Genomic DNA, 245117 nt, shown 5'->3' with positions numbered 1-245117 from the left:
TAATGTCTTGAGAGAGAGTTAAGAGGAGCTTGGTAGTAATGGGAAAACAGAGGAAATATTGACGTTTATAAAATGAATTACCTATCTGGCCTAGACCTGTAATATCAGAACTTGGGAGGCAGAGGCAGGTGGATCTGTGAGTTTCTAGACCAGCCTGAGTTCCAGAATAGCCAGAGCTACACAGTGAGACCCTGTCTCAAAAAAATAAAATAATAAAAAGAAATCTTTTAAAAAAAAATAGAAACAATTGGTAAAGAAGGCACACAAGTTTGTCTTTTCTTTCTGCTGAAACTGCATTAGGATGATAGTACAGTGAATGAACCTTGTGCCAGAAAGAGAACGAGAGTGAAATGAATACAGAAAGCTGAAGAGGAAGCCGACACTCCCAGTGTAGCCCGCACATTTGCGGGGAGAGAAGAGGTGAAGTGGACATCTTTCCTTAAACAACTTCCCGGTGACTGCTGTCCCTTGTCTTCTCAACAGAGTTCAAACAGATGGGATTCAGAAAGAAAATAAAGGTTTCTAGGTGGATGTCCTGGTTTCATTTCTGTTGCTGTGATGCAATATTCAGTCAAACAGCAACTTATGTAAGGAAGGGTTTCTCTCTGTCTTACAATCCCAGATAATAGTTCATCGTTGTAGGAAGTCAAGGCAGAAACTCGACATAGCTAGTCTCATCATCTCCAAGAGCAAAGAGAGAATAAATACACATATGTCTTCTTGTTCTCAGCTAGATTTCTCCACGTGTGTGCAACCCAGGACATGTTGTCTAGGGCGCTGCTCACACTGGGCTGGGTCCTTCCACATCAGTTAACTTCTTCTGCCCCTCAACAGGCTAGCCCACCACCAACGATTCATAGTACCCATCACGATGGATACCTGTATTTCAGAATAAAGCTTCTCCTTTTGGAGGCATTCCCTGTGTAAGCAGAGTATAGTCTTTTCTGTCAAAGGATTAAACTAGACACAGTTCCATTTTAAACAGTTGTAGCAGGCCAGAGAGGTAGCTCAGAAGTTAATAACCCTTGTTGGGCTTGCCAAGGACCTGATTCAGTTCCCAGCACCCACATGGCAATTCACAGCTATCTGCAACTCCAATTTTAGAGGATCAGATGCCCTCTTCTGGCCTCCATAGGCACCAGGCACACATGTGGTGCACCTACATACATATAAAATTAAAATAAATAAATCTTCAAAAATTTGTGAAGAAGTTACTTTGCAGAAATTCATATCTCACCAGGGTCAGCTCTTGTTGGAATCAAAACATGCTTGCTTGATTTCTTCCTAGAAATGGCACTGTGTTGTTGTATTAAGTCAATCACATAAGAATACAAGGCAGAGTTCTTACTACGCAGGCAGGCACAGGACATTTCTCCTTAGGAATAAAACCCCGAGGGCCCCCTACTGTGTGTGCTCACTCAGTTGAGTATGGCTACAACCTTTCTGCAGAAATAAAACATTTTTCCTTGTCAAAATACTTTGGACTGCCGGGCAGTGGTGGCGCATGCCTTTAATACCAGCACTCCGGAGGTAAAGGCAGGCGGATCTCTGTGAGTTCGAGACCAGCCTGGTCTACAGAGCTAGTTCCAGGACAGGCTCCAAAACCACAGAGAAACCCTGTCTCGAAAAACCAAAAAAATAAATAAATAAATAAATAAAAAATTAAAAAAAACAAAATACTTTGGACTGTGTAGTTATCTTCTTGAGACCCTGGATCTACTTCTTACACCACTACCATTTAACCCCCAGTGCTACTCTTTCAAAAATGACAAACCTTGTTCAGACAATCTCAGGGTGGCATGTTCTTTTTGGTGACATAAGATAGAAAAATAGACAGACTCATAGAACATATAAGAAATGTATACCGTCATCCCAGGCGCGCGTGCGCGTGCGCATACACACACACACACACACACATATATGGTATATATATATATGTATGTATGTATATATATATATATATATGGCTTCTCTTTTAATATTTATTTATTTTGTATACAATATTCTGTCTGTGTGTTTGCCTGAAGGCCAGAAGAGGGCACCAGACCTCATTACAGATGGTTGTGAGCCACCATGTGGTTGCTGGGAATTGAACTCAGGACCTTTGGAAGAGCAGGCAATGCTCTAAACGGCTGAGCCATCTCTCCAGCCCTTGTTTCTCTTTTATAAATATAAAACAGTAATGTGATTGACAGATGTGTGGCTGGGGCCAGGATTTATCCCTACTGCTTGTACTGGCTTTTTGGAGCCCATTCTTTTTGGAGGGATACCTTGCTCAGCCTAAATATGGGGAGAAGGGAGGACCTTGTCCTGCCTCAAAGTGATGTGTCTACTTTGTTGACTCCCATGGGAAGCCTTACCCTCTCTGAGGAGTAAATGGGGGTAGGGTGGGGGGTGTAGATGAGAGGAGCAAGAGGAGGGAAGAGAGAGGGAACTGGGATAGGTATATAAAATGAGAAAAGATCATTTTAATTAATTAATTAATTAAAACAATATAAAACAGCAAATGAAAACCATTATACAGACAGTAAAAAAAAAGCATTGCACTGAAATATTTTAAAAACTTCTAGTCCAAGAGAAATAAAGAATATGGAAAATGGAAAATCTTAACTAGAAAGATTTTAAAGTGATAGCTTATAACATGAGGGTCGGCTTGTTGGAGTTTATGTCCTGCCCAGTTCCCACAGCCAGTAAGCCCCAAAGAAAATCACACAGAGAGTCTATATTAATGATAAACTGATTGGCCCATTAGCTCAGGCTTTGTATTAGCTCTTATAACTTATATTAACCCATTATTCTTATCTATGTTAGCCACATGGCTCAGTACCTTTTTCAGAGGGTAGGTCACATCCTGCTTCTTCTGTGATCTGGGCAGGACTGGGAGGAATGGGCTTCCTCCTTCCTAGAATTCTCCTGTTCTCATCGCCCAGCCTCTACTTCGTGTCTGGTTGACCTGCCTATACTTTCTGCCTGGCCATTCAGTGCTTATTTAAAAACATGATTGACAGAATACAGACAATTCTCCCACACCAATAGCTCACCCACAGGATGGCAGAAATTGCTATGATAAAAGAACAATTATTGAGTAAGAAATTGCTTAGAATTTTAGGCATAACTGCTAAAGTTAGAAATGTCATAAAAGAATTGGCAGATAAAGGAAATCTTTTAGAATAAATCAAAAAGTAAAAGTGGTGGTAATTGTGAGATAAAAGATAAAATAGAGAATGGATTCAGAAAATCAAACATTTCAGAAAGAGAACAAAGAACATGGAATGTTAGGATCCATCTTGATTGTTAGACAATTTTCAGATTAAAAGATCCCAGAAGTATTGAGCAGAAGAAATGGAAAAACATTAAAGGCTAATCAGTCTAATTTCACACTTTTATTTACTTTGCATGCCTGTGTGTGGGCACACATGCGCCCTAATGTGTGTGTGTAGGACAACTTGCAGGAGTTGGTCCTCTCCTCTCACCATGTGGATTCTGGGGATCAAACTTAGGTTATCAGGTGTGGCAAGAGCTTTTATCCGCTCTCCAGGTAAGATAGTGTTCTAGAAGGTGCCTCCCTGTGGGCCAGTGAAGGAGACTTAGGGTAGGAAACAGAAGCATCCAGTGTCTGACTTTTTATGTAGATGCTGAGGATTTGAACCCAGATTCTCATATTTGTGCAGCAAACACTCTTTGTTATTGTTTGTATAATTCATTTTTAAAACTTTTGTTTTTAGTACAACCTGATCACAGTTTTCCCTCCTTCTACTCCTCTAAGACTCCCCTTCTACCTCCCCTCTCCCCAGATCCACTCCTTCTCTGTTTCCCTTCAGAAAAGAGCAGGCCTCCCAGGGATGTTAACTGAACATGGGATAACAAACTACAGAAAGGCTAGGCACAAATCCTCATATCAAGACTGTGAGAGGCAACCCAATAGGAGGAAAAGGGTCTCAAGAGCAGGCAAAAGAGTCCAAGATACCCCCCACTCCCACTATCAGGAGTCCCCAAAAATATGAAACTAACAACTACAACACACACATATATATTTTGGATATTAGCCCTATATCTGTTGTAGAGTAGATGAGAATCTTTTCTTTTTCTGTATGCTTCTGTTTTGTGCTATTGATGGTATCCCTGGTCTTACAGAAGATTTTCAGTTTCATGAGGTCCAATTTATTGATTGTTGATCTTTTTTTTAAAGATTTATTTATTTGTTACATATACAGTGTTCTGTCTGTCTGTATGCTTGCTGGCCAGAAGAGGACACTAGCTCTCACTACAGATCACTGTGAGCCACCGTGTGGTTGCCAGGAATTGAACTTGGTACCTCTGGAAGAGCAGTCAGTGCTCCCAACCTCTGAGCCATCTTTCCAGCCCCTTGATTGTTGATCTTAGTGCCTATGCTCCTGGTGTTCTGTTCCCTAACCTGTCTCCTGTGCCAGTGCAGTCAAGGTTATTTCCCACTCTCTCTTCTATCAAGTTCAGTGTGTCTGGTTTTATGTTGAAGTCTTTGATCCACTCGAGTTTTGTGCAGGGTGATAGATATGGATCTATTTAGATTCTTCTATATGCCAATATCCAGATAGACCAGCACCATTTGTTGAAGATGCATTCTTTTTTTTTTCTTTCTTTCTTTTTCTTTTTTTTTTTTCCATTGTATATTTCTGGCTCCTTTATTGGGCATTAGTAGATCTGTGGATTTATGTCTGGGTCTTCGATTTGATTCCATTGATTAATATGTCTGTTTTTACAATACCAGGCAGTTTTTACTGTTACATCTCTGAAGTATAGCTTGAAAAGAGGGATGGTGATATCTCTAGAAGTCCTTTTATTGTTTAGGGTTGGTTTTTTTAGCTATCCTGGGTTTTTTGTTTTTCCATATGAAGGTGAGTATTGTCCTTTTCAAGGCCTGAAAAGAATTGTGTTGAAATTTTGATGGGAATTGCATTAAACCTCTAGACTGTTTTTGGTAGAATTGCTTTTTTTCTTTTTACTATGTTGATCCTAGTAATACATGAGCATGGGGGAATCTTTACATCCTCTGATGACTTCTTTGACTCCTTTCTTGAAAGACTTGAAGTTTTTTTTCATACAAGTCTTTCACTTGCGTGATTAGAGTTACTCCAATGCATTTTATAGTTTATGGTTTATTGTGAAGGGTGCTATTTCCCTGATTTCTTTCTCAGTTCATTTGTCATTTGTGTATAAGAGGGCACTGAGTTTTTGAGTTTACCTTATATCCAGTCACTTCACAGTAAGTACTCTTACCCACTGAGCTATCGCTCCACCCCAGGTTTGAAATCATTTAATAGTTCTCCAGTTGCTCTAAGGTGCATCAAGCCTTGAAATGCAGAGCATTTGCACAATAGCCCATTTCGGATCATTATGTATCTACTTGAACTGGGACCCACCCCAGACAATGCAATTGCAATCTCCTGAGCCTAAGATCTGAAAGTTGGTGTGCCTATTTCTTTAATGCTGGCATTTTATTCACGCTCCCCAGTTGATTCTAATGTGTAGCCACAAAAGATCATTTCATTATTGTAATTCTCACAGCTTCCTTTTATTCAATTCTCACCCTGTGGGCTTGAGTGAGGTTTCTGGTAAACCATTGTGGGAAGGAAATGAATAAGTTTGAGACCTGCTATCTTCAGTGGGTATGTAAGTGTCTGGTTTTTATTCTCTGTCATGGCCTAAGTTTCCATGTGGTAACTTGGTAATGTAGTAACTTCCTAATGGGAAGATTAGGGTTGTCTCTTACTGCTGGTGCCTCTGACTGTACATATACATGCCACATTCAGCAGCAAACTGTTCCCAAGCTGGTGTGGCAAGCAGACGACTGGATGTTATCCAATGTAACCTTTAAACGGGGATTTTTTTTTTCGAGGTTGGATTTATCAGCAGCTATGGAGCCAGTCCTGGAACTCACTCTGTAGACCAGGCTGGCCTTGAACTCACAGAGATCGGCCTGCCTCTGCTACCCGAGTGCTGGGATTAAAGGTGTGCGCCACCACCGCCTGACTAAAAGGGGATATTTTAATTTCTATAGATATACTCTTATGTCTTTCATTCAATTATGTCCAAATCTCAGCAAGGATTAACCCCTAAGATCCAACCCCAACCACAGAGAGCCTGCCCTAGCTGTTATACTTCTCTGCCTCATCCCTACATTCGTCATCAGGTACCCAGAGTTCTTCTTAAAGAAATGATAACCATCCCATGCCACTGCCAAGTGAGTAAACATTATCCTAACTTCAACAGATCTTGAATGGAGAAGTTGCCAAGAAGGTTACTTTACTCAGACAACATTCATGCTACACGGAGAGGGCCATTCATTACAAGAGACTGTCTTCCTCTACATCAGTGGTTCTCAACCTGTTGGTCATGACCCCTTTGGAGGGTCGCCTACGACCATCAGAAAACACAGATATTTACATTATAATTCATAAGAGTTGCAAAAATTACAGTTATGAAGTAGCAAGGAAAATAATCTGGTGGTTGGGGTCACCACAACATGAGGAACTGTATTAAAAGGGGCACAGCATTAGGAAGGTTGAGAACCAGTGCTCTAGGTGGTGTTTCAGTCATCCTCAGTATATTCCCTTCGGGTTCAAAAGGACTTTGATTCAAATTCTGCCATGGTTGCCTGTCAGGTGGGAGCTGAGAAGTTGTTCTCCTTTCTTCCTTTCTTTTTCTTTTCTTTCTTCCTTTTTTTTTTCTTTTCTTTTCTTTTTTTTTTTCATGACAGGTTTCCTGTGTAACTTTGATGCCTTGTCCTGGAATTTGCTCTATAGACCAGGCTGGCCTTGAACACACAGAGATCTGCCTGCCTCTACCTTCTGAGTGCTGGGATTAAAGGCATGCACCACTACTGCCCAGCTTTTTTTTTATTTATGTTTACCCTTTTTAAAAATATTTATTTATCATATACAGTGTTCTGCTGCCATGTCTCCATGTGCCTGCATGCCAGAAGAGGGCATCAGATCTCACTATAGATGGTTGTGAAACACCATGCGGTTGCTGGGAATTGAACTCAGGATCTCTGGAAGAGCAGTCAGTGCTCTTAATTTCTGAACTGTCTCTTCAGTCCTGTTATTCTCCTTTCTATGTGCTGGTTGTCTTATGAAAATGGTCATAGTGATAATCACATGAGATAATATGGAAATGCTTTGTTTGTTTGTTTTTTGTTTGTTTTTGGCTTTTTCAGACATGGTCTCTGTGTAATAGCCCTGACTGTCCTGGAAGTCTCTTTGTAGACCAGGCTTGCCTTGAACTCATGGAGATCCATCTGCCTCTGCTTCCTGATTTGCTAGGATTAAAGGCGTGTACCACTATATCCTGCTTGGAAATGCTTTCTCAACTGTAGGAAGGTTCGACATATAAGAGGCTGTTAGAATAAGCTTGACATTCTAGATGGGAAGTGGGGATGTGTAGAGCTGACCTGTGCTATTCATGGCTCGGTACTAGTTTTCAATGGTACAGAGAAGAGGGAGGAACATGGAGGGCTGGTAACCCAGTTATTAACAGTTTACGAAGGCAGAACCATCCCTCCCTCCCTCCATCTGTGCTTCATTCCCTTTCCCTGTAGAGACAGCAGTCCCTATACTATGACCTTAGGGGAGGAAGACACATGATCCTTCATGTTTTAACCGAAGGGATAAATATCTCTTCTCTCAATTCCTGGAGACTAAATCTGCAAGAGACAGTGAAACAAAATGCTATTGCTAGAAGAGAATGTAGTGGAGAAGCCTACCATCAGGCTGTCTGAGAGAGCGCATTGAAGGTTGATGGTTGTGTTTTGCTGGGAAGAGGTTCAGGTAGTGGGAAGAGTGAGGTAGTTGGTACTTGGAACCATGGATACTAAACTTCCTGAACTGTCTTCTATATGTTCTAGGCTGAGGCCTTCCATTACCTGAGAGAGGAAGACAAGTCAATGAACTCCAGACTGCAACTTACTATGAAGAGGAGAAAATGCATGCTAGGCTACAAGTCTACTCAGAAGATAACAAGACAAGGCAGGGCATGCTGGCCACTCTCAGCTATTCGCTGTCCAGCAACAATAACATTGAGATGATCTCAGTATCAGAAAAATACAGAATGTGTACACTGGTGACCACAGACACTAGTAATTCTGACATAAGAAGTATGCCAGGACCAATGGTGGGAAGTAAACTATCAGAGCTTATTTTTCTTATACTATTATTTTTGTGGTGCCGGGAGGGGGGTTGAACCTAGGACCTTATGCATTCCAGCATAAAGTCATTTCCCTAGCCTCTCAGGGCACAAGTATGTGTACATTGCTCTCCCCAGGAAAAGTATCTTAGACAATACTACCTTATGCCAGGTACTTTATTAGGCACTGGGTCAAGAGTACATCCTTATGGAAGTTTAGAGAAGAAGTCATATGCAAGTGAAATTGTTCCATGAATAAATAGCAGATCCCGGCTGCAAAGAGATAGAAGGGACAATGAGTATGTACATCGGGGAGGCTTAACTGAGCTAGAGCATCTAGTCAAGGCTTCTCTGGCTATGAGATTATTTCACTTTCATTTTAAAATTGGGTCTATCTATCTATCTATCTATCTATCTATCTATCTATCTATAAATAGATAGAAATACAGGTATAGAGAGTCCCAAATGTCTCCAATGTAGTTTTGTTAGGGCAGGCATATTATGTATATGTGAGTTCTAGTTTCTACACAACTCTAAAACACTTGGTATTGCCAGGTTTTAAAATGGCTAAATGAATGCACATGATACATTACCTCCTTTAGGTGCTCATTTTCATAGTAGAAGGAATGATACCTAAAGGACAAGAAGATAGAATATTGTGGCTTTCACTCATGCCTCCCCAAATACAACGAGACTTCAAGGTGGGAAGAAGCAAAGCAATGACAAAGAACAGACTGGGAGTGGGGTGTGGGGTGGTTAACACTGAAACACTTGCCTTCAGGAGACTGTGTGCATCTGGCAGTGCACACATCAGCCATAACCAAAGTTAACAACAAAAAAATAAATGTCTGGGCTACAGAGGTGACTCCATTGTTAATAGCAATGATGCTCTTCCACGGGACCCCAGCTTGATTCTGAGCACCCACAAGGCAGTTCACAGCCATCTGTAACTTCAGTCCTAGGAAATCTGATGCCCTCTTCTGGTCATTGTGGATACTGCATGCACATGCTGCACAGACATAAATGTATGCAAAATATCTATTTACATAGAATGAAAAAATGAAAAGGTAAATGTCCTACAGACTGCATAAAAATCAAGGAATAACCAGGACTGCTGGTGCATGAATTTAATTCCAGTACTTAGGAGGCTGAGACAGGAGAATTGCAAGTTTGAGGTCAACCTACAGAGCAAGACTGATTTCTCTTCCTTTCTTTCTTTTCTTTTTTTTTCTTTTTTTTTTTTTTTTTTTTTGAGACATGGCTTTTCTCAGTGTAATGGCTTTGGTCGTCCTGGACTTTATTTGTAGATCAGGTTGGTCTTGAATTTATAGAGAGCTGCCTCCTGAGTGCTGGAATTAAAGGCATGTGCCACCACTGCCTGGTGTAAGACTGAATCTTAAACTACCACCCAAAACAAAATAAACCAAGCCAAACAAACACATGAACAAAAACCAATTGACAACTGCAAACCAATGAAACAATCAATCAAAGAGCTTGGACCTGTGGATTAGCATATTCTCCTGCACGAAGAATTTGATCTTGGGAAACCTCGACACCTTTTGCTCTTCCTTGCTGTTCCATATGTTTGGATTCTTCTCTGAAATAAATTCCAAACATCAAGGAAGGTCCATTATCTAAAACTGCAGATACTAACTGATGGAAATCATGGGGGGTAGCTCTAGCATTAGAAGCCCAAGTCCTTATCATTTTCTTTACATATGCAGAGTGCAAGCCAAAATTAACAATAGCTTGCTTAATTTCTTTTAGATCATTCATTGCTATTGGCGTCCATCTAGCTTCTCTGACTCCCTTTGAGCCTTTAGAAGTTGACGCTTTATCAGAATTAAGTATAGGGTATGCCGCTAAAACCCTGGATAAGCCAGTTCTAATAGCTGGTGTTGGCATTGTATCCTGTCCTTGTGCCTTCTTACTCTGTTCACCAGCTCCAATAATTTCTTCAATCATTTCAAGTCTTTTTATTATTGTCTCTTTTGAATCCTGAATCTCTTGACCTGCATGAGCTTCTAGTAAAGATTGTATGGTTCTTAGGAGTGCCATGAGATGGGATGGTGACACATGCCTATCAACTTTGCTAGTTGGAAGACTTAGGAGGGAGGATAAGTTTGAGGCCAACCTTGGCTACACTGCAAGATCCTGTCTCAGAAAAAAACAACACAACACAAAACAAAACTAAGCAAACATGCTATGTATAGCGGGAGATCAATTTCTTCCACTTCTTAGAGCCGTTACCCAAAAATCTTCATGTTTTGCCATTCTGAACCTATATTTTATTTGCTGTCAATATTTACCATATTGCAATGTGTATTTGTACAATGTTTATATTTGGAGGTCATTATCCTCATTTGTTACACAGTTGTTTATTGTCTTAGTCTTTAAGTTAGATAGATATTGAGAATTATATAGATTAATAGTCATCTAAGTTTGTCATTTATAATTAGACTAATCAGGTTCTTTAGATATATAGAGATTATACTCAGTATAGATAGATAATTGATGTGGGAGTGTCATATATCAATCTGTTTATTTCATTGGTTAAGCAATAAAGAAACTGCTTGGCCCTGATAGGTTAAAACATAGGTGGGAGGAGTAAACAGAACAGAATGCTGGGAGGAAGAGGAAGTGAGCTCAGACTCGACAGCTCTGCTCTCTGGAGAGACGCCATGCTCCCCTCTCCCGGGTAGACGCACACAATGAAGCTCCGACCCAGGATGGACGTAGGCTAGAATCTTCCAGGTAAGTGCACCTTGGGGTGCTACACACATGATTGGAAATGGTCTAGTCCAGGTGCAAGAGTTAGCTGAGAAGAGGCTAGATATAATGGGCCAACCAGTGTTTAAAAGAATACAGTGTCCGTGTAATTATTTTGGTGTATAAGCTAGCCAGGCGGCCGGGGTGCTGGGGACGCAGCCCCACCACTCCTATTTACAACAGATAATCTTCAACCTCTTCAAAGAGCTGTAGAAAATGGCCTTTAATCTAACTCAGAGTTTTGTGATAGTGAGACACAATTGCTCCTGGCAGCACCAATCTATTCCTGAGAGAATGTTGAGCACCAAAGACACTCCACCTGGAGCCTTTCTTTTTGGCAGAACTGGCCTTGGGGCAAAGAAATGCCCATACCTCAACCACTGACAGAGATACAGAGCGTGCATCAATGGATAAAACAGGACTGTCATATCCTGCCAAGACAGGGTAAGATAGTTTTGAAAAGTTGCTTGCCTTTGAAAATGGTATGTCAGTTATGTTAGGCCTTAGCCAAAGTTGGTTGCTTCAACGCTGCAAACATGACTTTGGGTGATTGCCCAGGTAGCTAGTTGTCTCTGTGATTTGTTGCATGTTTTGGAAGTTGTTTTACTGAACTTCCTAATTACCCAGGTAACATTATTTCCCTTCTCAGATCTTTGATGGGGTTGAAGACTATATAAATGTAGTTACTTTTCTCTCATGACTTGGTCAAGTTATTTATTATACAAGACCTAAGCTAGTTAGAAATAGGATATTTGTACTTATTGTATATAATTTCGTAGTAGATTTAGAACTCTCTTACTTAAACAAAAGGGGGAGGTGTTACGGGAGGTCCTTCCGCTCCTCCAGCCTATAGCTGCTGAGATACCAGCCCACTGGGGCGTGGTCTCTCTTCCTTTAAAAAAGCGGCTACTTCCCTTCTCGCTCTCTTAGCTTCCTGCTCCATTTCTGGGGACTAGACTCCTTCCTGATTGCGCAGAGGGCTGTTGTCTGGGACGGTTATCTGTAAGTTTTTTCCCCTTTAAATAAATACCACCCTATTAATCATAATTCCAAACTGGTGTGGCATTGTTTGTGACTTACGCCTTCATATACAGTATTCTCTCTGCAGGCCAGAAGAGGGCACCAGGCCTCATTACAGGTGGTTGTGAGCCACCATGTGGTTGCTGGGAATTGAACTCAGGACCTTTGGAAGAGCAGGCAATGCTCTTAACAGCTGAGCCACCTCTCCAGCTCTAAAATTGTTTTCTTTAATAAAAGAAAATAAAATCACACTCAGGTGCAGGCATGAAAGCCCCTTTCAGACATTAGTTCTCAGTCAAGTTGTGGTTGTCTCAGGAAGTTACTGGAGATTGAGAGGGGGATGTGAGTGGTTATAGTGATGAACCCAGGACTCACTTCATCCAAACTTGACCAAGAGGGAAAAGTAGAATGGGAGGAAGAGAACTTGGTGGGATCTGTGGATCAGCAGTCTCGGTGAAGTGAAAGTGTAGGTGTCATTTTACAGAGAGTAGAGCACTATGCTTTCACGGTCTCCTTTGAAGGGGATGATTAAAGTGTTTCAAGTGAAACCTTGGTTGGTTCCAGTGAGAAGGTTGCTGGAAATAAAAAGGTAAAAGAACAGAGACACCAAAGTACTGAAGAGGTTGTCCACACGATCGTTGAATTCATATATGGAGTTCAGAGGCAGTGCAAGGAGCGGGAAAGGGCAAGGAAAAGATGACATTGATTGGAAGGTCAGATGACAGCAATCAAGATGAGTGGGACAGTATATATGAACAGAAAAAGATCTGTGAGAGAAACCATTAGGAAGTTCAAGGTCACCTCTAGGAACTCTACTTCCAGTTCCTTTTGACCAACCTTCCAATGGCCGACTGAATCAGTCAAACCAAACCAAGGGAAGCCCAGTTGGGAATTACAGGCTTCCCCACAAGGGGGCGCTACCAACACTGGCAAGAAGACTTCCGAGGGAGTCCCTGGAGGCGGTACTTGTTACAGTTTGAGCTCTGAAGGTCTCTAGGGCTCTTCTGATACATTACAAAGAACTTAAAAATCCTGCAGTTGGAGTTTTCTTAGTGTGTATAAATAATTATTGGTTTAATTTTTAGACAGGGTTTCACTCTCTGAAGTCTAGCCTGTCCTTGAACTTGCAGTGATTCTCCTGCCTCAGCCTCCCAAGTGCTGGTGTGAGATACTATGTCTGATTTCAGCTAATTTGTAAACCATACACAACAACAAAACCCCTACATTTCTAAATTCCTTTAACAAAGCTACCGAATCAATAGGAGATTTTAGTTATGTATTTTAACCAAGAAAGGAAACCGATACTACTGCTGTTGTCAGGTGGGCCTTGCTGACATTTTCTTCTAGGAAAAAGAGTTCTTTATAACGGAGTGTTTTTGAGAGCTGATTGGTAGCACTCATAGTTAGGAGGTTTCTGATTCACTTTTTGTAGTCATGACATCGTGGCAGTGGGGAGGGGAACTGTAGGCTGGAGTCTGAGCTGTAGTGGTGTCATGATCAACATTGGAATCTTGCCACACACCAGAAATGGCTCAAAACATTGCACATAAACTTACCCAGTTTTTCTTGTCACAGTCTTTTGAGGTTGCAATGATCATTGTCTCCTTTTGACAGATAATGTCAAGAAAAATTATTAGGCCGCTTGGGCAAAGATGCCTAACTCATAGAACCTAGTGATACAGTAAGAACAACCCTGAGAGCTGGAGAGGCAGCTCATTGGTTAAGAACACTTCCTGCTCTTGCAAAGGACCCAGGTTCAGTCCTAGGCTCTCATGTGGATGCTTACAACCATTTGTAACTCTGGTTCCAGGGGTTCCAACGCTCCCTTGTGGCCCCCACAGGTACTGCATGGTCACACACATACATGCAAAGCAAAGCATTCATATACATATACATAAAATAAAAAAAATTGAAGTGAAAAAGAACAAACATTCTTGAATCTCAATAGTTAACTCAAGAGATGCTATCTGTTCTGTGCGGGTGGACATGAGGGTTCAGCTTATTGTGTTAACTCAAGGATCTAAGTGGATAACATTTCCTGTTGACATGCATTTTCACTATCATAATCATTACTCCATTATTACCAAGGCAAAGGAGTTTGAAACCCTGGAAATGAATGCTTCAATTGGAAAATGATGCATGCCACGTCTCAAATTTTATTGGCTGAGTCAGTCACATGCCACTCCCGACTTAAAGAGGGCGAGGAAATGTGCTTCTAAAATAAGCCTGCCAGTGAAAATAGACTGCCTGGTATCAACGGCTATGCTTGGAGATCTTGAGCAAACCATGCCATCTCTTAGCCTCAGTTTCCCCTTCTACAAATGATAATTCTGTAAGGATTTCTCATTGTAAGGATAAAATAGGTATGTTTGTTATGGTTTCTAGGAGGCAGAACGGTTGCATTCAACCAAAGCTTCCATCAGCTGAGAATCTTGGCTTCACTAGAGGCAGCCAGGATAATTGTCCTTACAGGATGTCAGCAGAATGGCCTTTGTTCAGACAAAAATACCTGCCAGCCTTTTATTGCGCGCGAACACACACACACACACACACACACACACACACACACACGAGGTTTTGAACAGCTTTTCCTCTGTGAGCATACTGCATTTGTAGCATTAGCCCTTTAGCCCTTGCTGGAAGGCTCAGTCTGTAACCACCAGTTTCCTGGGGAAGCTGGAGAGATTGTGAGGGTCTCCTTCCTCCAGATTCTCTATTCAAAGGGTTTAAAGTCAGGTCAGCAGACCAGCTCACCGGTTCTCATGTTTAAGTCACAGACACGCCCGAGGACGCCTGTTGTGAGTCACTCCTTTGCTAACCACAAGTGCTGAGGGTGGTACAGAAAACAAATTAGCAAGCCAGCTCCTCAAACCTGTGCTTGTGTGTGCGTGTGTGTGAGCAAGCCTGCCCGTACTTGGAGGTCAGGCCTCTTCTGGGTATCTGCCTTAATTATCCTCCACTTCAGTTTTCGAGGCAGGGTCTCTCTCACTGAAGCTGGAGTTCATCCAGGTACTCCGGCTCTCCACCTCTCCTGCCTGGGATTACAGCGGTGGCCCCGTGGACACCTTTTTCCTTTTATGCTGGGGAATTCAGGTCTTCATCCTCGTGCAGCAAGCATTTTACCGGCTACGGCATCTCCCCAATATCTTCTTTCTCCAAAGGCGACATTTCTCTAATTTCCATGCAACATGGCTAAACTCCTTTTTTTTTTTCCTGACCCCTTTCCTATGAGTCATTAGACTTTTTCTAATCGCTGGTAGACTAGGCTAAACTGTGAACCGAGTGGAAACTATTATGGGTTTCTCTACCAAAGATTCTGCTATTAACTTGATACATGACGACTTCCTTGTAGAATTGTATTTATGGCCCTACAATTAGACTAGTTAACTTTGGGCCCTCAGAGCCTGTGAAGCTAAAATAAGGCCAAAGGGGGGTGGGGAGGGCATAGGTAGGGAGGAAAAGGAGGACACTCGAAGGCAGAGGGAACAGATGTCCGCGCAGGAAGGCACAGCAAGCGTGTAACACTGTCTGGGAGGGAAAAAAACAGGAGGCAGAGAGGTTGTGGCCAGACACCTCTAGCGGTCTCTGGTCAGAGTCCAAAAGGAAGAACAGCAGGTTTTTCATAAGGGACAATGACGGGAAGCTTAAAAGCGGGGTCTGGTGTATCCATTCTGAAGCTTAGAGCGGTAACGCATGAAAGGCAGGATGGGTGGAGGGCAGATTTTGTTTTCACAATGCTTCCTGTCATTTACGGGCACTAGGATCCCACCAGGTGAAAACTGTACTCTCCCGTGTTCTCCTCTGTCCTCCCCCGTGGGAGAGCGGGCGGGTGGAGTCCCCGCCTCGCCCCATCACGTGGCCAGAAGAGCCCTTTGCACGTGACCTCCCTTGCGCTAGGCCAATCAGCCTCCGCAGGGGCGGGGACTTCGGGCGAGGGCCTCTTCTCGCGAGCCTTGCCGCCGGAGCTCCTGGACCGCCCACGGCCGCCAGCGGAGGTCTCGCGAGGCTTAGGCGCTGCGGCGGTAGGAGGAGGACGGGGAAGGACGGAGTTCGGCCGCGGCAGCCTCCCTCGCTCACTCCCTCGCGCGCTCGCCCGCCCCCTCCCTCCCTCCCCTCCCTTCCCCGGCCCCGGCCCCGGCCCATTCGCTGCGCGCTCTCCGGCTAGGGAGGATGTCGGGCTCTTCGCTCCCCAGTGCCCTGGCCCTCTCGCTCTTGCTGGTCTCTGGCTCGCTCCTCCCAGGGCCAGGCGCTGCTCAGAACGGTAAGCCGAGGGTCCGGGGGAGGCCGGGCGGGGGCGCCTGGCTCCGGCAATCAGAGGGGCCGGGCCCAGGCCTGAGGGGGCTGCCGGAGCCGGGAGCGGGCGGCCGGGCTGAGGCGAGGAGGCGCTTCGTCGAGAGTGGAGGCGTCGCTTGTGGTGCGAGCCCGGGGCGCTGGAGACAGGTCCGCGGCGTGGGGCTCTGCGCTCACCAGGAGCTGGAGTAGCGGGGGCGGCTCTGGAGAAGGCGGCGGGAGACAGGCGTTCGAGTTCGAGCCGGCGGAGGGGTGTTGGCGGCGAGAGAACCGGGCTCCGCGGGCGCTGACACCCGGGATTCTACTGGGGCTCCGGAACCCTAGTGACATCCTGAAAAATGGGAGGCGGGGGAAGCTGGGGTGAGAAGGATCCTGAAGAAAACCTAGCGGGAGCCGACTGCTTGAGTCTCTAAGGAGAGGGGTTATAAGAGATTAGGGGAATCTTGGATTTGGGGGTAGAGGGAAGGTGGGCGGAAAAAGATGATGGAGTGGGTTGACTGCAGTGGGGGACCTGGAAAAGAGAAGCAGCAGTGTCTCCAAACGAGCGGGGGGAAGAGGGCTGGGTTTTGCCAAAGAGGGTGGAGTGCTGGGCATTCTAGGGTAGCGGTTGGGAAAGCAAAAGGGAGTTTCTAAATAAGGAGAGGAAAATGAGCAGAGGATGGGGGAAAGCATGAAAACTGAGGTAGAGGAAACATCAGAGAAGTAAAGGGTGCCCGGGTATAGAGGTGGGTGTGGGGGAAGACGAAAAATAAGGGAAGGGAGTAAAATGCAGGAAGTCGGGGGTGTAATGTTGCTTTGCAGCGTGGTGCATACATTGGAAGGGGATGAGTTGTGGCAAATGCTGTGTGGTGTTGGTTCGGCCATTAATTAGGGAGGGCCTGGGGCACAGTCTCATCCGCAGTGGTGGGATTGAGGGCTGCTGAGCGTTGGCAGCGAAATGGAGTTAAGTGGGCTTTTGAGATCTGAAAGTTTCAAGACTATGAATAAATGTTATTTCTGAGGGGCATGGATGTGGCCTTTGGGATGTGTTCATAGTACAGTGGAAGTGAGAATGGAGTTTTGAATTGAAGCTTTTTAGAGAAGAGGGTGAAAGATAATAGACACCGTGGAGCAAAATACGACAGATTCTGATTGACAGCGTTGTCACAGAAACAAACTTAAAAGGATAATGAACCTATTTCAGCTATTGTGGAAACAGCTGTTAAGAGATTTAAGGTTTTTTTTATATGAAAAAATTTTAAGACGTGGATTAGGGATAGGGACCCATGAATTTGTTTTAATCTCGGTATTCTTCGTTGTTACGCTAAAACAATTAAAATTGCTCTTGTTTGACCTTAAAATGGCTTTCATTAAAATAAAATCACTCAGAGTCAGTGGAGTTGAATGTTCTGAGTTGAATGCTAGAGGTTACCGTGAAACTATATCACAGTATTGAAAAAAATCACTTTAAGTATCAAATTCCACTAAGGGGATTTTATGCGCTATGGCTTTGTTTCTGCATGGGTCAGAAAGGAAATGTTTTTCCGTCTCACACTGAACATCCTAAGAATGTGGGTGGGCATCCCCACCCCTGCCCCCACTCCTTCCCCCTTAAGTGGAAAGGTCTGAAGGGAAATGGTAGCATCAGCCCGATTGCTTGCTCTTTCAGTCATCTGTGTAATAACAGTATGAGTTAAACTCAGATTTCAGTTATGTGTGGAATAGCATCTATAGGTGAGAGATTCTTGATCGGAGATGTTTAATCTCAGCTGGCATAAATTGTTTCTGATGATTTATAATACGGTAAATTGTAGTTTCTTAGTAACTAAGGCAAGGTTTTTGGATAGGCCTAAAAGACTCATCTGGCTGCTCTCAGTGGTAACATGTTCTAAATACAGCATAGTACAGCTTTTCCCTTGAAATGAGCTTGGATTTAGTCATGTGACAAGACTAGTAAAGTGAGGACGAGCCCGAAGTTGATCCTAATGAATGTAAATTGAATTCAGGAAAGAAATGGTTACTTTTGAGTTAATATGGTTAAGGATGCCATTTTAAAGCTTTCTGCACTGTGTCTCAGTGATAATATTTAAGCTTCTACTGATAATAGTCCTGTAATAGTCTGATTTCATGTCCTATGAAGGTTTACTCTTTATGCAGTGTTTCAGAAAGAGATACCGTGTTCCATATAATATTGATATGTTAGACATACAGATTATTTATTTAAAATAATGCTTTGGAAAATCAGTGGTAGAGTCACTGCTTCTGAGTCAAAAATGTGGCAGTTTAGGTTAGGCATGTAGAACTTTTTGAAAAGGCTTCAGTTTTCATTATTCCCAAATGAAGAATTTGGTTTAATTTAGATGACCCACAACATCTTTTTTAACTCCACAAGGAATCTTACCCATTCTTGCCACAGGGATTTAAGTAGATTTCATTTTCTATATATATATCTAGACTTGTAAGACCACAGTTTCAGGTACCCCCTTTTTTGTATGTTTCACCTACCAACAATACAGTTGTAAGGCATAGATTTTAAATATTCAAAAATGTTAGGTTAAAATTGAATGTTAAACTAAGCAGTATAATGTGATCTAAAGCACAAGCTTTGAACACACAGCTGTTATTTTGTTTGTTTGTTTGCTTGTGTTTGTTTTGGTGTGGGTGCGCACAAGGGCTTGTTTGGTCCTAGGGCGCAAACCTTTGTATGTACTAGGCAAGCATGCTGCCATTGAGCTATATCTTTCCAAGAACTGGGTTTAAACTCTGATTCTTAGAGCCGAGTGATGTGAGTAAGGCAAACCTTAGTTTGAGCTGTGAAATGGGGATTACAGTGTTACGCCCTTAGGGATGATGTAAGGATTAAATGAGGCAAGTTGGATTTCAATTTGGCAATATTTCAAGTCTCAGTGACAGTTAGCCATTATCCTTAAAAAGTAGTATGATTGTACTGGGCAGTGGTAGCCTTTAATCCCAGCACTTGGGAAGCAGAGGCAGGCAGATTAAGTTCGAGGCTAGCCTGGTATACAGAGTGAGTTCCAGGACAGGTACAAAAGCTACAGAGAAGCGATGTCTTGAAAAACCAAAAATTAAAAATAAAACAAAACAAATTAAAAAGTTGCATGATTGTTTTTATTCTTGTGACTATTAAACACTTGTTAAGGCTCATCATGAATATAAATAAATAGGTCATTTGAAGGTCCCTTACAGAGATTTATGCCAACCATGTGGCTGCAATTGAAGTTCTGGTGAGGAAGTCCATATTTCCGTTTGATTGGGAGATTTTTTTCCCGCTCCAGGAAATAAACACGTTTTCATAATGGCCAGGTGTTGCCTTTTCATAGAATATCATTGTTGTAAGAAGTAAAATGTACCTCGAAGACACTCAAGAGGTTTACAGATGTTAGCTGAGTGAATGAATGTGGATGGCGTGTAAAAATGTAATATGTTCATCTTGAAATTTATCAGATTAGATAAATAATACTGTTAAGTGGGAGCAAATAGAGAATCTAATTAATTTTATTGTTAGCAGCTGCATTTGAAGAACCCATTTTGTTTAGGTGATTCTTGCTAGTTGTGAACATCATGCTCATAACAATGCCAGTATCTGCACTAGGTGATTCATGAATCTCTGTCAAGTGCTGTTTGCTTCACTTGTGTGACAGTTTGCTATTGACTGTCTTCCCTCTTAGCGAGAACTAAAATGAAGAGCGGAGAGATAAACCTTATCAGTTGTAGCCATGGCATAAATAATATGACAAATGTCAAGTAACAGATTTAAATGTAATTCAACTGTTATTTGACCAGAATATGGAACCTGCCTTTGAATAAAGTCTTTCCTAAGGAGATTATATATCTTTAATCTTTTCATTGACTGAATGAAATACCAGACACAAATTTGTCCAGGGCCTGGGAGGAAAGACCGTGTGGCTATATTAGAACATATTTCTTGTCTTGTTTTATATAGTTATTGAGTCTGTATTAGAGAGACAGATTTTTGTGTGTATGTGTTGACAAACAGAGCTTAACCTGTGAGTATGCCAAAGTTTGACAGAAAATGAAAGAAAAATCCTTAAATATAAATGTGCTGCACAGTTAATTTACTTGCTAAAAATTAAGATTATTTTGCATGAGTTTTATTTTCCTGAGAATTAGCCTGTTACAAGAAATTTCTTGCTTTTTTTTCAATATAGTTTTGCTGTGAAACATTTCCTTGTCGGCTCTAAGGCAGTGGCTTTTGGGCCGCGACCCCTTTGGGAATCAAATGACCCTTTCACAGGAGTTGTTGCACATTAGATGTCCTGCATATCAGATATTTACATTATGATTCACAATAACAGCAAAATTATAGTTATGAAGTAGCAAGGAAAATAATGTTATGATTGGGGTCACCATAATGTGAGGAGCTGTATTAAAGGATCATAGCTTTAGGATGGTTGAGAACCACTGCTCTAAAGTAATGTTTCTGTACATTCATTTTAATTTTGTTAAAAAATTTTTTTAGTGGCGGTGAGATTAAATTTAGGGTTTCACACATGCTAGGCAAACCCCTGGTCTTATTTGTTATTTAAAACTTTCTTGGGACGGTTCATGGCCTCTCTTCCAAATGTTCAGTTCTCAGAACCTACATAGCAATTCACAGGAATCTGTAACTCCAGTTCCAGGGGATCTGGCATCTTCACACAGATATATGTGCAGGCAAAACCCCAATGTACATAATAAATAAACATTTTTTTTTTAAAAAAACTTTCTACACTTACTTACCTGTGTGTGTGTTTTTATGTATATGTGTGTGGGCATTCATTCTTTGGTACGCCTGTGCAAGTCATCTTCCATGTAGATGATCTTGGAGAGTGAATTCAGGCTGTTAGTCCTGGTGGTTTGGTGGCAATGCTTTTAGCCATCTCCAGGTTTATTTTTAAAATAAGAATTAAACTGGACTTCAAAGGTGTGACTTACAAAAATGCTCTGTGAGTTTGGATGTTTTTAATTAAAGTGTTCTTTGGAATTGGGAGCTAGGTAAACTGTTTCGCCTTTGTCTCATGTTGCTTTGTATTTTGAGACAGGTTCTTACTGGGCAGCCCAGTCTGACCTTGAACTCAGACCCTCATGCCTTTGCCTGAGTGCTAGACTGTAAAGATTTTTATGCTTTGGGAAGGAGATTGGGTGCTGTTATCTGTGAAAATGAAACATAGAAAAATGAGTGGACAGTTTGGATACTAGATAAAAGGTGTCCAGTGAAATTTTGATAAATAGTTTGATAATAAAATTACACAGAGAAACTTTGGAAAATGAAAAAAAAAGCTTTGTGAAATAATTTCTGATTTTTTTTTTAAAGATTTTTATTTTTATGTATACAGGGTTCTTCCTGCATGTATTCTACCTACAGTACAGAAGAGGGCACCAAATCTCATTAACAGATGGTTGTGAGCCACCATGTGGTTGCTGGGAAATGAACTCAGGACCTCTGGAAAAGTAGCCAGTGTTCTTTACCTCTGAGCCATCTCTCCAGCCGCCAATAATTTCTGATTTTTAAACTCACTGTTTAACTCATTGTTTATAACAAGGGCACAATCTGGACAGGATCAAATATAATGAATGAGGTTTTGAGACAAAGGAAAAGCCAGAAGGTTACAGTAGGACAAGAAAAATGTTGAATGTATGGATCTTCATTTGAGGAACATTTGGAGCAATAGAAGCTGCTGGAAAGAATTGTAGAAGAGGGACTAGAAAAATGACTCAGCAGTTAAGAATATCTACTGCTTCTGGCAGTGGTGGTACATGCCTTTAATCCCAGCAGATCAAAGGAGGCAGAGGCAGGTGGATCTTTGTTTGAGGCCGACCAGGTCTACAGAGCAAGTTCCAGAACAGCTAGGACTGCATGGAGAAACCCTGTCTGGGGGCGGGGTGGGGAGGGAATGAAAAATTAAAGGATGCATAGTGCTCTTCAGAGGATGCCGGTATCTCACAACTGCTTCTGACTCGTAGTCTAGAGAATACAAAAATCTTTGGCTTCTGTGGGCATATACCCCATAAAAATAGTAAGAATAAATCTTAGAAAAAGAATAGTAGGGACATTTAAGTAAATTGACACATCAAAATTGTATAAGTGGTGCAGAAGCACTTCCTGTGAACAAAAACAATTTACATAAATGAGCAAATGACATTGATACTTTAATTTTTTAAATTAATTTTAATAATCTTAGACCATACATTTTAAAACTCACTTGTGAGGCTTTTAAGAGTACTTTTTTTTTAAGTTCTTAATTTTAGTTGATAAGCATTAGTTTTAGGAATACAGGAAACTTCCCTATAAAAATGAATTGATTATAAACTGGTACATTTTATAGGCTTATATACACAAATAAACTCACTTATTTAAAAGTGATCATGTGTAAAAACATGTCTAAACTTAAAAGTGAGTATGTGACTTGATTTTCTAGTGGACTTTTTGTTTTCCTTTTCATACATACAAAGACAAGACAAACTGTATTTTAAACCTAATTAATTAGAGGTTATTTTGAATAGATTTCGCATAACTTTTAATTAGTATGTATGGAAATGAGGTTTTCTGATGTTAAATTTCCCAACTGTCTACATTTTTGGTCAATATAGTAAGTTAGGGGACAGTATTTATGTTCCTCAGTACCTGGTGGTTTTTTGATTTGTTTCTTTAATTTTTTTAAAATATTTATTTATTTGTCATGGATATACTATTCTGCAAGCCAGAAGAGGGCACCAGACCTCATTACAGATGGTTGTGGGCCACCATGTGGTTGCCGGGAATTGAACTCAGGACCTTTGGAAGAGCAGGCAATGCTCTTAACCACTGAGCTATCTCTCCATCCCTGTTTCTTTAATTTTACACACTAAAAACACAAAAGCTCACATCTGACCTGTCAATATAATCTACTTGATGGTAATACCCTGTGCTGTCTTATGCTCATTAGTATATAATGAGTATATAAGTACTCATTAGTATAATTGCATTTCTGAAAAACAGTTATATGTTTAAAAACTAAGCCTTATTAAACAATGTCAATTTTTAGTGTTTTATGCCTTTTCCAGATGTTATCAGTTTGGATATAATTTGCTTTCCTTTGTATTAAATATTATTTCAAATCAGATAGACATACGAGATGATGTGAAATTATTGTGTATATTATATAAAATTATGTTGCAAAACATTAAGTATCAGATTACACCAACAGTTTTAATCACATTCAGGTGTAGCCTCATATTTTAAAAATGATTAAACAAAATATATGTCAAAACCTTTCCTGATAGAATGATGATCATTGGTGCTCATCTAGAAGAGTTACAAGTAAAACTATAAGAATGCTGCGTGTTGGCTTATTACTAGTGACTGTTCTTTCCTTCCCTCCTGTCTTTTGTTGGTTTATGGGTTTGATGTCTCAGCTGTCTTCCAGTTCTAAAAATGACTTAGTTCTGCTGAGTTTACTGTGTAGGTACTGCCTCTAATGGGTTTTTATAAGCTTTTAGAAACTTAGTTTAGGGAATATGATAAATATTAAGACATGTATTGTTTTGAAATCTGACTTTCTCTGAGTATACTTCAAATAGTACTTGTGGTTTTTGTTTTAAGGAAGGCAGAGCAGTGTCTGTAATAGTGCAGAAATTGCCAGTGTCTGTTAAAAACAATTAAGAAACAAACATTCTTGCCAGATAGGTATTTTGTATTTCTTTTCGTTGAAAATTGTTTGGCTAATGAAGAGACAATGAAATGACACTTAACTATGATTATTGTTTAGTGTTATCCTATGAGGAAGTCTGTTTTTGTATATGACTTCTTTTCAACAATTATTTATATATCTAAAATAGGCTCAACATTTCTTTGTTGTGGGTGAAGAAATTACATATAAAACTGAAATATTTTGTGTGTATGCACATGTGTATATATGTATAGTGTACATATATGAGCACTCATGTGCCTCTGTGTTTGTGTTGAGGTCAGAGAACAACTTGTAGGAACTGTCTACTTCCACCAAGTGGATTCTAGGGATTGAATTCAGGTTGTTAGGCTTAGTGTAAAGTACCTTTACCCAGTGAGTCATCTTGCCAGTCCAAAACATCATAGTTAAAGGACACAGTTTATTACCTTGTTAGGTCTGGTTTTTCTTTCTCATTTTTGTTAGAATTGTAAACATACAACAATAACTACATGTGGTGACACATGCCTATAATCACAGCAGTTGGGAAATGGAGGGAGGACAATCAGGAGTCTAAAATCTTCCTGGGCTATGTAACTAGCTGGAGACCAGCCTGGGCTCAGAAAAACAAAATCAATCATCTCAACAAAGAAACCAAAACTAAGAGAGCATGTAATAAAGTCCTATGTACTAATTTAGTTTCAGTAGTTGTCAGCCATATCTTTGTTACTTATTAACTGGAAATATCTAAGAAATGCAATTTTGCGTTACAAACTAGAATTTTTCATGATCTAAAATACAGTTAGGATTTAATTTGTAGTAAAACGGTGTATTTGACTCACAAGATGTTGAAATAACTCTAGGATTGTAAGAATTACTGTTGGTAGGCATGTTGGTATGTTTATAATCCCAGAACCCAGGAGGTTGAGACAGGAACGAAAAGAGTTTGAGACTAGCCTAATTTACATAGCAAGACTCTTTGTCGCCAAATGTGTGTGTGTGTGTATGTATGATTGTCTGTCTGTCTATATGTCTTTGACTCAGAAGAGAAGTTTATTAGGCCAATGAGATGGCTCAGTGGGTAAAGTTGGTTGCTACCAAGACTGGCAATCTGAGTTCAATTCCCAGAACCAACTCTTGCAAAAACTGTTCTTTGACTTCTTCATAATGTACACTGTGATATGTAGATGGAAGTTTTTGTCCCGCCTGATTCTGCAGCTGTTCAGTCCCAAAGAAACACACAGAGGCTTAATATTAACTATAAACTGGCCTGTTACCTCAGGCTTATTATTAACTAGCTCTTACAACTTAAATTAACCCATAATTCTTATCTGTGTTTAGCCACGTGGCTTGGTACCTTTTCTTCAGTGCAGCATTCTCATCTTGCTTCCTCTGCATCTGGGTGGTGACTGCAGACTGAAACTTCTTTCCAGAATTCTCCTAGTCTGGTTGCACCGCCTATTCTTCCTGCCTGACTACTGCCTAATCAGTGTTTTATTAACTCAATACGAGTGACAAATCTTTGCAGTGTACAAAAACATTATCCCACAGCAGTCCCCCCTTTTTCTTTTCAAAATAAGACCCTTAATCTAATCTCTCTTGTTCAGCTTTTTTCATGACCATTATCCGTAACAACTTGTAACTAACATACCAAACAAAGAAAACCATCTGTAATCCATTTTTTTAAAATGTGGGTATAGTCTTCTAGGCTACTTCCTGCTTATTGGGGTGCTTATAATCTTATGGGGACCCAAAGAAAGTTTAGGATTATGGTCAAGTCCTGAATGGAGCATTCTATTCGTCTGTATCATCTCATCTAGCAGTCTTGAGGCTGTTTTGGATGTAGATCTCAGAGGAAAGTGCAACAGAGGTGTTCTACACGTAGCCTCTCCTCCGTGCATGCAGCCACATAAATAATATAGTAAAGTTCACGACTAATGCAGTATATTTAACATCTGGTGAAGTAGTATCTTTTAAGAAAATTGTAGTGATCACCACTTCAGTTGATTTAACAGTTCATTAATGGGTCATGACATTCAGTTTGAAAATAATATTTTCAGTAGAAATTGTGGCATCTTGAATACTGTCTTTATTTGCACTCTTTCAGGACATCAAGATTCCTGTATATTTTGGAGTATAATAAAACACAGATGTGACTTGTGTTTAATGAATAATGTATTTGTATCTGTGCATACTACTTAAAAATCTATAAAGTTTCTAGGGCATAGACTACTAAATTTTAAGCATTTTTTGTAAAATATTTACAAAGTTATAATCTCCATCTTTTCTTTATAATATAAAGAAGTGATGAACCCTTCCTAATCAACAGTAGTAGAAGGATAAATATGCATTTTAAAGACCATAGACTACATTTTCTATTGTACCTTTTGAAAAAAGAAAACTCAAGAATTCTAAAAGTATAGGATATGTGTGCTTTGTCCTTCCTTTTAGGAGTTTTCTTCTGAATTCCCTGAGGGAGTTTTCTAGATTTTCAGAATTGAAAGAGTCCTGAGGTTAACCTGTTAACAAATGCAGGCTTCTCTTCTTCAAGGTTGTCTTTCCACCTTGAACATTTGCAATGGCTCTGACCGACAAACTATATATTCATTGTTGAGCAGCTCTGTTAGGAGGGCTCCTTAATGGAGTTGAAGCCTCCCTCTCTCCTTCCCTTCAGGTAACTTCTGTCCGCTCTGTGTCCTCCAAGAGAGTGTTGGAAGGATGAATCTTCCACCTTCTACCACATCTTCTCTCACCAGCTGTTGATTCCTTTGCTGAAGTGATTTCCAGAAGGACTTGTTAAATACATTGTCTCCACATTTAATGAAATCCAAGGTGTAGCTATAAAAAACTCATTTTCAGGGGCTGGAGAGATGGCTCAGTGGTTAAGAGCATTGCCTGCTCTTCCAAAGGACCCGAGTTCGATTCCCAGCAACCACATGGTGGCTCACAACCATCTGTAAAGAGGTCTGGCGCCCTCTTCTGGCCTTCAGGCATACACACAGACAGAAAAATTGTATATATAATAAATAAATAAATATTTAAAGAAAAAAAAAAACTCATTTTCATTTACCCTCATATGTATGTAGAGAAGGCAGATAGATCCTGTATCATTTTATGTAAATGATGCCATAACTGAAAACTTTACAGAGATGGTTTGTGCTGTTGCCAGCCGACTAGAAAACCTGTTCCTTTGCTTTGTGTTGGTAGTTTGTCCCTGACTTCACCAACCCACTTCCTTTAGTATGTACCAGAACAGGAAATTTCTGAAGTACTGTCCCAAAAAGTGTTGATCAACACCAGTGTTTGGAGTAAATACACGAACAAAGCTCAACACCGTAAGTTATTTTATAGTTACATACACCTAGTGTGGGAAAAGCACTGGATCTATTTTTGTGTATGTGTGTGTGTGTGTGTGTTTTACCTTGTCCAAAGAGAAAAGCCTGTCAGCCTTTAACTTCTACGTGGAAGGTGACATCTAAGATATGTGTGTATCAGCTTTTGCTCAAAAACAACTTTGGGAAAATAGTGGTGATGGGTGATGTTGAACAATGGCATTTAGTTCAGGAGATCTCTAAATGTGGCTGTAAATTTGGGGGTAATTTGGCTTTGTATATTGGCTCTTTAAATTCAGTAGTTCTCAACCTGTGGGTTGCGGCCCTTCTCTCTAGGGGTCACAAATTAAATATCCTGTGTATCACTTATTTACATTATGATTCATAACAGCAGCAAAATTATGGGTTTGAAGTAGCAACTAAATAATTTTATGGTTAGGGGTCACCACAACATAAGGAACTGTATTTAAAGGGTTGCAGCATTGGGAAGATTGAGAACCGCTGTTTTAAGTGAAATAAAGTTTTTTTTTCTTTTCCTTTTTTTTTTAAGATTTATTTATTTATTTATTTATTATATATGCAATGTTCTGCCTGTGTGTGTGCCTGTAGGCCAGAAGAGGGCACCAGATCTCATTATGGATAGTTGTCAGCCATGTGGTTGCTGGGAATTGAACTCAGGACCTGTGGAAGAGTAACCAGTGCTCTTAACCGCTGAGTCATCTCTTCACCCCTCAAAGTAAAGTCTTTTAATGCAAAAAGAAGAAAAAATATATTTTCAGGTATGGAGTCATTTTAGAATTTTTTTTAAATTTATTTATTATATATATACGATATTCTGCCTGCATATATCCCTGTGGGCCAGAAGAGGGTACCAGGTCTTGTTACAGATGGTTATGAGCCAACATGTGGTTGCTGGGAATTGAACTCAGGACCTCTGGAAGAGCTGCCAATGCTCTTAATCTCTGAGCCATCTCGCCAGCCCCCTAGAATTTTGTTTACTTTTTTTTTTTTTTTTTTTTGGTTATTCGAGACAGGGCTTCTCTGTGGCTTTGCAGCCTGTCTTGGAACTAGCTCTTGTAGACCAGGCTGGCCTCGAACTCGCAGAGATCCGCCTGCCTCTGCCTCCCAAATGCTGGGATTAAAGGCGTGCGCCACCACCGCCCGGCTATTTACTTATTTTTAAGCCCCTTTCCACTTCTTGACTTCCATTGCAGTCTGACTTGGAACTTTTCATCCTTCTTTCTCTCCACTTCTTACCCTCCTGCTGGAATTACAGAAGAATGCTTCCTCATTCAGTTTTTTTAAAAAATATTTATTATGTAGTGTATTCTGCTTACATGTACACCCGCACACCAGAAGAGGGCACCACATCTCATTACAGATAGCTGTGAGCCACCATGTTGTTGTTGGGAATTGAACTCAGGACTGCTGGAAAAGCAGCCAGTGCTCTTAAACTCTGAACCATCTCTCCAGCCTCCTCATTCAGTTTTGTGGATTGTTTGCTTGTTTTGTTTTTTGTTTTTATTAGACAGTGGAATGTTGCTATGTCACCAAGGCTGGCCTCAAACTTGCAGTAATCCTTCTTCCTTAGCTTCTTAAATATTGGGATTACATGGATGTCCCTTCATACTTTTATTTATTTGTTAAAAATTTGTATATTTCTATTTTATGTGTATGTGTATTTTTCCTACATGTGTGTTTGTGTACTGTGTGCATGCCTGGTATCCACAGAGAGTTCCTTAGACCTCAAGTTACTGACAGTTGTGAGCTTCCATGTAGATGCTGGGGATCAGTAAGTGCTCTTAACTGTTCAGCCATCATCACAACCTGTTTTTGTATGCCATCTTAGTCTTGAACAATCTGATGATTTTCACAAGGCTTTTATGAGTACTATCAGCACATACTGTTACTAGTATTTTTCTGGTAAAGTAAAGGATTTTAAAAGTTGGGTTTTTCATCCTCCTCTATTTGAATTTGGTTCTGGAAAGGTAGTGCTAAAGTGAAGCAACAGTACTTTGAGTACTGCCGTGAAAACAACTTTTCTTCCAGTATGTTTAGTTGTCCTTAAATTGGGTTTGTGCTCCTTGTGCTCTATCCCCCCCACCCCCGTGCGCCTCTTATTTTTGTTGGTGAAGGGGTTCAGGACTAGAAGCGCTGCTATCTTCTGAACTGCGTGTTCACTGGGTTGCTGCTGCAGAGAGGTAGACAGACATATGGGCACCTCCAGTTGTTATTGCAGAATTACCTCCTTTCATGAAAAGGTCTTAAGTGCAGGACCATTTTCTTCATTTTAGGTGTTGCTACCTGTAGGGGGAAATGTAGTAAAATGTCCTCCCTTCTTTGGCAACTGTCAGATAAATTCTTTTCAATGTATATTTGAAGGAATGTGGTAGGTTTAACTTTATATTTTTAAATTATGCAAGTTTAGCCAGTTTGGGGACCATTACAGGGCAGAAGGAAAAAATAGCACAGCAGTTCCAGCATTGAAATTATATTCATTAATGCTGTATCTCAAGTCTTTCACCAAGGGAGATAAGTGAATGGCCTTAATGCAAAACCAGGAAACTGCTACCTGGAAAAGAGTGAGTACAAAGAGGTTTCAAATAGCTGGTAGTGAACTGTCATTGAATTACCCTTAGATGAGCAGCATAGTGACCACATAACAAAACAATGGTACAGTAGCAGTAGTGTTACTGTTTTCTTATTATGGTTGAACTGCAAATAATTAAGAATATCTTCTAGACACATTTAGGAGAGAGTGTGTATAATTCTGCATTGATGGTAGTTTAAGATTCAGGAGCTAAACTTAGGAAAAGGGAGCACTAGGGGCATGTGGTTGTCTATTAATACCTTCAAGGTAGCAGTGTAAATGAAGTAAGGGAATTAAGCAGTCTCCAAAGATGGATGGGCCATATGAAAGAGCAAAGGCCTAGAGCTTGGGGAAGATAAAGAGAGGTTTAGTATTTGGTTTTTTTTTAATGAAACTAGCAGAATATAGTTATTGGTACTTTGTCAGACTCATCATAAGTAGGGCAAAGGGCTGCTTGAAGGGGGCAAAACAAAATCAGATAGTGCTTGTTTTGGAGTTCAGTAGGAGAAAAATAATAAAAATAAAATGGACTTCCCCAAAGTTTTAAAGGGTCAGTAATTAGTTCTAGTTCTACAGTTCTATGCCTAAGAATTCAAGAAAAATTTATTAGTTTGTAGGAAAATCGTAGTACATAAAGCAAGATTTTAAGTATAACCTTCATAAGCAACTTATTTGTTCAGTTATGTTGTAACTTGATTTTTGTGTGTATATTAAAGAAATCCTGTGTGTAGTCTCAGCAAGTTGTAAGGAGGGAGCAGAGGATTAGAAGATCAACGGCATTCTCATTTTTGTATATGGAGTTAGAGGCCAGCCTGGTTTACCTGAGATTCTGAAACAAAAACCAATCTAAAAAGTCATCTACAGTAGATTAATAAGAGCAAAATTACGTTACATTGGATACTTTGTATGAGAAAATACATCTTAGATACCATGCATTTGTATTTGGGTTACATTTTAGTTCTGTGTCTTCAGCTACCTTGTTTGGCAGTCGTTTTTAATTAAGTTCTGTGAAAACTAAAGCTGTTTTCATGAAGATAAGCAGAGGACCTCAGTGAGCTCTATCCACACTCTACTAATTCTGTCTTTTGCTTGCCTAAAATACTTTAAAATTCAGAACAGCATTGCTTGAGTAGGTAACAAAGCTGTTTCTGGGACTGTTGGTTCAAAGCTTGCCCTTTTTCATAAAATGTTTAGATGTTGGAACTTGCCATATATCTGTTACTGACTTTGCAGAAAGAAAAGGTTTATACAAACATGACTGATCACACCCCTCTCCTTTTTGAGGGTACAGAGTAATTTTTACTTGCTAAAATATAACCAACGATTTAATCTAAAGAATCAGAGTAAGTGGAGTTAGCTCTTGGAAGACTAGGGATGTAATTTCTTTACAGTTAAAATTAACTGTAAGAGAAACCTTGATTTCTGAGAGTTTTTTGTTGTTTGTTTTTTTTTTTTTTTGTGGTATTGGGCATTGAGACTAGAGGATTTGCACTTGTGCAAGTGTTTTTCCCTGAGCTGTATCTCTAGCCCGTAAGAGTTTGATTAATAAGGTCTTTTGAGTAGCGGCGTGTCACTGTATGTCAGTACTCTTAGGATTCTTCTGGGAGCCTGGAAGAGGATGGTGAATAAGGAATAAGTAACATGTTTCCAGAAAGATTGGAATTAAGCATAACTTGAAGCATAACCACAGCTGAACTTTCACATGGTTTTTGAAATTATTTATTGCAGTTTTAAATATTTAGTTAAATAGTGTTTTTATGAAACTGGGAAATTATGCTATAAATTTGTTGTCTAAACTCAAAGACAGTGTTATAGAGAAACAAACCGACACACTACATGATAACTGTAAATATAACATGAGTAGGAGTTCTATTAGGAAAGGTCATCCTGTGAGGTGGTGAGCTTGAGAAGAAAGGCACTGCACATAGTAGAGTCTGAAATTTTCTTTTTCCACTTTAATTCTTTTGTCATTTTAATAAATTAGTGTAATATTTAGTTTATAAAGTTTTGTGAGAGCAAATGATAATGTATAGAAAGGTACTTAAACTGCTCTATGTTTTGAAATGGCATATTTGTATGGTTTTAAGATTTAGGGCCTCACTGGGCAGTGGTGGCACAGGCCTTTAATCCCAGCATTCGGGAGGCAGAGGCAGGTGGATCTCTGAGTTCGAGGCCAGCCTGGTCTACAGAGCTAGTTCCAGGACAGGCTCCAAAGCCACAGAGAAACCCTGTCTCAAAAAAAATCAAAAAAAAAAAATTTAGGGCCTGGTAGTTATGGTCTTGGGACATAATATAAGCAGTACTATTTGATCCACATACACTGACCCTCCCGGGCTTGCTTTTCATGCTGTTAGACATGCAACTCAAGTAATACTAAAAAGTTATCTTAGCCAAACCCACACTGCAACACTGATAGTTCAGAGAAAATGATGTATTAATGAAGAGAACCAGATTTTTTTTTCAGTGTTTGTGTTTTGAAACTGAGTTTCACTATGTAGTCTGAGGCTGGCCTAAACAAATGATGATAGTATAAGGTTGTACATTTTATATGGTTCTTGATAGACTAATAGACTTGCCATACCAAATGTGTGCTAACTGATACAGTTGTGCTGTGATGGTGACTTACATTCTTGGTAGCATCATTGTTAATAAAGTGATTTTTTTTCTTTTTCTTTTTTTTTTTTTTGGTGTTGGTGGGGGACAAAATAAATAGTTCTAGATGAAAGCTGGTATTGACTTCACCTCACACAAGAATTTTGTTCCTGGGGCTGGAGAGATGGCTCAGAGGTTAAGAGCGTTGCCTGCTCTTCCAAAGGTCCTGAGTTCAATTCCCAGCAACCACATGGTGGCTCACAGCCATCTGTAATGGGGTCTGGTGCTCTCTTCTGGCCTGCAGACACACAGACAGAACATTGTATACATAATTAATAAATAAATATTTAAAAAAAAAGAATTTTGTTCCTAAAAAATGAGTGGTGATTAAAACCAAGGAAGTATACTTGTATTTAAGACAGTGAAAGTTCTAGATTTCTAGCAAGTTTTTTATCTTCTTGGCTTTCTTTCAAAGTTGTGTATAGCAATTCTTTGTTGTGTAGCAACCCTCCCCCCCCCCCCCCCCCGCGCTTTGTAGCATATTGAGGATCCTTGGAGACTGTCCTCAATTAAAAAAACATAACTCACAAATTTCCAAAGTGCAATATAAAAGACAGAGTGGGTCCCATTGAGAATAGCTCTCTTTTGTCCCTGTATTTTTAAGTATATGCCCATGTAAGAATCAGAACATTTAGTCCCCCACACAGACACTTGTCAGAGCTATACTTTTTCTAGGAACAGAAAGACAAGGATAGTTGCTGTTGGCTTGTCTATTCTCTTGGAGAACTGCAGTGAAGTAGGAATTGCAAATTCATTTACCTTCGGATCAAAGATAAATGCCATTTGATATATTAGAAAGTGCTTACTTTCACTCAGAGTATAAGTTAGACTTAGTCCTGACTTTTGACAAATTCTCTAATCTTTTTCGGCCTTTTTTCTGCAATAGTTGTTAGGCACAATGTACATTTCATAGGATGGTAAAAATAACATCATATACGTAAAGTACCTGCACAGTGTCTGACACAACATGTGCTTGATAGAATTTCTCTTTGCCATTGATAGTGCTTTTTGTATTGTTTTGTTTTTTTTGAATGCTAGCTATGAGTTATATAGGAAAATTATTAAGAAAATTTGAATTTTTAATATAGGGAGTGTTAGTCACCTTCCTATTTGTTTTTAAAAAAGTTAAATATAGAAGACAGGAGCTCATGTAGACTAGACTGGCTTTGAATTTATCATGTAGCCAGTGTATTTTAAAATTTTAACAACAGAATTTTTCTGTTTTAACTTTAATAAATAAGGCAATTATCTAAATGATAACAGCAGTAGAAACTTTATCCCTGTTTTCATATCTCTGTTGTTCATTTTCTTCCACAATATGACTTTTGAGTCCTATTAAAGAGTTTTCTGTACCTTAGTTATATGTATATTTTATTTTTATAAAGTATTTTTCCTCTTGTTTTTCCTATTTAGATTTTATTTCCCCTTTCCATACTTAAGAAATTCTTTTATCTTTCATTATTTTTAGATAAGAGTTCCATTTTTAATTTTTATTTGGCTATTTTAGGTAGAAGGTGACATTGTATTATACTTGTAACAGATATTTAATTTGCATCTATGGATGCTTTGAGAATATTGTGACATTGTACTATGTATTTGTAATGTGCAAGCATTTAGTTTATTTACATCATTGGGTGTTTTGAACAGGAATGTTAAGGCATTTTATTTTTTGTTTTCTACTGGTTTTTTAATGGTTTCTTTCTTGGTATTTTTCTAACATGCTTTTCTAATCTTTTAATCCCCACAGGGTCATAATGTTCATATTCTCAGAAACAGCTCAGCTAGTCTTCGAGGCGTAGTCACAAAGAAAATTAATTCCTGATGGAACTAAGGACATCAAGGCAGAAAGAATTCCAGGCAGGCCGCTAGAAGTGAATATTGATTGTGAGCTATGAGGTACTTGCTATGGGCTGGTCAATTTTAGTATTTCCCTATAAGGTTATTATATACTATTCCTATGAACTGTCCTGTGTGTAGCATATAATTTGCTACTTAGATATAAAAATTTAGTTATGGGATGGGGTGATATTGGTGAGTAACCCAGTTTCACAGCTGAAAGAAGAAAAGGACAAATTCTTATTTTGCATTAGAGGAAAGAAAAATCCACCAGAGTGTACAGAGTGGTTCTTCTTGTGCAAATAACCAGAGCTGAGTTCTTTAACATTTGTATTTCAATATCAAGTATTTGTATTTTAGCATCTTTTCTAAGCAAGAATGGAAGATATATGGAATGTGTTTTAGTGGTAGTTAGTGAGGTGTCATTTACCCTTCTGTAACATAGTATCTGTTTGTCACTGAAAGAGCTCAAGAATTGTATCAAGTCTTAAACTCTTAAAATAACACCACTGGAAAAACTTGACAGACCTGGCAGCTAGGTGAGCTTTAGGTAACCAGATATACAAGCTTGCCATTAATTCGGTGCATAGAACTCTTAAGGTTTCATCGGGTTGAACTTTTAGAGTAGAAAGAACTCACGGGGGATATTAGCAAACAGCAAGGATGAATCCTCCTGCATTGAATAGTGGTGAAACAAACTTTCAGCATGGCATTATTTCACTTTTTCAAGACAAAGGAGAAAGGTTATTGGATTTCTAAAAATTATTAATGCAAACATGAAAAATTCAACATGGAACTTGTAACAGGGCAGCTTCAAATGCTTAAAGTGAAATAATTGAACTTCTCTCCTTTCCCCTCATTACCACTCCATGGTAATAAACCTTTGCAGTGTGTTGTTATTTATATACGGTGATACTTTATATTATATGTCACAATTTATACTATTATATATAGTCTTTTGAATACAGAATTGGAGTGACTTTTCATTTATATACAGTTAGGGCAGTTCTAGTATACATTTGTTCTTACCCCTGAAGGAAATGAGTGCATCCTTGATACTGAAATTTGCCTACTGAGAGGGCCTTTAGTATCCCAAGAAGAAAGGCTTCATTTAGTGGAAAAGAACACACACACACACACACACACACACACACACACACATATTCTTAGTTGTACTTTTGGGTAGAAATTTAAATGTTCATTCACACATAAGAACTTAGCTATGTGAATAATTTGCGGGGGTAACTGCTAATTTTTGGCAAAAACATTGTAGAAAATTTGCTGTTTCTTTTCTAGAGAAACAGTGTTTTTTTTTTGCTTATGCAAATAATACTGGTTATAAATGATCAGAACTAAAAGTTCCTTGGTGCTTGTATTTCTGTACAAGTATGTCTATATTTTAGCAAGTCTGGGATACTAGGTAAGTAATAGAACTTGACCCTCTACCTCATTGTAGAGGCATAAAGAGATTCTAGTGTGGCGGTAAAGTAATGAAGCCCAAAACAAGTGCAAATAAGTAATTAGGAAAGAAAAACAGATGTGGATAGTTGACTGGCTCTGGGGATTCTCAAGGGATTAAGGAGGAGCGGCAGGTTTTAGTACATTTAGGATATTAGTGAACAAAGAGTATTTAAATATTGTGTAGAGTTTTGCCACTAAATCAGAATCTGGGCACTAGGTTTTTCCTCTAAATGCTAAACCTTTAGAATAATAACTGTTTTGTTTTTTAATGTAACAGAGAATCTCACTTTTTGTTTTTTAAATAACAGAGTTTCTCTGTTTAACAGTCCTGGCTGTTCTGGAACTCACTAGGTAGACCAGGCTGGCCTTATACTCACTGAGATCTGCCTGCCTCTACCTCCCAAGTGCTGGGATTAAAGGCATGCACCACTTAAGGTGTGTGCCGCCACTGCCCAGCTGAATTGTTAATTAGATAAAAGTTTATCTGACATAGTGTTCCAGAGTTTGAGGAGTTGGACTTTTTAATTGTAGAAATGGAGAATTTCTTTGAAAGCTTACTCTAAAGTCTTTGGACAAGGATGTTTTATACCTTTGGTTTATGATCTGTTTTGACCAGCCTTGATGCCTTCATAGACGTAGTCATAAGCATATTTTTGCAAAGTCATTGATTAAAATATTTATGTCCATGGTTGGTTGCACTTTGAACAAAAGGATAAGCAAACCCTTTAAAGCTAAGGCAGAATCTATAGAATAATGAAAATAATTACATGCAGTAGATTGAGTACATTTTGTTTTACATTTTGGTGATACTATAGATTTAATTTGAGGCCTTGCACATGCTAGGCAAACACTTTTATAACTGGTCTGTGTCCTCACACTCCCTTCTTTAAAAAAAAACTTCAAAAACGAGTGCATGAGTGCTTGCTTGAACTTGGTTATATGACAGTTAGAGGCAAGGTGAGTACTTCTACCCACTAAGTCATCTATCTGGTTGGCCCTTTTTTTAAAAGTTTACTTTATATGTATAAGTATTTTACCTGCATGTATATATGTGCACCACATCTGTGCAGTGCCTGAAGAGATTAGATATTGGATCTCCTGAAACTAATAAGAGTTAGAGACGAGTCCAGTGGTGGTGGCACACACCTTTAATCCTAGCACTCTGGAGGCAGAGACAGGCCGATCTCTGAGTTCGAGGCCAGCCAGGTCTACAGAGCAAGTTCCAGGACAGGCTCCAAAGCTATAGAGAAACCTTGTCTCAAAAAACAGACACACAGACAGAGTTAGAGATAGTTGTGAGCTGCCGTGTGGGTGCTAGAATCCAACCTGGGTCCTCTGGAAGAGCAACCATTGCCTGTAACTGCTGAGCTACCATCCCAGCCCTATTTGTTGTTGAGACAGAGTTTCAATCTCAGCCGAGACTGGTTCCAGATTTACTTTGTAATCCAGACTAACTTCAGACCACAGCAACGACTTAGTGTCCTAAATTGGAATTACACATGAGCTATCATGCCCACCCCGTAGTCCCTATTTTGCTTCTTATTTTTGATAAAAGATCTTGCTAAAATACTCAGGCTGGCCAAGTAGTTCGGATTCTAGGTCTGTGCCTGGTGAACTGACCAATCTGACTTTGAAATCTAATAGTATCCACATGATAGGAGAGTACAGAAGAATATTATTAAGTCTCTGCTTGGGAAAGGGCAGAAATAATATTTTTATCCCATTGTAACGGGAAGAAAGTCTTTGTAAGTATAGTTTGGCAACCTTCTGGGAGATATACCAGTAAGAACTAGATGGAGATCTAACAAAGTTCTAGTTTACTCCCTAGTAACACTTGTTCAAGAAAATTGGAAATAATTGGTAATGCCAACCACTCTTTAAACTCTTATGCCTGCCAAGATTTCTGTAGTAAAGACAATCATGGTAGTACTGGATGGATCTAAGGTTCCGTGAGAAGAAAGCGGTGTACACCATGTCAGTCATTCTAAGATTTGGATTTAACTTCCAATGTTAGATAACTAGTTAGTTCTAGTTGTCCACAGTAAATAAGTCATTGCTGTCAGGCTAGTATTTGTAAACTCTAAAATAGGGCTGTGAGAATGAGCATCCTATCTCTGTAGTATAAGAAAGTACTGTTTTCTATGCTTGTTTGTGTCAGTAACACAAGATAGTTGGACTTGCCTGAGGAGAATCAGTTCCATTGCTTTAAGAATGGCTTTCCACGGTGGTGGCACACTCCTTTAATCCCAGCACTCGGGAGGCAGAGGCAGGCAGATCTCTGTGAGTTCGAGGCCAGCCTGGTCTACAAGAGCTAGTTCCAGGACCGGAACCAAAAGCTACAGAGAAACTCTGTCTCGAAAATTCAAAAAAAAAAAAAAAAGGGAATGTTTTTGGGTTCACAACAGAATGAGAAGGTATAGACAATTCCCTTCCCATTCTTGTCCCTTTACACACATAGTCTCTCTTACTGTAACATCCTCCAATAGGCACATTTGTTACAGTTGAGGAACCCCAATTCATTATGATTAAAAATCCATAATTGATTTTGGGATTTATGCAGGTGTTTTGCATTTTATGGGTTTTGACATAATTTTTAAAAGATTTTAATTTTTGTTTTTTATTTATATATATGTGTGTCTGTGTGCCATAGTCATAGAGGTGCCTGCTAAGGCCAAAAGAGGGTATCTGAACTCTTGGAGCTAGAATTAGAGGCAGTTGTGATCTGCCCAGTGAGTTCTGGGAGCTGTACTTCAGTCTTCTTAAAAAGGAGCAAGTACCGTTAATCATCGACCCAGCCCCACATAATATGTGTGTGTGCGGGGGGGAGGTGTAGTGGCTTCACTCCTGTAACTCCAGAGCCTGAGTTTGCAGAGGTAGGAAGATCATTAGTAGTTTAAGACTAGCCTGGTCTACATTGTGAATTTAGGCCCACTAAGGCTATATAAAATATTGTTATTTTAAAAAGGAAAAAAGAATTAATGAGGGTTGGGGAGTTGGCTAAGATAATAAAGTGTTAGGCAAACATGGAAACCTGAGTTTAAATTACCAGTAGCCAGGTACAAGCCTGGTGTGGGAGTACCCCTCTGTAGTGCTGGGGAGGTGGAGTCAGGCAAGATCTAGCTCATTCAGCCAGTTGTAGCAGCTGAATTGAACACCTACAGATTTAAATTTGTTTTTTATTATCTCATGTGCATTAGAGTTTTGCCTGCATGTATATCTATGTGGAAGTGTAGGATACTCTGAAACTGGAATTACAGGCAGGAATGAGCTGCCTTGTGGGTGCTGGGAATTGAACCCAGGTCCTCTGCATGAGCAACCAGTTCTCTTAACCACTGAGCCACCTCTCCAGCCCTGAACACCTACAGATTTAGCAATAGACCCTGTCTCAAAAGTTTAAGGGAGAGACTGATAGGGATCGACATCCACTGTTGACCTCAGGTCTGTATGTATATATATGCACACATATATACACAGATGAGCAAATACACCACACACACAAAATAATTAAGACTATAGCAGTGATACAATTTTTATTATAAATATATTGATATGATTAACATGGTTATATATAAATATAAAATATATTTAATAAGTTATATACACACAACTATGTATAGTGATTATATATGTATACAATCACATATGTGTGTTCCAGTATTACAGGACCAGAGAGTAGATCCACTGCTCTAAAATCCTCTATACCTATATACCTCCTTCCATTTACCTCTTGGAATCCTCTGATCTTTTTACTGTCTCCATAGCTTTGCAGTTCACAGTGTCATTTAATTGGAGCCTAGGAGGGGAAAGGAAACTCCATTCTGTATCATTATTGAAACAGAGTCTCCTGGTCAGAAGCCTATGTCACATCATTTCGCTTTTGTTTGGGACAGGGAGTGGGGGAACACATATATATGCATGTTACACATATGGAGTGTTCATATATGTATGCAGGTGCATTGTATTTGTGCATGCATGTGGAGGCCAGAGGTATTGCTCCTCAGTCTGCGGCCACCCTCTGTTTAGTCCCTTTTTTTTTTTTTTTTTTTTTTGAAAGGCAGAGTTGTCTACTAGTCTAGGCCTGGGGCTAGCAAGCCCCAGAAACCCACTGGTCTCCATCTTCACAGTGCTAAGATTTCAAGCATAGATCAGTGCTCTGTTCTCATTTTGAATTTTTCTTTTTTTTAAAAATGCACATACACATATACTTAGATATTAAACTTATGGGCTCCTCATGATTTTGTAACATTCAGTTACTTTGCTTTAACATTTGAATCATTTCACCAACTTTCTTTACTTTTGAGAAAGGGTTTGTGTAGTCTAGGCTGCCTCTGTCTTGAATGCTGGGATTCCAGGTGTGTATCACCATGCCCAGCATATCCTGTATTTTTCAAAAATCAGATTTAGTTAATCTTTGCAGAAATATAGATGAGGCCAAGAAGGTAGGGAAAAAACACGTAAATATTCCAATACCTGATGAACTTTTTAAAATTACTATTTAAGATAGAAGTTACGGTTTCTCTAGATGTTTCCCTGAAATATTGTTTGTTTTTCTTTTTCAGTCTTCTTTAGAGTGTAGGAAGGAATTTGTTTAGCCCTGGGTTTTAGGCTGAGTTTCTATGTATTTTCTTTCTTACAAGTTGGGATGATTTGCCGGTCATGGTAATCCATGTATTTAATATCTGCACTCAGGAGGATGTCTCTGGCTGCAAACCTAGCCTGGTCTACATAGCAAGTTCTAGACCTGCCAGGGCTACATAGTGAGATCCTATCTTTAAAAAATAAAAGCTAATAATTTTATCATGTATTCTACTCAGGTGAAGTTCAATAATGTTGTTTCCTGTTTAGATCAATAATATGCCTTATATTTAGTCACAGGCATCAAGTACATGAAAAGTAGCAGAAAAATGTAACTTATTATTAAAAGTGTTGTCTAGAAAGGTAATTCCCATTTTAATGCATTTTATCCTAGTGAAAGTATTCTGTATTTAGGGGTAAATCTTTGTTTTAGAAAGAATGACTATGTAAAAAGTTCCATTCTGTATACCTTTTCCATTCTCCCTAACTGCCACCTCTGCTCATGGCTTCAACTACCCTAGAGCTGACCATCTGCTAGTCCCCTAGTGCACATTCCCACCTGCTTCTGCACTTTAGCTTCTTACTACTTCTGGACATCTCAACAGGCTAACTTGTCGTGTGTGTGTGTGTGTGTGTGTGTGTGTGTGTGTATGCCTCCATACAAACCTAAGACTCCCTTTACTCCATTATGCTAGAATGTTCTATTCAGTGGTCATCAGTCAAGTTCATCTGATTCTGTCATATAAACATTTCTCACATCCCTGACATTCTTGACACCTCCCCAACTATTTTTTAAAATCTTTTTTTTTAAAAAGATTTATTTATTATGTATACAGTGTTCTGTCTGCTTGTATGCCTGCAGGCCAGAAGAGGGCACCAGATCTTATTATAGATAGTTGTGAGCCACCTTGTAGTTGCTGAGAATTGAACTCAGGACCTCCAGAAGAACAGTCAGTGCTCGTAACCTCTGAGCCATCTCTCTAGCTCCTGTAGCCAGCTACTATTATTTAGTTGAGACTAATTTTCCCATTTGGGCTATTGAAGGAGATTCAAAACTTTTCTGATATTGTTCTTTATTTTTGACATATTTTGTGCTGTCATCATTCAGATCAGAAACTTTATTCATGGGAAGGAATTTCAGGCTGTTCTTCAAAGTCTACAAGATGCTTTTCATTATTATTATTTTTTTTGGAGTAAAATCAACAACTAGCAGGTACTTGGGGTGTAATAGCACTCAAAAAAGGATGACCCTTTGCCACCTTTCTTTAGAACTGGACGTCCTTAACTCTTTAACACTCACTGCTCTGCTGTTATTTCTCCTCAAGTCAGTCTTTCGTCTGCAGTGACAAGGCTCCACTCAGATTTTTATCACATTTAAACTGCACGACTGGCTTTGTGGGAGCCTAGGTAGTTTGGATGCTCACCTTACTAGACCTAGATGGAGGTGGGTGGTCCTTGGACTTCCCACAGGACAGGGAACCCTGATTGCTCTTCGGGCTGACGAGGGAGGGGGACTTAATTGGGGGGAATGGGAGGCGGTGGCGGGGAGGAGGCAGAACTCTTTAATAAATAAATAAATAAAATAAAATAATTAAAATCTTGGTAATGACCATTATTATTTGTATTGTATTTTGATGAGTACTGTGGGATTTTTTTTTAGATTTTTAAAAAAATTCTTTCACCGTTTCATAGATGTGTACAATGTTTTTTAATCATATCTATTCCTAATTTCCCTCTCTTGGTATCATCCATGTCCCCATCCCACATTTTTACCCCCCACCCCTAAACAATCCTCTGAGTCCAGTAGGTGCTGCCAGCTGGAGTGTTGACTGATGTTGTTGACGTGCTCTTGTGCAGATAACCATAGGTGCACTGACTCATGAGTGTAATAGCTATATCATGTCCAGAAGACAGCATTTCTCAGCACACCTCCCTGTCCTTCCAGCTCAGGCAGTCTTTCCATCTTCTCTTCTGAATTGCTTTTTTTGGAGGTCATGATAAAGATGTCCCATATAGAGCTGATCACTCACAGTGATTCTCAGAACTTTGACCACTTGTGAATCTTGACATTAATTGCTGCTGTCTATTGCAGAGAGAGTAGCACTGATCTGTGGGTATAATATCCATTTAGTACAACGGTAGTAGGTTCCCCTGCCTCAGGACCTATGATCTCCTCAGCCATGGGACTTTTTACCAGGTTTATAGTGTGAATTCTCTCTTGTGGCACAGGTTTCAAGTTTAGTCAGAAATCATTTGTTTTCTCCTATGACTTTCATGCCACTCTTGGGCCAGTGGGTGTATCTTACCTGGCAGGTTCACTATTCATGGCTTTTCTCCTCTAGCTTCTAGCACTATGAAAGCTAGTCAGCAGGAAGCAAGTTTTCAAGTGAATAATAACTAGATTTCTTGATGACCTGTAGACAAAAAGTGTGTTGTGTCTTTAGCAATAGGGTTCTATCCTATCTAGTTATGGTAGACAACCAGGACCAATAATAATAACCTGTGTTGTTTTGGAGGCCTCTGGCTTTCCTTTGGCCAGTAAGTTATAGGGCAGTCTCCCACACCTGGCACTGAAATTTTCATTTGATACCTGTGTCTATCCATGCAAAGTAATTGTGTCCTCCCCCTTCTCTCTATATGTATATGTATGCATGTATGTATGTATATATGTAATGTGTATATGTATTCAATACATATATACATATATACATATAAAATTAGCTTGCAAAGTAATGGGCTTTCATAGGAATTTTCATAGTACCTTCCAGCAGTATGAAAGCTAGCCAATAGGGATGAAGTTTCCTGGTGAGTGCCAGCTTGATTTCTCCGTGTTCTCTGACTCAAGTGTCCTCAGCAGTAGGACCTTACTGTCAGATTCTTGGATAACTAAGAACATTGGCACATTCTGTAATGATGAACACTTTTTAAAATGTTTATTTGCCATTTTTATTTCTTTTGAGAACTCTATTCAGTGCCATGACCCATTTTTTTTGAGTTGTTTGTTTTTTGATGTTGATTTTGATTATATATATATATATTTTTGGTGTGTGTATTTTAGATACTAATCCTCTGATAAATAGCTGGTGAAGATTTCTCTCATTCTGTAGGCTGTCTCTTCACTTGATTGGCATTCGCCTTTGCTCTACAAAAGCATTTTAATATCATAGTATCCTAATTGTTGATTATTGGCCTTATTTCCTATTCCTAAAGTCCTTACCTGTGGTGTATCTTGAAGTGCACTCTCTGCTTTCTTTCTCTAGCATTGTCAAGAGTTTCAGGTCTTCTGGTGAGGTCCTTGATCCCTTTGGAATTGGCTTTGTGTAAGATGAGAGTTAAGGATTTAATTTCATTCATCTACATCTCAGTTTTCCTGGCATCTTTGCCAAAAAATCAGGTGGCTGTAGCTGTGTGGTCTTATATCTAGGTTCTTTTTGGGGGCAGGAGTTGTTTCGAGACAGGGTTTGTCTGTGTAGTTGTGGCTATCGTGGAACTCACAGAGATCTTCCTTGCCTCTGCTTCCCTAGTGCTGGGATTAAAGACATGTGCCGCCATATCCACTTATGTCTAGGTTTTTTATTCTGTTCCACTGAGCCATGTGTTTGTGCTAATACCATAGTATGTCTCTGTAGTAAAACTTGAAATCAGGTATAGTAAATCGTTCAACAGCATTCTTTTTGTTCAGGATTGCTTTGGTTATCCTGAGTTTCTTTTTTCATATGAATTTAAAAAGATTGTTGGGTTTTTTTTTTTTTTGCCCCTATTTTGGTGAATGTCACTGGAAATTTGATTAGGATTGTATTGAATCTGTAGATTGCTTTTGGTAAGATTTCACAATATTTTTACAATTTATTAGCATGAGAGGGTTTTTTTTTTTTTTTTTTGAGACAGGGCTGTAGAAGGAGCTGTGGGCCTGCTTTTTGTCCTGCCTGGCTTCCGCACGGCTAGCTTTACACCCAAAATAACAACAGACAAACTGTATTCTTTTAAACACTGCCTGGCCCATTAGTTCCAGCCTCTTATTGGCTAATTCTCACATCTTGATTAACCCATTTCTAATAATCTGTGTAGCACCACGAAGTGGTAGCTTACTGGGAAAGATTCAGCATGTCTGACCTGGCAGCTGGCTCCATAGCCTCTGTCTTAGAGAGGAGAGGCATGGCCACTGCCTCACTTCCCTCTTCCTCCCAGCATTCTGTTCTGTCTACTCCACCCACCTAAGGGCTGGCCTATCAAATGGCCAAGGCAGTTTCTTTATTAACCAATGAGAGTAACACATAGACAGATGACCCTCCTCCATCACAGGGTTTCTCTGTGTTGCTTTGGAGCCTGTCCTGGAACTAGCTCTTGTAGACCAGGCTGGTCTTGAACTCACAGAGATCCGCCTGCCTCTGCCTCCCAAGTGTTGGGATTAAAGGCGTGTGCCACCACCGCCTGGAGAACATGAGAGCTTTTTATTGATTAGTGTTTTCTCAATTTCTTTTTTTAATATTTTACAGTTTTCATTTTTAGAGTCTTTTGTAGTTTTGGTTAGGTTTATTCTGCAGTTTTCATTTTTGTTTTTGAGGTCATTGTGAATGAGATTTTTTTCCCTGATTTCTTTTTCAGTTTGTCATTGGTATATAAGGCAGCTACTGATTTTTGTGTGTTAATTTTGTGTCCTGCTATGTTGTGCAAAGTGTTAACAGTTCTAAGAGTTTTGAGTTTTTAAGGTCTCTTATGTATGGAATATGCAATACTATCTGCAAATAGAGATACTCTGATTTCTTCCTTTCTTGTCTGCATCCCTATTATTTACTTCCCTTGTCTTACTACTCTAGCTTAAACGTCCAATACTATATTGAATGAGAGTGGAGAAAATAGACATCTATTCTATGCCTTGTTCTTGCTTTTAGTAGAAATGCTTTCGAGGTTCTCCACCCACCCCCATTCAATGAAACATTGTAGGCTTGTAGTGTATAGCCTTCATTATGTTGAGATGTATTCCTTCTATTCTGAGTTGTAGTTTTTATTTCTTCAGGAGATCCCTATCCCTCATTCCCCTGATCTCACTGTGTAGCTCTGGCTGTCTTGGAACTCACAGTGTAGAGCAGGCTGGCCTCAAAATTCACAGAGATATGCCTCCTTCTGCCTCTTCAGTGCTGGGGATTAAGGCATGTGCCACCACACCCAAGCCTTTCAAGACTTTTAACCAGATAGAATTTTTTTGTTGTTGTTGTTGTTATTGTTATTTTTTTCCTGACTCTGTCAACATGCAGTATCTCAGATTTTAAGCGACAGAGTTTAAAAACTGTTCTTATACACTTGGAAAATGAGTCTTCAGCAAACAAATTATATTGCAGGTATGTTCTCAGTTTATAGATTAATAAATTGAAAAGACAAGACACACCAGGGATGGCAGCATTTGTTTTTAATCCTTACCCCTCTGGAAGCCAAGGGAGGAAGATTAGGAGTTCAAAGCCAGTGCTGGCTACGTTGGTAGTTTGAGGGCCATCTGAGCTGTGTCAGACCCTGTATCAAAACCAAACATACAACTACAAAGCAAGAGTCATGGCTTTGGAGTGTTTTGTTTTTACTTTTGGTCTTGGAACATAAACTCATTTGTTTTTACTTTTGGTCTTGGAACATAAACTCATCTTCTGGAAGAACCTTTATATAGTTTTTAAAATAATTTTGTGGCTTAAATTCTCTTACTTTCCTTCTGTTTGAACAACTTGGGTTTGTAGCCGTTTCAGAGTATCTTAGACATTAAAGTGTGGTCCCTGGACCAGATGTATGTATTAGCATCAGAATTTGAACATATTCTCTCAGGCCTCACTTCAGATTGACAAAGTTAGGAACTCTGGGGTTGGAGTCAGCAGTCTGTTTTAGTAAGCTCTCCAAATGATTTTGATACATGAAAAAGTCCAAGAATCACTGCTCTCCAGTTTTATCATCTAAGGAAATTTTGCCTTTGGTCTATAGCAACAAAATTTCTGTTTAGAAAAAAGTTCAGTAGCTGAAGGAGAACTACTGTCACCTAACAGCCTAAAAGGTGAATAAGAAATTTCCCACTGTACAATGTAATTGAGTGCTAAGTGTTTTAAAAAAAAGAGAAAGCGGTTGATGGTGGCAAAGGCCTTTAATCTCAGCTTTCCAGGGAGGCAAAGGCAGCTGGATCTCTGAGTTGAATGCTGGCCTGGTCTACAGTTCTACAATGTACGTTCCAGGACAGCCAAGACTACACAAAAAAACCCCATCTCCAAAAAGCAAACAGAAACCACTCCCATCTCTCTCCTCTTGAGCCCCCCCACTCACGCACAGGTTTGCTACTTCTTTGAACTAAATATTTGCCTAGATTATCTGATCAGTTTGAACAGCTGGTGTTATGCTCACGGGATTTGTTGTGATGGCAGAATGAGATGAATTGTGTGGTGTTGGATTTTTTTTTTTTTGTTTTGTGTTTGAGGCAAGGTCTCTGTAGCGCCAGCTGGCCTCATAGCACTCCTCCTACCTCAGTCATCAGAATTCTAGAATTCTAAGTGTGAACCATCATATCCATCTAAACTGTACCTTTATGATTTAAAACTGATTGTAAGAAGTTGTCAGAGACGTTGAACTTGTTATGTTATCAGAAGTTAACACTGTAGAAAGATATGCCTCACAGAAAAAGTAGTGGAGATGAGCTTTTATAAATTTCTCATAGTTTCTAAGAATGGTTTGTTTAATTTACGGATGAATTATTTGGTGCTATTTGTTAAAGCATGATGAAGACTTTGTTTAGACAGTAAATACAGGGACAGCTTCAGTGGTACTTTACAGTAGAGGGTTAGATTCCACCCTGAATACAGCACAGCAAGCTGGAATTTATAGCTGAGGATAATGATGGGGGTCAGTGATCAGTGGGGGATTCAGAACAAACCAACCTAACAGGATTATTTTTTTCTTTTCTTTTTCTTTTTTTTTTAAAATATTTATTTATTTATTATGTATACAATATTCTGTCTGTGTGTATGTCTGCAGGCCAGAAGAGGGCACCAGACCTCATTACAGATGGTTGTGAGCCACCATGTGGTTGCTGGGAATTGAACTCAGGACCTTTGGAAGAGCAGGCAATGCTCTTAACCTCTGAGCCATCTCTCCAGCCCCAGGATTATTTTTTAAAAACAGTTTCTAACTATGTAGCCCTGGCTGTCCTGGAACACATTATATGCAAACTGGCCTTAAAACTCAAAGAAATCCACCTGCCTATGACTGCAAGTAGTGGAATTAAAGTCGTGCCCCTTGCCTGGTTTTGAACAGAATTCCCATGAAGATAGACTAGAGTGATCAGACCTTACCTGAGGCCTGGTAGAGGATGCCTGATCATGTATTGAGGCTTGGCAGATACTGAAGACAGGTGTGTTTGTTGCTGTTGTTAAACTGACAGCAGAATTCTTTGCTAAAAGTGAATCTTGCAAGGATGTACACATATAATCCTAAAAGAATCAGAAGCATGACTTAATGTTAGTCATGCAAAAAATTATCAAGTTGGTATATTCAACCTTTATAGCATATCATTCACATTTTGTTTTCAATAAAACCTAGCCATAGGTAAAATAAAAAACACCAATGATAGCCTTTGCTGGAGAGGTTGTGGAAAAAGGGGTACCCTCATCCATTGCTGGTGGGAATGCAAACTTGTCTACCACTCTGGAAAGCAGTGTGGCGGTTTCTCAGGAAATTCGGGATCAACCTACCCCTGGATCCAGCAATACCACTCTTGGGAATATACCCAAGAGAGGCCCTATCATACAACAAAAGTATATGCTCAACTATGTTCATAGCAGCATTGTTTGTAATAGCCAGAACCTGGAAACAACCTAGATGCCCTTCAAGGGAAGAATGGATGAAGAAAGTATGGAAATTATACATATCAGAGTACTACTCAGCAGTAAAAAACAAGGACTTCTTGAATTTTGCATACAAATGGATGGAAATAGAAAACACTATCCTGAGTGAGGTAAGCCAGACCCAAAAAGAGGAACATGGGATGTACTCACTCATATTTAGTTTCTAGCCATAAATAAAGGACATTGAGCTTATAATTCATGTTCCTAGAGAAGCTAAATAAGAAGGTGAATCCAAAGACAAACACAGGCATCCTCCTGAATATTAACCTTCATCAGGCGATGAAAGGAGACAAAGACAGAGACCCACATTGGAGCACTGGACAGAAATCTCAAGGTCCAAATCAGGAGCAGAAGGAGAGGGAGCACGAGCAAGAAACTCAGGACCGCGAGGGGTGCACTCACACACTGAGACAATGGGGATGTTCTACTGGGAACTCACCAAGGCCAGCTGGCCTGGGTCTGAAAAAGCATGGGATAAATCCGGACTAGCTGAACATAGCGGACAATGAGGAATACTGAGAACTCAAGAACAGTGGCAGTGGGTTTTTGATCCTACTGCACGTACTGGCTTTGGGGGAGCCTAGGCAGTTTGGATGCTCACCTTACTAGATCTGGATAGAAGTGGGCGATCCTTGGACTTCCCACAGGTCAGGGAACCCTGATTGCTCTTCGAGCAGATGAGGGAGGGGGACTTGATCGGGGAAGGGGGAGGGAAATGGGAGGCGGTGGCGGGGAGGAGGCAGAAATCCTTAATAAATAAATAAATTAAAAAAAAAATTAAAAAAAAAGAGCTAGTTCTGGGACAGGCACCAAAGCTATAGAGAAACCCTGTCTCGAAAAACCAAAAAAAAAAAAACAAAAAACAAAAAACCTAGCCATAGGATCAGCTGAAATTTATTTCTAAAATGCTCTTCATCTACAATTTTTTCCTTTTTTTTTTTAAATTGCTTCTGTTCTCAAAGAGTACCATTTTGTTGGTCTTTTGGGATAAAAAAGCTTTTAAAATAAGCATTTGCATAAATATGAGAGGGTTTACTTTTTGAGCCAAACCTTTCATTATGCACGTTCTTTGGCTTATAAACAGATCAGAAAACAAGCTCTGCTGGGCTCAAGTACCCTAGCAGCTTGAGAGTTATTTGTGGAATTAAAAAATGAGTCACCTTTCTGCTAGGTGGCCCACCACTGTAATCCCCCACTCAGGAGGCTGAGGCAATATGATGGTGAGGTCAAGGCCAGCCTGGGCTACATAAACAAAACCTCCAAATAAAGTGGGTTACTTAATGTTTCAAAGGAAAAATAGCTTGACAAATGCTTGCGGCTGCTTCATTTCCCCACCTGAACTTGTTACTTTCATAAGGAGAATATGTGTTCTCTCTCTCTCTCTCTCTCTCTCTCTCTCTCTCATTGTGTTTCTGAGGCAGGGTTTTATTTGTAGTCTGGACTGGACTAGAATGTTGTACTAACTCTGCTCTTACTGGATTTCCCCCATTGTTCATAATCTTTCAGGTTCAGTGGCTTATATCTCTGAGCAGCTGCCAATTTCTTGTATCAACATTTCTGTGTTTATTGTTACCACTGTATCAAGTCTAGTTTGCTCTAAGAGTAGGAAGGATTGAAGAATTCTCTTACTTTACATTGTCCTGTTTACATTGCCACAGTGGTCCTCATTTTATTTGAAAAGTTAGTTACTTTTTTAAAAAGTTGAATTCTAAGTTAAATTTATCCTGTTTGTGATGTTCTGTTTCTTAGGCTGTTGTAAAAATAATGCTGAAGGTTGCTGTATGCAGTCTGTTCAGCATTTATTTCTTTGGAGGCTTACAATAATAGGTAACATTATTGAGTGCTTAGTATGTGTCCTGTGCTGTTTGTTGTAAGCTGTGTTGTTTTATTTAATCCTCACAATAACCCTCCAAGGAAATTGCTATTATTAGCTCCTTTTTACAGATTAAGCAAATGAAGCTCAGAGAGGTTGGGCCACTTACCTAAGGTTAAGACAGTTAATAACAGGACCTCATGTGAACCCAGGCATTTTATTTGTTAAATTTAATCACTACACTATGCAGATTTATTATCTTTTGGGATCAACTAGATTTCCCAATTTTTCCAAATCAGAAAAGCTAGTTAATTTATGCTAGCCGAAGTCCTGTTGCTATTTTGGATGGTATAATTTTAGAATCAAAGGTAGGCTTTGGCTTATAATGATCTTAATACACTTTTGACATGTTTGCTTGATTGAAAGGCACAGGCTTGAATTTGGAAAATGCTTTGTGATGACTGCCATCTCTACCTAGTGCTAATGATCAGGATAACCCAAGAGTTCACCAGCATTCCCTCCTTCCCCAACATCTTTTGTTGCAGAAAATGAGGTTGTCCTATTTGAGGTCTTCAGGACTGTCTTATCCTTGGTTGGAATACATGGAATGAGTGCCTGTGGACTTTTGACTAGTTTGGTGTTAAGTGATAGTGATGCACGGTCTGCTTAATTAACAGTAAAGATAGGTCTGTGACATTTTTATGGTAATCCATGCAGATTTGAAATACTCATTCCCTGTAACCACATTGAGCTATCAGTAGGTCCTGGTCCTGCTCAGTGTTTTTGAGGTAGGTGATTTGAATTTGACTGTGTATGAGAGAGAAGAGAATAGACAGTTTCTTGAATCTTTTGCCATCATTTTTTTTTTATTTTGAGATATGAAGGAGAGAACAGCATCTCCCTCCCTCCCTCCCTCCCTTCCTCCCTCCCTCCCCACCCCCTTTTTTGATAGTGTCAAGTATAGGCAAGATTTAAAGGCCTGACCTTGGCAGCAGTCAGTTAATGTTACTTGTACCTTGGTTGCCTTGAAGGCAAGTGAGAATTTGGTGTTAAAAATTCCTTTTTCTTTTTTAAGGTGTATGTGGAGATAGTTTTTTTTTTTTTTTTTTGGTTTTTCGAGACAGGGTTTCTCTGTAGCTTTGGTGCCCGTCCCGGAACTAGCTCTTGTAGACCAGGCTGGTCTCGAACTCACAGAGATCCGCCTGCCTCTGCCTCCCGAGTGCTGGGATTAGAGGCGTGCGCCACCACCGCCCGGCTGGAGATAGTTTTCTTGAGATTGGGTTCAGCTTGGGTCTTCTTCTGTGTTCCATTTCTCTTTGCACTCTGTTCATATCTACATATCCAGTTTTTCCTGAGCTGAAGAGCTCCTCTTTTTCCCTGCTGCTAGCCCCAGCTGTCATTTCCTTCCCATCCCCCAACCTCAGCTATGCAATTTTTCATTACACTTCTCTGGGTTTTGCTGCCCCCATTTCACCCCACTTTAACACCAGCTTCCACTCCCTCCTTCCCTCCCTAAAATATCTGTATCATTGTTCAAATCACTGCTTCTGATGGTTCCTAACTTCAGGCAGTCGTGTACTTCCATGTTGAGGGTAGTTTGTTTGAAAGCCCTTGGTGATGAAAGGCAGGGCAGTGAGTCAGTTTCTGAGCTGCTTCTGAAAGCTAGTTCGTCTGAATTGGAGCTAATTTTGGGTTGATGATGAGAAGTAGATGATTGCTAATAACTTTCCCTTGCAAATTATGATTTATTTCCCAGTGCTTTACAGAGAAGTTGTTCTTTCTTTTCCCGTTTGGAGAGGAAATAGACATGCTTTTTTGAGAAGTGTTCAGCCATCAAGGAATATTGTAGTTTCTGTAGAGGCAGTACTGTTTGTGGGAAGGAGCCTTAGAGTCAGAATTAACGACACTTTAGTCCTAGGTACACTCAGGCTTAGCCACTAAAGTGGTATTGGTTAAGTCATTCTAGTGGAGGCTGTCTAGTGTTTTGTGTTCAAGAATAAACCAACTAATTTACTAAATTAAATGATAAAGTATATCTTTAATTTACTTTTAAATGATTACGAAAACTTGTCTAACCTTGTAAGACACATTGACTACATTTGTGGACAGTGTTAAGATACCATGCTTTGACTTCAGACATACCTAGGTTCTATGCTAGATTCTCATGATGATGGGCAAAATATTCTTCCTTCACTCTTTCAGTGCAAGGGATTCAAACCCAAGTAAGAGCTTAGGCAAGCACTCTTAGCACTGAACTACACCCCCAGCTTTGTAACACTTAGCATTTTTGGACCATAGTTCAGTCTTTAAGGGTTTCAATAATACCTATCTTATAAAGCAGAAAAGTTGAATGTGGTGGTGAATGACTTTAATACCAGCATTCAGGAGTCAGAGGGGGACTGATTCTTAGTTTGAGGTCAGCCTGATCTACAGAGTAAGTACCAGGACAGCCAGGGCTAGACAGAGAAACCCTGTCTCCAAAACCAAACAAACAAAAGGCATTATTAGGAATAATGTAGAGTGCCTGCAATATAACACATACTTAGGAAATGTTGCCTTGGATCAGGAAGGAGCTCATGAGCCTCCATCCTTGACTAAGGAGTTATTTAAAGTTAATGGCTTCTGGAGGAGAGAAAACTCTTTGGGTTTTTGTTTATTTAAGAGTATGGCTCAGAGGTTAAATAAGAGGTTAAATAAGAGCCTTATTTAAGAGTATGGCTCAGAGGTTAAGAGCACTGACTGCTCTTCCAAAGGTCCTGTGTTCAATTCCCAGCAACCAAATGGTGGCTTACAACCATCTGTAATGAGATCTGGTGCCCTCTTCCAGCCTGTAGGCACACAGAATGCTGTATACATAATAAATAAATAAAATTAAAAAAAAAAAGAGTATGGCCCCTTGGCCAGGCAGTGGTGTGCCTTTAATCCCAGCACTCGAGAGGCAGAGGTAGGCAGATCTCTGAGAGTTTGAGGTCAGCCTGGTCTACAAGAGCTAGTTCCGGGACAGGTTTCAAAGCTACAGAGAAACCCTGTCTCGAAAAACCAAAAAGAAAAAAAAAAGTATGGCCCCTTGCTAGATAGACCACACTCCAATAGATGGTCCCACATCCATAGGCATCTCAAGGTGGAGTGGAGGGCATTTTAAAAGAGGCAAGGGGTGGGTACTGGAGAGATGACTCAGCAGTTGAGAACACTGGCTATTCTAGATGACACAGGTTCAATTCCCAGCACCCACATGGCAGCTCACAACTGTCTGTAGCTCCAGAGCTAGGGTTTCTGACACCTTCACACAGACGTACATGCAGGCAAAATACCAGTGGACATAAAATAAAAATAAATTGTATTATTAAAAAGAGAAAAAAAAGAGATAGGACTGAACCTGGGAGATTAAGGGAATATAGTGAGGAAAGAGTAAATATGATTAAAATAAAATTTTCAAAGAATTAATAATATATTAAGGAAAGAAAATATTGCCTATTAATATTTATAATAATAGTGGCTTTAGAATGTAGAAGGTTATCCCTTGTTTGTGTTGTCACTGTAAGACCGACAGTAGAGTGGACTATAGAGTTTTCTAGCCGACTCAGAGGAAAATGGAGGAACACACAGAAGAAGTGAGGAAGGGCTTAAAGAGATGAGCACAGCAGTTTCTTTTGGGGAAGGTGGAGAAGAAGGTCAGGTGATGTTTCTTCTGTGCTCTGGGGATCTCTTGGGTTTTTTCTCTAATATTTAACCCCTGTAATTTATTTTTCAATAAAAGCACAAAAGAAGCCCTTTTATAAATCCCTTGTCTGTTTAAAGATAGTTTCATTCTTTTGTTGTTGTTGTTTGTTTGTTTTTTCGAGACAGGGTTTCTCTGCAGCTTTGTAGCCTGTCCTGGAACTAGCTCTGTAGACCAGGCTGGCCTGGAACTCACAGAAATCTGCCTGCCTCTGCCTCCCGAGTGCTGGGATTAAAGGCGTGCACCACCACCACCGTCTGGCTTCATTCTTTTTTTAAAGGACTTATTTTATGTATATGGTTTTGCCTGCATGTCTGTACAATATGTGAACATGCAGTTACTGATAAGGCCAGAAGAGGGAGTCTGATTCCCTGGATTTTCTGGAACTAGACCCATTTGGTTTTGGAAACCAAACCCAGGTCCTCTGCAAGAGCAACAAATACTATTAACCACAAAGCCCTATTTCTAGCTCCTTCAATTTTGTTTATAAAAGTTTGCATTTTATGATCTACCAATTCAAATAATAAATTAGACTTGGGCTTATTGATATGGGTAGACCTTTTTTTTTTTTTTTTTTTTTTTTTTTTTTTTGAGATAGGGTTTCTCTGTGTAGCCCTGACTGTCTTGGAACTTGTTCTGTAGACCAAATTGGCTTCAAACTGAGATCTGCCTGCCTCTGCCTTCTGAGTGTTGAGATTCAGATTATGTGCCACAAAGCCTTGTCTAAACCTGACCTACAAGTAGGCATTTGAACTGGATTAGATTAACATTTTTTTCCCCTTCTCAGTAGGAAGTCTTGCCTGGGGGTGACAGGACCAGGCTGAGTAATCTGCTTTGTTTTCTGTAGTGGGAATCATGTTTACATCCTTTTATCGATACCTTTGAATTGTGTGCTATTGAGATTTGGGGTTGCACTGGAATTTCATGGACTCTCTTGGTTTGGATCATCCTTTTTATATTAGCTTGGTCAACGGATTGTTAAGCAGGTTTTAGTTTAATATCTTTGTGCTATTCAGAAGAAAGTAAAAAATATGCAAGTCCGCTAATAGTTTCTAGGACATTATCGAGTACATAAATATAGCATTTGAGGGATGTAAGAGCTCTACCTTCATGGACAGTACCAGAGAGAGTAAGATGTAATTTATTAAGTTGTCAGAATTATACGTAAAACAATCTTCACAGTTTTTCAAGAATTTACTAATAACTAGTTTTCACTGGGGATTACACTGATAGTAAAAATATCTTTCGTAATCTCTCCCTTCTATTTGTAGGTGTTGGCTTTTTGACAGTTGGTAGCAGTTTATGAGGCTGACTGAGACATGGTCTTTTAGATCAGTATTTTATCTAGCAGCAAGCTCAGCTCTATATAGAACCTTTGGGGCTCTTTTCTATATTTATTAAATAACGTCTGCATCTGAGATTGACATTTGTTTGGCCTGTTGGGTCTTGTATTAGATAGTTTATTACAAGAAATAAATCCTAGATACAAAGGGGAAGTTTCAAATAGCATATCCAAAGTATAACATACAGTGTAACCTGTTGATTATTGTATTTCTTTACTATTCACTCTGAAAGCTAGTTGAAAGGCTAGAATGAATTTAGAGTCTTGACGTATACTTGAATATGACAGTCAGCACCTCCATAGTATTCTTGGATCCACAGAGTAGGTTTCATTTCCAAAGACAGATACTGCAGTGGTTATACACAGGAATATTTCTACTTACTAACCTCTGTTTTCAGTTAGCTAATTACATCCTTGGCTTCTAGACTATAGAAAAACTTGAATTTTCATTCTCCCTGTCCTCTGGAGTGTTCTTAAGTCTAATATTGGCAGATTCTAACCTGGTAATTTATGAGCCAAGCCACTCAGAATGCCTTCCTCTAAATTCTTGACTTACACCTTAGGGCATTGCCTAATGGGTAGAAATTTGAACAAACCTGGGTAGTGAATGAGTGAGTGCATGGTTGCAGTGTGGTGTTTTTCCTACAATAGGCTCTACTCCAAGTTTTAAAATAAGCCTGGGTGATGATAATAATTTAAAAACTATAGTAACAACAACTCCTTCTGCTGTTACTACCTTGCCTTATAGACAGCAGGTTATGGGCAGGTAGACGTAGGCATCAGCTTTAGCTGAGCAGTGCCTCGAATGCAAGTTGAAGCATAACCTTTACCCTACAGTTTAATTCATTATTGTCAGTTCTCAAACTTTTTGAATTGACTGTTAGCAGCCAGACAAATACCCTTTGTAGGGGACCCTTTCAAGAACCACAAGTATTTTCAGACCGACTGTTTAGGTGATGTTACTAGTAGAATTTACAGGGTCATGAAGAGCATTGTCCCTCTCTTGACTGGCATTGATTGGGTTACCATTAGTGTTGGTTCAGCTCCTGAGCTGAGCGCAATAGTTGTCACTTTGATGTCCTGTTCCTGAGGGTCTGTATTCAGATAGGTGAAATAGGCGGCTGGGCTGTCTGTTTGCTGTGGGCCGAGGAATGATTAAGAGATGGGAAAAGACTAAACTAAGGATAGTATCCTACTTGTGAGAATTTTACTGCCCTTCAGCTGAAATTTGGACTCCGAATAACAAGAGAAGGTACCAGCACATTAATTAATACTTCTTCTTGAGGCCTAGGAAAGATACTGGATCTCTAATGAAATGTTTACTCATTCAAAAAGATCCTGACTTGGCATAAAAACCCATTGCCACTTCCTGTTATCTTCCATCATTTGCCTGAGTTTGGAAAGGTAATGGTTTTGTGCTCGATGGAAGGATGCTCTTTCCAAGACCTAAGGCTTTCTCATTCCTACCAGCTGGGCCCATTGCTAAAATGCTTTCCAGTGGGCTTGCTTCTGCCTGGCCAGCACCTGGGCTGCCCCAGCTTGTAATTGGCCTGCCTTTGCTTCATAAGCTTCCCAGGGTGGTTCTTCTTCTAAAAGCTTGTATGAATTGCTATTACTGTCTCTTTATGGTTTAAAAATGAATCCTTTTTTTGTTCTCTGCAACTCATTTGCTTTTTTCTTTTCTTTTCTTTCCTTTAAATTATTAACACCTGTTGATTCTTTTGTTTTTTTTTTCTGGTTGGCCTGTCACTTCATTCCTGCTCCCCCTCCCTCTAGCTGGGTTTGTCAAGTCGCCCATGTCAGAAACTAAGCTCACGGGGGACGCCTTTGAGCTGTACTGTGACGTGGTCGGGAGCCCCACGCCAGAGATCCAGTGGTGGTACGCAGAAGTCAACCGGGCAGAGTCTTTCAGACAGCTGTGGGACGGTGCTCGGAAGCGCCGTGTCACCGTAAACACCGCCTACGGGTCAAACGGCGTGAGTGTGCTGAGAATAACCCGGCTCACCTTGGAGGACTCTGGGACTTACGAGTGCAGGGCCAGCAACGACCCCAAGAGGAATGACTTGAGGCAAAACCCTTCCATAACATGGATTCGAGCCCAGGCCACCATAAGCGTCCTTCAGAGTGAGTCCAGCACCCTACAGTAGTAGTACTGTAGTCTTTAGAGGTGGCCCAATGACCCTTCCCTTCTGCTTCCTTTCCCTCTATCCCAGTATGATCGCTAACCCTACCCCTTGTCTTTGTTTTTTCGAATCCACGACCCTTCTGGTTGTAGTGTATGAAAACATTTGTGGCATTTTTTTTTTTTTTAAATTTGCCGTCCTTTCTACTTCCCTTATCCCCCAACCCTTTTCTGTGTCTTTCTCCTCAGGAACAAAGAACTTGAGGAAATCCTGACTATCCAAAGTCAGCTGCGCTGGGAAGAGGTGGGGAGGGAGAACTGGGGAAGCAATTTTTTTTTAAAGCATAAATTCCAGGCAGTCAAATGAGGGTAGTGTTGAAACTGTTTCTTTCCCTCCTCTTTAATTTTGAAGTAGGTTTCCTGCTATCCTTTTGCTGATTGCTTTTCTGGTGCCTTTCTATTTTTGTTTCTTTCCCCACTCTAACTATTTTTTATTTCCCCTGTTCATTTGTTGGAAGTTCTCTGAATAGCTAGCTGCCTTCACCTCTATGGTTTTAAGTTTGTGTCTGCCCAGCTTTTTGCCTCCCTGTGACTTGGTGTTATCCTGTTCTGTTGATGGGAATGTTGCCATGGTGTAGTGTAGTGGTGTGTGTTTTGTTGGGTGGCATGTAAGCTTGGATATTCCATAGCTCCAGCTCTTTTTCTTTTCTAAAGCAGTGGCATGTGCTTCTCTGACAGCAGCCCTCAATGCAACAGCACAGTTCTTACTGAGACTGTTTTCTTTAAAGTAGCTGCCTGAGATTCTCTCCCTTAGTCTTGCTCTGAGGAGGTAGGTGGTCTGAAGCTGCAAATTACATTGTTTTTTAAAACTATCACACTGTCTTAAAAATCAGAATTCCATCTGATTGCTATTCACAGACAGCTTGACTCTGATATTTGCAAAAAATTCCTTTATCCTATAAACCCTAAGATAGTTAAAAAACATTCTCACTGTCTAGAAAGAAAGAAGAAAGAAAGAAAAGGAAGGAAGGAGAAAGAAAGAAAAAAGATAAAAAGAAAGGAGAAAGAAAGAAAAAAGATAAAAAGAAAGGAGAAAGAAAGACCTACCTTAAATCTCAACACCAATCCTCTTGAGTCCTTTGTCTGTTGTACAAGTTAGGTTTGGGTGGCCAGTTCTCTTTCTGAAACTCTTCCTGCATGGCAGGAAACAGAGAGCCCACCACAAAATTGGTGCTCTCTCCAGGAAGGGTTCTAGTCCTGCATTTGGCTTGTTTATGATTGAGGGGCATTCTCAGTTTCTTGGAAGGGCCTCTTATGAATGGCTCAGTGAGAGACCTATAGCCATTTTTAGTATGAAGAACTGACTTACTTAGAGAGAATGAAGTTCAGTATTTTTTTGTGAACAGTTTGGTGATAACAGCAATAGGAGAGGGACTCTGAATATATATATGAAAATAGCGAATTAGTGTCTGTTTTGTATCCACTTGGAAAACAGGGAGAGGGGTCTGAAAGGGAGACTGAGAAGCTATTGCAGTTGCCACTGCTGAATCAGAGAACCTGCTTCTGTGACGGGGAAAAGAAAACCTGTCTGTGAAAATGGGAAATATTAACCCAGCAATTTTTCTTATTCTTTTTTTTTTTTTTTAAATTTTTCCCCTTGCACGCATCCTTCTCCTGTTCCCGTGTTCCTTTCCTTAAACAAAAGCCGAATTATCCAAATGGCCACAAGGTTTGTAGATTATAGCCATAGACTGGATATTTGGTAGTTTTATTTCCACTAACCTTAACTTGTAGCTAAAAAGACCATGTCTAGGGGGTATAAAAATAGGTCTTTGGGGTTACCTATGTATTAGTTCCTTAGAGTATATAGTACTTCCCCAATTTACTTAGAAATAATTTTATTAACTTATGGGTTACATAAGTTAAGCTACAACCTGCCTAGCTAATCTCTTCCTGAATATCCACATTAGTTGATTAACACAAATTAGCTATACCATCATGAATTTAACTTTAATTGAATTGTTCTGTAATTTTAGGCCTCCCTAGAAACATTGCTTCCACAGGGAGATTGGACTCTTCTAAGAATGGCATACCAGCCGTACTTTTTCCAAAGGTCTTTGAATAATGTAAACCAGAAGAGAAATGGGTCCAGTTTTTAGGCTTTCTTTGCCATATGTTCTTTACATACACATGGTGACTAGGGTAAGGGTCCTACCTGACACTTCTAAAATAGGAGTCAGTGACAGATAAAAATATTTGAATTTTTAAATGTTCGTCTCTCTTGGACTTTTCACTGGGTAGCACTGGGCCACAGAAATAAATGTCTCACCTTCATCTTGGTGTAGAATACAAATGGAGTACTGTAGCCAAGAAACTCAGCAACCAGGAGTCAGTTCACCCTACCTATAATCCTCCTTTGATACATAATCATATTTAAAGCTAATCAACTTGCTCCTAACTGACTTTCTCCTGGATCCTTAACATTTAAGGGAAAAAGTACTTTCTTTTGCCTTCTAAGATTTCTTGGCAGAAAGTCTACCAGATTGCTTTCATCACCTTCTTAATTTCCCTGAGCTGCAATGACCATTTGCATCGTCAAAGGTAAGAGTAGCATTTACTTTGCCTCCTTGTATGTAAACATCTGGAAACTCTTGGCCTCATTCTCAGAGTTCACCCTTTCTCAGTGCAATCTGAGAGGAAGAACCCGGAGATTCCCAAGTGGGACAGAAAGTGAAATTGGACAATAAAAATTTAGTGAAAACTTAAAAGTGTGTTTGAGTTTAATGTTGCTTTTGATACATATACATATATATATTTAATTTCTCTTCTGTGGAGTACTGGTTCTAGCTTTTTCTCTTCCGTTTTTGCTTGGTTTTAATTTTTCTTGGAATTGTGATGCTTTCTGCTGATGGTGTATGTGCGCCTTCCATTGCAGGGTTTGCAGCTGTTCTGCTCAATTTATTAAAGCCCGGGGAATTGGCTTCTGTCCAGTGTGTCTTGAAACCATGGGACACCACTGCGCTAACGTGTTTACATGCATCTGCTTTTGTCTTAGTGCCTCTATGCCTCCATTATTTGTATATAGAGACCTTGTTTGTTGTTACTAAATAGGACCAGTACTGAATGGAAGATAACCGTTATCCTTTTATCAGAATTGGAAATAAGTTAGAACCTGTTTGTTAACTGAGGCACTTTCAAGATTTGCTTTATCATACGATTATAAAGATACTAACATTATAAGCAGAAATGTTACATGGGTTAGGAAGTCATTAAGGCATTACATTTTCCAAGTATCTTGTAACTTCTCCATCTTCTTTTCTCCTCTCAACTATAAAAAGAAGCAGTCTCAGAAGAGGGAGACAGTTTTGTCCTCAAGACTTAGAACTATTCTTTATAAAATGATGAGGGGAACTGCTGTTGAAATATATACTAGAAGTAGCCAGATACAAGGAAGTGGGAAATCAGCCATGGGTGTTTGAGAAAGGGGTGTGGGGAAGAGACAAATACTTCTTAATGTGAATGGGGAAAGGTGATTGGTTGAGACTTCACCTGAAAGAAAATGTTTGATCCAAAATAGCAAAAAAGTTGGACCTGGGAAAAGATAAAACACAAACATTATAGTCTTGATTATAATATGGAAATAAAAAATTAAAAGTTCTTTCAAGATAAGCCTTCCAGAGACGATTCAAAGTGATTTATAAATTTTCTGCTTAATCTGTTCTATTTAACGAATTGAAGGTTATTTTTATAGACGAAGTGTTAGCTTAAGTTATCCAAGCCCAGAATAAAACCATAAAGAAAAAAGTCTTTATTTTGTGTTGAGGTAAAGGTTTTGAGGGTCTAGGTGGTGTTCAGAGTTGGGGGCAGGATAGGAAACTCAGTCAGATGTATTTTATAGGGACATTTTTGCCACTGATAGTAATTATGGCCTTGTACAAGTCATTTTACTTTTTCTAGCCCATTAAAGAGAGGAGTAAAGTCTAAGGACTTGCAGTTCTAAGTTTTTAGGAGCTCATATGCCAAGACATACTGCATTGTAGTATAATTGTGTTGTCTTGCAGTGAGTGTGTGTTAAAGTGCAATTCTGAAAAGGTTGTTTTGGGAATAAATATGGGCTGGAGAAAGAGTCAGTGGTTCTTTAAGAAGTTACCCTCGGCAAAATTTGAAAGAGTATAAGAGAACAATGGGACATTTACTTTTAAATCTAGTACCTTTTCTATATGAAGGCCATGGTTGGTTTGCTCTAGGTTAACAGCTTCCAATGTGGGAATAATCATACATGTGTTATGTGTTGCTGTTCCAAGGCCAGTAACTTAGTAAGGAATCTATCACGTAAATGACACACTGCCTTTGCATTCAGAACTGCAAGGTAGAGCTCCATTTTTTTTTATAGATGCTGAATTGTCTGGTGGTTCTTACTTCATAAAATTGTGGTATTCAAAAACTGTAAGTGAATTGTTACCAGTGCAAGCACATGTAATACTCTCATTCTTTCACGTCTAGGCCAACTGGTCTTCAGGCTGTTGTCTGCGCTAGTGGTCATTTGCTTATGATCATTGTTTTTCCTTTTTTAACTTCCTCCAAAGTGGTAAAGTGAAAGTCCTAATGTAGTCTTGTCTGCCTTCCCTCTTTTTCTAGTCTCCCCGTCCTACCCCATTCAACTCTCAGGCCAGGGCTGCAAACAATGAAAAGCTATGGAACTCTGTCATTGTGTACTCTAATTACAGAGCCAAGAATTGTCACCAGTGAAGAGGTCATTATTCGAGAAACCCTCCTTCCTGTTACCCTGCAGTGTAACCTCACCTCCAGCTCTCACACCCTTATGCACAGCTACTGGACAAAGAATGGAGTAGAACTCACTGCCACACGTAAGAATGTCAGCAACATGGAATACAGGTGAGAGGGACTAACATTCTTAAGAAGGGAGAGAGTATGGATAAGATTACTTGTTCATAAACCTTGATCATTAGTAGTTTACATTTATATGATGTAATTATGACTATGAAAATGCTACTTAAAAGATAATTTTTGGAATTGGTGAGATGACTCAGCAGTTAAGGGTGTTTGCTACCAGACCTGATAACCAGAGTGTAGTCTCTGAAATCCACGTGGTGGAAGGAAGAACCGACTCTGGCAAGTTGTGTGTGTGTGCGCGCGCGCGCGCACGTGTGTATGTACTAAACAATTTTTTTTTAAAAAGATGTGGATGTAATCCTAACACTTGGGTGGCAGAGGCAGGCAGATCTGTGTGAGTTCAAAGCCAGCCTAGTTTCCACAATGAGTTTCCGGACAGCCAGAACTATGTAGAGAGACCCTGTCTCCAAAAAACAACAGAAAAGGGTGAAATGGGGTGGGACAGAGAGAAAGACAGACACATTGTGAATTATTTTATTACAGTGAGTTGAACTGGTTCCTAAACCAGACCATGTGTCTTAGCCTCATTAGGAATTTTACGTGTACATGTTGAAGAGATGAATTTGAGAATATTTCTATAAAAATTTCAATATGATCTTATTTATTTCAATGGACTAAACTCTTTTCCAAATTATGTACTTTGACAAGATGCGTTTGGCCTTCTCCTAATTTTATGTATGTGTGTGTGTGTGTGTGTGTATGTATGTATGTATGTAATTTTTGAGACAGGGTCTCTTTATGTGGTCTTGGCTGTCTTGTGTAGGAGAAGGCCGCTTATTCGTCCTGGCCTCACACAGAAACTGTATTAATTAAACCACTACTTGTTCCATTAGCTCTAGCTTCTTATTGGCTAACTCTTATATTAATTTAACTCATTTCTCTTAATCTGTATATAGCCCCGTGGCAGTGGCTTACTGGCAGAGATTTGGCATGTCTGACTGGCCGCTCCATGGTGTCTACCTCTGCCTCTTCTTCCCAGCATTACATTTAGTTTTCCCTGTCTAGCTCTGTTCCCCTATAGCTCTGCTATAGGCCCAAAGCAGTTCCTTTATTAACCAATGAAAGCAACACATAGACAGAAGGACCTCCAGTCTTGGTCTTCTCTATGTACAGGCTGGCCTCCAACTCACAGAGATCTTCCTGCCTCTGCCTCCTGAGTACTGTGATCGAAGGCATGTACCACTGTACTCAGCATTGGCCCTCTCCCGGATAGCCTAGTCTAGTAAGACATAGGAATCTGTCAGAGATTTCTAAATGATTCTAGTGGGCAGTCATGTTGAAGGCCATAGATGGTCCTCTCACTATGATAATTAAGAAACTGAAACTGAGAACAGGGAATTATTTGCTCAAGGAGTTAGTATTAGTTGAGCCTTAGTTAGAATACAAGCCCCTCGACTTACTTCAGTAGTTTGAGAAGCAATTAAAGTCACCTTTGAAACTCAACTCTTGGAACAGGGGATCTTTCCTGTGGATAGATGTTCTAGTGAATTGTCTTCCAAGAATAATGACACCATAACCTAATCAGGACCAGTCGATAAAGTTATCTTAGGTGAGGGTGGTAGTGTAGAGACACCCTCTGAATAAAGGCATTTGCTGGTCTTAGTTACCTGGAATGCCAGTGATTTGGTGTCTTTTAGAGTGTTGAGAACACTTGGTAACTCATCCTTTAGGAAAGTTTGTTTGCAAAGAGATCTGGAAAAGGATCAGCTAATCTTGCTTGGCAGGATGACACTATATAAAGAAATAGTACTGAAGGGAGACCAGGAAAGGCTGTGGACTTAGCAGCAAGGACATTCTGCAGTATTTCACTTCACATCACTTAGATTTTCATGCCCTTTGTTTAATTGATCTACATGAGTTTGTAGGTCCTCATTCCTTTTTCAGAAGGGAAAACTAAGGCTCAGAGAGGTCTTGGCTGCCTTTTAGGTCAAGTATTATAGTTTATTTATTTCAGTACCAACAATGTTAGATTCCACATCTACTTTGAATTGTTTCTGGAGTACTTTCCTCCCCAACTGTACCATACGCTTAATTGTTGTTGATCGTTTTTTGTTCTTTACTCTTTGTTCTCTTTAGGGGGCCTGCCACCCAACTCCCAGATAATACACACAAAGGCTTATTTTTAGTTATGAATGCCTAGTTTTAGCTTGACTTGATTCTTGCCAGCTTTTCTTAACTTAAATGATTACCTTTTGCCTCTGGACTTTTTTCTTTTCTTACTTATGTTTACCTTATTTTCACTCTTACCTCTGACTTCTCCCTTTGTTTTCCCGTTGCTTCCCTCTTCCTTGTTTCTCCTCCTATTTATACTCTGCCTACCAGCCCCATCTACCCTTGCTCCTGCCTCACTATTGGCTGTTCGGCTTTTTATCAGGTGTTTTAGACAGGAAAAGAATCACAGCTTCACAGAGTTAAACAAATGCAGCATAAACAAAAGCAAAACGTCTTTACATCATTAAACAAATATTCCACAGCATAAACAAAAGTAACACAGCATACAATAATATTCTCCAACACTTAGTGGCAACTTAATCTGTCTCCACTGTGGTTTCTTCTGATGCTAATTGAGAATTTAGCTTTGACTGAATTTTCTTAGTTTGGAAAGTGTTAACCATTTGGAGTTGTTGGTTGGTATTTACTTCATACCTCTTTCAAGGAAGCAGGTATCAGTAATCTTTCCCTGGGTTTTGTGTTACCCATATAGCTGCCAGCTGTTAAGTAAATGATGTTTCTGCTTGACTTTTTTTATTGTTGTTGTTGTTTTTCAAGACAGGGTTTCTCTGTAGTTTGGAGCCTGTCTTGGAACTAGCCCTTGTAGAACAGGCTGGTCTCGAACTCACAAAGATCCGCCTGCCTCTGAGTGCTGGGATTAAAGACCACCACCCGGCTCTGCTTGATTTTTAACTGTCTCTTTGCCTCTGTTTTCTTTTTGCCCCAGTGTACTTGATATAGATGGAATAACTGCTTAGATATTCTTGGGCTACTCAGGAAGTCAGCCATTGAACTAGCTTCAGAAGCCTATTCTACCTACCCTGAAGGGGACATTTTCTGTTTTCGTTAGTTGCCTTCCCTATAGTTAGTCCAAGGGAATGGTTTTGGGAGATAAACACATAGGCATGTCTTTGAGCTTGGGAGTCCCCATCCCCCAAGTTTTCCTTATGGAACTTAGAGTCAGCCAAACCCTGAAGGTTTCATTCCTGAAACTCTGCAGTACTTCAGAACAGCTGATTTGTGTGTTTCTTTTGAGAATGTAGATATAGAGTCAAAGTGGGATATTTGTGTCAAGTTGAGAAGATATCTTAACTGTGCTGACATAGGTATGCTGAGTCAGTTCCTATCTGTGGTCTCTCTCTCTCTTTTTTTTGTAATGAACAATAAGATGGGTAAATTCATTGGGCCAGTAATAGGTAAAATTAGGAGTTTTATTAAACATTAATTTCTGCAGTGGAGGTTTGATTAAGTTATGTTCAGAAGAATATGAATCTAGCCCTGTATTAGCATTTATCCTCTAATCTGGGGGTAGTTGATTTTTTTTGTTTGTTTGTTTGCTGCAGTTAGTCTCTGTGTGCCTCACCCTCCTGTGTGTAGGATGGTGTGTATTGAGGCTGTGTGAGGTGGGCATCAGCTGTGAGACTTAAGAGGAACTAATATCCTGGCCACACGTGCTTTTTACAGTATTTTTTTTTTTTTTGAGGTTTTTCAAGACAAGGTTTCTCTGTAGCTTTGGTGCCTGGCCTGGAACTAGCTCTTGTAGACCAGGCTGGCCTCGAACTCCCAGAGATCCGCCTGCCTCTGCCTCCCGAGTGCTGGGATTAAAGGCGTGCGCCACCACCGCCTGGCTACAGTAATTTCTTATCTTGATCTGAGTCCAAACAGTTGTTTGCTCTGACTTTGTGTTTGTTCATTTATTCACTTGTTTATTCATTTCTCTACTACAATGTGACTACCAGGTAAGGGCTGAATGTAGAATTGTGTACCAATCAAACAGTGTATTACATAGAACTTAGTCTGTTATGGATAACAATCAAGCAATATCATAAGTACATGAGTATACATTGTGGATGAGTGCTGTGAAGAACCAAACCTGACAGAAAAGGACTTAAGTCTGCTGGGTGATGGGAAGAGCAGTAAAGGAGCATTGTATGGAGATTTTGAGGTGGAAGCAGTTGTGGCATATTGAAACACTGCAGAGTGCCTAGCAGAGCTAGAAAATAAAATAATTTTTTTTTTTTTTTAAAGCTGGATTTCTGGCTGGAGAGATGGCTCAGTTGTTAAGAGCACTGGCTGCTCTTCCCAGAGTTCCTGAGTTCAATTCCCAGCAACCACATGGTGGCTCACAACCATTTGTAATGAGATCTGGCACCCTCCTCTGGCCTGTGGGCATACATGGAGGCAGATTGTTGTATACATAATAAATAAATAAATCTTTTAAAAAAAAAGCTGGATTTCAGTGAATAAATGTTCTTTTGGTAGGTTTGTTGTTTGCCTTTTTAAAAAGAAAACTGTGCTTGGGCCTCTTTGTGTGTTGACTTCCTGAAAGGCATGAAACTAAATCAGATCTTCAGAGATGCTCAGCAAGGCTGTGAAACTCCCCACTTCATTGTCTGCCTGGAACCTCCAGGAGAGCACATTTTTATTGATGGTTTTTCTGTATTTCAGTATAAATTACGCTTGATAAAGCCTTCCATTTTTGATTGCTTGTTTTGTAGTTTGTTTCTCCCAATAAATAATAGCATCTTAAAGTTAAGGACCAAAATCCATTCCATTTCTATTACTGGAACCCAGCAGGGAGTAAAGCATTAATATTTGGGAATGCATAAAGGAAGGCTTTTATGAAAAAGAGGTGAGTTACAGTGAAGAACAATTTGGAAAGTATGGTCCCATCTTGTTATGTGTTTGACTTGCCTTCTATTATATTTTGATCATTCCCAGTTACCTCATTTCATTTCTCTCCTTATTTCTGCAGGATCAATAAGCCAAGAGCTGAGGATTCAGGCGAATACCACTGTGTGTATCATTTTGTCAGCGCTCCTAAAGCCAATGCCACCATTGAAGTGAAAGGTACAATCCATCAAAGGCTTCGTGTTAGCCTCTTGTTTCTTCTAAGATACCATCTTATTCTGGATGCCTGGTCTTCAAATTCTTTTTATTTCTATTTTGAGAAGCAGTGTAATTTATGGCTAATACCAAAGGATTAGGAGCCTGACTGCCTATTTTTAAGTCCCAACTCTGTTATGTACTAACTGTATATTGGCAAGTTCCAAACTTCTGTGCTTCTGTTCCCTTATTTGTAAAATAAGGATGTCAGGAGCACTTGATACATTTTGTAGGCGCATTAATTATAATAGACTTACTATATGAAATTACTGTTTCACATGTCAGAATGTATAAGTAGTATCTTATATAAAACATTGTGTAAACTTTTAAAACATTTTATAGGTGTGACTTCATAGGTCTTCAGTGGACACTAGCCACATTGGTGAAAGTACATTGTACAAGCTTTTTTTTTTTTTTTTTAAAGGAAATCCTGTGTGGATATGGCATCTTAAAGATGAGGCTATAGCAGAAAGTTTTGTGGGCAGACAGAACTATATAAATTGGAGCTACCTAGTAGCATTAATCTGTTTTCATGCAATACGTGCAAGGAGAAGCTGAGGCCCAAACGTGAAACTGTTGTGTCCTGTAGTGAGTTTGTGTCAGAGCTAGCCTAGAGCCCAGGTCTTGACTCCTTAACACAATATTTTTCCCATTGTTATAATGTCTAAGAAGAGGCAGAACTACTATTTAAGGTCCTACTTAGGAAACCAGGTTTTAATTTATTTTATTTTGTTGAGGAAGGACTATAGAAAGACAAACTTGTGGTGGAAGGACAGATTTGGGGAAAAGAAAGGCCTAAACAGTTTCTTAGCTCTTTTTTAAGATATTTGGATGATTAAAAATGCAGATTGAAGAAAAAGTTAGCCATGTTCAGCACCCACTGAATGTGAAGGGAAAGTCGTGTCGTGATGATGCAGTCCTGACTTAGGAGCTGATAAAGGCTCTGTCAGATGAAATTCTGACTTAGGGAGTTACAGTGGTTACAGCAGGTCACAACAGGCTTGATTCCTCTCTGCTTTTGTTTAACATGAGGGAAAACATTTTCTCTATGACAGTAGTGGACCTTCCCAACGGGAAGTGAGCTGAGCTATGTGGGGAGACTTTCTCTCTGTAATTGAAGCCCTGCATCATTCCTGTTGAACTCTTTGTACAAAGCCCCAAGCAAGAGCTGTGGGACAAGATAGGTGTATTTAGCTGATGTCCACCCCATGCCTGTGGGATAGTGACACACAATTGTAAGTATTGAACAACTTACGGATTTGACAATCATAATTTATAAGCAGCATTTCAAGAATGCAAAAAAAAAGTTTTTCTTCTTTGTTTAGCCAGCTTAGGTATAGGGTTCAGGACCGGTCAGATGACTGAGTGGTAAAATTGCTTTTGTGCTAATCTGGTGACCTGGTTCAGTCCCCAGAACCCACATAAAGTTATAAAGAAAACACCAGCTCCACAGTTAATTCTTTGACCTCCACATGCTCACCATGTCCCCAATACACACAACAAACACACAGTAGTAAATAGATCTTGTTTTCTGTTTGTTTTGTTCTGTTGTTTTAAGGTGGGATTCAGCAGTCCCAGAGGTAGCCTTTTTCATATTTCTGTAGCAGATTTGAAGAAATAGTGAGGAGGGGCAGAACATAGAAGGCAGCTGGCTTAGTGTTTTGAGACAGAAGTTACAACGTGTAGGTTTGGGGAAAGGCTCAGTAAAGTGCTTGCTATTACAAACATGAGGATCTTAGTTTGACTCCCCAGAACTCACATGAAAAAGAGGCATGACTCTGCAATTCCAGCTCTGTGGAGGCAGAAATGGGAGGATCCCTGGTTTTGATCCTGTCTCAGGAAACTAATGTGCAGAGTAGTTGAGAAAGATACCAACATTGACTTCTAATCTCCACTTGCATGTACACCATTGGGCATGTATCTGCATGTTATTTCATATGCTATCATGTTCAAGTTGTTGACTTCACTGTTAAAGTTTTTCTACTGAGGAAGACAGGTGATGGTATCCTGGTTTAAAAGACTGAGACATTTCTGTTATATGAAATCCTAAGATGTTGTCTGTGGCTACATTGGTTAAATACACAATTCATCAACAGTCTGTTAGAATTCCTAAGGAGTTTTAAAGGTTTCTGTATTCTCTTCCTTAACATGTGGATAGAAAACAGTGTGTGTAATATGTTGAGTCTTTAAGGTTGTTGATGATTTAGTCTGATAAAGATTAGGAATGTTGAGTTTTTTTTTATTAAAAGTTTAAAAAGCTTTGAATAAACCCAGGATCATATTCTAACCTAGCTTCCAGTTGTGTTTGGGTGTGAAAACTGACTTAAATTTAGAGGGGAGTATGCTTCAATTCCTAACCACTGTCATACATACTGTATTTTATTAGTGCCTCTGGGATAGGGCTGGAAACAGGTGCCATTTTATACTGTAGAGATGGGAACCTTTGCAGAACAGAAAGAGGTTATTCTACTGGAAAAACTCAAGATTTGGGGGAGCATATGTCATCTCTTTGCTGACAGAATCTCTTAGGTTCTTCCTCATGTTTGGAATTAATTGAACCAGCACTTCAGAACAATGAAATTCAGACCATACATAAATATTTGTTCTCTGAATGACAGTCATTTTTCGTCATAATAAAGGAAGGAAATGTTTTTCACTCTAGTCTATAGATTGCTTTTAAGTAATTTGGGATTGAAAGATGGACTCAGTGGGTAAAGTGCTTGCTGTATAAGCATGAGGACACAAATTGGGATCCCTAGTACTTATAAAAAGCTGGGTATGGTAGTGTGGACCTGTATAACCCCAGCACTGGGAGATGGAGACAGAAAGATCCCGGTGGCTTGCAACCAGCAGTTTTAGCGAGTTAGTGAGCTCTAGGTTTAGTGAGACAAACCCTGCCTCAAAAAATAGATGAAGTTATAAAAGACAGTATCCAGTGTTGACCTCTGATCTCCATACATGCTCATGTGGACATACACTCATGCATAGATCATCCACACACAAATACTCAGATACACGAGTGAATTCCCAAAAGTAATATTTATTTTTCCATTCTCCTTGTAGTATCTATAGCCCAAACTGACTTTTGTGATCCTCCTGCCTCAGAATCCCAGCATAGCTTAGGTATTTGAAAAGCAACTTGAACAGCTGTGGGTGCAGAAGGAACAAGACTGGCCAGGAAAGGGGAAAGAGTTGTGATAATTTCATGGGTCTGTCTTTCATGGGATCTGCCAAGCTCGTTCAGAGGAGAGCACATTTCTCCTGCTTCTTGACTGTAGAAACTGTGGCTTCTAGGAACTGCATGTATAAAGGATTCATTGAAGAATAGATGTTCTATTTTTTTTTTTCGTACAGTTCCTCAATCCTTTGCCCCTTTCTCTTTTTGATCTACCTTTCTTTTCTAAACCAGTGTCTTCTGCCCTCCCTTCTTAGCTTTCTTTACACGTCAATATTTTTTTGAGGATGAATTCCCAGGATTTCTGGAAGAACATGTCCTGCTGCCAGTTGGACAAGATACTTTGTGGTGATGATGAGTGTCATTATTGAAAGGAATAAGAATATCTCAGATCTGAATAGCATCTTGAACAAAAGTAGCATTTTCATGATCTTTCATTCTGGAGACTGCCCAGAGGCATCCTTTAGGCTGCAACTGATGGAAAAGCTGGTTTTGACTCCCATGTTGTGTCCACATGAGAAGTCTTTGAAAGGTTAATCGTAGTATCACTGGGGCATTAATGAGCATCATCTTCAGCTCAGATATCTGTTCCTGTTCTACTCTCAGGGTGCTGCTGACCTTTCATGATAAGAACAGCTCACATTGTATACTTACTGTTTGCCAGACATATAGTAATGGTTGTTTTTCTCCTCTCCTTTAGTCTTCACAAGAGTATGTTGGTGCGGGACAATTCTATATTCTGTCAATTATATTTTAAATAAATGCTGATTGGCTGATAGCCAGCCAGGAAGTATAGGTGGGAAAATCAGACAGGAAGTAGAGGTGGGGCAAAGAGAACAGGAGTATTCTGGGAAGGAGGAAACTCTTTCCTGCAGTCCTGCCAAGACCATGGAAGAAGCAGAATGACCTGCCCCGCTGAAAAAGGTACTGAGCCTTGTGGATAAGGATAATGGGTTAATATAAGTTATAAGAGCTAATATGAAGCCTGAGCTAATGGGCCAATCAGTTTATAATTAATGCAGACTCTGTGTGATTTTCTTTGGGCCTTACCAGCTATGGGAACTGGGCAGGACAGAAACCCCAACTAGCAGCCCCACATGTTAGAATATGTAGTAAGTATTATTTTATCTACTAGCCAGGCGAGAAAATGGATTTTTTTTTTTTTTTTGTGGTATTAAATCACTGGTCTAGTGTGGCTGAGTTAACTAGTGGAGCCAGATTTTCACCCAGGCACTCTTGTCCCAGAAGAGTCTAAGCTCCTAAGCACAGACTATGCTGTTGTGTTCAGCACAGTACAATTGAAAGGCCTTTGAGAGTTAGAGGAAATGGATTCTAATCTTGTCCTGTCATTAAACTCATCATAAGCTTGACCAGTCCACTTTTCACCTCTGGACCACAGTTTCTTCTAGTGTTAGATTAAGTAAAATGAAAATAGTAATCTTTAAGGTTCCTTTATGACTTTTAAGTCTGTGGTACTCTCATTTGGACACAGGGGAGAGTTTAATACTGAAGGGAATGAATTCTGATCTTATTTTCCACATGGAAATAAACAGCTTCTCAAGATGGGGAGCACTAAACTCAATGTACTTTACTCCTGTAATGGGACATTTGTTTCTTAGAGTTCCCAACTTCTAACACTGGTGCCAGAAATGGTTTTATTTATTTAATTATTAGTGGGGTGGTGGTGGACAGAGTCTCTATCCCAGCTTGGTCGCTAACTCCCTGTGTAAAGAAGGATAACCTTGAACTTCTTATTCTCCTGTCTCCCACAGTGCTCAGATTACAGGCATGCATCACTGTACCTTTTAATGTGCTGGGGATTCAACCTAGAGCTTCATGCATGCGGAACAAGCAGTTTGCTGAGCTATGCCTCTTAATAAGGAATAATTAGACTAGTGTTCTCAGACTTAATTTAGCTCATCTGAAATGTTTATATCGGGCCCTTTAAAGCACTCCAAGAATCCAGTCATGGTAGCACATGCCTGCAGTCTCAGCTACTTGGGAGGCTGAGATAAGAGAGTCACTGTTTGAGACCAGCCTGGGCAACATAGTTAAGACATTTAAAAAAGAAAAAAAAAAAAAGGCCAAGGTTAAAGAACCACTGTCTTAGAGTGTTATCTTAGTGGTGTTACAGAATGCAATACAGACCCTAGGCTAAACCAGTCTTCACACCAACAAAGCGTCTAGTGTGGAGAAGACTGGCTGGACCAAAACCTGTATCTTTGCTTCAGTGGGACCGGTCTCATATTCCTTAAGGCTCTTGGCCTTAAATTAAATCTTAACTCTCTCTCTGCTTCTGTTAAAGTCTTTATTTTGCTTGTGGCAGAGATGTCTCTGGGATTGGATAGGTTGCATAAAGGAAGCAGAAAGATTGTTTATGTAGAAAAAATGTGTTTACTTGGAAACAACTCATTCGCTGACAACACCTTTAAGAGTAGATTTTCTTTGAAAATGAGTTCTGTATAGATTAGAAGTTTACTTAGAAAGGTGAACACCAAAAGGTCCTACATGTGAAGCCTTATACCTTTCTCAGATCTATTCTGTTAGTTAATGGGCATCCATCTGAACGTGCTTCCCTTGCCTGAATTGACATTTTTCTCCAGCCTGCAACCTGGTATGATAGAGAAGCCTTGAAAAGATTAAATCACATCTCTACACTAAACAGAAGGTGAGAACTCAGTCAGAAGCAAATACTAAGGATAGGCATAATGGTGCATGCCTATAATCCAGAACTTGAGAAGAATAAGAACTGTACCATATTTGAGGCCAGCCTAGTCTAGATTTTATTTTTTTTAATTTTTTTTTAATTATTAAGGATTTCTGCCTCCTCCCCGCCACCGCCTCCCATTTCCCTCCCCCTCCCCCGATCAAGTTCCCCTCCCTCATCAACTTGAAGAGCAATCAGGGTTCCCTGACCTGTGGGAAGCCCAAGGACCGCCCACCTCTATCCAGGTCTAGTAAGGTGAGCATCCAAACTGCCTAGGCTCCCCCAAAGCCAGTACGTGCAGTAGGATCAAAAACCCACTGCCATTGTTCTTGAGTTCTTAGTAGTCCTCATTGTCCGCTATGTTCAGCTAGTCCGGTTTTATCCCATGCTTTTTCAGACCCAGGCCAGCTGGCCTTGGTGAGTTCCCGATAGGACATCCCTATTGTCTCAATGTGTGGGTGTACCCCTCGCGGTCCTGAAGTTCCTTGCTCGTGCTCCCTCTCCTTCTGCTCCTGATTTGGACCTTGAGAAACTTGAAAGATTTTAAATGGCCTGTGTTAGGTTGCTCAGTAAACTAGTAGAGGCTTGGTAGCATCTAGGTATCTTTGATTTCCAAATTCAAAACTTTGCCTTTTATATTATATGGCATAGTTAGACTCTGGGAGGTTAATCAGTCTCACTTTATATTCAATATCTTCCAGCATATATACAAATAAGAATAATATGAGAAATTGGTTTTGCAGTTTTTACTTATTCATATAATTTATTATATTTTTGCATAATCTGTTCTGATTTTTCTCTCAGTACAGTGCAAAATGAATGCATGATCTCTGGAGTCAATTATGCATTAGATTCTAGCTTTGCCTTTTACTAGTAGCCTAATTGGAGACATCAAATGACTTCCAAACTTGATTTTTCCAATTTATGTAGGTATTATATGGGGTAATGTCTGCTTTATTATTTGGAATAGTTATCTGTTACTTGTTCTGGTGTTACTTGAAGGCTTGACTAAATGAGGCTTAAGGATATATTCTCAGAATGGCTCACTCATATTTGTTTTCACAGGCCCTCCTTCTGAGGGCCTCCAAAAATGACTGTTCCCTATCATGACACCAATGCCCCACCCTCAGAGTGCAAGCAAGGGGAAACAGAGTGCCTTTTCTAAGTAGTTTTTAGAACTATCTACCTTTACTTACCCTTTTATTTTGTTAGAAGGGAGTCATTAAATCTAATCCCAATTCCACAGAAGGAAAAGAAGTTTTTTTTAAATTAATTAATTTATTTATTATGTATACAGTATTCTCAGTATTCTGTCCGCATGTGTGCCTGCAGGCCAGGAGAGAGCACCAGATCTCACTACAGATGGCTGTGAACCACCATGTGGTTGCTGGGAATTGGACCTTTGGAAGAGCAAGCAGTGTTCTTAACTACTGAGCCATCTCTTCAGCCCAGGAAAAGAAGTTTTATTTTTTAAATGGCAACATCTGAGAATTTGATTGGGCTGAATAGGCTCTCATTGGTACTCATATAGAGTACCTGGTTGTTTTGCTGTGGATGTACTGTCCTGCTCAGCAGGTGAAGCTGAAGCAGACTTGCTGATTGAGCTGCTACTATAAAAGATAAAGTGATAGGTCTTTGTATTGATCCAAGGTTAAAGTCATTGTTATTAGAGTCATTGCTTTCAGGGATGGAATGGTTTAGCTTGGATTGACTTTCTCTCTTCCTAGTGTAGTAGTGATGCTTCTACCATCTAAAGGGTGAATAACCAGGGTCTTACTCTTCTTCCCTTTTTTTCCCTTTTCTTTTTCGCTTTTTCTCCTCCTCCTCTTCTTTCTTCTTCCTTCCTCCTTCTTCCTTCTTCTTCCTCCTTTTTTTTTTTTAAGAAAAAAAAGGGTTTCTCTGTAGCTTTGGAGCCTGTCCTGGAACTACCTCTTGTAGACCAGGCTGGCTTTTAACTCAAAGAGAGCCACCTGTCTCTGCCTCCCAAGTGCTGGGATTAAAGGTGTGTGCTACCTTGGAATACATTTTTATGCAGTAGTCTTAGATAAGATGAGAAAGCAGCACTTGATCTAACCATTGAGCAGTCTTTTTTAATAGTCTTACATCTATAAACATGACTAGTAAAGCACAGTTGGGGTTATCTAAATCAGCAGTAGCCTTTAAGGTCATGTTTCCATATGTAAATAGAAACTTCTGTAGAATGCCCTTACTAGGTGAATGAAACAGAAAGTGGTACTGTCCTTTTTTTTTTTAAAACATCAGTGCAGTAGTGATGACCATTTTTATCCTATCTGTTGGGACCATTTAAGTTTGAGGCCTTTCAGAATTGAGATTTGATAAGAAGAGCTATATAACAAATCAACTTTTAGTATTCTATGTCAGTAGTTCTTAACCTGTGGGTCATGATCCCTTTGGGGGTCAAACAGTCCTTTCACAAGAGTCAAATATCAGATATTTACATTATGATTCATAATAGCAGCAGAACTACAGTTACCAAGTAGTAATGAAAATAATTTTGTTGTTTGGGTCACCATAATATGAGGAATTGTACTAAAGGGTCACAACATTAGGTAGGTTGAAAACCACTGTTCTAGGTGGTTTTGATATGTATTTTAGAAATGAGTTCCTGTATTAGTTATTTTTGGTGGTTGTAATCAAAATACCAGTCAGAAACAATGTAAGGGAGGAAAGGTTTATTTTGCTCATATTTTCAGAGGAATTTCAGTTTGTTACAGCAGGGAAGTCAGGGTGGGATAGTCCCATTTGTGGTTTTGCAAGCTTGAGCGTTGACTTGTTCACATTGGCAAACAGGAAACAGTATTTAGGCCAGAACCAGGTGTGGGTAAGCCCCACCCCTAGTGACCTGTTTCCTCCAGCAGACTGTCCTAAAAGGCTCTGTAGCTTTAAAAACATTCTCAGTGTCTTGAAAAACCAAAAAAAAAAAAAATCTCAGAAGCTGGGAATTGAGCATACAAAACATGAAAAAACATGGGAAATATTTCAGATTCAAACCACAGCAAAATCACTAAATTCACATATCTAAGGGCATTAGGCAGTAATGGTCCAGAGTAGAGACCAAGTCAAAGAAGAATAAAATGAGAGAAAAAAAATTAGCCTGTTTTCTGATATTTGTCTGTCTTAGACCATTCCCATAAGCACCTGAAGATCCTACCTGATAACTCAGCTCGGATGGACACATAGATCTGTAACAGAGTTTAGTCTTGAGCTCCTGGTTTCATTATCACAGTTGCTATTTTCTTTCTCAACGTAACAGCAAACAAACAAAAACCAAGTTTCCTCCTGTGGTCTTCTTACCATAGTAATTGGCATCTATACTACCATCATGTGAATCTCACTCTTGTCTGAATGCCAGGTACTCTTCTGATTGGTCATACATGTTCTTATTTACTGTAACATGTAAACTCGTAGTGAAACAAGTACATACCTGCCTCAAGTTGTCTGTGTTTCCCTCTCCTATAGTGTTTTTCCCTCAAGATACTTATGACCTATTCCCTAATTTTCAGAACGGTGCTAAAATACACCTAAGCAGAACGGCCTTACTTGACTTCTGTAAGACATGTCTTGGGCTTGTAGGAGGTACTAAATAAATGTGTCAAGTCAGTAAAACACAGCTGGAGAAGATGCTAGCTCTTCTGCTCCTTGTATATCTTGGTTTCTCAGGTAGTGTCTTGGTTGACACATAGCTATAGAACCCTCCTTACCTTGGAATGCTTATTTATTTTTTTTGGTTTGTAATTTAATTACAACACTTCTTCCTTTTCTCTTCCCTTAGGCTCTTCCATATAACCCTCCCCACTCTCTTTCAAATTCATAGTCTCTTTTTTCATTAATTGTTATCGCATGAATATATGTATTTGTATATACATATATATTCCTGTATTGGGCTGAGTGTTTAGCACTGGACAACCAATTAGTGTGCTTTTCTCCAGGGAGGACCACCTTTCCAGCACCCAACTTTACTTAGTTGCCTGTGGTTCTTTGTGTAGGGTTGAGGCCTTGTGGGCTTTTCCCGATATGGTTTGGCATGTTCGTTGGTGTTGTCCTTGTTCAGCTTAAGTTTGGGTGTTTGTGTTGGTGAGACTTAACAGTTACAGCTTCTGATGCTGCTAGGAGACATAATTTCATAACAAATGCTCTGATTCTCTGGCTCATAGAATCTTTCTGCTCCTTCTTCTACTGTGTTTCCTGAGCCTTAGGTGTGTCTTGTAGATGTATCTGTTGGGACTAGGTTCCACAATTCTGCATTATGATTGGTTGTGGTTTTTCTGTAGTGGTCTCTGTTGTAAAGAGAGGTTTTCTTGATGAGGGGTGAAGACTACACTTACCAGGTTAGACCGTGGAAGTAGGATGCGGGAAGTCTGTGTATGGAGTTGGGTGGGGGAGGTGGCCCAGTGTGAGTCCTTAATATTTTTTGACTGAAAAAAATTTATGAGAAAAAGTTATCAGTAGACTAAAGAAATGGCAGAGTAGCTGTGGAGAAGTGGAGCGGTAGAGGCAGCCTGATACTCCTTGGGTAGTGAATTTTTCATGGAAAAGTAAAAAAAAAAACATTTCTTTGATAATACCCAACCTAGAAAACATTTCACAGAATGGTACCAAAGCAGACTTGGGTTTGGCAGGAACCCAATACAGTTTGGGATCATACCTATTCCATTCACATTCTAGGTGCCTCTGAAAATTGTAGGCACCAGTCTGCCTGGGAAGCAGTCTGTGTACTGTGGAACTTTGGATTGTTTTTAAACCAGAAAAATGACGTAGTTAAGGTCATCAGACCATGAGATAATACAGTTCTCCAGGATTCTACAGTTTTAGTGGATATTGGACATCTTACCTACTTGTTTAAGACTACTGGAACTAGGCAGAATTCTCTCCATTTGATAAGCATAGATCAAAGCACAGAAAGAAAAAAACAAAACTCCAGCTCAACTGGAATTTGGATCAGTGCCTTTTGATTCTCTTTCCAAACCTGGCCAACAAAGAGGTAGCTGGCCTACTTTGAGTTGCATTGCTTTCAGATGTCTTGTCAGGTCCTAGTGGAAAATATAATTAGGATAAAGAAATTTAAATTCAGAGGATTAGCTTCACATTAGGCTTCTTGGATTCTTAAAGCTTATCTGAAACAGGTACTGTGTACTTCTTAAGTGAGTCCTAAAAGTGAACTAGCATAGTCTCTAGGATACCTAGATCTTGAAATTCTCCAGATATTGGGCTTAAGATTGTTATAAAGTGACTAGATATGGAGAGTCATTGTTTTTGTTCCCCTTCCCCAACATGGTCTCATGTATTTGAGGCTGGCTTCAAGTCCCCCCCCCCCCCCCGCCCCAAGTGCTGAGAGCACAGGCATGAACCACAGCACACTCAGTATTATTATTTTTGTTGTTACTGTTAGTTTCTTTTTTAAAAACTTCTTTTGAGATTATAATTATGATTTCGCTCTTTCCTTTCTCCAAACACCCTTTCTTGCTTTCTTTCAGATTTATGACCGATTTTCATAAATAGTTGTTATATACATGTATGTATATTTGTATATGTATATTCACACACACTTACATAATAAATAAAACCTATTCAATCTGTATGTTACTTGCATGCATATTTTCGAGGCCCGACCAATTGGTGTGCCCTTTCCTGAGGAAAGCTATTTCTCCCACTATCAGCATTCCTTAGTTGGCTTTAGTTCTTTGAATAGGGTGAGAATTTGTAGTATTTTCCCATCTACTCTGGCATATCTGTTGTCCTTGTTCAGCTCATGTTTAGGCAGTCATGTTGGTGAGACTTTATGGGTGTAGCTTCTGGCATTACTATGCAACGCAGTGTCAGCAAAGATCCTTTGGCTCTTAGCATCTTTCTGCTTCCTCTTCTATAATGATCCCCAAGCCTTAAGTGCATGGGTGTTTTGTAGATGTGTTCATTGGTACTTGGCTCCACAGCTCTGCATTTTCATCAGTTGTGGTTTTCTGTAATGGTCTATCTGTTGCAAAGAGAAATTTTCTTGATAAGGGGTGAGGACTAATTTATCTGTTGGTATAAGGACAAGTATTTACAGTGCAGCTAGAGCTTATGCTGGTTTAGTAAAATGGTGGTTGAAGGTTCTCCTCCAAGACCCAGAACTTTACTAGCTCCGTGGGTAGTTTGCTAGGTTTCTAGTACCAAGCTCGGTGTCTCCTGTTGAACGGTTGGTTCTTAAGCCTTATTAGAGAGTTAGTCGTTGGTTACTGCTAAGCCACTACTGCACCGTTACGGTTAGCCTGCCATGTTGGTTGCGTGTTTCATAGATATCATAGCTGGGTAGGATTGTTGATTGTTTTCCTTGTTTGGAAGTTTGCGTGGCACCTTCTGATACCATGAAGGCTAGTCCTCTGGGGAGAAATAATCAGTTCAGTTCTAGTTCAGGGGCCTCTTGGCCTTGTGTGTGAAGTATATCTTCAGTGACAGTCACATAACTTCCACTTTTGTGGGGCAACGAAGGGCAGTAGCCTGTATGTTTTGGGAGTCACATGGACAACCCTGACTAATGTCATGCCTGGTATTGGAGTTTGTGTTAACTGATCTTTCCCTTTTGGAGGGAGAATTGTCAGCCCAGATAAGAAAATTTCATTTAAATTATTTATGTATATTTATACAGACTTACATGTATTAATATTTTTTAAGGTAGTTAATAGTATGATTTCTTATAACTTTTTAGAGTTCCTTACTGCTATTTCATCCTCTCTCCTCTCTAATTAGAGCCCCTCTTCTTTCTCATTTCCCTGATCAGATCACTTGTACCCTGCTATTTCCTCTCTCTCTACTGTTCCCTACCTCCTTCCCCACAGCAGTCCCTTTTTACTTTCCTGGTTTCTATAGTTACTGCAGGATAAGTCCTCACATCTATAGACTTTGAACTTGGAGCTTCCAGTGAAAGAGCTCTTGTGATGATTGTATTTCTGGATCTGGGTGACCTCACTCAATGTGAATTTTTCTAGATTTTTCCATTTACCTGCAAAGTTCATGATTTCATTTTTATTTGCAGCTGGATAATATTCCGTAATATATATGTACCACATTTCATAATGCGTTGCAGTGGAAGGACATTTGGGTTGTTTTCATTTCCTAGCCATAGCAGATAGAGCAACAATGAATATGGCTGAACAAGTGTCTGTGGAGTAGGATGTCACGTCCTCTGGGCATATGTGCCAAGGAGTTGTATAGCTAAGTCATTATTGTTAGTTTTTTTTATTTCTCCACATTGATTTCCATAGTGGCTGTACTAGTTTTCAGTCCCAACAGTTGATCTTTGCTATTCAGACTGGGGTAAGATGAAATCTCAAAGTTGTTGTGATTTCCCCAATTGCTAGATATGATGAATAATTTTTTAAAGCTATTTCTTAGCTGGTTTGTTGTTGCTGTTGTTTTGAAAACTTCTAGTTAGACCCAGAGCCATTTTTCGAATGAGTCTTTTGTTGTTGTTTTGAGTTCTGGGTGTTAATCCTGTCAGATGAATAGCTGGTAAAGATCCTTTCCCATTTTGTGAGCTTCCTTTTCACTAGTTGGTTGTTTCTTTAGCTTTCAGGAGCTTTTTAGTTTAAGGAATGTCCCACTTGTCAGTTGTTGCCTTTAGTTGGTAGGCAAATGGGGTCCTGTTCACAAAGTCCCTTTCCTTTCCTGTATGCTTATTTTCTCGTAGCAGTTTCGGGTTTCAGGTTTAGGTCTTTAGTCATTTAGAGTTAGGATTTGTTCAAGGAGATAGGTACAACTCTAATTTCATTCTCCTACATCTACTTTTTACAGCTCCATTTGTTGAAGATATTTTCTTTTACTCAGCTTGTTTTTGGCATCTTTATCAATTATAAAATGACTGAAGTTATGCGTGCTCATACTTGGCTCTCCAGTTTTGTTACATTTATCTTCATAACTATTTTTTGTGCCAGTACCATATTGTTTTTATTACTGTGCTCTGTAATACATCTTAACATCTGGAATGGCAATCCCTCCAGTATTGTTTGTTTAGGATTATTTTGGTCATCCAGGGTCTTCTGGTTCTGTGTGAATGATAAGACAGTTTTTGTTTGCTTGTTTAGTTTTGTTTAAATGTGAACATGCGTGTATGTGTGTGTATATTTGTGACTGTGTTGTGGGGAGACTATATATGTGTGGTTCTTTCCTTCTACTATATGTGCTACAGGGAATCTAAGTCAGCCTGTCAGGCGTGGCAGCCTTGTTTGTTTCCTTTTTGGAGAGAATGCCTTGCCAGTAGCCCTAGACTGCCCTTAAACTCTATATACCTGCTTCCACTTCCCAGTAGACTTGCCTCAAGTCACGTTTTTATTCTGCTAACAAGACCCTTGGGGATCTTGGTTTGAGGCCTCTGATTATTGTTTTCCTCCTAATTATGCCTAGTGGGCTCGATGTTGGCTTTTTTGGAAGAACTCTGGTCCTTGGTTTTCAGTGATTAAGATCTTCAAGCATGCATCCATTTTCACATATCCTGTAGTAGGCTTTATTTTATGTAGTTCAATCTTTCATTTCCTTAAGAAAATACATGACATTTGACATGCTGTATTCCAGGTGTTTGAAGAAGAAAACTTGGACTGATATAAGTGACAATGGCTTCTCTTTGCATGTTTACTGAGGAAAGTTTTGTGCATCTAGGATGACTGAGCATTTTTCTAGTAGGTTCTACACTGGTAGAAATTCTTATACTAATAACTGATATTTTCTTGCTGTTTTACTAAGTAAGGGTAGGGAATGGGATTGGTCCTCTTACCATATTCTGGCCTGAAAGACTCTTTAGATGCACCTTCGTGTTCAGCTTTGATAAAGACTGATGATTGGTATGGGATGTTTTGATCACACTCTGACACTTCTGAGACTGCTAATAAAGTTTACTTTGAATCAGAGGGCAGAGCTAGCTACTAGCTGATCAAAATTAGCCGTAGAGGTTTTGGAGGACCTAGAACATTTAGAGAGACACAGGAAGTTGTAGGGATGGGCTCAGAAAGATCTTGGTCTTTTGGCTCGAGGGAGAGAGAAATGTGGTCACACACACCCCCTCTCCCCCCCCCCCCCCCCCCCCGACAGGGTTTCTCTGTAGCTTTGGAGCCTGTCCTGGAACTAGCTCTTGTAGACCAGGTTGGCCTCGAACTTACAAAGATGCGCCTGCCTCTCCCTCCCAGGTGCTGGGATTAAAGGCATGCGCCACCACTGCCCGGCTGATCAGTCAGGTTCTTACCCCAATATTTGACTCGTGAGTTTTTATTTATAAAGAATAATAGCATTAGAAACAGGGCTCTGAGTTAGAAGGTAAGGCCTTTGGTATCTTACTCAGGTGGTAACAGTTTAACACCTTTTTACAGCTGCTCCTGACATCACTGGCCATAAACGGAGTGAAAATAAAAACGAAGGGCAGGATGCAATGATGTACTGCAAGTCAGTTGGCTACCCCCACCCAGAATGGATATGGCGCAAGAAGGAGAATGGTGTGTTCCTGGTGAGTAGGAGGTAGTCCTATACCTAAATCTCTATGCTTACTGGAGTTTTTCCTGAGGAGGTCCAGACATCTGAACCAGTTACTGCAACAACTGTTTCTTTGATGTAGGATAACTTGGGTTGCTGTGCATTGAATTACAATTTACACTATGAATATGGAGATTAGTCTGTGTCCAGTATTGACAGTGTACATGATTTGCTAAAGCTGTTTGTCTGGTAAGGGATTAGATTGCGTATCTTCACAGTGGAACGCAGAACTAAAGGTAATCTAAATGCTTTACTGTGTTTTTGTTTGTTCTTCAGAAGAAAATGGACCAAAAGATACTAAAAAAGTCAAAGAACTCCCCTCCCCCATCTGTGGAATGATTTTATCTATTTAGTGTGTGTGTGTGTGTGTGTGTGTGTCTACAAAGGTGAGAAGATGGTGTCAGATCTCCTGGAGCAGAAGTACAGATAGTTCTGAGCTGCCTGTTGTGGGTGCTGAGAACTGAATTTCAGTTCTTTGCAAGAGCAGCAAACACCCATAACTGCTGAGCCATCTCTGCAGCCACAAATAATTCTCAAGCTTTATTTGTTTGGAGTGGGGTTCATCCACCTAAGCATATTTGTAGAGGTCAACGAGGGTGTTAGGTATCTTCCTTTATCCGTCCCTGCGTGTTGAGGCAGTGCCTTTCCTTGAACCTGGGGCTCATGTTTTCATGGCTAGACTGGAAGTCAGCAATCCTCCTGTCTCCACACCTTCTCAGAACTGGAGTTACAGGTATGTGCAGGATGCCTAGCTTATTACATGTGCACTGGCATCAGAATTCTGGTTCTCATGATTGCACAGCAAGTGCTTGGAAGTGTTAAACCATCTTCTAGCTTCTATGGAGCTGTTCTTGATAGTGTTTAAATAGTGCCTTGGGATCTTTTATTCTCTGATTCAGTGATTTCTAACCAATTTCCTTTCCTGACTAGAGAGATTTTCATATATCCACTTCAGCTTTTATGCTTAGATTCTACTTTATAGGCATCTTTTTTTATTACCATCCCTCAGAATCAGAAAGGACCCTGTAGCTCATCTAATCCAACTTCTTTGGAAAAATAACATACTAAACAACATATATTATTGGCACAACAAGGATAATATGTAGTTTTATTTCAAGTCCTATATATTTCCCACTTTATGACTTCTTAATAGCGAAATGTCAAGTATTGATGACCCTGGTGTCAACTTTTGTAGGTAGAGGCAGCTCAGACCCCAATAATCACACAGAAATTATATTAATTAAAACATTGCTTGGCCTATTAGCTCAGGCTTCTTATTAACTAACTCTTGCATCTGAAACTAACCCATTTCTATTAATTTGTGTGTATTAGCATGAGGCTGTGATTTACTGGTAAAGGATCTGCCACCGTCTGTCTCCTTTGGCAGCTACATGGTGTCTCTTTGACTCCACCTACTACTCTCTCTTTACATCTGTGTGTGGGTTTACCACCTTGCCATAGGCCCAAAACAGCTTCTTTATTAACCAATAGTAATAAAACATATTCACAGCATACAGAGGGGAATCCCACACATTGATTTTGGAATTACACTAGTAAATAGGATCAGGATGAGGAACTTAGGAGATGAAGGTGCTGAGCTGGGTATTGTCAGGGAAAGCCATTGTGTATTCTAAGATGCTGGGAAGGATTATCTATTTCTCTTTTGGTCACTGGAAAGAACATCGCTGGCTTTTGTCAAAATTGATTGAAATTATTTTGTATTTTCACTTTTTGAAAGATGAAAGTTGGAATTTTGCTGTGAAGGGTGACTTCCTCAATTTTGCTGTGTGCCCACACTCAAAATGCAAGCATGCTGTACATAATTGGATAATATGGGAGATGGTTGTCTTCTTTCTATGTGCTATATATTTATATATTTATTGTTAGTTGTGGCTAGTACATGGTGAATATGACTAGAGTTCCCCTTACCTGTCAGCTCCCTTCCTCTGTACTAAGGCCAGCTCTTTGAAGCTCTTCCTGCCTGGCTTTTTTGTAATGGCTCCGCAATACCTCCCAGTTCTCCATCCTGCACTGGTTTTGTTTTGTTTTTCGTTGGTTTTATTTTGTTTGTTTGTATTAAGCCATATTCTTGAAGTCAGTCATTCCTTTGGATGTCTCTCCTACTGTCTCATACCATTACACACATACTGAGGTCAGAGGACAACTTCTGGGGTTTTGTTCTCTCTTGCCATCCTAGGTTCCAAGGGTGGAACTCAGGTTGACAGACTTGCATAACGAATGCATTTGCCTATAGAACTCTCTCCTTCCTTCTTGAAGCCAGATTTCTTGTGTATTTTGTGTCATGATTTTCATATGGATCTTCCCTTTAGTAGGATATGGGATGCATAGGTATATTAATTAGTAGATACTTGCTGATTTTCTTTAATCCTAGAGTCCTAGAAGAGAAGTTAGGGTTCTCTGACTGCTCCCTCCTGAGAGCAGATTTTTAGCATTGCTTCTGAGACAAGTTTAAAGGCTTCTCAGATTTGATCAAGTAAAGAAGTAAATGTGCCGGCTCTGAAGTTGCCAGACAGGCCTGTGGTTCTTAGACATGCCAGACAATGGGTATCTTTCCCAGCTTCTTACTGCTACAGTTTTTACCCCTGCTGTTTGCATAAGCATTTGTTAATTTGTCTGTCTGTGGGGTCTACAAGCAACAGGCTTCCATTCAGTCTCGAAGTTGGAGAAGTTCAAAGGATCAACAATAATGGAAATGTGTACCCTGTTTCTACCAGAAGTGTACTGAACTCTGAACTCAGTTAAGTGCTCAAATCTTTTGAACAAAGGTGATATCTTATTCCAGCCATTATCCTGATAAAAATAAGGACAATGTCACCCTCACTTGAGTAGCTCATCTACTCTGACCTGCTTTTCCCTCCAGGACATTTCCAATAGCTCTGGTCGCTTCTTCATCATCAACAAGGAGAATTACACTGAATTGAATATTATGAATCTCCAGATCACAGAAGATCCCGGCGAGTATGAATGTAATGCCACCAACTCCATTGGCTCTGCCTCAGTTTTCACCGTCCTCAGGGTACGGAGCCACCTTGCCCCACTTTGGCCTTTCTTGGGAATTCTGGCTGAAATCATCATCCTTGTGGTGATCATTGTTGTGTATGAGAAGAGGAAGAGGCCAGATGAGGTTCCTGATGGTAAGAGCATCCCAACAAAACAGTAAAGTTGGGGTTGGTTCCTTGGGTAGTTTACAAGTACTGAAAGAGGAGTATAAGGACTTTGATTAAGTACCAAAAAAGAAAGAAGAAACTTTCATACTAATCTGTGCTCCCCACAATTTTTTGTATTAGCCACCTAGAGATATAATTAGCTCTCTCCCTGTTTAGGTGTTCTCCAAACCCTAGGCCTTGTCCTTCAGGCCATGTGGTGAATGGGCAGCTGTCAAACTCTTTGTTCAGCTCTGTCCTCCTTCAATACAGATCATCAGGCAGATTGAGCTTGAGGAGAATCCAAGTCAAGCCTAGAAGCCACCCCAAGATCACAGGCCACCTGTCCTTTCAGGCAGATTTAAGGTATATAATTGGTTGTCACATGATTACCTGGCATAGTCCCTGTAGGTAACTGTCCCAGCACAGTCTAGACTGTGTTCAGAAAGCCATTAGAAGAAGCCAGACTTTGTTCCTTTTGTTGGTCTCTTTGATAAGTCTTCAAGGCTTTCTTCTGGCTTTTCTGTTTTTGTCCCGTAGACAAGAATGGTAGGGAGGATGGAGCTTACTCTCTAGGTTTAAGAGAACTAAGTGCCAACTCCTTAGCCCTCACTTTAGGGCATGTCCCTCAGCTGGCCCTGAGTTACAGGAGGTATGATGGGAGTAGAACCTCCTCGACCATTATTAGAAAGCATAGGACCAGAGGTTTAACATTGTGCGATATGCTTAAAATTAGGAAAGCTTTGGGAAGGTCTTGCATATTTGCTTATAGATTTTTTCATTTCTAACCCTGTGAATAGAACAGCGAACTTGAAGCTTTTATCACTAGTATTTCAGATTCCTAAAAAAATCCCTCATTTTCACCCCTGTGGGCTGTAATATTATATCAACAAATAGAAATTGATTTGTCAACTTGCTATGACTACCCTTTGCCTGTCACTGACTAGAAGATGCACCCCAAGCATCTTGATTTCCCGGGGCAATGGTGGTAGAGGCTACTATCTGCACTTATGGTACAGTGTCCTCCCCCAAAGTTGATGAATCCATATTGCTAATCAGTAGGATTGCAGTGTGTTGTACTCTCTCCACAACATACCATACCTGTCAGTGGACACCCACGTGAGATCTTGTACTCCCTTGGAGAGAGTATAGCTTCAAAGACATAGCATGACTTTAGACTCTGAAAGGACATGTTTGAGAACAACAGCCACTTTTTCTTTCTTCTCAGCAGCTCTAAGTCTCTTGTCTGGACTAAGTAGAGTCTAAGTAGAATGAATACTGAGATTGGGAGGGGGTCTTTTGACATTCATCTCTGCAGGAAGACCTGGTGGGCTCCCCTCCTGATACACTTTTCATCAGTGAGCTGTATAGAAAAATGGGAGAGACTTGAGCTGGAAGCAGAGGGACCTTTGTCCAGTTCTTTGCAACAAAGAATATCTCTAGTTTCGATTTCTTGATTTTCATGTGTCCTCAATGCCTTTCTCCAATTTTTTTTTCCTTGTTAAATGTTAGGACTTCCAAGGTAGAGTGCTGTACCTGTATTCAGACCTGAGAATAATGGAGGGAGAAGGCTCTGTACCTTCCACAGTGTACAGCTCAGCTGTTTGGGAGTTAGATTTCATTCCTAAAAGGGGTCACCATCCCCTCAATGTTTCAAACATTGCTAATTAGGAGCCTAGGGACTTAGATTAGGTAAGTGTTAGAGCCCAAGACCTGGAGTTTCCTCAGCACTGGAAGGGGGTGGGATCCCCAAAAGACCAGAGAGAGCTGGGCAGTGGTGGCACACACCTTTAATCCCAGCACTCGAGAGGCAGAGGCAGGCAAATCTTTGTGAGTTCGAGGCCAGCCTGGTCTACAAGAGCTAGTTCCAGGACAGGCTCCAAAGCTACAGAGAAACCCTGTCTCGAAAAACCAAAAAAAAAAAAGACCAGAGAGTTAACTGAGATAAACACAATACTAGCTGTGCCAATGCCACCTTCTTCAATGAAAAGTTACCTAAGAAAAGGCAAAGGTAGGCTTCAGATCCTGATTTTTAAATTTAAGACAAGGATGGCTGCCATTTTCACAGTAGTTACACATCGGCTTAGCCTGTGCCCGTCAGAGATATAAGCCACTTGTGTTAATGTTTCTATCCCAGCATGTTTCAGATTAGATTTTAGAAATGGTTAGTGGTGGTTTTGCATGGAAGCAGCTAGCCTCTTAAGAGTCCTTTGGTGGTTAAGCTGAAGGGGAGGGTGTGGGGGCGGCAGAGCCAGTCTTCTGACCGGCTTTCTGGATGGAAAATAATAAGCTAAATTTCTATATATAGTGAATGAATTCTACATAAAACAGATGACTGCAGGGTAAGTGCAAAGTAAAACCTCCTTGCACTGGTCTCGGGAGAGTATTATCATGCAAGCAGCTTTTACTTCTTTGTTGTTGGATTGGGTGAAAATTTGGGATTCTGGAATGATTGCAGTGTTCACCATCTCTCTTTCCCGTCAGCCAGTATGGTCCAGGATCCATTTTCCATCTCCACTTCCTTGCCCCATTTCCAGCATTCTCAGATTTCTCCCTGCTCCATCTCCTCCTTCAGTTTTTGGCTTTTCTTCTGGGAGAGGGCTGTGTGTTGATACTGAATGATTTTTTCCTTATGTTGTAGCCTTTTCTTTGTTAAGTTTCTCCTCAGCTTCATCTCAATTCATGAGGATGACAGACTCACAGATATGCTTTCTTCCCATTTACTCCTCTCTAAATTTACTTGTAGATAACGTATATATTTTCAGTCTGCTGAGGATAAATGAAGCTCTAGCTGATACAAACTCAGAATGTTTCAGTGATGAAATCTTGCCTATAAATATGTCTGTTAGCCTATTTCTATGCCCCTAAGAAAACGTGAAGTTTTTGTAGGTCTGGTGTGCTTTTTCTTACCAAATAGGCAGTTTATTACCAGCATCTGTGGTTGATTTGAGCTTCAGTGAACTCTCTAAAAAGGAACTCGTGTATTTATATTTTCAGTGGTCTGTTGTTATGGTAACTTTCCTCCTGAAGTAGAAAAGCATTCAGTGAACAGTGCAACAATATAGATAAGAACACAGATATAGAATCTAATTAGAAAAGCATGTGTCCGTTTAGATTTCTCACACTGAAAATGTATATAGTTGAGGTTAACTGCTTTGAAAGCAGCTTTGATCCTTGTATCTTCTGAGTACGCAGATCATTTCACAGAGGAAATCACAGTCCTTTCTAGATCTTTTTGAGAACCAGTGCCACATAAGTTATCTCTTAGGTAGGTAATTTACGCATGCACTTTAAGTGTTTTTGGTAACAAGTCACTACTAGAGTCCAGTCAGCTTTACCTTTCATTGAGTACTCGGAGAGTGTGAAGTAGTGCACTCTTCCTTCTGTTATAGCTGGGCTCCTTCTTGGAGCCACGTTTGTTTTGGTCACTTCCTGACTCAGCTCAGGGTGCAGCTAGTATGCCCTCCCAGGATTCCTTCTACCCATTGGAGGAGAGAGTCTGGGGTGAACCTGTTCAGTCTTGGGGCCCTCACTTCTACTTAATATTTTGGTGCCCTCGCAGGCATTGCATTAAAGGAGTTGATTTAAGAAAGAAAATACAAGCATCAGAGAATCTTCTAGTTTTTCATACTGCGATAATTTTGTAAGTTGGTCAAAAGGACTCTTCTTGAAGTTACTGGTGGAGAAAGTACTAGCACGTTTGAGGGGCAGAGGAGGGAGAACACCATTTTGTAACTGTGATCTGAGTTCTTTTAGACATAATGAACTGAAGCATTGTTCTGATAGTCTAAAATCTATTAGTTGATCAAAGCTTTGGTAGCATATGGAACTTCACAGCAGGCCAGAGACGCTGGGAAAGAGATGACTTTTTAAAGTGACACCAGATAGGGTCAGTCACAGGTACCTTATGAGAAAATAGATGAAACATGGAAAATGATTCAAAGGACTACATCTCTCTTGGGTTTAGTGTTAACCTGCTGAGATCAGGTAAAATGTGAGTTTAGAAACCATAATAAATTCTAGCACTTGAGGCAGGAAGATTATGAGTTTGATGCCAGCCTAGGCTACATAGCAAGTCCTTTTGCTATGGGGATAGGGGGTTAGGGTGGCTGAGGCTGTAATTTACTTGATAGAGGGCTTGCCTGGCAGGGATGGTTCCAGCTTTGATCCACGGTAGTACATGCCTGAAAGCCCAGCACCTAGGAGGTTGAAGCAGGAGCCTAGGTTTAAGAGAACCCTCTTCCATGTAGGGAGTTAGGCCAGTGTGTGGGATATAAGATCCTATTACCCCACACCACAAAAAAAGGGAACACACACCCACCACCCACATTGAGGTGATTGAAGTGGCATAGGGGCTTTGACCAGAATCAACTCTTGGTTATTTTGAATCTAAACCATCACTTTATGTTGTTTAGTGGGTGCAATATGTTAATTACTGCACCTCAGAGTGCCCTCCCTAGATAATGAGGTGTGTGTCAGGGTGGGGGACCTTGAGGGCAGCCATAGAAGTGAGGGAAGCTCATGCAGACCAATCAGTATGTACACCACTCCATCAGGAGCTCCACACTCATCAGATGGATTCCAGAAGCATCTTGTTTCATCTCCCTCAGTCCTTTCCTCTCATCTAGTCAGTGGCCTTGAGTAATCCCCAGGTAGAGAGAACAGTCTTTGTTTTAGGTGGCTTTGACCTGAGGGTTTGGGGGTATGTTGATATTTGTCGGTTACTGTGACTTCTTTTTTTTCCCCCTTCAATTGCATCAAACCCTTAAAACATGGTGGTAAGTGAGCGATATGCATGCTTTTGGAGTTTGTTTAATCTCCGCTTCAGTCTATACAATGCACAGTTCATAACGTTAACACTTTTCTTCAAGTTTACTTCATTCACTTTCACAACTAATTTGGATTTTTAGTTTGCTGTTTAGTCCTCATTTACTTTATTTTGTGCCTTTCTCTGTAGCTCTGTTCTCTCCTGACCTTCCTGTGGAGGTCAAGTTGTTCTTTTGTCTGGCCTGTATGGGAGAGTGATGCTGCAGGTAGTGGCTCAGCACAGGACCGCGTGTGTGGGGGCATGTCCTCTTCTTTGTGGTGTCCAAGTGGATTTGGGAATGAAAAGGGTCCCTAGGATTTAGACACAGTGTGACTCACAGCTGCTCCCACTGTCAGGCATGGCAGCTACACCAGAGACACTGATGCTCACATACTCACATGCAAACCCTTGCATGTGGCCAGCTTGTTAGGTTCGAAAGTGACAATTAGACACCAGGGTACACTCCCGCGCCAAAAGAAAGGACTGTGGTGTGAAGTGCGCTTGAGTTGTTTAGTGTTCTGCTAGGAAAAGACTGTCCTTGCTATTGTGATTTCCCTCTCTCCTGTTTCTTAAAGTTGGGAGTAGATTTGGCTGTCTTGCATTAGAATTTTGTATTTTGGGGTGCACACTAACATTAATCTGTTTGTTCCTGTCTTTCCTTTAAATTCCCAAGGTGCTTAGCTTCTAGCATGTTATCTGGCCTTCCCTGGGTGGTGCTGAGCAGTAGGCTGTGGAGAGGGAGGGTTCAGACTGGGCTTGTGTGTCTTAGTACCTGGTATGTCCTTGTATCTTTCCACTGCATACACAGCAAACAGATGTCTTGGGTGTCCTGAGTCCTAGTTTGTTCTCTGTACCTGTTTTAATAGCACTTGTTAGTCGTGACTCATGTGGACACTGGTATGTTGCTAGCCTATTGTTTTGCTGATGAGTCATTGGTTTGTGGTTAGTTTATTTATTTATTTATTTATTTTAAACCTGTTTTGCTCCAGTCACTGTGTGCTGGCGGTGGCTTTGCCTCTCCGTTGCCTGAAAGGAACAGGTGGAGCAATGTCTCTGACAGACATTACTCCTGACATGTGCTCCTGCAGATGCCTACACCAAGATTGTAATATCCATAACTGCTTCATGTGCACCAAGCCCCCTTGTAGAATCCTGCTGAGTTTTTCTAGATGCCTTCAGGGAAAGCACCCAACTGTTTGTTGTACAGAGGGTGCTTACTTGGGTTTTTAAATAACATTTTCTCAATGTATGCATATCTACTAAGAGAAGACCAAGTTGTCAGAATTATGAAGTGTTAATAATAAGGCTTCTAAATACAAATAACAAAAACTTAAATTAAAAAGTATCTCATGACTTTTCTTGTTTTGGCCAGGGCACAGTAGTGAACCCATCTTTTTGTGTAGATTTTTAGAGGGTGTCACTGTTCAGTTCTCTCTATATGTCACAGAACATCCTCTGCTTCTCATATGTCTCTTGCTGGCCCAGTTGAGAATGGGTAGCCAAAGATTAGGTTGAACTATTATGGCTTCATCTTCCTCAGTCTCATGCTTCAGATCAGTGACCTTATAAAGATTGTAAAACAGCAGAAAAAAACAGTGCCCTCTGGGAAACATCTGAGGATGTGTGACTAAATGTATAGATTATCCACATCCATTTACATTGAAGAACTGCATACATTCTCCACAAGAAAACAAACAGCAGGATTTTACAACTGAAATGTTGGTTTGTCTTCTCATCTATTTATGAGTGAACCACTGGAACTTGGGGACAAGATGAGTACAATGATATTGCAGCCTATCTGTCCGCTACAGTTGCAGTTTTTCATGACGAGCATTCAAAGTGTTAACTAAAACCATTGAAAGAACATATCTGCCATTAAAACTGAACCTAGAAGTAACTTCATGAGTGTTTCGCACCTCCAGATGGAATGGCCTTTAATAAATGCTATGAATAGCCATGTTTGCCACTTGCAGTTTACTGTCCTGTTCATTCTATGCAGACTCTAATGGTTTTCTCCTTTCTTCTCTTATATCTCATGGATTATTAAAAACTGAACACTTCATATAGATGATGAACCAGCCGGGCCAATGTGAGTACTTCATTGGATATGCTTTTATAGTTTGATTGTGTTGTGTTTACAGTTTACTCAAAAGGAATACTAAAGATTGTAAGAAAATGCAATTCCCTTACAATGAAAGTTTCAGTGTACACATTTTAGGTCTGACATAATTCTTACTGGTGACCTTTGGCTCCTAGGCCAGGTCTTGTTTTCAGCCATACAAGTGAATAGTATACAAAAGGAGTTGAAAAAGTTTATGTATTCAACATGCTTAAACCGATAATATAGAAGTAAGCAGTATAACCAAGTCAACTTCACACTGGACAGTAGAATTAGATAAACTACGGTCTAGTTACATTAATAATTGCTGACAAGAGAGATGGAGCTGTAGCATAGAATGAGTCCAAGGCTACCAGGCTTTCCTAGAGTTTAGAGATTACAAGAAGCCCAAAGGGCAGTTGATGGGTTAATGGCCAAAGGGCTCAGCATGGCTAGTTGCTGGTCATCTGTTTTCATTTAAGAAATTAAGTTTTCAAAGGAGTCAGTCAGTTTCAGTTTTCTAAGTAACTATAGATTAGAAATCTAAGAGAAAAGTTACCTGTGTGTTGTCTGCCTTGGGAGTCTGAAGGATCTATTATTCACTGAAAGTAGGAGGTAAGGAATGTTGTTATGCACAAATTAGAAGTAGAGTTTGCTGATACACCAGGGATGGAAGGAAGTGAAGAGTCTCAGTTTCCATGTGTTGCATTTTTCAAACAATATGACTAGTTGAACTCACACAGTGCAATTTTTCCTCCAAAGGAAAACCAACTCTACCAACAATCACAAAGATAAAAACTTGCGCCAGAGAAACACAAATTAAGCACTACTTATAATGTAAGTATGGACTTCTTTAGAGATTTAAATGTTCTATTCAAATGAACTGTGCCTTTGCTCAGCTTGCTACGAATTCTTCAATAGTTGGTGTTATATGGTAAGACCTTATTGTTAATTTCAGAATAGCTGACACTGATGGAGCAAGTTCTTTCTGTTCACTTCAGTGTATAGAAAGAAATGTATTTCAGCTCTGTTGACCCACATATTTATATATTGGGTTCATTTCACAATAAATACCTTGCATTGCAGTCTACGTACATATTTTTAAAAAGAAATAGTTACATTCGAAGGTAGATTATCCCCAAAGCCCAGTTAGTACCACACGTGATCTCTGCTGAAGCTAAGACAGAAATGGTGGCCATAATGCAGCATGCTTACACACATGGAGATCAGAATTTCATACCACATCCCTGAGCATGCTGTTTGAACGAGAGCTTTATTTGACATAGCTGTGAGTGACAGTGCATATTCTCTTAATGTTCAAATGTTTCTCTCTCTACAGCTCTTTAGGTTTCTGAAAACGGTGGCAACATGACCTGCTAAATTTTCTGCTTGGACCTCTTTGGTCTCTCCCTTTCAAGTGAGCAACACCACAATGACCGTCTAAAAGCATGCCTTATTTAGCCTCTCCTATAAGGGTGACCTAGCCAGGTACATTTTAAACAATGCTTCAGTGTAGAAGGTGTAAACTATTTTGGGCTTGATGTGCTGTGAATGTTGCTTTCCCTCCCTTTGTTAAAATATTTAAATAGAAGTGGAAAGGTCCTCTGAGGATCATGCATGCACCATTTTTTACTTATGCAGCTGTTAAATTGGCAAAGCTCTTAAATGCACTGCTGCCATCTAGTGATCATTTTGTAAAGTACAGCAAAACCTACAGATATATACAGTATATAAATATATATATATATATTTATATTTTTGGGGTGGGAAAAATCCAAAATAAAGTAAACGCTTGTTTCATTTTTAAGCTGCTGATACTCATTCCTTATTGTCTGTCAGATGAGGAAGCTGCAGTTCTGGTAATAAAGATGAGGGTGTAAACTTAAGTCTGTCACTCTAAGGGCTTACCCTATAACTTTTAAGAACCTGGAACAGTCCATTGAATGGCTATAATGAATTGCAGTATATATGTATGATTGCTTTCTAAGTGACTATTTTTCTTTTGTCAAATCATGTAAATTCTGAAATCTTTTGCACTGATGTGTTGAACCTTATTCTTGTACATTCGATCAAGGCAACTTTTATAATTTCCCTTTTGTTTTCAATGACCCTGAAATGTTAATAGCATGGTGATATTCTATGCAACTCTAGTTATACTTTTGGTTTGACACTGTATTTTTCACATTGGTTTAATGATTGATGATAGATTTTATAACCTGACTGGGTTCTCATGCGGTACTAACTGTAGATGCATGTACTTGTGTTCTGTATATTGAAGTGCAATGGTGTACAAAAAAAGTGGACTCACCTGTTTTTAACAATAAAACATTGATAAAAGGTGCTTGGATTAATACTCTTTATTCTTCAAATACCTTCAGTTCCTTAATTGCATATATGTGCAGGGCTTTAGTTTCTCAACTCTGTGTGATCTTTCTAAGTTCCTTTTCCACCTCTTCCACAAATGCTGGAAAGTTTTGATCCATGAGGCATAAGCGTAGAAAGGGACCCAACTCTTCTGCTCCCCATGAAGATTGTTCATAGACTTGGGGCAGCTTCTCCGATGCCAGAATAGTCTGCAGGGGTGCCAAAAGAGGGTGGGGTTGACTGTAGGCGGGAACACCATCCCAGATAACATAACACAGGGAAACAAGGCAAAATACATAAAAAACTAAAATGTTACTGGCTTTACAAAAGTACTTTTCTACACTTAGGTTTTACAATTTTGTGTTTGTTATTTTATCTCTGCTTCTCATCTTGCCCTAGGAGCGCTGGGATTTGAGAATTCCCTGGACTGAATTTGGATTATCAGGCTTGCCTGGCAACTCACTAAGCCATCTTGCTGGCCCTGTGAGTTTGTTTTTAATTTTAGCCTTTCTAACAAACATGCAGGGCTGTATCATTATGGTTTTAATTTGCTTTTCCCTGGTCAGAAGTAATACTGAGCATCAATTCATGTGCTTATTGGACATTCATATGGCTTTGGGTAACATGCAGCATTTAAAAATCAATTAAGGAGTTGGGGAAATGAGCTCAGTTGGTAAGGTGCCAAAATCCATGTGAAGAAAAAGTAGTGTGGTATACTTGCAGTCCTGGCACTGGAATTGATTGTAAGGCTTTTTGTTTAAGAGGTCTCAAGTAGCACAGAGTGGTCTCAAACCCCTTATGTTGCCAAGGGTGATCTCGAACTCCTGGTCCTCCTGCTTCTATCTCTTGAGTACTGGGGTTACAGGCATATGGATAGAACCCAGCGCATCACCAACCCTGAAAACCAATACATAAATTACCAGCATTTAAATATTAGAGTTCAAACTGAAGTCTGACTCTGCTTGACAATTTGAAAGATGTGTTCTCTCTTGATCAAAATGGAGTCAGTGAGTCCTAGCTCTGTCGCGATCCTCTTACTTTCGGTTCTTTGGCTCCTGTGTCTTGCAGATTGCTCACACTAATGCTGTCAGGTAGACAATCCCTGTCAGAAAGCTAGCTCCCTTTCTGTGAGTATATTGCATGGTATAGTGCCTGTGTGCAAGATTATTTCTCTAAACAACATGTATCGATAATAGAAAATTATTACCTTTCTAAACTTAAATTAGGTTTGCAGAGTCTGCCTAAAGAAATTAAAGAGAAAACCAAAATATGCCATCCTGTTCTAAATTGAGAGCCACTGTTAACATGCAGCAGTGTATATACTTTCAAATTTAGTATTTTAAAAAAATGGAATAATGATATTTCATAGCTTTAAGGAAAAAAATCAATGTGTTGTGAATATTTCTTCATGCCAATCACAGGGCTTGCTATTAATTCCATTTACTTGTTGTTAGGGAGGTTGCCATGACATACACATGGAGGTCAAAAGACAGTTTGCTGGGTTCAGGTCTTTTCTTATACCTCATGGGTCCCAGGAATCAAAATGAGGTCACCAGGCTTAGAGACAAAACACCTTTAGCCACTGAGCCACTTGCTGGCCCTGGTCAGAGTTCTTTTTTTTTTTTTTTTAATTTATTTATTATGTATACAATATTCTGCCTGTGTGTATCCCTGCAGGCCAGAAGAGGGCACCAGACCCCATTATAGATGGTTGTGAGCCACCATGTTGTTGCTGGGAATTGAACTCAGGACCTTTGGAAGAGCAGGCAATGCTCTTAACCTCTGAGCCATCTCTCCAGCCCCCCTGATCAGAATTCTTATATGTGTAGTAATAGGTCACGTTAACCACTTAGGATGGTGAGCATTTATGTTGATGCCATTCTTAATTGTAAATAGTATTATGATAAACGTTCTGTACCCATTTGTATAGCTGAAGTGCAGTTCTCAGAAAGTAGAATACTAAACTTGGTTTATATTAACTGGCTTCCGAGAAGTTTGTCCAGCTTTGTATTCACAGGATGACCTGCCCAAAAGGTCAGAGCAAACTTGTGCTGTTCCTGGTCTTGCTAATGTTGTGTAAGCCAGCTGCTGGGTCACTACTGACACCATTGACAGCCGCGTTCCTTTCTTTTAAAAGCGTAGCACCTTACCCTGATCGGTCACTCCACTCCGCAGAACAAAGAAAACAAAAGTCTGCCTACTATTGGGCAGAGTTTTTTTACTCTTTTACAGTTTCTGGGTCATTAAGGACAAGAATCTTGTCTTATTTTTCCTGTGGGTGCAGGTTGAGGACTGAACCCAGGCTCTCATACATGATAAGCATTTGCTTTCCTGCTGCCTTCTCTCGAGTTCTTTATCTGTAACTGTCCTTCCCCAACCACATACACAAGCCTCTATTTTCTTTATGTACCACTATTTACACAGTTTAATAGATGCTTTTTAAATGAAAAGACTCCTCATCATTCTTAATTATTGACGAATATGCTGGGTCTGTGGAAAGCATGAGCTCGCACAGCCCTTGCCTGGTATAGCCAGGATATAGTGAAACAAAATCCTCAGGGGACAGCCAACAGCTACAAATGTGAATGCAGTACACATGGCCAGGAGCTGTCTGCAAGATCTAAGCGGTGACGTGACTGAGAAAGTCAGCAGGCCTGAGATTCTGAAGGGCTGAGTAGGCTCCCTGGGCTCAGGCAGATTTACCAAGCTCATTGCGTAGCCAGTAAAACTTGTTTATGAGCTGTGGCATGGTCCACGGATTTAAAGAATCGGTAGGAGATGTGGATCTGTAGGCATGGGCAGCTCATATACCGGGTTTTATCCTCCTGTGTCCTTGGTACTGAGGTGTTCATGTTAAATGTTCTGGAAATGGTTCCAGGGCCATCTTTACGAGAGCCCATGTTCAGAAAAACAGCAATAGGGATTTTTTTTTTTTAATGCCTTCCTCTTACTTTCTAACACTCCTCGGCTGAGACTCAGCACTGAAAGTTGGCTCTGTAGGAATTATATAGTCCAGATTTGGCTTGGTATTTGTTTTACAATCATTCACAATCTTAATTCCAAATGAAGATTGATTTATCCTTTTGGGGAGGTGGTGATTTAAGATCTTTATAGCACAGTAAACCAGTCTCCTTCACTTCTGCAGGTAGGCAGGCAGGCAGGCAGGCTGGGAGGCAGGCAGGCAGGCAGGCAGGCTGGGAGGCAGGCAGGCAGGCAGGCAGGCAGGCTGGGAGGCAGGCAGTCTACACGTGCCATCCTGTGTGAGGGCAGGGTAAATGGTAGTAACCTGTCCCCTTACCTTCTATTTAATAACACTTTAGGTTTCTTTTCTATAGCAAGAGAAAGAATTGACAGATACAAACTCTTGTGGATTACCATTTTTAGGGACAAAACCCAGCACAGAAATACCTGAGCTAGATGCATCACTGAAGTCCTTCCCTCCAGAGCGCCAGTGTCAGCTGCCACACACACCTGCTGCTCGAGATTCAGATAGGGCTGCAGAGAAACATGCAGTTAGAGGAGGGATGAGAGATTCACTTACTGGTGGTGTACTCTTGAGTCCTCAGCTCCAAGGGTTTGGGGACAGACAAACATATGAAGAGACATAGCTGTTACTCACACCGGGGAAGACAGTCCTGGTGAGGCCTTACTTGTTCCACCACAGCACAGAGACCTAACACTATCTAGCTAGTGGTCTCGGGCTGATGGGCAGCTAGGGCCTTGTTAGCGACCATAGTGTACTTCTGTCCAGAAGACCCATGCATAACTAAGGACTGTCACCCAAGGAAGCAGGAGTACAGTGTGTGTATGGAACCCCTCAGGTTCACAAGAATCACAGAAATGCAAAACAGGGAAACCCTGTCTACGCTGAGACAACATTTTATTTAATAAAAGTACATTTTAAGAATCTTCTTCTGAACATTGTGCAGTTTTGACTTTTTTCATTAAATAAAATTCCTTAGATAGTTCTAGCAACTGTTTGTTTCTACTTTATCCCAGGCACTGAGTGACACAGGATGGGTATTAGATGAACAGGACAGAGGTCCCATCCTTTAGAACTCCAGCTTGGTAAGAGCTAAGCAGAATTGTGCTAAGCCGGGCTGTCAGCTTTGCCCAGGAGTTTAGCACATCCACGGGCCTGGCCATGCTCTGGGAACCTGTAGCCACATTGCTGATCTTGAGGACAAGAGTGTTCCTGCGGTGGGTGGGAACTGAGGATGTAATAGAGAAAGAAAAGAAGTTCTCTGAGGGTGCTTCTTGTCCATCAGAAACGTCTGCTAGAAGCAGAGGTTGGTCAGCCTGCCTTCTGTCCTGTGTGGAAGCTGACTTGCCAGTCCGTTACAAAAGATCAGACTTGGAAGGACCCCGCCCTTCCACAAGTAGGGCTGAACATACAGTAAGAACTAGTAGATACCAAAATCAAAATGAGAAAAGGCCAGGGCGGTGTGGGATGTGGGCTGGGAATGGAATGGGACTGTAGAGTCAGCAGCCCTTAGATGAGCTTGGTTCACATGTCCTTTCTACAGTTTCTTGATGCTCAGTAACCTTCCCTCTCTGCTGTCACTGCTTTCCTGGGACACCAATCATTTCAGCTCACACGGTGCTGCCCCAGTGAGAAAGCGGTCAGCCAAAATACCATCCTCTGACACTGAACAGCTGCTGAGGGTGGCCAGATTCCCGAGTGTGGTGGACTCTTGACTCAGGTGGCCACCTCACCAGCAGAGGAGAGGCTTGGTTCACATAGTAACAGACTTCATCCTCTCTGTGCTCACTAAGAGACAAGGTCATATGAACTTCATACCACCCTCCTCCTGCCTGCCCCTGCTTCCAGCCCAACTCTTTCCTATGGTGGAGTGGGTTGCCTCAAGAGCCTTTGGGTTGAGAAACACCTGGTGAGGCCACAATTAACAAAATTACAAGGCTGAGGAAAAGTAAAAACTAAAACATAAGCCAAGAAATGAGTCAAGAACTTTAAATAGAAAAGAATAGAATTATCCCTATCTGCAAAGAAGGGAACAACTACTTTAGACTAAAAAGACACGGTATTGGTAGATGATATGATCCACCTAAATGCAGTGGTGATCTGAACTTGGCCATGCCTCAACTTTTAAGGTAGACTAAGCATTTATGTAGATTTGCATGCCAGAAGTTGCAGGTCAACTTGAGAAGTGTTTGGTCTAGGCTGTGCTCGCGCTCAGTGGCTTTGCCTTGCCTTCTTTGCTGCTTCAGTGTCTGCTGTTCCTTCTGGGTTCTGGTGGCTCTGACCTTTGCTCACTGGCAGGAAGAGCAGAGCTGAGAAGGGAGCTGTGCTGGCAGCAGTGTTGTGATGGACAGTGTGGGTTTTGTTTTGTTTACCAAGAACTGTTCAGTGCTGCCAGCATTTCTCGTTCCCCACGGCACAGAGGACGTTCATGGCTTGCATGAGATCACACAGCTACCACAAAACCTGGCTAGAACTCTAACCCAGATCTGTTCAGATACCAACCAGAGCTTATGACCTTTGCATAACATCAGGATGTTTCAACTATCCAGAACACCAAATTATAGATGAGATGAGTCCCTGAAAATAGACTCAGCACTTTCACCACCTTGACAGTCTGGGACCAGCCTTTAAAGTCGGCACACTGGTGCCTTCATCTGCTGCTCAGCTCACAGCCACAGTCTGCACGTGTTCCCACATGGTACAGCCATAAGTGGCCGGACACAGGCAGCACACGCTGGACCACAGCAGTGACCTTCAAGTGCCCGACACCACAGCACTCTCAGCTCACTCCCAGCTATTTAGAATCTTCAGGCACTGTGCATTGGTCACCCTGGAGATACCGGTTCAGTCAGCAACACCTAACTTACACGTGTTAACACATTCTGTCATTTGTTCATAAAGGATAAATCACATTGACTTAAGCTCACAAACGTCTTTTGGGTCAGGAAGGCCTGACACCTGTGTGGTAGACACAAGTTTTCCAAGATTCTAACTTTAACTTGGGTTTTAGGCCCAGCACACTGGCACAACCCTGTGGATCACAGGAAGAAGGGCAGATCCTAAAACCAAAACCATGACCTTCTGTTACTGGCAGAAGTAGTGTCCATTGTTATCAGGGGTGAAAGGCCTAGCTTCCTTTTGAAATGCTCCCTGGGAGCTGCCCTGCTGTGGGGTGCCCCTGCTGTGGGGTGCCCCTGCTGTGGGGTGCCCATGGCTCTGGAGGGCATGGGATGTGAAGGCAGAGGTAGTCTGGCTGCCAGTGGCAAGTGTCTCGTTGAGGTGCCTTTCAGAAACAACCAGCACTTGCCCAGTGTGGGCCCTTCTTACCCAGCATGCTTTGTGAAGGAAGGGGGTAGAAGCTGACAGTGGTGTCAGGAGCCTGACTCAAGCCATTTGGTCCGACCAAAACAGACAGTAAAAGTGGTAGATAATGTTCTACTGTGATGAAAATGGTTTTGACCTTGAGGGCCCCAAGGAGGGCTTTGAGAACCCCTGTTCTGTGATCACACTGGAATACAGCTAGGGCTCCCTGTTTTAGGTCTCCGTGTTTAAGCAACTAATTTGAAAGTATGAACCTTGAATTTAAAAGATCACGCAACATTAGATATTTTTAAACAATTATTTGTGTGTGTGCACGCACACTCCAGCCTATATGAATAAGGAGACTAGGAGAGCATACTGGATCACTGGAGCTGGTGTTAGAGGTGACTGAGTGACCTGGGGGTCCTGACACCGTGCATTACTTCATCAAGTTAGCACTCACCCCCTGCTGCAGTGGGTCCTTCCCTTGGCTTTCGCCTGCCCCCAGTGGGCCTGGGCTCTGCTGAAGCTGCTGGACCATGCTGTCAGGTGCCTGAACGGTGACATACTGGGCCAGGGTCTGCACACAGTTGCAGCAGCGCTCCAGCGCCTCTTCCTGCGACTCTCCACTGAACTGCACACGAAACATGCGGCTCTTGCTCTGTGGAAAATCAAATGCCATCACTGAGTATTGTCTGCTGTGGGGTAAACACTCCCAGTAAATGCTCTCTTGCTTGTTGGAGCAAGTACAGAGAATCCAGAACTTGTTCCTATACCTTTTTAGAAGCCTTTCTTCATGCTGGAATGCATTTCCCTCAGGCAACTGACACTAGCAAACTCAATAGTCACTCTACTGACTGAGTGGTAGGCCGGTGTTTTATCTTGCTTTCAATACAGATTTTACATCTGATATTTTTAAATTTTTAGGTTAGTGCACAAAATAGTAAGTTTCACAGCATCTAATTCCTTAAATAGAAATATCTGAAAACAATATACGACAGCTCTGGCTCAACAAAATGTTTCTGAATGGAAAGGGAAGAGCAGGCAGGGCTGGCGATGGCTCTGTGAGTGGCGTGCATGCTGTGCAAACCCGAGGAGCTACACTGGATCCCAGCACTATGTCAGAGCCAGTCCCCGCAGTTCTGCCTGCAATCCCTGCCCTGCTGAGTGGAGGCTGAATGCTCCCAGGGTCTCGGCGGCCAGACAGCCTAACTGAAATTGTAAACTCTGAGTTCAGTGAGAACCTGCCTCAAAAAAATAAGGTGGAGGGACTGAGAAGACTGAGCGCTGACCTCAGTGAACATCCTATATACATGAATGCTTATGCAGGAGGGACAGGAAAGGAAGCTGACTGTCATTAAATGAGGTAGTGAGCATGAACATCCAGGGAGTAGGGCACAGGCAGAAGCTCAAAGCTTGTGCACCTCATTAATAATCTCTAGTGCCCTTTATCCTTAGGACACCTGACCACTACATAAGTCACACAGGGAAATGCCTTACATCCCCCGAGTTATAGCCTCAGGCAAACTGACACGCGGGACAAACCACAAACAAATGAACAAATCCCCCACTCCCAAACCTAGATGGGGCAGTTCATCAGAGTTACTTCACGGTAAGCTCAAGAACAGTAGTAACATAAAACCATCAGCAACAGTTTCCTTCTCTGGGCTAGAACTCTGTCTAGATGAGTCTACATACATGACATTCCCAACAGCACGGAAAAGAACGGCCTTTTCACTATATGTAAATATGTAAACCACATGTTAGTGTGAAAACATTTCTGACCTCAGCAAAATTCTAAAAGTTCCTGTAAGCAACTTGTTGCTTTCCCCAGATCAATTCATTCTGTTTAAATAAAACTTATCAAAACAGCCGAAGTCTTGGCCTCTCAGGAGTGTGCAGCCCCCCCGCCCCCCACCAGCTTCTCTCCATATTTCCATCCACTCTACTCTCTGAGTGCGAGTTAACCGCCATCACTCACATGGACAGCCCTATGTATCTGGGTCCGTTAGGAGACGTCGCAGAGCTCTCCTATATAGTACACAACACATAGATTGTATTTCGTGCATATTTTAAGCTACAGTGCTGTAGCCTAATTTTCTATTCAATGGGTGTATAAAAATAGAAGTATAGCTCATTACTTCTAAAAGCTGAAGCATATCCCTTTATTTAACTGGCCTCCTACTGACAGATATTCAGGTTACCGCAGCCTTTCCCCCTCACAAACCACAGACAGCGCTTTATAAACCCTGAAAGCATCTCTACTAGAAATGGCTCAGTGCAGACTTGCCTGTGTGCCCATTCCCGTCCATCCCGGCGCTGCCGTGCTTATTCATTTTCATTGCATACGAGGTAAACAGATCTTCTGACATGCATTTCTCTGGTTATAACTGAGCTTGAAGATTTTTCTTAAGCTACATACCTAGTTAATTTGTATTTTTCTTGTGTGTGTGTGTATTGCTGCCTTTAGCCTTTGAGTCTTGAGGTAAATAATTCCCAGATTATCAGGTTATTAGCAGTGGCTTTCCGCGAGGAAAGGAAATGGTGTGTGAGCCACTGGGTTTCTCACTTGGTTGTTTTGGACTCCTCCTACTCCAGGTGCTGTAGGAAGATATCTGTGCGTTCCTTTACCCTTAAGAGTCACGGGCACCAAAACCCAGAACTGTTACATCAAGTGAACAGGTACAAACCCTCCAGCAGTTGTGTCTGGGTGGAGCACGTGCAGGAACCAGTTTAGACAGTTAGGGCTTCCTTGGAGGAAAGGCCTCCGATGTCTGTGGCTGCCTTTCCCACCTATGAAATCCTCCAGAGGAATCCAAAGTTAACTGTCTGGAGCCAGAAACGCACCTTAGTGTGTGCAAACTCAAGCCAAAAGCAGCATACACCCGGGAGACCAGAAAGATGGTCTTCATCTTCTGTCCTCGGTGCCACTGGGCCAACCAAAAGGTGTGCTAGGACAAAACTCTTGACATGTATCTTCATGGTCACAGTTGAAAGGAAGATCTTACTAGGGACAAAAGGTTTTTAAAAAAGTTTATTTGTATGCATACATCTGCATGCATACATACGTGTGTGTGTGTGTGTGTGTGTGTGTGTGTGTGTGTGCGCGCACACACACAGAGGCCCAAAGAGAGTGTCAGATCTGGAGCTGTAGTCACAGACAGTTGTGAGTGAGTGGCCTGGTGTGGGTTCTGGGAACAGAACTCTACCCTCTGCAGGAGCAGTAAGTTCTCCTGTCGGCTGAGCCATCTCAACTCCAAGGAAAACATTTTAGTTAGCAAACTGCAAAGACAGTCTCTGCTGTCAGTCATCCAAGGAATTAAAATATATATATTTATGTGTATATACATATACACACATGCACATATACATTATTTTTTCCTTTGAGACAGGGTTTCTCTGTGTAGATTTGGAGCCTGTCCTGGAACTAGCTCTTATAGACCAGGCTGGCCTCAAACTCACAGAGATCCGCCTGCCTCTACCTCCCCAGTGCTGGGATTAAAGGCGTGCGCCACCACCGCCTAGCCTTGGAATTGCAATATTTTAAGAAGTGGTTCTGATGTCAAGTAGAACATTTCAAGTTAGGTAATGTACAGGAAACTCCACTTTCCACAGACCTCTTGAGGACAGAGGAAGTGAGGTTCAGTGCTGGCCTCTGTACTGTCTCCATACACAGCAGAGCAGGGGCTTTTCTCCCAGGACCCGGATGATGTGACACCCCGGTGCCACGCAGAGCTAGGGAGGGTCAGAGAGTTCACGCAGCCATTGCGCTTTCCTGTGAGGTCCTATGACTACACCACCACTGTCAAGACTTCACCAAGACTCTCACCTGACTCACTGTCTGACCTGTCAGAAGGTTAGGAGTTCAGAAAAAAGCCTCCATGCTGAGGGATCATCTGTTCAAACTGCAGCCTGGACTTGAGGTCCAAGAGGATAGACACTAACCTAAGAGTGTTGAGAGGCCAGGCCTTTAGGTGGCCTTTAGATTACAGGTCACTGGGGAGAGGGTAGATACATGCTTGCTCCCCGGTTCTTGCCATGATATGCCCTGTGTCACGCTGAGACTATGTCAGCAAGGAGGCCCTTACCTCTTTAGAGCTTCCAAACCTGCAGGCTATGTCAACCTTTTTCCTTTATAAAGTATCCTAGCCTGTTATTTCACTATAGCAATGGAAAATTGACTGATACATTCAGAGAACAAGTTTCAGTATATTTGCTTTGAAACCAATAGATAATCCTCAAAGCCCAGGCTAGAAAAAAAAAATCAACAAAACTTTAGTGAGTTACTAGGGTGAGACATGAAGACAACACTGGTTTAGATTTATGTCTTTCACCCAAGTGTCTGCTGCTAGCAAACTGGCCATAATTCTCACGAGTGATCAGAGCTGTTTAAGGGAAGGAGACCCACCTCACAAGCCTACTTCAGTTGTGCATCCTGCCTGAAGAGAGAAAAATACGATGTTTACTCTTTGCGGAATCTATATTATGTTAAGTTTCTGCTACAGGAATGCAAACTTGACCTCTATTTGTCAATGTAAACAATAGTGCATGTTACATAGCACTTAGGAATTAAAAGTGATCCAAAGCAAGAAGCCAGCTAAGACAGAAGGTAGAGGCCAACAGTTGCTATGTGACATTAAGGCAGCAGAGAGGAGAAAAGAAACAGTATTTTGCTAAGTGTCAAATAGTATTCGGTGAGGCCTGCAAGATGGCATCACTTGTTGCCCAAGGTGATAACCCTCCCCGAGTTCCACCCCTGGGACCCACACACTCGAGGGAGAAACTCAACTCCCAAAAGTTGTCCTCTGACCAGGCATTTCCATGCTCCTTGCCACTCAAAAAATAAACTGTTTTTAAAAGGTGCTCGATGGAATGTATTGTGTATCCTGGTAAAGGTCTTAGTAAATAAACGACAACTGAGCAATACCTCTTTGATGGAGAGCTGGAGATGTATTTACGATCTGAGCACCACCGCCCATGCGGTCTGGGAGGGACCAGGGCATCAGCGCAACTACAGGGTGCCAGGGCTCAGTACCCACACAAGTTAGTTCCATGTGCTGTAACAAGAACTTAAGAACTTGACTGGAAGCAACTGGAGAAGAGTGTTTCTCTGGGCCTGAACAGCTGCCAGACTGGGTGGGACACACACCTCCGGCTACAAAATGGTGCCCAAATATTTGACAAGAATTTCCACATAAAGCCTGAAAAAGCTATTGTTTTTTTCTAGAAAAAAAAAAAGATTCTAGACAAACAAGAACAGAGTCAAGCACAACTTTGGTGACCATCTTTACTCCTGCAGGCTCTGTGTGCTGGTGATCATCTTTACTCCTGTAGGCTCTGTGTGCTGGTGACCATCTTTACTCCTGCAGGCTCTGTGTGCTGGTGATCATCTTTACTCCTGCAGGCTCTGTGTGCTGGTGATCATCTTTACTCCTGCAGGCTCTGTGTGCTGGTGACCATCTTTACTCCTGCAGGCTCTGTGTGCTGGTGACCATCTTTACTCCTGCAGGCTCTGTGTGCTGGTGACCATCTTTACTCCTGCAGGCTCTGTGTGCTGGTGATCATCTTTACTCCTGCAGGCTCTGTGTGCTGGTGATCATCTTTACTCCTGCAGGCTCTGTGTGCTGGTGATCATCTTTACTCCTGCAGGCTCTGTGTGCTGGTGACCATCTTTACTCCTGCAGGCTCTGTGTGCTGGTGATCATCTTTACTCCTGCAGGCTCTGTGTGCTGGTGATCATCTTTACTCCTGCAGGCTCTGTGTGCTGGTGATCATCTTTACTCCTGCAGGCTCTGTGTGCTGGTGATCATCTTTACTCCTGTAGGCTCTGTGTGCTGGTGATCATCTTTACTCCTGCAGGCTCTGTGTGCTGGTGATCATCTTTACTCCTGCAGGCTGTGTGTGCTGGTGACCATCTTTACTCCTGCAGGCTCTGTGTGCTGGTGATCATCTTTACTCCTGCAGGCTCTGTGTGCTGGTGATCATCTTTACTCCTGCAGGCTCTGTGTGCTGGTGATCATCTTTACTCCTGTAGGCTCTGTGTGCTGGTGATCATCTTTACTCCTGTAGGCTCTGTGTGCTGGTGATCATCTTTACTCCTGCAGGCTCTGTGTGCTGGTGATCATCTTTACTCCTGCAGGCTCTGTGTGCTGGTGACCATCTTTACTCCTGCAGGCTCTGTGTGCTGGTGATCATCTTTACTCCTGCAGGCTCTGTGTGCTGATGATCATCTTTACTCCTGCAGGCTCTGTGTGCTGGTGATCATCTTTACTCCTGCAGGCTCTGTGTGCTGGTGATCATCTTTACTCCTGCAGGCTCTGTGTGCTGGTGATCATCTTTACTCCTGCAGGCTCTGTGTGCTGGTGACCATCTTTACTCCTGCAGGCTCTGTGTGCTGGTGATCATCTTTACTCCTGTAGGCTCTGTGTGCTGGTGACCATCTTTACTCCTGCAGGCTCTGTGTGCTGGTGATCATCTTTACTCCTGCAGGCTCTGTGTGCTGGTGACCATCTTTACTCCTGCAGGCTCTGTGTGCTGGTGATCATCTTTACTCCTGCAGGCTCTGTGTGCTGGTGACCATCTTTACTCCTGCAGGCTCTGTGTGCTGGTGATCATCTTTACTCCTGCAGGCTCTGTGTGCTGGTGATCATCTTTACTCCTGCAGGCTCTGTGTGCTGGTGATCATCTTTACTCCTGCAGGCTCTGTGTGCTGGTGACCATCTTTACTCCTGCAGGCTCTGTGTGCTGGTGACCATCTTTACTCCTGCAGGCTCTGTGTGCTGGTGATCATCTTTACTCCTGCAGGCTCTGTGTGCTGGTGATCATCTTTACTCCTGTAGTCTCTGTGTGCTGGTGACCATCTTTACTCCTGCAGGCTCTGTGTGCTGGTGACCATCTTTACTCCTGCAGGCTCTGTGTGCTGGTGACCATCTTTACTCCTGCAGGCTCTGTGTGCTGGTGATCATCTTTACTCCTGCAGGCTCTGTGTGCTGGTGATCATCTTTACTCCTGCAGGCTCTGTGTGCTGGTGATCATCTTTACTCCTGCAGGCTCTGTGTGCTGGTGACCATCTTTACTCCTGCAGGCTCTGTGTGCTGGTGATCATCTTTACTCCTGCAGGCTCTGTGTGCTGGTGATCATCTTTACTCCTGCAGGCTCTGTGTGCTGGTGATCATCTTTACTCCTGCAGGCTCTGTGTGCTGGTGATCATCTTTACTCCTGCAGGCTCTGTGTGCTGGTGATCATCTTTACTCCTGCAGGCTCTGTGTGCTGGTGACCATCTTTACTCCTGCAGGCTCTGTGTGCTGGTGACCATCTTTACTCCTGCAGGCTCTGTGTGCTGGTGATCATCTTTACTCCTGCAGGCTCTGTGTGCTGGTGACCATCTTTACTCCTGCAGGCTCTGTGTGCTGGTGATCATCTTTACTCCTGCAGGCTCTGTGTGCTGGTGATCATCTTTACTCCTGCAGGCTCTGTGTGCTGGTGATCATCTTTACTCCTGCAGGCTCTGTGTGCTGGTGATCATCTTTACTCCTGCAGGCTCTGTGTGCTGGTGATCATCTTTACTCCTGCAGGCTCTGTGTGCTGGTGATCATCTTTACTCCTGCAGGCTCTGTGTGCTGGTGATCATCTTTACTCCTGCAGGCTCTGTGTGCTGGTGATCATCTTTACTCCTGTAGGCTCTGTGTGCTGGTGATCATCTTTACTCCTGCAGGCTCTGTGTGCTGGTGACCATCTTTACTCCTGCAGGCTCTGTGTGCTGGTGATCACCTTTACTCCTGCAGGCTCTGTGTGCTGGTGATCATCTTTACTCCTGCAGGCTCTGTGTGCTGGTGACCATCTTTACTCCTGTAGGCTCTATTTGCTGGTGGCTCCTTTAAGAGAGGCTTCCGGACTCAGCGTTAGTGGCAAAAACCAAGCAGCTCTTTAAAGAGGTTCTGCCACCAAGCACTTAAATGATGTTTAAGAGCAGCCGGCGGCAAAACTCTATGTTACTGTGTTGTCTTTGAATTGTTTGACTGCTGAGAAAGGAGCAACAGCTGCTAAAAGACATTTGATTATGAATGCTGCTGGAATAATCCAACCTATATAATTTGAAAATGCCTTGACTTCAAAATTGAAGTCAAAAGATATGTTACTCTGGAGAAGAGGTTTTACTTTTGTTTCCATAGGAAACGAGAGATTGTGGATTCCTTCTGGGTTAAGAAAAATAGGGTGTGATCAAGGAAAACCCCTGAAAAACCTCCAGTGGGAACAGATGACCCAGGTGATCCAATATTTTAGAGAAACTTCCTAAACTTGCAGTTTCCTCTGAGTTCTGCATCCAGAACAGTTTCAAGACTGCTGGCTGAGATGATCCAGCCTCACAGAATACTCAGTCAGGACTTGACCATCATCCTAAATTTTCTTTAGGTTTGTTTCCATAAGATTATCAGCACCCTGACTTCTTGAATTTTGCATGCAAATGGATGGAAATAGAAAACACTACCCTGAGTGAGGTAAGCCAGACCCAAAAAGAAGAACATAGGATGTACTCACTCATATTTGGTTTCTAGCCATAAATAAAAGACATTGAGCCTATAATTAGTGATCCTAGAGAAGCTAAATAAGAAGGAGAACCCAAAGAAAAACATATAGGCATCCTCCTGAATATTAACCTTCATCAGGCGAGGAAAGGAGACAGAGACCCACACTGGAGCACCGGACAGAAATCTCAAGGTTCAAATCAGGAGCAGGAGAGAGAGCATGAGCAAAGAACTCAGGACCACGAGGGGTGCACCCACACACTGAGACAATCGGGAAGTCACCAAGGCCAGCTGGCCTGGGTCTGAAAAAGCCTGGGATAAAACCGGACTTACTGAACATAGCGGACAATGAGGACTACTGAGAACTCAAGAACAATGGCAATGGGTTTTTGATCCTACTGCATGTTCTGGCTTTGTGGGAGCCTAGGCAGTTTGGATGCTCACCTTACTAGACCTGGATGGAGGTGGGTGGTCCTTGGACTTCCCACAGGGCAGGGAACCCTGATTGCTCTTGGGGCTGACAAGGGAGGGGGACTTGATTGGGGGAGGGGAGGGAAATGGGAGGCGGTGGCGGGGAAGAGACAGAAATCTTAAATAAGTAAGTAAGTAAGTAAGTAAGTAAGTAAAAGATTATCAGCACCCTTATCAGGAGGAAGTAGCCTAAAAACTACACCCATATTCCCAAAAAATGCATTATGAATGTTTGTCTTTGTTTAGAGTGTTGGTTACAAGTTTTTTTTTTAAGAGAGACTTTTTTTAAAAATATTTATTTATTTATTATGCATACAATATTCTGTCTGTGTGTATGTCTGCAGGCCAGAAGAGGGCACCAGACCTCATTACAGATGGTTGTGAGCCACCATGTGGTTGCCGGGAATTGAACTCAGGACCTCTGGAAGAGCAGGCAATGCTCTTAACCACTGAGCCATCTCTCCAGCCCTGGTTACAAGTTTTTATGGATAATGGTCAGGAAAAAAGCTAAACAAAGGAGATTAGTTTCAGGGTCTTGTTTTGAAAAGAAAAAAAGGGAACTGATGTGGGATAATGCCTTTGTACACTGTAAAGATTTATCACTCATATTGGTTTAATAAAAGGCTGTTTGGCCAGTAGCCAGGCAGGAAGTATAGGTGGGGTGACCAGATTAAGAGTAGTCTGGGAAGAGGAAAGGCAGTCACCAGAGGAAGCAAGATGAGAATGCCTCACTGAGAGAAGGTACCAAGCCACATGGCTAAACATAAACAAGAACTATGGGATAATTTAAGTTGTGAAAGCTAGTTAATAATAAGTCTGAGCTAAGAGGCCAAACAGTTTATAATTAATATAAGCCTCTGTGTGTTTCTTCGGGACTGAGTGGCTGCGGGACCAGGTGGGACAGAATCTTCTGTCTACAGGTTGACAGTGGCTCAGGGTTTATGGGGTTAGCTCATCATGGAGCAGTAGGAGTGGGCAGGCTGACATGGCTGGTCACATGTCATCTGTAGGCAGAGATGAATGTTGTGTTCAGACTTCCCCACTCTTCCTATACTTTATTCAGTCTGGACGCTCATCCCTCAGCCAGCGTGGGTCATTTCTCCACACTGAAAGGTCTATGCAGATATGCTTAGTGGTTTCTCTTCTGGGTGATTTTAGAAACAAGCCAAACTGTTTCTATTTCATTTCACAAACAACACAGATTAACCATCAGAGGTGGGGGAAGCACTTCAAAATGTGAACCACTGGAAATAATCATTGTTTGCTGATGATAAAATCACTTTCCTAGAAACCGAAAATATTGTTTCATTAATGTTATATTATTAAAAGTTCAGTAAGGAGGTTCAATTTTGCCTACTCAGGGCAGGCCATGCCACTCAGGTGAACAGCAGCAGGGCACACCAGCCAAAAGAACAGATAGGCAAACTCAGGCACAGACCTCCCTGTTGGGCCAAAAGCCATGGTGGCTACCAGAAGTCCAGCCCCCAGCTCAGAGGGAAGACTCCTTGCTGGACCAGAGGTCACACTGGCTACCAAAACTCCAGGTCACAAAGGCAGAAGACCAAGGAGAAATAGAAACCAAGAAAGGAAACACCCATCCAAGAAAGACAAACTCAGAAACTGACACCTAGACCTAGATGTACTCCAAACCTAGATACCTAGATGCCAGTGTAAGAACTCAGTCAACAAGAGCCAGGGCAGTATGTCACCCCCAGAGCTCAGCTGTCCTCCTAGAGCAAACCCTGAATGTTCCAACACAGCTGAAGCACAAGAAAATGACCTTAAAATCAACTTTATGAAAACAGTATAGATCCTGGTCTTAATTGGAGTTTCTATTACTGTAAAGAGATACCATGACCATGGCAACTCTTATATAGGAAAATATTTAACTGGAGTGGCTTACAGTTTCAGAGGTTTAGTCCATTATCATTATGGAGGGTCATGGCAGACATAGTGCTGGAGAAGGAGCTGAAGAGTACAACATCTTGATCTGCAGGCGACAGTCTGCTACACTGAACATACCCCGAGTATAGGAGACCTCAAAGCCCACCCCCAGTGACACACTTCCTCTAACAAAACCACACCTCCTAATAGTGCCACTCCCTCTGATCTTTTGCCTGCTCTTGGGACCCTTTTCTTCCTTCTGGGTTGCCTAATCTAGCCTTGATATGAGGGTATTTGCCTAGTCTTATTTTAACTTGTTTTACCATTTTTGGCTGATATCCCTGTAAGGCCTGCTCTTTTCTGAAAGGAGACAGAGGAGGAGTGGATCTTGAAATGAGGGAAGCAAGGGAGAGAGCCTAGAAGCAGAGGAGGGAAGGGAAACTATAGTTGGGATATTATATATGAGAGAATAATAAATTTTAAAAAATAAACCGACTCAAAAAAGTAACTGGAAATATGTCGTGAATAAAGAGTATCATTTATATAACAGTGAGCAAAAAAGCACCTGTTGGAGCTGGGCTGGATCTGTTGATCTCTGCATTGTGTCCCCTTGTGGTCCTGGATACCAATTCTTATGGTGATTTGTTACAGTATTAAACACTACCTGTGAACTGTTCATGTAGGCTTTCTTGTTAATACATTGTAACGGATTAGCTGTCAGGACTATGGCCATCTTGAGATACAAGGAGCATCAATGGTATCTGAGATCAACAACTGTACTGTGACAGGGACACATCTGTGCGCCTACTGTGAGAAGGTCCATACTATTGCAGTTTGTCACCCACATCCATGGCAGAAAGAACTGACAAGTTAGAGGTCACTGAAAATCCCTATAGGTTCACAGACCCCTGAACTCTGTGAGGCTCTGTGGGGTCTGTGCTCCAGGCTAAGATCTGTCTACTGATACCTTTGAGCTCTCCTCTAATTCTTAAGATTTGTGGGTTACTTAAAAATCAGCATCTTCCCCCTAAATTTTATTATTATATGTTGTCAGAGGCTTCTTGTTTGTTCCTGGCCGCTCAGACCTGAAATAATTACACAGAAACTATATTATTTAAAACACTGCTTGGCCAATAGCTTAAGCATCGTTCTAGCTTAAATTAACCCATTTCTATTAATCTGTGTATCATCACGTGGCTGTGGCTTACCAGGCTGTGGCTTACTGGGCAAAGTTCTGGCATCTGTCTCTTCTGGCAGTTACATGGCGTCTCACTGACTCCACCTTCTTTCTCCCGGCATTCAGTTTAGTCTTCTCACCTAGCTCTACTCTACACAGGCCAAAGCAGCTTCTTTATTCATTAACCAATAAAAGCAACACATATACAGAAGGAGTTCCCACATCAATTATATGTTCAATGTATGCTAACAAACTGGTTTTCATGGGGTTTTTTTGTTTTGTTTTGTTTCAGTTTTTGGTTTTTCGAGACAGGGTTTCTCTGTAGCTTTGGAGCCTGTCTTTGAACTCACTCTACAGACCGACCAGGTTTTCCTTGAACTAAAAGAGATCCTCTTGTCTCTGCCTCCTGAGTGCTGGGATTAAAGGTATGTGCCACCACCACCTGGCTTTTCATGGTTATTTTTTAAGGGGCATCATCTAGGTGATGAATTTGTGGGTTTCTTTCATGAGGATAATCCTTCATGTTTAATACAGCTAGCAAACAAATAAAAAGCAATTTTAACTTTTAAGGATTTATTTGCATTATATATTTATGTGTATATGTGTGTGGGTGGCCACAAAGGTTAGAAGAGAGAATAAGATCCCCTGGAGCTGATTCACAGGTGGCTGTGATCTGTCCCAGGTGCCATCCCATGGGGGCTGGAGTGTAGTTTATGGTTTGGGTTCTCTCTGTTCACTTTATGCAACCCACATGTTGAACACAGGCAGGCTATTGGGTGTGCCAGCAAGCACCTTTACACACTAAGCCATCTTACTGGCCAGGGACTTTTTGGTTTGTGTTTTGTTTTGAGACAGAGTTTCTATGCTCTTGGCTGACTTGGAACTCACTATGTAGATTATGCTGACCTTGAAGTCACAGAGATCAGCTCCCTGTTTCCCAAATGCTGGGATTAAAGGCATGCAATCACCACACCCAGATCTTACTTTTTAATATTACACTAAGAAAAAGTAAAAATACATATTCAATGGAATTATCAAAGATACCCTTTTCAACATCTAACTAACCAGGCAGGTGCCAACCCAGTGCTCAGAGCAGAGAAGCTGCACAACCCAGCGCCATAGCAACCAGTCAGCCTGCACACCAGGGGCAGCTCCTGTTTGCTTTACGTTTTGCTTACTGGGCAAACCTTTCTTCAACACATTATCTTCCCATCAATGGTCCCCTCACCCCGAGAGGCTCCCCATACCCAACCCTGCCAAACACACAGCAATAGGAAGAGTGGGCATTATATAAACACGGCTGGCCACACAGCTCTCTGTCATCTTGCCTTTATCGTTGTTCCAAACAGAAGACAGTCCATGCGCCTCACAATCTTCAACCAGCTCTTGCTGCCAACGAGCGAAAACCCTTCCTGAAACAGCAATTAGGTGGGGTTAGCAACAGAAGCAGCAAGGGACCCTGGAGATACGGTGACAGGCTGACTTTACCTGCATGCCCATTCATAAAAAGGCTCCACTATCTCTTAACTCATAGCGACACCTTTACAGGACGGGCGTTCTCTCAACCTCCAGGGAAACAGCAGACGCGATGTTGTGGCTCCTGTACTCCTGGGACACATCAAGCTTTGATTTGGCGTGCCACTTCCCCAAGCTCCTGGGACCACAGGTGCTGGTTTCACCTCTCCAGACTCAAGGGCATTTCTGCTCTTTCTCCTGGCTCCTTTATCCTTGCCTCTTCTGTACAACCAGGGCACATCTCTGTTTCATTCTTTTCCCACGACTAACCACACTCACAGGGCAGGTGTTAATAATCTGGCTTTTTTTCCTGCTAGCAATTTACCTTCTCTGTTTCCTCAAAGAAACCGATATCTGAGGTCTCCAGGATGGCAGTTAACCAAACGCTCCTTTGCCCACACCTCCCACTGAACGTGACCCCACCGACTCCTGATTCCCCTTCCCCATGTTGCCCCATGCCCACAGGAAGTAGTCAGACTTGAACTGGTGCCATATACGCAAGGATACCACAGCCCACATATATCCAAAAAGGTTGGAATGTTGGGGATCTCCAGGTAGGGGCCCCATTCCACGCTCTGGTCTCACTTCTCCCATGCCAGACCCTGCCCCTGAAAAAGCCCGCCAAAAGTCAGCCCTTTCCCGGGGCTACTCAAGACCAACACCTGTCTTGTAAGACGTGGTTACCATATTTGCCATGTGATTCCTCCCCTGCCTTCCCAAGAGTCACCCAGGAGTTGCTTTGCTCGACTCAGATTAGACCTGGATTTACTAATTCGGCCCGATGTGACTGATTACATCGGCCGCAGTGTTACTACCTGGGGATATAAACTTTTCGCTTCTTCTGAACAAGCTGGTACCTTCTTAATTCACACCCTTGGAAGCAATGCCACCAAATGCTAAGTCCTGGCACTCATTTGAAAAATGGTTCTTGACCTCTTTGTATTAAAATGATACCGAAGTAGTAAACTCACATCCACACTTGCTGTAAAACACATTTCTATGCCCAGATTTACTCAAACGACCTTCTATTCCCCTGACACAGGCCTCACAAATCTCGTTTTTGAGTTCATCAGACCCACTTTTAACAGCATGGTGAGATTCCTCATCATAAGAACCTTATTTTCCCAATAATGGAGAATGTGAGGCCGTTTTTTTTTTTTTTTTTAGTATTTAGTTCTTTATTTACATCTGACAGAGGGGGAAAAGGAAGAAAATGGCAGAAAGGGCAGCAGAGGGCACACAAGTTTCATAGAGTGCCAAGAGGGTCTGGTGCTGTCTGCAGAACAGACATCAAGGACCCTGCGGTCTGCAGCTCTTAAGCTGCCTGCACCTTGCTAGGGATGCAGCCTGAGGTGGAATGTGTTCAGCCTGATTGCCCAGACAGTGAAAACTCCCTGCTGCACAGTCTCTTTACCTGAGAAGGTCAAGAACTCAAAGGTCAAGGCAAACAAATGAAAATGCCCTTGGCCATTCCAGCCTCCCCAGTTTGCTCTTTCTAAATCCCTAGAGATTAAACTTTTCCATTTCCTTAGAAAGTCACCAATAGTTTCTCTGTTAAAACAGGACAAAAAATCAGGCAAAACATTTATGGTTTCTTCTTCAGACTTTCTCAGGCTGGCATGGTGGTCCATACCTGAAAGACTCAGGAGTCCTGAGTCGGGAGGATTGCCACAAGTTTAAAGTCTGCCCAAGTTTCATGATGAGACTTAGTCTCAAAATAAAAAACAAAACAAAAACTTTCAAATTCGTAAAAAAAAATATGTAATTGTGACCCCCAAATAATAAGCTGTTGTTCTAGGTGACAGGCTGTGGAGACGGCAAAGAGTACACATTCGTGCAGTACTTAACGGGACAGTTTGATAATTCTGATAATGCTGATCATTTAACCTAATAGTGAAAGTGTTAGGGACAATTTACAGGTCAGTCTACACTCTTCCTGACCTGGGGCATTGATGGGATAGGCATTACTGCATTAAATTTGATTGCATTTTATTTATTTGGCAGGAGGGACAGGTGGAGGGGTGACATCAGGAAGTGCAGAGGTAAGAGGACATCCTGCAGGGATCAGTCCTCTCCTTCTACCATATGTGTGGGGACTGAACTCGTGTTTTTAGGCTTAGTGATAGGTACCATGTCTCGTCAGCCCTTGCTGCAATTTAAAGAAGATTTTATGTGTATGAGTGTTTCGCCCACATGTATATATGCACATCACATGTCTGCAATGCCTGCACAGTCCAGAAGAGGGCCCTGAATCACCTGGAACAGGAGTCACAGTGGGTTCTGAGCAGGAAACCAAACCCAGTTCCTGTCAGAGCTGTAAGTGCTCCCCACTGCTGAGCACCCCCAGCTCTTCACTGCTGAGCCCCCCCAGCTCCTCACTGCTGAGCCCCCCAGCTCTTCACTGCTGAGCCCCCCAGCTCCTCACTGCTGAGCCCCCCTCTCCCAGCTCCTCACTGCTGAGTCCCCCAGCTCCTCACTGCTGAACACCCTCTCCCAGCTCCTCACCGCTGAGCCCCCCCCAGCTCCTCACTGCTGAGCCCCCTCTCCCAGCTCCTCACTGCTGAGCCCCCCAGTTCCTCACTGCTGAACCCCCTCTCCCAGCTCCTCACTGCTGAGCCCCCTCTCCCAGCTCTTCACTGCTGAGCCCCCCCAGCTCCTCACTTCTGAGCCCCCCAGCTCCTCAGTGAGCCCCCCAGCTCTTCACTGCTGAGCCCCCTCTCCCAGCTCCTCACTGCTGAGCCCCCCAGCTTCTCACTGCTGAGCCCCCCAGCTCTTCACTGCTGAGCCCCCCAGCTCTTCACTGCTGAGCCCCCCAGCTCCTCACGGCTGAGCCCCCCAGCTCTTCACCGCTGAGCACCCCAGCTCTTCACCGCTGAGCCCCCCAGCTCCTCACCGCTGAACCCCCCAGCTCCTCAGTGAGCCCCCCAGCTCCTCAGTGAGCCCCCAGCTCCTCAGTGAGCCCCCCAGCTCCTCAGTGAGCCCCTCAGCTCCTCAGTGAGCCCCCCAGCTCCTCAGTGAGCCCCCCAGCTCCTCAGTGAGCCCCCCAGCTCCTCAGTGAGCCCCCCAGCTCCTCACTGCTGATCCCCCCAGGCCACCTCCTCATCTGCATTTTTAAATGAGAAACAAATCAAGTGCACACCAAGTGCACTGTGTGTGCTGTGGAAGGCAACAACACTCAGCTATGGAAATGAAAACCCCATCAGCGCTGTGCAGCCGAAACAGAATATGAGCCAATATGGAACTTAAAATTTCCTAGTCATTATTTTAAAAATATACCAGCACAAGTAACTTTAATATTTTGTATATTGTTAATAATTTGATTATATATTATTTTTATATAAAATAATTTAATAATTTATTTAACCTATGAAAATGTCAATATGCAGACAAAATAAACAGTGAAATAGTATTTTTAAAGTAATTAAAATTGGTCTGTGAAATCCAGCATGTTTTACACTCACAGTGGGTACTATATATGTTTTCTTTATTATTGGTGTGTGTGTGTGTGTATGTACATGCGTGCAATGGTGCATACATATGTGGAGGTCAGAGGGCAGTTGACGGGGATGTTTCCTGTCTGTCTACCATTTCCGAGGCCCCAGGGGTCAAGTCCAGGTGGTCAGGCTTGTGCAGCAAGTTCTTTCCTGCTGAGCTGCATCCCAGCCCCAAAGGATGCTAACTACATTTTGCTAGTTAATGTGAAATGTAGTCCTAAAAACAGTAGAGTTTAATAATGTATTTTATATCACATCCGTTTTTAAATATATATATTAAAATGAAATAATATTTGAAAGCCAGCTTGGTTGTTGTTTTCATATCCAGTCTGTCTGCACCACAGAATGGAGAGGCCAGTCTCTGCCTCGTCTGAGTTCCCCTTTCTCTTTTCACACTCTGATCACCTGTACTTTGTTGGGCTTGGGCAAAGTATCCCAGAGGCCCCTTTGGCTAGAATGGCACTGGATTCCAAGGGGCCCTGCAGTCACGTCTCTGTGAGGACAGAGCACACAATGGCTTTCCTGCAGCTCACTTCCAGAATCGAGTCACCATGTGGTCCTTGATCCCCCAAATCACACCTAAGGCTTGCCATGGTGACTCGTGTGTATAATCCCAGCTCCCGGGAAGCTGAGCCAGAAGGATTGCCCAAAGCTCAAAGTCAGCCTGAGCTATACAGTGAGGTCCCAAGTGAGTCTCAAAAAATAATAAAAAGTCTCCATAAACAAAGAGGAAGCCATCAAGAGGGGTAGCAAAGGACCCAAAGATTTGGATGCTGAGGCCAACTGTGAACAAGCGAAGTCCAAGGATGGCCAGAACACCTTTGCCCTCACCCTCCCAGGTTTCTTTCCCTCACTGAACCCGTTTCTTCAATGGCTCAGATGCACACTCCCTCCCCTCTCCAGGCTCTCACTATGTAACTCATACTGGCCTCTAAGTTGGGGTCCTCCTGCCTCAGCCTCCCAAATGCTGAGATTGCGGGCCTGCTTCTCCACCCAGCCTCAGGTGCCTCCTGGCTCTTTGCTGGCCAGTGTCAGCCAGTTGCTACCCAGGAGGATGTCATGGCAGGTAGGGTTAGTGGTACTGAGCAAGTCAAATAGCTTTAAACCCATGCCAAGTGTGACTTCATGAGCTCTGAAGTGAATAGGGCACTTCACTTTCGTGAAAATGACAGAGCATTCCCACCTGCTACAAAGCCCCTGAATCTGAGGACACAGCACAGGAGACTGTGGTTACAAAAACAGCCGAATGACTAGCCGCTGATAATCCTTTCAGCCCCACGCTCCGGGTGCCAAAGGTTTCTTGATGAAGGGGAAGAGGCACTCAGGTGCCAGGTGATGTATTTAAAAATGAGATCCTGCCTGAAGCTTCAGGAGTGTGTGTGTGTTTCTATCCACTTCGGAAGCTCTGGGTTTATGAGGTTCAGATTACACTGAAAACAGGGTAAATACCCATAATAGCAGAGTCTTTGCAGGGCACAAAATGTGAGGGAAGAAAAAGGAAGCGAGAGGAACTAGGGGCCTAAAAACGTGCGCTTAAAACAGTTAGACCAATGGATACTTATTAAGTTAACAAAAAGAACAACAAGATAGGCAATCAAAACAATCTGTAACTGAGTCGGAATTAGGTTTTAGTCTAAGACTTGAATGTGGATATTTGTACTGCACTAAAAAATCTACAATGCTGCAACAGAGAAGAAACAATGGTTTAATTCTCAAGGGGCTACCCCACACTTTCCACAAAAACAAGCATCACATCTCAGACTGATGATCACATCCAGGCTGAAACTACACAGTAACTCCTGGGTTTGGATCCTGTACCAGAAACACAGCCAGCTGGTCTCATGCTGAACACAGGCAATTTAAAGGCAAGGCAAATAAAGAGTAAACAGCATCCACTATCAAGGTCCACTATGTGACACTGACCACACCAGTCATTGCTGCCACTCATGGGACCCGAGTCAAGAGGCTGGGTCATAAAGAACCTGCTGCAGGACCTGCCGCACATGCTCACTCCAACAAAGCCACTTGCTACGCTCTGTGAGTGGCCTCAAATGTAACTGCAGGTTGGGCCAATCAGCGCTCGCTCTCTCTCTCTCTCTCTCTCTCTCTCTCTCTCTCTCTCTCTCTCGCTCTCCACAGGGCCCCGTGTCCACAGGCTTTCTTCCCAAGTGCCTTACAAAGCCTTTATCCTTCCTAACAAAGCATCAAGACAACCAGAGGACCCTTGCACTGTTAGAGTTTCCCAGACTACAATCTTTTTTTTTTTTTTGGTTTTTCGAGACAGGGTTTCTCTGTAGCTTTGGTGCCTGTCCTGGAACTAGCTCTTGTAGACCAGGCTGGCCTCGAACTCCCAGAGATCCGCCTGCCTCTGCCTCCGGAGTGCTGGGATTAAAAGCGTGCGTCACCACCGTCCGGCCAGACTACAATCTTATTCCTTGTTTATTACCAAGTGAAACCTTTCGCTTGGAGATCTATTTTCTGCTTTCACTTTTGAGACATGGTCTCATCACATAGTCCAGACTGCCCTAAAACTTGCAACCCATCCCCTGCCTCCAGCAAAGATTCAGTTTTTGTATCATATGATGTAAATTTTCAAACATGCATACCGGAGTAGAGAAAAATGGTACAATGAGGTGATCTGACCAGCCTGGGCTACGTAAGATCCTGTCTCAGACATTTTTTTTAAAAAAAGATTTAGGAAGTGGTCTCCTGTGCCCATGCATTCAAGGCTACTTCCCACTTTCTCTTCAGCGAGGTTCAGTGTGGCTGATTTTATGTTGAGTCCTCAATCTATTTGGACTTGAGTTTTGTGCATGGGGACAGATATGGATCTATTTGCGTTCTTCTCCAGGTTGACATTCAGTTATGCTTTCACCATTTGTTGAAATGCTTTTTTTTCCATTGTGTAATTTTAGCTTCTTTGTCAAAAATTAGGTATTCATAGGTGTGTGGATTAATATCAGGGTCTTTGATTTGATTCCATTGGTCCTCCTGTCTGTTTTTATGCCAATACCAAGCTGTTTTCAGTACTGTAGCTCTACAATAGAGCTTGATGTCAGGGATGGTGATGCCTCCCACTCCTGGGCATATATTCCCAAAGGATGCACACTCATACCACAAGGACATCTGCTCAACTATGTTCATAGCAGCATTATTTGTAATAGACAGAACCCGGAAACCTAGGTGCCCCTCAACTGAAGAATGGATAAAGAAAATGTGGTACATTTACATAATGGAGTACTACTCAGTGGTAAAATAAAATGACATCTTGAAATTTGCATGCAAATGGATGGAACTAGAAAAAACCATCTGGAGTGAGGTAACCCAGACCCTGACAAACATGGCATGTACTCCTAAGTGGATATTAGACATAAAACAAAGGACAACCAGCCTATAGTCCATGACCCCAGAGAAGCTAGGTGACAAGGAGAACCCTAAGAGAGACATACATGGATCCCTCTGGGAAGGGGAAACAGACAAGATCTCCTGAAAAAACTGGGAGTGTGGGGGGTGGGGAAGGGAAGGTGAAAGGGGAGGGAAGAGAAAAAAACAAGGGAATGGGATGTTCAAGAAGGGGAAACAAGACAGAGATGGAGAGAAAGGAAAGCGGTATCTTGACTGAGGGAGCCATTAAAGGACTATCAAGAAACATGGCACTAGGGAAACTCCTAGAAATCCACAAGAATGACCCCAGCTAAGACTCTAAGCAACAGTGGAGAGGCTGCCTAAACCGGCCTTCCCCTGTAATTGTCATCAGAGAATCTTCAACCAGCAACTGATGGAAGCAGATACAGATCTACAGGTAAGCACTGGGTCGAGTTTTCAGAGACCAGTTCAAGAGAGGGAGGAGTGATAATATGAGCAAAGGGGTCAAGACCATGATGGGGACACCCACTGAAACAGCTGATCTGAGCTAGTGAGAGCTCACTGGCTCTGGACTGATAGTGGGGGAACCTGCACAGGATCAAACTAGGCCCTCTGAATGTGGGTGACAGTTATAATGCTTGGGCAGTCTGTGAGGCCACTGGGAGTGGGACCAGGATTTATCCCTAGAGCTTGAACTGTGGCATCTTGGAGCACATTCTCTTTGGAGGGATATCTCGATCAGCCTAGATACAGGAGAAAAAGCCTTGGACCTGCCTCGAAGTGAAGTGTCAGACTTTGTTGACTCCCCATGGAAAGCCTTACCCTTTCTGAGGAGTGGATGGGGGATGATGGGGGGGAAGGGTGGGGTGAGAGGTGGGGAGGGAGTGGAAACAGGGATAGCTATGTAAAATAAGAAAAGATTGTATTTAAAAAGTTCTTAATAATAATAATAAAAATCCCCCAAAACCTGAAAGTTAAAAAAAGGACAGGGTTGGAACTTGCTCTGTAGATCAGGCTGGCCTCAACAAAACAAAACAAAACAAAACAAAACAAAGCAAAAAAACCCCCAAAGATTTATAGATTTTATTTTATGTATGTGAGTGTTTTGCCTGCATGTATCTATGTGCGTCATGTGCTATGTTTGGAGCCCAAAGGTCAGAAGAAGGCATCAGATCCCCTGGAACTGAAGTTACAGATGGTTGTGGTCACCATGTGGGTACTGGAAATCAAATCCAGGTCCTTTGTAAGAGAAACAAGTGCCCTTAACTCCTGAGCCATCTATCCAGCCAATCCCCCATCTCAAAAATCTTTAAAAATTAATAAGACAAAAATTCAGACACACAAAGAAAAGGGAAACCTGCTGAGCTTGTAGTCTTACAGAGATGGGGAACAGACTGAAGCGGCTGGAAGAGCCGACTGCTCTTTGGCAGAGCTTCAGGAACCTGCCCCAGGGATGCTGACAGCCTTCCCGGAATGCAGAGCCTGTTCAGGACACAGCACACCTCAAAAATGCTGCTGAATTAGCCGCAGGGTGAGGCCACTCTACACCCACCCTGAGAGGATCAAAACAAGTTTCCAGGTGGTCAAACTAATAAGTACTTTAACTACTTGCCTAAAACCCCCAAAACTCTTTTAAGGGGTACAAAGAACAATTAGCACTTCACAATGTAAGGATCATGTCTGACCAGAAATCACCAAATTAAATATTAGTGTAACATGCTAATAACAATTATTCAGTCAAAAAAAAAAAAAAGGACTCAACAACAAACAAATTGCAGTGCTGATCCCACAGACAGGGAAGGATGTTTAAAAAGCTACATGTGCTCAGCATTGAAAACAAACAAAACAAACAAAACATGACTGTGGTCAAGATGGCAACAGATATAAGATCTAACATATATGTGTACACACGTACACACACACACACACATATACACATACATATGTATTTTGCTGGCCTCCAACTTGGGAAGGGTTACCTCTGCGGGTAACAAGTTATTTATATTGATGGTGGGGGTGGAGGGCACCCAGATGACTTTCAGTCTATGTAAATTAGACCTCAATAAAGAGAAGCTACCAGCATCTTCCCCGATCCTACGCTGTCATTTAAAGGACAAGTAGAAGGCCCTGAGTAAAGCAGCAGCCGGTGCAGTGTGGGTGAAGGCAGATGTGGCTGCAAGTGCAGAGCACCCCCCATGCTGTGGTGCAGGCTGAGCAAGGAGCCGCAGTTTCTCAAAAAGGCCTTCCTGTTATGCTAAAGGGTTTTAGAGGTCAAACTGATACCATTTTTCTATCTTCTGACAATGTGATACAGTAGTTTTTAAGTTTTAAATACTAAGCCTGTTGGCCGAAATTTGTCTTCAAAATTACTTGTTGTTTGGCTCTACAAGCAGACAGCAGAACATGAGCAGACAGAGCCAAGCCTCCCAAGCATCAGAACTAGACCCTGTGCTCCCAGCGCACAGCAGCGCAGAACATTGCTTCCTTCGGGCCAAGAGAGAACGCACAGAGTGTGCAGAAGCAGATGCTCAAATGCGCTGGACCAAAGACTTCTTTCCACAACAAAATGAACATCTGTCGGTTGTAGCTACATAGCACGTACTCTTCTTTATGTGAACATCTCCCTTTTCCTTTGGGAAATCAGCTGCCCCCATTCACAGGCTCCAGACAAGGCTGGATTCTTACCTGCCCTCGCTCCAGAGACAGACAGGTGGCTGTCAGCGTATGTAACTGCTTCTAGCCCTGGCTCTTTGCTGAATTCCTAACCTCAGAGAATGAGGGAGAGAGGCCACCTTCAGAAGGCTGAGGAGACCAGAAACCTTCTATCTCTCCTTCCTCAGACTCATTTCTGAACTGCTGTTTTCCCTTGTACAGATTTTCCATCAAGCCCTTTCATCCATGCTGACGCTGCCATCTTCCTTCTTGATTTACTAAAACAGCCTTCGCCGTCTTTCATGGGCCTCTTATGTCCTCTTGCCAACCCCTCCGATCTTATACAACTTCAAGAGATAATGTCTCTATCTAAGATGTAACAGGCTTCGAATCTGTCGATCGTTTGCTGTTTTTTCTTGATAAAAATAAAATCCCTTATATGACCTGCAAGGGAATACACAGGAAGAACGGAGTAGATGAACTCTGCACACCTGACTCGTAAATGGGAGATGTGGAGATCAGAAACTTCCATGAAGTCCCAGGAGTCTTCTAACCCTGATGCCTAAGACAAGGAAGGGTCAAGGTCACAGAACAACGCGTCTAGCCCTGTTCTCAGCTCCCAGAAAGGAATGAGGATCTAATGGGCAGTCTCATAAAACACCAGGGCGTTGGCTTGTCAGCATCTTCCAGCACATCCCCTGAACACGACTTCGCTGGTATTGAGCTCTCTACCTACACTTTCTCTAATAGTCCTGTGCGATAGTAGTTTACTTTCCGCAGGCGTTAGCCTGAGACTTCCTTACCTCCTGGGGAGACCCTCTCCTATCCTGGCTCTGATTTCTATGATTTAGCACTCCCAGGGAAATTGAGTTTTCCTGCAGACTTCTAAGATCATAAAAGTCCACAGCAGGTTGTTTTCAGGCTAACTGTGGGTGTCTGTCTCAGATGCTCAGAACACTAATAATCAGAATGCTAATTCTGTTGGTAGCTTAAAACTATAGAAAGTGGTCTTTATGTTCAATTCCTTCTTAATAAAATGGATTGGGGGAGGGGCTGGGAAGATAGCCCAGACAGTAAGTTCTTGCTGGGCAAACAAGAAGGTCTGAGTTCAGGTCCCCAGTACCCAGTTAATACATACATACATACATACATACAGACAGACAGACAGACAGACAGGTCTGGTAGCATGCAACTGTAATCTAGAACCAGAAAATAAAGACAGGAGGATCCCTAGGACTTGCTGGCCACACAGGCAATCATCAGGTTTATTGAGAGACCCTATGCCAAAAAGGAAGGTGGCCTCCACATGGACACATGTCCAACATATATGTATACACACATACATACATACACATAGACAAGCACATATACACAAAATAAAAAGGATTATGGGAAAAGATAAAAGTAGATATTATGTGCCCCCAATAACATTTCCTATTCATGAAAAGTTGCCCACACTTAGCTCATTGGCTGGGTGTCTTAGACAGGTTTCTGTTGCTGTGTTAAAACACCCATGACCAAAAACAACTTGGGGAGGAAATGGTTTATTTCATCTTACAGTCTGCAGTCCATCACTCAGGGAAGGCAGGGACTTAGAGGCACGAACTGAGGCAGACTCCATGGAGGAGTGCCACTTACTGGCTTGCTGCTCTTGGCTTGCTCAGCCTGCTTTCTTACAGCACTGAGGACCACCAGCGAGCTGGCCTCCCACATCGGTCATGACTCGATAAAGGCAGCACTCGGGCCAGCATGGTGGGGGCATCTTCTCAACTGAGGTTTCCTCTTGCAAATTGATTCTGGCTTTGCCAAGTTGACATAAACTCGCTAGCACACTGGGCATGCCACAGGCATTTCCTTCTCACGGTTCTGGGCTGAGACATCTGGAATCAGGAACTGGCAGCTACATGAAGGACGAGTCAAGGTTTACTTCTTGGGTGGTGGAGAACCACCCACTCAACTGTGCTCACATGGTCTCTCTTGGCGCATGCTTGAGAGAGTTCTCTCTTCCTGCAAAGTCACTAACTTCACTAGGGATTTCCTTTCATGACACCATCCATATCTAGCCATGTGCCAAGGCCTGACCTCCAAATGCCATCACACTGGGCTTAGAGCTTCAGTATATGCTGAGACCTGGCTCAGCTCATAACATTTCTTAAAAGGCAACTGCCAATATACCTTGAACAATTGTAACTTTGGCAACCCTGTAAAAACACAGATCTAACTATATTTGGTGAAATGTGGAAACATTAAATTTAAAAATATAATCATAAGAAATTGATTCAAAAAAAGAAACTCCAAGACCTAACTCCATTATAATACAAGTTGTTTTAATGTATTTATATTTTAAAGATAATCTAGCCACCTCCAGACCCTCATGCCCCCATCACACATGGGTGCTGTAAACCCAGTCACAGCAAAAGACCATGTCCCCCTCCTGCTCTGAACCTGCTCTTCAGTCCCTGGGGCCCTAGGTGGTCCACCCTGGACTCCAGCCCACCTACCTCTAGACCCTTATTCCCCTGCTGCTTTCTGCAGATGCTCCAACCCTGGACCTAGACTCAAACCAGTCAAAAGCCCCACTCTTTCCCCTCCACTGAGGCCCCTGCCCCTTGACGTTACCCCCAGAAACTCTCCAAAACACCTGTCCCAGAATGTGACCCTGCCTTCAAAATCTAGGACATAAATTCACATCAAAAGACAATCGGTACTCTAACTCCATATGTCTAGGTCTCATAGCAAAAATACAAACAGTATGATTAAACAAAACAATATATCTCCTGCCAAAAATCACCAATTCCATAGAAATGTTTCTCAAGGAGAACAACTTAGACAAAATTCAAGACACACAATTCAAAAGAACAACTGTAAACATGCTCAATTAATTCAATGCATTCAAAGAGAGCACAGACACCGGAACTTTTAAAGGACAGGAATAAAATGACTAAGGGCTAAGACAATTAAAACAAACAGCTGAGTGAGATAATAAGGACAACCCAGAAATTTTAAATCAAATTCAATAAAGAGATAGAAAGACTAAAAGATGCAAACTGAAATGAACCAAGGAGTGGAGGTCCCAGCACATCTAACAAAAAGTTCAGTGGAAAGCGTCACCCACAGAGCAGTGTGTGGAAAGCAGAATGCCAAGGCCTGAAGACAGGGAACACAAGGAAAAAGATCATTTAAATTCATAGCAAAATATGCAAGAACTTGGCAGTACTATGAAGAAGACAACCTACGAATTATAGGCATAGAAAAAGGAAAGAATCCCAAGCCAAAGGCATAGTTAATGTCTTAAAGTCATGAAAAAAATTTCCCAAATCTATAGGGAGATATTCATTTAAGAAGAAAAGACCCAAAGATCACTAAATAGACAGGATCAGAAAACAAATCCCCTACAATATATTATAATTAAAACACAAAAACACAGACTAAAGAAAGGATAGTGACAGCTGCAGGGGAGAAGGACCAAGTCACATACAAAGATAGACTCTTCAGAAGAACAGCTGATAATTTAAAGGAAACTTTTAAAGCCAGAAGGACCTGGAAAAAAGTATCCCAAGTTCTAAAAGGTCACAATTACTAGCCTAGACTAGTATACCCAGCAAAACTATCCATTGAAATTGAAGCAAAAATAATGTCAGGTGTAGTGGCACAAGTCTTTAACCCCAGCACTCAGGAGGCAGAGGCAGGCAGATCCCTGTATGTTCAAAACCAGCCTGGTCTACATAGTGAGTTGCTGGCCACCCAGGTCTACATGGTAAAACTCTATGGGGAACCAAGGAAGCTCTGAACAAACGTGTATTATTGGTATGGGCAAGGCCATGGCAATGACTCAATGCCTCAGACCCAAGGAAATGGGCAAAGCTGTCCCCCAGGGTGAGGCTCAGAGGCATGGTGTCTTTGTTCTTTTCTATTGCTGTAACAAAACATCATGACCAGGGCAACTTATAAAAGTAAGTGTTTAATATTGGGTTTAGAGGTTCAGCGGGCTAGAGTCCATGATGGTAGAGCAAAGGAATGGTGTCATGGAGAATGGAGAGCGCCCATCTTATTCTGTAAGTAGGAAGTATAAAGAATTCAAATGGCCACAAATCTTGAAGTCTCAAAGCCTGTCCCCAGTGACATACATACTTCCTCCAGCAAGGCCACATCTCCTAATCCTCCCCAAACAACCACCAACTAGAGACCAAGCATTCAAACCTATGAGCCTGTGGGAGCCACTGTCATTCACAGCATCACAGATTGCAAACAAAGCTTTCCTCTGGTTCGAATTCGAATGTTGACAGTGTGTGCAAAAACTAGCAAGCTCAGCTGCCTCCTCCCAGAGGACTGAACCCTGAGACTGCTCCCCTGGAGAGACCTCCAATCAAGACAGCTAATACCTCTAGATGTGCTGTGCATAAGAAAAGGGCTGAGATTCCCTGGTTTTATGGCTTAGTCGATGCTGCTCCAGCAGATCTAGAGCAGCAATTCCATGCAACTCTAGCACTTCTGTACGTGTTTCTGTCCCTTCTTCATTCCCTTACCACCCTAGGCAGGGTTCCAGGACCAAGCATTGCAGGGCATGACAAGAACCTATCTTAAAACAAACAAAACAACAACAAAGAAACAGAAAGAGAAAGACTTGCCGTGATAAAATAGACTTCAAACAACCACTATATATATCCTCTTATGAGAATATTAGGCTTTTTTTTTTACTTTTTAAAGTTTTATTCTTGTCTCATACATTACATCCCATCTGCAGTTTCCAGCCCCTCCCTGTACCTCCTCTCCCCTCGTCCCCAGATCAACTCCTGTTTCCTTTAAAAAAAAAATAAATGGAACTGGTCTCCCAGGGATATCCACAGAGCATGGACTAACAAGATACAGTAAGACTGGGCACAAACCTTCATGTTATGGCTGGATGTGAAAACCCAGAGGTGGTATAGGAACCAGGTGCTCCCCCAGCCTGCCTTCAGCGATTCAGAGCTAGCAACCAGGTCATCACCAGCCATCAAATTTGACATATTTAAAAAGGCCGTCATCACGGCCCACTCTGTCTCTCTTTCACTTGTCCTCGCTTAGAGGAGGCCTTTCAACACCCTCCCAATAAGTGTCTTTGTGTGGTGTGATTCTGCGGTATTCCTTGGCCTAGATCTACCAAAGTACCTTCTGCTGCTAAATCCTAACAGCAGGAGGAAAGGGTCCCAAGTGCAGGCAAAAGAGTAGACATTCCCCGACTCCCACTGTTAGGGGTCTCATAAGAATACCAAGCTACACAACCACAACATGTATGCAGTGGACCTACATCAGACCCATAATTGCTTCTGTCTGTGAGTCCCTGGCTAGTTGATTCTGCTGTATTCCTATGGCATCCTTGACCCCACTGGCTCCTACAATTCTTCCCCCTCCTCTTCGGGCTCTGCCTAGTGTTCGGCTGTGGGTCTCCCACACAGTGGTTGGATGACACCCCTCTCTCTGATGACAACTGGACGGGGCACTGATTTATGAGTATAGTAGAATATCATTAGGAATCATATTGACTTTTTTTTCCAGTCTTGATTGGTTCTGTCCTGGGTCTCTGGCTGCCCTGCTTCTAGGAAGGGGAAAGAGAATATACTTTTCAGGTGTAGAGGGGTTGGGGTGGATATGGGAACAGGGGGGATCAGTTGGGAGATGGGGAGAAGAAGGGAGAGAGTAATAGGAGAGTCGACTAGAATTGGGAGGCATTTGGGGGGCAATGTGGAAAACTGGTGTAGTGGAAACTCCCTAATCTACAAGAGTGACCCTAGAAGAGTCTATTAATGGGGGATCTGGAGCCCGAACTGGCCATCCTCTATAACCAGGCAAGGCTTTTGGCAGAGGGACTGGAACACCAACCAAGCCACAAAACTTTCAACCTTTAATCTATTCTGCCTGCAAGATGTGCTGGGACAGTGGGGGAGACAGGACCTGTGGGAGTGGCTAACCCATGGATGGTCCGTGCTATGAGAGAGAGCCCAAGCATGACACTGCCTGGATGTCCAGGAAGAAATTCTTCAGACTAAGAGAAGGGTAAATATAACCAAGAGGCCACAATGCAAAAATAAACAATGCTGGAACAGTTAATTAAAAAAAAGATATAAGAAACACACCACACAATTAACAGAACAAGAATAGATTTTTTACATTTTTAGCATGTGTGTGACGCACACATGCCGCAGCATGCATATGGAGGCCAAGAGACAATTTGTGGAAGTTGGTTTTTGTGTTTCAATACATGAGTCCTAGGAGCCAAACTCAGGTTTCCAGGCTTTTCAAGTGATGTGTCTCCATCTACTGAACCACCTAACTGGCCCAGTAAGTTTGATTGATTGATTGATTGATTTTGGGGTTTTGAGACAGGGTTTCTCTCTCTGTGTTAACAGCTCTGGCTGTCCTGGAACTCGCTTTTTTGACCATGCTGGCCTTGAATTCACATCGCTCCACCTTCCGTCTGCTTCTGCCTCCAGAGTGCTGGGATTGAAGGTGTGAGCCACTACTACCTGGCATTTTAATTTAACTTTTTTTTGATTATTTGAAAATCTCTCGTAATGCACCCCAATCCCACTCACTTCCCAGTCCTCTCATGTCCACTGCCCATTTGACCACCTCCCAAACAAAAAGCAAGCAAGCAAGCAAGCAAGCAAACAAACAAACAAGCCAAGTTCAATTTGTGTTGCCCATACTTACTGGAGCATGATCAAACTCCCAGTGGCCAGGTCTTAAAGAAAACTGATTGTTTCTGTTAGTCTCTGCTGTTGTAGCAGCCTGCCTCTGCTGCCAACGCAGTTAGCTTATGTATTCACCCGACACCAGGTGCCTTTCCACCAGCAGCTATGTGACATGTGCACCCCTTAAAAGGGCCTGTCAGGCACAGCTCGCTCTCTTGCCTCTCGCCTTCCTTCTTCCTCTCGTCTCTTCCCTGTTCTCCCTGCTCTGTCTTTCATTCTCTCCTCCACCTCCCCCTATAAACCTCTTGCACTAACTCTGCTACATCAGATGTGCTTGCTTAGTGGCATACCTTGGCAGCGCCCACCAAAAGGTACCCACTTCGCCTTCCTCTTTTTATCATTACACCTTCCCCACCTCACCCCCGCCACCAACTGTGGAGAGCTACACTTCAGCAGCCTTACCACATTTTTAAAGAGTTCTCTTCAATGGCTTCCTGTCTAAACTGTTTCTTTTTGGGGAGGGGGAAAAATTTTCCTTTGGGGGGAAAGGTGGTCACGGAAGCCTTCTATGTCTCTCATTCTCAACTGAGTCTGCAGTCACCCACTGCAAAAGATGCTTCCTTGCTTTTCCAGTCAGCAGCAGCGCACAGCATGGGCGTCCACGTGGTTCTGGCTACAGCATGGCATGGCATCACCTGTAGTCTAACATCTCTAGCTTTTCTAGGGACACTGTGGGCTCTGCAGACTCCCCTGCCGTTGCTGTCTCCACAGAGGGGTTGCATGGTGGCATGTGCCGCCTTCGGTCACAGTCATGCTTCAGGTTTTCATCCCCCAATACACATCTTTAAATAGTAACTCTGAATACTAATAGTCCCGAGCCTCCAAATACAAAGAGTAGCGGATTGGATTATTAAACAGGACCTGTCTTTATGCTGCCTCCCAGAACCGCATTTCATCAGCACAGACGGACACTGCCTCAGGGTAGAAGGATGGGAAAAGGTATCCCAAGCAAATGGACAAGGAAACAATCAGGCCTGAGCGCTCTAATGTCAGAGAAAATGGACTTCAGAACGAAACTAATCAGAAGAGATCTTGAAAAGATCGCTTCATACTCATTAAAAAACAACCATCAAGAGGACATTGTAATTCTAAACATTTATGAACCAAACACAGGTACACTCAATTTCATAAAACAAATACTATTAGGTATAAAACCACAGATTGCTCCAACACAGGGAACAGTAGGTGATTTCAGTACTCCACTCTTACAATACACAAGTCATCTGATCAAAACCAAACAAACAAAAAACAGAAACATTAGAGTTAAATGAAATTATAAAGTAAATGAATCTAACAGACATCTATGGAAGATTCCACCCAAACATTAAAGAATACACATAATTTTCAGCAGGTTATGGAACTTCTCCACAATGGATCATGTGTTAGGACACAAAGCAAGCTTCAACAAATTTAGGAAAATCAAATCCATTGTGAGCACAATTGAATATAGCTAGATACTAAACCAAGAGAAACTATACAAAGTCCATAAATTCTTAGAGAGTAACAATGAAGTCATTGACCAATGAATAGGTCACTAAAGAAATTAAGGAAATAAAAAAGAATTCCTAGAATTTGAATGAAAATAAAAACACAAAATGCCAAAATTTATAGGATACAATGGAAGAAGTTCTGAAAGAGAGGAAAGTTCATAGCACTAAGTGCCTACATTAAAAAAAAAAAAAATTAGAAAGATTTCAACTAACTTAATGATGCACCTTAAGGTCATGTAGAACAACAAATCAAACCCAAAATAGTAAATAGGGAGAATTTATTAAGATTAGAACAGAAATTAATGAACTAGAAATAGAAAAAAAAACAAAGAATTACTAAAACAAAGAGCTTTTTTTGTTTGTTTTTATTTTGCTCTGTTTGGAAAGAGAGATTGATAAATTTTTTTGGGAAATTAATCCAAGAAAAAGAAAATGCAAATAAATAAAATCAGCGATGAAAAGGGAGACATTACAACAGACATCAATGAAATTCATAAAAGCATAGGAACCATATTTTAAAAACCTATATTTCACAAAATTGGGGGGGGGTAAATCTAAAAGAAATGGATGCAGTTTTAGATGCATAAGACCTAACAAAATTAAGCCAAGACAAAATAATTTAAACAGATCTATAACCAGCAATGGATAACCAGACTGGAGCAGTAAAAACAGTCTACTGAGAAACAAGCCCAGGGCAGGTGAATCTCTGCAGGGCTCTACCCGACCTTCAAGGAAGAACTAGCTCCATCCACTCACTTATTTCCTAAAATAAGAAAGAATACTTCCAGGCTTAATGAAGACAGTACTACACTAATACCACAACCAGAAAGAGATAATGACTAAATAAAAATTAGACTGATCTCCTTTATTAAATAGATGGGAAAATTGTCAATAAAACATTTATAAACTGAATTTAAGATTATAGCAAAAAGATCATCACTGTGATCAAACTGGCATTATTCCAGAGATGAAGCAATGGTTTAACAAATGTAAATAAACAGAATCCATTACGCAAATGGAGTCAACAACAGAAACACATTATCTCAATAGATACAGAAAGGGGGTTGATGAAATCGGACACCCTTCATGACAAAAGTCATGGAGAGGCCAGGGAAGGAGAAGGCATACTGTAACATAATAAAGGCTACATACAACAAGCCTTAGTCAACATGATGGTAAGGAGAGCAAAACTGAAAGTGTGGCCACTAAGATCAGTAACAAGGATGGTCACTTTCTCAACTCCTGTTCAATATAGTGCTGGAAGCCTTGGCGAGAGCAACAAAACAGGATGGAATAAAAAAGACACAAACAGAAAAAAACATTGTCAATGTATTCCTATCTGCAGATAATACTATTTTATACACAAGACTCTAGAGATTTCACCAAAAACTAGAAAGTGGCAAGATACACAAAATCAGCTCACAAATCAGTAGTCTTCCCGCATACCAATGATAAACAAAATGGAAAAAAAATCAGGGAAAATCTTTTATAGCGTTATAACACTGAAGAGAAGAAAGAGAAGGAAGAAGTGTGAGGAGGAAAAGGAGGAAGAACAAGAAGAAAAGAAGACAAAAGAACACCAACCTTGAAATAAACCAAAGACAAGAAAGAACTCTACAATGAAAACTTTAAAACATCAAAGAAATAGGAAAAGACACTAGAAGATAAAGAGACCTTCCATGTTCACAGATAGAATTAATATTGTGAAAATGACTATCCTATCAAATGCAATGTACATCAATGCAACCCCAATCAAAATTCCAGGGTCATTCTTCACAGACATAGAAAAATCAATCTTAAAATTTATATGGACGTGCAGAAGACCAAGAGTAGCCGAAGCGTTTTGAACAAGAAGAACACTGCAGGAAGCATCCCCATACCTGACTTCAAGTTAGACTGCAGAGCCACAGTGATCAAAGCAGCAGAGCTGGGCACAAAAGCAGCAACATAGCTCAATGGAGCAGGACAGAGGCGGACCCAGATACAAGTCCACACAACTACAAAGACGCCAAAAACACACGCTGGAGAAAAGACAGCATCTTCAACAAATGGTGCTGCCTAAGGTAAGAACAGGTGACAGTTGAGGGCTCAACACCAAACAAGACATTTATACCGCCCCCTCTAAGCTCAGGGATCACAGTAGAAGAGTGGGGAGTAAGTACCTAAAAGCTTAGAGAGGAGACTGAAGTACGTAAGAGCCAGAAGGTAGGGCGAGGGCTATAAAGTGCCACACCCTCACACAACCATGCAATCAGGATACAACTGCCGTTGCCTGTGGTGGGCCCAGAAGACCTGCCCTGTCATGCCCTGAGGCCCTACCCTTTACTACAGAACTATTGGTTACAGACAGATTCTGGGAGAAGAGCAGTCATCGTCTTAGGCTGTGTACCCACTGCTGAGCCCATTATAGGTGGCCCTTGATAAACTCAGGGGGTCACAAAAACAAACTAATAGATGTAAGTATGATACAGAGATTCACAGGGAACACGGGCAATAGACAAAGGCAGGAGAGAGATGGGGAGCGTGAGGTCGGTTTGTACTATGCACATGTGTAAAACTGTCAAAGAGCACATTTAAGTAAAAGAATTATTTGGAAGTTAAAAAACATTTTTAAAAATAAAAAAGAATCTGAGAGAGGAAATGGCGGTAGCCTGGTAGCTCCCATCCAAGTCCACCCCCCCCCCCCCCCCCCCGCCAATAGGATCCTGGCAGGTAGCCCAGGCTGGCCTTGAACTCAACAGTCTCTCAAGTGCTGAGATTACAGGTATGCATTACCTTGTCCACGTACAGAAAGAGAGAGAGAGGAGGGGGCATCTGGAGAGAGAGAGAGGAGGAAGAGAGAAAAGGGGAGGAGGGCTGACGGGAGGCAGGGGCTGAAGGGGAAGGGAAGGATTGAGGGTGAGGAAAAAGGTGGATTTTTAGCCACTGGTACTCAGGTTAATTCTAGTTATAGAAAACAGGCATCCCTTTTGTTTCCACATTGTAAAGTATTTCCTCCTAGCTGTTCTTTATATTTTATAATTATAATTAATCAGTATTTATATTCTAAATTTTGCTCTGTTTACTGAAATCACAGCAGAGCCTTTTGTCATGCTACCATGTCTTTGTGAGGATTATCATTTTCAATGTCTACCATATGAGAATCTCTTCTTTTTTGAGGGGGGGAGGCACTACTGGGGACTGAACTTGAGGCCTTGCATGTTCCAGGCAAGTACATTACCAATAAAGCTCTACTCTCAGCCCATGTTTTGTTTTTAATATATTTTAAATTATCTTCATGTCATTTTAAGAAGCAAAACTGGGTCAAAGGTTAACAACTGTATGGTAGCAGGAAGGTGTTTGACAAACAATGAGAAGGTGTCAGAGAGAAACCCCACACTACGCCTCCGGCACAAATGAGCACAAGGGCGCCAGCACTCTCCTAGCAAGGCTGCATGCTAAAATTCAATTTCTCCATATTAAATGAAAGAAAACATTTATTCTACTTATTCACTCAACAAGCAGTCTTCTGTGTGTGAGACAGCAGCAAACTTAGAGAACATAACAGAGGCTGACCTCAGGGGCTCTTCGCTTAGGAAGAAACAAGCAAACACACTCCTGACTACAATGGAAATTAGTGCACAACTAGGCAAGCATAGGAAGCTGTGGGGACGCGCAGAAATGGCCCTTGCCTTGACCGCAGGTGCTTAGGACCCACTTCCTGAGAAAGCGATGCCCAGACTCTGCTGATTCCCGCCTGGACAGCTCTTGTCATATTTCCCCCGCCTTTCCGTGCTTCTGGGCCTTGCTTTTGACACAGCAGTCTTACAGCTTTGTCAATTCTCGTGAACTCTGTTATAACGAAAATACCATCATCACCTTATGCTCTGACCGCTGTTGGCTGTGAAGATAAAATACGTGGTATGCACACAGTACAGTAGCTATCTGATATTTGTTTTTATGAATAGCAGGGGAATAAAAGGTAAAAGCACGCTGCTTTGGAAGAGTAAGTCCTCTCTCAGCCACCCAGGTGCCCTCCCTACGCCCAACCCTGAGGTCACATTCTTGTTAAGACCCAACCTGCACCTAATACATATTCAGGCAGCTATGGGCATCTGATGTATTTTTAAGTAAGTTATACACACACTGCTGTAGGCAGTATCTTTGTTGCTCATTTTAGCTGGGTTATACTTTATGAACTGAGTTTTAGGCATTTATACACACAGGAAATGAATGCTTCAGTCTGAATTAGCATTCTACCACGAGTTCCCGCTTTCAACCCTTGTTTATGCTGTTTTCTTCATATAAAAGTCTGGATGGCTTCGTACAGCAAACTATATCAGTTTTTCTTCTTATTTATTCTATGCATCTTTCCTGTATCGATCCTTTATTCTACATATAGCATAAGGTTTGGCTTGATTTTAGAAGGAGTCTCACTATGTAGCCCAGGCTGGCCTGGAACTCACAGTGATCTGTCTGTCTCTGCCTCCAGTGTGTTGGAATACTGGGGTTAAAGGCGTGCACTCCTGCACCTAACTTTAAAATGTAGGTTTCATTTCTAATTGAGAAAGTCTTTTTTATTGTGTTTTCCCCCCACCAAGACAGGGTTTCTTCGCGTAGCCTTGGCTGTCCTGGAACTTGCTCTGTAGACCCGGCTGGCCTTGAACTCAGAGATGCACCTGCCTCTGCCTCCCCAGTGCTGGGATTAAAGGTGTGTCACCACCAACTGGCTAGAAAGGCTTCCTTCCTCTAAGACCTTTTTTTTGTTTTAGTTTCATTACAGATGTCATTTGATACACCAAAGCTTTCCATTTTTATATGGAAACTTTTAGAAAACTCTCCCGTGGAGCAGGTACACAAACCTCCCAGACCTATATTGCTCTCCAGGTTCCAAAGGAAAGTCACACCTGGCATGATCATTGGTCTCCCAAGTACACAAAAGCATTTATAAAAGCCACTCATGAATTTGCATCTGCTCCCTCACTACAACTGTAATAATGCCTGGATATTATTCTGATAGAAACACATGCATGTGTGAATTAAAATCTCACTCTTATCAAACCTGTTACATATGCTCTGCTCACACGTCATGTTGACTTCTTGTGGCATTCCTAAACTATTAAACACAACTCACTCACTTCTAGTGGCACTCAGCCACTTGACATCAGCATCACAGGCACCGTTTTAGATTTCGTAAGTAGTAGTGAGTCTAACAGCACAGCAAACAAGCTGGCTTGGTACAAAGGCCACCTCTTGCCATTTCGGTACAGCTTAGACCATAAGAAGTCAGATCAACAGCAGAACCAAGACGACACGCAGATTTTAAAAAGGGAAGGGTCACAGTGAAGAACCCTTCTCCTCAGTTCTTACTACCTTCCATTGTTAGGAAATGGATGCAATGGAAGACCAGATTCAAATCAGCTTCTAGCATTAACAAGGAAGCCTCCTTGCCGGTTAGTACGGAGAGGACTCAGTAAGTAAACAATGGGTCGATAATGCTCTATGGAGGCCTCTTTACCAAGCAACTACACCAATATGGAAATGTTTACTCACAAAAAGAAAAGGCCTTGGGGTATTTATTATTTGTTATTTCAAAAAGGATGTGTGTGTTCTCTGTATGAACCAGCGCTCTCAGGCAGATCTTCAAGGTTCTCCCCAAGAACAAAAATCTAAAAGAGGCTCTTCAGGCTAAGAACATGGCTCCCCCATAGTTACAACAGCCAAGAAATACCCAGAAAATTTCCTGTGAACTTTAGGCAGTGTAAGGCGGAGAGCGCACCTGAGTGACAGGAAAGAAAAGACAAAATCACATACAGGGCAAAGGGCACTGGTAAACAAGAAGAGGGTGCCAATTATCTGTGTCAAAGGTGGGTAGAAAATGGCCCCACACAGCAAATACCACCAAAAGCTATTTCTATAGGAACCTTAGTGGAATTAACTATTGAGACAAGCAGTTTAAGTACACACAGCAGGACCTCAGAATATGCTACAGACATATTTAATTTGAAAACTTATACAGACTGTTGAACTAATTTATAGAAAAATTTAAACAATTATATACATGAATATTACTACAAACAGTGAATACCAGGTCACTCACAAACATATGTAGGCCATTTACTGTTATTTTAATAGCTGTGCAAGGCTAACTCAGATGAAAAGAGAAATGAAGACGAATAGCAAGAGTTTCCCAAGCGGAGAAAGGGGGTGCTGTTTGCACAGATGGCAAATACAAATGTCAAAAGGAACAGAGGGAGAAGGCATGGGCGAGGAGAAGAAGGTGGCAGCCTGAGTAGAAAGCAAGATGCAAGTTCAATACTGCAGGTGTGCCAGCTGCCCAAGAGGAAGAGCCAAGAGGACCCAGCCGGGGCTACAGAGAGACCCTGTGTAAAACACAAATCTAGGTAACACAAGGTCCAGGGTTTTGTTTTGTTTTGAAACCTAAACTAAAACAGACGCAAATGAATTGTCCGTGTTCATGCCCCCGTCCAAGTGTTCACACAGCATAATCGATGCTGTAGTAAGTTAAAAGTAACGTAAAACCATTCCAAGCCTGCCCAGTGTGAAAACTGCGCTCTTCTCTGTCCAAACTCCTACCAAATACACTCCTGAGGGGAACCTGAAATAACTTATTTCTGAAGAAGCAAGCAAAGGCACGTCTGTGACTGCTCCTAGGCAGCCTCAAAGGAAAGGAAGCAACCGCTGGCTGCGGGCAAAAGGCAGGGCTGGGGTCCTTGCCAAGCAAGTCTGGAGAAGGAACACTGGCAGCAGGCAGGATAGCACTCCCTAATGGCCAAAGATAAGATGGTGTCTGGACAATCCACTGTACAGATGAAAATCTACATCAACATCACACTATCCACAAAGATAGATCCCAAGAGGATTAGAGACAGATGTTAAAACATAGAAACATGGAAATATTTCTACAGAACAATCTCTTAATAAGATATGAAGGGCAGGAAGAGGACTGGAGAGATGGCTCAGCAATTAAGAGCATTTGCTGCTCTTGCAGAGGACCCACGTTGAGTTCCCAGAACCCACATGGGGGCTCACAACTATCTGTCACTCAAGTTCCTTCTGGTCTCTGTGGGCAACAGATATACATACGGTGCACATAAATATATGCAGGCAGAACACTCAAACACATAAAATAAAAATAGAGCTTTAAAAAAAACCCATGATGAACGTAATTGACAAATCCAACTACATACAAAATTAACACTTATATGAAAGCTACCATAAACTAATTGAAAAGCCAGTTGCAGGCTGGGAAAAGGAAGAAGACAGCAGAATGGGTACAGAACCAAGACAGAACAAAACACAATTCAGAGGTAAGGAGACCTGGACTACCAAGATGAAAAGATGCCAAAGATCATTATTATCAGAAAAACCAAGTGGAAAAAGATGACATTCCATTTACCACCCACCCAACACTGCAGCAGGGCCTTGAGCTCCTAGGAAAGCCCACCCACACACATTCCCGGATAGCTACTGGATGATTCTGAATGAACCCAAGACATGATACATCACTTCATATTCGTTCACATCTCCCCTCCGTCCCTTTCTGCCCTCTTCCCTGTGCGGGTATGTGCCCATGCACATGTGTGTCTGTGAATGGACATTTTAGTTATATCTGTAAAGGAAAACAGTCAGAAAGTCAGACTTATTAAGGAGAATTTATACACAGTAAAATTCACCTTCATGTACAGTTCTGAGTTTGACAAACTACAGCTGTGCACCAAAACAGTCAAGACAACATGCTCATCATCTCTCCAAATTACCTGCTTAGACCCTGTAATCAACCTCCACCCTGCTCCTCCCTGCTGCCAGTCACCTGTCTCTTCTGCCCTTCTAGTTTCCCCCTTTCCAGAATGTAAGGCAGACGGAACAGCACCCTCCATACTAAGAGTCTGGCTTCTTTTACTTGCAAATGTGAGTGGGATTGACCCCTGTAGCCGGTATCAGTAATCCCCAGATACTGAGGAGAACAGCAAGGTGGGACTGCTGTTCTCTATCCCTTCACTGGCTTACAGATTTGAGGGGATAACACAACCACAGCCAGCCTTTGAGAAGTAACGCTTGCGTGAAAATACATTTTGATTTCTTTTGAATAAATATCTAAGAGTCTTTCCACCTAAGAGCATTATTTAACTTTAAAAGAAATTGCCAGACTTTCTGCCAAAGTAGCCATACTACTTTGTGTTCCTAACAGTGAAAGTATAAGAGTTGAACTAACCGCATCCTTGCAAGTAAGATTGGAGTTCTGTCTAATCCTGACCACTTTAAAGCTCTGTAGTGGTGAAATTCAGTAGCACTGAAACACACAACACACTGACCAACATCAATGAATGTCGAAGCTGGGTGGTAGATGAGATGGCCTTTCTTTTCACTTTATGGTTTTTTTTTTCCTGTTTGAAATAATTTTGTAACCAAATATCTTCAGCCTTTAAATCTTTTTGCAGTTCTTTATAAATGGCTTTAAAAAGTCATTTAACTTCAGTCTCAGTCAGTACATGCCTTCTATACAGATCATCAGTCATGAATGGTTTGGGGGGAGGTAACTGTATTCTGGCTAGGACTTCACAAAGTCATACCATTTCAAATATTGATGCCATGAAAAAATTTTAACTAATAAAATTTAGCCAAATGAAATCTAAAGCTAATTAGAATGATAAGGTGAGGCTACTGCAGAAATTTAATCTTCAGGTTGGACATTTTTATTCTCTTCCACGGGACTTGCTATTTAAGGCCATGGAAGATGCGAGGTGTGCAAGCGTTTCATTCTGCACAACCTAAATCTCTGACTCTCCTTGCTAAGACCTTCACCCTCAGAGCTATGCTTCTCACAGATCCTGTACGTCTCTCAGATCTTGTGAATATTTACAAAAGAACATGCATTTAATATAATATAAACCACATCAGCAATAAGAATATAATCTTTATTTCACAAGAAAGCAAACTTGACATATACAGCTCTCATCACAGAGCTGCCTCTCAGGCCCTGCTTTCTGCAGAACACAACTTGAGACCAGCTGTGTATTTTTCTTTTTCTTTTGTGACTGCCAGCTCACAAATAATGACAGAGACTTATTAATAAGCTCAGCCTTAGCTTAGGCTTATTATAAACTAGTTCATATAACTTTTATTAATCCATATTTTTCATTCTATGTCCTTCCATGTGGCTTGTTACCTCACCTCTGTACTGCCCATCCTGCTTCCTCTGCATCTTGCTGGTTGACCCTCCTTTGTTCCTCCCAGCGTTCTCTCTGCCCGGCTACACTCTCCTGCCTAGCTACTGGCCGCCCAGCTTTTTATTATACCAATCACAAAAATACATCTTCACACAGTGCACAAATATCCCACAACACAGCTGTCTCTCCTCAACAGTAAAACTGGCAAAGACCCTTGAGATAAAGTCTCCCTGCCATTAAAGACCTTCCTATGAATTATGCTTTTCCCACCCTTCCTTCAACAGAAGGAAACTTAGGATAAAGTGCACCTTATCCTAAATTGTACTATGAGTTTCCAGATGGCACATACAAACAAACCCGTTTCCTTCAAGCTCCAGTTAATAGTGACTTACTCAGCTTGCATAATATATCGCCATGAATACATTACAGAAAGACAAAGCTTACCAATGCAAATTTGGGGCTGTCTTATTTTTTTTTATTATTTTCAATTTTTCAAGACAGGGTTTCTCTGTGTATCTCTGGCTGTCCTGGAACTCTCTCTGTAGACCAGGCTGGCCTTGAACTCACAGGGATCCGCCTGCCTCTCCCTCTCCCTCCCGCCCGACTGGGGCTGTCTTCTTGTGCTTGAAACAGCTAATTTGTTTTCCACAGCATCACACCTTCTTCACACAGATGCACTTGTCTAGCATATTGATCTTCAAGGGCACCTGCATCGATGTGGGACACATACAGATATGCGGGCACACACAGACATTCACAAGCACGCACGCATGCACAGACACAGACACAGACACGCACACACACTACACATGAAACTAAAAGCATTACTTTAAAATGACACAAAATGAAGGCAGAAATTCTAGGCTTTCATACTGCTTAAAAAATTACAACCTCAGGTGGTGGTGGTACACCTCTAAACCCAGCACTTGGGAGGCAGAGGCAGAGGCAGAGGCAGAGGCACATCTCTCTGAGTTTGAGGCAGCTTGGTCTACAAATCAAGTTCCAGGACAGTCAGGGCTGACAGAGAAACCCTGCCTTGAAAAACAAAACCAACAACAGCAACAACAACAAAAAACCAAACAGAAAAATACTTCAGTATGTCAACTGATAACAGTTCATGCACATATATTTAACTATTGTCCAAATAGAGAGGGAATACTATGTTATGACCTCAACCACCCCACCTAACCTACTGCCCACACATTCTACAACCACAGAGATAAGTCCTGTTTTCACTGTTGTTTTAGTTTGAGATTTGCTTCTTAACCGGACTCTCTGAACATGGTGAACAATGAGGGCTGAGGAGACACCAAGGACAATGGCACGGGGTTTTGATCCTACTTAATGTGCTGGCTTTGTGGGAGCTTAGCCAGTTTGGATGTTCACCTTCCTAGATATGGACGGAGTGGGGAGGACCTAGGACTTACCACAGGGCAGGGAACCCGGACTGCTCTGTGGACTGGAGAGGGAGGGGCAGAGGAATGGGGGGAGGGGGAGAAGGGTGGGAGGAGGGGGAGGGAAATGGGAGGCTGGGAGGAGGTGGAAACTTGTTTTTTGTTTATGTTTTTTTAAAAAAAATTTAAAAAAATAGTTAATTAATAAAAAAATAAAAAAAATAAAAATAAAAAGATTTATTTTTTTAGGTATACAGGAACTTTGTCTGCACGTATGCCTGCAGACCAGAAGAGGTCACCAGATTGGGAGCATCATGTGGGTGCTGGGAAATAAACTCAGGACCTCTGAAAGAGCAGCCAGTGCTCTTAATCGCTGAGCCATCTTTCCAACCCTGGTCTGAGTTTTTAAGGTAAGATCTCACTCTGTAGCCCATGTTGGCTTCATTCTCAGGAACTTCCTGCCTCTGTCTCTGAGTACTGGGATTATAGGTTTGTACCACCACGCTTCAGTTCTACTTTTCTTGTGAAAATGTCCTTCTGCTCCCTGCTCACACGTGCACACACGCACGCACACACACACACACACACACTTCCCTCATATATCCACGCTTCTTTCTACACTTGTATGTCTAGTTTCTCTGGGGAAATGTTTATGTAATCTCTTGCATGTATTCTTGGGAAGCAAAGAGAAAAGGGTAAAGCAAGATGGAGCTGGGTTTTCATTTTCCTACTTATTAGACACACTGTCCATGTCAGGTACAGAGAAGGCCAGGAGAAAGCATTCTGTTACAGCACTTACAGCCCAGAGAAGCGGACAGCTAAGTGACCCATGGCACCCAAGAAGAGGGCTGGCATGGTGCTAAGGATAACACCGCAAAGGGGTGGGTCTGCTCAGTGAAGCCTTCAACTGAAGAAGAAAAAAGTCCAGTTGAAAGATTTGCTAAAAATGTTGAGACTTAGCAACTGAGTGAGGAGTTCATAAGGGGTCATTATATTGCTATCTATATTCCTGTGTACGCTTGAGAGAACTTTGATAAAAAAGGTTTTTTAGACATTAAATTGTGTCTTAAAGAAGCTATCAGCAATACAATAGAGTGCCAGGCAGAGAGACACTGGAAGCAAAGATGAGAAGGCGACTTGCAGTTTCTGGGGAGCCTCGCGCCCCACTGGGAGGAGGCAGGGTTCAGACTGGTGCAAAGAGCATCAGGCCACAGAGGGCCCTCCCTCCACACCTTGTCCTACAGCAACTGGAAGCCACGGAAGAAAGGGTAAGCACGAACATGATCTGATCATACTTGCATTTTCCAGTGGTTACTCGGACATCAGTACACACGAGGTTAGAGACTAGGGAAGCGACCAGAGGACAGTCATTGCCGTGGCCTGGACAGGACACAGTGAGGGCCTAAACTGCGCTATTGGTAATGGAGATGAGGGGACAAGCCAGTGTCACAAACACTTAGTTTCAATATGATTAATTAAAAACTATGTTGTTCTTTGTCAACCAAACTAGAAGATTTAGCAAGAAAAGCTATATTAGACATCAAATAGAAAAACCAAGTTTTGGTGCATAGATACTCAATTTTGTTTTGTAGAATATTCACTGGACTCTGCAGCAATCAAAAATGTTCTTCATAATGCTTGCCCTTCATAATTTGTCGAGCCCAAGTGAATAAAAATTCATCTTAATTAATTCAGCAGTGTAAATACCTCCTAGTGGTTTCATGAAAAGTAGCCACGCACCTGCTGTTGTCACCATGAGAGTTTAGGTACCTGGCAGACCAGTGATGTGGTGGATGGGGTGGAGGGGTGGGGCTCACCTGAGCACCACACAGCAGATAAGTCAACAGCCTGAAGACAAGAAAGCATGCAGTCCCAAATAAACCAAAAGCTAAACTGAACCCCGCGTCTCAAGCTCTGTCAGAGCATTTCCTGCAGACTGGATATCTCAGAGGATTTGACAAATCCTCACCAGGGACATCTATCCTCAAGATTACTAGCGCACAACGGCTCTCTTGTAACAGCTTGAGAGCCTTCTCTTAGCTTTTATATACACATCCAACATCGAGGCAAATGACTTTCTAATCCTTTACTGTATTAGGGAACAAAATAGCCCATATCCATTCATATAATAATTTCCTGTGATCTCTTGGGTTTTTTCTTTTCACACACTGGTTTCATGCCTTTATTTGGTCATATTTATCAACATGAAAAATTTTAAAAATCCACACTACAGTGTGAAAGCTGTTTCTTCAGTTAGAAATGTTGAACAAGGTAGAGACTCATTTACTCTCCTTGGATATTTGAGGTTCCTGTCTCATCACTGACAACTGCTGAGGTCGGGAAATGTTGTTAGGATTTGCCACCCCTGGTGCTCAGGCAGGTCGACCTACTTAGCAGCTTAAGCGACTATTTTTTGCCTGATTGTTGTGGCAGGAAGAAATAAAACCTTCTTCGCCAAAGACAGGCAGAAGAAGAAAACAACCCAACTTAAATTACAAATTTAGTGTTCAATAGATCCTCTATCTACAGCAAACAGGATGGAGACACAAATGATCTTAGTCACAAGGATGTGTGTATTGATTCAGAAACTTAATGAGAAAAAGTCACATCAAGGACTTCTACAGTGTTGTCACAGGTACCTAAAAAGGCTCTCGAGCCAAACTGGAAAAAAAATGCAAAGAATGAAAACATTCACAACACCATATGGCTTTGTGTGCTTCACAAATCCTTAATAAAGCATGCCTGTTTAAGAGGCAGGGCCAGTCACGTTTCGGGGCCTAGGATATGGCTCAGTGAAGGGCCTTCCAAGCAAGCATCAAGAGTTCAAACACTGAGTGTGGAGGTGTGCATCAATCACAGAAGCTCCTTGCCAGTCAGCCTCGCCAAACACATGAGCCCTAAAGTAAGGGGCCCTGTCTCAAAGACAAGGTGGGGAGAGATGAGGGAAGACCCCTGACATCAGCCTCTGGTTTCCTGCATATGCACCAAGCCCCTGCATGCACACATACATATATTCACATGCACATACAGCACATCATCCACAAGACAGATTTTTAAAAACTGTATTTTCATAAGCCACATTTGGTTCGGCAATTTGTTTTTATATGAAATAAGGGAGTTTTCAAAATTAACATTCAAAGAAATTGATAGCAACATGGCAGTCTTGGGAATGCAGACAGACATTTACAGTAAAACATAAGGATGTGTGCGCTCTATCGTTGTGACTCGGGCTTCCTTCTGCCTTTACATCTGGTTCTCCTTTCATCTTGGCCCTCTCTCTTAGTCAGGGTTTCTATTGCTGCACCCGAATCGCATGACCAGAAAGCAAGTTGGGGAAGAAAGAGTTTATTTGGCTTACAATTCTAGATCATAGTCCGCTATTGGAGGAAGCCAGAACAGGAACTCAAGCAGAGCAGGAACCCTGGAGGCAGGAGCTGATGCAGAGGCCATGGAGGGCTGCTGCTTACTGGCTTGCTTCATATGGCTTGCTCAGCCTGCATTCTTATAGAACCCAGGACCACCCACCATGGGTTGTGCCCTCCTCTATTGCTCACTAACTGAGAAAATGCCTTAGAGCTGGATCTCACGGGGACATTTCCTCTATGATGACTCTAGCTTGTGTCTGGTTGACACACAGAAACAGCCGTACAGCCCCCATGTGAAAGTATACGGAAGGCCTGGAGAGACTCCGTTCTCTGTCCAGTCACAGATGTAACAGGGTGGAGGGGTGGGGCTCAGCTGAGCACCACACAGCAGCTAAGTCAACAGCCAAAGACAAGAAAACATGAAGTCCCAAACAAACCAAAAGCGAAACTGAACCCCGCGTCTCAAGCTCACTCAAAGAAGACCGGACATCTCAGAGGATTTGACGTCTGGGCCTGAGGAGACTCAGCTCTCTGTTCACTCACGGATGATCAGTGACCGAACATCAGCAGTATTAATTACTGTTGCGTGACATTTATTCCTTAAAATTCTACCATACAAGTAGCACCACCGATACAACAGAGAACAGCTCAATATTTTGCCTAAAGTTGAATTTCATGACACATGAGAAGTTCAGAACTTTGCTATTTCCATTCATAACATGGTATTAGGGTCAAACAATTACAATGAAGGATAAACTGAACTGCCAAAGAGACTATGAGTCTATGCTCACATCAAGTAAATGGATACAGAAGGAATTCAGACCTTTATTCCAGCAGAATCTTGATTTTTAAAATATAAAAAGAATCAACAGGAACAGAAGACAATTTGTCAAGGCAGCAAAACAAAACTTCTATAGGCCAAAAAAAAAATCAATGGATGCTAAAATTAGTGAGCAAGAGAATATTGAGAAGGCTGTGAGATGGCTCAGCAGGCAAAGTGCTCGCCTAGCAAGCCTGACGACCTGAGTTCAGTCCCCACGACCTGTTGTGGACGGAGAGAAGCCACTCTCAAAAGCTGGTCTCTGATCTCCACATGTGCACGATGACACCGTCACACACAAGTGACACATATGTACACGTATCACCACCACCAAATAAATAAACGAAATGAAAGGTGGGAAAATAAGATTTGTATCTCGCAGATTTCCTCCTCAGAAGATACTAATTGTGATGGGAGATAAAACGGCCATAGAATGGAGGAAGATAGTAGATGCCACCTTAGCTAAGTGACCAAGGTCAGTGGCACCAACAACAAGGCGTCCAGTACCTGAGATGAGGAACCAGGAAAGGCTGAGCAGCTCTTTACTATTCAGAGGTTTTCAACAGCACACCTGGACAACAGCACACCTGGACAACAGCACACCTGGACAACAGCACACCTGGACAACAGCACACCTGGACAACAGCACACCTGGACAACAGCACACCTGGACAGGGCTCTTTGAAGGTGTCAAGGTCACAAAAAGCAAAGACCAAGCAACTGTCTCAGACTGGGAGAGCCGAAGGGACCATAAAAATGAAATGAATGCATATGTGCATGAACATCACGTCAATGTACTCACTCCATGGATCATCTGATACCCAATGCTACTCAGATCCTAAACCTGACAACAGACAAGGAAGCAATGCTTAGAGCTCTGAGCGACGTCTGTGGATTAGTTACCACGGGCAGCACCTGCGTATTCTGCCACCCACAGCCAAGGTGAATTTCCCACTTCAGTTAACCTCACCTAATCATTTCACAGGTATGCCCAGAGGCTCCTCTCAATTCTATATCAATCTTAGCCACCTCAGACAGCTTTCCTACAATAACACGCTTCACTATTTTAAGATAATCCAGATAAAACTAATCTTGCTGGACCCGATGCACAGTTGAATACTATGGGAGGTGAGACTCCTATTTAAAAATGTGGTTTTTTTTTTTTTTAAATACAAAACGATCCCAAATGCTAATAGAAGCAGGACTCTAGAACCCTGCCAGGGTACTATAAAATAAACTTCCCATGCCGTCTAATTTGATAAGAACGAAAAGGGGATAAATTAATCCAAGAATTATGTTGTTATAGTCAAAAACAGTATGAGAAACATGGAAACATTTTTAAAAGATGTATTTTATTTTTAATTATGTATAGTATATGCGTCTGTACGTGGTCTGTGCATGTGAGTGCAGGTATCTGAAAAAGGACATCAGATCCCTGAGAGCTGGAGTGACAGACTATTGTGAACAGGGGACACAGGTTCTAGGAACCACACTTGGTGCAAGAGCACCAAGTACTCTTACCACAGAACCATCAGCCCCACGGTTAACAACTAAAGAAGGGCACTGCACAGCATCTTTAAAGCTCCAATATTTAGGATGTTTTGTTTTGGATTATGACATAAACAGAATGATGACTAGTAAGTGACAGGCTACTGCACGCTTCAGGAAACATACAAATCAAATAGAATTTAGCCTCAAAAGAGGCAGTTTTCTGTACAAGCCACAAACCCAGTAAACTAAATAAGAGCTCTAAAATAAAGACACAAACATTGGCAAGGATGTTTGACTCCAGTATAGCAGTAGATGAAAAAGGAAGAGGAACGTCAAGTGTCAGAACCACCTGCTTCTAAAGCAGCATCACAAAGTTACAACTCATTTCAGGGAGACAAAAAGAAACGAAACAGCCAATATCAGTGTCTTCCCATTCTTAAGATTTTCACACTAAACACAAAGTATAAAAAACGGTAGTCCCTAAGAAAAGGAGAACCAGAAGTACATACAAAGGTCAAGACGTGAGTGCAACAGAGCACGCAACCACAGTTTTTAAAGTAGAGTGTGGAGATAAGGCCCTGAGCTCCTTATCAGAGCCATTACCCATCAGTGAAGCTAGATATAGACACTTTCTTTCCACAGAACACTTAGCAAAGCAAGGTGTGGGTCAAAGATCAGCATTCAGCTATCCAATTAGAGTGCCTCCGTTTCCTGATTACGGGGATTATTTACATCCCCATAAATGTTCTTGATTTATATTTGATCATATACATACTCTAGCCCACTCACACTAGATTGCCCAATTAACAAGTCATCTAAGATACTGTGAGTTACTACGCCTCACAGAAAGTTGTGCAACTTTTAACTGTTACCCTACAATGGGAAAATTAATACTTAAAGTTATTTTAAGGACGAGGGAGACAGCACAGTTGGTAGTGATTGCTGCACAGACATGGGACACCAGCTTGTCCCTTGGCCTCACATAAACAACAAAGAGGGGTGTGACAGCATAATCTAAATCCTGGTGATGGGGAAGGGAAGGACAGCTACCTGCCTGGTTTACCAGTCGGCCTGCTTGGCCTACTTGAGAATTCTAGGCCAGCGAGAGGTCCTGACAGATGGCTCCTGAGGAATGACACTTGAGGTGGTCCTTTGGCCTCCACACATACAAACGCGTGAGTGTGCACATGCAACTACACAGATGAACAAAAAGTATTTTAGTTAAAAGGGAAAAAGGGGGAAAAATGGAGAAACAATCTAAATCTTAAAGGGTGGGGGAATTAGACCAGTCAGTAAGGTGTTTGCCACGCGGCATGAGATTGGGAGTTTGCTTTGGATCTCCAGCCCCAGGTAAAAGTTAGGCACAGAGGAATGTAGCATGAATAATAAAAATCCAGAGACGAATATTGGTGTTCAAACTGAAGATCAGAAAAGCAAAGCAGATAACCATTGGAGAGACCTTTTACCTCGACCAAATCTTCAAACTGAAAGGGTGAGATCCTGTCTCCATGAATCCTCAGACTCCACACTCCAGTGAGTTCCTGTCTCTTCCCCTTTATATTCCTCTCTCTGCCCTGCCATATCGTTCCTGGCTCCACCTCCCTAGTGCTGGGATTAAAGCTGTGTGAATCCCAAACACTGGGATTAAAGGTGTGAACCACCACCACCTGGATCTGTTCCTGGATCTACCTTGTGTAGCCCAGGGTAGCCTTGAACTCACAGAGTTCTGTCTGCCTCTGTCTCCTGAGTCCTGGGATTAAAGGTGTGTGCCACCTCTCCCTGACTTTTAGAGGCTTAGTTTTGCATTATGGTCTCAGGAAAGCTTTATTTATTAAAATACAAATAAAATATCACTACAGAGAAGTGCCTCTAACTGTAGTAGGTGAAGGTGAAGACTGATTTCTGGAGCTTGCTGGCCTGCCAATTGAGACAGACAGACAGACACACAGACAGACACACAGACACACACACAGACACACACACACACACACACACACACACTACAACACAGGGCACAGGGCAAAAAGGCACCTTAGACGGTATTTCTCCTAACAAAATTAATATGCTAAAACAAATGTAAAATAGGAAAAATGATATCAGTGCTAGGAACCGAAGTCTTTCATGTGACAGAACTGTTGAAGAAGTTATGGAAGTCATGGTAAGATAAAGCTAGATACAGAAAAGATGTCCAGAGTTGACTAGTGACTTGGTCTTGGGGAAGGGAGTCCAGTGGGGAGGTAATGTGAGGAGATGCTGGCAGGGACACTGGTAAGAAGAGCTAGGGAAGGGGCATGGGAAAAGTAAGGAGCTCCCCATTTGCAATGACAGTTACCTGTAGTGTCACTGTCTGTCATGAACATTTGAAACAATTGTGTCCTAGGATGTTCAGATTCCAAGATATCAGAAAGAGTCTATGCAGCTGGGTGCACACCTCTGATCCCCACACTCCGGAGGCAGAGGCAGGCAGATCTCTGAGTTAAGAGGCCAGCCTGGTCTACAAAGAGAGATCCAGGACAGCCAAGACTACACAGAGAAACCCTGTCTTGAACAAAATAAGCCTATGCTAGAAACAATGGGCAGACACGAAACATGGATAAAGATCTACAGCGTAGCCGGGCGATGGTGGCGCACGCCTTTAATCCCAGCACTCGGGAGGCAGAGGCAGGCGGATCTCTGTGAGTTCAAGACCAGCCTGGTCTACAGAGCGAGTTCCAGGACAGGCTCCAAAGCCACAGAGAAACCCTGTCTCAAAAAAAAAAAAAAAGATCTACAGCGTGCAGCTGGCTTCATTGTTGGAAAATATTCTCTTCAGAAGGAATAAGACAAAGTTCTCTGCTATGACAGGCTCTCAGTCCATTCTTCAGAGGATTTGGGCTGGGGAGGAACATAAATGTATATTAGAAAAGTCTCTTTTGTAATATTTGAAAGGAAAATCTCTTAGTGTCTAAGGGCAGTGAGGTTACTGCTGATGAACTTGCCCACAGGTTTCTCTAGCTATGATGGATGAGGTGAAAGGAGGAACGGGGAGGGAAAAGAGCTGCACGCAAGAGCACAAAGAGGAGGAGAGGAAAATGCAGAACCACCATGGGTCTGTGTTGCGGGAGGTCCTCCCACTCCTCCAGCCTATAGCTGCTGAGATACCAGCCCATTGGGACGGGGTCTCTCTCCCTTTAAAAAAGCGGCCACTTCCCTCTCCTCTCTCTCTTCACTTCCTGCTCCGCTGGTGACTAGACTCCCTTCCTGGCTGTTGCCTGGGACAGTGATCTGTAAGTTTTTTCCCCTTTAAATAAATACCACCCTATTAATCATAATTCCAAACTGGTGTGGCATTGTTTGTGACTTACGCCTTCAGGTCTGCACTGAGAGTCTGCAGCAGAAGCGGAAGAGGAAACATAACAGTCACGCTTTGTCATTTTATTTCTTCTTCCAGTGCTGAGGATCAAATCCAGGGCCTTGTGTCTGCTTGGCCCTTACCACTGGGCTAACCTGCTAAAGTAACAGCTTTTTAAAGCCACGGAAGCACATCAGATCTTGAGCAACAGAGTAAGGCTAGCTGAGAACAGAGAAATGCAGAGCTGGGAGATTTAGGGAAAAAAAAAAACTAGCAGAAGTAAAACCTGTAACAAACATAACCTGATAGAAATATTACTGGAAGATTTCACACAAAAAGGGTATTTTGATGGTCTATCGACATCAGAAGTGTTTGTCCGGCTCCCATCCTAGTCTGTCTTCTGTGGTTATAACAGGACAGCTGAGATCAGTAGTGCACACGAGCAGAAGTCTGTGTGGACACACGACAGATGCTGGGGAGCACAAGGGTGGAGGCTGGGATTTTCTTGGTTTGGCTCTGTGGCAGAAACGTGAGGAGGTCACACTCGCTTTACAACCACACCTGTGGGAACTGATACTCCCTGCGAGAGCAACTAATCCGGGAGGGCATTAATCCATCAACCGGAGTTCTACCGCAAGACCTGAACACCTTCCCTGATGCTCTGTACCTGAAGTTTTCAAGGTGAAAGCTTGGGCTCCAGAAGCCAGACTAAACCAGGCTCAGTCACCGTCCCCAGTATGCCAACTCTTTGGCACTGTGTGTGTGAAAAGCAGACAGGAGATATATTCCATATAGCCACGCTGGAAAGAGGTACAAATCCCGAGGATCCAGCGGGATCTATCCCTACCGTAATGACATGGGGTTTAGTTTAAACAGTAGGACTGGGGGAAGGAGTCGAGCTGTCCAAGTGTGATCTAGCGGGACATAACCTCTGTCTGGCTCTGCAGGGCGATCTGAAGAAGTCCTAAGCACTTGGGCCCTCAGGAGACAGCTTCAATATCTGGGTGCAGCCTCCCCATCATGGACAACTGTCCTCATCTGGGATGTTCTACTGTTCTTGGAGTCCAAGGTGACTTTGATAGGTTTAAAGTAACACCTTGTCCCTGAGCCTCTTCAGTACTTAAGAGGAATGAGATCAGTTTGATAAAAAAAACTCCATAGTGATCAACAGGCCTCTCTCTGTGTAGGCAAACAGGTAGAAGAGAAGCAGAAATGTCAGGCTCTTAGCCTTACTTTCTCCTTGTGGATCCAAGAGAAGAGTCAATACTTTTTAGTATAAGTAGCTTCTATTAAATATCTGTTTCAGGTCTACCTCATGACTCTGCAGCACTGAGGACCAAGTCTCAATGTGTGCTTTGGTGGGGACAAGCCAGATTCCAACAACAGAGGCCTTACTGTTTGGCTAAGATAAAAATCACAGCCATAAGGAGGAACCACAACATAGCTACCAAAATGGCTAAACTGAAAACTTTCAGGGATGGATTGCCAAGAATATGGAGAACTCTCCCCGTGACTCACAGGAATGTACACTAGGCACAATACTTGGGGAGGTTCTGCAGCAGTATCTACCAACGCTGGAAACAAGTACGTCCACCACCTTGGCAGATGGTGACCCTGGAGTTTGCCAGATCCACACATCTCAAAGGATGCTCACACCTGCTGGCCTGCCCTCAGTAGTCTTTAAAATTTTTACTTGTTACTTGTGTGTGTGTGTGTGTGTGTGTAGTGTGTGTGTGTACCACAGCATTCACGTGGGGGATGGAAGATGACTTTTAGGAGTTGGTCTTCACCTTTCACCTTGCTGTGGCAAAGTCTCTTTTGCGGTTTCTGCTGCCACATCACTGTGTATTACAGGCTAGTTGGCCAGCAAGCTTTGGGGCCGATTGTCGTCTTTGCCTCCTATCTTGCTAAAGGAGTGCTGAGATTACAGATGTGTAATCCAGCTTCTCTCACCCCATTTTATTCTTTACGGGTATTTTGCCTGCATGTATGTGTGTGCACCGTGTGCTCACAGAGGTCAGATGAGGGCATCAGATTCCCTGGAACTGTAGTTATAGACAGTTGTGAGCTGCCATGTGGGTGCTGGGAATCGAACCCTGGCTCTTTGCAAGATCAGTTAGTGCACTTAACCACTGAGAAATGTCTAAAGTCCTCACATCCAGCTTTTTATGTAGGTTCCAGGTTAAACTTGGCTAGTGATTTTACCTGAGAGCCAGCTCAGCCCACATTAACATTTCAACAACTGTCCCGAGTATTTGCTAGGATCGATAGGGCAGCCATTTCACTCTAGAGTCAGCCTAGTTAGTATCAAGAAACAACACATGGCCGGGCGGTGGTGGCGCACGCCTTTAATCCCAGCACTCGGGAGGCAGAGGCAGGCGGATCTCTGTGAGTTCGAGACCAGCCTGGTCTACAGAGCTAGTTCCAGGACAGGCTCCAAAGCCACAGAGAAACCCTGTCTCGAAAAACCAAAAAAAAAAAAAAAAGAAAACAACACATAACCAAAGACACATGCTGAAACGTTTATAATAGTGTTATTTGATAGTTAAAGACTGGTGATTACCCAAACCCCAGCAACGTAAAGGGCCAACACTGTGACAGAGTCAGAATACAGAGTCAACTGCATACATCAATTCAGAAGAGCCCCATCGAGGGTGGAAACTCAGACACGGCCGAGTCCTGTACTAGCCACTGCACATAAAGTACAAACACAAGGAAAGCTAATCTTCGCTTAAGAGCCACAGAGATGCAGCTGTCACCGACTGGGAGACAGAATTAGTAAGGCTAGCCAGCATCCCCGTGAACACTGTGCTTCATCAGCCATCCAGGGGAAGAGAATTAAACCACAATGGCGTGGCACAGGCAGCAGAAAAGTACAACTACAAAGATTGACACTATCATTTAAGTAAGCATGCTTTGTGAGAGAGCAAAATCCTCCAATCCCTTTAAAAACAGTTCAGTTAAATACTCATTTAATATTTGATCTGGTAACCCTACACTTAGGTATTACCCAAAAGAAATTAAGGTAACACACAAGAATTTGCACATAAATGTTCTCAGTGGCTTTATTCATAATTGTCCCAAATTAGAAATATTCCAAATACCCACCCACAGGAGAAGAAGGCAAACAAAAGGTGGCTCACCGTAAAGTAAATAACAAGACACGCTTAACAAGGCAGTCACCTCACTTCTGAGACAGCTGCTTGAACTGAAAAAGGAACTTAATCCCAATTCCAGGGCACTGAGTGTACTTTCTTCTTCTACCCTAAAACGCCAGAGTCAGCATCCGGGAGTGCCACCAGCAAAGCCACCATCTTCATCACCAGTTTGGAAGGCGTGCTAGGTAGGCACATGAGAGACTGTGGTCTGAGGACAGCTGGGTGCTGGAGATGAGTGAATTAGTGAATTCTCCTTGAGTTCACAGATTATACCCCTCCACTATGACTGGACTGTGTGAATAACTTAATTCCAAAAATTTGTGCTAAATCTTCCTTCTTTAGAAAAGTCTCAGACAGAAGACAGGAGGATTTTAAAAAAAAAAACTAATTGAATTAAAACAGCATTTGATGGCCACAGGGCTCACTCAAATAGGAACATAATAGTTCTTGACGGTAAACAGAGACATCGATTTCTTTTTGAAGAACATTAGCACTGGGAGGGAAATGTAGAAAGGAGCTGAAAACAAAATGCCACGAATTCCATCAGTTCTAGGATGAGTCAGGTTTCCCAAGCAAGCAGAATTAAAATTGCCCCAAAACTATTTCATCTCTAAGTTGAAGACAGATTTCACTTAAGCGAAGACAAACAAGGTGGGTCAGAGCTAACTGGAATAGAAGGAGTGGCTGGAAGCAGTGGCCAAAGCCTCGGGAAGTGATTTCCCACCGGCCAGAGTGTTGGCTTGAGACTCAGGCTTCACAGTTTCAGAGGTGAAGAGGGTAATGAACACAGTGTGTTTTTAAATTTGGAGAAACAGCCCAAAGAAGTTGCAACTTATCCCATTTATTTATTTATTTTAGATTCATTTTTTCTTGTGTGTGAGTGTCTTGCCTGTTGGATGTGCACTGTGTATGTACCTGGTATCCACAGAGGTCAGAGGAGGACGTCAAGAGTCTCTGAAGCTGGAGTTATGAATGGTTGTGAGGCACCATGTGGGTGCTGGGAACTGAACCCAAGTCCTCTGTAAGAGCAACAGGTGATACCGAACCACTACACCTTCACTCTGGTCCCATACCCTACTTTTTTTTTTAAAAAAAAGTTTATTTATTTATTATGTATACAATATTCTGTCTGTGTGTGTCTGCAGGCCAGAAGAGGGCACCAGATCTCATTACAGATGGTTGTGAGCCACCATGTGGTTGCTGGAAATTGAACTCAGGACCTTTGGAAGAGCAGGCAATGCTCTTAACCACTGAGCCATCTCTCCAGCCCCCATACCCTACTTTTTAAACACATGGGTTTGTGATGCAGGACAAGATGACAGCCCACTGAAGAGACTCTGCACCAGGCAGGGAGAAGCCATGCAGGACTGAGCAGACAGAGGTGAAGTGGGCAGCAGGGACAAGCTTTTTACTTAAGCGTGTCTGGGAAAGTACACAGCAACGCACAGAGCTCCATTTCCAGAGCGCCATATTTACAAGTCTCTCCAGTAAAAAAGGCTCTTGGTGCTCAGTCAATATACACTTTGTCCATGCTGCGAGAGTAGACAGACGGAAGAGACCTAAGAACAAAGCGCTAATTCTCTGGGTGTGTCTGTGTTTCTGCACATACACGTGTGGACAGATCTTTAAAAAGTTCAACACAGAATCACCACGTGATTTAGTGTGTTAGAATGCTGCTGTGCCGAAAGTACCTGAGGGAAAAATTAACACAGGAAAGGTCCATTCCGATGCAGCTCAGTTTCGATCCACAGCGGCCTGGGGTTTTTGGATAAGTTCTATCCTTAAAAGGCACACGCCCAGTAACCTGCTTCTTCCAACCAAGCCCTACTTCCCACAGTGCCATAGCTCCCAATAGCTATTCAAAAATTTAAACCACCAATGACTTAGGTCATTGATGTGAGCCCTTATGAAGGCCAGAGCTTTCATGATGTAGTGACTTTGGCAATGCCAACAGACACAGGAGAGCGTGCTTTATTAAGCTCCTACGTGTCTTTCAATCCAATCACACTGACGGTCAGGATTAAGCACCGCCTTTGGCAGTTCTTATGAGTGTGTGCTCCTACACCAACAGAGAGCAGAGTTTCAGAGAGCGTGTCCACATGTCTGCAGCAAGCATTGCTCACGATAGGCAGAAGGTGGAAACAACCCAATGTCCAGACAGATGAATGTGTAAACACAATGGAGCCTTATCCAGCCTTCAAAGGAAAGGAATATGACACACGCTACAACATGGATGGACCTTAAAGACTGAAGTGAAGTAAGTCCTCTCAAAAGGACAAAAATGTATGATTCCACTTATATGAAATAACCTTGAGTAGTCAAATTCACAGACAGAAAGTACAGGGTACACACCACAGTGAGGGGCAGACAGAAAGTACAGGGTACACACCACAGTGAGGGGCAGACAGAAAGTACAGGGTACACACCACAGTGAGGGGCAGACAGAAAGTACAGGGTACACACCACAGTGAGGGGCAGACAGAAAGTACAGGGTACACACCACAGTGAGGGGCAGACAGAAAGTACAGGGTACACACCACAGTGAGGGGCAGACAGAAAGTACAGGGTACACACCACAGTGAGGGGCAGACAGAAAGTACAGGGTACACACCACAGTGAGGGGCAGACAGAAAGTACAGGGTACATACCACAGTGAGGGGCAGACAGAAAGTACAGGGTACACACCACAGTGAGGGGCAGGGAGGGGAAGTGACTAATGGGTTCAGAATTGAAATTCTGCAAAGTGGAGAGTTCTGGAGATGGATGGTGGTGATGGCTGCACAGTATGGTGTATTTACTGTCATTGATAGATACGTGTAAAAATAGTTAAGATAGTAAATTTTATGTATAGTTATCACAATTAGAAAAAAATATTAAGGCTCCAAATAGCCAAGAGAGAATCTGTCTGAAAGCCAAGCCTGGAGGTGGAATCCATCTGAGGCCAAGTGTAAGGTGGAATGAAAACAGGGCTAAGATCTTAGTCTTCTTTCTATAGCAACCCTTTGGCATAAATGACGATAGAATGGCCCCGGTAGATTATTGTCATAGCAGGAAGCATGGCGGCATGCAGGCAGACATGGTGCTGGAGAGGTACCTGAGAGTTCTACATCTGGATCCACAGGCAGTAGCAGAACTAACAGTGACACCCTTGTCGGGCTTGAGCTTCTGAGACCTCAAAGCCCACCCCCTCATGCCAGACCTCCTCCAACGAAGCCACACCTACTCCCATAAGGGCACACCTCTTAGCAGCGCCACTCCCTACACACCTAAGGGGCCATTTTTATTCAACCACACAATAAATACCATACATTTCCATTCATGCCAACAACTAGATTTCATCCTAAGACAAATGTGACCAAAAATTTCCACAGATGCCCTGTCCCTACCTTTTATGAGAAAAATTCTAAAATTCTAAAACAATTCAGTTAGTAAGAAGGCAGAGGGTGTATAAACCAAGTATCAATCATCATAAAATTACAACTTAAATATATTATAATCTAATGTGTTTGCTATGTTATGTTTTTATTCTGTAGATATGTAAAAATACTATGAATAAAGTGACAAAAATTATTCCTTAAGGAGTAAAATATTCTTTAAATATTTTATTTAAATATTCTTAGCTTTACCACACTTATTACACACATATGTAATTTTTGAAAGTCAAATACTTCCATCATAAAGATTGATTTCAATAAGAACTGAATAGTTTATTATTTTTGTTTATTGAGACAGGGTTTCTCTGTGTAGCTATAGTTGTCTTAGAACTCACTATGTAGACCTCTTGTCTCCTCCCACCTTATATTCCTCTCTCTATTCAGCCATACCCCTTTCCTGTCTCTTCCTCCTAAATGCTGGGATTAAAGGTGTGTGACTCCCAAGTACTGGGATTAAAGGTGTGAGCTACCACCATCTGGCTCTGTTTCTCTTTGAGACTTGATCAGTCTAGTGTAGCCCAGGGTGGCCTTGAACTCACAGAGATCCCTCTGACTCTGCCTCCCTAGTGAGGGGGATTAAAGGTGTGTCCCATCACTCCCGGGCGTCTATGGTTTATATCTGCACTCTGATCTTCAGGCAAGCTTTATTTGCTAAAACACAAATAAACGATCACTACACATCTCTTTAGACCTATAAGCAGAATCTTAAAAGGTTGAATTTAAACAGTGGCTCTTGCTGTCAGACTGAAGAAAGCAACATTATCAGTTCAAGTCCAGCCTGAGCTAAGAGTGGAAAAAAAAATAAAAGCAAGCAGACAAAAGACTGGGTTCTCAGAAGCAGAGAGTAGGTAGAGTCAGGTTCTATACAGGTAAGAACCTGTAGAGGTTCTATAGCATGGCGACCAGTTAGACGCTCGCAATCTGCTAAGAGAACATATCTTTATGTATGTTAGTGCGTATTTGCACATGCATGTGCACACCTCCATTACTCTCTAATTTTATTTTTTTGAAACAGGTCTCTCACTAACCCTGAATCTCATCATTTCAGAGACGCTAGCTGGTTAGTCAGTGATGGGCTCTGCCAATCTCCACCTGCCAATTCTGGGCTTACAGCACACAGGCATGCCTGCTTTTATATGGTGCTGGAGAATTGGCTCAGGTCCTCTTGCTTTCGTAGCAAGGGCTTTTGCCCATGAAGTCATCTTTTGAGGCCCAGAGAACAGGTTGAGATATGAGTGGGACCCATGTCTCTTCCTGAGACACTGGACAGGTTAGACATTGTCAGACACACGGTTAAACACTGTAAAAATCAGTATTAATGTTTAACAATAAGTTAGAAATGTTTCTTCTATGTTTTTTCCCTGTAAATAAATAAACCCATTGCAAGCTATTGGTTTTCTTGCTGCTCAAGCGTCTTTGGAGAAAAGGACTGTCAGTGGAGCCGACTGGTGATATTTTGTTTGTGCTATAGCAAATAAAGCTTGCCTGAGGATCAGAGAGTGGAGCGAGTCACTAGTTAGCCATAGGGGCCAGGCAGTGGTGGCACACACCTTCAATCCCAGCAGAGTCAGAGATCAACGCCACCCTGGGCTACCCTCGATTGATCCAGTCTCAGAGAGAAACAGAGTCTGGTGGTCATGGCTCACACCTTTAATTCCAGTACTTGGGAGTCACACGTCTATAACCCCAACACTAGGGAGGTGGAGACAGGAAGGGATATGGCTGGGTGGAGAGAGGAAAATAAGGCTTGAGGAGACAGAAGCTCAGGGTATTCAGTCTGAGGACTTGTAGGGACAGGAGACCCCATTTGGTCTGAGGATCTCGTAGAGGTAAGAACTAGTGGCTGGCTGCTCTGTTTCTCTGATCTTTCAGCTTTCACCCCTAATATCTGACTCCAGATATTAGGTCTTAAGACCAGTTATTATTAAGACCAATCAGAAATCACGCTCCAGCAGGACAGGTCAATCCACTCTTTATTCCAGAGCCAGTCATTTTGAGCATTTCAAGAATGCCTTGAGGAAGCTACATGACAATCACAGCTGCCTGCTTCTAGCTTCTGAGGGTGCAGCCCAGCCATGGCTGTTTTAATAATCTTGCCCAGGTCCTAGCATGTAATAATTTCCACCCAAGTCAGAGGTGGAGCACCTCTCCCAGTGGCCCTGCACAGGGACTCTGTAACTGCTGCAAAACAAACTGTTCAGCCATCTTGGTGAGCTGGCTGGCAGACAGCCTTCCTTGCTACCTTACGCAATTTTAGGTTCAAGAATCTTCTCTAAGTGGTCTTTCTTGCCTACTTTTCTGAAAAGGCTGAGGTAGTAAGACAAAAAGAAGTAGCAGCTGTGACTGCAGCAGAGGTAGTTGTGATGCCAGAGTGGTTGGCAGCCACGCTGCACAAGAAGTAGAAAAGACAGTTACGTGGCCAGCGACATCAGAGGTGAGGCCTCAAGGCCACGAGCTGTCGTGGGTAGTGGGAGCAGCAGCAGAATCCCAGTTCCTAGGTCCAGAAGCCACTGCCTAAAGCTTCCAGAGCCTACACAAAGCTCTAACACTTGCCCGGGACTAAGGGTACCAGTACCAGAGACCTACACAAGAGCTCTAGCACTAGAGGGCGCCATCCGCTCCTGCTGCTCCTACCTGTAAGCGGCTCCTACTTGCTGCCACCAAACACTGGGTGATAACAAAGGAAGGGCTTTTTATTTGTGCAAGATTTGTATTCCCACAGAATACCCCCTCAGCCAGCTGATTAGCAATTTTCAACACACACACACACACACACACACAATGCACGGTTATGCGCACGGAATCTCTAGCTATTATAAGTCCCTGCTGCGAGAAATTAAAGAAGATATAAATAAATGGAGAGTTAAAAAGTGCTCACGGGCTCACTCGACAGCAGCTAGTAAATTCTTCCCAAATTGATTTATAGATTGAAAGTAGCTCTGAACAAACCCAGCAGGCTTTCTGGTGGGAAAGCTCAATCCAAAATTCACATGGAAATGCAAATAACCACACAGTCAAAACAACTTTGAAAAAGAACACGGAGGAATTAAAAATACGATTGAAATCACGCAGTACTGTACCCTGCGTCGAACCATTGGAGGGCTAGAGCTCCTCATACATCTCCTAGCAGGGGTTGTTTTGGATTTGGGAAGCTTGGTTTTGTAACTTCGGTGAAAAAGGAAAAAAAAAAATCACTTCGTCTATGACAGAAAGATTTTAACAAGCCCTGTGAAATGACAGATGAACAGACAGCAAGCATGAGGTGGTGCCCTGCAGCTGAGGAAATCACGCTGCATTGACACCAGCATTCAGCAAGAGCCATGACTGACAGGAAGAACTAGCCAGGTGTCTTGACAGCAGCTGCAGAGCTAATCGCGTGCAGGTAGAGCTACACAGGCTGCTACTTTTCAAGGCGCCAAGAACGCAAAGCTAGCTTTGCAGAGCTCCTCACGCTCACTGATGACACCGTATTTCACGAAAGCGGAAAAAGCGAACCATACTAACACACACATGTGGGATCCTACCATTGTATTATAACAGAACCTGGAAGGGAGTATGCACAAGTTAAGGTCTTTACTTACACTTGGCCTGCTTGCTTATTGTGTTTCTCCTTACTAGAGTGATTGATACTCTAGATACTAGAGTGATTGATGAGATTTTGCCCATGCTGTGTGCTCTGATATTTCCAGCTTCCAACAACAACAAAAAAAGTAAACTGCTGAATAATATTTGTTAAATGAATAAATTATACCCATGTAAATATTTGTGATATGAATTTATGACATCTATATAGACACTATGCCCACAAAATAATGTAATAGTCTCACATAACCTTCTTTTTCTAAGACTGTTTCTTTGGTTAGATTTGCATTGTTGTGGCGGTGCACGCCTTTAATTCCCAGCACTCGGGAGGCAGAGGATCTCTGTGAGTTCGAGGCCAGTCTGGTCTACAGAGCTAGTTCCAGGACAGCTAGGGCTGTTACACAGAGAAACCCTGTCTTGAAAAATCAGAAAAAAGTTATCTTCTCTTTATTCATACTGTTTATACTACACAGGACCTGAACTTCCCAGCAGAGTGATAAGAGACTGGGTGATTTCCCTCCCTCTCTTTGCTCTCACTGGTCTCTAACGATGTAGACCAGCTTCAGGCTGTGCTCCAACCTACAGTAATTCTCCTGCCTCTGCCTCCTGAACACAGGAATCACACGCATGTAGCACTGTTTATGTCTTTATTTTACCATTTCCTAGAATGCATCCATCCTCAGAGTAGAAAAGACAAGGCTTCTTTAGAAAGCCACCATCCTGTAAACTAATTATAGCATGCTTTGCTCTCTTTCTGCTGTCTGACTCTGGTTTCTTCTCTATTGGAAAAGATTCCACAGTCTTCTCTACGAGTTAGCTTGTCTTCTACCAACCTTTCCAATTACAAATCCTTTATCATACTAGTTAACCAAAGTCCTTTGATCTACTTTGATCACTAGATCCAGAACTCCTTCAAGGTAGGGAGCAATCAGTATGCTTCTGAATATCCCACTGTTAAAACACACTAGAAGATCTTTGGTTGGCGGGACTTAGTGAGTTTCAGTAAGACCGAAGAAGCTTGAAGGCACAAAAAAATGACATGAAGCTACAAACATGGAGACAAAAGTGCGGGCTGGACTATCAAGCACTGTAACCTACCAGGAGTGTCTGTCCTTGGGAAATGAAGAAATGACCCGATACAACGATGGTGAGAACGAGAGCCCCAGCTTCTTCACTGGATTCAAACACCTTGAAGAAGAGAGAAAAATGTGAGTTCCAGGCAACTGTGAAGTCATCTGACACGGATGCTGGGATGTGGGGCCCGGGTCCTCTAGAAGAGCAGTGAGTGCTCTTAACCACTGAGCCATCTTGAGCCCCAGTTCACATGGTTTTTCTATCTGGCTACATCCGTGTTGCTGCGTGTACACACAGGGTACACAGGTGTGGGTAGACACAGACACATTTTCATTACTGTAGAACACCACTCTACGACTATGCCATCATCTTCTCATACAATATATGAGGATCACACTTTCCTTTCCTTCAGCTCTACCCAAATCTCTCCCATCTCCCTACCCACCCAACTTTATGTTCTTTTTGTTCTCGCTCTAAACAAAAACACAAAAACAACAACAAAAAAACCCAACACCACCAAGAAACAAAAATCAAACAAGCAAAAGATCATGCCTGAGGAGGAAAGGGTTTATTTGGTTTACATTTCAAAGCATTGCTCATCATCAGGGAACTTAGGGCAGGCACCTGGAAGCAGGACATGACGCCATGAAGGGATGCTGCTTACCGGCGTGTTCTCCATAGCCTTTTCAGTCTTAAATTTTTTTTTATTTTTATTTTGGCTCTCATACATCACATCCTGACCAGTTTCTCCTCCCCTCATTCCTCCCAGTACTCCTCCCTACCTCCCCTCTCTCCTAGACCCACTCCTCCTGTTTCCCTTTAAAAAAAAAAAAAAAGGCCTCAGGCAACCCAGTGGAGGAAAGGGTCCCAAGCACAGCAAAAGAGTCAGAGACACAGAGACAGCCCCACTCCCACTGTCAGGAGTCCTGCAGGAACACCAAGCTACACAGCCAGAATGTGTTGTGTAGAAGATCTAGCTCAGACATACAGGGTCCACGTAGTCCCACCAGTGTCTGGGAGCCCCTATGAGCCCTGCTTATTTGATTCTGTGGGCTGTGTTCTCATGGTGTCCTTGACCCCTCAGGCTCCTACAGTCCTTCCTCGCCCTTTTCTGTGGGGTTCCCCTGGCTCTGCCTAGTGTTTGGCTTTCTGCTTTCTTATAGAACCAGCTCAGGGATGGCACCAGCCACAATGGGCTGGGCCTTCCTCTCTCAATCACTAGTTAAGAAAATACCCTACAGGCTTTCCTACGGCCCCATCTAATGGAGGCAGTTCCTTAGCTGAGGTTTCCTCCTCTCAGATAAGTTTAGCTTGTGTCAAATTGACGAAAACTATCCAACAGCTGACCCCTTGTCAGCCTGACACGAACGCACTACAGATATCCTTACCTGTTCATCTCCAAGGTCACACACTAATATCCACATCACAATATAAAACATTTTTACAAACTCAACTCCCACAGTCTGTACAAATTAAAACCTTTAGAAGTCAGTCTCTTTAGAAATCCAAAGTTTCTTCTAAAACCTAAAATCTCTTTAGAAATTCAGTCTCTCAACTGTGGGCTCCTATAAAAAAAAATAAGTTAAATACTTCCTTACTTCAAGAGAGAAGTGCCAGGACACAGTCACAATCAGATCAAAGTATAAATCACTCAGTATCCAATGTCTGCGAGTCACTTCTCTGGTCCCGCCCTCTGCAGCACACACTGCTCGTCTTGCAGGTTTCCACTGCATGGAAGCTGCTGTCCTCTGAGGGCATCCCATGGTTCTGGACACTCTCAAAATTCTCTTGCTACAACTGGGATGCACTTTCACCAATAGCCTCTCCTGGGCTCTCTTCATGGTGCCAAGCCTCGGTTCCTTTCCATGACCCCTTCAATCCTGGGGCTTCAACTGCTTTGGAGGCTGCACTTTCTCCAATGGCCTAGCCTGGCCTCTCACAACGTGCCAAGCCTCAGCTGCTTTTCATTAACTTTTTTTTGCCTTCAAAACCAGCAGCCCCTGGGTGACTCTTACACTGAGGTACTTGGCGGCCTCTGAAGATACACTCCCCAGAAGATGTCACCCCCATGCTTGTCTTTTTCAATCACCACTAATTTCTCAGCCCCAGATGACCTGCATCACTTGTCCCAGGAAAACAAAGGCTCTACTTCAGTGGTTCTGATCTCTTGTCAACCACAGCTGACTCTTCTGCCCCAGCTGATCAGAACCACAGATTCTCAACCAAATTAGGAAAGAGCCCTGACTGAGCCTTGATCTCTCTCAAATGGCCCTCTAGCCCAACAGTTCTCAGCCTGGATCCCAAACGGCCAATCCACAGAGGTCATCTGAGACCACTGGAAAACACAGACACTTTAACTGTGATTCGTAACAGTAGCAAAATTACAGTTAAGAAGTAGAAATGAAGATAATCTCATGTTTGGGAGGAAGTGTATTAAAGGATCGCAGCGTTAGGAAGTTGAGAACCTTCACCAGCTCACCTGCCAGGGCTCTGACATTTGATTGTTATCAACATTCTTATCTTCCAAGTTCCCACAGAAAAGCTCACCAAACTTTGAATACTCCATGGCTTGACTAGCCCCAAACTCCAAAGTCCTTCCACAGTCCTCCCCAAAACAACATGGCCAGGTCCGCCACAGCAACACCCCGTGATCCTGGCACCAACTGGTCTTAGGGCTACTATTGCTGTGATGAAACACCATGACTAAAAGCAAACTGGAGAGGGAGGGGCTATTTTGACTTACATTTCTGTGTCACTGTTCATTATCAAGACAGGAACTCAAGCAGGGACGAAACCTGGAGGCAGGAGCTGATGCAAAGACCATGGAGGGGCAGCTTACTGGCTTGCTCCTTGTGGCTTTCTCAGCCTGCTTTCTAATAGAACCCAGGATCTCCAGCCCAGAGATGGCACCACCCACAATGGGCTGGCCCCTCCCCCTCAATCACTAATTAAGAAAATACCCTAGAGGCTTGCCTACAACCCAGTCTTATGGAGGCATATTCTCAAATAAGGTTCCCTCCTCTCTGATGACTAGTGTCAAGTTGACATAAAACTAGGCAGCACAGACACTAAGACCAAAACAAACAAACAAACAAAAAACTCAAAAAAAAAAGGCTGGGCTTGTGATGCAAGCCTTTAATCACCACACTCAGGAGGCAGAGGCAGGTGGAGCTCTGTGTTTGAGGCCCGTTTGGTCTACAGAGTGAGTTGCAGGACAGCCAGGGCTACACAGAGAAACCCTGTCTGGAAAAAAAAAAAAAAGAAACCCTGTCTGGGTGGCAGAAGGGTGGGTGGGTATCAAAACAAAGAAGCCACAAAACAGCACTGAGTTTGTTTTGTGTTGGTCAACTATTCCTGGGTATGGGGTCTGCCCTGAAGTACAGTTGATATACACAGTGAAACTCCACTGGAGAAAACCGATTTCCCCTTTGCCAGCCAGTACCAATTGCAGATAGCTTCTTGATAAAGAGGTGGGACCCCATGTTCACTACCCCATCTGGCTTGCATCTATGCAGGTTCTGTATGTGCTGCCACCGTCTCTGTGAGTTCGTATGTGCACCAGACATGTAGTGTCTGGAAGACAGTTTCCTTATGGTCATCCATCGCCTCTGGCTCTTACAATTTTTCCACCTCTTTTTTTTTTTGCATCGATCCCTGAGCCTTGAGGGGAAGGGGCTGGTGAAAACATCCTATACTAATACCAGCCACAAGAAAGTTGCAGTGATTACAATAATATCTGATAAGAATATTAAAAATACGTAAAAGATCATTTTATATTGCTAACTAATAAACAAGTGCATAGGGTCACTTGGCCCCAGCAGGTAAAAGCACTCACAGGTTAGCCTGGACCCTCACAGGCCTGTGGTGCCAGGCGGGTAGGTCCATTATGATGAACAAACATGTAGGTGGAGAAATGGGAGAGGAAGAGAAGCAGAATGGTTCGTGTGTTGTGGAAAGAGGCAGAACAGAAGAAGCAAGCATGGTGAGGAACAGCCTGGTATTGGTGGTCTGCTTGCCACCTGGGGCCAGGGAGACATCCAGGCCAGGGCTGCTGCCTAGAGCCATGTCTTGGTTGGTGGTCCCACCACAGCTAGGGTCTGTGTTGATATTATGCCTCATGTTGCCACCAAAGGTCACAAGGATGCCCAGGACCTGGTCAGCCACCTGAGACCATGCTGGTGTTCAAGGGACATGCTGCCACTGGGACCATATTGATCTGGGTAACTTAAACTGCCACAGGGGCTATGTTGACATCCAGGCCTGAGATGCTGCTAAGGGCCATGACTTGGTTCATGGTCTTGCTGCAGCTGGAGTCTGTGTTAATGTTCATGGCCATGCTAAGCTAGTCCCACCCTTCACTGGCCCCGGGATAACTGGCTCTTTCCCTTGTTGGACACTGGAGTGAGAGAGCTGGGCCCACCCATCACCACAGGTGTGGGAGAGTGGCCCCTGATGGCATGGGCAGAGGAGAGCTAGCTCTGCTCCTTGCCGGAGGGGAGTGGTCCCAGCATCCTGGGATGACCAGCTCAACTAGCACCTGGGGCCTTGGATAGGTACACCCAAAACCTACCCCATCTATGACCTGCTGTAGCTCCTAAAGAGACTGGTCTTGCAGAATGATAGCCGCAGGCTCTCCATGACTTGGGGCAACAGCAGACTATATGAAAGAAGTCTCAATGGTAATGGTGTAACAGAGGCCAGAGGCCATGAGCCAGACCAAGGTCTCATTACAATGAACATTTGAGGATGGGGCTAGGGGACCTACCACAGCTCCCAGTGCTAGTAGGACAAATGAAGAGGTGCTGGAGAGATGGGAAAGACAAAGGCTTGAAGTAGGTTTTTTTATGTTCTGTTTCAAATTAATTTTGGGGGGATTATTTTGGGGAGGTGTTGCAGGGATAAGGGTTGGATATAGAGGTAGTAGGAGGTGAGCAAGATTGGGGTATGTGATGTAAAATTACCAAAGATTCCAATAAAAGATTATATTATAAAAAGAAGTCCACAGAAACGACCAAGTATATAATAGACTAGAAGACACCCCAACCAGCATGGCCTGACTGACATTTAGTACTTCATACTCTAAAGTACAACATACAGCACAAAATATACTACAACAGCAATACAAAGTGCAGTACAACCGCATCACAAAGTACATTCGTTAAGAATGTTCATAAGATTCACCAAGACAAACCATATTTGTCATAGGATATTTCTTTATAAATTTAGACTTCACCAAAACAGGAAAGATACGATACAAATTAATTCACAAAATTAGTAGTATTTCTATACACTAAAAACAAACTAAACATGAAATAAAGAAAACAATTCATTTAAATGGCTAGAAAAACAGAATGTTTGGGACTATGTTTGAACAAGGAAAGGAAGGAGCTCCTCGCCGAAAACTGGTGAACGAGACTAAAGATGCACAAATTAGTGCAAAGGCATTCCACGTTCATGCGTTGGGAGCATTAGTGTTGTCTAAATGTCCACACTACCTAAACAACCTACAGATGCAATGAGGCCCACATCGAAATAATAAAAAGCAAAGAAAACTAACCTTCGGTATAAAAAACAAAGCTAGAGGCATTATACCACTATTCCTCATAGCCACAGTAACATCCACAGTGTGGTAGCACCAAAACAGACACACAGGCTGAGCGGAAGTACAAGAGCACAGACAGAAGCCTGTAAACTTACAGTCAGCAGGTCTACCCACACCACCAACAGCCCTCTGTCTTCTCAAGACAGTCAGTCAGTGCTCACTATCCAAATGTCAGAGATGCCCTTGCTGCCAGAAAAGACATATTAACAAGTCTAGTTAACTGTACCACTGGCAAAATAAAACTTCATTAAACAGAAGAGGGAATACAAATGGGTTAAATATGAAACCCAGAACTATGAAAGAATTAAGAGAAAACACAAAAAATGTTCTATGGGACTGAGAAGATGGATAAGAGCATTTGCTGTGCAAGTATGAGGACGTGGGTTCAAATCCCAGAACCAACATAAACACCAGGCATGTCTGGGCACACAACTATAACCTTAGTGCTGCAAGAGACAGAGCTTGCAGGCTGTCAGCTTAGTACAGGTTCAGTCACACTAAGTACACCCCCACACATGTACATACAAGCTCTCTCTCTCTCCATTCCCTTTCTTCCCTCTCCTTCTCCCTCTCTATCTATCTCTCTATCTCCACTCCATCCCTCCCCTGTCTCTCTCTCTCACACACACATGAACAATGGGTTTTGGAATAAGAACCTAAAAGCACAGACAATAAAAGCAGACACAGGCAAATGTAAACATTCAGCTAAGAGCTACTGCACAAAAGTGAAACAATTAACTTAAGAATAGAGGGAAATACTCACAAATGACCCAGCTAATCAGGGGTCAGTTACACAGAGCACACCAGGAATTCAGACAATCAACAGCAGACAGAAAACAATTCAGTATAAAAGTGGGCAGAAAGTCTGAAGAAACATTTCTCAAAATACACCAACGGCAAACAGGTACATGAAATCCTTAACATCCTTCATTGTCAGGGAAATCCAGTCAGTACCCTAGCGAGGTATCACCAAACTCTAACAAGAATGGCTCTCATTTGACGACCCGGGAGCCTGCATGAGACTGACCTACTCCCTGGGCACTGTCACAGCTGTGTAGCCTGGTCTTCTTGTGGGACTCCTAACAGTGGAGGAGGGAACTGTCTCTGATTCTGTTACCTGCTTTTGGGACCCTTTGCTCCTACCAGGTGCCTTGTCCAGCCTCAATAGAAGAGAGGGTTCCTATCAACTTAATATCAACTTCTGGGAGATACTGATGGGAGGCCTGCCCTTTTCTGAAGGGAAATGTAGGAGAGGAGGGAGGGAAACTTTGGTCAGGATGTAAAAACAAATATGAATACAAAGAAAAAAGAAAACTGGCTATCACCAAAAGAACAAAGCTGATAGAGACAAGCAGAAGGCAAACCTCAAAGAACTAAAATTAGAACTCCACTCATGATCCGGCAATCCCACGGCTGGGTACACACCCTAAAGGAAATGAAATCAGTTTCCACAAAGAGGTGGTGCATATGAACAAAATAAGAAACTAATGGGAAAATGAAGTATTTTGAACAACAAAAGTTGTGCGGTCAATAACTGAGATCGCAGAAAAGAAAATCCCATCACCTGTTCCTGATTTCAAAATCCAAAACCCCAAAAATCAAGTGGAACATTGCAGACGACAGGGCATCTGTGTGAAACTGACAGCTAATATGGACACTTCATGGTGATAGTATCACCATGAGAAGCGAGATGAGCAACCAGTTTTCATTAGCCAATGGTCTTGATGGGGAGTTGTAACTACTATGAAAAGACAAGAAGCAAAAGCATGCAGACTGTAAAGGAAGAAGTCACATTTAACCACAGACACTGATGGGCTACGTGTAAAATCCAATGGACTGTCTAGAGTGAGTGAATTTTGAAAAGTTGCATTTACGAGATAACACATAAAAAGAAAACATATTTATATACACATATTCTATCCAGTTGCTGTGGTCTGGGTGTACACTGTTTTCCATAGGCACGTTCATTTGAATATCTGATCTCCAACTGGGGTTGCTGGAAGAGACAGGTCACCAGGAATAGGCCTTGAGTTTTAGTAGCCCGGACCTGCTTCTCGTCTGTTCTCTGGTTCCTCACTGTGGACACTGTGTGCCCAGCCACTCAAGGCTCTCACCAGCATGCCCTCCTGGCCACAGGGAACTGCACAGCCCCTGAACGACAGCCAGAATGAGCCCTCCATCTCTTGAGTCGGTTCTTGTCGGGCAGTTGGTCTCAGAAAGAAGGAAAGTAACTAATATGACAGTAAGAAACTGGAATTTAGTTTCAAAGGCACCCAACTTTATAATATCATCAAAATATAAACTACTGAGGGATAAATGACAAATCTGCGAAAGGATGGCACATTACAAGTGAGATAAACTTAAATCATAAATACATGGAGAGAGCTTTGCTCACGGACAGGAAGGTTTAGTGTTATTAAAATGCTGGTAGGCAGGCTAATAGCTGAAGGTGTCCGTGTCCTAATACCCAGAACCTGAGAGTGTTATCTTACACAGCAAAAGGGACTTTGCTAATGTGATTAAGCACCTTGAGATAGGGAGATTATCCTGGATTATCCGAGCGGGTAATCACGCGTGTCATTACGGGAAAGAGGGAACCAGCCAGAGAAAGGGAAATTGTGATTGCTGCTGTCGAGGCAGAGGCCAGGCAGGAGGCAGGCAAACATGGATCCTTCTGAGAGCTTCTACACAGAGTTTAGTCTTCCCCACTTTAAATTTAACTCCATAAAATATCTCCTTAGATCTCTAACCTGCAGAGCTATGAGTTACACGATGCTGTTTCAGGTCACTAAATCTATGGTATCTGTTACAGCCACAGTTGGAAACGGTAATAGGACAGATCTTCTCAGACTGATCTAGCCAATCCAAATCAAAATTCCGAGTCTGCGAAGTGGTTCAGCGGGTAAAAGCACTCGCTGCACAGCCCATGACCCGAGTTTGATCCCCAGAACGCAGGTAAAGGCAGAAGGAGAGAACTGACTCCTCCCCGAAGTTGTCCTCTGACCTCTAGTCATGTGCTGTGGTGTCACATGACAGTACTCTCACACGTATGTACATACAAAACACAGTAGTAATTACAAAAATTTAAAAATTAATCCCTAAGTGCGTAAACAGTCCACTAATTCACACAGACACTTAAGAGTCTAAAGTACTGGAAACATGTATCAAGCATTTGAATTTAAATTTAAAAATTTTAAGCATTTATTTTATGTGCACACACAAGTGTGTATACATGCACAGATGTACACGACCACGTGGTGGTCAGAAGAGTGTTGGTCTCTTGAAACTACAGTCACAGGTGGCTGAGAGCCGCCGTGAGTGATGAGAGCCAAACCCCTGCAAGAGCAGCAGGCTCTCACCCACTAGGCCGTCTCTCCGGCCCCATCTAAGCATTCAAATAAACCAGTTAACATTAACAAGGCACCCACCATATACAGATTCTTCTTATAAATTATTGGGAAAGAAAAAACCAGGAAAGACCCTGACCTTAAGCTTCATTCATTCAGCCAATATTTGCCTAAATCTATTAGATGCTAAGCATTGTTCAAGACGAGGAACATCACGGAACAAAACAAACATCCTGCCCTCATGGAGCTACGTGGCACAGACCTTACAGCAAGGGGACAAACAATGACAAAGGCGAAGTGTAACTGGAGACGCACTAACGGTAGGTAGGGGAGCGGTCCATCCCAGGTGTAGGCACAGGGAGGGCTTTGTCTATAGGGAACTGACAAATACTCCAACTGAGCAATCCACCTGGTATTATCAGTAATATGAATCGCCAAGTCTTTTTTTTTTTTTTAAAGATTTATTTATTAAGCATACAATGTACTTCTGGCAAGGAAGGCACCAGATCTCATTACAGATGGTTGTGAGCCACCATGTGGTTGCTGGGAATTGAACTCGGGACCTCTGGAAGAATAACCAGTGCTCTTACCCTCTGAGCCATCTCTCCAGCCCCCAAAAATATTTATTTATTTATTTATTTATTTATTTATTTATTTATTTATTATGTATACAATATTCTGCTTTGCGTGTATGTCTCCAGGCCAGAAGAGGGCACCAGACCTCATACAGATGGTTGTGAGCCACCATGTGGTTGCTGGGAATTGAACTCAGGACCTTTGGAAGAGCAGGCGATGCTCTTAACCACTGAGCCATCTCTCCAGCCCCCGAATCGCCAATTCTTATCCATACCTGTGATAAATGCAGCCTTTGTTGGTCTGAGTCCTAAATGCTGTTGGCCTTTGAATGAGGGTTAAGGGAAGTCAGAGGCACCTTCTGCCTGCGCGTCCTTTATCCTCTTTACTGATGTCCTATCCCTTTTAGGTGAGGAGTGCCCCTAGAGACCCCGTTCTAGCATCTACTGTACCCTGTGTTGTGTTTATCAACAGCCTCCGTCACTTCTGCCTTCACAAGAGGGTTGCCATACTGTGATTGACACTCCCAGGGTCTTCACAACTGGGAACATGGCGATTTTACCTAAAGAAGGGTAAAGCTGTTGGCCTGGCCTTGACAACGGACCGAGCCTTTCATTCTTCTCTACATCTGGTAATCCTGCCAGCAGCTACGCAGACTACTCCGTAGCATGTATGGAACTGGCGATGGCCATGGTGTGGTGCACGTTTACTGTCATGAATCAGAGCTCCATCAGGGCCTGTCTCGCACGCTGCCTCCATACCTTCCTTTCCCCTCAGCACATCAAACGACATCTCCTGTGTTGTCAAGGTGCAGCCTGGTGCACAAAAACATCTCCCTTGGTGTTCTTTCAATTGGTGAATCCGTATCCACTTCTCCCACGGAACCATCTTTTTATTCCCTGCGGCCTCTTGTCTCACACAGGCACAGCTGCTGTGAGACCACCGCTTCTCGCTCTGCATACAGAACTAAGCTTGATGTGGCCCTGTCAAGAGCAGCTAAAGGGGCCCAGATGAGGTGACGGTGGCTGTGCTGGGAGACAGCTACCCTCTCTGAGTCCTGCACTTGGCCGCTGACTAAACTCTGCCTGTAATGTCTAAGTCCTTCCAACTTGTCTTCTGCCAGCCTGTGTTGATCAGAAGCCTTCTTGCCCATGCTATAAACAGTTGGATAACATAGATTTTGTAAGTCACACAGAGCCGTTTATGTGGGACAACCCGAGAAATCACTTTTTACTGAGAAAATCGTATTTCTCGTAGGAAGAAATGTGTGGGAACTGACATATCCCACACATGTCCTTGTGATAGGCAGTTTCCTGACAGATGGACTGCTCACACAGATGACCAGCACCGCATGGGGCTACCGTGGACGCTGGCGCTATCTGAGCTCACAGCACAGTAGCAGGAGGGAGCAGTGAAATCACAGCCGTCTCCAGGACACAACGCAGCTCATTTTAGACTGTTCTGATGTCACACTGCATCTTCAGACTTCTCTCCACCGAGGACAGTGTCGTGTAAGCTGTTTACGTCTTAATTAAGTTTTTTACTTTTTAAAAAGTTACATATATAGTGATATTTTATTTGTGTTTTAATAAATAAAGCTTGCCTGAAGATCAGAGTGCAGAGCTAAGAAAGTCACTAGAGTCCAGGGAGTGGTGGCACACACCTTTAATCCCAGGACTCAAGGAAGGCCACCCTGGGCTGTGAGATTGAGTCTAAAAAGAGGAACAGAACTCACACAACAGAAGTTGGAGGTCACCTGCCTTTAATCACAGCACTAGGGAGGTGGAGACAGGGGTGGTATGGCTGGGCAGAGAGGGTTATATAAGGCAGGAGGAGACAAGAGCTCACTGCAGTCTGAGGTCTGGTGGAGAGCATTGCAGTCTGCAGTCACGTTGAGGACAGGGTCTCCCTTTGTCTGAGTCTTGGGAGGGGTTAAGAACTCTCTAGAGGCTTGGCTGCTTTGCTTTTCTGATCTTCAGCTTGAAGCCCAGTATGTCTCTGGGTTTTTATGATCTATGCTACACATACTTTTTATTTATGTGTTTCTGTCATATTTGTGTGCATGCCCACAGATGCCAGGATAGGGTGTCAGACCTCCTGGAGCTGTAATTACAGGCTGATGAGGATGTTCAGAACTGAATTTATGTCTTCTGCAGGAATACTAAGTGCTCTTAACCACTGAGTCACACAACTAGCCCCCAAATTTGTAACTTTTTTATTACAGAGTTCATATGTTTTATAGTGATAAATGATGAAATAATATATTATTTATAAAAATTTTATGTATATATACTATGCCAAACTTTTCTATACATTTTTCCCTAGCCCACATTTTTTCCAAAATTTTGCAAATCTCTCCCAAAGACTCTCCAGTCTGTGGCCCCCACGACTCACATCTACGCATGAAAGGTAGTCTCACAATGAACAGACAGCACAGGAATCGTCAAATCCTCATTTTAGGGGACCTTTTGGTATTTATAGCTGTGTCTAAAAATTCTAAACACTGGGCTGGGTGGTGGTGGCTCACACTTTAATCCCAGCGCTAGGAAGGCAGAGGCAGAGGCAGGTGGATCTCTGGGAGTTCAAGGCCAGCCTGGTCTACAAGAGGTAGTTCCAGGACAGGCTCCAAAGCTACAGAGAAACAATGTCTCAAAAAAAAATTCAAAACACCGAAATGAAATATAATAGTAAGATATAACAACTTTGGGTAAATGTAATTTTCAAGTCAACATTTTACTAAATTTGAACATTATAACACTGAAATAAATTTATCTCATTCTGTAGACCATTCTGGTCTCAAACCCATACCAATCTTCCTTCTCAGCTTTCCAAGTATTGAGATGACAAGTTTGGGCCACCATGCCCAGGGAAATATATTCTTTAAAAACCACTAACTATTGGGCCATCAAGGTAGCTTGTGGGTAAAGGAAAGTGCCACAAAAGTTTGACTCCTGGGGCCCAGGTAAAAAGTGGATGGAGAGAAAAGACTCCAAAATTGTCCTCTGACCTCTACACATACATCATGGCCATGCATTCATGCACATACAAATTTTTTAAATTTGCCAAATGTTTTAAAAGTAAAGAAAAATTGTGGTTTTATGAGTAGTTGCCTAAATCACAGCTTTTAGAGATATATAATTTTACTAAATAGTAATTCTATTCATTAGCAAACAATTAATTATGTAAACTATGTGAGCCCATAGCCAGGGATCACAGTTAAACAGCTGACAACAGTTGCACATACTGTCTGCATGGCTGTGAGCGTCTCACTACCCTAGCCTCTAATGTGCACGGTAATAACAAAACTAAACATCTCCAGCTGGCATAAGAAATGAATATCTAATTAATTTCATATTTATTCCTGAAAACGACTTCATCCCTTGGGGAAAGAAAGTGTCAAGAATTATCCTATCTGGGTATCAAATATTCTGGGTACAACATTGAACACAGCAAATGATTGTCTAGTTTGTAAGATAATGCTAAGAGCCAGGAAAGAAATAGAGCAAATGAAATGAGAAGACAAGAAAGGATACGAGTGTCAGGATGAATAGAAGCTGAAAGGGAGCTCAAGGTGGCGTGCCAGGAACCATGTCCGGAGGCTCACGATCACCTAGATCTCTATCTCTAGGGTGCCCAAAGGCCTCTGGGAGCACCTGTACTCATATGTACAGGTACACACACACACACACACGCACAAAGCATGACTAGGGAGAGGAGAATGGGAGCTATGCAGGTATCAGAAGAGGATGCCAAGCTGGCCTCAAACCCACAGCAGCCCTACTACCTCAGCCTCTCAAGTGCTAGGATTACAGGTGCGAGTCTGTCATTTTCAGAGATCTGCTAATCCCTCATTTACAAACTCTATATAATAAGTTCATACAGTTTTAAAATGTCTAATTTAAGAAGTTCTACAGGGTTCATGGGGGAAAATGGTAGCTGGATTCTAACCTGCGGTCTTCCTTTTCCCAGTGCAATCCAAACACCAATTACCTTCCTGGAGCACAATTAAGATCAGCAGCCAAGTGTTTCTAAAGAGTGGGCCGAGGTCTCCAGGGTCAGATAAAGGAGCAGGCAAAATGCCTTCCTCTCTAGAAGGGAAACTGTGAGACTCTGAACACGTAATCCTGGGGAAAGACAAAATTGCAGTGCCTGGGTAAGCCTTGCCCTACAGAAGGACAGTGTGCTCTCAAGTTCTCTCCATCTCCCAGACTCCAACAAGTACTTTCTACTCCTCTGCAGGAGGATGAAACCCATCATTTCTGTACAATTAATATATGGGGGGAGACCCAAAATAAGGACAATCTAGAGGAACAAAACAGTTCCAGGAGACCAACAGCCTGAACAAAAGTAATGATTACTAATAACATTAAGTAAAGTCTTGGAGTTAAACTATGCTTTAAGAAAAGAAACATTCAATAGGTAATTGAAGAATTGCCTGGACAGTGAGGTCAAATTAATGGTCAAGAAAGAAATACTTAGAACTGCAGCGCAAAACATAAAGAGGAAGAAATTATGAGTGATCATATAAGACACGGGGACCAAGATTCAGAGTCAGAAAAAGAAATGTTGGTGACAGGGTGGGAAACAGACCAAGGGAAGACGCTGACCAAACAAGAAAAAAAGATAATCAAGAATTGGACACATCCCAGTGAAATTCCTAAATCCAGGCATAGAGAAAGCAGTTAAGATACAAGGACAGTTTAGTGTTTAAGGATTCTAGGGAACCCATTTTTTTTTAAAGTGACAAGTTAAGAGGAAGAATCAAGCACTGACTTTACTTTTGCTATGTAGGATAACCATGGAATTACTAAAGACAAATATGAACGGGATGGGGCATATAACAGTCCAGAAAATAAAATCAGAACAATAATTACGCTATCAAAATTTTACAAATTCTAATTTATATATGTAGACATCATATATCAAGAGCAATGACATAAAGAGAAAATTAGACATAACATCCTCCTAGCAGAGGAAAACCAAAACACTCTAGCCGGTCTCAGTGAAATCAACTTGAGTTTGATCAACTCTAGATCCTTCCTAGTACTAACTCACAGAAAGGGCGTACAAGCAGTCAGAGGAAGCTGCTCCATAGCTGCCCTGTTGCCCAAGATTTTATTCAGGGTCTTTTAGCTTCCACAGTGAATTTTATTTTATTAATTTATTTTTTTAATTTTATTGAAGAATGACTTCAGTATTTTGAGGGTGATCACACTGACTGTAGATCACCTTCAACAATATGGCATTTTTACTATATTAATTCCGCTACTCCATTGTTTGTCTTTTAAATTCTTTTTATGGTGTTTTATCATTTTTATTAAAGAAGTTTTTCACCCTCATAGCTAGGTTTAGAAATTTTACCATTTTTTTTTTGAGGCGACAATGAATGAGATTGTGTTCCTGATTTCTTTCTCAGCAAGTCTGCTGTGAATTTTGTGTCCTGCTACTTTGCAATATTTGCTTACCAGTTCTAAAATTCTTCTGGCAGTCTTTAAGTTTTTCTAAGGATGGGATCATATCATTGGCCACCATACTATTTTTTTTCTACCTGAGTTTATATTTAAAATTATTTAGAGTAAAAACCACCACATGAGTGACAGAGAGGTGCCGCACAAATGTAAGGACCTGAGTTTGGTGCCAAGGGAAGGCCCAGGTCCAGTGGCACACCTGTAACTCTAGCCCTGGTGGGAAGGGGGGGCGGAACGCTGGACTCCTGAAGCTCACAGGCTAGCCAAACCCACAAATTACAGGTTAGTAAGGGACTGTCCCCAAAAATAAAGTCAGAGAGTGTTGGGTTAAGATAGTGGACATCAACCTCGGGCCTCATGACCATGCACACATGTCCACACCCACAACACTAATAAGAACATAATGCTACCCCCCCCACACACACACCACTCGGCATTATGTTTCCATGTTCTCTGATAACTAAGGGAACCAAGGCTAAGGAAGGCACTCACCTTACTATAAAGATCAAGGACACTATGTTTAAGATTTTAATATAGTGCCCACATTTTACAGAGAAATTCCAATGTCATAGCACTTAACATAATCTAGGTATGGTGTAGGCTGCTTATTTCTGACTCTTTAGAAATACCTTTAACGACTGGAATTTCAAGTTAACATAATATGGAAAGTTCAAAGAAAATGCTACCTCTAGTGATCAAGTCATAACCAAAAAAACCCATTTATTGTAAGGAGTTGAGAGAACAAGGATTACTTTACCATCAATATAAAGCATATGCTGAGAATTGAGGCTGCCCATCACGAGCTTATGTATATGACATAATCAGAGAGAAGCTTAAACATGGACTAATACAGACTCTTTTCATGATTTAATGCATATTAAATTATGCATCTTCACAAGAGAAATATAAAATAGAAGTCAAAAGAAGTACGCAAAAATATCAAAAATTTTCAAATGTACTTGTTCTAAATTATAGCTAGCTGAAGGATGAAATAATTAATCTTCAGATTAGTGACAAATTAAATTATGTACCTAATTGAGGGTTCTGTTTTCTGCCTTTAAGACCTCTCAGAAAGTGTCACAGCTCTCTATGTTGTCCAACTGCTGATTTACACATTATAAAATACAAACCCTGTGCAGATGTTCTACGTAAGAGTGCCAACTGCGGTAGCTGGAGAGTCTCTGAAGTCCTTTCTACATTCTAGAGTATATTGGGCTAAAGAGCATGGTCTTGTCACATACTCACTATAAATGGTACAACTTGCCTTTTTATTTTACAGAAATACAGTTTTAACAATAATATGACCAGTAACCCAAAACCTTCCCCATAAACCTCTAAAAGTAATGATAAACATAGTTTTTTTTTCATTTTTGAGATTACAAAATAAGTGTACCATGGCATGAGACATAATTCTCCATCTTTTGCCACATACTCCTAAGAATAAGATTACTGGTCATGAAATTCTACAGGTCTCTAAACCTGGTTTTTGGAGTTAGAATATCTCCACTCAAAAGGCTGGAGAATCAGGAATTCAAGGTTCTCTCTGGCTGTTGTAGGCCTGAGCTAATCTGGGCCATCTGAGACCCAAACAACAGCAATAACAAAAAGAAAAAAAGTCTTAAAAGTTCCTCAGGCTGTGCTGCGGCAAAGCTCAGATGGCAAAGCCATTGCTGTGTAAGCATGAAGACTGGCGTTAGATCTCCAGAGCCTATACTAAAGTTGGGTATACACACATTGCACCTGTAATCCCAGAGTACAGAAGAGGGAGACGGAGAATCACCAGAGCAAGCTGGCTAGTCAGGCAAGTAGAGCTGACAAGCTTCATATTCAGCTAGGGACCCTGCCTCGGGACATGAGGTGGTGAGTCTTTCTGGATCCTGCATGGGAATGTACATATATGCAGGATCACACACCACAAAACATAAGAAAATCTGCAGAGACTAATAAATCCTACAAACACCAACTAAAGCAGGTATGGGGCTGCATGCCTGTAGTCCCAACACTTGGAAAGTTGAGGCAGGAGGATCACGAGGTCTTCTATTATATGATGAGACTCTGCCTTTAAAAAGAGAGAGATCAATAGATAGATCACCACCACCAAACACCAATTAGGCTGGAAAGTGGTTGTTCCGTGACACATTTAGGTTTGGTAACTCTCATAATTTCCTTTCAAATTTTCTACCAATTCACAAAGCCAGGGAAGCACCTAACAGTTCCAATATGCAAGGTACATTTTTACATGAAAATTAAATATTTTACATTTTTGGTTGTGATCCTAGCCTTTAATGGCTGAGGCATCCCTCCAGGCGGGAATTAAAGATTTTAAAGCAAGCTCGGGAGCAGGGCTGTCACTGGGAACTGAGGCGACCCTGGGTACTACGTAACCAGGCAGCTGGGCTAGGCTGGCCAGCCTCCTCAGGGCCGCAGCCTTAGTCGTCCCTAAGAGAGCTTTACAGTGTGTGGTGGGTAGGAAAAAAACAAACAAAACCAACCAACCAACCAACCAAAACTGAGGAGTTTGGGTACTTGTGGGCCTCCCTCTAAACTGTAACTTGTAAGACTCCTTAAACCGCCAAGCTAAAAACACTCTCTCCACTATATCTGTCCAGTAAGTTCCCCCTTAAAGAATGTTATGCAAACACGTCACGGCCTCCATGGAAACTATGTCTGCTGTACAAAATTAAGCTTTTGTTTTTGAAGAAAGAGAACGAAGTCTGACCCCAAGGTAGAAATATGTATTTATAAACTAGATGTTTTGGAACAAGTAATGATTTTGTCATAAGAAAAAAATGTTGGAACATCATTTACAAGGTCCTTTCTCAAAGTCCAAGGTACGCTACAATGTGTGCAGCCTATGACCCATTTAGACACCATCACAAGTGTGGAATACATCTGTGCCAGCCAGGATGTGCCGGAGCACACTACAGACACTGACATGCCTCCAAAACGCCAAAGACGCGCTTCTCGCTCACTGCCCACCCGTGCTTTCTGTCTCTCTCTCTCCCACTGCCTACCACACTACAGCGCGGGCAAGTGTGCCAAAGGAAGAACAATCAGGCACTGGTTTGTTAAGCTTCTGCCCATGACGTATCAACTGTGCTCACATTTCACTGCCCCAAACTAGTCCCATCCCGGGCACACGCACCGTAACAGGGGCCAAGTGAAATTATAGAGTATTTGGATAGTACTGACAACTACCACTTCATAAAAGTCGTTACTGGAGTCAGGTAGACCTCGAGTCAAATCGCAGGCTTACCACTTACAAGTATAATTACTTTTTCCATCTGTAAAATAGAAATAGGACTCACTACCGTGCAAACTTTTGCTCAGCTTGTTAACTGGGTCATGGTCCCAGAACTGAACATGGAGGTAGTGAAAAAAATCTACCAACAGCAGAATGTTTCTGAATACCAAGAGCCGAGAATGGTCCTAAGTCGACCGCACAGTGACTCTGAAGTTTCGGCAGCACTCATCCATGTTGCGTGATGGGACTTCATCGCAGCCTTGTTACTGAACACACAACATGGACACTGTGTCCTCCGTGTGTACTTACGCCACACACAGATGGATACTGCTTGAAACACCCGGGCTAGAATTTGAGACCCCTGTGTGTGATGAATTGCAGCATTAACCGTTAACTGTGCATACAAAATCTTCTGCTCTTACAGAAATGTGGTTAGCAGTGGGAAGCTGCTACTTTTAGTGCTTTCCCCATCAGCCCTCAGCACACCCCTAGTTTGTATTACATCAGAATGCTTGCCTGCTGGTGTATCTCTGTGAGTTCAAGGCCTGTTTGGTCTACATGGCAAGTTCCAGAGGACCCAGGACTACACAGAGAGACTGTGGGAGGTGTGGCCCTGTTAGAGGGGATGTGTCACTGACACCAGACACAGTGTTATCTTTCTGCCTCTGTCTTGTGGATCAGATGTATGCTCTCAGCTGCTACTGTTCCAGGGCCTTGCTTGCCTACCTGCCACCATGGCTTCCTGCCATGACGGTCATGTGCTAACCCTCTGAAACTGTAAGCCAACCCCCAACAATTAAAAGCTTTCTTTTATGAGCTGCCTTGGTCATGCTGTCTCATCCTGGCAATAAAACAGAAACTAGGAGAGAGCCTGTCTTAAAAATCCAAAATTAAAAAAAAAAAAGCTGTTTGAGGGGCTAGAGAGACGAATCTTGAAGAGCACCTCAGAGTTTGGCTCCCAGCACCTATGTTGGGGAGCTTACAATTGTCTGCAACACAATCCCCAAGGAGAGCCAAAGCCCCTGACCTCTGACCTCCATGGGCACCTGCATTTACACACACAGACACTCACATGCACACACACAATACATATACTTCAATTAATTTTAAAAATTAATTGCTGTTTGAAGGCTGGAGAGGTGGCTCTGCAGTTAAGATTGCTGGCTATTCTTACAGAGGAACTGGGTTCGATTTTCAGCACCCACATGGCATCTCACAGCCATCTGTAACTCTAGTTCCAAAGGAGCTGATGCCCTTTTGGCCTCCGTGAGCACACTATTGATGCGTTGTGCATGCACAGATGTAGGCACACACACGTATATAAAATAAATTTTTAAAAACTGATGTTTGAGTTGCTGGCTTGGGTTCCATAAAAATTGTCATAAGGAAAAGTTCATTAAATGAATTTTGGCTTGGGACTAAAACAGAATTTCCGACAAGTTTTGAAATGGCTTTAAACATATTTCTGCCATCTTGTGCTACTTACTGATATAAAGTAACCTTCTCATCACTGACAATTATAAAACCAAAACATCAACTCTAAAACACACCGATGGTGCGCTACATCCTACAATTAAAAAGAAAAATCTGCTAACATTTAATTCTATGTGTAAAATTAAACAGGCACACCAAAAGAGTTGCTTTTAAATAAATAATTTATGATTTATCATCAGTAAATGTTTGATTTCTATTATCTAGTTTATATACTTATGCACCCAAAGTTGCATAAAATTACTTGGTCACGAAGGGCTGGAAGTAGAAAAACTTAAGGAGCCCTGCGTATAGAATTTTCAAAGACTAAAAGACATTGTGAGGTTAGACGCTCAGCAGAACGCTTGGCTTTGAATCACCCATTCAATAAACTTTATGGGGCATCAGGCAGGCACCATGCCCGGAGTGAGCACACAGTATTTGCACACTAAGTAACAGTTAATTTTGTTACCTCACTAATCCATTTTCTGTTGGCATGATGAAATCCCCGAGACTGGGTACACTATAAACAGGCTCCTTTAGCTCGTGGTTTTGGAGGCTCAGAGTCCAAGACTAAGGGGCTGCATAAGCCTGGACTCTGGTGAGGCTCCCCTGGACATAGTATAACACAGTTTAGAAGCAGAAAGGAGTATATGAAGTATATGACTGAGTATAGAAGGCACCGGAAGCACAGGGCCATGCTGTGAGACCAGCATTAATCCTTTCTGACTATGGTGTTAATTACCATGCGTGATGACCATGCACTAGACCTCCATCACTAGACCAGGTTTCCAGCACACCGATCTTTGGGGGACACATGTACAACAGTACTGTCATTACAAATGCCTTCTGAGTTCCAACCACAGACACAGAAATAAGCCGTCAGAGTCAGAGGCGTGTTAATTAACTGCCAATTAATCTCAGATATTCATTTTCCTTTTATATGGTGAGAGGACACATGGCCTTGTGGCATACAGCAGTAATCTGTGTGGGTTTAGGCTCTGTCTCCCATGTTGTAAGGTGAAGCAACATACGGTGTTTACAGAGAACTCCTTAGGAGACCATACTCTGTCCACGTCATCCCCCTCTTCAAGCTTCTAGAACACTGGTTCTTTCTTAGACTCATCCAATGTCTTGGTTTCTTTTCCCAGTGCTGTGATAAAACACACAGAGACAAAAGCAACAAAGCCATAGCTTTGCTATGGCTCATGGGTCTGACACAGCAGACAAGTCATGGAGCATGAGCTTGGGGTAGCTGGTCACGCTGCAGCCAGTCAGGATGTTGAAAGCCGTGAATGTAACCCAGGATCCAAGCTCATGAGACGGTGCCGCCCACATCCAGAGTAGGTCCTCTCACTCCAACTGAAGAAAATCCTTCATGGGCATACCCAGAGGCTAGCCTAATCTAGATAACTCCCACAAGTATGCCCAGAGGCTTGTCTCAAGAATGTCTAGAGCCGGTCAAACTGACAACCTTAACCATCACAACAGCCATGGATGGAGAGCAGAAGAACAAAACAAAGGAAGACTCGGTTCCTGGCACTGGAGTTACTCCAGCTGTGAACTTAAGATGAAAGATGTTTGTCTTTCTGGGTCTGGGTTACCTCACTCAGGATGATTTTTTTTTCTAGTTTCATCCATTTGCTAGCCAATTTCTTTTCTTTTTCCCTCCATCCCCCCATCTCTCCCTCCCTTCCTCTCTCTCTTTTGAGACAGGGTTTCTCTGTGTAACAGCCCTGGCTACTCTGAAACTCACTCTGTAGGCCAGAACTCACAGAGATCCGCTGCCTCCCAAGTGCTGGGATTAAAGATGTGCAGCAACAGTGTTGGGCCTGTACCCCATTATTTAATTGGTTGTTTTTAATTGGGTCTAGATTCTTGAGTTCTTTATATAGTTTGGATATTATCCCTTTGTCAGATGTGGAGTTAGTGAAAATCTTTTCTCATTCTGTAGGCTGCTGTTTTTGATCTATTGATAAGTCCTTTGCCTTATAGAAGCTTTTCAGTTTCAGGAGGTCCCATTTATTAATTGTTGAAACGACTATCTTCTGTTAACCAAGCAAAGCTTCCAGTGGAGGAACTGGGATACCAACCTAGCCACAAAACCTTCAACTTACAATTTAGCCTACCTGCAAGATGTGCTTGGGGAAAGGTGGCACAGAACTTCTGGGAGTGACCAACCAATGACTGATCCAACTTGGAACCCATGCCACAAAAGGGAGCCAAGCACAACCCTGCCTGGAGGGCCAGGAACCAGAGACTAGGTAGCCCAGATACCTAAGATAGAACCAAACACGACTGGGAAAAAAAGTCAATAAAATGATTCCTAATGATAGTCTGCTACACTTATAAACTAGAGCGTAGTGTCATCATCAGAGAGGCTTCATCCGGCAACTGGCGGGAGAAGATGCAGAGACCCTCAGTCAAACATTAGGTGGAGCTTGGGGAATCCCATGGAAGAGGGGGGAGAGAGGATTGTAGGAGCCAGAGGGTTCAAGAACGCCACAAGAATGTGGCCCAAAGAATCAACTAAGCAGGATGCATCGGGGCCACAGACTGACGTTGTCTGTACAGGGAGTCTGTACGGGACTGACCTGGGTCCTCTGCATGTATGTTACAGTCGTGTAGCTTGGTGTTCTTTGTGGGACTCCTAACTGTGAGAGTGGGGATTGTCTCTGATGCTTTTGTCTGCTCTTGGGACCCTTTCCCTCCTACCGGGAAAGGGTTGCCTCGTCCAGCCTTGATACAAGGGTTTGTGCCTAGTCTTATTGTAACTTGCTATGCTGTGTTCAGTTGTTATTACTGGGAGAGGTGTTCTTTTCTGAAGGGAAAGGGAGGAGGGGTGGATCTGAGGGAAAAGGGGTGTAGGGAAGAGGGACTGACTGGAGAGGAGTAAGGAGAAACTGTGGTCAGGATGTAATATATGAGAGAAAAATAAATAAAATTAAAAAAAATGGATGCTTCTTAAGAGAACAGTAACTCTTGACAGTGATTGTACATCTTCAGGAGAAAATATATCAACACAGAAAGGAGCAGCACGTGGCAGAATGAGGAAGATTAGGGCTTTAGAACCTATCTTTCCACTTCCCTTGCCAACCTTTGGTAAGCATTTAACTAGCCAGGTTTTGGCTTCTTGTCTAAACCATCGACGACCCAAAGACTCATCAGCAGTCCGTGTGATGCACATGGAAAGAAGTGCATGCAAAGCCTCTGTCTGCCTTGAGGAACGTGGCTCCAGTAGTCCACTCTCCCTATTCTAACTCAACACTGGACTACCCAACAGTCACAGCTACAGGATGGCGTGTCTCAGTCCAAAATTAGCCACAGGACTACATACGTAACACTGATCCCATAAAACAGTAATGTTTACTGACATGGTACTTTATAGTTAGACAGAGATGTTAGTTTAACAACAAAATTATCTAACAATGCTCTCCTAAGAATTTAACTATATAGTTAAGGTCAACGTGATATTTCAAGACTGTGTGAGGTCAGGTGTGGTGGAACACCCCTGTAATCCCAGCACTGGAGGAACTGAAGCAGGAACACGGAGACCAGCCGAGGACACATGGTAAGACCTGTCTCAAGCAAACAACAAAAAGATGGACTGAATCCCAGTGACAGTTCCATAGCTTCTCCAGGGAAACCGTCAGTGGTGAGGTCATGACCTATGGAGGAGAAAGACAAAGGGGAAGCAACCAAAAAGGCCCACTGTAGACTTCCTTTCCAGGCTAGCATGAAGTAACAGGGGTCAAATTTACTCTCCTGCCTAAAACGACAAAAATGCAGAGTAAAATTTCAAGTTATTGGGTACAGTAAATGAAGGATAGGATTTCTGAGAAATTACAAGAAATGAAGTGAGCTCTCCTACCATGGCCCGCAAAGAGCTGTAAAATATAAGTAGGAAGAAGACAGAAAAAGGCAAATTATAAAGGGCCATACAGACGTCAGTAATGTCTCTCACTGCCTGGAGAATTTCCATGGTGAAGTGCAAAAACAAAAATAAAAAACAAACAAAACAAAACAAAAAAATCCACAAACCTAGGCAGGATCTGGGGAGATCTCCCTGAGTTTTAAGAGATGGAGCTGTAAGGCCAAGGAGACCAGAGAGGCAGGAATGCATGGAAGAGAACACCAGCGCACAGCTAGAGTGGACACAGCCCACAGCACAGCTCTGCTTAGCACACACGGCTGGGGAAAAGCCACCTCCAAGTATTTAAGGAAGCACTGCCTAGAGTCATACAGAGCACTGAGCATTGCCTACTGCTCAGCAGCGAGAGCAAAAGACGCTTCATTTATGGGCCAGTGGGTAGCGTTCTCTCAAGAATTTTCCTTCAGGAGTCAGTGAGGGTTAGTCTTAAACCAAGTGCTCTGCTGACCTTCACATGGTTTAAAAACAGACTCGAAAGAACGCAACTGTTTCCAAGTAACTTATCCCGTGGGGCAGGTGGAGGGGGGAGGACGTTGCTGGAGTATTTATAGGAACACCAAGTTTTCCTGGATGTAACAACTTAAAATTCACAACAATAAGAACCTACTAAAAAAAAAAAATCCTCCAACATACAAAGAAACACTGCTATTTTGCTATTCCTTTAAAGCAATTTTCTCGAAATTTTACTGACTCTTAAGTTGTCCTTAACAAACTAATCTTAATCGTGTTCACCTTACATGCTACTTTGAAAACCCCTGAAATAATAAAAACATTTCTAAGGCGAGCAACACTGTAATTAAAAGCACAAGCTTTACAGACAAAAAAACTAGAGTCTGAATTACTCCCAACTTCTTCCTAAATGCTTAGAAAAGCCACAGAACGTCCTTCGGTTTCAGCTGACTCATCTGAAAACAATATTGGCTTCTTGGGACTGTAGTAAGAGACAGGCACAGGCTCATGCCTTTGATCCCGGCACTTAGGAGGCAGAGACAGGCAGATCTCTTGTGGGTTCAAGGCAGTCTGGTCTACAAAGTTCCTGGCCAGCCACACGTTCAGACTAACATCACTAAGGGTTTACCATGTGGCAGGGAGCACAGCAAGCGGCACTAGAGACATGACCGAGAAGGGGCCTTGAAGCATACTCTACATGGAACGCACATTAAAAGTTCATCTCAAGTACAAACTTTGTATTCCATCTCTTAGTTTCTAAGTAGGGCAATTATTTTAAGGTTCTCCTATAAAAATGAAAGGATCACTTATTTTTTTTTTTCTTAGAAAAAATAACCTAAGAAGTTGTCAGATTCAACCCATTAAGGCGTGTCTGGGAAATACTGAGAATCTGAAAAACATGGTAAAACTTTAATTGAACAGCAATCTGCAATTAACATCACCTTTCAAAATTCTCAAATTAACAGAGCAAATTATAAAAATGGACCAATCTATGATGGTAATTTTCTGTCAGAAAAGCTGGGACAAAAATCAAGATCAAGTTTGTATTTCATTTGCTCTTCCCCCTTAGATGATGACATGTGACTTAAATATTAACCCCATTAATAAAATATTTGCATACCCATTTTGAATCTAACTTAGTCATACTTTTATAAATTCAGTTTATTAATTGCACTACAAAGCTGCTCACTCCACTCAAGGTCTTGCAAGTCCCTACCTCTCAAAGCTACAGCAGTGCCCGGGAGCTCGTGCCGGGGAGCTCACTGTGATGACAGGTCTCACTCCCCACAACACTCTATTCTGATGGAGTCACAATTTGCATCTTAATAAAATCACTCCAGGACGAATATGAACACTGATGCCTGAGTAGCAAAGCTGTAAACTGTGGTGGGTTTGGGGGTTTTATTTTGTTTTGTTTTGTTCACTGTTACAAAAAAAGTTGATTTGCTGTCCAATTGTGTGCCCTGCAATAACAATCCGGAGAAGTAAATGGAGTCAGCATGGCGGACTTCCTCCGTCTACCACAAACTTGACGTCTCCTACCTTGACCTTACTTCTCAACTGGGACTTGTAGTCTGAGAAGTCCTGCACTACTCCTCTCCCTCCTAGGTAGACAGTTTTGTCAGCACGTGGCTACTGTGATGATCATCCTCTTTGAAGCTAAATAGCAACACATATGGGATCAAGAGAACAGAGTTGCTCCATAAAATAAAAAAAAAATCAAAATGGGTTTATCCACAGTTGAATTTGAAACATTCCATTTGAAAAAAAAAAACCTTCCAGAATGATTTTATTATAGTAAATTTCTGTGTATCACTTAATACATAGTTTTATTGTAGGTACCACATGTTTTAAAAAGAAATTCACATGGGACTTGGGGAGTACAGTATTATTATTATTATACAATAGTCACAGTGCCTATAAAATAGAACAAATCTTGTTCCTCTTTCATTTAAAAGAAAGATATGACAGACCTAAGTTGAAACTGATCACAGCAGGCAGGATGGCTGGGCACAGAGTCAAAGCAAGGTACAAAGGTCCAGTTTTCAAAATCCCTGCACACGCCGACTTCATCTCTTGTCACTATGGCCACGGTGTTATGTCAAACATCTGAGCACGGCCGAAAAGTGCTGTTCCTTATAAGCAATTATGAAGAGCTTTGCAAAGAGAAGGTAAAAATTGTAACAACTGTTGACACCTTAAAATGGTCAAAATGGCCATGCTCTGGGTTGCAGTATAAGAGCTACCTGGCTGAATCGGAGCCAATGCACCCAACATGGAGAGAAGGATTGAAAGGGATTAAAGAGTTGCTAGGAGAAATCATCGAGGAGCCTACGGAAGCAGTCCTGGAAGTTAAATATGTCCTCCAGCATCCCTGGCCTTTTATAAGATCCAATTATAGATCCGTCACACTTGCATTGAACTCCTCCTCGCTCCATTTTGCATTTTTGGCCTACATCTTCTTTTAGGATACAGAGTTCCACAAGAGCACAACAAGGTGTTTAATGATTTTTTTAAATGGGCCTAAATATATTGATTTCCAGTTTTAGAGTACCGTTTACTCTAATATTTCAGCAAGTCATGAATAATTCACAATGCCCTATTTCTATTCATATCCCCAGCCAAAGCTCTCAAAACTGTGCACTTGGCTCTATTTATTCACCTATCAGTCGCTTTTCAATCCACTTCTGGCTGGCTTCTGCTCCCTTCACTCACTCAAACGCCTCTTTGGCCATGAACAACCCTTCAGGTGACTAAACACAATGGACACCCTCTCGTCGTTATTTTACCTGACAGCATCATTTTGCAAACTTAACATGCATTCTCTCCCTCCTGAGAGAACGCTCCTCATTCTCCTAGGCAATTTGAAACTCTCCAGCCCTGGTCTCTCTGTGAGGTTCTGACACTTCTATCTGATCCACAGCTGTTGCACTACCATGGGAACAGATCCTGGAATCTCTTCGAACCTCGGGACTGTATCACCTCCATGATGCTAACTCACACCGTCACATACCCAGCCCAGATCCGCCTTCTGAGACCAGAACTGAGTACAGCTGGCACCCATCGTGCCCACGGCCGACTTCTCAGTCCAGAACTGAGTACAGCTGGCATCCATCGTGCCCACGGCCGACTTCTAAGTCCAGAACTGAGTACAGCTGGCACCCATCGTGCCCACGGCCGACTTCTGAGTCCAGAACTGAGTACAGCTGGCACCCATAGTGTCCACGGCCACCTTCTGAGTCCAGAACTGAGTACAGCTGGCACCCATTGTGCCCACGACACTCAACATGTGCAAACCTGAAGTCTTAGATCCTCCTGCTTCCCCTCCAGTGCATCCTATTCCCCTCTTGTTGCTTCTGCCAGAAACCAAACCCCTTTACCCTCGCTGCTCACATTCAATCAGTCGCCAAGCCCTTTCATTTCTATCCTCCAAAGTACACGTCCTGTTTCCCATCTCTGCTCTCACCCCGCTCTTCCTGCAGGCCTGAGGTGGCATTAGCTCCTGTCTTCCTGAATTCACCGATATTGTCCTCTAATTCCATCTACAAAGACAGAGTGATTTGTCAACGGAGAAAATGATTGAACCCCTTCTTGTGGCTTCCCCGTGGGTTCTAAGATAACAGTCACGAGACACCTAGCCTCCTCTCCAGACACGGACACCACTATCATTCCCTTGGTTCCCTAGGCGCCAACCTTTTGGCTTCTCTACATGTTAGAGCTGCTAAGATCTAAGGTTTCTCAGGTGTGGCACCTTTCCCATGTCATTCCTTCCACCTGGAATATGTATGTCTCTTTTATCTAACCAAGGGCGATCCAAAAACAAACACCTCAGTATATGTGCACAATGCCTTATGAAGTAAGACTATTTTTATTCCTGTTTTGTCTCTACTAATTTCAACATGACCCCAATATATTATTTCTGTATATATATTTTTCTGTAGTGTATAAATGAGATTCAGAGAAGCCAAGTCATCTTAATCCAGAACATGGAGACTCAGCACCAAAGCTGGACTTCAGGGGCTAGCAGTGTAGCTCAGTGGTAAGGCACATGCTCGGCACCAAAATGCAAACAGCTAGACTCTAACGTTAGTCTTGTGGAGAAGCTTGACTACCAAAGAGCATGACGACTGAGCCACGGAGGGCGTAGTTATCCCTGCCACAATTTACATCGTTATCTGGGAAAGTACTATGTTCTCAGAAAACCAGGTCCAATGAGTCAAGACACACAGTTTAGGGATTGGGCGCTTAGATTACCAAGCACTGTAAAAATGTAAACAAAACCATGCATGAGGGAAGGGACCATTTAGGCCTTGCTCCATGCTAAGTCCCTAGCAAACTGAACAGTGTCTAGCATACAACCCATGTCCAATCAGGATTTGCTGACTATGTGAATGTTTATCTCACCTTTGCATATTAGTTTGAGAATTAAATCAACCACAACTACGCCTCCTATTCCTACTCAGACAAAAGTTTGCTAGGTTAGCAATCACCCTCTCTGGTCCTCATAGGGGTGGGAGGGTGGGGCACTGGCCCTAGGTGCCTCCCTCCTTTCCTGGGGCTCTAACAGAGGAAGTCCTTTCCACCCTCAGGCCTCACCTTCCATGAGGGCGAGGATGCTGCAGCACCTTCCGAGCTAGGCCCAGGTGACTCTCGCGTGTCCAAGAGCATGAAGCGGCCATAGCGCTTCAGAGGCCACTGGGAGACTTCTCCTGGGAGGCCGAGGCCCGAGCGGACATTTCCCGCCTCAGCCATGCCTGCCCAGGGTCCTGGAAAGCCCGCCTCCACGTGACGCCTCACGACTATCGGCTGGCCAATCAGGAAGCGCGGCAGCTCAAGACCCACCCGAAAGAGGAGGATGCCTTTACCGGAAGTGTGGTCTTCACTAGTTTTTGTTTGCTCGTTTACTTTGGTTTTTGTTTTGACGTTGGGTACCCAAGAGAGATTGCCTGGAAGTGAGACTGTTATGCCTACAATTTGGGAGATTTCAGAGCCAGCATTGGGAGACTTCACCTCCCTCAAGGCAGCCCATCTCATCATTCATCAGCCTCGACTGAGCCTTGAGAATTTCCCAAACTGGCAGACTTCCTGACCACTAAACCCTGGGATGAGGCTATCTAGGGTGTCTCCGTCCTCACAGTAGTCTCTCAGATCATGCACCTCTTCACATCCGAACCTCAAATCCACCACAACCATTCAGGAACCATCGCTACTCCCTCACCATCCTGTGCCCCTGGACATATCCCCTCCTTTCTTCACCTGAAGAGAGGAGCAGATGGGTAGGGGGCAGCCAGGCAGCAAAAGGTGTGCCTCCATCAAACTGCAAGCAAATGACGTTTCTGGGTGATTTATAGCCGGCAAAACATGCCCACGTCTGTTAGTTCATTTATCCTCCCGACAACCTTGTGTTGAGTTACAGAAACACAACAGGGATTTTTACCCGACCGCCACCCCCAACCCCAGAGAACTGATGGTGGCAAAATAAGGTCCGGAGAGCAGACATTACGTTATCTATGGACAAAACCGTGTGAACGGCGCTGCTAAAGCAGGACTATAGGCCCAGGAGTCTCTTCATATGTCTGCTCCACTCACGAAGAATGTACGTGTTTATACAATCTGGGTCAAGCCAGGACAATGGATACAGAGAACGGAGACTACGTTAACCAAACACACAGTAAAAATAAACTGAAAACGTTATCGTTTTTAAAGTTGAGTTTTGTTTTCTTTCTGTTTTGAGATAGGCTCTCATTCTGTTGTAGCCTAAAGCAGTCTCAAACTTGTGGTGAGCCTGCTTCAGCCTCCTGCGTGTTGGGGTTATAGCTAGGAGCCATCAAACCTGGCTCCATGCAAACAGGTTTTAAATTGCACAGCAAATGTCTAGAGAATGGTTGGGAAGGTAGTCGTTTGTTCAGTGCAACACACCAACTAGCTACAATGTGCAAAAAGCTCTGCTAGTCAGCACACCCGGTTACAGAAACGGTTCCCCGTTTTTAGGATGCACACCTAGCCTCTGGGCCCTCAGGGTCTAACAAGGAAGAATGGAGCAAGGTGCAGACAGTCATTCATCTAAGGTCATGTGCCGGGTGAATAGCAAAGCCTCCAAAGGGTGGGTTCCACAACAGCTCCCATTGTGTCAATCCATTCACAAAGAATTTAAGTATTTATAAGGCTGGATCACTCAGGAGCTTGACGGGCATAACTGACAGAAAATACTGTGTCATGGTGTCACAAGTCTACCGAGAGGGAGCAGTGGTGGTGGCATTTGACTTAGAGCTGGAAGCGCTAAAGTTTCCTAAGGAATGATGCGGAACCTGGCCTCCCATGGTGGGGTGGAGGGGGCACCTTTGCGGCTGGAAAGCAAGGTCAAGTTCTAAGACAGAAGGGAGCTGGGCAGAAGAGCACCCAACAGCCACAAAGCAGTGTGGGCCTTCCTTGGCAGGCGGTCAGGAGTGTGGGAAAATTGCATAAGCAAGTGATGCTACCTTAGAGGTGGTCCAGGCAGATTAATTTTGGGGTGGGGGGGGGATGAGATAAATTGGATTAAAGTCAAGGGGAATTTGCTATGTACCATTTCATTCACCCAGTAAAGCTCACTGAAAGGGTCAGGTTTCAGAAACGGCTTCCGAAGGTCCTGAAATGACACAGCTGTACTGTGCTTAATGTGGTAGCGAAGAGTCAAAAGCTCGGTTTGAATCTTGGGTCTACGGCTTGTCAGCTGTGTGACCTTGGGAAAATCACTCAACCTCTCTATAAAGGAGGGGCATTAAACAGCAGCCTTACGGGATCACGGCAAGATGAAATAGGAGCATATGGGAGGAAATACTTGGCAAACTGTGAAATGATACATGTGTTGATCCTTTCTGCTTCCAGGGTTAAAGTGACTTTCCATGGGCCAGCTACAGGCAGGGAGGATGGGAACAGGAGCCTGACATTGGGTCTCTGGGGCACTCACCTTCCAGGCTGGGGTTGCGGCTGCTGTCAGACATCCTTCAGAGAACAGATGGCGCTCACAGTTGGGACCCTGTCAGTGCCCAAGGACACCCAGAGTCCTGCTGAGTTCCCACCTGCAAGCTCCCTTCCTAGACAATACACCTGCATCCAGATTCTGGGGCCATCAGCATCTGCCAAGAGCAGGTCATGTCTGCAGAGGGAGATATACGATAAAGCCATAGCCTGATGCATGGGAGCTTGCACAAACTTACACTATTAATGAGAATTCCTTGAACACCCAGGTGGCCTAAGCACTGTAGAGAGTAAAACCCACTAGGCATCTACCTTCTTCTAAGGCTTGCACTAGTGTGTGTGTGTGTGGGGGGGGGGGGATCAGCCCATCGAGCAAACCATTGCATCTCCTTAACAGCTACGTGTCTTCTTTTCTAAAGATACAAGTGAAATGTTTATTAAAGTACAATGGAAGTTTGTGTTTTGTGCTGTTTATTTTTATTTTTGAGATGGGGAGTCACTATGTAGCCCTGCCTGACATGGAACGCCCTATGTAGACCAGACTAGCCTGAAACTCTCACAGATTCCCCCAGTCCCGCGCGTCTGTTTCCTGAGTGCTGGGATTAAAGGGGTGCACCACCACACCCAGCCGACTAGGTGAGTTTCAGCACCTGTGTACATTCATGGAACTACCCAAAATAAGACATGAAACATGTCTGAGACCCTTACATTCCTTCCTCTTCCCAGTTAATGTCCACCTCACAACATAAACAACTGGTTTGGTCTATTTTATCACTATAGCTTGGCGTTCCTCCCCCTGGACTCCACAGACATGAAAGATGGTGAACCCACCGTAACTACCATTTTCTTTTCTTTTTTGAGACAGGAGCTCGTGAAGCCCAGGGTGACCTCTACTAAAGATGACCTTGAACTCCTTCTGCTCCCACTACCCCCACCTCCCAAACGTTGGTATTACAGACACGCGTTTCCAAGCCCCTTGACTTAGATCTGCTTCTTTTGTTCTTTGTAATTTCATTTTTAGGCTTTCTATCAACAACTTACTCTTTTTTAGTACCAAACAGCATTCCATTGTATAAGTAACTCACAGTTTACCTTTAAAAAAAAATGATTCCAGGGCTGTGGGGATTGAAGCCAGGGCCTCACACACGCTAGGGAAGCATCTACCGCAGACCTACGTGCCTAGTCCGTGCTGTGACTATCTTCACCTGAACCCAGTTTTCCACTGAGTTTTATTTGTTTTTGTTTTTATGAATGCCTCACACAAGTATTTTTTCCAGAATATGCTGCCATTATCCTAGTGATCTCTAAACATACAGTGAAGGATGATTGAGGAAGACAACCGTCATCAACATCGCGCCTCAGTATACATGTTCCCCCACACAAGTCTGCCCACACACATACATACCACCCCCCAAGAAATGATTCATTTCTCATGTAGATAGGGGTAAGTGACTGGTTCATCTTTGGGATGAACAAGTGCCCACACCTAGAGTGTTTGTCCTTGAGATAAGAGGATAAAAGAGGGATGAAGAGTAAGGGGCAGGCACATCCTGTGCGTTGTGGGAACAAGATGTGCTTTGACTTTTACAGAGTAATAAGTTATTGATTATGTCCCAAGAATCCATTTGTCTCTTTTCCTCCTCTCTCCTTGGGTGGGATAATGCTGAGATTTGTGTAATGCTGTTTCCCAGCATTCCCTAGTGGGATTCAGCTCCAGCTGGGAACGATTCTTTTATGTCTAATTCCCTTCTTCCCTCCTTCTCAGTGTTTCCTAGGATCATCTCCAAAATAAATTATTTGTACTTGAATCCTTGTCCCAGGATCTGCTTCTGAAACAAACTAAGATGGCAACAAACAAGAGCGAAAGAACCTTAGATTTAGTTTTAAGACGACTGTAGAAAAGCGGATGGTACAAGAGCTATCCAGGAGAGGGGGCATCATTCTCAATCCGAAGACCCTCCATGCCTAAGTAACAGCAGAATTTCTGACCTAAAGTACTGAATGACAGGTGACTGTTGGCTAACACATCACCCTGCTGGACAAACTCATTCCGGTGTAATAAACACATAACCTCCACCCCCCAGACAGGGCACCATTGACAGACTAGAGTTTGAGTTGGTAAACCAATGATTTTATTGTATCTTCTTGCAGAGCATGGATGAGGGGCTATTTACAGAGATGTGGGTGATCCCAAAGCATCCACACCACTGAAAAGTCTCAGCCCATGATGGATGAAAATTTCCCACAGCTGAATGGATGGAGCCCCATTCTTTACCTTTTCACAATCTGTAGATTCTAGCACCCCCACACTCCCAGTCCATGGGACCATGAGCAATCAGAGCAGAATTACAAGCAGTTATCTGGGAGGTGCAGAAGGGAAGTGTCTGAGATAGCAGGTGAGAGTCTAATATCCCATCCTGCTCCTCCTTTTATGAGGGGATCTCAGCAATCTACAGGCCCCATTTCCAGGGCTGCCTGCAGAAGGTCACAGCCACTCTGATGAAGAGAATGATTATTTGACTTTGGAGGCTAGCTCTCTACAGTACCTCCTCTTCTGAGATGGTTACCAGACAGGAAAAAATAAATCCCACAGATATAAAGAAAAAAGTATTTATTTCATTAAACACTGTTTTTAATCCTTTCTGTGTGCAACTATTTTGCAGGTGATATTTGATACAGAGAGGTGCTGGTTGCTTGAGAAGTTGGCATGATTGTCCAAGCTGTACTGCAAAACTGTTTGAAGAGGAATGCATGTGGGTTTAGTGGAGTGCTTGCCTAGCATGCTTGAAGCCTTAGGTTGAAGCCCTAGCCCTGCAAAAGTTGAGTGGACATGGTGGCACAGGCTGTAATTTCAACACTCAGGAGGTAGAGGCTAAGGTTATATTTGATTACATGGTGAATTTGAAGTCAAGCCTATACACAAGACCTTACAAAAGAAAGGAAAAAGGGAAGAGTAGGCCTGGGTCTGCCGAACTCTACCGGAGCAGGACTGAGCCAGTGACTTAGGCTGGAGCAGGCCTGAGACAGCAAGCTCCATGGGAGCGGGAGGGGATCTAGACTAGGGACATTTGTGGAGGCAGGACTGAGCTGGCGACCTGGGCCAGAGCAGACCTGGGACATTGAACTCCACAGCAGCAGGTACAGGGGAACAACTGCTGAGTGAGTGGGTCAGAGCCAGAGATTGCTGCTGGCCAGGCATGAATCTGAGACCTTTGAGGGAGTAGACCTGAGTCAGGACCCCTGTGGGTCTGGGCGTGAGTCTGGGCCCTCTGAGGGAGTAGACCTGAGCCAGGTCCTCTGCAGGTCTGGGCATACCCAAGTCTGGGACCTCCAAGGGAGAAAATCAGAGAGCCAGAAACCTCCACAGGAGCAGATCCAGACCAGGGACATTTACAGAAACAGGTCTGAGCCAGCAACCTAGACCAGAGCAGGCCTGAAACAGCAAACTCCATGGGAGCAGAGCAAACCCCGGGAGCACTGAACTCAAGAAATTGATCATCAAAAGAATAAATAATCCAATAAAAAATGGGGTACAGACCTAAACAGAGAACTCTCAACAGAGGAATCTAAAATGACTGAAAGACACTTTAGGAAATGCTCAACATCCTTAGCCATCAGAGAAATGCAAATCAAAACAACTCTGAGATTCCATTTTACACCAATAAGAATGGCCAAGATCAAAAACACTGATGACAACTTATGCTGGATAGGTTGTGGGGTAAAGGGAACATTCCTGCATTGCTGGTGGGAATGCAAGCTGGTACAGCCCCTTTGGATATCAGTATGGTGATTACTCAGAAAATTAGAAAATGACCTTCCTCAAGACCCAGCAATACCACTTTTGGGTATACATCCAAAGGATGCTCAACCATGCCACAAGGACATGTGCTCAACTATGTTCATAGCAGCATTGTTTGTCATAGTTGGAACCTGGAAACAACCTAAATGTCCCTTGACCAAAGAATGGATAAGGAAAATGTGGTACATTTACACAATGGAGTACTACACAGCAAATAAATAAATAAATAATAATCACATCTTGAAATTTGCAGGAGAATGGATGGAGCTAGAAAACATCATTTTGAGTGAGGTAGCCTAGACCCAGAAAGACAATTATCAATGTGGTTTTTAAACATACAGCAAAGAGAATCAGCCTACAAATCACAATCCCAGAGAACCTAGACAATAATGAGGACTCTAAGAGAGACATACATGGATCTAATCTACATGGGAAGTAGAAAAAGACAAGATCTCCTGAGTAAATTGGGAGCATGGGGACCTTGGAAGAGGATTGAAGGGGAGGGGAGAGGCAGGGAAGGGTGCAGAGAAAAATGTAGAGCTCAATTAAAAAATCAATTAAAAATATAAAAAGGAAGGAAGGGAGGAAGGAGAAATAGTTTTAGAATCTGATCATGTTCTTCTTAAAACAGACCAGGAACTCTAGACATCCCTTCTCCCTAGGATATTAAGTTGGCAAAGGCAAAGATGCCTTCAGTGTCCTCAGGTCCCTGGCACTGCAGGATGACAGCTATGTGCACTTTTGTTCTGCCTGCTGAGTCCCTCGGCTGCAACACACAGAGTCTCTGAGAAGAGCAGGGCACTGTCCATGACAGCGGGGGTTTTCCAGAACATCCCTGTTCTCATCAATATAGCCAGATGATGTGTCTCCATAATGTCAGAGCCCTGGCAGCTGTGTGTGAAGGGGATGCTCCTGTGGAACTTCACGTTTACAGTTAGAAAGCAATTATGTTCATTTCTACGCTGTCCTTCATCGGCAAAAGCCGGCTGTCCTGTTGCAGGTAATTGAGGGGACTTCAGTGTGACACAGACAATACCGACGTGTTCTCAGGCTGCTGCTCATTGGCACAACATGGAAAGAGATCAAGACTGATGTCTCCCATTCACTAAAGCCCCGAGAATAACAGGCTGGTTAGAAACATGTTTGCCAGCTGGTAAATCTGGGAGCATGCTTCGCAAAGAGGAGCTGAAAACAAACCCTACAGAAAACTACAAACCCACACCTTGAAATGGACTGTTTTGTTCATATGGGAATCAGGGTTCCTGGCGTGGTTTTCCTCTTAGTGAAGGGCTGTAGATATGAATATGGAAGAAATGGATGATTTAAGACACTTTGCACAAACAAAGGGCAAACCTGGGGAAAACTCCTTTCCTATCCAATACCCAGAAGTAGTACAGCAAACGGGAAAGTCGAAATTTAACATCTTAAAAATCTTATCCTGGATGTTGTTCCATTTGGGACATTTCTAACTGTGACACCTGCAACCACACTGTCAAACTGAGGAGTGTAGACCCCTCTAGAAAGCTATTCCAATTTAATGCATTGCTTAGTCCATGCTCTTTCCTTCCCCGGAGAAATCATTTTACCCACCTCTGTAGACAGGGACGGTGAGATCAGAGACAGATGAAACCATCATGAAGAAAATCTTTATGTTGAACAGTGACTCAGCAAGAACCTTCTGAGCTTCATCCTTGAGATAATTTGAATAATTCAGCCGGCAGCCAGCGAAGGCATACCTGCAGCAGATGTTAGGTTAGGACCGGAGGAAGCTGGGAGGTCAGCTGTAGGCGGACCTCTGGGAAAGGCAGGGATACTTGCACTGTTCACCTGCATGCAACACTTTATCTTGGAGAGCATCGCAATATACTTTAGAATGAAAAGCCCTTTTTTGAGAAAATTCTCTCTATATATTTTAATATATATTTTAAAATGATATTTTACTTATTAATACACATATGTACCACAGTGTGCATTTGGAGGTCAGAGGACAATTTTCCCAGTACATTATAATTGTAATCCTTAAAATAATGACTCTCGTGCTGTGTGAATTTTATCACAAGAATTAAGGGTCCATTCTTCTGCACCCTCCATTTAATAAGTCCTCTACAGCCACACTGGGGGCACGTAGTTTCAGAGCTTACAGGAGACAGGGTGAGCTTCAAGCCAATGATAGACCAACTCAAATGAAGAAGATGGCACTTTTGAGGATGACACCCAAGGTTAATCCTTTGGCCTCTTTACTCAGGTGCACAGGAAAAAAACACACCTATGCACACACACACACACACAAAGATATTAATAAAATAAAATATAAAATGCTTTAAAAATACATGTACAGACTTTTCTTGTCACCGTTCCATAAATAATGCAGAAGCACAACTATTCACATTGTATTAGGTATAAGTCACCTATGGATGGTTCAAAGCATCAGAGAGGATTTGCATATGCGAATGCTTCAGCAGTTTATCTAAGGGGCTGAGCAGCTGGAAGTTGACATCTGGGTCTCAGTGACTCTCCTCAGTAGTTAACAGGATGATTGTAATTGTATACAAAAAGAAAGACCCTGTTTTGATCTTTGCTTCAGGGAATATAAGCTAAAAAAAAAAAAAAAAGGTTCTCAAACTTCACTATTCCAAAAAGAAAAAACACACAAAATACACACATACGCGCGCGCGCGCACACACACACACACACACACACACACACACAAAACCCTGCTTTATTCTTTTCCTTAGGTTTCCTTCAATCCACAAGTGAGTTTTCCCCTGGAATATGAATCTAAAGGGAGAGTTGCTGAGCCATGTGTGCTCACTTTTTTAAATTGATATTTATTGAGCTTTACATTTTTCTCTGCTCCCTTCCCTGCCCGTCCCCTCCCTTCTTCAGTCCTCCCCCAAGGTCCCCATGCTCTCAATTTACTCAGAAGATCTTGTCTTTTTCTACTTCCCTGTGGAAGTTTTTCATGCCATTGACTTATTTTCCTTTTTCATAGCCTTACATTTCAGTTTTACATCTAAGTCTTTATTACAGTTGGAATTTATTTTCAAACACAGTATGCGACAGAGCTGTTTTCTGGCCAGCAAGCAATGAGAAGAAGCTTTTCTTTGCATTAAAAAAAAAAAAAGCTTCTTGGGTGACAACTTGGCATTCTGCTTAATTACATTTTAGTCCTTGAAATGGCAGAGTGGCAGAAAAAGAAAGAAAAGAAGCCAGGGATGTAGAGAAATTTCACATTTCATCAAATGTAAAGACCTTATTTGGGCAAAGCAAAGCAATCATATAAAAACCATTTGGAAAGTTTGCCACGGGTCTCGGCTGTCCACAGGTGGCACATTAGTGAGTGTTTTTGGATTCCCTTGTGTCCATTAGCCAGCTGAAAGAGGCTCTGGGAAATTACCAAAACTACAGAAAAAGAAAAAGAAATACTTTCAGTCGGAGTCAAATGTAATGAGAAAAGGTTTGTGGTAAGAAACTACATTTCAAAGTCCAAGTTCCAGCTGTGGGGAGGTTCTGCTGCTCGGAATAGCTGCTTGGTCCATAGTCTTTTACTACGGGCTGAGACCCCACTCTTTTCCAACGACCATCCTGGGAGGATGGGAGCTGTATAGATGAGTCTCTCTCCTTGCCTGCTTCCTTCTAGGCAAAAAGACATAAGGAAACAAATCTCTTTTCTCTCGGATAAATATGGAAGTGGTCATAGCATGTCTTTCAGAGCTGGAGAAATAAGTAAATGATTGGCAGCGGATGGTCTAGGAGTTGTTCCTGGAGAAGCCAGCATTTGAAGTCAGAAGGGGACGAGACAGATGAGGCAGTGGGTACGGGGGCCTTCAGAGGACATTTCAGCCAGAGGGAGCTGAGAAACGGGACACGTGAGAGACTGACGGCCCCAGGGGTGGTGCGGGAAGCCCTCCTCACATTAGCATCTCCTGATAGTCTCTCATTGCTGGTCTGTTGCTGCGACAAAACCCTCCAACTGAAAGTGACTTGAGAAGGAAAGGATTTATCTGAATTATGCTTCCAGGTCTCAAGCCAACCACGAGGGAAGTCAGGACAGGAACTCGAGGCAGGAACTGTTGTGGAACACGGCTTATGTTGAGGTTCCCTCTTGCCATGTGACTCTAGGCTTTGCCAGATTGACGACACAGTAACAAACACACTCTTCAGTTTGAATTTGTCTTAGTTTTGAAAAGGAATCACACTTTTGACAAAGAAGACAAATTCAGGTTGAAAGCTATCATCTTTTACATATGTACCTCAGTGGCTTTTATTCATCTGATTAACAATTTTTGTTAACCATTCACCGTGCCAGAAGCTAGAGATACCGAAGGAGCTTCTGTGCAAAGACAGTCAGAAGCACAGGAGTTTTGCCTGGAAAAATCAAGGAAGAGATACGAACAGAAACTTGATAGGAAAACAAGCTTGCCAGGGAGAGACATAGGAAGGACCCTTGTCCAGCCAGTGGCTGTGGGATGCTACAGAAGTGTTGCCCCGCCCCTCCAACCTGAGACCAGTTCAGCTACAATGATAGCAAGGCCAGCCTTTAAAGGATGGTGGCTGCCAATTGGACTCCTCCTCAGTCGATGGCCTATAAAGTAGCCAGACACGTAGGGGCTTTACCCAATATAGGAGGCACTGGAAAATAGATTGGCCAATTGGAATGGGTCCCTCAAGAATTTAGAGAATGAAAATTGGATGCTCTACTCTTCGAGTAGAAGGGTGACAAAGCCAACATTCAGAAAGAAGAAAGAAGCTGATTGTGATGCTGGTGCCTAGGGTTCTCTTGAGGCCTGAACAGTTTTGTGACACAGGAATCCTGTCTCTGCGTGTTCCTCCTACAAAAGTCTCCTTTCCTCACCAGTGGCCAAGCCCTGCACCTCTTACCACACACGTATACAGCGTGCACGAAACAGAGACTTGAGCAGCTTCTGACTTCAGGTCATTTGCAGACATTTGGGGCAGTTCAAGGTTAAGTGTAAGCGGGTCAAAAGAGTTAACATTGACAGAGCCATTAGTATAGACCAGGAGCCATTCTACCCCAACTGCTTCACAAGTACAAACCTGGCTTGTCTTCAAGAGTCCCCATGAGGTATTATCAGGCCCACATTAGCATTAAGGAAACCCAGGTCCAGAGAAGTGAAAGGGTGTCCATTTGGACAGCTGGAAAGTGAGAAAGGATTTGAACTCCATTTGATTCTAGGCTCCTCAAGCTCAGCCCGTTTCCTTCGGTAAGGTCAGAGATGATGCTATGGAACCGGGGAGATGGCTGAGTTGATAAAACATGCTTTGCAAGCATAAGGACCTGAATGGGATTGTCTAGAACCCAAGTTTGGGGAAAAAAAAACACCAGCAACCCAGGCGCGGTGACTGTTCTAGACTGGGGAAGCAGAAAATGGAACTTGCTGGCTGACCAGCATCTATTTGGGGAGCTCCAGCCGACGAGAGAACAAAAAAGCTGAGGTTGTCTCTGGCCTCCACCCATATGAACACCCGCACACTTGTGCACCTGCGTACTAACACACACATATGTACAACACACACACACATGCACGCACACACGCACGTAAGCACAGATGCTATTGTGGAAGTAGGTGGGGGACAGACTGTGAAAGCCCTCATATGCTTTCCTAAGGAATCTGCACAGTTAACAGGACAGTCCCTCATTTATCTACTGAACATACGGTATTTCTGTTTGAAGATCTCATTGAGATACAGGACTCTGCTTCTAGAACCACTGGAAGGGCGGCAATTGAAGAATCCTGAGACAGGGAGTGGGTGACTTGGGTGACTCAGCCTGATTTGCCTTTCAGAAAGATCCTGCTGACAGTGGTGAGGACAGTGAGCTGGCCCTCCTGCCCTTAGAGGTGGGCCGCTAGAGTGGCCCAGGTGAGGGGTTTGATATGGGATGTAGAGAAGGGAGGAGAGCAGAAGTGGCTGGAAGATGTATTTAGGAGAGAGGATCAGCAGGACTGAATAGACTGGATGTGGAGGAAGAAAGGTAGGGATCTTAGGCAGCTTGGACCTGCGCACTCCTCTGCACACTCGAGGGCACACCTCACACCCATCTGTTGGCACATACGTGCGCACACAGAGGGAGAGTTAGAAACTGACGGGAGCGCCCGTCCTCCGGCCAGCAAACCTGTTTCCACCCTAGGGGAAGTCACTCCTGGTCGCATTCGCCAATGTTCTCCTCCTATTCTCTACCAGAGACAGTTTGATCCAAGCAGTTCTTAGCCCAGGGTGTGCTGCCCTACTCCACACACGTCCTAGGCTGAACTCACAGTCCTCCAGTCCCCACCTTCAGAGCGCTGGAATTCCAGACACGCACCACCACACCCTGCCAGACAGGTTTAATCGTTACAGTGACCCGGGCCTGCTATTGACCTTTACCGCTCAGGGACCAGAGATGCTAAACATTATTCAATTTTCAAAAATGTTCTGCTTCCAATACTAATAACATCACTTCTGAGAAATACTGGTTGAACTTTATAGTTGAAAATCCCGGGTTTGAACCCAGCTGGGGCAAGGTAGTGTCTCTGAGCCTTAGTTTCATCACTTGTAAGAAGTATCTGCCTTCTTTTTAAGCAAAACAACTGTATGTGTGTCTGTCTGTCTGTCTACGTGTGTGTGTCTGTGTGTCTATGTGCATATGTGTCTGTGTCTCTGTGTGTCTACATACGTGTTTGTGTGTGTCTCTGTGTGTATGTCTGTGTCTCTGTGTGTCTCTGTGCATGTGTGTCTGTGTGTCTCTATCCATGTGTCTATGTGCATGTGTATTTGTGTGTGTCCCTGTGTATCTGTATGTCTAGTACATGTGTGTGTCTGTGTCTATGTCCATGTCTCTGTGTTTGTCTCTGTGCATGTGTGTCTATGTGCATGTGTGTGTATTTGTGTGTCTCTGTGTATCTGTATGTCTAGTACATGTGTGTGTGTGTGTTTGTGTGTCTGTGTGTATGTCCATGTCTGTGTTTGTCTCTCTGCATGTGTGTGTCTATGTGCATGTGTATTTGTGTGTGTCTCTGTGTATCTGTATGTCTAGTACATGTGTGTGTGTTTGTGTGTGTCTGTGTGTTCATGTCTCTGTGCATGTGTATGTCTGTGCATGTGTGTGTATTTGTGTGTGTCTCTGTGTATCTGTATGTCTAGTACATGTGTGTGTTTGTGTGTCTGTATGTCCATGTCTCTGTGTGTGTCTCTGTGCATGTGTATTTGTGTGTATCTCTGTGTATCTGTATGTCTAGTACATGTGTGTGTGTGTGTTTGTGTGTGTGTGTCTGTATGTCCATGTCTCTGTGTTTGTCCCTGTGCATGTGTGTGTATTTGTGTGTGTCATCATATGCTACATGCATATGATGGTGGCCAGAGGACAACCTCTGGTTTTGATCCTCACCTTTCACAATGTTCAAGACAGCCTCTTGTCTTCTGCCTGGGAACTTCAGGGACTCTCCTCCTAGGAGTTCTGGATTATAGCTCTGAGAGCCAGCTTTACATTGGTCCTGAGAATTCACTCACTGAGCTCTGTCCCTAGCCCTGTTATCTGATGTTTTAGTCAGGGTTACTGTTGTGGTGACGAAGCACCATGCTGCAAGATGGGAAGGAAAGGGTTTATTTTATTACAGTTCCGTATTGTAGTTCATCATCAGAGTCACTCAGGGCAGGAACTTAAACAGAACAAGAGGGAGGAAGTAGCTGATGCAGAAGCCATAGAGGAAGGCTGCTTACTGGCTTGTTCAATCGGCTTTCTTATAGCACTCAGGACCACCAGCCCAGGGTATCCCCACCCACAATGGGCTCGGCCTGCTCCCATCAATCTACTAACAAGAAAGTGCCCTCCAGGCCTGCCTTCAGCCCTATCTTATGGAGGCATTTCCCAGCTGAGGTTCCCTTCTCTCAGATGACACTAGCTTGTGTTAAGTTGACGTAAGAACCAGCTGGCACATCTGCCTTCTTGCATGGATTCAGCAAGGTCGTAAGTGCCTGGCATACATGGGGGTGGGTTTTAGATGGAGACTGTGGTTCTAGAGGACACAGATGGATCGTTGGGGAATAAAGAGTTCATCAGATGCCATGGACACACAGTGGAGAAGCAACAGCATGGCAGGGTCTCTGAGGAGGAGGCAGCACCCACAGATGGAGGAGGGGTTGACTGCTTTTCTCATCCTTTGAGGATGAGCTTTCGCCATAGGAGCCTACAGTCAGGAGGCTGGGAGCGGGTGGAGAGAAGGGTGTACGTGTTGGTGTAAAGCCCCCTTCCTAGCTGAGCTGGGATCCGAACTCAGACGGCTTTGCCGTAGGAGCCATCTCCCAGTCCTGCTGCCTTCTGGCTAAGACTCAGGAGGCGGCTCAGTGCCTGACGCAGACGGGGGTTCATGGTAAGAATAGCTTCCTCCCTGTTAGCAGCAATGTCTTTTCTCGGCTTCCTTTTATGGGTCGTGAACCAGTGTGCTAATTTCCGAGAAACAAATGGTGTTCCCACCCTCTCATGAGCCCCGGCGCAAGCCTAGCCTGGGCAGTCCACTTGAGGGCTGTGTGACTGACAGCAAACTGTCCCTCAAAATAACTCATGAACAGCTTGTAGAGGTTGGGCTGTCAGAAACTCCAGCTCACAAAGAGCTGTTGCCAGCATTAGTGGCTGTCAGCTTTTTATATATAGAGACAGGGGTAGTGTGGATGAGTGGATGGTTCAAACCCAGCACGGGGGTGAGACAGTGGAGAAGCCAGTGGCTCCTTCCATATGCCAGAAAGCAGAGCTGCTGATCATCCTTCGAAGGCATTTACAAGCTCCTTAGTTGCTTGAGTTTTTTCCGTGGTCTCTTGAGATAATGATACGCGGTTCTCGGCATCAATTAGCTCCCCACTCTGTGTGAAACCCTGAGCTAGATACCTTATTTACACGCTTTCTGAGCTACAGTTTAAGTGTGGTTTTTCTTGAGGCTTCACACGTGGGCAGTTTGATCTTCCAAGTGGTGGTGCAGAGGTGGTATATTCTTGTAAGAGGTACATTCTAATGGGACGGGGTTAGGTCATTGAGGCTGTGTCCTCAGCTAGCTTCAGGGAGTTGCTGCTAACAGGGAGGAAGCTATTCTTACCATGAACTTGGGCCCTCAGCTAGCTTCTGAGTGCACGAGTTGCTAGGAAAGACTGGGTCTGATCTCTGCTCCTTTTTTGTCTTATAACCCCCCTCTGATGCCCTCCAGCTACGATTCCATCCCTCTCATATGATATACCCAAAGAAACCCTCACCAGAAACTAACGAAGGCCACTGGATGTTAGATTTATTCCCTTAAAATACAAGCTAGATAAGTCTCCTTAACACCCAGCCTCTGGTATTTTGATATAACAGTGAAAAACAGATTAATATACTCTTAAGTTTTCACAACTGACTTTAGAGGCAATTCTGAGTTCATTTTATAGACAAGAACATGGAAGGTTGGCAAGGTAGCTCTACATATAACCAAGCTCGTTTTGATACTAGTTTGTCTTGTCCCCAGTGAAGTAAAACTTCTCTTAATGCCACAAAGGACTAGGGAGGCTTTGGGTGGATTTTATTTTTACTTTCTTGAGCCCATGCTTCTGCTAGTATTAGATAATGATGGCCCTGCTCTCCCTTGAACTTCTGTCTCTGGTATTCTGGCATGCTGATGGGCTACAGATTTATGAGATACTCTGAGCTGATGGTGACTAAGTAATAGGATGTGCCCATGGCTCAAGTCACCAGTACAGTGCAATGGCAAGTGATACCTCCCACAGATTTGTAACTGTACTATATTATTCATTAAATATTTTTATATCAGCCCTAGTTGATTATGAGTTTGAAGCTGACTTCAGAATGTTGGCTTTGTTCTACATATTACTAGTACGATAAGGACTAGCAAAAGCACTTTTTACTTCTTTCTTTATTTGTTTTTCTGAGTGTGAACATAGGTATGCCACAGCACAGAAATCTGAGGACAATTGTGTGTGTGTATGGGGGGCAGCTCTCTCCCTCTATCATATACACGATAGGGATCAAACTTAGGTCATCAGCCTTGGTGGCCAGCACCCTGAGTGGGCTGTGCCTGGACTGAGATTAATCATGATGATAAGTCAGAAGTGGAGATGAGACATGATATGGTCAGGAGCTGGTGCTTATTAAGACAGGGTCAGTATGGCATAGATGGGCGCTTGGCACCGCTTCTGCCCTGCTGTCGCCATGCAGGGAACCAGCCTCGGAGGTCAAGCTGGGGCCACCGAGGGAGGGCAGAAAGCAGCACCCTTAGGTCCCTGAAGGCCACTTCTGAAGAGAATTGGCCCTAAGCTCATCTCACCTCTGGCCTTTTCAGTTACAGGAGCCAAAAAACTACTCCCTTATTTTTTGAAAGAGTTCAAACTAAGCTTTCCATTTCTCGAACTGAAATCCTAAGGGACAGATTACTAAAACAGGTTTAGAAAAATAAAGTCCATCACCCATGATTCTGCTAACTGGTTTTGTTAGTATTTTAATGTGTTTTTCCAACCTTCCCTTTCCACTGTAGCAATAGGGTTTTCTCACGGTTGAGATGAGATGGTTTGTAAAATTCTGCGCGTAGTTCAGTAATGTTAGGGATAGACACATTGCTGTGGGCCACCGCAACTTTTCCATCCTGCAGAGTGGAAGCTCTACACTAGTTAGACACCCCCACTTCTCCTGGCTCTATGAACCATTTTAATGGTATTATGTTGTATGTAGCTTCATTGACAGTCATTCCCAGTCAGGCATTGTATTGTGGCTTGTTCCTTTAATCCCAGCATTTGGAAGGCAGAGGCAGGCTGGTCTCTGTGAGTCAATCTGGTCTACATGGAATTCCAGGACAGCCAGAGCTATGTAGAGAGAGACCTTACCAAAGAAAGAAAGAAAAGAAAAAAAAAGAAAATGAAAGAAAGCCATTGCTTCTCCTCCCTGTCTTTGTTACTGTTCTTGTTTCCATGAAAAATACCCTCTTTACAAAAGCTGTGTAAGGAAGGACTTATTTCGGCTTACAGTTTGAAGGTAGAGTCCCTCATGACCGGGAGGGCACAGCCGGTCACATTGCATCTGCAGCCTGGATGCAGAGAGAGATCGATGCTGATGCTCAGCTCCTTTTCTCCTTTTTGTTCAGTTCAGGACCCCAGGACACAGGCTGCCACCCGTATTCAAGAAGGGTCCCCCCTTTTCTTTCCAGCCACACCATCATAGACACACCCAAAGATGTGTTTCCAGGGCAATTGTAAATCTGCTCAAATTGACCAGATGAATCATCAAACCTCCTCCGCTGGGTACCTTAGGCTGTACGAAGACGTTTTCATTGCCTCCTGTGCTTCAGCTGATCATCCCACAGGTAGCACTGGCCTGAGGCAAATTTATGATAATTTCTTAGTTTGAGTTTCTGGATATTAAGGAGAATAAATTCATTCAAGGCACAAGCCCAGTGTCAGACACAGACAGTTACACATTCTCAGGGGATGGTTCTCCTATGCAAGCAAAGACGGCTTCCTTGATCCTATCCTTTGTGGGAGGTTGGGGTGGAGAACACTAATTTAGTCTACTGTGTATATGCCATCAATGACACATTCATCTGTGCTCAGCACTCACCGGGATCACACAAATGAACAGCGCCCCACTGTGACCACCTGTGACTGGCTCTGAGGGCTTTCACCGTGTGAGAGAGAGATGAGCTGGAAGTTCTGGGAGTAGTGAAGGATTCTAGAGGCAGTTCTGAGCCAGGGATGAATGGGCTCCACAGAGGAACTTCTACTGTGTTCCTTCCCTCGCTGTCTCTCTTCACTTTCTCCACCCTACTGCAGTTTGGGAACACCATCAAAGACACGGCTCATTCACACATTCCTTTCTACCACAAGAAAGCTGTGCCAAAGCAATCCAAGGAGACAGATCCTGTCATCTGCTAACCCGAGGGCAGTTGTGGTGCACAGTTAGAGGTACACGGGGTGGTGATACCAGCTGTTACATTATCACAGTAATTAAGCTCTTACCTATCCACTGGGTTGGGAGACAGAGGAGATGCTTTGCTATTCAACAGCTCTAGCATCTGAAAGCTACAGGGCCAGTGGTAACCATAGGGACGGCTGAGTTGGTTGTCTATTGTCACCTATCATAGAAACCTAGAAGGAAAAAAAGTAGCAAGCTTTTATATCAGCCTAGTATCACATTGGGACACACTGTGAAAGCCACGGGGCCTGCATAGCGATGTTCAAAGTTATTCTCATCTTCGGTAGCTAGAGGACAAATTGTGCTCAAAAATCAAGCCAAACTTTGATTGCAAGAGTGGCAAAATTACCAAGGAAGATGAGGACTGGGTATGACTCAGAGGTAGAGAGTACTCGCCTGTGTGAGGACCTACGTTCAGTTCAGTCTAACCAAAAAAAAAAAAAAAAAAAAAAGGAGCAGAAGGACGTATAGGACATATAGGATGTATAGGATGTCTTAACAAGTTCCCTAAGTGAGGGTCCTGGTAAGGTGAGATCAGGACCTGGCAGGGGATGAAGCTTTTTTTAAGTGGATGCCTTTAAGACCCTGTAACCAGGCTGGAGGGGTGGCTCAGTAGTTAAGAGCACTGGCTGTTTTTGCCAAGGACCCCGGTTCAGTTTCCAGCACCCACATGTTGGCTCATAGCCATCTGTAACTCCAGCCCAGGGGATCTGACCCCCTCTTCTGACCTCCACAGGCACCAAGCATGCATGCGGTGCACAGACATACCTGCAGGCAAATCACTCAGACACATTTTTAAAAAGTTTTGATTTTTTAAGAGGAAAAAAAAACCCTGATCCTTCGGAGCCAACAGCCAACAGGTGTGTCCGTCCCCCACACAGTCATTTGTTAAGATCACTACCTCCTACTACCACCTCTCCTTGCCTTTATACCGATAGCAAGGGTCACGCTTCAGCACGGCTCCAGTGGGGCAAGACTGGACTAAAAAGGACCATTAACCAAAAGAGCTGCAAGCCACGCTTCACAGGTGGGAAAATATGTATGGGCATGGCTTCTGAGCTTGCTGGACCAAGGATGGTGACCACAGGCTAGGTAAGGAAGATTTCATGATACGGAGGAACTGATAGAAGGAATAGATACTGTACAAAGAATTTGTTCCACGGGCTCACACAGTGATTGGGGCTGAAGAGTACAGTGATGGCTGGGTGCTGGAGAGGTTGCGACTACAAAGCTCGCTGACAGTCTGGAGCTGAAAACCTAGCAGATTTCCACAGAGCCAACGCAATCCATGGTTGAACCTGAAGAATCTGGAGTGTGAAGCCAATGAAGAACGGCTGCTGTGGGGGCTGCAGAGAGTGCTCAGTGTTAAGAGCACTGCTCTTCCAGAGGACCCAGGTTCAATTCCCAGCACCCACATGGTTGCTCACAACCATCTGTAACTCCAGTTCTGGGGGATGTGCCACCATCTGTCCTCTGTTGGGCACTGCATGCATGTGTTACACAGACAAACACACAGATGAAACACTTATACACACAAAATTAAAATAAGTAAATTTCCTTTTAGAAAATAATCCAGCAGGAGGGACAGACACACTCAACAGGAATAAGCAAGATAAGGAAACAATGCTGCTTCTATCCCAGCCCTCGTCATATCCACTGCCCAAAGGCACTTCCCACTCTGGAGGAAGGTCTTCCTACCCAGAAATGGAGACCCCAGAGGTGTCTCTTAGTCACTTTCAGGTCCAAGATTACCCAATCAAGATTACCCAACACCTACCTCTGTGATTTTGGATTAACATCCTGGTAAGGCTAGCTGGACCCGATGCTAATGTAGACTAGCTCCTTGAAGCCTGGCACCTAGATGGTCTGTGGAAAATAAAGTTGAGACATCTTAGCAGAGCACCGAGGAGCAGTCAAAAGACTCCGAGTGCCAAGCGTGCCAGAGTGAATGCATTATATAAAGCAGAGAACCTTCCAGTTGATCATGTTCCCTGGGAGATTTCAGCGGACACTTTTCTCATTAAAGTAACAAGGGATGCGCTGGTGAGGTTGCTCAGTGGAGGCTGTTTTTGGTCCAGGGTTAATGGTAAGAGATGTTCTGCAAAACCGGGGTCCCTGGTGTCAATGAGATGATAGAATTCTGGAATAGCACAAATCAAGCGACAGTGCCTCACCTGTCAAAGTCTGGGTAGGTGTAATTACCAACAAGACTGCAAGGAAATCAAAGCCCGAAACCTCAGGGATCCAGAGCAGTGCTGTTTCTAGGGGTGAGAGATGTGGGTAGCCAATGAGAACACTGCTCTACCTGTGTGACCAAAAGCAACCAAGGGAAGGTGAGGAGAAGGTCGATGACAATGGGAAAAGGCCGTAATTCCCCCATCAAATTCCCAAGCCCAGGCCAGGGTCCAGGGACTGGATGTAAGGGAAGCGTGCTACTTTAAGAGAGGATCCTACAGTGTCCTCACTCCTTCTGCCATCAGGACCTGCTGTCCTCACTCCGTCCCCAGAATGGTCCTAGAGACACTTATCAGAGTGGCGTTAATCCTGGGAACATCTAGATATTTTGAAAGCTGTTGGACATGGGCCTGAGCTGACATCAATACCCTAGGACAAAATACTGTCATTGTCCATTGCTTACAGTGGGGGAGCTTTCTAGAAGTAAGTGTTACATGGAACTCATTTTTCCAGTTCTTGATTGCATAGTTGAGATGGACCTACCTAATACTAGGTTTCCTGGCTTGTGAGATAAGAGGCACTGCAGTATGAAAAGCAAAAATGGAAGTTTCTTAAGCTACTTCCCATGCAAACTGGAGTGAGACTGTATCCTTGCTGGAGTTGAAGGGATTAACACCATTCTTAAGAGCTTAAAATCTGTTGACGAGTTTGTGGGTTAACATAAAAAAGTGGTAGTCATAATCTCAGCTACTGTGCCAAACTAAGTATTTAATTTTTTTAATGTAGTGATTTTTACTTTATGAATGTTTTGCCTACATGTATATAAGTGCCCTGTGGGCATACATGCAGTGTCCACAGAGGTCAGAAGACATTGTTGAATCCCTTGGAGTTACAGATGGTTGTGAGCCACCACATGGATGCTGGGAACACTCCCCAGGTCTTCTGCAAGAGTAGCCAGTGCTCTTAACCACTGAGCCATCTCCGTAGCCCCCAAACTTAAATGTTCTTGCTAAACACATCACAACCTTTGGTAAGTGGTGGTACCTTTTGAGATAGTGAGTGTGCTATTTTCAACCTGTTAGTCTGTAGGTCAAGAGCAGTTTGTAATTGTCTAGGACCAGGAGCAGTGATCATCCATTGCTCTAGAGCCACAGCTACTCCTCCGTTCCCTGTCAACATAGCCCTGCCACAAACAAATACAGCCAAAAATATATCTTCTCGGTGTTCTGGAGAAATGTATGCTGGTCCACCATATGGATAAGATCACATTAATCACATCTAGGAGGGGGAGCTGACAAGTGTTCTGAACGGCACTGGAACCAGAGAGTAAATGAGAACTCCTACAGAAAAAAAATTGAGAGGCCGCCCACACCAATGAAGTAATAATTTAGCTGCCCAACGGTGTGGAATATGCTGGAATAGTCTCATCTAGTAAAGAGGAAATGATTGTGGTTTTCAGCCCTAGCATTAAGAAGGGACCCAGTCACACTTGGAAGGTCGCTGGATTCTGGAGACAGCGCAGACCACGGTTGTAATACTGTTCAGTTCTGTGTGTCAGATGAACCGGAAGGCGCTGGTTTCAAGACGGACTGGAGTGAGTTCCTCAGCACCTTAAGGCAGTGCTATCCCTGAGCTCACAACATGGTGTCAGAGGATAAGCATGCTGCACAGAACCTCTGAGAAGTTCTTCTAGGACAGTAGCAGCACAAACGTCAGGTGCTGAGGAAGGTCTGGTATCCATAACAGAGGCAGCCACCATTGCAACAGTAATTCTTGGTGGGGAATGAGCACGTGGCCATAGGGCATCTGGGACTGTGTGTCTAGAGCTGACCTTCTTCTAGATTGTGTGTCTAGAGCTGACCTTCTAGACTGTGTGTCTAGAAGATGGAAATGGATCTTGTCACTTCCACAAAATCATAAGCATGGGAACCACAGCAGCAATCCACCATAACCTAGAACTGACACATTTGAAACTGGTTATACCAGTGAGGTATTCTGTGTAACCAGGTAATGTACTATGCCTACTAAACAGTCCGGTTTGTGAATGAAGTGCTTTGATTGGTTGAGGTGGGCCAAAAATGGTCTCCTGTGCCATCCCACCCATTCTGGGATGTAATCTTCCTAGAAAGCAAAGCTCTGGGCAGAGCTCTTGCTCGCTGACATTGGCAAAGAGAAAAGGTGGTCCGGGACAGGAGTATTACTGTTATAAACAATGGAAGATGCAGAGAGTTCCCAGAAAGGAAGCTGATGGGAACGGCCCTTCAGCTGAGCCTTATCAGGAAAGATCCAGAATCATGGCCTGAGGGGGCGAGTGAGATATTCAGAAGAGCTTCCTTGGAAGAGACCATACATCATGGGGAATGTGAGGTCAGCACTAAAGGGAGAGAGCCTTAGGTTCCTCTCAGATCCCAGAATACTCAGAGAGTTATAGTGGCCCCATAGACAGCATGGGGCCTTGAAGGGAGAGGGAGCCTTCAATGCCATAGGACATCTGATTCATAGGCAGTTTCTGATTCTTAGGGCTTTTTACAGGATTGGGGGGGAGGGGGTAAGTTCCATACTATGTGACCTGCCTAGCCTCTATGCCATGAGTCAGGATGGAGACAGGCACTAGATAAGAGTCACAATTCAAAGCAGTCTTGGGTCTAGGCACCAGGAAGCTGGACTTGAGCACAGTTGCAAAGCAGAGGAAGAAGTTTCAAGTCTTTGTAAGAGCTTCAAGGTCATAGCTCTGTAGTTAGGGAGAGAGAGGAAGGGGGGAGGTCGAGAAAGGGAGGGGGACAGAGCTGCACTGAGGAGGCAGGGTGGCTGATGTGGGGGAGAGAGCAGAAGACAGAGGATGTGTGATCTAACAATCAGCATCCTGTTGTAGGGCCATACTCTGTTTATCTCTCCATCAGTCGATAGGAAACTGTGCCTACATACTTTCTGACTGCTACATAGACTGCTGCTCTGAACATTCATATATACATTTTTGTTTGAATGCATGTTTTCATATTTCTTGGCTGGAATTGCTATGGCACGTGATAATTCTTTTTAACCCTTGGGAATCCGCCAACCTTTTCCTTGTTTGCTATTCCATTTTATGCTCTCACCAGGAACGTACCATCTTAGTGAGTACGAAGTGATGTCTCCATTTGGTTTTGACTTTAATTTCCCTGGTGGCTGGTGAAGGGTTCAGTTGTTATACTTGTAAGCTTAAGTATGCATTAAAATCCTATTTGTTATGTTTTATGTCTCAATATTGTAGCAGGCACACCCAGAATGCTTTTCTTACCATGCTTTGGTTAGAGTATGTCCCTCAGAAGTCATGGCTTGGAAACTTAGTCCAAAAACTCGTATGTTAAAGGTATTTGGAAGTACAACCTGTAGGAGGTTACTGGATCAATGAAAAATTAGATCAATGCATTTATAGATGAATAGGTCCCCAAGGAGTTTGATTAGCTCTCATGAGCCCCTTACCACGTGCTGCGTGAACTACTCTGGGACCCTATAAAGGACTCCCCTGCAACAAGAAGAGCCTCCCCAGATGTACACCCTCGATCTTGCTTTCCCATCCTTTGGAACCATAAGGAAAAAAAGTTCTGTTCTTTATAAACTACCCGGTCTCTTCCAAACATGGTGACTTTTGCCTGGAATCCTATCTCATGGGAGGGGGAACCAGGAAAATCAGGAGTTCAAGGCCTAGTCCAAGCTTCTGTTCGGCCTGGTTAAAATCCACTTCAAAATGAAATAAATGCTGCACTGGTTAGTTTGTGACATCTCGATACACATTAGGGCCCTCTGGGGAGATTCTTCATCTGAGAATTTCCTGGGTCAGACTGGCCTCGGGCCATGTCTGGGGGGGCTGACTTGACTGTTGATTGATCTGAGGGGGCTCATCTCATCTCACCGTGGGTAGTGCCACCCCTAGCAGGTATAAGAAAGCAGGCTGAGCACAAGCTGGAGGAAGCAGGCCAGTAAGCGGCTTTCCCCTCTTGCTCCTGCTTCCAGGTTCCTGCCTTGAGTTCCTGTCCTGTTCCCTTGGTGACAGACAATGAGTTGTCCCTTTCCTCCCCAAGTTACTTTTATTTATTTATTTTTTTTTAATTTAAATTTATTTATTTATTAAGGATTTCTGCCTCGTCCCCGCAACCGCTTCCCATTTCCCTCCCCCTCCCCCGATCAAGTCCCCCTCCCTCATCTGCTTGAAGAGCAATCAGGGTTCCCTGACCTGTGGGAAGCCCACCCAAGTGACTTTTAATCATGACATTTCCCACAGTAACAGAAAGCGAATTAGGACAGGGCACTTGGGAAATGGCTCAGCTACTGAAGTGCTTGCCAGGAATACATGATGACCTGAGTCTAGATCCCTAACACCCACAAAAGTGTCAGACACAGCGCTGCATATCTGCAAGTCTGGTGTTGGGCTGAGGGACAGAGAGAAGCGGATCCTGGAGCACCAAAGAAGCAGGGGCACAGGGAGCAGCGGCGGCCATTGTTCTAGTCACGGGATGGAGGACAGCCTGCACGTCCGAACCAGACCCTCTCGCCCATCTCCTGTTACAGCCATAAATGGAACTGAACAGGCCCCGAGTGGCCCTGCTCTTCTGCCTCTTGCAGAGTCTCTACCCTCGGATTGGACAGTGGCTTCTTGAAGGCAGCCCCCGTGGTCCCCTCAGAATGCAATTAGGATGATCCAGCTGGAGACAGTCAAGTGTGTACTTTCACAAAGAGACAATCTGGATTTAATTAGGGAGAGGATTCCACTAACCCATTATTCAGTCAATTGAAAGGCCCTCTAACCTGAAGATTTGGAAATGCAAATGAAGGCAGATCCAGTCGGAGTGATTTTTAATATCTGCGCATCCGAGGGCCAGATTACAGCTCCCTCCGCATGCGCAGCCAATTCTCTCTAAACCTTTCCCCAGTAATTACTGTAAAAAGCTTTGAGATACCTTGAGCATAATCACAGTTCCGGGAAAACACATTAGACAGCACATTAATTACACCAACTGCCGAAAATACAGGGGGCGGGGCAAACAATTCCGTAAGGGTTAGGGCTGTGGGACAGCCCAGATGAAACAATGTACTTCTGCCCAGAAAAACTGCAAAAGCAGGGCATCTGGGGAGACCGTCACCTAAAACCCACATGGTCACGGGAGAACACTGCTGACGGCCTGATGGTCACGGGAGGATTCAGCAAAGCTGCTGAGCACAGCTCGGGCTGAGGCAAGGAGGAGCACAGCCAGATCCTGCAGGAGCATCTGCTGTGATGGGGGCCGGGTGGGGGTGAGCCATAAAAAGAGTCATGCAGGGGCCGGGGAGGCAGTTGGTAAAGTACCTGCAGAATAGGTATGGGAACTTGAGTTCAGATTCCCAGCTTTCACATAAAAAGCAGCAGGGGTGCTGAAGACAGGTCCCCCGAGCTCCATGCTTAGGAAGGAATGCTGTTTAAAGAATAAAGTGTCGAGCCATTCAGGAAAACAACCGACATCAATCTCTGTGCTCCACATGCACACTCACTTCGTTTTGCACACTCACTTCGTTTTGCACACTCACTTCGTTTTGCACACTCACTTCATTCGAATACTCACCTTCGTGTACATATCCCCATCACATACACAGACGCAAAGCTTCATGGAGTTTTAAGGCAAACTTCACAAAATGTCATCACAAAGGGAGCCTTAGGGTGGTGAGACAGCTAATCGGGTTAAAGGTGCTTGCTCACAAGTCTGAGGACTTGAGTTCGATCCCCAGGATCCACGCGATGGGAGGAGAAAACTATCTTTGGCAAGTAGTCCTCTGGCTTCCACACGTGTCATGTGCCTCTGAAAAAATAATGTAATTTTTTTAAAAGAGAGTTTTGATATACTCACGCATGAACTGTGCGCTGAAGACTCCGCTGGCTATGCTGGGAAATCTTCTGTTCTTCTCTCACTCGTCAATTCCCGTATGCCCCTCAAGACTTAGTTCAGGAGTTAGCTGATGGAGCGGTTAGCCTACTCTGAGATCTCCCTCCCCCTGCAAGGTCGTATGCTGACCACGGACCTCCCTGTGAAGGAAATGAGACCTTTTTCAGCACCAGCCATCCTGTCTCGTCCTTAACCTCCATCCTCCTCAACAGTCCTCCTAGATTCAACCAGTGACCAGGCGGTACCGTGTCGGATCCTCATGATGTCACGTCTGAGGTTAGACACTGTGGACGTCTGTGGACAAGAGCCATTTCCTGCCTCTCAGAGCATGTACTCTGTATCTTTTAGGTGCTGTTCTTCACTAAGGGCACTCAGGTCTTAAATTAAGGAGAACCTGTCTCTCCAGAAGGGCCAGCCAGGGAGAATGGAGCAAGGCAGAGCAAGAGGAACAACTCCACCACCTAGAGTCTCAGGAGCACATAGAAACTGCTGGAGTTTCAGTGTTAGGACGCCAGCCACAGCTCCTCACACTGCCTGAATCGTGAGGTGGGCCAGGCTCCTAGGAAAGAATGCTCCTTCCTTGCCGGCCCTCATGAGCATCCAGGCTACGTGGACCACGGTACTTCACTTTTGGGGAGCTGAGCTGGCATCTGTGCTGGGAGAAATGTAAAGTAGGCTGGAAAGAACATTCACAACAGGTGGGAGGTCTGGACTCTATTCCGGGGCTGATTATTACCCCTGACTGCTGGGGACATGCTGTTTAAAGCTCTCTAGTTTAACTTCCTCTTCCGGTAATGGGGATGAAAGAAAGACATCTGACTTGCTAGATGGAGTGGACCTGCGCCAGAAGGCTTCTTGTATTCCTTTCCAAACCTAATGTGTATTATTTTATACCTTTTTATTCTAAAATGCACCACCACAGGGAAGAACAGAGCATGAACAGAGGCTTTAATCATTCCTACTGGCCACGCAGGTCATCAGTGCAGCTCACGGAAGATAGTATCTACAGTTCTGCTTCTTATTCACAACCAGGTTTCCTCCCTAACAGGTACGCTTACCCTGGTAACCATGGCACTCATATCCTACGGAAGAGTGCAAGTCTGTTTAGACACAGTAGCTCGGCTTGATAGCCTTCAAAACAGAATATAGATGGAATCATGCAGAAGATGTTCATTTGAGCAAGGCTTATTTTGTTTAAAATTACGTTTATGAGATTCAGCTGGTTTCATTTTGTTGCCATCTACCGTTCTTGTGTACGGACATACCATAGTTTATATATTCTACTATTGGGAGCATGAACCCAGTCTGCGGATACCACAGGCAATATTGGAACTTTTGCCTTCATACATTCTTCTAAGAAATTTTGGGGTCATTGATTATGTTTGTCTTCAACTTCATGAGCAAATTATCGAAAGTAGTGGTGCCAATTTATCCTCCCATAAACAATGCAAGAGAATCCCTCTTTTACCCCACACTGCCTGTGGTGATTTGAATAGGTATGGCCCTCATAGACTCATGTGATGTGGTATGTCCTTCTGTATATGTGTTGCTTTTATTGGTTAATGAATAAAGCTATTTTGGCCAATGGCTTAGCAGAGTCAGGCAGAAAATCCAAACAGAGATATAGAAAGAGAGTAGGCAGAGTCAAAGAGACACCATGTAGCTGCCAAAGGAAAAAAACATGCCAGAGTCTTAGAAACCTTACTGGTAGGCCACAGCCTTGTGGCGATGCACAGATTAATAGAAATGGGTTAATTTAAGATGTAAGAGCTAGCTAGGAATATGCTAGAGTCATTGGCCAGACAGTGTTGTAATTAATATAGTTTTGTGTGATTATTTGGGTCTGAGCAGTCAGGAAACAAACAAGCAGTCTTTGCCTACACTCATGTGTTTGAATACTTGGTCCATAGGTAATGGCATTATAGGAGGTGTGGCCTTGTTGTAGGAAGTAAGTCACTGTGGAGGTGGGCTTTGAGGTCGCATAAGCTCAAGTCTTCCCAGTGTGACACAGACCTCTGCTGCCTGCTGATCAACATGTAGAACTCTCAGCTCCTTCTCCAGCACTATGAATGTCTACATGTTGTCATATACACCATGATGATAATGGACTAAACCTCTGAAACTGTAAACCAGCCCCAATGAAATATTTTTCTTTAAAAGAGTTGCCATGGTCAAGGTGTCTCTTCACGCAATAGAAACCCTAACTAAGACACTGCCCAATGCCAAGTGCTGTCAAGTTTTTAAAAGCTCCATTCATCTGATAGCTAGAATCCCACTGTGACTTTTCTTTGAAGAAAAGACTGGATCTCTTTCTTTTTTTTTTCCAAAGCAGGATGACAGTGCTTTATTCTTGAATATTTTCATTGTTTGCAAAAACCCCTTCAAAAAAAAAAAGGAAAAGAAATAAAAAGGCAAAATACTTTTTCTGGGACCATTCCCATTGTCAGTTCTCTGATCCAGATCTGAGTTACTGGACAATCTCATCTTATCTACTCATTTATAACTGGATTGGACAGTTGAGAAATTAAATTTAGTACTTTGAAAGTAATGTATATAAAGAGATGTTTTCAAGCCAAAGTTTCAACTGTTCACATTGAAAATATTATTAATTCATTAAAAACCTAAAATACTATTTTAAAATTTATTTTTGAAAAATTATTATTAATTATATAAAATCAGAAGAAGCAAATAAATTTGAAGAATAATTGTTATCTTTTATATTTCACTCAACTGACTGTTATCATTATTAATTATAAGTGTAGAGTATATGTAATTGAATTTTCCACATATATTAATAAATTTAAATAAAGATATGTATAGGTGCCATTTTTATTTAACTATAAGAAAATTCATAAAAACATGACTCTATAACTCACTTAAGAGTAGCAGACTAAAGAGAAAGTAATTTATGAAGAATGGATCTCTTTCTTTAAATATATTTACTGTTGGGGCTCTGTGATGGTCCTGGTTTTCCTATTTTATAAACTTTTCATCCATCTCCCTCCAAACTCCCCCCGACTCATTGCTTTATTCCAGCTCCCAACTTGAGGAGGTGTTCACTGGAAACCCACAGGCCATTCGAGATCTGGCTCTACCACTCTGAGCATGTAGCCAAAGGACACTTCATTCTACCACAGAGACACCTGCTCAACTATGTTTACTGCTGCTCTGTTCCTCATAGCTAGAAGTCGTAAACAGCCCAGGTGTCTTTCAACAAAAGAACAGATAAAGAAGTTCATTGAAAAAATGAAATCATGAAATCAATTCACAGGTTACAATTCAATGGATACAACAAGAAAAGAATCATCCTGAGTGAGGTAACCCAGACTCAGAAAGACAAACATGGTATGAATTTGCTTATATGTGGATATTAGCTGTTAAGTCAATGGTGACCAAGCTACAATATGTAGAACCAGAAGTTAAGTACAGAGTAAAAGACTATCAGGGGGAACAGATAGATCTGCCTAGGAAAGAGAACTAGAACAGATAGATATGGATGAGGGGCTAGAGTGGGAGGAGGAGGGGAGAGAGAGAGAGGAGGAAGGGAATATGGGGTGGGAGCTAAAATCAAGGGACATTTGATGGATAGTATGTAAACCTAACACAGTAGAAGTTTGCATATATATATATATATATATATATACACACATATATAATGTGTGTGTGTTTACACACACACACACACACACACACGGAAGGTAATCTAAATGAAATTGCCAAATAACAGAAGATGCAGAAACCCAACTAGCCATCTCTTGTCAACAAAAGAAGCTTCCACTCCGGGGATTGGTGTTACATCCAATTGAGCTGTTGGCCAAAGGTGTCCCATGGGAATCCTCAAACAGCCCAAGCTCTTGTCAAGTCTATAGGTTAGTCTCCACAAACTTATAGCAAGTCCTCATTGCTGAAGATAACACCTACACAAGTCAGTGAACATGGAGAAATCAAAGTGGTGCCTCCATAGAGCCTTCACTCCTACATTGGATCGTCTCTGGTGCGGGAGATACTCTATACTCTACTAAAGGAGAAATATAAGCGCAACACCAGCCACAACCCTTCTGATCTACAATGGTGTCCTGCCCGAAAAATACGCTAGTGCAATGGTGGCTAAAGCTTGTGGGAGCAACCAAACCATATCTGATTGACTCAAGGCCCACTCCATAGGATGGAGCCCATACTCAGCACTGCATGGGTGGTCAAGAACCTGAGACTAGACAGCCCAGGGACTTAGGGGAAAACTAAACGTTACTGTCCTAAAAAAAGGGAGTGATAAAATGACTCCTAATGACAGTCCACTGTATTCATAGATCAGTGTATTGCTTGCCATTGTCAGAGATGCTTCCTCCTCAAACAGAGGTAAACAAACAGATTCAAAGCCAGACTTTATGCAGAGAGTGAGAGACCTTGGAACACTCAGCCCTAAATGGGATGTCTCCATCAAATCCCTCCCCTCAGGGCTCAAAGCCTGAGGAAGAAGAGGCAGAAAGAGTGTAATAGCCAGACAGGGAGGAGGACACCAAGAAAATAAGACCCTTTCAGTCAATATGATCTCACACCTCAGAAGGCAAGGACACAGAAGTAGCATGCATGGGGTCTGCACCAGTTGGGGTGCTAGAGCTGAAGGGGTAAACGGACACATGTTCCCATCCCTAACCCAGAAGTGATCTCCAGTTAATAACCACTTTCAAATGAAAATTTAGTTTCCTCCAAGGGAGTCTCACTGAGGAAACAAACTACTTTTAAGGGTGTACCCGCTGCAGGCCCAGCCATAGATGGCCAACAGAAGGCGAACTTAATGGTATCTTTGGAGGTTCCTTGTCTCATAATGTCTTTCAAGGCTTTTCTTTTTAATTTTATCTTATTAATATATATACATATATTCTTCTCTCTTTATACTCTATAGGTCCTTTGTGCATAGATTATGACTTCCAGTTTAGTGTTTTTATGGGATTACTGTGTGAATAAGTGGGTCTCTTGTTTCTTGTGCCTTCTCTTGGGCTCTTTTCCTTCTGTTTGTTTGGCCCAATTATAACATGCTAGTTTTTGTTTTATTATATCTTATTTTATTGTATTTTATTATTACCCCTTAGAAGTTCATTTTTTTTAATAAGAGACAGAAAGGGGGGTTAATCCAGAGGAAGGGGAAACCATAATCAGGATATATTATGTGAGGGACAAAATATCTATTCTCAATGAAAGGAAAACACATTTTTACAAAAGCATATCATCTTTATTCTTACAGGTTTCTGTGAGATCCTTCTTAGGGCAGTGTGTGTAGACAATGTCTGTCTCCTTGCTGTCCTCATCTGCCCACATCTTTTAAGAGCAAAGATCTTCATGCAGAACAGTCTTTTACACTTAGTTCTGCTTTGTATCTTATGCAATTTTTTTCTACCCTAAGGTAGAAATTTTAAAACTTTTATTGGTTGTCTTTAATTTGTAGGACTCCAACTGTTGAGAATTTTCCAGACCATCTGAAATTTATTTCCATCAAGCAATATGGGAACATGTTTCTGCATGGATGCTTTCTTATTAGCAATGTGACCTCCTGAGTGTTCTATCCAGTTATGCTTAGAAGTTATATACAATCTATTCCATTTGTTCAATTCCCAATCCTTACACTAACACATTTTAAAAATTATGTTTAGATTTATTTGTGTTATACATATATCTCTTCTAGGAGAAGTCCTCTTAAACTTTTGGAGTTCTGAGACTCGAACCCAGAGCCATGGGCATGCTAGGCAAGCATTCTATCACTGAGCCACACACTTATCCTTTATCCCATTCTTTTATGAACACTTAGGAAAAATTACTTTTTATATTTACATACAAAATTTAGAATCTAACCTATGATATTTAATGAAAAAGTATTGTGGTTTCAATTGGGTTTGTACTGAAATTATTTATTAACATAGGAAAATTTAATATTTTTACAACATTGGCTTCCAATCCATGACCATAGCCTATTGCTCCTTGTTTTTTTCCTTTTAAAAATCGAGATCTCAAGTTTTTACAGTTATCCTCATTGACATCTTGTGATAAAGTAGCTATCGTCCTTGGGACCATCTCAGTGCTCTGTGATGCCAGAAGTTACCCACGTCCCTCTGTCCACTGCTACAGTCTCCCTGTAAACTTAAGCCAAGTAATCAAATACAACAAGGAACCCTCCTCTTTCTAAACCTTTCCCACCCACCTATCTGTTCCTACTTCTTTTCTGAACTAGCCCAAACACCAATCACACACCCGACATCATCTCAGCGGTAAACAGAATTCCACGGGCGCCTTCACCCTTCTTGCCGGTGACTGACTGCAGAGACTTCTCCTTGGAGCTCTCTTTACAGTTGTGCCTCTCAGGGTAATGCTTCCGCTCCAAAAAGGCCACTCTCATGATAAGGTAGTAGTTTCTCAGTCTCCAGGTTCAGTGATGTCAGTAACTCTACAACTTCCCTAACCTACACTTCTTGTCTGACTGGTTAGTTGGTTAGACACAAGCTAGAGTTATTTGGGAAGAAGGAACCTCCACAGAGAAAATTTCCCACCAAACTGGCCTGTGAGGCATTTTCTTGATGGATGATTGATGTGGGAGGGCACTGCCCACTTTAGTGGTCCTGGGTGTAAGAAAACAAGCTGAGCCAGCCATGAGGAGCAATCTAGTAAGAAGCACTCCTCCATGGCCTCTTCTTCAGTTCCTGCCTCCAGGTTCCTGCCTGGAGTTCCTACCCTGACTTCCCTTCATGATGGACTGTAACTGAAAGCTGAAATAAACCCTTTTCTCCCAAGCTGTCTTTGGTCATGGAGTTTTATCACAGCAATAGAAACTCTAGGACACTGTCTGAAGTCTAGGAGTGACTATAAGGGGACAAGAATGGACATTGACAAATGTCACCTCTCTCCATGCAAAGCAGGTTCACACATACAGACTAACATATTATCTAGGCCTATGGATTAGTGAGTCAATTTAGATATCATATCTTCTCTCAGCCTGAGATTGCTCATTTGGGATAACACTTTTCCTGGCAGACAGTATAGATCAGCTGACTTAGCACCTGTTTTAACCATATTTCCCCTACCTTACTCTAAAACAAAATGTAACAAGTGAAGTTCTTTGTGTGTGTGTGGGGGGGGTGAGTATGTGTGCAGGGGTGCACTTGCCTGTGTGTGCATGTGGAGGCCACAGGTCAACATCAGATATCTTCGTTTATTGTTTCTAGCCTTATTTTTTTTTTTTGAGACAGTCTCTCTCCAACCTAACTTACCATCAACTCTGATCTGAACTTACCATTTCAGCTATACTGGGTTACCAGAAAGTCCCAAGGGTCTTCCCCAGCACTGGGGTTACAGTGAACCCCCACTCACAGCTTCTACGTGGGTGTTAAGGATCTGAACTCAGTTCCTCCTGCTTGCACAGCAAATGCTTTACTTACTAAGCCATCCCTTAAGCTCACAATGAAATCCTGCATCCCACTCCATCTTGCAGAGAGATGGAGCCAAGACACGACATAGCTCTCGTAATGAGATATGGACATTCGATCACAAGGGGATCTTCCTTTCCTGAACACAAAGACAATGGCTAAAAAGGACCAGATACCGCATCTTACTGCTTGCCTTCTGTCTCCCTCAACTTCCCTTCTTTCTGTCTACAACTTGGCTGGGTTGCCTAGAGGTACAGAATCTATCCTACCCAGTTTAAGGAACACACACATGCGTGCACGCACACATACACAGGTGACGTGACTAGATACAAGAAGCGCAGTTCCTCATAACGACTTTGGTCAACCGTATAGTCCTAAATTTCCCAACATGATCTGTCTCTAACGGGAAAATAAGCCCCTCACCCTTATTCTTCAGTTTGCAGTGCCTTGCGCGTGCAGGGTGAGCTCTCCATCTCCGAGCCACAGCCCTAGCCTCTGCTCCTTGTTTAAGTGGTAGGATCTTCTAATGCTGTAACTAAAAGCATTCCCTGGGTCTGGAGATGTGGCAGGGATTTAATACCCAGAACCCTATAAACTATGTGTCATGGTGAATGTCTGTAATCCAGGCACTCCAGAGGTAGAGGCAGGAGGATTAGAAATTCAAGGTCAGCATATGGCTACCTAATGACATAATGCATTGAAAGTCTGACTGGGATACATGGGACCTTGTCTCACTAAATTAACAAAGATAGATAGATAGGTATATAGGTAGGTAGGTAGATAGACAGACAGACAGACAGACAGACAGATAGACAGATAGAGCTCTTTTGGCTCTTTGGGGTCCGGCCAAATCATCTCCCAAATAAACACTTGGAGTTATCATTTCTTATGAATGTCCAGCCTTAGCTTGGTTTACTTCTAGCCAGCTTTTCTTAAATTATCCCGTCTATCTTTTGCCTCTGGGCTTTTACCTTTCTCTATTTTGGTAAACTTTACTTCTTTCTCTGTGGCTTGCTGTGTATCTGAATGGCTGGCCCCTGGAGTCTTCCTTTCCTCCTCTTTGTTGCTCCTTGATCTTCCCTTCCCAGATTTCTCCTCCTCTTTATTTTCTCTGCCTGCCAGCCCCGGCTATCCTTTCTCCTGCCTAGCTATTGGCCATTCAGCTCTTTATTAGACCAATTAGGTGTTTTAGACAGGCAAAGAAATACAACATCACAGAGTTAAGCAAATGCAACATAAAAGAATGCAACACATCTTTGCATCATTAAACAAATATTCCATAGCATAAACAAATGTGGTACATCTTTATTATTCTACAACAGATATCCTCCCTAATACACTACATTATAGGGTTGTGATCAGAAGGACATTCGTTTCAATGTCCCATTATGTCTAGTGTTTAGTGATCACTTAATAAAGAGAATATATTATTACGGACCTCTGCGGTGAGTTCATGCATGAAGAAAGACTAGGAACTACTGAAGGCCAGATCCAAGAAAGTGGATCTGGACACAGAGTGGCCTCAGTACAGACTGAGTTGAATACAGACTAAACCACATTAGATAAGCTGGGTCTTTATCATAGGGTGGGTGAATCAATAGAAACTGTTCCAACTATTTTATGCAGAAAGAGACTTAATACAAAGAATGAGGTAGGTGGTTAGGATCTGTGGTATGGAGGTATTCTTCTGCCAGGCTAATGACTAAATGACTATATCACTACAGTGATCAGTATCTACTAGTGATACAGTGATCAGGACCCAGCCCCTGCTTGCACTGCTGCAGACCCCGTGACTGAACTGCATCCTACAGAACTGTACACTAGCCATCAGGACTCCATCTGCAGCTCCAACCGCGATGGCCAGAAGCAGCAGTAAGGCAGCCTCGCTCACTTCTTATTTCCAAATAACCCTTGAGTGCATAGATTTGGTAAATGCTACCTCGAAGGCAGCAGTCTACATGCAAAGGAGTATGAGAAACTCCATTTCTAATGTCCCTAGCTAGAAGAAAGAAGGATGGAGGATGCAGAAGGGATGTAGGGAACAGACAAGATAAGAGGGAGCCAAAGAGCATTTGGGGGGCAGAGAAGGGATGGGTACAATGCAGATGTTTCCTGTGATTTTTTTTCCCAGTGAGGAAAGGAGACCAACACATGAATATTTTCTAATTCCTGATGCTTTTGCAAGAATCAGTTCTGACAGGCAGGCTGACAGCTTGTGGGGGAAGGAGAAAGGCAGACCACATGTCCACATGGGTGCCATTCTCCTAGAGAAGCAGAAGCAGATAAGGATGAGCTTGGGGGAGACACACTAAGTGGGCAGTGGTGGAAGTCATATGTTCCCCTCCATTGATCTCCACCTTATTGTTTGGAGCAGAGTCTCTCTCTGAACCCGGAGCTGATGGATTCAGCAAGACCAGCTAGTCAGTGAACTTCAGGGCTCCTCCTGGCTCTCCCTTCTCAGTGTTAGGAATACAGGCATGCATCCCACACCCAGACCTTTTAAGTGTGCAAGGAACACAAACTCAGGTTATGCACATGTGACAAGCACCTTACTGACTGAGGTAGCTCCCGAATCCCATAATCTTAAAATAGCTGTCAAAATATCAAAACAAAACAAAACTAGAAGGTAAGCTAGTCTAACATAACAAATTATTTTGGGGAGATCATTTAGTAGAAATAATTACATAACATCATTGAAGTAATTTGAAGAACCAAGAGATAACAGAAGGATGGCAGTTACCTTAAACTAATATATACAATCATTACTATTCTAGGCTATAGGGCTTTCTGTAGAAAACAACAATGGGATTTTTATGGAATAGTGAAGTATCAAAATAGTCAAGACCTCCTGAGCAGCACCATGGTGACAGGCAAGACTGAGGGCTTAGAAAGGAAAAAAAGGGGGTAGGGACAGTAAGGCAGTCACTGATCCACCTTCTAAGAAGGATTAAGGTCTGGTGTGAAGGCTCAGTAGGTAAATTTGTTTGCCATGCGAGTTTGAGTTCAATCCCCCACAACCCACCTAAAAAGCCAGAGGTAGTGATACACATCTATAATCCCAATGCTCCTATGGTGAGGCGGGGAAGGGGATGGAGAGCAGACTCTCGGGAGCTCCGGCCTGGAGGACACAGGGTGGCAGAAGCAACAAGAGACAAGCCTCAAACACAAGGTGGAAAGAGAATAATTCTCGAAATTTGTCCTCTGACTACCACACATGTTCCATGGCCTGCTCACCTTGCCACCCCATAATAATAAACCAACTAATTAACATTTAAAACAAAACCACTGTCATTAAAAAATATTATGCTTATACATCATGAAAATAAACTTCAGAAAGGCTAAAGATCTAATTGTGAAAGTCAAAATAAAAAAAACTGTAGAGGGAAACAAGAGAGTGCATTGTATATCATCTTAGGGTAGGAAAGTATCTTAGATTCAAGGGAAAAGATTCCATCATAATATTTAAAATAGATAAGTTCAGCCACATTAATGCGCAAAACACATGATAACTGAGAAATCAAGTTATTGTTTGGGAGGCAGCTAATACAAAGAACACCTACGAATCATAGAGAAAGGACCAACAATTCATTGTTGGTGCGGTGGTTTGAATCGGAATGGCCCCCATAGGCTTATAGATTTCAATACTTGGTCATCAGAGAGTGGTACCACTGGGAGGGATTAGAAAGTGTGGCCTTGTTGGAGGGAGTGTGTCCCTGGGGTTAGGCTTTGAGGTTTCAGAAGCACAAGCCAGACCCAGTGTCTCACTATCCTCCTGCTATCTGTGGATCTGGATGTAGAACTCTCAGCTACTTCTCCAGCATCATGTCTGTCTGCATGCCACAGAGCTCCTTGCAGTGATGATAAAACTGTAAGCCAGCCCCAATTAAATGCTTTCTTTTATGAGCTGCTGAGGTCACAGTGTCTTTTCACAGCAACAGAACACAGACTAAGACAGGGGATAAGGAAGTCAAATAGGGAAGCCACAGAAAAGTAAGATCCAAATGGTCAGTAAAAAAGGAAGAGATAAACAGTTCATAAGTAAACAGATATATGAGAGATTAAGAGAATATGAAACATTATTTCATACTTTACAGATGGGCAGAAAAATCAGAACTTGATATGGCAGGGAATCCCATATAACCACCTAAACTAATACACTCACACTCTAGAAATCAACAGCTATTCTACTGACAACTAAATAGAAACTCTCGTCCATGTGCTTGGAGAAACAGGCACAAAAATTGTCATCCGTGGAGCTGGAGAGATGGCTCAACAGTTAAGAGCACTTGCTGTTCCTGCAGAGGACCCTGGTTCCATTCCCAGCAACCACATGAAGCGGTAACTTCAGTTCCAGGGGATCTGACACACTCTTCTGGCCTCTGTGGGCACTGCACACATATGGTACACAGACATGCAAACACATAAAATAGAAATTGTAAATCTTTTTTAGAAGAAAGAAGGAAAGAAAGAAAGAAAGAAAGATAAAGAAGACAAAATGTTAAATATGGAGGTATAGTAGGTACCTTGATGTTTGCTAATTTTTTCTTTTTTCTTTTTTACTTCTTTTGGTGCCCAAACTACCTCCTGACTTTAGGTTAGGATTGCGGTTGAAAAAACATTGAGGTCAGGCTTCTGTCTTAAGACCTCACTTGCCGTCACAGGCAGGATTCTTTGTGGAAGGGAGGGCGAAGGCACAGCAGTCCTGATCAATGTACCATGTTGTTTGTGGGTGTTGTGTATAACTAGAACCTGGGAGATTTAATCAGGCCCTTACTTCAGGTCCAAAAGATATCATCCCACTGTGTGAGTGCGTATGCATGCTGTGTGCATGGGCGTGAAGGCCAACCTCAGGTTTCACCCTTCAGGAGCTATTCATATAGCTTCTTTGAGACAGAGTCCTTACCAGAGCTTGCCGAGCTGGCTAGGCTGACTGGGCAGTGAGCCTTATAGACCCACCCCCTCAGCTTGGGATTGAAAGTGCACACCTAAGTGTCCGAGTTCTCCCTGGTCTGATATCTTTTTTTTTTTTTTTTTTTTGTTTTTCAAAACAAGGTTTCTCTGTGAAGCTTTGGTGCCTGTCCTGGAACTCACTCTGTAGAGCAGGCTGGCCTCAGACTCATAGAGATCTGCCTGCCTCTGCCTCCCGAGTGCTGGGATGAAAGGTGTGCATCACCACTGCCCGGCTGATAGCATATTTTTATAGAGATGGCTGATCATAAATGTCCTTAGTTGGGGTTCTATGCCCTGTCTGGAGTGTCCTGTATCTCTCCTTGACTCTCAGGGAAGAGCAAGCCAGGGATTAGGGAACATCTCTGGGCCCTTCCCGCCCTCCCTTGCTGCGCCTCCCCTTGTCCCACAATCTTTCTGTCCTTGTTCATTTCATTATTTTTAACTTTATATTATGAAACGTCAGAGCCATAAAATGTAGAAAGAATGGTTAAAGGAACTCTCATAAATCATCAACTGTTTCGACAATTATGAATATTAAATACTTGCCAATCTGATCTCATAGATCTCCCTGACGCTTTTTGCTGCAGCATTATAAAAGCAAATCCCAGGCACCATTTTATCTCAACCATAAATACTTCAGCTTTAGCAGACGACTTTTAAAAATGACCATAACACTATTATCACACCTAAGAAAATGAATAACAATCCCTCAGTATCTTCTAATACAATAATGCAGGCTGGCTTTCAGACCGGAGCTAAGCCCCAGCCCTGCTACCCACAACCCATGGCCTGACATCCGCTCTGTGACTAATGCCACTCCAGTCCCAGAGAATTGCTTCTCTGCTCTGCTTACCCTCGGGCTGTCCGAGAAAAGGTGTCTCCTTCCGAATGCCGAGTAGACATTAGAGCTGCTCCGCTTCTGAACTTGGAGATGGGTCCACCGCTGCGAGCCTGTGGATTTCGGTAGCAGAGCACTTCAGGAGAGAAAGACAATTAATTAACTTGTCAAACCTTTCTCTCAGAAAACGTGAATGCACTATGTTCTTGCATAATGAAGTGTCGACCCTAGTCATGTCGGAAGACCATTTTCCTGCTTCTCTTTATACTCTAGCGTTTTGGAGACGTCTGTGAATTAACAGAGTGAAGTCATATGCGGTGTCTGAGAAGTGTTTTACAAAACCAAACAATTCATGGTACTCTCTAACGTGCCACAGTTAGATGTAATGTCAACTCTTCACAATGCCAATGCTTATACTGACAACCACTGTATATTGACAATTGGTGTAAATTGTGTGCACGTTCGTGCTAAGTGGGTACACTTACGTGCGGAGAGGTCAGAGGTTGACATCAGGTTTCTCTCTGCTGTCACCCACCTTGTTTTCTCAGACAAAAGTTTTCAGTAAACTTGGGGCTCACCAGTTTGGCTGCCAAGGCTGGTTGGCAAGCTTCAAGAGTTCTTCCTCTGCCTTCCCCATGGTGGGAGTATAGATGCAGGCTGTTGTGCCTAGCTTCTTATATAGTAGGACTTTCCTCTGTGGGACCACCGACTCACAAATGACAACACGGCGACTTCTTATTAATTCTGGGAGCTTGGCCTTTAGCTTCAGCTTGTTTGCAGCAACGAGCTCTTACAGCTTAATTAACTCATAATTTTAATATACATTCTGCCACGTGGCTCTTTTTTGAGACAGGGTTTCTCTGTGTAGGTCTGGCTGTCCTGGAACTTGCTCTGTAGACCAGGCTGGCCTCAAACTTAAGAGATCCGCCTCCCTCTGCCTCCCGCATGCTGGGATTAAATTCAGTTTCGCGAGTATGACTTATACATCCTCCTCCCACTTCCTCTCTCTGCCTGGAACTCCTGCCTATCCTTCCCTGGGGTGCACTGACTTGGCTATATCGATTGGTTAGCAAGCTTCAAGAGTCCTCTCTGCCTCCGCAATGCTGGGAGTATAGATTCATGATGTTGTGCCCAACTTCTTACATGGTAACTGTGGATCTGAACTCACATACTCGCTCTTGTACAACAAGCATTTTACCAACTGAGCATTCTTTTCAGCCCCAAATTGAAATGATTTTTAATAAAAATATTTCAAATATAACTAAATTTTTTAAAAATTTCAGCATTAGCTAAATAATATGCACTTAAACTTTTGATGTTAACTTATCATGGCTATGATTTTAGTTTTCCCTCTTAGCTCAATAGGTAACTTAGGCCAACATTTGGCAAGCATTTTCAGTAAAGAGCTACATATTAAAGGGTTGAGGTTTTGGGGTCACATAGGGCATGCAGACCTAGAGGCTTCTTTGTGTTTGATTTTACAATCTTTTCAAGATCTATATGCCAGCCATAATGAGGTACCTGTCATTGAAATGAGTTTGCTGCAGGTCCCCAGCAGCTTGCTGCAGAAAGCAGCCAGTCCCAAGCAGGGACAGCGCACGAGACCACGTGGCAGATCTCCAGGTCTCCATGTGGCGGTGGCAGGCGGGCGGGTGAGAGAGACAGATACATGGATAGGCATGCCATGCAGAGTGAGGTTGGATTCAGGGGGTTATGGAGTAGGAAGGGAGAAGGGGAGACGAGGAGAGAGAGAGAAAGAGAGAGAGAGAGAGAGAGAGAGAGAGAAGAGAGAGAAGGGAGAGAGAGACAGAAGCAGGGGAAGGGGAGAAGTGATGAGAGAGGCAGAAGCTGCCAGCTGCCTCTCTGAGAGGAAGACAGAGAAGAGAAAGAGCTCAGGCCAGAAGCTGAAGATCAGCCTGCCTCAGCGGATGGGGGAGGGAGTGGGCGTGGCTTGTCTCTTAAAGAGACAGAACAATCATTACAGTCATAACGACAAGATGCCTAGAATAATGAGTGCAGACGATAATAAGATATATATATGTATGTATGTATATATATATATACACACACACATATATATTTATGGCAAGGATATAGAGAAATGAAAATGTCCAGGGTAATATAAAAAGTACAGCCTCAGCCTGGTGGTGGTGGTACACACCTTTAATCCCAGCACTCGGGAAGCAGAGGCAGGCAGATCTCTGTGAGTTTGAGGCCAGCCTGGTCTACAGAGTGAGTTCCAGAATAGCCAGAGCTGTTACACAGAGAAACCTGTCTTGAAAAAAACAAAACAAAACAAAACAAACAAGCAAACAAACAAAAAACCCAAATAAGCGAAAGGAAGGAAGGAGCAAGCAAATCGGGGAGGAAAGGGTTACTTCACCTTTCAACTCTCAGGCCACACTCCATCACTGAAGAAGTCAGGAGCTCCAACAGGACCCGAGGCAGAAACTGAAGCAGAGACAAAGAAGGTGCACTTCTAATAGGCTTGCTTCTCAGGCCTTGCTCATCTTGTTCTATACAACTGAGGACCACCCGCTGTGTGCTGGGCCCTCCCACAGCAAACATTGGTCAGGAAAATGCCCCCCACACTTGCCTACACATCAATCTGATGGAGGAACTTCCCAGGTGACCCTAGATGGTGCCAACTTGGCACAATCCTGACCAGCTCACCAGCTTTGCGGTGATGGAAGTGTTCCAGAACTAGATATGGTCACAGCTATCCAAGTCTGTGACCACGCCGAAGCTCTGCTGAGTGATACACTTTCAAAGGGCGGAGTCTGTGATGCAAACTTAGACCTTAACAAAACTGTTATTTAAAATCCATGAAAACCATTTTCAACATCAGGGCTGGATTTAACCTGCAGATAGGTTTGCCAGCTCCTGCTTTAGATGGCAAACCGCTCTTTGGAAACAAGGAAACAACCTAGGTTTCTAGTCTGCACCCAGTCTCTGTCCACGTAAGGAGCTATTCTGCTGTGTCTCATTTCTAGTTTTCCTTCACAAGTCATGAGGTCTCCTTTCCAACAGCCCTGCTGTCATGCGTGGCCCTCTGGACCCACTGGTCCTTCGGTAGCCATTGCTTCTAGCTCCACGTGAGTGGTGGAAGGAGCATGCAGCTCAGCTAAACACATAAACTGCAAGTTGATCTCTATCACCGTGACGATTCAAGAGTGGAAGCCCCAAACTTCCAATATAATCATGTCGCTTGGATGACAATGGCAAAAGAGGCAAGGGTGCTTTGGCTGGCCATGGTGGTGGAAGAGGCCAGTCCTGGTGCAGTTGGTGCAGCCCACATTGCAACGAGCAAAAAGGAGACGCCATAGAAGCAACCCCTTTTTGTTAGCAATTATGCTATTTTCTCTCATTCTTGAGTTAGCCTGGAAAATGAGTCTCCACCAGGATCTGGGCAAGCAGGAGACTGCAGTAATATTTAGAGTTCTATTCTGTGATTTTATAGAACCGCTGAAAAGGTCAAAAACATTTCTTTAAATGTCAATGGCCTGAGGGTCCAATTACCCAGGGGAGGACATTCTTGGAAGAGGAGCTTTGTGAGGCTGGCAGGATGAATGCTGTGGGAAGAGCTCAGGGAGTTGGAAGCCAAGGGGTAGCCCAAGCTTCCAGGAGACGGCATCCTCAGTGGACTCGGAAGGAGGACAGCGTTCTGCAGACACCGCAGATGCCGAGTTCCCTGAAGACGGCCCAGTAGAGCTGCCCTCTCCAGACAGGGCTTCACGTCCCTTCTGTCCCTTTCTGGGAAACGGACTCCCCTCAACTCCAAACTGAGTTCCCAGGGTCCTATGTACAGAATTGTGGGACAGACTGGAGAAGATCGGTGTAATGGTGTTAACCATCAACACGGTACAACTAGAATCACCTGACGGGAGAATCTCAAGGAGGGATTACCTGGAGCAGGTTGGCTGGTGGGCAAGCTTCTGACAGACTGTCCTGAGCACTTTAGTCTGAAGGTACACAGCACCTTTCCCTGGTTTGGGGACCTAGACGGTGTAAGAGCAGAGAAAGGTATCTAAGGGAGTACTGAGCATTCATTTTCTCTCTGCTCTTGACTGTGCATGCGCTGTGACCAGCAGTCCCAATGTCCTGCCCCTGTGACTTCCCCGCAGTGGAGGACGCTGGACTGAGGGCTAAACTAAACCCTTCTTCCCATAAGTTGCTTTTGTCAGGATATTTTCTATCACATCAGCAGAAATGAAACTGGGACACCCAGTATCTGCCTCCTAGACTATGTGGTCAACCTCCTGAGCAGGTACGGGCAAACTTCATGAATGGAGGTGCCTCCCAGAGAACACATGGAAAATGTAGGTTCCCAAGCCACCCTCTATAGCAATGTTGTGTCAAAGATCTTAAAAGCAATGACATCTTTAAATAATGTGAAAGGAAGCCATTTTTATAGGATAAAGATGGTTTGCTAAAATGCACATCCCCCAGAATGCTGTATGAGAAAAGGGGGACCCAAGCACGGGCCCCTTAGTAACTTACCCACATACATGACTTTGAGGATGATTTTCCCCAGGCCTCTCTGCAAAGATCAGTGCCTTTGCCTAGAGTCTCATGTCCCTTGCAAATGTCTCCTTTGGAAAGCTGAGGCCATTTCACTACTCCAAAGCCCTGAGCAGATCTTTGAGCAGGCCATCCTCAAGCAAGTTAGCAGCTTCCGTTATTGTTATCCAGCATGTGGGAAATGTCAGGGAGGGCTTCTGGCCCAGGCCATCTGTTTCCCTCTGCACCTGGGGATAGTTCCAGTGTGTCTGTCTGAGCATGTGCTCCAATATGTATCCTCCTCGTGGATCTGGCTCATCACCACAATCATCATACCACCAACCTGTAGTTCAGAGGTGTTTCCCCAAACAAGGAGGAAGGAAGCTGAGATGGGCTGGCTGATACCCCACTCATGATCATGGCCAGTGCCTCAGAAAGGATAGCTGGTGCTGACCCAGGAAGATGCAGGCACAGGTGCAGGCCACAGCCCCACAGACCCTGTCTTCAGATTCTCCCCGGGTGGCCTGAAGCATTTAGAAGCCAGTGTTGACACAAGATGAATATGACCACCTTACTCTGGGAATCAATCTTTCTCCTAAGGAACAACAGTGGATCTTCAAGCTTTCACCAGGGTCTTTCTAGTCTCCCAGGGAGCAGAGGGTTCCCAGAGTCGCCCCGAGAGATATGTGTGGGCCTAGCTAGGGAGGGACTAGGACTCTCTTCTCTAGCCCACAGCTGGGGGACAGCCCAGCTTGTCTAACCTGTTATAAACAGCTCCTGCTAGATGCAGCATTTTCGAGTTATAATTTATTGAGTACCTACTGTGGACCAAGAACTTCCATTCACTCTCTTTGAACGTGCACTACAACCTGCTCAGTGGGTACCAGTATCTGTCCCACTTGACAGATGAGGAAGCAGGACTCCATGTTACAGTAAATGTTGGCATCTAACTCAAATCCAGCTACACATGAGTCCAAATCCTGGGTTCTTATCTTTGGGCTCTGTGATGGCTACTCTCTGTGCTCAACATGACCACATCTGGAATCAACTACAACCCGAACAGCTAAGCACACCTGTGAGGGATTTTCTTGGTCATTTGAGGTGAGAAGACCCAATGCAAGTCTGAGCCACATTCTCCAGTGGCAGCCCATAGGGAGGACATGGAACCCTTTATTTATTATCTGCTTGCCGTCATGTTCCCTGGCAAGTTCATCTATCCTGCTGCAGAGGAATTCCTTCACTGGCACTAGACTCTACTTTAGGATTCCAATGCAGACCGAAGACAAGCAGCTTTCTGAGACTTCCCGGGGACTCCAGCTCCAGAATGGGACTGCTGAGACATCCAGTCTCTTGTACCAAACAACTACCGGATTCTCGGCCTCTCTGTTGGGAGACAGCCATTGTTGGACTACCTGAACTCAACTTGTAAGCCACTCTGCTAAATCCCATTCTGTCAGTTCTGTTCCTTTAGAAAGCCCTGACTAACAGCCTCTACCTCAACCACCAAGTAAACCAACCAAGACAAGAGGACACCAGGAAAAGGCAGTAGATATGGGTTACTAGGCCCAGCGTCTGAGGTGACAGAGCAGCCCCTGAGTGGGGATGATGACCCAGAACGACAGCTGATGGGAGGAAAGACATCCCACTGTGTGCTCCCAGCAGTCCAGAGCTGCCTGAGGAGAATACAGATAATCACAGCTTTTCAAGCGGGAGTGGCTAAGCGACCCCTCAGTCTTCTTAGAGAGACAGCAAAGGACACAGACTTGTGGTGTTGGGGAATCAAACCCAGGGCATCACGCACATCAGACAAGAAGAACTCAGTCAGTGAGTTGCAGTCTTAGCCCAGTACTGTCCTTTGTTTTTGTTGTTTGTTTGTTTTGTTTTGTTGAGACAGGGTCTTGACATATAGCCTAGTAAGCCCTGAATTGGTGATCCTCCTGCCTCTGGCTCCCAAACAGTGTTCACCACCACAGTCAGCAGGAAAGTCCCTGAATTATTCCATTCTCTGATCACAGTCGATGAACCCAGAGATGGGAACTTAGTGTAAGGTGAGCCAATGTGACTTCTCTCCTGGGCTTTTTCTTTTGAATTGGTACAGAGACAGAGTCTACCTCTCTTCAGGAGTTGAGGTTCTGAGGGAGAGCTTAGGAGGTTTGGAAAGCCAATCTGTAGTCAGAAGCAGGGACAGGCAGAAGAAGATAGGTTCTTAGAAGCATTCAAGAGGTATTCAGGAATTTGTGCAGCCCAGCAGTAACCCTTTGTCCCCTAGGTCAGCTATTCAACCTCACAGAGGCACATTTACATTCTGTATGGTAGAGACGCATTGTCCTCCATATTGTAAAAGGGAATCGGCACTTCTTGTCGTTAGTGTAGCAGCTTAGCACGTACACACTGGTCACTCTTCTGGGTTCACTCCCTCGGGTCCCGCTGCCCTAGGTGAGTATACAAAGCTGATTCCAGCAGCAATTAACTTGACTTAGCATTTCAGGATATGCCTGAACCTTTCAAACATCCATAGGATGAGAGAAGAGTGTAAGGAAGGACAAGGAGGGAAACACAGACATCCCAAATCGCAAAAACAAAACAAAACAAAATAAACGTAGCTGAACACCTGACCAGAGGTGCAAGCCTTGTTCTGGAACGACTGACTGCCTCTACCCTTCCTCCTCCCCCTCTATAATCTGGCTGGAGGTGAAAGAGAAGACAGGTTTTTAGGATGTTAATCCACTGTCTTCTCAGAATGCTGGCTGTCTGAATAGAGAGCGGTTTTTTCAGACTGACTATCTACCTCTGTTTATCAGCATCTGAAAAAGCCAGTGAGCTCCAACATTCTGTTATGATTGGGATATGTTTGCAATATTCCAGGGCTGGCTGCTCACAAACGACAGCCTCTACCCCTTCACACACACACACACACACACACACACACACACACACACACTTACACACATCTATCCACACTATTCTCTCCTGTGCTGAGGTTTAGTATGAGCTAGGTTTTGTCCCTTGTCTTCAAGAGACCAATCTGATCATCGCTTCCTCTAGCATGGCTTCATGTGGAGAAGACAATCTGCGTGTTCCAGAAAGGAGAGGCAGTGTAGCCAACTGGAAGGGTCCCAGATGCCTGAAGGTGACATGGTGTCAAGTGTGGGCATCTCAGGCCTGCAACAGCTGGTCCCAGCACTGCAGAGTGGGGTCAGAAGCCAATCTTCCAGGCCAGGCTGACTCCCAGTACCTAAAACTGAAGTCAAGGAGGTGGGGTGGGAGGTGGTGGTGCTAATCATTCCAGTACCAGAGCCAGGAACAACACAGCTCTCAGGGAATCACTCTGCAAACCATGGCCCTTTCTCCAGAGCCAGCCCTTGGCAGAGGTCCTCAGAGTCAACAGCAATCAGAGAGGGAGAAACAATGACAGGAGAGGAGAGTGTTCTGGGAGACAGCAGTCAGGGACCAAACAAAGGTCCATCTAGTTTGTTAGTCTTTGAGACAACATCCCACTACGTAGCCCAGGCTGGCCTCACACTTAAGATGCCCCTTTCTACAAAGCACTTCCTACTCAGAAGGTGATGGCAGATGCCCAACTGATGGACAGCCCTTCTGGGCCTTGATCCCTTTCTAGAAGGCTTCTCTGACCTGAATGAGGATCTGTGAACATGTCCATTTTAGGATGGAGAGAACTGGGCCCTGACACGCTGTGGCTGGCTCTGCCATCCTTCTGGAGATACAGTGAAGGACTGGACTGGCTTTTGCTTGCTGCCTGCAAAATGGAGGCGCAGTGTGAAATAATGGGGTGATCCAGCAGTTGTGTGGATAACTGGAATTCACAGCAGGAACAAACATGGTGTCCCCCTGCCCCCCAGAGGCACTACTCACTACTGTCTCTTTCTGGCTTACTTGCTCTTCTGCCATCTCTTGGTAGGGTCACAGGAGGCCCTGGAGGAAGGCCCAGCAATATCATCCATGTCTGTAACCCCAAAAGGCCAAGAACTAAAGTCAGTGACTTACCTACTCAGAATCCACAGTATAACGTATAGAACTGACTCCCCACCACCACACGACTGCCTTCCCTTGATCCTTGGCCTGCCCTCTGTGCGTCCCTGTAGCTCGGGACTCCACACCTAGGCTCGCCTCTCCCAGACACTTCCGACTCTTTCTCTATGGTAACTTTCTAAGTGTTTTGGTTCAGCCTCGTGGCAAAGGTCCAAGGGCATTTCAATAATTCTGTTTCTCTCTCCCCCTCTCTCTTTCTCCCCGTCCTTCCCTCCCCATATCTCTTTACCACTTCTTGGGGCCCAATTCCTGCCCCTGGTACACAGTGGCATTCTGAAATTTTAGGGGCAATACAGGCTGTTCTGTAAAGTTGCAGTTCTTAGAAAGTTGCTTGGGCCCCATCCCAACTCCTCCAGCCCCCTCCCCTAGCCTCCCCGAACACCCTTCAGGGCCCTTCAAGGAAAACCCAGAGCAAGATAACCCTGAGAATACGGAGGGAGGATTTTGTGAGATAAAGTGAGTTACTTTAGAGAAGTAACTAATCAGAGCCATTTATTGGTTAGCTGGTTTTAAACTTAAGAAAAATTCTTATTAGCCTGTGGGTTACCTCCAGAGTGCAGTCCATCTGAAAAAGGAGGGCTGGGGGCAGAGGAGAAGCCCCTTCTCCTGCCACCTTCTCTGGAGTCTCCACCCTACATACCTTACAGTGAGCTTCAGAGCCACAGTTTGTGTGTCTCAGTCCCTGCAAGGTCCCTCAAGAACCTAAGACTCAGTCACTATGCTCTCCCATGATCCAGTACTGAAGATGACAGTATTAAGGTAGGGCTGTAGCTTACGTAGCTTAGCTCACGGGGGTAAAACTATCACCTTCTGGATTGGTGTCCTCAGAAAAGAGGCTTGAGTGAGCTGGCTTGTCCCCTCTCCCTTGTGAAGACACAGCGGGAAGCCGTCAGTCTGCGCTCTGAAAGGGCCCGCTAGACCATGCTGGCACCCAGTCCTGGGCTTCTCAGTTTCAGACTATGACAAACAAACTTGTTATTTGTAAGTCCCATGGTGCATGGTGATTTGTTATAGTAGCCTCGCTGACACTGGCCCTGACTACTCACGGGGATAGCTCTTCTTCTTCCTCTTCCTTAGCCTCCTCCCAGCATCCACCTATCCCTTCCTTGTCTTTCCTCCCCCACAGTGAACTGTCCCTGGGGCTAAAGGGATACCTGACCAGTGGCTGGCAATAAGTCACTCATAAACACAATCCAATTGCTAATCCTCAAATCAGAGCCCCATTCCAGCTTCCTGAGCACACTGCTGCTTTCTGCAGGGGAGTAGAGGCACAAGGGGACTGGGAACCCATTTTCTGTAGAGTTGCAAGAACCAAGAGCTAAACTTGAAGAGAGAAAGATAGGAGAGACCACAAAGACACTTCTTGTTCCTGCCGGGCTGACTTAGCTGAGTGAACACAGCCTTGGCCTGTGCAGGCAGGACAGGGCCAGGGCTGGCACTGAACTAAGGCTATCCAGAGAGGCTAGCCAGATAGAAAACACTCATTGCTTTCGTTTGCCCAGACTTCTAGAGAAAGCATTCCCCTCATAAGGGACCCTGACCTCCCACCCTCCACATGGCTCCCAAAGGGCAACCACTCATAGGCTACTATTCCTACTCTCTAGTCCACATCCACTAGTCTACATCCACATGGGGGCTGGGCCACCTCGGGAAGTGACAGCTCCTCAGGAAGAGCTGGACAACCTCCTGCCAGGAACACAGCAGAGGAAATTTCTGGATCCAATTGTGCCAGCTAACAGCTAACATTCATCAAGCGCCTGATGTTTTATAACCATTACCCTAGCTAGTCTTCACAACACCCCCGGAGGAAAACATTGCTTCCTCCATTTTGTAGAGACATGGCCAATTCTAACCTCCCATAGCCCTTTGCACATGGCTCAAGAATGAACATGTGACTCAAAGTCTGCTCTGTCTTAGCCCTTCCCTGGGGATTTATGTGTGGTCACTAGGAGAAAGAAGATGTCTCTTCCAGTTCACCACTTACCATGATCTGTGTTGGGAGTTGCTCCCTTGCCCCAGTCTCACAGAGAAACAGAGTAGCAGAGAGAGAGAGAGAGAGAGAGAGAGAGAGGACACACTGGTTCCCTGAGTCCTTGAAGTCACCTCCCTTCCGCCTTTCCCAATGTCGTGGACCGATGAATACCCTTCTCTGGTGAGCTGGTGTGTTGAGTTCCTGTCACTTCAGCTCAAAGAGTTTCTAAGTGACAGAAGAACTGTCTTGCGGTCAGCACATCCACATGGGGGCTGGGCCACCTCGGGAAGTGACAGCTCCTCAGGAAGAGCTGGACAACCTCCTGCCAGGAACACAGCAGAGGAAATTTCTGGATCCAATTGTGCCAGCTAACAGCTAACATTCATCAAGCGCCTGATGTTTTATAACCATTACCCTAGCTAGTCTTCACAACACCCCCGGAGGAAAACATTGCTTCCTCCATTTTGTAGATGAAAAAAAAAAAGAGAGAGAGACCAGTCTCAAGGAGGCTCATTTCCTTGTCAAGATGGCACAGGCTGGGCTGAAGTGTCTGTTTGACCCTTGAGCCCATGCTCCACAAACACAAAGATATGGAAGCCCTTGGCTCCCTGATTTCCTCAAAGCTTGGACACCTCTGGAGGGAGCAAACGCAGACCTGGTTTCTGCAGTCAGCTCAGCGGCTCCTAAATAGGGCAGTCGATAGAGACACAGCAGCACTGTGTCCAGGTGAGCAGAGAGGCACATGGCCCTAGCTGGCTCTGGGGACAGGCTGTCTGAAGAAGCACAGGAGTGGAAGAAACCCAGAGGGTGGAGGGGGCCTCCAGGGAAGGGGCAGATAAACAGTGGGCACTTCATACTCCAGTGCCCTGGAGAAGGGGCTCTGAGCCTTTCTGTGTGGTGCAGATGCTTCAGGGACTCTGACAGGATCTGTAGGCTTTCTAGAAACAAGGATGTGCATAAATCAGAAATTTGTGCACAATTTCAGGGATTGTCTAAGACCCCGCCCCCGCCCCGAACCATGGGTGGAATCCCAGTGGCTGTATTCAAAGCTCTTTGAGAAGCATGCATAGCACACAGTGGCCTGCTCCAGCCCAGGCAACAACCAACAAAACCTTAGAGAAGCCTGGACCTCCATTACCCCATTTTTTTTCCCCAGCCACGTCCAGTTGAAGAAGCTGGTGGCATGTCCTTAACCCTCGCACAAGTGTGCTGCCCCAGGACTCTCTTGCCTCCATTTCCTGCAAGCTCCCTGCCCATGCTAGCCCAACTGGAAGGGCTTGGATGAAGAGCAGGAGGGGCAGGGCTATGGTTATTCCACTCTCCGTTTTTATCTCTGCCCCCACACGTCTCCAGGAGAGAGTGAGTGTCACAAGCTAGCAATCCAATCAAGGAGGATTGGAGCTGGGCTGCTGAGGAAGGAGGGGGAGTAGCCAGTGACAGACAGGAGGCAGGAGGTAGACAAACAGTAGGAATGGAAGTGGTGGGACCCGCTGAGGGGGACCCGGAGCTCAGACCCCCACACCGGTCCTACACACTTTCCCCCCAATCCCTTCCTTCCAGGGCTTTCCCCCATACTTGAGGCCCCCTCCGTCTGAGCAGCCTGTCCTGCATCTCTCTCCTTGACTTCTGATATGTGGCTCTTATCTGAAGAGCGGGGCACTCACCACAAGTAGGAGACAAATCAGCCCCAGTGCTGGTGGGAGAGGTGACATGCTGGGAAAACTCCAAGAGGCATATGAGAGACAACGTCTGTTCCCCATCTCAAGCACCCCCGCCTGACCTTTAGCCCCAGACTTTCTCTGGACTTCCAAAACTGGGTGCTCTTCCCTCACTAGAATTGCTTGATTAATCGCCTGTCCACTTCCCTGCCAAGTTAATACAGAATCTGCAGTCCTATCACCGGTACCTAGCATGCGGCTTGGCAGAGAGCATGCACACCCTATCGAGAGAGGCCTTGTCAATGTTTGCTTGTAAGGGGAACTAGCCATACGCTCTCCACTCTCCATCTGGGGAGAAAACCCCATGCGAAGTGGCAGGCAGAGGTGTGGGAAAGACCTCCAGAAGGGGCAGACATGATGCCTGAAGCTTGCTCTAATCGCCTGCCACTTTGGATACCTTCTCTTTCTGGACCACATTTTTTTTTTTTATCTGAAACTTGGACGTGGTTAGACTTACCAACCTGTGATCCTAATACCAACAAAAGATTTTTAAAGTATCATGATTAATGCACAGGAATCTTGACTCACTACCACAAACATTGGCAACTTACCCTTTTCTTTTCTGCTGGGGGCCTGGCACCGTGGGTATTTTTATCTGCGTATTCCTGGTCTAAAAAGAGCCATCTCCTCATCCAGCCATGTAAGGGCTCCGTGCTCACAAAACTAACTAATTAATCAATATGCTCACTCATTTGTTCATCCCAAATATTTATGGAATGCCTACTGTGAGTCAGAGATAAATCATATTTCCTTCACTGTCTTTGTGGGAAGCTCAAGGAGAGCTGGAAGGTTCTAGTAATGTAACGTGATGCAGCCTGAGGGATCCCTCCCTCCTCACCTGCTCCATGTCACCCCACCCCCATCTTCTGTTAGCAAACATGCTGCTGTCCCAAGGGCTCTTCCTAAGGCACACTTAGTGACACTGGATGGAGGGGCGACCAGAGGGTTGTGAGCAGAGTTAACAATCAGAGGCTGGGTGCAGGCATTCCTCACAAACATGGCTGTCTGTCCTCAAGAGGTCAGTTAAACAGGCAAATGTAAAAGGCAGATCTGTTTTTACTTGATTGGACCACTGTGGAGAGAGGAGCAAAGAGGTCCAGTGACTGTCCAGGTCTTTCTTCTAGGTCTCCATGCTAAGTTCAGGTTTAAATAAAGAACATGAAGGCGTCTGCAGCGAGGCAATACTAAGATGTGGTCCCACCCAACCTCGTTGTGTCGACTCCAGCATCTTCTGAGGAACTGTCTGACAGATTGTCAAACTGCGCAAGATCTTCTACCAGGAGACAAGCTCGCACTCTGGCTGCTCCAAGGTTCAGCCTGTTCCTTCTCCAGGATGAGATTTCTGGGGAAATTCCGATTTCTTGGGGTCTGTTGATTCAA

The 245117-nt window shown here is 43.0% G+C and overlaps 2 protein-coding genes and 1 long non-coding RNA gene across 4 annotated transcripts; 1 reads left to right on the top strand and 2 right to left on the bottom strand.

Annotated features, from left to right (window-relative positions):
• The first annotated feature begins 15927 nt into the window (after positions 1 to 15927).
• Positions 15928 to 95013, top strand: Nptn (neuroplastin). 2 transcript variants are annotated; one of them, XM_041679345.1, is made up of 9 exons: positions 15928 to 16210; positions 56849 to 57196; positions 61922 to 62090; positions 67075 to 67169; positions 82444 to 82577; positions 85485 to 85758; positions 92642 to 92663; positions 93435 to 93509; positions 94012 to 95013. In XM_041679345.1, the coding sequence occupies exons 1-8, from the start codon at positions 16120 to 16122 to the stop codon at positions 93493 to 93495; spliced, it is 1194 nt and encodes a 397-aa protein (XP_041535279.1). In that variant the 5' UTR covers positions 15928 to 16119; the 3' UTR covers positions 93496 to 93509; positions 94012 to 95013. The 2 variants fall into 2 exon arrangements, with proteins under 2 accessions (XP_041535279.1, XP_041535280.1); XM_041679346.1 differs by having other exon boundaries at positions 15931 to 16210; positions 92654 to 92663.
• A 73-nt stretch (positions 95014 to 95086) lies between these two features.
• Rec114 (REC114 meiotic recombination protein) lies at positions 95087 to 192280 on the bottom strand. Its single transcript, XM_041679542.1, has 6 exons — positions 192125 to 192280; positions 163468 to 163557; positions 114705 to 114788; positions 101783 to 101980; positions 98445 to 98531; positions 95087 to 95245 (listed from the first exon to the last, which is right to left on the bottom strand). The coding sequence occupies exons 1-6, from the start codon at positions 192278 to 192280 to the stop codon at positions 95087 to 95089; spliced, it is 774 nt and encodes a 257-aa protein (XP_041535476.1).
• Positions 192281 to 212058: 19778 nt separating this feature from the next.
• On the bottom strand, positions 212059 to 231595 carry LOC121466225. Its single transcript, XR_005976728.1, has 3 exons — positions 231513 to 231595; positions 217980 to 218213; positions 212059 to 212094 (listed from the first exon to the last, which is right to left on the bottom strand). It is a non-coding gene; the product is annotated as an uncharacterized LOC121466225 (long non-coding RNA).
• Positions 231596 to 245117: the final 13522 nt, after the last annotated feature.

Source organism: Microtus oregoni, unplaced genomic scaffold (assembly GCF_018167655.1).
Source record: "Microtus oregoni isolate MIOR12 unplaced genomic scaffold, Mior012 000032F_ref0000030, whole genome shotgun sequence".
NCBI classification, from domain to species: Eukaryota; Metazoa; Chordata; class Mammalia; order Rodentia; family Cricetidae; genus Microtus; species Microtus oregoni.
This window is presented reverse-complemented; position numbering and strand designations above follow the sequence as displayed.

What these genes read in the sequence shown, in the direction of transcription:
- Rec114 (XM_041679542.1), bottom strand. Translation starts at nt 192,280, where the DNA reads ATGGCTGAGGCGGGAAATGTCCGCTCGGGCCTCGGCCTCCCAGGAGAA. An exon ending in TGTTTGGAACAACGATAAAG is followed by an intron (nt 101,981 to 114,704) that starts GCAAGATGACAG and finishes GATTTTCCACAG; the next exon opens with AGCAAGAGCCGCATGTTTCG. An exon ending in AGGACCCACTGCAGCAGGGG is followed by an intron (nt 98,532 to 101,782) that starts GTGAGTGCTAAC and finishes GTTTCTCTGCAG; the next exon opens with CCCTATCTGAATCTCGAGCA.
- Nptn (XM_041679345.1), top strand. Translation starts at nt 16,120, where the DNA reads ATGTCGGGCTCTTCGCTCCCCAGTGCCCTGGCCCTCTCGCTCTTGCTG. An exon ending in CACCATAAGCGTCCTTCAGA is followed by an intron (nt 57,197 to 61,921) that starts GTGAGTCCAGCA and finishes CTCTAATTACAG; the next exon opens with AGCCAAGAATTGTCACCAGT. An exon ending in GTCAGCAACATGGAATACAG is followed by an intron (nt 62,091 to 67,074) that starts GTGAGAGGGACT and finishes TTATTTCTGCAG; the next exon opens with GATCAATAAGCCAAGAGCTG.